General features: G+C 58.9%; 9 protein-coding genes, 2 long non-coding RNA genes and 1 pseudogene across 36 annotated transcripts in view; 6 read left to right on the forward strand and 6 right to left on the reverse strand.

Annotated features, from left to right (window-relative positions):
• The window catches only part of LOC118146450 (uncharacterized), a 17,090-nt gene extending 3,892 nt beyond the window's left edge, over positions 1–13,198 (reverse strand). Inside the window, exons 1-2 of the long non-coding RNA XR_013525240.1 lie at positions 9,388–13,198; positions 1–4,779 (exon numbers count right to left, since the gene is read on the reverse strand). The exon at positions 1–4,779 is cut by the window's left edge and continues 3,892 nt beyond it. This is a non-coding gene — a long non-coding RNA (uncharacterized LOC118146450). The remainder of the gene's footprint in view (positions 4,780–9,387) is intronic.
• A 16,588-nt stretch (positions 13,199–29,786) lies between these two features.
• LOC118146449 (uncharacterized) lies at positions 29,787–33,368 on the reverse strand (annotated as a pseudogene). The gene has a single exon (XR_013525239.1). The product of XR_013525239.1 is annotated as an uncharacterized LOC118146449 (transcript).
• A 137-nt stretch (positions 33,369–33,505) lies between these two features.
• On the forward strand, positions 33,506–74,998 carry ADGRA1 (adhesion G protein-coupled receptor A1). 4 transcript variants are annotated; one of them, XM_035269567.3, is made up of 7 exons: positions 33,506–33,719; positions 34,271–34,468; positions 44,443–44,632; positions 45,967–46,090; positions 51,129–51,274; positions 70,084–70,182; positions 72,222–74,998. In XM_035269567.3, the coding sequence occupies exons 5-7, from the start codon at positions 51,165–51,167 to the stop codon at positions 73,384–73,386; spliced, it is 1,374 nt and encodes a 457-aa protein (XP_035125458.3). In that variant the 5' UTR covers positions 33,506–33,719; positions 34,271–34,468; positions 44,443–44,632; positions 45,967–46,090; positions 51,129–51,164; the 3' UTR covers positions 73,387–74,998. The 4 variants fall into 4 exon arrangements, with proteins under 4 accessions (XP_035125458.3, XP_035125455.3, XP_035125456.3 ...); XM_035269564.3 differs by having other exon boundaries at positions 44,443–44,570; XM_035269565.3 differs by lacking the exon at positions 33,506–33,719 and adding an exon at positions 34,025–34,131 and having other exon boundaries at positions 44,443–44,570.
• An 18,415-nt stretch (positions 74,999–93,413) lies between these two features.
• LOC118146452 (uncharacterized) lies at positions 93,414–97,026 on the reverse strand. The gene is made up of 2 exons (XR_004732313.3): positions 96,924–97,026; positions 93,414–94,594 (listed from the first exon to the last, which is right to left on the reverse strand). It is a non-coding gene; the product is annotated as an uncharacterized LOC118146452 (long non-coding RNA).
• KNDC1 (kinase non-catalytic C-lobe domain containing 1) lies at positions 96,402–160,349 on the forward strand. 11 transcript variants are annotated; one of them, XM_035269569.3, is made up of 30 exons: positions 96,402–96,637; positions 106,809–107,007; positions 107,600–107,658; positions 120,351–120,497; positions 120,867–120,984; positions 122,354–123,096; positions 124,878–124,992; positions 125,774–125,845; positions 125,929–125,990; positions 135,054–135,212; positions 136,542–136,619; positions 137,155–137,248; positions 137,790–137,952; positions 138,032–138,720; positions 138,886–139,030; positions 139,768–139,853; positions 140,774–141,168; positions 145,663–145,756; positions 145,834–145,931; positions 146,094–146,308; positions 148,826–148,939; positions 149,593–149,740; positions 149,846–150,025; positions 150,800–151,006; positions 151,675–151,757; positions 151,997–152,147; positions 156,710–156,832; positions 156,914–156,973; positions 157,873–158,030; positions 159,850–160,349. In XM_035269569.3, exons 1-30 carry the CDS (start codon positions 96,536–96,538, stop codon positions 160,079–160,081), a joined length of 5,289 nt encoding a protein of 1,762 aa, XP_035125460.3. In that variant the 5' UTR covers positions 96,402–96,535; the 3' UTR covers positions 160,082–160,349. The 11 variants fall into 11 exon arrangements, with proteins under 11 accessions (XP_035125460.3, XP_035125461.3, XP_035125462.3 ...); XM_035269570.3 differs by having other exon boundaries at positions 137,835–137,952; XM_035269571.3 differs by lacking the exon at positions 136,542–136,619.
• A 7,704-nt stretch (positions 160,350–168,053) lies between these two features.
• Positions 168,054–169,373, forward strand: UTF1 (undifferentiated embryonic cell transcription factor 1). The gene is made up of 2 exons (XM_008978958.5): positions 168,054–168,681; positions 168,771–169,373. Exons 1-2 carry the CDS (start codon positions 168,141–168,143, stop codon positions 169,256–169,258), a joined length of 1,029 nt encoding a protein of 342 aa, XP_008977206.1. The 5' UTR covers positions 168,054–168,140; the 3' UTR covers positions 169,259–169,373.
• A 6,139-nt stretch (positions 169,374–175,512) lies between these two features.
• On the forward strand, positions 175,513–177,814 carry VENTX (VENT homeobox). Its single transcript, XM_017963414.5, has 3 exons — positions 175,513–175,811; positions 177,257–177,369; positions 177,455–177,814. The coding sequence occupies exons 1-3, from the start codon at positions 175,595–175,597 to the stop codon at positions 177,683–177,685; spliced, it is 561 nt and encodes a 186-aa protein (XP_017818903.3). The 5' UTR covers positions 175,513–175,594; the 3' UTR covers positions 177,686–177,814.
• A 16,929-nt stretch (positions 177,815–194,743) lies between these two features.
• Positions 194,744–201,578, forward strand: LOC144578813 (uncharacterized). Its single transcript, XM_078346866.1, has 3 exons — positions 194,744–194,776; positions 197,127–198,020; positions 201,384–201,578. Exons 1-3 carry the CDS (start codon positions 194,744–194,746, stop codon positions 201,426–201,428), a joined length of 972 nt encoding a protein of 323 aa, XP_078202992.1. The 3' UTR covers positions 201,429–201,578.
• A 1,029-nt stretch (positions 201,579–202,607) lies between these two features.
• Positions 202,608–217,570, reverse strand: ADAM8 (ADAM metallopeptidase domain 8). Of its 2 annotated transcripts, none has more exons than XM_035269589.3 (23): positions 217,460–217,570; positions 214,823–214,926; positions 213,707–213,783; positions 213,401–213,479; positions 213,242–213,318; positions 212,759–212,948; positions 212,493–212,555; positions 212,297–212,365; positions 211,920–212,089; positions 211,616–211,697; positions 211,220–211,368; positions 210,960–211,137; positions 210,621–210,710; positions 210,226–210,415; positions 210,081–210,150; positions 209,715–209,868; positions 209,256–209,333; positions 208,825–208,909; positions 208,178–208,292; positions 207,315–207,504; positions 206,413–206,478; positions 203,815–203,892; positions 202,608–203,380 (listed from the first exon to the last, which is right to left on the reverse strand). In XM_035269589.3, exons 2-23 carry the CDS (start codon positions 214,922–214,924, stop codon positions 203,303–203,305), a joined length of 2,430 nt encoding a protein of 809 aa, XP_035125480.2. In that variant the 5' UTR covers positions 214,925–214,926; positions 217,460–217,570; the 3' UTR covers positions 202,608–203,302. The 2 variants fall into 2 exon arrangements, with proteins under 2 accessions (XP_035125480.2, XP_035125479.2); XM_035269588.3 differs by lacking the exon at positions 217,460–217,570 and adding an exon at positions 215,990–216,101.
• A 1,520-nt stretch (positions 217,571–219,090) lies between these two features.
• TUBGCP2 (tubulin gamma complex component 2) lies at positions 219,091–248,649 on the reverse strand. 5 transcript variants are annotated; one of them, XM_035269583.3, is made up of 18 exons: positions 248,612–248,649; positions 243,294–243,500; positions 241,460–241,588; positions 240,420–240,596; positions 239,012–239,171; positions 234,059–234,266; positions 233,556–233,755; positions 233,043–233,232; positions 230,479–230,624; positions 229,591–229,771; positions 229,037–229,217; positions 225,511–225,683; positions 225,129–225,257; positions 223,154–223,274; positions 222,533–222,676; positions 221,594–221,713; positions 220,603–220,766; positions 219,091–219,361 (listed from the first exon to the last, which is right to left on the reverse strand). In XM_035269583.3, exons 2-18 carry the CDS (start codon positions 243,441–243,443, stop codon positions 219,226–219,228), a joined length of 2,709 nt encoding a protein of 902 aa, XP_035125474.1. In that variant the 5' UTR covers positions 243,444–243,500; positions 248,612–248,649; the 3' UTR covers positions 219,091–219,225. The 5 variants fall into 5 exon arrangements, with proteins under 5 accessions (XP_035125474.1, XP_078202961.1, XP_035125477.1 ...); XM_078346835.1 differs by having other exon boundaries at positions 243,294–243,518; XM_035269586.3 differs by having other exon boundaries at positions 248,451–248,649.
• A 53-nt stretch (positions 248,650–248,702) lies between these two features.
• ZNF511 (zinc finger protein 511) lies at positions 248,703–253,926 on the forward strand. Of its 2 annotated transcripts, none has more exons than XM_008978960.4 (6): positions 248,703–248,885; positions 249,422–249,495; positions 249,805–250,006; positions 250,190–250,314; positions 251,607–251,756; positions 253,590–253,926. In XM_008978960.4, exons 1-6 carry the CDS (start codon positions 248,733–248,735, stop codon positions 253,666–253,668), a joined length of 783 nt encoding a protein of 260 aa, XP_008977208.1. In that variant the 5' UTR covers positions 248,703–248,732; the 3' UTR covers positions 253,669–253,926. The 2 variants fall into 2 exon arrangements, with proteins under 2 accessions (XP_008977208.1, XP_078202962.1); XM_078346836.1 differs by lacking the exon at positions 253,590–253,926 and adding an exon at positions 252,526–252,736.
• A 10,272-nt stretch (positions 253,927–264,198) lies between these two features.
• Positions 264,199–277,092, reverse strand: part of CALY (calcyon neuron specific vesicular protein) — a 14,048-nt gene continuing 1,154 nt past the window's right edge. Inside the window, exons 1-6 of one of the 6 annotated variants that reach the window (XM_035269590.3) lie at positions 273,847–273,939; positions 267,428–267,582; positions 266,495–266,605; positions 265,516–265,629; positions 264,524–264,842; positions 264,199–264,340 (exon numbers count right to left, since the gene is read on the reverse strand). In XM_035269590.3, coding sequence (XP_035125481.3) covers positions 264,552–264,842; positions 265,516–265,629; positions 266,495–266,605; positions 267,428–267,562 — 651 coding nt within the window. In that variant the 5' untranslated portion in view covers positions 267,563–267,582; positions 273,847–273,939 and the 3' untranslated portion in view covers positions 264,199–264,340; positions 264,524–264,551. Of the gene's footprint in view, positions 264,341–264,523; positions 264,843–265,515; positions 265,630–266,494; positions 266,606–267,427; positions 267,583–267,959; positions 268,112–273,846; positions 273,940–277,092 lie in introns of those variants that run through there. The other 5 variants (XM_035269595.3, XM_054243540.2, XM_035269594.3 and 2 more) reach the window with 5 other exon arrangements.

Raw genomic sequence — 277,092 nt, forward strand, 5'->3', positions numbered from 1 at the left:
CTCCATTCAGGACCCTGCACTTTCAACCCCACGTACCCTCCCTTCACCCCCCATGCCTGGGTCCAAACCATTGACTGTATCAGAAAAGGTGGGTGCCGATGGCCGTGTGGAAGGTATGTCTGATCTCCTGGGCCCGGGTGCTAACTCAGGCCAGCCTCCTGCTGTGATGAGTCCCCAGGGACTCCCAGCAGGGTGGGAGGAGGGGGCTTGGGAGGACCCCTGGGCTCATTCCAGGAAGCAGGTGGGAGTGCAGGGGGACCCGCTGTGAAGCTCTGTCCCCCTCACCACACGGCCCATGCAGGACAGTGGCACAGGGTCCCCCAGCTGGTGCCAGGTGGGAGACAGAAGCATCACGTGTGCCCTGATGCGGGGAGGGCTCCCTGACCCGGTCAGTCCATGAGTTTCACACCCTTGGATTCCTGCACTGATGTGGGTCCCGGGCGCTGTTGACTGGTTTCCTGGCCTGATGTGGGGTCCTGGGCACTGGTGTCTGGATTCCTGCACTTATGTGGGGTCCCGGGTGCTGGTCCCTCCTGCCACTGCTGGTGCAGGAGGCCGGTGGACTCCTGTGCCTAGCATCATGCAGGGGTGAGGGGTGGTGAGAGCCAGCACAGCCCCTGCCCATCTCAGCTGGGGCCAGAATCCCACCGGGGCCTGGTGTCTCCCTGAACTCTGACTTGGGGCCCTGGCTGCCCCCATGGGCGGCCCCCTGCTCTCCGCACAGCTGAAGCACCTGGCGCACAGGGCTCAGGCAGTGGCTGGGGCCACCTTGGTGACCTTCCTGGGACTGAACACGCCACCCCGGGGCACAAAGCCCAGGCTGCAGCACTGCAATCGGAACCCCCCGACCAGGAGGCCTCCTGAGGGGGCCGCTGGGCCTGTGTTGCCTGCAGGAGTCGATGCTCCGACCTGGGAAGCCCACTTCAGGGCTGTGCAGGGCCCTGTCGGCTTTCCTCTGAAATCCATGCTGGAGACAGTGATTTTCAAATAACGTGGAAAAATCTTGCTATAATTTAGCATGCACTCCCAGGCTGGCAGTTTCTTAAGGGAGAATGATTTGATTCCAAGTGAAATCTGCATTTAAATGAAGAGATAACTCATTCTGACCCCGGCACTGGACTCAGCATGGCCAGCAACCTTCGGTTATGGCTGAGTTCAGTGCCAACCTCTCAGCAGGACCCACCCGGTGCCCGATGCCTGTCAACACAGATGCAAGGCCACCCCTGTGAGACCAACCAATGTGCAAGGGGCTTAGTGTTCTGTGCGCCAGAACAGAGCTGCAGAGCTGCAGAACCCGGCCCCAGGGGAAGTGCAGGAATGCAGGCACCAGCACCCGGAACCCCACATCAGTGCAGGAATACAGACACCAGCGCCCAGGACCCCACATCATTGCAGAAATCCAGACACTGTCACCCAGGACCCCACATCAGTGCAGGAATCCAGACACTGTCACATGGAACCCCACATCAGTGCAGGAATCTAGACACTGTCACCCAGGACCCCACATCAGTGCAGGAATCTAGACACTGTCACCCGGGACCCCACATCAGTGCAGGAATCCAGACACTGTCACCCAGGACCCCACATCAGTGCAGGAATCCAGACACTCTCACCCAGGACCCCACATCAGTGCAGGAATCCAGACACTGTCACCCGGGACCCCACATCAGTGCAGGAATCCAGACACTGTCACCCGGGACCCCACATCAGTGCAGGAATCCAGACACTGTCACCCGGGACCCCACATCAGTGCAGGAATCCAGACACTGTCACCCGGGACCCCACATCAGTGCAGGAATCCAGACACCTGTGCCCGGGACCCCACATCAGGACAGTGCAGGCACCCAGAGGGCTGGCTCCTCAGCCAAGGTCAGCTGCCTTCTCTGAGGAGCCACAGAGCTCAGGGCCACAGGCACTGTGGAAGCTCCTGGAGGCAGAGGGAACCTGGGAGGCCTCCTGGGCCCCCAGTGCCAGCAAGGTCAGCACTGTGGGGTAAGGACACCAGGCTGCTGGAGCAGGCAGGCCCAGCTGCTGGTGGAGTGCCTTGCGGTTGTCAGAGGGGAGGCGGGGTTCTCTCTGGGCCAGCCTGAGGCTGTACATTTACAGTCAGGCTCCAGTGGGCGAGGCAGCTTGCAGGGGCCCCACATCCTGCAGGACTCGTGATCTTCACACAGCTCCCTCTGGAGCATCCGAGGCCAGTGCCCCGGGCCTGCCATTCTGGCTGCCTTGGGGGCCTCACCAGCACCTGGCTCCTCCCCACTCAGGTGGGAAGCCCCCAGCAGTGTGGGGCCCTTTCCTCTCCTGAGATGTGGTGGGCAGAGCCAGGCACACCGTCAGCCCTAATGGTGGAGGGTTCCGGCCCCTGACTCTGCTTCGAACCCCAGCCCAGCACCTAACGAGCCAGGCCAATACCCTGCCTGGAGCCACCTGGGGGCCCATTTGCAGGACACATTCTAGGCCCCACCCCAGGCTTGCAGAGATAGTTGCCAAGGAAGGGCCCCAGGAACCTGCATGGTTGAAAGCCCTTCCCACCGTCCGAGACCCCAAGAAACGAGGTATCAGAAGGTGGGAGATCTTCTCAGAAGGTGGCTGCCTTCTTCTAACTGTTTGAAGCATGTTGTGTCAGAGAGGAGAGAGATGTCACCCTGGGCCTGGGGCCTAGCCCGTCCTGACCCCATAACCCCACACAGGACTCAGCCATGACCTCATGACCCATGAGCAGACCTGGGCCCAGCCATGACCCCCAGGGCCTTACAAGGCAGGAGGAGTCAGGGAAGGCAGTTAGCGCAGCTGGTGCCAGGTGCCCTGGCTTAGACATCCAGCCTCAGGGACATCTGCCCGAGCACAGGGGAGCAGATGGGGTCACAGGTGGAAGCTTCCCGCAGCCACACACCCCACGCCACATTAATGATGCAAGAGTCTGATTCGTTCCTGACGCCGCAGAGAGGCCACACTGGGCATCTGTGGGGAGAAAGGTTTCTGCTGCTCACCTGGTTTTGTGCACCTGGGCGAGTCCACAGAGAAGATGACCGTGAACTCTTGTTCCCAAGCAGCAGCCACATGACTCAATGCTGGAAGCCCCTTCACACCTGACTGCTCTGTGTACAGCGGGTACAGCTTCCTCAGGAAGCCTCCCAGGGTTGGGCAGGGGGCAAGCAGGGCAGGGGAGAAGCAGGAAATCTCCCCTCTGCCCTGGGCCCTTGCTGTGATTCTCTGGGTCCCCCTGGTTTCATTTTTTTGTTTTGAGACAGAGTCTCTCTGTCCTCCAGGATGGGATGCAATTGTGTGATCTTGGCTCACTGCAACATCCACCCCCTGGGTTCAAGCAGTTCTTCTGCTAATGTTTTGTATTTTTAATAGAGATGGTGTTTCACTGTGTTGGCCAGGCTGGTCTCAAGCTCCTGACCTCAGGTGATGCACCCACTTTGGCCTCCCAAAGTGCTGGGACTACAGGCATGAGTCATCCTGCCGGACCAGGGCCTCCCTGGTTTCTAAGGCGCCCCCAGGACAGGCTGTGGTCTCCTGCGCTAGCATCTGGGGATGGCACTGCTGTGCGTCTCCATGTGATTCTCATGGAAACTGCTCTTTGTGCAGGGAGACCCCCTGGAGAGGAACTGCTGCTCCTGGAAGGCCTCACTGAGGAGACAAGAGAACCTCGCAGGAATGTGGAGCTGAGAGCTGCCACTGTGTGGTTTCCTGAGGGGCTGAGGGCAGCATCCAGCCTGTGTAATTCAGCCAGGAGACTAAAGGAGAGACGGGACCAAGAATGGCATCCTCCACACTGGGCAGATGCCCCCAGGGTCCAGCAAGCCTGGCCCCGTGTGGGCAGATCCAGGCCCTCTCAGAGGGAGGGGAGCCTGTGGGGTTCTGGAGAGTGGGGTGAGAGGTCCCTGGGAACAGTAGTGAGGAGACGGTCTGCTTGGGAAGTGAGCTGGCCACACAGGACCTGTTGGAGCTGAGAGGGGCTGTGGTCTCCACATGGAGCCATGAGCAGGCTCTTTGGCCTCCCCGACTGCTCAGGCCAAAGCCACACACAGAGGCTCTTTGCTAGACGTAAGGGTTCTGGGAGCTTCCAGAAACAGAATGGATGCTGGCCCCCAGGGCACAGGCCTGAGGCTGCAGGCTGCCTCGTGAGCTCTGGCCCCTCAGACCTGCGCTGACAAGCACCAGCAGACTCACTCAGAGCTGACCTGGGCATGGCCTCACAAACAGGATCTCAGAGGGACAGATGAAGCCAGGGAGCCGGGGACTGGGAGCCAGAGGCCCAGAACCCCAGGTGGTGGGAGCGGCCCCCACAGAGAAGCTGCGTTGTGAGAACCCACTGTGTCCACAAGCTCGTCGTCCACACCAGACCCAGAGCCTGGGCCAGAGCCCGGGACTCAGGAACAGAGGATGGGAGGGAAGCCTGCAGGGGGCGGACGGTGTGCAGGTTGAGAACACCGTCGGTCTCCGTCTGTCCAGCATGTCCTTGGAAAAGGTTTTCAGCTGAGAGGACTAATTTATAAGGAATAAAATAAATGATACTGACCTTGGTGAAAACCTTGTCCAAAATAATTTTCCACCACCTTCGCATGTCACTTGGAGACTCTGGGGCCTGAGATGAAGGGAAGGGCAACTGTCCAGGCCACACGGCCAGGAAGACTCTGGTCAATCAGGAATCCATTGGCCAGTGGCCACAGGTCCACGGGGGCAGCCACTGGTCCACGGGGCATCCACAGGTCCACCGGGGTGGCCACAGGTCCACAGGGGTGGCCACAGATCACAGGCTCCCTTGCAGCTCTTCAGGAAAAGAGAAGAGGGGAACAGAGCCCAGGACTCAGGGCGGGCACCAACCACATTCTGTGCTTCCTGCACATGCCTGGAGTCAGAAACACTTCAGACATGGAGGGATGAGTGGGTCTGGATGCCCAGCCATGGGGGACCTGGAGGGCAGCCCTTCTGGGGTGGGGCAGGCTCAGGCCAGAGCGGAGGAGTGGACTTCACTGATATCCAGACAGCACCAGGCTGTAGAGACCCCAGAGCATTGCTACAGACCCCTGGAGCCTGTGTGAGCCCAGCCCATGCCCCCACACCAGTGGACAACCCGTCAGCTCAAGGCTTCCCTCCCAGGAGGCTGGCTTCACCTGCAGGTGGTGGTGCCCTGCAGCAGGTGCAGAGGCAGGTGAGGAGGGTGGGAGGAGGACCCCCGGTGGATGAGGCAGCCCAGGCCCACCGGGAGACAGCCTTGAAGATCTGAGGTCAGCAGCGACCAGTGGGCAGAGGTGAAGTTAGGACACCACAGGGTCCCAGCATCAGGTGACCAACATGGGCCCCACAACTCCTTCCAACCTGAAGCATTGAGCAGGGAAGGGAGCAAGTGATTTCACCCAAACCCATGCACTTCACCAGCAGCAGGAGGGCGGGGCAGGTGTGCCCTTCACAGGGAGGAGGAGGGCAGGGCAGGTGTGTCATTCACAGGGAAGAGGAGGGCAGGGCAGGTGTGTCATTCACAGGGAAGAGGAGGGCAGGGCAGGTGTGTCATTCACAGGGAGGAGGAGAAGGGAGGGGAGGTGTGTCCTTCACGGGGAGGAGGAGGGAGGGGAGGTGTGTCCTTCACAGGGAGGAGGAGGGAGGGCAGGTGTGTCCTTCACAGGGAGGAGGAGGGAGGGGAGGTGTGTCCTTCACAGGGAAGAGGAGGGAGGGCAGGTGTGTCCTTCACAGGGAGGAGGAGGGAGGGCAGGTGTGCCCTTCACAGGGAGGAAGAGGGAAGGCAGTTGTGCCCTTCACAGGGAGGAGGAGGGAGGGGAGGTGTGCCCTTCACAGGGAGGAGGAGGGAGGGCAGGTGTGTCCTTCACAGGGAGGAGGAGGGAGGGCAGGTGTGCCCTTCACAGGCAGGAGGAGGGAGGGGAGGTGTGTCCTTCACGGGGAGGAGGAGGGAGGACAGGTGTGTCCTTCACGGGGAGGAGGAGGGAGGGCAGGTGTGTCCTTCACGGGGAGGAGGAGGGAGGGCAGGTGTGTCCTTCACGGGGAGGAGGAGGGAGGGCAGGTGTGTCCTTCACGGGGAGGAGGAGGGAGGGGAGGTGTGCCCTTCACAGGGAGGAGGAGGGAGGGGAGGTGTGTCCTTCACAGGGAGGAGGAGGGAGGGCAGGTGTGTCCTTTACAGGGAGGAGGAGGGAGGGCAGGTGTGCCCTTCACAGGCAGGAGGAGGGAGGGCAGGTGTGTCCTTCACAGGGAAGAGGAGGAAGGGCAGGTGTGCCCTTCACAGGAAGGAGGAGGGAGGGCAGGTGTGTGTCCTTTACAGGGAGGAGGAGGGAGGGCAGGTGTGTTCTTCACAGGGAGGAGGAGGGAGGGGAGGTGTGTCCTCCACAGGGAGGAGGAGGGAGGGCAGGTGTGTCCTTCACAGGGAGGAGGAGGGAGGGCAGGTGTGTCCTTCACAGGGAGGAGGAGGGATGGGAGGTGTGTCCTTCACAGGGAGGAGGAGGGAGGGCAGGTGTGTCCTTTACAGGGAGGAGGAGGGAGGGCAGGTGTGTCCTTTACAGGGAGGAGGAGGGAGGGCAGGTGTGCCCTTCACAGGCAGGAGGAGGGAGGGGAGGTGTGTCCTTCACGGGGAGGAGGAGGGAGGACAGGTGTGTCCTTCACGGGGAGGAGGAGGGAGGGCAGGTGTGTCCTTCACGGGGAGGAGGAGGGAGGGCAGGTGTGTCCTTCACGGGGAGGAGGAGGGAGGGCAGGTGTGTCCTTCACGGGGAGGAGGAGGGAGGGGAGGTGTGCCCTTCACGGGGAGGAGGAGGGAGGGGAGGTGTGTCCTTCACAGGGAGGAGGAGGGAGGGGAGGTGTGTCCTTCACAGGGAGGAGGAGGGAGGGCAGGTGTGCCCTTCACAGGCAGGAGGAGGGAGGGCAGGTGTGTCCTTCACAGGGAAGAGGAGGAAGGGCAGGTGTGCCCTTCACAGGAAGGAGGAGGGAGGGCAGGTGTGTGTCCTTTACAGGGAGGAGGAGGGAGGGGAGGTGTGTCCTCCACAGGGAGGAGGAGGGAGGGGAGGTGTGCCCTTCACAGGGAGGAGGAGGGAGGGGAGGTGTGTCCTTCACAGGGAGGAGGAGGGAGGGCAGGTGTGTCCTTCACAGGGAGGAGGAGGGAGGGCACGTGTGTCCTTCACAGGGAGGAGGAGGGAGGGGAGGTGTGTCCTTCACAGGGAGGAGGAGGGAGGGCAGGTGTGTCCTTTACAGGGAGGAGGAGGGAGGGCAGGTGTGTCCTCCACAGGGAGGAGGCGGGAGGGCAGGTGTGTCCTTCACAGGGAGGAGGAGGGAGGGCAGGTGTGTCCTTCACAGGGAGGAGGAGGGAGGGGAGGTGTGTCCTTCACAGGGAGGAGGAGGGAGGGCAGGTGTGTCCTTTACAGGGAGGAGGAGGGAGGGCAGGTGTGTCCTCCACAGGGAGGAGGCGGGAGGGCAGGTGTGTCCTTCACAGGGAGGAGGAGGGAGGGCAGGTGTGTCCTTCACAGGGAGGAGGAGGGAGGGCAGGTGTGTCCTTTACAGGGTGGAGGTGGGAGGGCAGGTGTGTCCTTCACAGGGAGGAGGAGGGAGGGCAGGTGTGTCCTCTACAGGGAGGAGGAGGGAGGGCAGGTGTGTCCTTCACAGGGAGGAGGAGGGAGGGTAGGTGTGTCCTTCACAGGCAGGAGGATGGAGGGCAGGTGTGCCCTTCACAGGCAGGAGGAGGGAGGGCAGGTGTGCCCTTCACAGGGAGGAGGAGGGAGGGGAGGTGTGTCCTTCACAGGGAGGAGGAGGGAGGGCAGGTGTGTCCTTCACAGGGAGGAGGAGGGAGGGCACGTGTGTCCTTCACAGGGAGGAGGAGGGACAGGAAGTGTGCACTTCCTGGAGCAGAGGGCAGGACTGTGTGTGCAAGTCCCCCTCCATCCCCTTGCAGGCTCTTCCCTGGCTCCCACCTGTGAGCTCTGCCTTGATTTTGACTTTGCTTATCCAGGACCTGGGAAGAGTGACGCTGACTGAATATCACTGACTGATGAATAGGACTCTATCCATTGGGAATGACCCAAGGAACTTTCTGAGAAAGGTGTACCAGGAGATAAACTTTCTCTGTCCTTCCATATCACAAAGTCCTCATTGTGCCACAAACTTAATGGATTCGTTCTCAGAACCTCATGCCCTTAGATAAGAAGCCAGACTGGTGCCAGTGGTCCTAGGGCAGGTGAAGGTGTGTGCAGGTGAAAGTGTCATCAGGTGAGGGGCAGGCAGGTGACCATGCGGGCAGGTGTGGGTGCAGGCAGGTATGGGTGTGGACAGGGGTGGGTGCAGGCTGGTTAGGGTGCCTGCAGGTGATGGTGCAGGCAGGTGACTGTGCGGGCAGGTGAGGGTGAGGACAGGTGTGGGTGAGGACAGGTGAGGGTGTGGGCAGGTGAGGGTGAGGACAGGTGAGGGTGAGGACAGGTGAGGGTGTGGGCAGGTGAGGGTGAGGACAGATGTGGGTAAGGACAGGTGAGGGTGTGGGCAGGTGAGGGTGAGGACAGGTGTGGGTGAGGACAGGTGAAGGTGTGGGCAGGTGAGGGTGTGGGCAGGTGAGGGTGCAGGCATGTGTGGCTGTGGGCAGGTGTGGGCGGGTGAGGGTGTGGGCGGGTGTGGGTGAGGGCAGGTGTGGGTGCAGGCAGGTGTGGGTGTGGACAGGGGTGAGTGCAGGCTGGTTAGGGTGCCCGCAGGTGATGGTGCGGGCAGGTGACTGTGCGGGCAGGTGAGGGTGAGGACAGGTGTGGGTGAGGACAGGTGAGGGTGTGGGCAGGTGAGGGTGAGGACAGGTGAGGGTGAGGACAGGTGAGGGTATGGGCAGGTGAGGGTGAGGACAGATGTGGGTAAGGACAGGTGAGGGTGTGGGCAGGTGAGGGTGAGGACAGGTGAAGGTGTGGGCAGGTGAGGGTGCAGGCAGGTGTGGCTGTGGGCGGGTGTGGATGAGGGCAGGTGTGGATGAGGACAGGTGTGAGTGTGGGCAGGTGAGGGTTCAGGCAGGTGAGGGTATAGGCAGGTGAGGGTGCGGGCAGGTGTGGTGTGGGCAGATGTGGTGTGGGCAGGTGTTGTGAGGGCAGGTGTGGGTGAGGGAAGGTGAGGGTGCGGGCAGGTGAGGCTGCAGGCTGGTGAGGGTTTGGGCAGGTGTGGGTGTGGGCAGGTGTGGTGTGGGCAGATGTGGTGAGGGCAGGTGTGGGTGAGGGAAGGTGAGGGTGCGGGCAGGTGAGGGTTCGGGCAGGTGAGGGTGCGGGCAGGTGCAGCTTCAGGCCCTGCAGGCGTCTTGCCTCCTCTGCCCTTCGTGGCAGCGCCCATGGGTTGGTGGTTTTTCCTGGGGTGCTCTGCGCCCTGGTGTGTGGAAGTTCCCGTCCTCCCTCCCTCCGTCCCCTCCGTTTCTTCTTCACTTGCCAGGTGGTGGCCCGAGATCCGCCCCCAGTGGCCTCGCCCTCTCTCTTCTGGGAACTTCCTCGGCTTTCCTCCCAGCCCCTCCACAGGATGTTTCTCGCTCCCACGGTTTTATTTTTGATTTCTCTGACTTCTCTCTTCTGCTCACGTCTTGGTTTTGATGTGTGGTTCTTACGTCATCGGAAGCCTCGTCCTCTTGGTGAAGGGTTTTGCTTGCTTGAGGAGGGATTTTCTTCTGCCCCACGAGTTCCTCTGTCTTCCATGCACCTTTTCTGTGTTCCGCCCTCAGAGGCTGGATGCGGCTGAAGCCAGCGCTTCCGAGGTGCCCCTTCTGGCCTCCTCAGGGCGTAGGGCCACAGTCTTGACCGACACCGTCTCCCCATCGCCAGGCTCTCAGGGGGTTGGGGGGAGAGTTGGATGTGAGTGGTCAGCCCTCCTCCCCCCAGTGTCGCCGATCTGTGAACATCATTGACTAAATTGCAGATTGAACTCGAAATGTCACCCTTTACGTGGAGGGGCCCCGCCTACTCCTGTCACTTTGTGAAGTCACCGTGGGACATCCCAAGTCTTTTCTGGAGACAGCAGCACCTGTTACTTTTATTTCCATTATATTTTTCTTGAGTCAGGGTCTTGCTCTGTGGCCCAGGCTGGAGTGCAGTGACGTGATCTCAGCTCACTGCAGCCTTGACCTCCCAGGCTGGAGTGACCCTCCTGCCTCAGCCTCCTGAGTAGAATTTTTTTATGTGTTGTAGAGATGGGGTCTTGCTATGCTGCCCAGGCTGGTCTCGAACTCCTGGGCTCAAGTGTCCACCCTCCTTGGCCTCCCAAAGTGCTGGGATTACAGGCATGAGCCCCCGCGCCCGGCCTCCATTTCCATTTCCTTTCTTATTTCTCCCCAAACGCTTAGTGGAATTTAAAGTAGGTTTTACCTTCTCCCTAAGACATAGAGCTCACTTGGCCCTTGCTGAACACGTGATTTTAAATTGCCTGGGGAAAGTGGGGGAAGCTGGGCTTTCTGTCCAGAGGGGCTGGACCCCCGGATCGTACCCAGGGCCTGCGTCCTTACCGTCTTGAGCACCTCCAGGTGCCAGGGAGGCAAGACAGAGGGACTCAGCCCAAATTTGGCAGCCGCCCACCCCCCACTCAGCCTGGTGCCTCAGGCCCTCCCATAGGGACACAGACCTGGGAGCATCCAGTCAACCCGAGCCTTGGGACTGAGCTGCCTGCTGCCCACACAAGCGGCCCCTGACCGGATCTTTTCCTTGTCCTGAAGGAACAACCCGGCTCTGCCTGTGTGCCCAGGGACGGGGCCGGGGACCAGCTCAGTTTCATGTGCAGGGAAATAGCCAGTCTTCCAAAGCCCCCTGCCTGCTGTGCTAGCTCATTTCCAGGAGAAACAAACACATCACATCCGATTTCTGTATTTCACGTTGCAGTTCCGGGAAGAAACCCCCTAATGTACGAGAGCTGGGGCTCCAGGTCGCCCTCCTCCTGGGGAGGTCGTAGCCAGCCTGGGTGGAAGGAGGACCCCTCCCCAGCCTGACAGCCTGCAGCACCCACAAGCAGGGACCTGGAAACTGGGAGCCAGGAGACACCCGACAGTCACCTCCGGCAGGTTCACATCCGCCGGCCCTGGCGGCCCCAGCACAGGGAGACCTGCACACGGTGTTCCGAGACCTCAAGCAACGCATTTGCTAAGACGGCAGGTGTGTTGTTCCAGTGACTTCCAGACGAAAGACAGCTCTGCGGCTGGCACCAAACTGGCCGCTCCAGAGGCCCAGCAAGGCCACGGGTCAGGAGGGCGGTCACAGCAGGACCCCCGACACCACCACCTCAAGGAAACCCTCCCCATGAGCCTCAGGGACAGCTGCGGCTCCCAGACTACCCATCGCTGGCCCCTCCGAGGGCCATGGGGTGAGGGTCGGCCAGGGACCCCCACTGGGAAGCCCACAGGTGCCAAGAGAGTGCAGCTGATCCGGCTTTCCCCACAGCCCAGAACAGCCTGCTGCAGCCCGGGGCAGGCCTGCTCCTTCTCTGAGCAGGTGGCTGGCCAGGGTCTGCAACACAGGCCAAGGTCCTCAGCCTCTGGGAACACTTACAGGGTGGTCCATGGCAGATCCAGTCACACCACCTGCCTCTTGCCAGTTCACGCCACGTGTGGCCTGGTCCCTGGGGTTTCGCACAAAGCTGAGCCTGCTGCCTCCTCTTAGCTGACCCCAGTTACCCCCAGTTGCCAGCTAGGTAAATCCCAAGCCCCCCAGCCAGCACCCCAGGCCTCCATGTAAATCCCCAGCCCCTCTCCCAGCCAGCATCCCAGGCCTCCAGGTAAATCCCCAGCCCCTCTCCCAGCCAGCATCCCAGGCCTCCAGGTAAATCCCCAGCCCCCCCAGCCAGCACCCCAGGCCTCCAGGTAAATCCCCAGCCCCCCCCAGCCAGCACCCCAGGCCTCCAGGTAAATCCCCAGCCCCCCCAGCCAGTACCCCAGGCCTCCAGGTAAATCCCCAGCTCCCCCAGCCAGCATCCCAGGCCTCCAGGTAAATCCCCAGCACCCCCAGCCAGCACCCCAGGCCTCCAGGTAAATCCCCAGCCCCCCGGACCAGCACCTCAGGCCTCCAGGTAAATCCCCAGCCCCCCCAGCCAGCACCCCAGGCCTCCAGGTAAATCCCCAGCTCCCCCAGCCAGCATCCCAGGCCTCCAGGTAAATCCCCAGCACCCCCAGCCAGCACCCCAGGCCTCCAGGTAAGTCCCCAGCCCCCCGGGCCAGCATCCCAGGCCTCCAGGTAAATCCCCAGCTCCCCCCACAAGCCAGCACACCAAGCCTCCAGGTAAATCCCCAGCCCCTCTCCCAGCCAGCACCCCAGGCCTCCAGGTAAATCCCAAGCCCCCCCGGCCAGCACCCCAGGCCTCCAGGTAATCCCCAGCTCCCCCCCACAGCCAGCACCCCAGGCCTCCAGGTAAATCCCCAGCCCCCCTGGCCAGCACCCCAGGCCTCCAGGTAAATCCCCAGCCCCTGCCGGCCAGCACCCCAGGCCTCCACGGCTGGGTCAAGCCTTTCCCCCCAGCAAGTCTCATGGCAGCAGCCTCCCCTGCCAGTCCAGTGCCCTCCCACCAGGCCGCCCACAGGCACCCAGGCTTCCTTCCTCTGTGCCCTCTTGAGCCCACCTCCAGGCTCAGGCCCTGCCTCTGGAGCAGTGAGTGCTCAGGTGACCGTCCATGTTGGGGCAGCTGAGGCTTCACTCTGCTCCCTGCTCCCTGCTCCGTGCACAGGGAAGACAAAGGCTCTCGGGGACAAGGCCCACGTCAGATTCCAGCCTCACGGTTGAGCCCTATTAAGAGCTCAATCACTTATGAAGGTTAAAAATGCTGCTGCTTGAAAAATAATCCGATTTAGCTGTTTAAATTTAGGGCACCCGCAAAACTTCCATCCAAGAATGTTCTGTGGCTCGAGGTGGGCCGCGCTCCCCTTGGTGCAGAATCCATGGCAGCGTGACGTTGTCTCCACCCAGGTGTGGGCTGCAGAGACGGGGTTTCCCACTGCTGACCTCGCCCCTCCCCACGGACAGCAAGGTGGCCCCGGTGGCCAGGGCGGCGTGGCAGGGCTGCTGAGCCTCTCTGCCTTACGCTGCTTCTCCTCCACCTTCTGGGCACCCGTCCTCATCCAGGAGCCCATTTGGAGGAGTGGGTTTGTTCCTGATTTGGGGAGGGTCTCCCCCCAGCTGTGGCTGTCGGGCTGGACTCAGGAGCCGCATCTTGGGTGCAGGTTGCTGGGGCTTCACACTCCCTGGCAGCCACCTGGCCCACAGGCAGAAGCGTCAGCCTGGGCCTGCCCACGTGGCCTGGTGTGTCACATGAACAGGTCCTATGCCGCAGTCTCTCCTGGGGGTGGAGCCCATCCCCCTGGCAGCCCCTGTTCCATTACTGCACGACATTCCCCAGGCGGGTACGGCCAAAGCATTCATTCTAACACTGAGCATTCTGGTCACTTCCAAATGTTGGCTTTTAGGAAAAATACAGAAGAGAACATTCACTTCCCTTTCTGTAGTAGATACAGGGACTCAGTTTTCTTGGGTGGTTTCCCAGGCAGAATTCAGGTCATGGGATATACATAGCTTAGCACCAGCAGGCACCCCCCAATGCTGTTTTTCAGAGTGAGTGTCCCAGCGCACAGCGACAGAGAGCTGGCTCGGGGGCTCTGCACCCTCGTGGGGGTGGCGGCGGGCCTTTCTGGTTTAGCTGCCTGGGGGAGGCGCTGGCGGCACCCGTTGTGCTTTCATTCTGCGTTTCCGGTGACTCACGGTGTGCGGCCACCGCAGCCGCTCCCAGGAAGAGCCTGTGGACTCGGCTCCCGTTTCCCGGGATCATTCCTGCCTTTCTCTGGGGTTAGAGTTCTCCACGATTTCTGGACGGACACACGTCACAACACGCCCTGCAATAACCTTTCCCAAACCCACAGCTTCCTTTCTAAGTAACTCTTCATGGTGCCGTTGAATGATAAAAAATCCTTAAGTCTGATGAGGTCCGATATTCCCGGCGTTTTTCTGCTACAAACAGTTCTTTTTATGCCTTGTTCTTTAAAATCTTCATCTCTGCAAGGCCTCGAAGATGAGCTGTGTCTCGGTTTTCCCCGGAAGCTTCTTTCTTTTCCTTCCCGTCAGGTCTGCAAGCATCTCAGGCCAGTGCAGGGTGGTGTGGAGGGTCTCAGCTCTTTTTCCTTGAGACCCCAAGTGGGTCCAGGGCTCGAGCTGCAGGCCCCGCCCTCCCCAATCCCACTGTGTGCACTGTCCAGTTCCCGCCCTCCCCAATCCCACTGTGTGCACTGGCCAGTTCCCGCCCTCCCCAATCCCACTGTGTGCACTGGCCAGTTCCCGCCCTCCCCAATCCCACTGTGTGCACTGGCCAGTTCCCGCCCTCCCCAGTCCCACTGTGTGCACTGACCAGTTCCCGCCCTCCCCAGTCCCACTGTGTGCACTGTCCAGTTCCCGCCCTCCCCAGTCCCACTGTGTACACTGGCCAGTTCCCGCCCTCCCCAATCCCACTGTGTGCACTGGCCAGTTCCCACCCTCCCCAGTCCCACTGTGTGCACTGGCCAGTCCCCGCCCTCCCCAGTCCCACTGTGTGCACTGGCCAGTCCCTGCCCTCCCAAGTCCCACTGTGTGCACTGTCTAGTTCCCGCCCCTTTCCCGGCCCTGCGGTCTCTTGGTGTTTGCAGGTAGAAGGCGCCTCTCATCCTGTTTCTAAGGCCGCCTTGGAAGCAAGCAGGGTCCCACCTCCGTCCTGGAGTGCTCACCACGTCTGGGGCCCAGGGAAGGATGGGGCTTGGGCAGAGGAGCTCTGCGGGCATGAGCCCCAGGCCCGCCTGGAAACGCCTCACCCAGATGTGCAGCCACGGGGCCGGCACCTGCAGAAAGCCATGGTCTGGAGGCCGAAGGTGCAGAGGAGTCGCGTCCTCTGGCTGCACAGGGTTCTTCACGGGAAGGCTTTTCTTTGCAGGTTTCATTTCATTAAACCCACAAGGCAGTTTACACGTCTGTTCCTCCTCCTGCCAGTAAGTCGTGGCTTTCAAGGACTTACTGAAATGTGCCGTTGGAATTTCCCAAGATATCCGCACAAAACATCTCCTTATCCAGCCTCCTCGTGTTGTCTTTCAACGTCAGCTGCATCTGTGGTTTCGTGACCCTTTCCTTTCTGAGATGGCGGGTTCGCCTCCTCTCGTGTCCGAGATGGCGGGTTCCCCTCCTCTTATGTCTGAGACAGCGGGTTCGCTTCCTCTCGTGTCCGAGACTGCGGGTCCGCCTCCTCTCGTGTCCGAGACGGCGGGTCCGCCTCCTCTCGTGTCCGAGACGGTGGGTTCCCCTCCTCTCGTGTCTGAGACGGTGGGTTCGCCTCCTCTCGTGTCCGAGACGGTGGGTTCCCCTCCTCTCGTGTCTGAGACGGCGGGTTCGCCTCCTCCCGTTTCTGAGACCTACAGCACGTGTCTTCATTCTTCCCACTGCCTCCCCGGGACTCGTGCGTTCCGAAAGTATTTCCAGTGAAACAGGGCTGGCTTTAGTCGTGTTCTGCCTTCCGTCGTCCATCCTGCTCCCTTCTGCTCCCGGGCCACTGCATCCTGGAGACAGGCTCTCGGAGCCCTGGTTTTGCACCTTGTTCTCTCCCACGTGTGCCTGGAGGGTGTGCGAGTCTGTTCGGCACCACTTTAACTAGGTGTCTTCAACTTCTATAGCTGTGATGTTCGCTATTGTTTAGTTCAAAATGTATTCTAGCTTTCAGCTTAATTTCTTCTTTTACCCATTTCAGAGTGTACTGCTTGATTTCTTAGTATTTGGGGATTTTCTAGTTGTCTTTCTCCTTGGCTCCATCGTAGGTATACCGAGTCAGACGCTGCACCCAGCGATTTCTGGCGCTGTGGACCCGCTCAGGCTGTGTCGGGTCCAGCTGGGCAAACACACATGCTCTCGAGAAGGCCATGTTCTGCTGTGTGAAGGCTCAGCGTACGTCAAGTGGGTCCAGGCAGTTGGTCAAGCTGTTCGGTGTCTAGGTTCTTAGTGATTTTCTTTCTGTTGTTACATCCTGTACCCAGCCCACTTTCTTTTCACCCCATCTCCTGCCAATCTGTACCCTGACTCCCAGGCCTCAGTGCCCCTCCCTGAGGCTGGCTGCTCCTCTGAACCCCAACTCCCAGGCCTGAGGGACCCTCTCCTGGGCTGGCTGCTCCTCTGTTCTTGCCCCTCCTGGCTGCAGCTCTGCACGTGTGCCCTGCCCACAGGGAGCGGGTCCTTGTAAAAGTCCGAGCCCAGTCACCTGCCCGCCTGCCCCTCGCCCCCAGCACTGTGCTAGAGAGCCCATCCACGGGGCCCCTGCTCCACCCTCGGCCGTCTCCACTCACCAAGTGCCGGCCGTGACCGTGGGCCAGGCTCGCTCAGGGATAGAGGGTTTGGTGGAGAAAGGCAGCAGCACTCAACCGAGGGGCAGAGTCTGGTGTCACCTGGTCTCCGGCGCAGCCTGGCAGGTGGACACTGGACCTTCTGGGCCTGAACAAAATGGCTCCGCTTAAACCCAGGATGCTAGCTTGGGTTTGGCTCTGCCAGGGGAGGGCTGTGCGGCTCCTTAGCCCATTGGCCGGAAGCTGGGAGAGGCTCCAGAATGTTCTGCACCAAGGGGCGGGGCACCTGTACCTGAGCGAGCACTCAGTCCAAGCATCCATAGTCACACAGACCAGGGGCCCCGCCTTCCCTGGCCACAGCATGGCGTGGCGGGAGCCCTGAGGACGCAGCTCAGCTGAGCCAGCACTTGGCGTGCACAGGGGCCTCCTGCCCCTGGGTTGTCAGCTGTCTCTGTGCTCCGGGAACAGCCACCTGGGGGTCTGTCCCACATCACCCGAAGGTTGCCAGCAAGTGCTGACCCTGTACAGACCACGCTGGTTCCAGGTCCCTGTCCGATACCGCCAGGACTGACCCTGTGCCAAGGGGTGGCCCTGCCATCTGCCCAGTCTCCCTGTACTCCTGTGCTCTGGACAGGCCCAGCACTCACAGAAGCCTTCCCTGGGTGTGTGGGGACCAGATTCCGGCCAGCGGCCCCGTCTGCACAGCTAAGCCAGGGCCCGGACTCCGGAATCTGCCACTTCCCTGCATTCCCTGCAGCCCCTGGGGTTGTCATCTCTTTACGCTTTTAATTAACTCGGCAATTATAGCGTCCTGCCAGTCGTGTGGAAGCAGATTTGGGCTCTGTGGGGAGATAGGAGACAGCCCCTCTCTGTGGGAGCTGCCTCTCACACAGCACCTGCGGCCGGCGCGGCTGAGTTTTAATTATCACGAAACCCTTTTGTGGCTTGTCATCTGTTTCAGACCAAAACCAACAAACGCATTCATTTATGTCTAAGTCAGGCCCGTCCCAAGGGCTCAGCGCAGACACAGCGCACAAAGACCTTTGGAGAAACCCGGCTGTGCCGGCCTGACCCCCGCAGGATTGAACCCGAGCTGGGGTCCAGCTCCCGCCGGCTGCTGGAGGAGCCTCAGACCCTGGGACTCACAGCTGGGAAGCTGGCAGGGAGGCCAGGGGCTGTCAGCAGGTCTGAGGCAGGCCTCTGAGGTGTTTCATAAACCAGGAGCGAAGGACGGGGTGGGAAGGTGGCTGCCATTTTTCTGGAAGCCCCGGGAGATGTACGTGGTGTTCTGTGGTGTTTACAGAGGGCATCCACGTTTTCCTGCAGCAGTCTGAGGAGGGTCCCCACCTCCGCCCAGGGCAAACGTGGGAGGGCAGGAGGCCGTGGGGTGCAGAGTCGGGGGCAGAGGTGAAGCCACCGCCTGGGGCATTTGGCCTCGCTGTGCCTCCCCGGCAGCCCCAGCCTCCTCTCCACCCGTAGCTCGCCCTGTACTGGGTAATCTTTGAGATCACAGCTTTTTTTCTTCTAGAGACAAGATCTCTCTCTGTTTCGCCCAGGCTGGCATGCAGTGGGGCAATCACAGCTCACTGCAGCCTCAGCTTCCTGGGCTCAAATGATCCTCCTGCCTCAGCCTCTGGAGTAGCCGATGATAGAGGTTGGTACTACCACGCCTGGCAAAGGTTTCCATCTTTATTATGTAAACATGTGGTCTTGCTGTGTTGCCCAGGCTGGTCTAGAACTCCTGGACTCACGTGATCCTCCCGCCTCTGCCTCCCACAGCTCCGGGATCACAGGTGTGAGCCCCTGAGCCCCACCAGAGCTCTGCTGACTGCACTTCTCTCTGTCTCTGCCCGCTGGCCTTTGAAGCTTGAGGCTGGTCCTGAGGCCCTCACCACTCACAAACTCACCGGCGTTCCTGGTTGCTCTGACTGGCTCTTGCTGCCACTTCTCTCCTCTCCACTTGGGTTTCTATTCATCTTTCAAGCCGCCTCCTCCGGGAAGACCTGCCTGCTTGCTCCTCCCTTCCTTTGTCTCCGGTGAACACCTGTCCCTGGTGACTTGAGCAATAGCTATTTCTGCACCAGTCTGTCCTCAGGGGCTGCTCTTTGGTTCATATCCTCCGTGGGGCTTTACCCATCTGCAGAGGCTGGTGTCCTGTTAGGAGGCCCTAGGAGCAATTTCAGAGAAGATTGGTTTCTCCATTCACCCTGCAATCTTGGGTCTGAGTGCAGACACCCCTGCCTTGGGGGGTGCAGTGGACCCAGGAAGGGGCCCCTGCCTGTGAGAGGCAAGGCCATGAGGCCACACCTGGCTGAACTCCAGATGTGCTGGTTTGGGTGGTGTCCATCACCGCTAGGCACAGACAGCGCACTGTGCGCACTGCAGAGGGTGCCAGACAGCTGGGGGCCAGATAGCCAGGGACCAGACAGCCAGAGGCCAGACAGCCAGAGGCCGGACAGCCAGGGACCAGACAGCCAGAGGCCGGACAGCCAGGGACCAGACAGCCAGAGGCCAGACAGCCAGGGACCAGACAGCCAGAGGCCGGACAGCCAGGGACCAGACAGCCAGAGGCCGGACAGCCAGGGACCAGACAGCTAGGGGTGCACCCAGAGCCAACAGACAGACAGACAAACAGACAGACAGACAGGCAGGAGGCCCTTCGGAGGTTAACTCCCACCAAGATGCCCCCCAGCTGGGGACGAGAGGCCTGGGGGGGTTCCAGCACAGAACTGAGCTGCGTCCTTCCCTCCCTCCCTTCCTCCCTCCCTCCCTCCCCTCCCTCCCTCCTCCCTTCCTCCTCCCTTCCTCCCTCCCCTCCCACCCTCCCTTCCCTCCCTCCCTCCCCCTCTCCCTCCCTTCCCCTCTCCGTCCCTCCCTTCCTCCCTCTCTCCCTCCCTCCATCCCTCTCTCCCCCTCTTCCTCCCTTCCCCTCTCCGTCCCTCCCTTCCTGTCTCTCTCCCTCCCTCCCTCCTCCCTCCATCCCTCTCTCCCTCCCTCCTCCCTCCATCCCTCTCTCCCTCCCTTCTCCCTCCATCCCTCCCTCCCCTCCCTTCCCTCCCTCCTCCCTCTCTCCCTCCCTCCTCCTTTTCTCACTCCCTCCCTCCCTCTCTCTCTTTCCCTGTCTATCTCAGTCTCTAACTCCCGCCCTCCCTTTCCCTCCCTCTCTCTCTTTCCCTGTCTATCTCAGTCTCTAACTCCCTCCCTCTCCCTCCCTCTCTCTTGCTCCCTCTTTCCCTCCCTCTCTTTCTCACACCCTCAGGTCTCCCCACTGGTCAGCCACTCCCCTGGGGTCAGACTCAGCCCCCTATGGCCCCCAACCTCACACACCCTGAGCACTCAGTGGATGTCATGAACCAGTGACTTTAAAATGAGCCAACCGACTCTCACCCCAGCAGCAGGCACAGCTGGTTCCTTCGCCTTGTTACTGCTATTGCCCAGGGTCACTCGCTGGCCCTGGCTGAGAGTGTCCAGCTACACACTCCTTCCCCAGGATGTGGCCTCCCAGCTGGGGGGTCTCAGGGGCTCTGGACGATTGGCCCAGTGAGGGCAGCCCTGGGGGTCTTGGGAAGCCGTGGGGTGGAGCACAGGGCCCTGGAGTGGGAAGGGCTCCACCGCTGGTACCCGGGAAGCAGACGCCTCTGCCAGACACCACGTGCCTCTGGGCACCTCAGGGTGGGACGTGGGCTGGGGACGAACTCTCCTGGGCAAGGGTCCTGAGAAGTGGCTGCTCCCCTAGACAGGCTCCTCCTGGGCTTCTGAGTGGGCGCCTGCTGCTGCCAACGCCATCCAGCCAGGGACTCCGGGAGGCTGGTGGCACCGAGGCCTGCAGATGCGGCCCTTCCAGGAGACCGGAGCAGACATGGGGAGACCGTGGCCCTCTCAGCACCATGGGCCTGAGCACGTCCTCCCTGCCACAGCCTAGAAGGGGGATGCCGAGATTCCTGCTGAGGAAGGGGCAGGAGCCTGCATCCCAGAGGGCCACCCACAGGGGGATACCTGCCTGGGGAAAGGGCCTGTGGGTCCTGGCGACCAAGGACATGGGGAGCCTCCTCACTGGAGGAAGAGTTGGCTCAGGGTGGAGCCTGGCCAGAAAAGCGGCCTCATCCCCAGGATGAAAGAAGGGCCCCGCCAAGGAGCCCGAAGCTGTGACTGGAGGCCCTGGAGCTGCCAGGTGGTGGCAGACGGACCTGCACTCACCACAGGAAGTCCAGCACTGGGGGGGTGGGCAGGGGCCACAAGGTCAGCCCTGCCGGTCCACAAGGTCCGGCCTGCCTGGGGGCCTCAGGGTGTGTCCTGCCCAGGGTGGGGGGTGCCGAAGGGTCGGTGGCAGGGGCGGGGGCCTGCAGGGTGTGTCCTGCCCGGGTCTGGTGGGGGGCCCACAGGGTCGGTCCTGTGGTGGGGGGTGGCTGCAGGGAGTGTCCTATCCCGGGGGGAGGTTTGACCCATCACCGGAGCACCCTGTCAAGCTGGCACGTGTGTATTCCTCCCCACTGAGGACTTAAGAACCCTGAGCAACACATTTACAGAATTCACACATCAAGCTTTTTAATATCATTTCCAATTTAATATCCTCTATCTGCGCGTTTCTCCTGTAACCTGCCTTCAAGGCTAAGTGGGTATGACCCACCCCTTCCAGGTGGCACCGGAACCATCCTGGGTGCCCTTGGGGCTCTTGGGTCCTGGATTTACTGACCTGCTCAGCGGGGAGCCCAGCCACCCGGCAGATGGGAAGGCAGCTGTTCAGAAAACAGGGCGTCTTTATTTGCTCCCAACTTTCCTAGGCAACAAATAACCAGAGGCGGCCGACTCATTTGGGGAAATTGCTTCTGGGAACAGTGTTATTTTTACCTCCGTCTTGCAAGCCTCTCACCCACCCGGCGCACGCACACCAAGTCCCAAGGAAACGCTAGAGCCAGGTCCCCGGGGCCACTGGAGGTCTGCAAGCCCCCGGGGCCAGGCCGTGAGCATGGTCAGTGGGCCTGTGGCTGGAGGCTCCAGGCTGGTGGAGACCCTGCTGCCTCCTGGAACCAGGGCTGACGCTGCAGCACTGGCTTAGTGGCCCCAGGTGGCCTCACAGCTTCAAGGACAAGTGGGTGCCAGAGCCCAGGCCTCCCTGGAGGTCCCAGTTACAGAGGAGTCGCCTGGACCGAAGGCGGGGTCTTCGCCCACCCCGTGCACCGCATTCCACGCACACCGCTGCAAGTCCTGCCACAAGGAAAAGGTGGCGCGTGTGCAAAAGCGTGCACGGGGTGGGCAACGTGGCAGAAAGGATGTGGCCAGGTGGCAACGCTGCCATCCCCACAGCTGCCCTCTTCTTCTGTCCCCACGCAGACAGCACTGAAGCAAATCCCTGAGGTTTTATCATGGACCGAACAGCCAGTACGCGTTGCTGAAAGAAAACACTGTGAACTCTTCAAAAATCACAGTAAAATGCCTCTATTCGACCAAATGCTCAGCCGGGCCCCGTTTCCTCTGTTCCACCAAACCCTCAGCCGGGCCCCGTCTCCTCTGTTCCACCAAACTCTCAGCCGGGCCCCGTCTCCTCTGTTCCACCAAACTCTCAGCCGGGCCCCGTCTCCTCTGTTCCACCAAACTCTCAGCCGGGCCCCGTTTCCTCTATTGGACCAAACGCTCAGCCGGGCCCCATTTCCTCTGTTCCACCAAACTCTCAGCCGGGCCCCGTCTCCTCTGTTCCACCAAACTCTCAGCCGGGCCCCGTTTCCTCTATTGGACCAAACGCTCAGCCGGGCCCCGTCTCCTCTGTTCCACCAAACTCTCAGCCGGGCCCCGTTTCCTCTATTGGACCAAACGCTCAGCCGGGCCCCGTTTCCTCTGTTCCACCAAACGCTCAGCCGGGCCCCGTCTCCTCTGTTCCACCAAACTCTCAGCCGGGCCCCGTCTCCTCTGTTCCACCAAACTCTCAGCCGGGCCCCGTCTCCTCTGTTCCACCAAACGCTCAGCCGGGCCCCGTTTCCTCTATTGGACCAAACGCTCAGCCGGGCCCCATTTCCTCTGTTCCACCAAACGCTCAGCCGGGCCCCATTTCCTCTGTTCCACCAAACTCTCAGCCGGGCCCCGTCTCCTCTGTTCCACCAAACTCTCAGCCGGGCCCCGTTTCCTCTATTGGACCAAACGCTCAGCCGGGCCCCATTTCCTCTGTTCCACCAAACTCTCAGCCGGGCCCCGTCTCCTCTATTGGACCAAACTCTCAGCCGGGCCCCATTTCCTCTGTTGGACCAAACGCTCAGCCGGGCCCCGTCTCCTCTGTTCCACCAAATGCTCAGCCGGGCCCCATTTCCTCTGTTCCACCAAACTCTCAGCCGGGCCCCGTCTCCTCTATTGGACCAAACTCTCAGCCGGGCCCCGTTTCCTCTATTGGACCAAACGCTCAGCCGGGCCCCATTTCCTCTGTTCCACCAAACTCTCAGCCGGGCCCCGTCTCCTCTATTGGACCAAACTCTCAGCCGGGCCCCGTTTCCTCTATTGGACCAAACGCTCAGCCGGGCCCCGTTTCCTCTGTTCCACCAAACGCTCAGCCGGGCCCCGTTTCCTCTATTGGACCAAACGCTCAGCCGGGCCCCGTCTCCTCTGTTCCACCAAACGCTCAGCCAGGCCCCGTCTCCTCTGTTCCACCAAACCCTCAGCCGGGCCCCGTTTTCTGGGCTTTCTTACACCTTGTGAGGTTTTTTGTGCAGTCAGGACCCACACGGGCCCAGCTGTGCTGACACCGCCCCACCTGGCCCACCGGCCTCCACTGCCACCGTCGTCTCCTGGAAAGCACGTTGCTGAAGAAACCCCAGCACTCTCCCACTGAGCTTCCCGCCGTGGACTCAGGGGTGGCTCCCGTGGTGCTGTTTACAGGGTTTTGTGGCCCCTCGTCTTACCTTTTTTTTCTTTTTTAAGAGACCAAGTCTCACTCTGTCGCCCTGGCTGGAATGCAGTAGCACGATCTCAGCTCACTGCAGCCTTCTCCTCCTGGGCTCAGGGGATCCTCCCACCTCAGCCTCCTGAGCAGCTGGGATTACAGGGCTTCGCCACACTCGGCTGATTTTTGTATTTTTGGTGGAGACGGGGCTCCGCCATGTTGCGCACGCTGGTCTCAGCTCCTGACCTCTAGAGATCCTCTTGCCTTGGCCCCACAAAGTGCTGGGACTGCAGGTGTCAGCCACCACACCCAGCCCCCTGTGTGCCTTGTAAGTTTTTGGCTGTGTCTGAGGCCCCAACCGCTCAGAGGTGGTGGAGTCTCTCTTCCCGAGATGGCTGTTGCCACGCCCGCTGACCCAGCAGGGTTGGAAAGCCAATCCCCTCAGTTCTTTTTCTTTCAGCTGCAAACGGACCCTCTAAGGAGTGAAAAGGGAGGGAGGGCGGAGATTGGGGGAGGAATTTGAAAGGCCGCTTGAGAGGCCCACTTAGTGGACCTGGCTGTGTCCAAATTGCATTTGGAGAAAACTGCCTCATCAGGAATCTTTTGGATGAGGAAGTCCTGTTTTATCCGTAGTTTAGGGGTGACAGGGCTGCGCTGCATGATGGGGTGCATGCAATGCTGGCTCCTTGTGCCCCAGTGGGGGGCCCCAGGGTCCCTGGGGTCTGTGGGGCCTCAGGTAGGGTCCTCTGGGGTGACCTACAGGGGAAGATGCCCAGTAGCCTTTCCCCCCCCGAGGTCTGTGAGGGCTGCGCCTGCCCTCGCTCCCCCAGCATCACAGGCCCAAGGTCTGGGTCTGGCCTGGATACCGTTCCAGAGGTGCCCAAAGGAAGCCTTGGACCCTTCTCCCCCGGGCACCCTCAGGGTGTGGGGTAGGCGAGGAACAGACAGGAGCAGACCACCCTCCGTGCGGTGGGCCACAGGGTCCAGAAGGAGGACATGGCAGTGCTGGCTGCGTGGGCTGCAGGCCGGGGGCAGCATCTGAGCAGGATCCACCACATCCAGGTGACACGGGACCGCCTCCTGCCCTCTCAGCCCCATCCTCACACCTTGCTCACCCCTCCGGGTCCTCATGATCACAGCCCTCGCAGGGCACGTGGAACCAGGCACCGTGGACCAGCCGTGGCCTCTGGCTCTGCCTCCACCTCACGCCGAGTCCTGCCCAGTCTCCCCACCAACTGTGCTGGCTGTGAAGACTGCTGAGCATATGGACGCACTGGTCAAATATTTGGAGTCTGTGAACCATATTTTGAAATTAATGAGGATTTTAGCTTTCATAGACTTCCGAAATACGTAAACATGCCAGCTTACAGGAGGCTGCGATATGTCTGAAAGCAACCCCATGTCAGCAGGGCTGTCTGCAGCAGGGAGGTGCCTTTAGGAGCCGAGGGTGCCCAGGCTCCCTGGCCATGTGCCCTGGTGCCTGCGCCCAGAGCCCTGTGGGTTCCCCTGCCTCCTGGGTGACGATGTGTTTCCCAAAGGCAGCGCCTCTTCCAGGGAGGACTGTGCTGCCACGGCCGCCCACCCAGCCCAGATGGAGCCTCCATGCTCATCACCAGCCCCCAGGGCCCCCGGCCCAGTCTCCCCGTCTCCGTGGCACCAGCCGCTACCCACAGATGTAGACAGTTCAAGTGATCACCACCCCCGAGAGCGATTCCAGAGGGCAGGGCCCCCCCACCCAGCCCCGTGCAGGAAGGTTCACTCGCTGCTCCTACGGGAGCCTCATCTGGGGAGAGGGGCTTGTGAGGCTGTGATGGACGCCCTGGAGGCTCTGGGCACGTGCCGTAACCATCTGTCCACGGCTCTGGAGCCGCCAGTGAAGAGTGGTCCTGTGGGCAGGGTGAGTCCCTGCAGCCCACCCCCACTTCAGGTATTTAGCCTGATCTGGGCTTCTGCTATTTCCAACAGCTCAAAGCAGGAATCACTGGCTAAAAGATTATTAGAAATTTTTAAATAGAAAGTATTTTTAGGCTCAAAGATATTTTGAAAGGAGAGAAAGCAGTGTCGGAAGACATGAGGAACTGAGAAACTCCCTGGTGTGCTGGCACTGCCCGTCCTGAAAACCAGTGACTCGGGAATATTAATTTTTAAACAAATCATTATTTTAACAAAATTGCCAGGTGGAGCGACTTGCTTCCGAACACATCTAATTTGGTAAAATTGCTTTGGCCGGGTCGCCAGAAGCCTTGGCAGGAACCAGGCTGGAGGCAGCTGGGCCAGCCGTGGAGGGGAGGCGGCAGCCAGGCAGGGCCAGGCAGTAGGTTTGGTCAGACGGGATGGGTCCCACCAAGGGGCCAGGGCTTGAGCTGGATGAAGCCCGGGCTAGTGGGTGGGCAGGACCTCAGGGACCAGGCCTGTTCAGGGCAGCACCAGGGACAGCTCCCAAGCCCCGGCAGGCTCTGGCCCCCAGGGAGGGGCTGCCCCGTGCCTGCTGGGAGTCCTCCAGACCAGACACCCCAAGGACCGCACCTGGCCTGACCCTCAAAGATGCTCCAGGCCTGTGGGCAAAGCAGGGAAGGCTTCACGAATGTCAGGACAGTGGGGCCCCGTGGGTGAGCGGAGGCAGCAAGGGTGTGGTCGGGGGGAACGCTGCGTGGCCACCTGCTTCCTCCTCAGTGGAGCCACCCTCTTGCCTAAGTGGGACCCTGAGGGGCGCAGTGGGGGCTGAGGCCCCACCCTTCCTGTGACCATAGTCCAAGGATGGCTGGCTGGCCAGAGTCACAGAACAAGACCAGGCCAAGAAAGGCCCCAGAGTCACCCCCACTCCTGGGAAGCCCCCAGCCTTGGACTTGGCCTCAGAGGGACCACCAGGCCCCCAGAGGCAGCTCCCGACCCTCAGGGTGGAGGCTTTTGTGAAAACCAGGTCGTGTGGCTGATTATTCAGGTTTGGAAACCGGAATCGTCTCTGCAATGTGAAACCATCTGGACACTTGGCTGTTTCTGTCTCAGCCTTTATCCCACGTGGAGATCAGGGTGGACGGTCTTGGAGCCAGCTGGCCGGAAGTGCTGCTCTGATTCAGGGAAGCCGGAGTGCGGGCCGGGCTGTAAAAGCTCCGTGTTTACAAATGTTCCCAGGACCCGCATTAACTTCCGAGCCTGGAAGGCTCATCTGTGGGACGTCGGAGGGCCTGAGGGTCCCCCTCGTCTTCACGGAGACGGTGTCTGGTGGCCGTGAGCTTTGCCGTCTGACTGAGTGGATGTGAAGGGGCAGAAGGTCACTTGCGTCGCTCGTGAGGTCGGCAGTGCGGCTCTGCTGTGTTGCTGTCCTTTCCCTGTGACGAGGCCTCATTAAAATTCCACCGCATGTGACCGTTTCTGCGGCAGCGTTCACAGGAAGCATCCTCGCCCCACGTCTGTGGCCGGGTGCCCAGGCCGCATATCAGCCCTCAGAGGAATGGACAGGGACTCACACCAAACACTCACGGGCCTGTCTGGAGCGGCCGCAGCACTCGGGGTGCTTCTGTGGAGCACGTTCTCTACTGAGCACCAATGGGGCGCCCTCCCCGGCCTGCTGAACCCCAACTCCATGGAGAGGGATCGGGCCTCACCAGGGCCGTCGGGTGGAAGAGAGCACCAGGGGAGCAGGCTGCGTGCTTGTGGGCGCCCCGAGGTCGTCCACTCACAGAAGCCAAGTTCTCATCATCAGCTCGCCCCCCGCCCCAGCCACAGGACCCTGGAGCCCGAGCTTCCTTGGCAGCAGGAAGTGTTGCAACCAGACTGGGCTCCGGGCAGCCCACAGCAGGCGCTGCTCCACGTGAGGGTTCTGTGCCAGGCACAGCCACTGGATGCGGGGACCCTGTGGGCCCCCGGCTATGGCAGCGTGGTCACAGCCACTCCCATCCCCCACTCAAGCGTCCAGACAGAGGCCAGCAAAGCGCCTGAGCCGCAGGAGATTTAATCCATCAGTGAACAGCTGAGGATGTCAGAATCCTATGTCTGGGGTGGGGTGGGGCCTGTGGGGCCTGGGAAGAGTGGGTTCGGGTGTGCCACCCCCCGAGTGTGAGCAGAGCCACGGCACAGACATTGCCCACACTGCTCAGTGCACACCTCCCCCTTGCACCCCCTCGACACCTGCCTGCCCCCCCACCTGCAGAATGAACAGAATTCCACACCCACCCCGCTCCTCGCCTGATCCTAGATTACCCCAGGTGCTCGGGTCTAGTCCTGAGTGGCCACACCAGGGCCCCCAGGACCTTGTAGATTGGGCTTTCTATACAGCCTCCCTCCCTGTGAACACCCACACAGCACCCACTGCTCCTTCTTCCTGTACCCTCCACGAGAGTCCCAGCTTGTGAAGGGAGGGCCTTTATGCCTTTGCCAAGGAGGAGAAGGTATCTGAGGTCCAGCAGGTAGAGGCCTGTGAGACCCCACAGCCTTGGCCTGGGGCAGGCGTAGGATGGTGAGACAGAGCATAAGGTCCCTGACCCTCCACACCACCCCTCACGCAGCTGGACCCCTGACCCGCAGAGTCCGCCCCACAGCCCAGCACAGGATGATGGGGCCCCATTCACCCCCTGCAACCTGGATGCGTGTGCCAGGGCCTCGCCCTGGAAGCAGAGGCCTGCCCAAGGCACCGTGGCTGCAGGCCCAGTTCAGGGAAGGCTTCCAGTGTGACACCCACCTGAGGGCCTCATTCTGCAGGGCCCCACGAGCCCCAGAGGTGCCTGTTCATCCCACGTGGTGGTCAGTGGAAGGCCTGTGAGGTTCCCCAGCGGTCTGCGGCCTTGGAGGGAGACTGCACTTGCCCCGAGTCCTCTCAGGGGCTCCGCTGAGCACTTGTTAGAGAGGCGGCAGCGCGGAGAAGATTTCAGGTTTGTTAATTTTATTTGGTTCTCAAAGGAGGCTTCACCTCAGGGTAAGCACGAATCCGTTGGCTTGAATCTTGGCTGGGAATGGTCTGCCAAGTTCAAACTGATGCTGGTTTCCGTGGCAACCGGAGAGCCGGTTTTAATTCCACTCAGCGAGCGAGGGCTGCTGCCCGCTGTCAGGGAGGACGGTGGCCCTGGCTCCCGTGAGCTCTGCAGCCAGGCTGCCCACCCCCTGCAGGCCGCCATTTCCCCTCCCTAAGGAGGCGGCAGGAGCAGGCGCCCCACATCTCATGTCCAGCAGGACGTCTCCTCAGAGGGAAGAAGCTACATCCGGTACTGAGAAGCCTGAAGGCGCCTGCGGGGAGGCCCCAAAGTTTCGGAGGAGATCAGAGTGCTGACAGCCAGGCCACTCTTAGAATGGAACCCAAAACTGACGCCGAAGGAAGGCAGAATCACAGAGCAGTGGGAAGGACGAGGCGTCCCATGTACCCTGACCCTGTGAGCTGGGGCCTTGGGTGACAAATTAAACAACAAAGCCCCTCAAGAGTCACGTGTTTCAGAAGTGGGTTCTCTCTGCTGCCGGGTCAGCATCTAGCAGGTGTCCCTTTGGAAGGTCAGTGTTGAAGGTGTAGATTTGCATAAGGAAGAATCTCCCTCACCCCCACGCCCCAGTGCCAGCCCCACCTCCACCGAGACCAATTGAGCTTCGTTCAGACTGCCTGGCCCTCCGCAAACTCCTCCACAGGCCCTTCCACAAACCCCCTGCAAACCTCTCCACAAACCCCCTGCAAACCCCCCCTGCAAACCCCTCCATAAACCCCCTGCACACCCCTCCACAAACCCCCTGCACACCCCTCCACAAACCCCCTGCAAACCCGTCCACAAACCCCCTGCACATCCCCCACAAACCCCCTGCAAACCCCTCCACAAACCCCCTGCACACCCCTCCACAAACCCCTCCACAAACTCCCTGCAAACCCCCTGCAAACCCCTCCACAAACCCCCTGCACACCCCTCCACAAAACCCCTGCACACCCCTCCACAAACCCCCTGCACACCCCTCCACAAACCCCCTGCAAACCCCTCCACAAACCCCCTGCACATCCCCCACAAACCCCCTGCAAACCCCTCCACAAATCCCCTGCACACCCCTCCACAAACCCCTCCACAAACTCCCTGCAAACCCCCTGCAAACCCCCTGCACACCCCTCCACAAACCCCCTGCACACCCCTCCACAAGCCCCCTGCACACACCCCACAAACCCCCTGCAAACCCCTCCACAAACCCCCTGCACACCCCTCCACAAACCCCTCCACAAACTCCCTGCAAACCCCCTGCAAACCCCTCCACAAACCCCCTGCAAACCCCTCCACAAACCCCCTGCAAACCCCTCCACAAACCCCCTGCAAACCCCTCCACAAATCCCCTGCATACCCCTCCACAAGTTCCCACAAACCCCCTGCACACCCCCCCACAAACCCCCTGCAAACCCCCTGCAAACCCCTCCACAAACCCCCTGCACACCCCTCCACAAACCCCCTGCAAACCCCCTGCAAACCCCTCCACAAACCCTCTGCAAACCCCTCCACAAACCCCCTGCAAACCCCTCCACAAACCCCCTGCAAACCCCTCCACAAGCCCCCACAAACCCCCTGCACAACCCCCCTGCAAACCCCCTGCAAACCCCTCCACAAGCCCCCACAAACCCCCTGCACAACCCCCCACAAACCCCCTGCAAACCCCTCCACAAGCCCCTGCAAACCCCCTGCATACCCCCCACAAACCCAGCGATTTCTTTTGAGAACATCTTTCCTCCCACAGCGAGGCAGGAGACGATGGCCCTGGGGCCACATGCCTGCCACCGCCTGCTTCCATGTGGACCGTGAGGTGGGGCCACATGCCTGCCACTGCCTGCTTCCATGTGGACTGTGAGCTGCGTGTTCTTACAGTTTTAAACCATCAGAAAAAGTCAAAAGAAGAATAACCCTTCATGACCCATCCATGGATGACACTTCATGGCATGCAGCCACACCCCTCGCTGCCACGCTGCTCGCAGTGCCAAAGCCAGGAGGCCGCCTGCCCCTGGCAGAGAACGTGGCTGGAGGGGCTGCGGCTGGTCAGCCCTGGGCATCTGCTTGGCAAGGCTTCTGTCTGCAGTTTTCCGTCGAGCACATGGAGTTGCTGCTGAGAAAGGGGTGGTGTAGATGCGGTGACCATGACCAGCATTTAGCCATCTGTGCTGTGGGCCGAGGAGGCCTGCGTGGGCCCACCTGGCTGCATGGGAGCTGAGCCTCCCTGAGGAGGAGGGAATGGTGCCTAGGGTCCTACCTGGCTCCCTCATGGCTGAGTAAGCCGAGGGATTCCTCTCTGTGAAGCCCTTAACCTCTGTAACTATGTATCATCATAATCACCAACATATCCTCTGGCTCTGCCCCTCTGGCAGAATCCACGCAATACCCATGAGACACTTCAGTAAACACCTAGATAGACCCTGCCTTATACACCCAGGGGGCAAGCATAGCACATTTCCCAAGCTAGGAATCTCTTTTTCACCACGAGACTCTTCATGGACGTATGTTTTGAAATGGCATCAAGCGTGGGTTTATTCAGGTCTTAAAATTTCATTCTTGTTCATCTTATTTCCATTTCCTGGTCTTTTCTATCATTTTTTTCTTTTGTTTTCCTCTCTTGGGGAGGTAAGAGACAGGGAGGCAGGTGACACTCCCAGCCGTGTCCCTGCAACGTGCATGAGGCGCTTTCCTCCAGTTGGGACTAGAAATGTGGGCCCTGTGGCCAGTTGGTGCCGCGGCCGACCCCGCAGTCCAGAAAGCAGAAACTTTGCCAATGAACAGCGAGCAGAGAGAAGGCCAAGGGGAGGGGGCCGGGGGCCGTGAGCTCTGAGGGAGGACAAGTGCTGACGTCCCCAGGCAGACGGCCGCCGGCTCGCCCGCTGAACACCACCCAAAGGCCTGGTGATCCTCCAGGCAGCCAGGCTCCTCATCCCACCCCACAATGCCTGCAGACTTTTGGAATGCACAACTGCAAGTGGGGTCTGACCCACACCTGGAAGAGCACCGACTGTTCGTGCCTCGGTTTCCCCATCCCACAGCCATGTGGAGCTATTCAGGAGGTTGTGCCCCATCCCAGCTCCACTCTGGACATGAGACCTGAAGCAGGTGCCCTCTGAGGGCAGCTCCAGGAAAGGGATGGTAGAGCAGCCGGGAGGGGTCGGGGAGCAGCTGTGAGTGAGCAGGAGACACTCAGTGCCCCCACCCTTCACAAGGCTGAGCCCCACAGATGCCCCAGGCAGCTCTGGAACACGTGGCACTGCCAGCTTCCCCCGGGATCCCTCTCCTTCACTCAGGTCAGCACTGGGTATGGAATGGGGGTGCCAGCCTCCTGGTCCAGACCACCACATGCGGGAGCAGGAGGACATTCCCATGCCAGTGGACCTGCCTGCCTCAAGCGCTGGACCCAGGGCCCCCACAGCACCCAGTAAACTTCTGTGTGCCCCACCAGATGCCAGGGACATCCAGGGCTTGACAACCTTTCCCTTTGGAGCCTGTGGGGGCCAAGCCCAGGGCTCACACCAGTTGGGCTCAGACAGACAGTGGGGGCTTCTCTAGGGCCTCCTGAGGCCTGGCTGGCTCCATCACCCTCCCTCTGCCCCCACAGCATCGAGAAGTTCCCCCAAAAAGCCCCCCATGAGATTCAGGGCAGTGCTTGAGTCCATGTCCGGAGAGAGACAAGCCAGGGCCTGTTCTATGCTCCAATCATGATGTGTTAGGACCCCCCGGGAGAGACAGGTTGACCTGTGCTCACCTTGGCACCCCACACCTGGAGCAGTCTCTGTGCTGGGAGCTGCTGGGTGCAGGAGGAAGATGTCATGGCAGAGCCCGTGGGGACCCCCAGCCTGGGAGCATCAGCGGCAGTACCCTCTCCTTGCTGCCAGCCCCTTCCCAGCCTTCTTGTCCAGGGCCATCACCCAGGGGACACCAGGGGCTTCAAGGCTCCAGGGGGCAATGCTACCAAGGGAGTCAGGACAGCCGGGGCCTGGGGGGCCTGGAGCTTCTCCACCTAGAAACTGGCCATCGCCAGCCCCATGTTCCTCAGCTGGAGTTCAGGAGTCATCACAGCGTCCCCACAGAGGGGCTCCAGGAACTCCCGCTGGATGGGGTAGTGGGGCCCTGGGAACATCCCACTCAAAGGTCCCATAATGAGAGGCCAGGGAAGCAGAACCCTGGCACCCCTGCAACTAAGTCTGCCTCTGTGAGTCTTCACGACAACCCCCCAATAGTGCAGGCTTCAGGCCCCTCAAAATCCAGGGCAGCAGGGCATGGGGACCCCCCTGAACAGGTGCCAGGGTCAGAGAACCTGGGGCAGAAGCAGCCATGTAAAGGTGGAGGCCAAAGAAGAAACAGGTGGAGGCCGAGGAGGAAACAGGTGGAGGCTGAGGAGGGGACAGGTGGAGGCCCAGGAGGGGACAGGTGGAGGCCAAGGAGGAGACAGGTGGAAGCCCAGGAGGAGACAGGTGGAGGCCCAGGGGGAAACAGGTGGAGGCCGAAGAGGAAACAGGTGGAGGCCGAGGAGGAAACAGGTGGAGGCCGAAGAGGAGACAGGTGGAGGCCCAGGAGGAGACAGGTGGAGGCCGAAGAGGAAACAGGTGGAGGCCGAGGAGGAAACAGGTGGAGGCCGAGGAGGAAACAGGTGGAGGCTGAGGAGGAAACAGGTGGAGGCCGAGAAGGAAACAGGTGGAGGATGAGGGGGGAGGAGGAGGGGGTATGGGGTCGCCCAGGGCAGCTCCTGAGCCACCCTTGCTGAGGCTGCCCGTGCCCCACAGAGCTGAGCTTGTGACAAAAACTCGAGTGACCTGGACCCACCTTGTGGGGTAGGAGGCCCCAGGGGGCAGGATGGGGGCCTGTGGGCTGCGGGCAGAGCCCACGCCTCACTGCGGGTGGGAGGCTGGGCTGTGTGGCTCACGGCCCCAGCCCGGCCTCCATGCTCACCTCGGCTCGGTGGCCCAGGCTGCAGGAGGGTTGGGTGGGGGACAGGGACCCTTTCTGCACTGCTGCAACCCCGGCCGTCTCCACCGGCTGGTCCGCCCTGCTGACTCACACTGGGATGGTTCACTACGGGCGCACCTCAGCTTTGGCGTATCCGGGCTTGAGAATTTAATAAAGGGTGGAAAATTCCCTCCACATCCATCTCCTTGTTTATTCTCTGTTCTCGCGGCTCTCCCCGGATGGAGATTTCCTTTGAGAATAACACGGGGTCGCGCAGTCCTCGGCTGGGCGAGTTTCCGCGCCAGGTCTGGTGCCTCGGGCGGGCGCGAGTGGAGCCGGGTGTCTCTTTAAATGGGCTCTGCAGTGTGACGGCGGCCGCCCGGCTGGAGGAGCCGTCCCCACCCTGCGGCAGGAGCCCGCCCGCCGCCATCGCCCGCCCCGGTCCCCATGGTTACGCGCCTGCCTCCGGCCGCCCGGGTCCCCGCTGTCGCCGCGGGAGGCGAGCGCAGAGGCGGCGGTGCTGCTGGCCTGGCCGGGGCCGCCCGTGCGCGGGGCTGTGACTCACCGGCCGGCGCCGCAGCCCCGCAATCTGTTGATAACTCGCCGCCAGCCCCGCCGCGGCCCTGGCGGATGGAGAGCGGGTCCCCGGCGCGGGGGGCGCAGCGCGTCGGCCTCGGGGAGAGCGGCCCGGCCGCCCCTGCAGCTGCTTCGGCCGAGGCAGGTGAGAAGTTGCGGTCTGGGCGGCTGGAGGGGCGCGCGAGGCCGCCCTGGGGTGACGCCGGCCGCGGGGAAAGCGGCTCCGAGTAACTTTCGGCTTCGCTGGGGCGGAAGGCGCCGCGGAGATCCGGGGTCCCCGCCCAGCGCCCCGGCCTGAGCTCTACCACCTCCAGGCAGAGCGGGCGCCAGGGCCGGGCTGGGGCGGGCAGTGAACCCGGTGCCGGCTCCCGGGGCGAACGCCCGGCGCGCCCCTGGCTTTGTGCAGCGGGAGATGGCTGAGTTTGGCTCCGGAGCCGGGAGGGGGAGAGCAGATTGATTTTTAAATATGGAGAAGGAGACGCATCAGCCGCGGGCGCGTTCTGTCCGAGAGGCGCGGAGACCCCAATCCCCACCGGCGCAGCCTCCGTGAGCCGCAGGTGCAGCCCCCAGGCCGCCCGGCGGAGGGGAGGGACGGACCGAGAGGGGCCGCGGCTGCTCCCTGGCAGGGTCGGGGGTTGCGCGCTGCCCACCGCGGGGACCCTCCGCCCGCCCCGCTCACCACCGCTGTCTTCGCAGATGGGAGCAGCTCCGGGACCGCGCCCGCCGCGCCACGGTCACCCTGAGGCCCCGGCCTGGGAGTGCGACCTCCTGGCCGCTGTCTGGGACTTTGACCTTCCGGAGGCCATGGAGGCTGGAGGGGAGAAGGGCGCGACCTAAGGGCCTGGACGCCTCCTCCCGCGGCGCTCGCACTCCAGTAACTTTGCAGCGCTCATGGTGAGTACCGGGTCCTGGGGGTCTTACGGCCGGGGCCAGGCCAATGCGGGGGTGGCCACCCGCTTGTGGACTGCCTGGCAAGAAAAGTTGTGGAGTGTTTGGCGGGTGACCGGGCTTGGGGCACAGTGCCAGGGTAGGGGCCCGGGGCAGGCCTGGAGGCTCTCCAGGGCCGCCTATCTGGGCGCCCTCTGCTCCCGCAGGCTGGGTGCTGATCATAGTAATTAGCTGCAGGCATACGGCAATGTCGAATCATTAATCAATGGAGGTGGCATCCGTGCCCTGTGAAAACCTTGTCTGGGCCCAGGCTGGGGTCCCTGCCACCCCAGGCCCCTCCACCCCGGTCACAAGGCCTCCCCCACTGCACCCTGCAACCCCTTCCCATCAGAAAGTTGATGAAAGCCAATGGGGACAGACGTGGGTGGGCTTGGGCAGTGGAGGCTGTGGCGGAGAGAAGGCGGCCGCGCACAGGGCAGACGCAGGAAGGGTGTTTCGCGGGGAAGGGGCTTCTGGCAGGCGGCTGTCTGGAGCGGCCAGCGGGCCCATCGCACGTCCTTCCCTGAGGCTCGGGCAAGCTTTCGCTGCGGTTGCTGACGGTCTGGGTTCCGGAAGGGCTGACAGCTGAGTGAACAATGCATTGTGTGTGCTGCTAAGGACAGCTGACAGGCGGTGAGGACCCAGGGCACGTGCAGAGAATGCCAACGGCCCCCAGAATGTGCAGCCGCCACAGACGCCGGCACGCGTGCTTCAGAGTGACCTGGTGTTCGCTGCACAAGGAGACATCCGTCTGATTCACTTGCTCATTTTCTTCTTGTTCCATTCAAAATGTCCGAGCAAGAGATGCCTTTTGCCAAAACTCAGCATCATCCCCCAGTGTGGCTACACCTCCGAGGCTGGCCCAGGTCTCCGCACTTACCTTTCAGACACCTGACAAGGTTTGAGCATCCAGCACCGACAGCACCTCAGGAGGCAGCACGCCGGCCCCAGGGCTCCTGCCCGCCCCAGAACTCCCACCAGCCTCAAGAACCGCCACTGTCGCCTGCAGGTGCCACATCCAGCGTAGCCCCAGGCCTCCCAGTTGGCAGGATCTGTGGCTTTTCTGCCTCAAATTCAGGTCCTCGTCTGCAAAATGGAAAGCTGTCATTGACAGAGGACAGTGAATGAAATGGAGAAGGGCTTCAGAAGGCGGCGGGCAGGTGGTGGGCTGCAGCTCCAGGTCCTGCTCATCCCCTTCCTCGCCTCCTCCTCTCCAACCCTCAGCCCCTCTACAAAAACCTGTGCAGGGCCCTCCCCAGTCCAAGAAGGGTACCCTCCCCTCACAGGCTGAGCCAGTCCGATCACTCTCTTCTCAGCTCCTGGCTCCTGGTGGAGCTTCCTGCTGCCACCTGCTCTGCCCAGGGCCACCGGGTCCCAGCCGGCCGGGAGCTGCCCAGCCCAGGGTTCCTGTTTACCCAAGACTGTGAAAGCCTGTTCAGTTCTATTTGTCTGGAGAGTGTGGCATTTCAGCAGTTCACTGGGGTTTTTATTCATAACAAGTAACATTGACATCCAAGTGAATCTCTGAAAGGGATCGATGGTGTGTGGGGTTCACAGTGTGGACACGTGGCAGGCTCACCCCATGGCTGCAGGGTCTTGGGAAGGAAGCCTGGAGGCCATGGCCAGGGCAGGGTGGCCCCACTCTGCGTGCCCCACTGCTGAGCTTTAGGAGGCTCCCAGCCCCTGCGGGGGGCAAGCTGCCTGCTGAGCTCCGAAGGGTAAGGGCACTGGACCCTGAGCTGCTGTCCCGCAAGCTGGCCAGCCGGGCGGTGCTCTCCATAGGCGGTGCTCTCCATTGTCAGCCCATGGTGCTCTCCATTGTCAGCCCATGGTGCTCTCCATTGTCAGCCCATGGTGCTCTCCATTGTCAGCCCATGGTGCTCTGCATTGTCAGCCCATGGTGCTCTCCATTGTCAGCGCATGGTGCTCTGCATTGTCAGCCCATGGTGCTCTCCATTGTCAGCCCATGGTGCTCTCCATTGTCAGCCCATGGTGCTCTGCATTGTCAGCCCATGGTGCTCTCCATTGTCAGCCCATGGTGCTCTGCATTGTCAGCCCATGGTGCTCTCCATTGTCAGCCCATGGTGCTCTGCATTGTCAGCCCATGGTGCTCTCCATTGTCAGCCCATGGTGCTCTGCATTGTCAGCCCATGGTGCTCTCCATTGTCAGCCCATGGTGCTCTGCATTGTCAGCCCATGGTGCTCTGCAGGAGGGAAACTGCTCCCCTCTGGAGGGACCTGCAGGCCACTTGTCTGGTGGTTAAAGCTTGGGCACGTCCTCTTGCGAGCTGCGTCTCCATCACCATTGTTAACGAGCGAAAGCAAATGTGAACTTGCCAGTCTCTTCGAGGGGTGCTGTTAGGACCTATGAACCAGCGGGCTCTGGAGTAGGTGTCACTTTGCACCCTGTGACCTGCAGGCCTCACACTGGGCTCAGGGAACAGCTGTTCTCCAGGAGCTCCAACTGTCAGTCTTTGGAACACGATAAAATTGCAGACATTTCTGCTTTCCCTGTGTCTGCTTCCCTCAGACTCTGAGTCTGGTGGCCTCGCTGAGACACCTTACACTCAGCACAGGCTCCGGCTCTCCCAGTAACACCGTTTGTAGTCAGAAACTAACTGAATAATCAGATTGGTGTGACTGACGTGGTGTGGTGTGTGATGTGGGTTGGTGTACTGTGACACAGTACGGACTGGGATGGGGTGGTATGGACTGGTGTAGTGTGGATGGTGTGGAGTGGGGTGGTGTAGATGGTGTGCTGTGGTTGCTGTGGGGTGGATGGTGTGGATGGTGTGCTGTGGTTGCTGTGGGGTGAGGTGGGGTGGATGGTGTGCTGTGGTTGCTGTGGGGTGAGGTGGGGTGGATGGTGTAATGTGGTTGCTGTGGGGTGGGTGGTGTGGATGGTATAGTGTGGTTGCTGTGGGGTGAGGTGGTGTGGATGGTGTGCTGTGGTTGCTGTGGGGTGAGGTGGTGTGGATGGTGTGCTGTGGTTGCTGTGGGGTGAGGTGGTGTGGATGGTGTGCTGTGGTTGCTGTGGGGTGAGGTGGTGTGGATGGTGTGCTGTGGTTGCTGTGGGGTGGGGTGGTGTGGATGGTGTGCTGTGGTTGCTGTGGGGTGAGGTGGTGTGGATGGTGTAGTGTGGTTGCTGTGGGGTGAGGTGGTGTGGATGGTGTGCTGTGGTTGCTGTGGGGTGAGGTGGGGTGGATGGTGTAATGTGGTTGCTGTGGGGTGGGGTGGTGTGGATGGTGTAATGTGGTTGCTGTGGGGTGAGGTGGTGTGGATGGTGTAATGTGGTTGCTGTGGGGTGAGGTGGTGTGGATGGTGTAGTGTGGTTGCTGTGGGGTAAGGTGGTGTGGATGATGTAATGTGGTTGCTGTGGGTTGAGGTGGTGTGGATCGTGTGCTGTGGTTGCTGTGGGGTGGGTGGTGTGGATGGTGTAGTGTGGTTGCTGTGGGGTGAGGTGGTGTGGATGGTGTAGTGTGGTTGCTGTGGGGTGAGGTGGTGTGGATGGTGTAGTGTGGTTGCTGTGGGGTGAGGTGGTGTGGATGGTGTAGTGTGGTTGCTGTGGGGTGAGGTGGTGTGGATGGTGTAGTGTGGTTGCTGTGGGGTGAGGTGGTGTGGATGGTGTAGTGTGGTTGCTGTGGGGTGAGGTGATGTGGATGGTGTAATGTGGTTGCTGTGGGGTGAGGTGGTGTGGATCGTGTGCTGTGGTTGCTGTGGGGTGGGTGGTGTGGATGGTGTAGTGTGGTTGCTGTGTGGTGATGTGGTGTGGATGGTGTGCTGTGGTTGCTGTGGCATGGGGTGGTGTGGATGATGTAGTGTGGTTGCTGTGTGGTGGTGTACCCAGGAAGGGGAACCTAGGAAGCCAAGAGTGGTTGCTGTGTGGTGATGTGGTGTGGCTGGTGGAGTTTTGTTTTTGTGGGATAGGGTGTAGTATAGAGATGTGATTTTCCCCTCTGTCACTACTTTTTTTTGTGAAATGGAGCCTCACCTTGTTGCCAGGCTAGAGTGTAGTTGCGTTATCCCAGCTCACTGTAACCGCCCTCTCCTGGGCTCAAGCGATTCCCCTGCCTCCGCCTCCCAAGTAGATGGGACTACAGGCATGCGCCGCCATGCCCAGCTTGTTTTTCGCATTTACTAGAGGCAGGGTTTCACCATGCTGGCCAGGAGGGTCTCAATCTCCTGACCTCGTTGTCCGTCTGCCTCGGCCTCCCAAAGTGCTGTGATTCCAGGTGTGAGCCACTGCGCCTGGCCCTTTGTCGAGGCTTCCATTCCACAACTGCAGCATTGACATGCAGCTGGGAGCTCGAGCTCATCTTCCTTTCAGCGTTCAGGCCCCGTGCCTATGGCACCCTCACCTGGTTAGCGTCTGTGATTCTGTGTGGTCACCTTTGAGCTGCCAGCTCTGTGAGGGGGGTGGGGGACCTCACAGAGAACTGAACAGAGCCCCTTCCAGCTCTCAATTCCGGGCTGACTCTTCCTCACTGGAAGTGCCCTCGGCCGGGCACCGTGGTTCACGCCTGTAATCCCAGCACTTTGGGAGGCTGAGGCAGGAGGATCACCTGAGGTCAGGAGTTCAAGACAAGTCTGGCCAACGTGGTGAAACCCCGTCTCTACTAAAAATACAAAAAGTAGCCAGGTATGGTTGTGGGCGCCTGTAAACCCAGCTACTTGGGAGGCTGAGGCAGGAGCATTGCTTGAACCTGGGAGGTGGAGGTTGCAGTGAACTGAGATCACACACTGCACTCCAGCCTGGGCGACAAGAGCGAAGCTTCACCTCGGAAAAAAAAAAAAAAGAGTTTGGAAGCGCCATTCACTGCGTCCTTCAATTCCCAATGGCAGGACTGAGTGAGAGGCCAAGCCTGACCCGCCCCCGCTTGGGGTGGGGGAGCCCAGAGACCTGGTGTGTGCAGAGAGTTCCTTGAGTCTCACACTTCCCTCCCCACACGTCAGCACCCCCAGAAAGGACAGAGTGCCTTGGAAGACTCCACGGAGATCGGGCTGAAGGGTGAAGCCCTCCAGCGCCGGCGCTGTGACTCTGGGAAGCTCACAGGCCCAAGGTCAAGGCCAGGCTCCTGGTGGTGCCCCCAGGAAGGGGAACCTGGGAAGCCAAGAGTGAGGAGGAGGCTGCAGGTGCACCCGAGGCCCTGCTGTCCAAAGGCAGCCCTGAACAGAACCAGGGTCAGGTCCTGGGCCAGCCACGGCTGTGGGAGATTCGGAGCTCTGAGTAGCTGGGAAGAAGTGAGCCCGCGTGTGGGGGCGCTTATCTCTGCGGGACTCACATGGTGGCCTCTGCCTGGCCTGGGTGTTCAGGAGGGGCAGGGGCCTGGGGCGCAGGATCTCTCACGGGCCTGAGGATAGTCGGTTGGGTTTCCGAACATTTCGGAGCTGTACTGTAAAATTAAGAACTTGAAACAAGTAACTACCAGTCTAGAAGGAAAGTATCTATGACATTTTAACTTTTTCTCCCAAATGTCTTCAAATCTTTACGAGCCCACATACCTCTCCAAGAAAAAATCATAACAGACCTTACAGACGTCATGCGGAATACGGACCATCTGTGATCGGGGTGAATCCATCGCTTCTCCTGTACCTCTGCCTTTCCCCTGGAACGCACACATGTAGATGCAATTACTATTTAAAAGGCAACCGGGAATACACCGGGCTCTCATGAAACCAGTCTTCGTTGGCACAGAACCAGGAAGTAAAACAGGGAGAACCAGGAAGAAGCACCCGAGTGAAGAAGGAGAAAGGGAGGAGGGGAGGACGGGGGAAGGGAAGGTGGGAGGAAGGAAGGAAGGGAGGGAGGGAGGGAGGGGAGAGAACCTGAACCTGGAAGGAGGAGGAGAAGGAGGAGGACGGGAAGCACCTGGAGGACACCTGTTCCTTCCTCACCAGCCCCAGACTGTCAGGGAGGAATGTCGCTTCGGGCAGCTGGTATTCCTCAGGTTTGAAGAGGTCACTTTGCCACCTCTCGCTGTCACAGAAGGGTTAAGTTTTGATCAGAAAATTCACACATAACTTGACCGACCCGTCTCTTTAACCCCCTGACCCACTTGATGGGCAGAACACACCAAAGAGGACTCCATTTAGAAAGAGAGAAAATGTAGAAGGAAGTTGGCTGAGAAAGAGGAGACACGAGGAAGCCGGACCTGGAGTCCCCCACGTTGGGCCACACGCTGGCGGCACCGTTGGCTCCGAGGCGGCGATGGGAGGTGGAAGCTGCCTTCCCAGGGGAAGCGGAGATGGCTCTGGGCGGCTTCTCCAGCAACCTGGGCCATCCTGCAGGCACAGAACCGAGCTGCCATTCTGGCCATTTCATCTGCGCCAGAAAGGTTGGGGGCCACCTTCATCCACCCCACCCGCCCCCTTGGGTTTTCTGCACCGTGTTCTTCAGACCCCAAGCCCGTCTGCGTTCTGCACCGAGGATCCCGGAGATCCGAGCGGTCTGCGGCGAGGGTCCCAGAGCTCTGCTTCTGTGGCCTTGCAGGGACCTGTCCGCCACCACGTCAGTCGGGCTCCGTTCAGCCAGAAACCGGACCATCAGACATGGGGACACGTGCAAAGAGGAGCCCATGAAGATGCAAACTTTGAAATACAGAATCTGTCTCCACTACACAGCACCTCCTTTGAAATTTAAATGTCACCTCTAAAAATGTAAAAAGGCACTGCCGGTAACTGGAATTTGTGGAAAAGAAAAAAAATAAAGCAAAACAAATCAAATGTCTGTTTCTTACCAAATCTTTTGCTGACCCACGGATCACCGCACAGGTGGGGTCCCCGGCCAGGCCATCAGTCTCACAGCAGCTCCGGGAGTCCAGCCTGCCCTGCTGCCTCGGTCCTGTGAAGCCTTGCCGCTTGGTCTTCAGGGGAGAAGCCCCCACGCACGCCGCCGTGGCCCCTACTGTCACCGGAGCCCGGGAGGTGTCCTCCCCCACAGCACAGCCCACATCTCGGACGCGCACTCTGAGATGCTTGCCTCTTGCGTGAAAAGCAGCTCTGATGGGGTTAACACGAAGGAGTTTTGTGTTTGTGACTAAAAGCCGCAGACAGGAGCCTTCACGTGTCTCCTTCACCAGCCCTGGGGATGGAGGCAGCGGGACAGGATGCAGCTGGCAGGTGCCCGACACTGGGGCTCGCATTTTTGGTGCCGCCCCTGCCCCCACCCCAGCAGCTGAGCAGGAGTCTGAACTCAGCAGGAAGGCGCTGCGGCCACAGCAGACCAGGAAGGCCCTGGGGGGATGTGTGAGGGCGGGGGCCAGACCACCCCGGCTCTTCAACACAACTGATGCGAAGTCCTTGCTCCAGCGTGACCCACCAAGGAAACGCTCCTGGTAGAATCGGGAGGGGGCTGGACACGGAGCGACCACACACGGCTTCGCCCCTGGATCCGGGTTTGCAATAGTGGCTCGTGGGTACTGTGGAAAGGGTTTCAGTTCAGGTTTACTTTAGACCTAGGTCAATGTCATGGAGGAAAAGCCATCGATTCTCATGGAAGAATCCTGGGGAAGAGAATCCCAGGGTGTTGCTCGTGCCCCGTCAAACCTTCAGTTCTTCCACCGACATGGGGCATCCTCCTCCTCCCAGCAGCAGAGAACTCACGAGATAACCTGAGCCAGGAACACGAGCTTCTCCGTGACTTTGGAGCTGCCTGCATGTGGCAGGAAGTGGGCGCCAACGGAGCCAGCAAATTGGGGACAACGGGCCCCAGCGCCCCCTGAGCCCCTCGAGGGCCCCATCCATCATCTCCCGACTGCACCCCTCCAGAAGCCAGAACGCCAAGGAGGGACATGAGGCGCATCTGCAGCAGGCCGGGCTGTCCCTGGGGCTGCTCTCCAGGGGAAGCGGGAGCCAGAGCTGGAGCTGGGAACAGATGCTCGTCCCTCACCTATTGAGGACGCGATTGGCACTTTGGGCTCTGGGGCACTCAGGAGAATCTGGGCAGAGGCCCACCAAGCTCAGCTGTTCACAGAGGGGCAGAGTGAGCGTGGGGCTCCCAGGCCCTGGCCTTCCTGAACACCCTCAGGGACCTCGGTCCAGGGTGGGCCTCAGAGCCAAGCCTGAACCACAGGGCCTCTGTCTCTGTGGGGCCTCGGCGTCCAGGAGGAAATGGGCAGATTCTAGACACCCTGAGGGAAGCCAAGCGTCTGCTGTGCACGCCGGCTCTGCGTCATCACACGGATACCTGCTCCTCTCACACAGGTGCCTGCACCCTCGCACAGGTTTAGGCCCCTCTTCCCGGGGTGTTTGTGTTTGTGACTAAAAGGGCCCCACCAGTGCCTGCCCTGGTCAGCCAGCCCCTCGGCTCCCTGGAGCACTCTCTGAGCACAGTGGACACTCCCTGGCCAGCCAGGGCCTCGTCTCGGCTGGGCGGACAGGAAGTGTGGATTCAGGGGGGAAGCAGGAGCTCTGGGGCCCGCTGGCTGCCTGCTTCCCCACACCGGTGATGCCGCCTCCGCCCAGCACCCTTCACGCACCAGAGGCTCCCTTTCTACTTCCCACCTCACTCAGCCACTGCCATCCCAGAGGCCCGGACAGCTGCCTCCTCCTGCCCGACACCCAGGGCAGCATCCACGGTGCCTTCAGAGCTGCCAGAGCCTGGTGCAGGTGCAACAATCACCGCTGGGTGCAGAGGGGCCAGGTGACTGCAGCCCCCACCCCTGCCGGCAGCCACCCATGGGGTTCTTACAGGGATGCAGCACCTACCCCGCGGGGTACACTCGCCTGCCCGAGGGTCATAACTAAACACCACACAGTAGGGTCCTAAAGCACAGACCTATTTCCCACAGTCTGGAGGCTGGAAGCCTGAGATAGAGCTGAGTGCGGGCTGGTGCCCCCAAAGCTTCCTCCCAGGCGTGCGCATGCATGTTTCGGGACTCTTGTGTCCCCAAAACCTCCTTCCCGGCCTGCACATGCGTGTTTCTGGACTCAGGTGTCCCTGAAGCCTCCTTCCCGGCCTGCACACGCGTGTTTCTGGACTCTGGTGCCCCCGAGACCTCCTCCGGCCTGCACACGCGTGTTTCTGGACTCTGGTGCCCCCGAGTCCTCCTCCGGCCTGCACACGCGTGTTTCTGGACTCTGGTGCCCCCAAGGCCCCCTCCCCGGCCTGCACACGTGTGTTTCTGGACTCTGGTGCCCCTGAGGCCCCCTCCCAGGCCTGCACACGTGTTTCTGGACTCTGGTGCCCCCGAGTCCTCCTGGGCCCACGCACCCCTCTGTGCTTCCCTGGTGAGCTCGTCTCACTCACCTGATGAATGGAAGCTGAAGCCCCGTCAGCTCCGAGCCTTTCCAGTGGAGACGTTTTCCCACAGTCTACTCGGCCACGGAGAACGCATGTTCTCCTTTGAACTCTGACCCTGAACCCCTTTCTTGGACGGTGAAGCAGGTGGAGTTGGTGGCGTCCAGACTCGGAGTGGGGCCTCCGTTCTGGGTCTGTGGGTGCCTAAGGGCCTCCACTCTTTCTCCGCCTCTCACAGAAGCTTGTACAGAATCCTGTGAGATGTTGACAGGCAGGGTTTCGAGCGTGTGGGGCTCAGGGTGAGGCTGGGGCATCCTGGGGAATTCGCTGCCTCTCTGTAAGGTTCATCCGGACCCCACCCAGCCACCCCCAGGCTGCGGGAAGAGAGGAGGCTGGAGGCAGGTGTCAGTTGACCGAAACCCCACCCCGGGCACAGTCTCAGAGCCACGCAAGGATGCCCTCGGCAAGCAGAGCCGTGGACGGCGAGGACAGGTGGCGCTGGGTGGCTGGGCGGGATCGCAGCCTGACCCTCCTGCCCCAGGCACCCAGCGCCACCTGTCCTTTTCCCTGAGGCCCCACACGAAAATGCCTGGAGCGGCTGCAGGGGAGGCTGAACCTGAAGGGGATTTCCCAGGTGACAGTGCCACCCATAGAGCCCCCCGGGTGGGGTCAGTCACAGGTGTCTCCTCTACTTCCTCCTCAGGATCTGAAGACCGTGCTCTCCCTGCCCCAGTACCCAGGGGAGTTCCTGCACCCCGTGGTGTATGCCTGCACGGCTGTCATGCTGCTCTGCCTGCTGGCCTCCGTGGTCACCTACATCGTGCACCGGAGGTGAGCCTGGCACGGGCACGGGGGCCCACTTTGCCCCAAGAAACCTGCTCGTACCTTCAAAGGCAAGTCCCTGAAGGGCAATGTCACCCCGCCTAGGGTAGTAAAAGTCCCTGAAGGTACAACTCAGTCACTGGCCAGCTCAGACCTGCCCAGCCCCAGGCGCGCATCACACAGCCGAGGGGGGACAGAGCTGGGGAAGCCACCCTGTCACGGTCTCTTAACAGCATCCCCCATGTCCTTACCTGGGCAAAACAAGTTCTCCAGTAAATGGGTGCCATGTCGGTCCAGACACCCTGAGAAGCTCATGTCCCTGAGTGGTCAGCATGGCCTGCGGAGAACGTGAGGGGGTCCAGCTGCGGTCAGGGTGGGCATGGCCTCCGCCAATCACCGGCAGAGGCTCAGGTATGTCTGAGGCTGAGGTCACCTTGGTCACGGACACAGCTTGGATGCGTCCAGGGCCTCAGTCTCGTCAGAGACTCGGATGCACTCGAATGAGGCCGTGATGGCCAGAAGAGGCATGGGCAGATCTGAAACGTGGCTCAGTCTGTTGGGGCCGCTGTAGCAGAACACGGGGCCTCGGGGGTTTATCAACCGTAGAAACTGGCTTCTCAGTTCTGGAGAATAAGGTCTCAGAGCAAGGCATGCACCACACTGTGTGTGGAGAGAGCCAGCTCCAGGCGCACGGAGCATGCCCGCTCCCCGCGTCCCTGCCGTGGAGGGAGGGGCCCTCTCAGGGCCCCTGATCCCACCACAACAGCTCTGCACAGAGGCCCCGCTTCTGAAGACCGTCAGCTTGGGGTTAATGCCGTGCTGAGAACTGGGGGATAAAATATGTTCAGACCAGAGTGGCTGCGATTATGGGGAGATGCTGAGGCCAGGCCGTGGCCGGACTCTTGGTGGCCACGGTGCAGCCATATCTGTGCTGGCCACAGGCAGATGTAGTGGTGGTCACGGAGAGGGTCGCGGCCACAGGCGGGCATGGCAGGCTCCGCCCCAGGCTATGGCCGGGGTCTCGCTGAGTCATTCCAGCCACGGCCTCTTCCTGGCGTGCCAGACCCCTGCTCAGAGGCACGACCTGTGCTGGGACCCTCTGTCTCTGAGACTGTGTGACCATGTCCTGGAGTTTGAGAGCCTCAGCATCTTCACCCGCCCAATGATCACGTTGTTCAAGCTTCTGTGAACCCCTCACAGCCTCAGGGTGCCAGGGCAACCTAGGACAGGATCACCAGTGGCCACCACCCAGGGATCTCCCTGACTGGGTCCTCGGACAGTTGCCCCTGACCCCACGGAGAGCCCGGACTCCCGGGGGACAGAGCCTGCATCCCAGGGGGCTCCCCTCCAATCCCTCCCCCAACGAAGCCACTGCTCACATGGCACCTGCGTTCCTTTCCCACAGCGCCATCCGCATCAGCCGCAAGGGCTGGCACACGCTGCTGAACTTCTGCTTCCACGCGGCCCTGACCTTCACGGTGTTCGCCGGTGGCATCAATCGCACCAAGTACCCCATCCTGTGCCAGGCGGTGAGTGTGGGGGTGCCTTCATCAGCACCTACCAGAGGGGAAGTGTGTGAGCGTCGTCTTGTTTACAAAATAATATTCTAGCATGTGCCCAGATATTTCCTGGGAGGGGAGCCAGGTCCCGGCCTGTCGGTGTCTCGGCTTCATGCCACGGGAGTCCACGTGCCTGCTCCACATTTGACCACAGGACTGATTCCACTGCATGGCCCCCTCTAGGCCTGTGCTAACTTGACATTTACCAACCCCAAAGGGAGCAGGGACACAGCTTGCCCCTCCCAGAGAAAGTGGTGGGGTCAGCTCAGGGAGGGCATGCACTCCGGTCCAGGGAGGAACCTGTGAACTCTGCCCCCGAGTCACCAGGAGGGTAAGCTCTTCCCCTGCAGCAGATGCCCCCACCCCCAGAAGCCAAGCAGAGAGGCTACTCGGGGAGCCCTCCTCCCCTCGAAGGGAGAGCTGGAGCCTCAAGGCACTGAGCGTTGAAAAGAACAATGCACAGAAGGGCTCTTCAGGCCCAGGGGTCAGCCTGACCTTGGTTTAAAAGCACGGTGCACGCCTCACACGCAGCTTCTGGCAGAGCTCATGGTAGACAGATCAAATCTAAGCTGGGTCCTCATCCGCTTTGCACTGCGGCTCATGGCCAAGGAGAGGACCTACCCGGAGCCTCTGTAGCCACAGATCTGGGGCAGTTCCTGCCCTCACCCCCAGCCAGCCCAGCCCCGGCAGCCACCCACCTCCAGCAGTCACACAGCCCAAGTTCAGCCCTGAGCACAGCCACTTCCACGACCCAGGCTCAGCCAGGGGGTTTCCATGGATCATCAGCCCTGCGGCTTCTAGGACCCTCCAGTAGTACAGACTTGTGCCTGCAGATAGCAGAGGCCGAGATTCACGCAGGAGCTGTTCCCACAGGGGCATTGGGGGAGAATCGGGGCTGAGTGCACAGAACCCCCCCTCCCCTCCAGGCTCCCACACCTGCCTGCAGCAGCCTGGGACTTCCCAGCACCACACTTCCCTGCGCAAGGTCGGGGCAGGCCAGGCAGGCGCTCACACAAACATCCAGCCTGTGGAGGAGACGTCACGTATGTGAGACCACAGGTCGTGGCAAACCACCAGGAGGCCATGCCCCCACCTAGGCCTGGGCCCAGCAGAGGAGTCGTTGGCACGCGCCTGAAGGCAGCTGAGGTCGGACACACCTCCCGCCTCCTTAATTATTCCTCTGATAAGCTGGAAACAACCACAGCAAGTGCCTGGGAAATGCAATTGACATCCGGCCTGTGAGTGCCTGCAAGGGGCCATTTGGAGGTGGAGCCGGGAACCGTGACCCCCAGGTCTACACTTTGCCACCAAGCCCGCTACATGCTGGGATGAAGCCTGCTGGAACCTCGGGCAGGGACGCCAGCCAGGGCCTCGGGCAAATCCTCCCTGTGCCTTCGGGGACACCCGTCACTTTCTCACTCTCAGACTGCCTGGGCGGAGGTCCTGGGGCCTGGACCTGAGGTGACAGCCTGGGGTGGCTGCTGGGGTGTTGGGGCCGCAGTCAGGCTGGTCTGGAAGGTTCCAGAGGGGTGCGATCTTGGAGGAGATCTTGTTAAGGCAACAGCCTTCAGGAGGCAATGAGTGGAAAAGATTGTGGCCTATTTCCAGATGCTGCCCTGATCTCCCACGGAGCACCGTTCACTCACTCACTCACTCACCCACTCATTCACTCACTCACTTATTCAGTCACTCATTCGCTCAGTCACTCATTCATTCACTCACTCATTCATTCACTCATTCACTCTTCACTCAGTCATTCAGTGACTCATTCACTCACTCATTCATTCACTCACTCATTCGCTCAGTCACTCATTGACTCATTCACTCTGTCACTCACTCATTCACTCACTGACTCATTCACTGACTCACACACTCATTCACTCAGTCACTCAGTCACTCACTCAGTCACTCACTCATTCACTCACTCATTCACTCACTCATTCACTCACTCATTCACTCAGTTACTCACACACTCCTCACTCACTGACTCACTCACGAACTCATTCACTCACTCATTCACACACTCATTCACTCAGTCCCTTAGTCACTCAGTCACTCACTCATTCACTCACTCACTCATTCACTCACTCACACTCACTCATTCACTCACTCACTTATTCAGCCACTCATTCACTCAGTCACTCATTCATTCACTCACTCATTTGCTCAGTCACTCATTGACTCATTCACTCTGTCACTCACTCACTCATTCACTCACTCACTGACTCATTCACTGACTCACACTCACTCATTCACTCACTCACTCAGTGACTCATTCACTCACTCACTCACCCACTCATTCATTCACTCACTTATTCAGCCACTCATTCACTCACTCACTTATTCAGCCACTCATTCACTCAGTCACTCATTCATTCACTCACTCATTCGCTCAGTCACTCATTGACTCATTCACTCTGTCACTCACTCATTCACTCACTCACTGACTCATTCACTGACTCACATTCACTCGTTCACTCACTCACTCATTCACTCAGTCATTCAGTGACTCATTCACTCACTCGCTCATTCATTCACTCATTCGCTCAGTCACTCATTGACTCATTCACTCTGTCACTCACTCGCTCCCTCACTCACTGGCTCACTCACTCACTCGTTCATTCATTTACTCACTCACTCGCTAATTCACTCAGTCACTAACTCACTCAGTCATTCACAAACTCACTGATTCACTCACTCACTCACTGATTCACTGATTCATTCCCTCAGTCACTTACTCATTCATTCACTCACTCACTGATTCGCTCACTCATTCACTCATTCACCCACTTACTCCTTCACTCACTCATTCACTCACTCACTCAGCAAATGTGCCTAGTGCCCTAGAGGAGCCAGGCCATGCTTGGACACTGGGACACTACCAGAGACAAACCCATGTGGTCTCACCATGGGGCAGCATTAAAGGACAGGAAGCAAGTTTGGAAAATGAACCCTAGGGGCAGCAGGAGGTAGGAGGTGTCCACCAGATGAGGGACACTGGGCTTGGGAAGCGCAGGCAGGAGCCAAGGTGGCTGCAGCTCCAGTGCCAGTCAGGAAGCCATGAGGCGACGTTCTCGAGCTCCTGCTGACCAACCCCCCTGCTCTCCTGTGCTCTGCGACAGGAAGAAACTCTCTCTCACGGTTCTAACACCAAGGCCAAGCAGGCTTCACATTCACAGCCTCCAGGTAAGGAGGAGAATTCAGCCACTGCCGACTGGAGGAAGGACACCTGAGGGGTGTAGTAACAACTAGACTTGGAGCCTGACCTGCGTGTGCCATTGGTGCCTGAGCACAGCACTCCTCGAGCCGCTTCCTCCTGCCCACCAGGGCACAGCACTCCTCCAGCAGCCTTCCCACCTGCCCACCTGCCTCCCCGCCCTTGTCCTACCCACCTTCCTGCCTGCCTGCCCCACCAAGGGCCACAGCTCAGCACTGAGTGAATCCTGGTCCCAAGCTATGGATGGCTGGAAAGGACGATGGTCGCTATGGCAACAAAGAGCTGGCCATGAGCCCCATTAGCGTGCTGAGTGACATGGTCATCAGAGACAGGCGCTGGCCCTGGGTCTGGCGGGGAGGGGCAGCGTGGAGCACTGTGGGAGGCCAGGGGCTTCCCTGCAGCTTCTCCACTTGTCCAGCCTGGAGTCAGTGTCTGGGAGCCAGAGCTCTGCCGTTCACACCTCACCTCCCTGTGATCCCCAAATTGCACACAGCCTGGGTGAGGCTCAGCCCAAACAGACAAGGGGCAGGGCCAGCTCTGCCGTCCTCCCTGCCCTCCTCAGCGCCCAGGCGGTGACAACTACAGCCCCACAGCTGCTTCCTGAAGAGAAAGAGCCTGAGGCCAGGCTGTGGAAGTTACCTCTGCCCCACTCCTCCATGTGGTGGCCCATGGTTCCCAGGCCTCCCTGTCTCTGCCAGGCTGCATGAGGCCTGGGCGCTGTGACAGGACACACCCCCACATTCCGCGGCAAGGCCACGCATCCACACCCTGTGGCCACGCCCCCACACTCCAAGACTAGGCCACGCCCCCACACTTAGAGGCCAGGCCACACCTCCACACTCCAGGGCCACGCCCCACACTCCAGGGCCCCCACACTCAGCGGCAGGGCCACGCCCGGGTAAAGGGTTGGCTTGGCTCCCCCGGGACCTGCTGCCAGGGCTGCAGGGAGCTCATCTGAAACTCAAACACAGCCCTCTGATCTTTCCAGCCCACCCCACGATATTCTCATCAGTTATTACAGAGCTTCCACATCAGTGAAAGTTGAGCTCTGGATTTGGTATTATCATCATAAACGGTGCGACGTTCATTTTATGCAGCGAATGTCCGTGTTCCTGAAACATTGATGTCCTTTCCAATTATAGCAGTATTTTACCTGTCATTTCAAAATGTCAGCTTATTACGCCAAGGGTAGCAGCATGGCCCTCGTAATCAGCTAATGCAGGGAGTTTCCATAACAATGAGAACCAGCGACCCGCAGGGTCCCGCAAACACCATCCACCTGGGGGGTTCATCCTATTCACAAGGCCACAGTGAAAGCACACTGTGTGACCTCACTGAGGACTCTGCCTCTTCTCCCCTGGGGGGCCCTGTCCAGGTCTGAGTTCATGGGACACTGGTCTGGAGCTCATGGGGTCCCACGCCTGGGCCACAGGGACCACAGGGGGCATGCATGCAGGTCTCAGCTCTAGCATGAGAGCACTGCCTTGTGGGCCCTTACAGACTCCCTGCCCCCATCTCCATGCAGAAGGGGAGCAAAGCTGAGCCATTTGAGGGTCTCTGGAGCCCAGCTTCTCCCTGCAAGTTCCAGGCTGCTGTGGGCAGCCACTGTCTGCCCTGGGACATAGACCCTCCTGGCCCAGTGTCTCCCTGTGACCACCTGTTGCTGTCATTCTTGTCACTGAGAGCAGCCTCTGGCAGCCTCTGGAAGATGCAAGGCCGGGCCGGGGTTGCAGGCTCTGGGGCGGGTGCCGTGAGGGGCTGGCTGCCTGGCTGATCGCTGCTTCCCCACAGGTGGGCATCGTGCTGCACTACTCCACACTCTCCACCATGCTGTGGATCGGAGTGACTGCCAGGAACATCTACAAGCAGGTGACCAAGAAGGCTCCTCTGTGCCTGGACGCAGACCAGCCGCCATACCCCAGGCAGCCCCTGCTCAGGTACTGGGCTCGCGTGGGCACCAGGCCCTGCCACCCGGGCCCTGGATGCCGCAGACGCCTTCCGGGTCTTGGCAAGCCTCCTCATAGGCCACTAAGGGCCTCAGGACGATCCAGTCCATGGTGGAGGCCAGGGCATGAGTTCATGTTCCCAGGGAGGGTGGAAAGCATTCAAAGGATCTGGAGGTGGGGCTGTGCTGGGGGGAGGGGCACCGATCGCTGGGGGTGAGACAGGGTGGTGGGGGGAGGGGTGTCTGTTGCTGGGGATGGGCCAGAGGGGCCTAAGGGTGAAGGGTCCCAGTGGGGGGGTTCTGAGGCAGGAGGTGCCCTGTCCTCCACATCTGCTGCTAGGGCCCAGCTGGTCTGGGGCTGGCAGGTATTGGGGGCTGGATAAGCCTCCCGTGCTGCAGACATGATGGCCCGAGACCCTCTATGCTCCCAGGGCAGCCATGCCAGGAAAACGGGCTCGGCGTGGCTTCAGCTTCAGCTTCGGCCTTGTGGTCTCTGTAACATCAGGCAGCTGACAGTTGGTGGGTGTCACACACCCGTGCACGAATTTCAAGGAGGCCCTTCAGACCAGGAGACAGGTGTGGTCCCCGGTTCCCAGCACCTCCCCATCACTGCTGTGTGAGGCCCGGGTGCTGAGAAACTCCCCCCGTTCACCCCGAAGCCTGCACCACTCATGGTCCCCATTCTTCCTCCAGCCAGGAATTCACCTCAGCCTTGGAGGGAACCATGGGCCTGCCTGGGGGGTGGAAACAGCCCACGGTGGTGCTGGCGGGGGCCTCCCTCCCACTCTCAGTCCAGAGTCAGGGAAACACGGGTGTCCACGTCTGGTCAGTGGCAGAGATTCCTCTGCGCCAGCAGGAAAAAGGCAGGTCAGGGAGCACTGGCAGCTGCTTTAGACGGGGCCCACCCGCAGCCAAGACTGGGCTGCAGATCGCGCTGGGCAGGTCCAGCACCTGTGATGTTTCCTTTTCTGAATGGAGACTAAATCCCCAACATGCAGCCCGCAAAAGCCAGGCTCAGAGTGTGGCCCTGAGGACTTGGTGCTCACTGGCCCATCCCCCGGGGTCCCCTGAGGCTCCCCAAATGCGGCCTTGGGCACTTGTGGCATTCCCAGAGCAGCCCTCGTGTGAGGCAGCGGCCCAGAGTGGGCTCTGCACCCAGTGGTCCCAGGGGGTCCTGGAGGACACTTTCCCGGTTGCGCGTGAGGTGTGGCCCGGAGCCGGCACACGGACGCCCGCTTCCTCGGGACTGTCCAGCAATGCCCTGTCCAAACCGTCTGAAGAATTCGCTTCAAGGCAGACACGGCCACGTCTGTGCTGCTTCCGTAAATGGCTCCCTTCCACCTGGGGCATTTTCCAACACTGAGTTTCAGATCCACGCAGATGTGTAGCCGCTTAGCAACCAGGCCGGGCGGTGCCTCTGCCACGTGCAGGGGCTGGAGAGGCGGGTTTCATTATCCTGCCAGGGAGGCCCAGTCCCCTGGGTTTATAAATCACTCTCAAAACGCATTTCCTCATCTGTAATTAACAGAAGCCACCTGGTTTTGAAGGCCAGGCTGGTAGCCGTGGAACACCAGGTGCTCTTCTCTCTGTGTCTGTTGATGGCGCCACAGAGCCGTGCGTCTGTCCAGATGCCGTGGGGCCACAGGCCTGGGGCTCAGCGATGACCCAGCCACTGCAAGGCCCTGCTTACGGCCACGGCACCGAGGCCACTGCCGTTCCTTCTGGGGCTGCCTGGGGACAAACATCCTCCACCCCTTCCCTGCTGGGCCCCCTTCCTGTGTACATAAAGGCCTTGACATTGTGGGGCAGGGGCTGTCCCCTTGGTGCCATGTTCCAGGATGTTCCCTGGTCTCTCTGTCTCCCCAGCCTTGCCCTGAGTGCCTAGCCAGGGCTCGGCCTGTGCCCCTGCAGCAGGTGCAGACTCGTGGATGGTGGCAGCATTGGCCTGGGCTTCACCGAGGGCCTTCCCCTCTCCACAGCCAGGCCTGGGGCTGCTGGGGACCGTGCTGGGGGACCGGTCCTGGGGCTGCTGGGGACTGTACTGGGGGACTAGGCTGCACCTCCTCAGGGGGACCAGCAGGCCTGAGCAGGGCCTTTCCCCATACCCTGGAGGGACTCACAGTCTGCTCTCCCAGTCCTGGCCTAGAGCCTCTGCTCACCTCCCCCTCCTCCTTCCGGAAGCCTCCCCATCAGAGAGGCTCATCCTAGTGGCCCAGCCCCATTCCCAGAACTCTAAGTGGCCTGCACATTATCAGCGCCAGCATACATTTAGTTCTGAGTTCCAAGAACCTCGACGTCTGGGAGGGAAGGGCACAGACACTGCTCAGCTCTGGCTGGGAGCCCTCCTGTCTGCCCTCCGTGGCCTCTCCTGCCCCTTGGGCACTGAGGGCCGGTCCCTCCAACCTACTCCCGGCACCTCAGCCCCCTCTTAGGTGAGACCCCTGACCCTCTGTGCAGCACCCACCCCCTACTGCAGAGCAACTACCCCCTGCCCCCTCCTCCCCTCAGTGACAATGACAGATGCGTCCCTCCTGCTTCGTGTTCTCGGGGACTGGTATCCAGCCCCTTCTGCTGAAATGTTGAAACCAGAAAGAGAAAATGGCAGGGCGGTGATAAATACATGTCAAATCGGCCTCTTGTGAAGGACCTCCATGCTCACCTGGGCTGGATGTGTCGATGGAAAGCAGTCGGTTCCATGTCTTGTTCTGATTCGTGGGTGGGCAGCATGCCGCCCGTCGTGGGGTCTCGGGCCCCATGGCCTCCCACACTCAGGGAGGAGCTGGAAAGGCTTGGGACTCAGTGGCAGCAGCGTTCTTGGGTGTGGCTTGTCTTCACAGAAGGATGCACCACAGGGCCAGCGAGGGAAAAGACTTGGCAGAGTCCGAGACTCTGGGTGCCATCTCCAGACTCTGGGTTCTGTCCTGGGAGACGGGGGTGAGGAGGACCCAACGGAGCCTGCTCCTTCCTCCAGCAGCAAAATGCAGCAACGTGTGCCCCGCACTTCTGCCCAGGAGGCTGCTCAGGCTCAAGCTCAGGGTCCTTGCTGGGACAGGTCACCCCTGTGCTCTGCTGGCTCCAGCGGCCACCACGACGGAGCCTCACACCCCAGTGGGAAGGGGGATGCCACCATTAGTCACAAGGTTTGCACAAAGGGCCCAGGCTGCTGTACTGCCACATCCTGCGTCCCTGTACACAGAGCAGCCTCATCAGGCAGTGACGTGGGGCACGAGATGAAAGCCACGGTCCCAGGCATCTGCCACGGCCCCTTCAGCACAGAAACATGGGCCTGCCCAGAGCCACTGTGTACAGGGCTTGTATGTTCAGACAGAAGCTTCTCAGATCTGCTGTTTTTAACAAGATGGGGGAGAAGAAAAAGGCTGAGAGAGAGACATTCAGTAGAAATATAAAGAAATACTGAAGAAAAAGAATAAGGGTGAATATTAAGTACCCTGAGCTGACGCTTTCTACACAAAACAGGAGCCGACAGCCTGATGCAGGTGCCCGAACGACCAGCCTGCCTCCTCTACACCCAGATCTCACAGCCCGGATTCCTATTTTCCGGAATTCCCTTCCGACCTCTCCAGCCACTTCCCTTCGGGTCTTTAGTTCCCTGCCAGAGCCTCTGCCTGGGACCCAGGACGCAGGGGCTGCTGGGTAATCCAGTGATCCCGATCCCCTGGCACCTGCTCGGATGTGAGCCCACTGTGGAGTTGTTTCTGCATCCCTTACGTGGAAATGTGGCTAAACTGGGGAGGTTTGGGGTAGGCTGGGCCACCTGTCAACCATGAACGCCTCCCCTCGTCATCCCACCAGACCATGTGCCCGCCACAGATACCTCCCTCCTAACCCCACCAGACCACCCACCTGCCACGGACACCTCCCTCCTAACCCCACCAGACCACCCGCCTGCCACGGACACCTCCTCCCCCCTAACCCCAACAGACCACCCTCCCGCCATGGACACCTCCCTCCTAACCCACCAGACCACGTGCCCACCACGGACACCTCCTTCCTAACCCCACCAGACCATGTGCCTGCCGCTGACACCTCCCTCCTAACCCCACCAGACCACCCACCTGCCATGGACACCTCCCTCCTAACCCCACCAGACCACGTGCCCACCACGGACACCTCCCTTCTAACCCCACCAGACCACCTGCCCAATCTTTCTACATGCTCTGCTTCCTCTGCCAGCCAAAGAGAAGCCACTCTAGAACCAAGCAGATCTTCTGCGATTTCACGGGTCCTCAGGGGCTGATTCCCCAGTTAGCAATGTGTAATTACACCCTAATTCTGCAGTCTGCTCTGCCCTTTCTGATACAGTGCACCAAATTGTTTCGGTTATTCACTGTCTGCTGGTGGTGTTCCAGTTTGGACGTGCAATGGCAGTGGCACCAAGACACTGATATTCTGTGTCACAGCCAGCTTGCTGAGGACACCTACTCCCACCTTCACCCACCTAGCAGCAGCACCAGTGCTGGCCAGGCACTGAGGGAGGCTTGTCCCTATCCCGTGGTTGGTGATTTCCTGGGGATCCCTCAGCCAGGAACCCCTTCTCAGGCCACAGTCTGGAGACTGCACTGGGCTTGAAACTGTGTGAGAGATGTGGCGTCAGGGGCTGTCTGGGTGGGCGGCACAAGGGCATGCAGTGGGCAGGTTAGGACACGGCCCCGGCACCTTCAGCTCCCTGGGACACAGCACCCATCGGTAAGACCGTGACCCCTGCCCCAGTTAGCACTCCTTGTGCTGACGGTGACTTCTCAATTCCGAGAAAACCAAGTTGAGAGCCACTTATGAGTAATTACAGATGAGTGTGAGAGCATGTGTGATGTGTGTCTGAATATACGTGTGTGAATGTGTGAGTGCATGTGTGTGTGATGTGTGTAAGTGTAGGTGTATGAGTGCATCTGATGTGTGAGTGTATGTGTATGTGTGAGTACACGTGTGTGTGATGTGTGTAAGTGTAGGTGTATGAGTGCATCTGATGTGTGAGTGTATGTGTATGTGTGAGTACACGTGTGTGTGATGTGTGTAAGTGTAGGTGTATGAGTGAGTGCATCTGATGTGTGAGTGTATGTGTATGTGTGAGTGCATTGTGTGATGTGTGTGAGTGTAGGTGTGAGTGCATCTGATGTGTGAGTGTATGTGTATGTGTGAGTGCACGTGTGTGTGATGTGTGTGAGTGTAGGTGTATGAGTGAGTGCATCTGATGTGTGAGTGTACGTGTATGTGTGAGTGCACGTGTGCGTGATGTGTGTGAGTGTAGGTGTATGAGTTAGTGCATCTGATGTGTACGTGTGTGTGATGTGTGAGTGTAGGTGTATGAGTGCATCTGATGTGTGAGTGTATGTGTATGTGTGAGTGCACGTGTGCGTGATGTGTGTGAGTGTAGGTGTATGAGTTAGTGCATCTGATGTGTACGTGTGTGTGATGTGTGAGTGCACGTGTGTGTGATGTGTCTGAGTGTAGGTGTATGAGTGAGTGCATCTGATGTGTGAGTGTATGTGTATGTGTGAGTGCATTGTGTGATGTGTGTGAGTGTAGGTGTATGAGTGAGTGCATCTGATGTGTGAGTGTACATGTATGACTGTAAGTATGAGTGAGTGCATTGTGTGATGTGTGTCTGAGTGTAGGTGTATGAGTGTGAGTGCATCTGATGTGTGAGTGTACGTGTATGTGTGAGTGCACGTGTGTGTGATGTGTGTGAGTGTAGGTGTATGAGTGTGAGTGCATCTGATGTGTGAGTGTACGTGTGTGTGTGAGTGCATGTGTGTGTGATGTGTGTGAGTGTAGGTGTATGAGTGAGTGCATCTGATGTGTGAGTGTACGTGTATGTGTGAGTGCACGTGTGTGTGATGTGTCTGAGTGTAGGTGTATGTGTGAGTGCATCTGATGTGTGAGTGTATGTGTATGTGTGAGTGCATTGTGTGATGTGTGTGAGTGTAGGTGTATGAGTGCATCTGATGTGTGAGTGTACGTGTATGTGTGAGTGCACGTGTGCGTGATGTGTGTGAGTGTAGGTGTATGAGTTAGTGCATCTGATGTGTACGTGTGTGTGATGTGTGAGTGCACGTGTGTGTGATGTGTCTGAGTGTAGGTGTATGAGTGTGAGTGCATCTGATGTGTGAGTGTACGTGTGTGTGTGAGTGCACGTGTGTGTGATGTGTGTGAGTGTACATGTATGAGTGAGTGCATCTGATGTGTGAGTGTATGTGTATGTGTGAGTGCATTGTGTGATGTGTGTGAGTGTAGGTGTATGAGTGCATCTGATGTGTGAGTGTATGTGTATGTGTGAGTGCACGTGTGCATGATGTGTGTGAGTGTAGATGTATGAGTTAGTGCATCTGATGTGTACGTGTGTGTGATGTGTGAGTGTAGGTGTATGAGTGCATCTGATGTGTGAGTGTATGTGTATGTGTGAGTGCACGTGTGTGTGATGTGTGTGAGTGTACATGTATGAGTGAGTGCATCTGATGTGTGAGTGTATGTGTATGTGTGAGTGCATTGTGTGATGTGTGTGAGTGTAGGTGTATGAGTGCATCTGATGTGTGAGTGTACGTGTGTGTGTGAGTGCCTGTGTGTGTGATGTGTGTGCACACTGCAGCGATGGTACAGGTGCCGTTCCAGACTGAACTGCAATAAACTGAGTCACACAAACTCTTTGGTTTCCCAGTGCACATGCTGTGGTTGGGCTCTGTGTTCCCACTCAAATCTCATCTCAAATTGTAATCCTCGTAATCCCCACGTGTTGAGGGCAGGACTGGTGGGAGGTGACATGCTTTTTTCATGATAGTGAGTTCTCACAAGACTGAGGGTGTTATAGGGGCTCTTCCCGCTTCACTCTTCCCTGCACTCTCCTGCCTCCTTGTGTTGAAGGTGGGGCTTCCCCTTCGCCTTGTGCCATGACTGTAAGTTTCCTGAGGCCTCCCCAGCCATGCGAACTGTGAGTCAATTAAACCTCTTTCCTTTATAAATTAGTCTGGACCAAAACACCGAAAGCATTGGCAACAAAAGCCAAAATAGACAAATGGGACCTAACCAAACTCCACAGCTTCTGCACAGCAAAAGAAACAGTCACTAGAATGAATCAGCAACCAACAGAATGGGAAAAAATTTTGCAGTTTACCTATCTGACAAAGGGCTGATATCCAGAATTTACAAAGAACTCAAACAGATTTACAAGAAAAAAACAAGCCCATTCAAAAGTGGGCAAAGGATACGAACAGACACTTTACAAAAAAAGACATATATGAGGCCAACAAACATATGAAAAAATGCTCATCATCACTGGTCATTAGAGAGATGCAAATCAAAACCACATTGAGATACCATCTCACACCAGTTAGAATGGCGATCATTAAAAAATCTGGAGACAACAGATGCTGGAGAGGATGTGGAGAAATAGGAACACTTTTACACTGTTGGAGGGAGTGTAAATTAGTTCAACCATTGTGGAAGACAGTGTTCCTCAAGGACCTAGAAATAGAAATTCCATTTGACCCAGCAATCCCATTACTGGGTATATACCCAAAGGACTATAAATCGTTCTACTATAAGGACACATGTACACGAATGTTCATCGCAGCACTGTTTACAATAGCAAAGACCTGGAACCAACCCAAATGCCCATCGATGATAGACTGGACAGAGAAAATGTGGCACATACACACCATGGAATATTATGCAGCCATCAAAAACGATGAGTTCATGTCCTTTGTAGGGACATGGATGAAGCTGGAAACCATCATTCTCAGCAAACTGACACAAGAACAGAAAATCAAACACCGCATGTTCTCACTCATAGGCGGGTGTTGAACAATGAGAACACATGGACACAGGGAGGGGAGCATCACACACTGGGGTCTGTTGGGGGGAAATAGAGGAGGGACGGGGTGGTGGGGAGTTGGGGAGAGATAGCATGGGGAGAAATGCCAGATGTGGGTGAAGGGGAGGAAGGCAGCAAATCACACTGCCACATGTGTACCTATGCAACTATCTTGCATGTTCTTCACATGTACCCCACAACCTAAAATGCAATTAAAAAAATAAATTACAGTCTGGAGTATTTCTTCATAGCAGCGTGAAAATGGACGAACACAGCACGTTAAAGTTATGTTGACATTGTACTGTGGTTGACTACGTGTGTGACAGCATGGTGTCTAAAGAACCCACGTGCCTTAATCTAAAAATCCTTTATTCCTAAAAAAGGCCAATGACTTCAGCATGTCGTAATCTTCCTGAGGCTGGAGGGTCTCACCTCAATGTGGACGGCCGCTGGCTGACTGGTCAGGGTGGTGGTGGCTGAAGACTGGGGTGGCTGTGGCAATTTCTTAAAATAAGTCGGCTATGACGTTTGCAACATTGATTGACGTTTCTTTTCACAAGAGAGTTCTCTGCAGCCTGCAAGGCTGTTTGATGCATTTCACCCACGGTAGAACTTCTTTCAGAAATGGAGTCATCCTCTCAAATGCTGCCACGGCTTTGTCAACTCAGTGTATGAAATATTCTCAGTTTTTTGTTGTCATTTCAATAGTGTCCAAGGCATCTTCACCAGGAGCAGATTCCATCCCAAGAAACCATGTTCGCTGCTCATCCACGAGAAGGCACTCCTCCGTGGTTGCATTTGACCATGAGCTGGTGGCAAGTCAGTGCATCCTCAGGCTCCACTTCTAACTCCAGTTCTCCTGCAGCTCCCCGACATCTGCAGCTCCTTCCTCCACTGAAGTCTTGAACCCTTCAGAGTCGTCCATGAAGACTGGAATCAACCTCTTCCAAACTCCTGTTAATGTGATATTTTGACCTCCCATGAGTCACGAATGTTCTTGATGGCACCTAGACTGGGGACTCCTTTCCAGAAGGTTTCGTTTTGCTCTGTCCGGTCTCTCTGAAGAATCACTATCTGTGGCAGCCATAGCCCTACAAAATGTATTCTCAAATAGGAAGACGTGAAATTCGAAATGACGCCTTGGTCCAGGCTGCAGAATGGATGTGGTGTTAGCAGGTGCACGGAGAGCATTCATCTCCTTGTGCATCTCTGTGAGAGCTCTTGGGTGGCCGGAGCATTGCCCCTGAGCGGTCCTATTCTGAAAGGAATCTGTGTTTCTGAGCAGTAGGTCTCAACAGTGGGCTTTAAGTATTCAGCAGATCACTCTGTCAGCAGACGTGCTGTCGCCCAGGCCTTGCTGTTCCACTTACAGAGCAGAGGCAGAGTCGATTTAGCATCATTCTTAAAGGCCCTAGGATTTTCAGAATGGTGAATGAGGACTGGCTTCAGCTGAAAGTCCCCGGCTGTGCTGACCCCTAACAAGACAGTGGGCCTCTGCTTGGAAGGTTCTACGTGTGTGCAATGTGAGCGTGCATGTGGTGTAAGGAGAGGCACAGCATGGAGGCAGAGGCATTGCCGCCCACCTGAGCCCAGGAATGCAGCGCTGGTCTCAGAGGGGCTGCCCAGGTGGCACCTGGGTCCAGGCTGCTCCAGGACTTTTCCACTCAGGCTGTGACCATGCCACTACCCCAGGGAGAGGTGCTAGGTCAGCCGTGGCAGGAGCAGAGCCATGGAGGAAGCATACCCATAGTCCGCATCCTCACCCAGTTTCTCTGTGTCCCAGAGTGCACTGATTCTGACTCAGCTGTCCACTCCAACGGCAGCAGGTGTGTGCCAGGAGGGGTCACGGAGTTGGCACCACCCAGGCTGGGCACACAGCCGAGGTGCTAATGGGCGAGGGGGCTGGGCAGAGTCAGCTGCAGGTGCCCCTCCTCTGCGAGGCCCTGCCCATGCCAGGGCTTAGTTCCTGTCTCTTTCTTTTTTTTTTTTTCCTTTCCTTTTAAAAATACTTTCGGCCAGGAGCAGTGGCTCAAGCCTGTAATCCCAGCACTTTGGGAGGCCGAGGCGAGTGGATCACGAGGTCAAGAGATCAAGACCATTCTGGTCAACATGATGAAACCCTGTCTCTACTAAAAATACAAAAAAATTAGCTGGGCATGGTGGTGCATGCCTGTAATCCCAGCTACTCAGGAGGCTGAGGCAGGAGAATTGCCTGAACCCAGGAGGCGGAGGTTGCGGTGAGCCGAGATTGCGCCATTGCACTCCAGCCTGGGCAACAAGAGTGAAACTCCATCTCAAAAAAAAAAATGCTTTCTAAATTTAACTTTTTTTGAGTGTGCAGTGGAAAGTGAGCATGTAAAAGATGCTGGACCCACTAGCAATGATTGGGAAACTGCTGCCACGACCCGCGGGGGCAGAAGCAGGAGCCTCAGGGCCGCCCCACCCCGGCCGCACCCCCTGGCCTGGCCCCGGGGCCTCCCTGCCTTCCTCCTGGCTCATCCGCTGAGCACATGCCTCCCTGGGTGGCACCAGCTGTGGGCTGTGTGTGCCTGGGGTTGTTTCACCTGATTTCTCTCCCTGCCACGTTTCTTTAAGGACTGTCCTGTAACCATCAGTAACTGGGGCTCACTGTGTCCATGGCCACACAGGACCTCCTTCTGGCGAGACCACGGGGCTTAACCCTTTATCCCTTCTGCTGACCATTGCACATTGGTCTCTGAGGGCTCACGTGGTCACACAGCTCATCCCACCCATGTGGGGCTCAGCGCTGACCCTGCTGAGTCCTCACAAGCCTACCCCTGGCAGGGCCCTGCGCGCCCCTCTGCACCCGTCTGTGGGCGTCGCTGGCTGCACTCTCCCCTCCCCTCCCCTCCCCTCCCCTCCCCTCCTCTCCGAAGCGTGTGCAGGTCTCTTCCACACTCCTCTGGGCTGCCCGCCCTCCCTCACTGACAGGGAGGGGCCTGTGTTTGCTCCTCGCATCAGCCCGGCAGAGACATTCCCTTTCACCAAGTCAGCTTTGGAACCCAAAGTCTGTGATCCTGGGGTGCCTGGTGCTTCTGTGGGTGACAGAAGGCACTGTCCCCATGCGACACCCACACCGTGGCTCCTCCTCGGCTCCCCATCACCCGTGTGACCAACAGCAACTCTGTCCTGTAACCGTTCACAGCTGGGGTTCACCCCACAGTGGGGGCCACATCACCTTCCCGTGGCTTCTATGGCCACAGCACAAGCTCGGTGGTCGGAAGCAACTCAGAGGGATCGTCTGATAGTCAGAAGGCCAGAAGCCCAAAATCAGCCCCTCTGTGTCCACGCTGAGGTGTGGGCAGGGCTGCCTCCCAGTGGGTCCACGCTGAGGTGTGGGCACGGCCACCTCCCGCTGGGTCCATGCTGAGGTGTGGGCAGGGCCACCTCCCACTAGGTCCACGCTGAGGTGTGGGCAGGGCCGCCTCCCGCTGGGTCCACGCTGAGGTGTGGGCAGGGCCGCCTCCCACTGGGTCCACGCTGAGGTGTGGGCTGGGCCGCCACCCACTGGGTCCACGCTGAGGTGTGGGCAGGGCCGCCACCCACTGGGTCCACGCTGAGGTATAGGCAGGGCCGCCACCCACTGGGTCCACGCTGAGGTGTGGGCAGGGCCACCTCCCACTGGGTCCACGCTGAGGTGTGGGCAGGGCCGCCACCCACTGGGTCCACGCTGAGGTGTGGGCAGGGCCGCCACCCACTGGGTCCACGCTGAGGTGTGGGCAGGGCCGCCACCCACTGGGTCCACGCTGAGGTGTGGGCAGGGCCGCCACCCACTGGGTCCACGCTGAGGTGTGGGCAGGGCCGCCACCCACTGGGTCCACGCTGAGGTGTGGGCAGGGCCGCCACCCACTGGGTCCACGCTGAGGTGTGGGGCACAGCTGTCTCCGTCCTCCTAGCATCTTCTAGGGCTGCCTCAGTCGCCATCACTCCTCGGCTCAGGGCCTCCTACACCCCAAAAGCCAGCAGCCAGTGACCTCTCTCCACCAGGATCTCTGCCCTCCCTCTTCTGAGGACCCTGGTGATGCTGTCAGTCCAGCCACACAGCCCGGGGGAGGGTGGCAGCCTCCACTCTTCACCCGTCTGCAAAGTCTCACTTCACATGTGAGGTGACAGGGTCACTGATTCCAGGGAAGAGGATGCAGGCGTCCTTGGGTCGTTTTTCAGCCCATGTAGGCCCGAGCTCCTGTTCTCAATGCCAGTGTTCATCTACCCGCCCAGCACTGATGGCCGCTCCGCCCTCACTGGCCCAGGGTCGGCAGCCGTGGGCTCAGACTGTCGCCGAGGGCACGCTGGCATGGATGGTGGAGGTGGACCCAGCAGGGCTCGCCCTGCCCAGACCCGCGCCTGTATGGCCACAGCGGTGACACCACCAGCTGCGGCCTCCAGCGCCCTCTGCCGGCTGGCCTGTCCTGCGCGCTGGGAAGGAGCCTGGAGCTCACCATCCTGGCAGGCAGAAGAACCCAGCAGGCAGCTTGGAGACGCCCAGCACAGACAGACCCCGGCGTCTCCTCTGAGCAGCTGCTGGCAGCTTTTCCATGCTCACTGCAGGATTCTGGGGTCCCCTGGAGAAGACCTGCAGCCACAGGGAAGGCAGGGGAATTCGTGGTGCTGGACCACGTGGGTGAGAACCAGGCAGGGCCCCCAGGACACATCAGCAGCCCCATGATCCAGCCTGGGAATGCACAGGGGCCTCTGCTGCCGGCTTTCTCCAGGGTCCTTGTGGGTTCACCAGGGCCATGGGCCACAGAGGAGCAATGTCACCAGGGCCATGGGCCACAGAGGCCTTGCTGCACAGAGTGTGAACTGAACCATCCCTGCCCCAGTGCTGACCCTGCTGAGGACGCCAGAGGGGGCTTCGAGGCCGGAACTTGTGCTCTGTCTCTTGGGGAGGGTGGAGGGCCGACTCAGGGACAGTGGCCTCCTGTGTGTCCAGAGCGGGATCTAAGGGCTCCCTCTGCCTGACAGCCATGAGATCGGGGGCTTTCTGTCCCACCGTTGGCCGTGGGAGCAAAGCAGAGGTGCCCGTGCTGACCCCTCAGGTCAGCCAGGTGTGGACAGCCGAATCCAGCCCGGGCTCCCTCAGCCCCACTGGAACAAGCTCTGGGTGAGGCTGTCCACTCTGGGTCCCGTGGTCACTAGAACCAGTTGGGCCGGCTTTCCTTTTCCGTGCCCTGTTTGGGCACCTGTGGGCTTCATGGGTGTCTCTTTGCAAGCTGTGCCAAAGTCATGTGTGCCCAGTCCTCCCTGCCTTTACCCTCGGAGAAACGTTGGTCTTTATTTCTCCTGGCCCCCACCCCACTTGGCAGGAACAAACCGCCTGACCCACTGGGTGATGGTGTCTGCAGGTTGCTCCCATTTTCTCTGCAAATCGCTGCCTCCCTCACCCTCTTTCCAGGGGCTGGCTACTTTGGACACATGTTCAGACTCAGCTGCAGGGAGAGCCGGAGAGGCCCCGGTGCAGAGGCCACATGGCAAGTCCAAGGCTTCCCTGCTGTGCCTGCTTCACTGGGAAATAGTGGAAATCCTCCAGAAACAGACGCGGTGGCCGGCCCTCCCGTGGCCCTCCCGTGGCCCTCCTGTGTGCTCAGCGCCTGCTGGGTGCCAGGCTGCTCTAAGCTGTGTAGGGCTGGTGGCGTGGATTGGCTGTGTCCCCACCCACATCTCATCTTGAATTGTTCCTGCTGAGCGGGGTTGGGGCCTGGAGAAATAAAGACCAACGTTTCTCTGAAGGTAAAGGCAGGGAGGACTGGGCCACATGTCGCTTTGGCACGGCTTGCAGAGAGACAGCCATGAAGCCCACAGGTGCCAAAACGGGGCACGGAATGTGAAAGCCAACCCAACTGATTCCAGTGACCACGGGACCCGGTCAGGACGGGCTCATCCAGAGCTTGTTCCAGAGGTGCCAGGGGAGCCCGGGTTCCCATAATCCCCTCGTACAGTGGGAGGGACCCCATGGGAGGTGATTTGATCTGATCCTGGGGGTGGTTCCCGCATGCTGTTCTCATGCTGGTGAGTTCTCACAGGAGCTGGTGCTTTCATGAGGGGCTTTTCCCCCTTTGCTTGTCCCCTCTCCTTGCTCCTGCCACTTGAAGAAGGACCTGTTTGCCTCCCTTTCTGCTATGATTAAGTTTCCTGAGGCCTCCCCAGCCCTGGAGAACCATGAGGCAATTAAACCTCTTTCCTTTATAAATTACCCCATCTTGGGTACATCTTTATTAGCAGCGTGAGGACAGACTCACAGAGCGGGCGAGGCCTCAGCTCCACGGGGAGGCAGGCAGGTGAGCAGCAGGGTGACTTCAGGCATGCAGGAGTGAAAGCAACGCTCCTCCTGGGGCCGGGAGTCTGGAGCTCTGACCCACCAGGGAGGGGCCAGGGTGGGGTTCCTGCAGAGGGGCGCCTGCAGTGAGCCTGGGAAGAGGGGACTTGAAGAACCATTCAAGGAAGTTTACATGAGTTTAGAGAAGAGAGGACAGTGGAAATGCAGTTTCCTTGGTGGGGATGAGAAACACGGACCAGATCAGCATCTTCAGCCGCTCACACAGCTCCCAGGAAACTGGGGACCTTGGCCCAGGCCAGCTCACTGGGAAAGATGTTGGTCCTTCCAGAACCCCACTCGTGGTTACAGGACCCCAAAGGGCCAGGTGGACTCGGGTGGGCTCCGTACATCCCAAAATGAGGAGGGACCTTTATGGGCTCCAGGGATGGGGGCTGCTGCCGGCGTCCCCCCGTGACCTGCCCACAGACTCGCATGGGTGCCACCCTGGGCCATGCCAGGAGGACGAGTGAACTGAGCCCAGCTCGGAGCCACGTCCCACCGCGTAGCTGCCTGCTCCGTGTGCCTGCCTGTGGCTGCACTGCCTCGACCCTGAGAGGACTGGGCAGACCTGTTCTCTCAGAGGACTCCGGCTCTCCAAGGCTGCAGAACTGCACCTGGGAAGAGATGGGTGGAGGAGGCAGCTGGTTTCTCCCCACCTTTTCCCCAGCACATTATTATGAAAACTTCACATGTACAGAAAGTTAAGTTTCACAGTGATCCTGCACAGCCCCTAGAGCTTCCATAGCTCTCCCTGCTGGGCCACGCACCTCACCTACTGCCCACCCACCTAAGGCCTTACTTTTGTGCCCTTCAAGTCAGTTGCAGGCCTTGGGGTCCGACCCCTGCATGGTTTGGCCGAAGATTTCAGTATTTGTGCCCAGTACTGTTTTCCTCCTGAGTGAAATGTACACACAGTGGAAGGTGCAAAGCTGACATGTGACCCGCTGAGCCCAGGCAGGTGCACACATCAGCCACGCCTGAGCTCCACCCTCTCTCCAGACAGCCCCCTGTGGACAACCGCCGTGATTCTTTTCTGCCATAGATTAATTCTGCCTGGTTTAGAACCGCATAGAAATGAAGCCACCGTCGCCTGTGCTCTCCGTGTGCGGCTCCTGCAGCCCAGGCTGATGGGCAGCGATCCGTGCTCACTGCTGCACACGGCTGCCACGCCCTTGTCTCCCGAGGTGTGTTCCGTGTTCCTAATGCACCACAGTGTCTGTATCCGTTTCCCTGTCGGCGGACACCTGGGCTTGTTCCAGTTTGGGCTGTTACACGTGAAATGTCCCCGCCTTCCTTCTGCAGGTCTGTGTGGGCAAAGGTTACGTTTCTCCTGGCCCGGTGCCTGTGACCAAAGTCTCTGGGTCGTAGTTTCCAAGTGCAGCCTCTTTCCAGCGAGTGGGGGAGTCTCAGGCACGCCACACGCACGGCACTCGGGGTAGTCCGTCCCTCACGTTAGCAGCTCCGGTCCCTCCGGAAAACGACACTGCCTTGCAGGTTCGCGACGGCTGACGATGTGCAGGGCCTTTCCGTGTGCACTGGAGATTGAGATGCCACATTTCCTGAAATGGCCACTCACACCTTCTGCCAGTTTCGTTAGATTGTTTTAGATTATTTTTAGCAGGAGTTTCATATCTGGAGTTCCATCCAGAATACCGTTCTTTTGTCAGGAGTATGTTTCGTGACTTTTTCCCAGTCCACAGCTTTGGAAAACAAATCCCGGATGAGCGGAAGTTGTGGATTTTGGTGAAGTCCTGGTGGATTAGTCCGTTTTCACCCTGCTGATAAAGACATCCCCAGGAGAAGGAGGGCCAAGCGGAAAGAGAGCGCCTATGTAAAGCCCGTCAGACCTCGTGAGATTTGCTCACTCCCAGAACAGTGTGAGGGAAAACACCCCATGATTCAATCACCACCTGCCGGGTCCCTCCCACAATACGTGGGGATTCTGGGAGCTACAATTCCAGATGAGACTTGGCTGAAGACACAGCCAAACCCTCTCACCTGCTCACTGGGGTTTCCTTGTGTGGCTGTTGTTTCTGAGGAGCCTCTGCCTCCCATGGCCAGTGGTGCCACCCGGTGTCTTCCTCTGGACCACTTACGTTTGTACCTTTTACCGTAGGGCTGTTGGTAACCCGCCTAGATCGAGTGTGTGCACGGTCAGTGCGGCTCAGGGCTAAGATTCCCTGCGGATATTCCCTCCACCGCTGTGGAAAGGAGTCCACCTCCAGCTGGATGGTTGGATGTCTCCATCCCGCACCAGTCCTGTGTGACTGTGGGTCCATCCACACCACTCTGTGTGACTGTTGGTCCATCCTGGACATTCCTGTGTGACTGTGGGTCTATCTGAACACTCCTGTGTGAATGTGGGTCTATCTGGACACTCCTGTGTGACCCTGGCCCGTCCCGGACACTCCTGTGTGACCGTGGGCCTGTCCCGGACACCCCTGTGTGACGGTGGGTCCGTCCTGGACACTCCTGTGTGACCGTGGGTCAATCTGGACACTCCTGTGTGACTGTGGGCCCATCCTGGACACTCCTGTGTGACTGTGGGTCCGTCCTGGACACCCCTGTGTGAACGTGGGTCCATCCTGGACATTCCTGTGTGACCTTGGGTCGGTCCTGGACACTCCTGTGTTCTGTGGATCTATCTGGACACTCCTGTGTTCTGTGGATCTATCTTGGACACTCCTGTGTTCTGTGGGTCTATCTTGGACACTCCTGTGTTCTGTGGGTCTATCTTGGACACTCCTGTGTTCTGTGGATCTATTTTGGACACTCCTGTGTTCTGTGGGTCTATCTTGGACACTGCTCCATCCCGTGCGCCCGTCTATCTCACTGTCTGATCGTATCTGCTCGCTGGTATTGGTGTAGAGGCTGCAGCTCACTTGAGCTCATGATCGGTGACACATGCCTTTTCCTTCCAGTTACTTTCAACGTACTTGTGTCTTACATCAAAGTGTTCTCTTCTGGAAACCATGTTCCAAGTTCTTACAATCTATTCCGGCAATCTCTGCCTTTGAGTTGGAGATTTTAGCTTGTAAACTGAATTGCGATTTTGATGTGTTTGGATTTACTCTCCATGATACTATTTGCTTTCTGTTTTTACCACTTTTAGTGATTGTTTTGCTGTTTTGAATTCTTCCATTTCTCCTTTGCTTCCTTCTTTTAGATTATTTTAATATTTTTAAACTTTTTTTAGTTTATCTACTAGTTTTTATCTAGTTTCTTAGGGTTACTCTAAGGGATTAAAATCCATAACCTTTTCACAGCCTGTCTAGAGTAACACTGTACTATTCCATAGAACATTTATAGAAAGCTTGCCACTGTATAGGATTATTTCCTGCCTCCCTCCCTTCCTTCTACAGGCTGGTCAGGGTCTTCCACGGGTGTGGTGCCTGTGGGAGGGTCCACTACCCTCCACCCTGAAGAGTTTCATCTAGCATTTCTGGAAGTACAGGTCCATAAATGGCAAATTCTCTTATTTTATTTTTATCAGAAAGTGTCTTTATTTCATCTTTATTCCTGAAGGTTATTTTCCTGGAATACAGAATCTGGGAAGCACAGGTTCCCTGGAGTGGGGGGTCTCCAAGAACTACCAGATGCAGGGCCACCCCCCTCCCACCCCTGCACCTTGGAGCCAACTAAACTTGTAGGGGGGTGGTGTCCATGGCCGATCCACGAGTTTGCAGCAACTGGGGAGACAGCGCCCATGCTAGGATAGTCCCTGAGCTGCCCCCCCCACAGGTCACCCACGCCAGGATGGTCTCTGAGCCCCACCCAGGTCACCCATGCAGGGATGGTCTCTGAGCTGCCCCCTCCAGGTCACCCATGCAGGGATGGTCTCTGAGCTGTCCCCCAGGTCACCCATGCAGGGATGGTCTCTGAGCAGCCCCCCCATGTCACCCATGTGGAGATGGTCTTGGAGCTGGCCCCTAGGTTACCCATGCTCCATAGGGCTGGCAGCCAGGGGTTGCCTCATGGGTCTGGACAGGGGCGGAAGCAGTGAGCAAGTGCACCCAGTCCGGGACATGCAGCGTCTGCATGGACCCCTGGGCGCCGTTGACAGGTCCTGAGGAGGGCACGGGCAGGCACGGTCAGACCCTGCCCTGGGCTTGGGCTGCACCTCTTAGGTTGAGACTCTGCCCCTCCAAGGTGGGGCTCCAGGGTCTGCAGGGAGCAGAGACTGCGGCCTTCTGAGCTTCTTTCCCTGAGGCTGAGTGAGGCCTTAAAACTGCTTACAACTATCCCCCGCCCACGTCACTCCCGTCACTGGCCACGCACTACCCGCTGTGTGACCCACGCTGCTGGGGGAGCGGTCCGCCTGTAGCCAGGGGCTCCCTGCAGTTGCCGTGAAGTCTGCAGCCCACCCAGCTCACCTGAGACCTCCGTGCCGGGGTCCAGGTCCCTCTGCAGGTGCAGAGGCGTGCAGGAAGGAGGCAAGGCAAGGCCAGGACTGGTGCTCGGTCAGAGGTCGGGGGTCGGGGGTCGCGGTCGGGGGCCAGGGGTCTGGGTCTGGGTCCCCTCACCTACTCCGCCTGCACCCACTACTCTCCCTTGCCCCGCCGAGGGCAAGAGGGGCACTGCTGTCCCAGGAGGACGCAGGCTGGGTCTGCAAGGGGATCAGCGCCTTCCTCTCCGGCAGGTTTTACCTCGTCAGCGGAGGGGTCCCATTCATCATCTGTGGGGTCACAGCTGCCACGAACATCAGGAATTACGGGACGGAGGATGAGGATGCCGCGTAGTAAGTACTGGGCACCTGCCACCAGGAGCGGGGAGGGGCGGGTGGGCTCTGGACGGAGCAGCAAGGCTGGGGCCTGGACCCGGGGCTCGCCCAGACCCGCGCCCCTCCCAGCTCACACCCCCCAGCAGTGCGCGGCGCCCCCTCCTCTCCCAGGGACTCCACCCTAATCTCTGCCCCTGGACAAGGCAGGCCTGGTTTCCCTTCCATGAGAGGGGTCTGGAGCTATTCGGCAGCAGCACGGAGCTCAGCTGAGAAGGGAAACCCCATCAAGTAGGAATGGACCCAACCGTCCCTGCCATCGGTGCCCAGAGCCGTCCTGGAACCCCTGGTTCAGCGCCCCCAGTTCCTTTTGAGGCCCCAGAATCCCCCGCCCCTTGCCCTCTGCCAGGCCCCGCCCACCCACACCGGCCCCGCCCACCCAGCTCCGACAGGCCCGACCCGGCCCAACCAGGTGCGCCCTCTGCCTGGCCCCCGCCCACCCGACACCACCTCCCTGGCCCCGCCCACACACGCCGGTCACGCCCACCCAGCTCCGCCCTCTGTCTCATCCAGCCCCACCCAACTCCACCTCCCTGGCTCCGCCCACCCACGTCAGCCCCACCCAGCCCTCTTCGCCCTCTGGCCCCACCCAGCAAGCTCGGCGTCCCACCCGGCCCCCACCCCACCCGGCTGCGCCTCCACCCGCACTGGAGACACTTTCCGGGCTCCGGACCTCCGGAGCTGGTAGGGCCGATAGGGCCATTCCCGTCCACACTCAGCGACTCTAGCAACGCCCGAGGCCACCAAGCCGCAACTGCACAGACCCACTCGCTTGTCGGGGTGGGCGCGGGACCTTCGCTCCACAGGAGTCCCGAGTCCCGAGTCAGAGCCCCGAGTCCCGAGTCCCGAGTCGGAGCCCCGAGTCCCGAGTCGGAGTCCCGAGTCCCGAGTCAGAGTCCCGAGTCCCGAGTCAGAGTCCCGAGTCCTGAGTCAGAGTCCCACGTCCCGAGTCCTGAGTCAGAGTCCCGAGTCCCGAGTCAGAGTCCCGAGTCCCGAGTCAGAGTCCCGAGTCCCGAGTCAGAGTCCCGAGTCCCGAGTCAGAGTCCCGAGTCCTGAGTCAGAGTCCCGAGTCCTGAGTCAGAGTCCCACGTCCCGAGTCCTGAGTCAGAGTCCCACGTCCCGAGTCCTGAGTCAGAGTCCCACGTCCCGAGTCCCGAGTCAGAGTCCCGAGTCCTGAGTCAGAGTCCCACGTCCCGAGTCCTGAGTCAGAGTCCCACGTCCCGAGTCCTGAGTCAGAGTCCCACGTCCCGAGTCCTGAGTCAGAGTCCCACGTCCCAAGTCCCGAGTCAGAGTCCCGAGTCCTGAGTCAGAGTCCCACGTCCCGAGTCCTGAGTCAGAGTCCCGAGTCCCGAGTCAGAGTCCCGAGTCCTGAGTCAGAGTCCCGAGTCCTGAGTCAGAGTCCCACGTCCCGAGTCCTGAGTCAGAGTCCCGAGTCCTGAGTCAGAGTCCCACATCCCGAGTCCCGAGTCAGAGTCCCGAGTCCTGAGTCAGAGTCCCACGTCCCGAGTCCTGAGTCAGAGTCCCGAGTCCCGAGTCAGAGTCCCGAGTCCTGAGTCAGAGTCCCGAGTCCTGAGTCAGAGTCCCACGTCCCGAGTCCTGAGTCAGAGTCCCGAGTCCTGAGTCAGAGTCCCACGTCCCGAGTCCCGAGTCAGAGTCCCGAGTCCTGAGTCAGAGTCCCACGTCCCGAGTCCTGAGTCAGAGTCCCGAGTCCCGAGTCAGAGTCCCAAGTCAGAGTCCCGAGTCCCGAGTCAGAGTCCCGAGTCCCACGTCCCGAGTCAGAGTCCCGAGTCAGAGTCCCGAGTCAGAGTCCCGAGTCCCGAGTCAGAGTCCCGAGTCCCGAGTCAGAGTCCCGAGTCAGAGTCCCGAGTCCCGAGTCGGAGTCCCAAGTCGGAGTCCCAAGTCAGAGTCCCGAGTCCCGAGTCGGAGTCCCGAGTCCTGCTGCCCGAGTCACGCTGCCCACGTCCCGGCCCATCCCGCTAACGCCCGTCTCTCCCCCGCAGCTGCTGGATGGCCTGGGAGCCCAGTCTGGGCGCCTTCTACGGCCCGGCCGCCCTCATCGCCCTGGTCACCTGCGTGTACTTCCTGGGCACCTACGTGCAGCTGCGGCGCCACCCGGGGCGCAGGTACGAGCTGCGCCCGCGGCCCGAGGAGCAGCGGCGGCTGGCGACGCCCGAGGGAGGCCCGCGCGGGCCCCGGCCGGGCACCCCACCCGCCCGCGGCGGCCCCGGGGCCTCGGTGCTGCAGAACGAGCACTCGTTCCAGGCGCAGCTGCGCGCCGCCGCCTTCACGCTGTTCCTGTTCTTGGCCACGTGGGCCTTCGGGGCGCTGGCCGTGTCGCAGGGCCACTTCTTGGACATGGTCTTCAGCTGCTTGTACGGCGCCTTCTGCGTGACGCTGGGGCTCTTCGTGCTCATCCACCACTGTGCCAAGCGCGAGGACGTGTGGCGGTGCTGGTGGGCCTGCTGCCCGCCCCGCGGGGACCCCCGGCCCGCGCTCCACGCCGACGGGGCCGCCCCGGGCCACGCCACCTGCCTGCATTCACCGGGCCTCGGACAGCCGCGGGGCTTCCCGCACCCGCCGGGCCCCTGCAAGATGACCAACTTGCAGGCTGCGCAGGGCCACGCCAGCTGCCTGTCGCCGGCCACCCCGTGCTGCGCCAAGATGCACTGCGAGCCGCTGATGGCGGACGAGGCGCATGTGCACCTGCAGGAGGAGGGCGCCTTCGGGCACGACCCCCACCTGCACGGGTGCCTGCAGGGCAGAACTAAGCCGCCCTACTTCGGCCGGCACCCGGCGGCCACCGAGCCCGAGTACGCCTACCACATCCCGTCCAGCCTGGACGGCAGCCCCCGCAGCTCGCGCACAGACAGCCCCCCCAGCTCGCTGGAGGGCCCAGCAGGGACGCACACGCTGTCCTGCTGCGCCCAAGGCGACCCCTTCCCCATGGTCAGCCAGCCCGAGGGCAGCGAGGGGAGCCCAAGCCTCTACAGCTGCCCCACGCGGCCCGGCCATCTGGAGATGCTGCGGAGGACACAGTCCCTGCCCTTTGGCGGCCCCAGCCAGAACGGGCTGCCCAAGGGTGACTTGCTAGAAGCCCTGCCGTTTGGTACCGACGTCACTGGCAACATCCGAACGGGACCCTGGAGAAATGAAACTACTGTGTAGCAGGGGCAGGGGACACGGCGTCCCTGGAGGAGCTTCAGAGCAGAGCAGGGGGGGTCCATCTGCCACATGAGGTCACTGGGGGCACCAAAACGACCCCACCTTTCAGAAGCAGTTCACACCCCCCGCTGCCCCCTTCCGTGAGAAAGACCTCAGCAGGGGAAATGCTCTGGGCCACCTGCTCCTCTTATCCCAAATCCACGTGTTGGGCCCCACACATGGCCATCCGGTTTCTGTCCTGTGGCCTCCAGTCCTGGGGTGCCCAGAAGCAAAGTACGGGATTCCATCAAAGAACCCACCTGAACACCGGCATGGCCCTGCCCAAGATGCCCTGCGGCCCACAGGGTCCTGGCTTCCTCAGGTGCGGCCGGCAGGGCCGAGACCGCAGCAGGAGGCTGCCCTGACCTCCCCAGCGTTCAGTGTGTGTGTCTTGTGTTCTCCGAGGCGGTGGTGGCCGGTCTGTTCCCAGCATTCTTGCTCTGGGCAGAATCCTCAGGACCCTCCACTGTCCTGTGTCTGAGCCGCTCCTACAGCTTCCCCACGCACCTCTGTCCATTCAGTGTCCACGGTCAGCCCCGGCCCTGCAGAGCTGAGAGCACCATGGATGCTGGGCGCTGCGCCGTGCTCTTGACTCTGGGGATGGCTGTTGACCTCAGAGGGCCAATGGGGGGCTCTCAGGGGCCGATGCCTTTAGAAAATGCCCAACATCCTTTAGTGAAGACTCGACTTGCAAAACCAGCCACCCGCCTTGGGACTGGATTCCACTCCAGTGTAGGCACCTGGCAACAAGAAGGTTCTATCCCAAAAAGAAGAGGGACTGGCTGGTGGGACGTTCTCACGGACAAAATCCCTTTCCCTTTTTTTCATCTCCATGAAAAACATCTGGGCACCAAGCCCTGACTCAAAGGACAGATGTGGATGACAACAAGGCTTCTGTGAAAGCAAGTGGCCCGTCCCTTGCTGGGAGGGAGTCCAGAGGGCCATGGGTGTGACACATGCACAGCCCTCCCTCCCTCCCTCCCCTCCCCTCCCTCCTTCCCTGTGACACATGTGCACCCACACATACACACAGGCGCACACACATGCATACCCCACATACACACGCACCTGTCGTGCACATGTGCACACACTGCACGTGGAAGGCGTGTGTTTTCCAGCGCCCCGCGCGCCAGGGTGTCATTGCAGATGGTTTCACCTGCAAATGTCAATGTCAGCAGCCTCACCAGTGCACCGACAGTCGGGCGGTCTCACCAGGAGCAGACTTCTAATGCTCACCTCCCAGAAGAGGGGTGTGGGGAGTGTTCCCAGCGCCTGCTCGGTGGAAGGGCTCTCCGGAGGCTGGCACTCAGTATCTGAGTATGAGGAGACTCACTTCCCAGGGTGTCGGCAAACCACCACGACGCCATTGGCCGCAGCGTGCTCCACCCAGCAAACCCGGTGCGTCCTTACAGGTCGACCAGACGGGCCTGCGGATGACGCCTGGCGGCTCTGCCTCCACCTCAGCTTTCCACCCGCTTCCGTAGCCAATGTGACCCCGAATCCCGAGGCTGTGCTGTGTACACACTGTAGGTGCAGAACAGTCCACACAAAAATACAGTCTTTGCGTTGTCTGCTCTTTGTGAGGCTGGTTAATAGCACCCGTGCATTTTCTCGCCCTCCATGGGGGTAGAGGGGTCCGGGGCGTGTGGCCCTCTTCGTGTCCTGATCCCGGGGCGACGCTGCTCTCCCTGGCCCCTCCAGCCCCTCGTGAACTTTCTGCCCTCAGGGCCCCTGGCTGAGCAGAGAGGTGTCCTGCCATTGAACCAAAGAAAGTCAACGTTGAACATTAAACCTCCATGTGTTTCTATGCTGACTTAGCCTCGTGAGTCCACTCAGAGCCGGTGTTGGGCCGTATCCATTTACACGTAATGTTCTGGGGCATAAACATCCAAAGCCCGGCCACGCCAAGGGGCTCCCAGCTCAGAGTCACCTTGCACTGGACCCTGGAGCCAGAGCCAGACCCAAATGCTGTGTCCTGCATCTGACTTTTGTGCCACTTCCTTGTATGTGTCTGTGTGTCACATGTGTTGGAGTGTGTGTCTGTGTGTGGGGTGTGATGAAGTGTGTGTGCCTGTCGGCCTGTGTGTGGGGGGGGGGTCGCACGTGATGGAGTGCGTGTCCCTGCCAGCCTGTGTGTGTATGTCTGTGTGTGGGATGTGATGGAGTGCGTGTCCCTGCCAGCCTGTGTGTGTGTGTCTGTGTGTGGGGTGTGATGGAGTGTGTGTCCCTGCCAGCCTGTGTGTGTGTGTGTGTGTGTGTGTCTGTGTGTGGCATGTGATGGAGTGTGTGCCTGCCGGCCTATGTGGGTGTGTGTGCCTGTGTGTGGGATGTGATGGAGTGCGTGTCCCTGCCAGCCTGTGTGTGTGTGCCTGTGTGTGGGGTGTGATGGAGTGCGTGTCCCTGCCAGCCTGTGTGTGTGTGCCTGTGTGTGGGGTGTGATGGAGTGTGTGTCCCTGCCAGCCTGTCTGTGCCTGTGTATGGGATGTGATGGAGTGTGTGTCCCTGCCAGCCTGTGTGTGTGTGTCTGTGTGTGGGGTGTGATGGAGTGTGTGTCCTTGCCAGCCTGTGTGTGTGTGTGTGTGTCCGTGTGTGGCATGTGATGGAGTGTGTGCCTGCCGGCCTATGTGGGTGTGTGTGCCTGTGTGTGGGATGTGATGGAGTGCGTGTCCCTGCCAGCCTGTGTGTGTGTGTGCCTGTGTGTGGGGTGTGATGGAGTGCGTGTCCCTGCCAGCCTGTGTGTGTGTGCCTGTGTGTGGGGTGTGATGGAGTGCGTGTCCCTGCCAGCCTGTGTGTGTGTGCCTGTGTGTGGGGTGTGATGGAGTGTGTGTGCCTGCCGGCCTGTTTGTGTGTGTCTGTGTGTGAGGTGTGATGGAGTGTGTGTCCCTGCCAGCCTGTGTGATTGTGTGTGTCTGTGTGTGAGGTGTGATGGAGTGTGTGTGCCTGCTGGCCTGTGTGATTGTGTGTGACTGTGTGTGAGGTGTGATGGAGTGTGTGTGTCTGCCGGCCTGTTTGTGTGTGTCTGTGTGTGGGGTGTGATGGAGTGTGTGTCCCTGCCAGCCTGTGTGATTGTGTGTGTCTGTGTGTGAGGTGTGATGGAGTGTGTGTGCCTGCTGGCCTGTGTGATTGTGTGTGACTGTGTGTGAGGTGTGATGGAGTGTGTATGTCTGCCGGCCTGTGTGATTGTGTGTGTCTGTGTGTGAGGTGTGATGGAGTGTGTGTGCCTGCTGGCCTGTGTGATTGTGTGTGACTGTGTGTGAGGTGTGATGGAGTGTGTGTGTCTGCCGGCCTGTGTGATTGTGTGTGCCTGTGTGGTGTGTGATGGAGTGTGTGTGCCTGCCGGCCTGTGTGAGTGAGTGTGTCTGTGTGTGGGGTGTGATGGAGTGTGTGTGCCTGTGTGGTGTGTGAGTGTAGACATGTCTGAGTGTGTGTGCTTGTGTGGGTTTGTGTGCCTGTGCGGTGTGTGGGTGAGTCTGTGAGAGTGTGCACACATGCATCATCTTCAGAGGCACAGGTGAGGCGCTCCCCACCCTGCCCCCTGCTGGTGTGTGACCCCCGCACCGCAACAGCACTGCAGTGACTTTACTCAGCCCCAAGGACCGGAAACAGAAGCCGCCTGTGCCGGACCCTGAGGGTTCTCCTCTGGCACGGTCCTAGCTCAGGAAGCCTCCGGCCTGGGAGGCCACACAGTGGCATCTGCCGTGTCTCCCATGAGGCCCGGGACACAGCCTGCTCTTGCTAAATGAGCCGCCCCTGCAGGGGCTTTGGGCAGCGAAGGAGCCCCCGCTGGTCCTGTGGGGTGGGGCCTGGGTCGGGCCCGCATGTTCTACCAACCTGATGGGGACTCCGGTGGGACCCAGTCTGGACAGGAGCACTGGGGCCCCCGGGGGGCCCTCAGCAGAAGGTCAGCTCAGCAGACACTTGCCAAGCTGCAGCACTGCCCATCAGTGACAGCAGCTGCAGGAAGCCTGTTTGGGGACCTGGAAGGAGCTGGGGGCCTGCACTCAGGTGGTGAATGCACCCCACGTGCAGAGACAGGGCTGCACAGAGCACTTCCGCACCCACCCAGGGCCAGACGGTGCCTGGCCTGTCCTGCCACTTGCCCCTGAGCCTTGGATCTGGCATTTCTAGGGAGATTCCGTCAGGACCAGCATCGGCCTGAGCCGGGACGGTGGGTGTGCCCACTGCTGCGCCTGCCCGTCTCACCCCCTCTGTGCTGCCAGGGTTTGTGCCTGAGCCCAGAGGCTTCCACAGAGCCTTTCCTGCGGGAGATCTCATCACACAGGCGCCTACAGGTGGAAATTCTGCCTGTCGCATTCAAGGTCAAGGATGTTCTGTAGCCTTTGAGGTGGGTGGGGGTGGGGGTGCCTTGGGCAGGTGGAGGTCAGCCCTATGTTTGCAGGGAAAGCATGTGCCCAGTGAGGCAGGGGACAGAGGAGGGAGGGAAGGGACAGGGTGAGCACCCCGTGGGGATGAAGCACTGTGAGGCCAGGCCAGCGGTGGGGTGGGGGCAGGGCCTAGCGGGCATGTGGGGAGACTCTTGGGGACAGGGACCCAGAAGCTAATTTGGAGGGTCCCCGGGGCCAAGCCTGAGCAGGTGTCTGAGTGCCACAGTTGTTCAGGGCAGGCGGAGCAGGAAGGCCCTAGGAGGGGCCAACACACGTCAGAGGTCTGTCCCTCCGGCCAAGTTAGGAGACCAGAGTCTTCCAGCGAGACGTGGTCCAGGTCCTAGTGGAGTGAGTATTCCCGGTGAGGGACAGCCCGTGTGAGTGCCCATGTCTCTGCCCTGGCTCAGAGAGTCCTCGTGGTCCAGGTCTCCACGGAGTGGTAACTCTGGCGTTGAGTGCCTCCCAGGTAGAGTTAATGCTCATATTGGATTCATAGTGGGGCAGTGTTGCTGGGTAAAATACTCGTGAGGTGATGCTAGTGGACTGTTCTGCTGTAGGATGAGGTCGCATTTTCTGGGCTCCTTTCTTGGTGCCACTGGTGTGGACTGGACGTTCATGCTCCGTGTGCTCAGGTGGCAGTGGTGGTGCGTTCCCATGTGCTTTGTGGAAACTGCGCCCGTGTGACCTTCCTAGTTCTCACGGTCTGAGTCACCTGAACTGAGTCCTAGGCTCCATGCCACGTGGGCTGTGGGCCTGTGGTCTGCATCCCAGGAGGGTGAGTACTCCTGGTAAACACTGTTTAAATTGAGCACTGGAGTCTGTTGCACCAAGGGAGCACTAGTGCAGGATGTGGGCATGGGCTGAGCTGCTGGGGTAGACTCCCACCTCCACTGCAGCACCCGTAGCCTCGGTGTCTTGGTGGGGTGAGGCCGCTGGCCTGACCAGGAGTTAAAGGAAAAGTATTCAATGATGCTTCTTAAAGCACAGCAGATTGGCTGGGGACAGTGGCTCACACCTGTAATCCCAGCACTTTGGGAGGCCGAGGTGGGCAGATCACAAGGTGAGGAGTTCGAGACCAGCCTAACCAACATGGTGAAACCCCATCTATACTAAAAATGCAAAAATTAGCTGGGTGTGGTGGCATGTGCCTGTAGTCCCAGCTACTCAGGAGGCTGAGACAGGAGAATCGCTTGAACCTGGGAGGCAGAGGTTGCAGCGAACCAAGATCGCACCATTGTACTCCAGTCTGCGTGACCCAGGGAGACTCCATCTCAAAAAAAAACACCCGGCAGACTTCATTCAGGGCCATTGGGTCCCTGGTTGTGAGATAGCCTGGGTTAGTACCGTGGGGGTTCTGGTCTCTGGGTCCCTGTGGAGATGGCTGGTCCCCAGGGCCCTATGGGGGCAGAAGGATGGTCAGTCAGTGGTGGGGTTCCCACCCACAGACTTTCTTTTTGGACCTGGGTGGGCTCATTGGTTAATTGTGGGGGGAGGAAGAGGCCACAGCAAACCTCAGCAGGCAGCGGGGGCTCAGCTCCTGACGGTGCCTTCTGAGGACACAAGGAAGGACCACCCAGACTGGGACAGTCACACGAGCAGCCACCCCTGCCTCTGGAGCTGCTCCAGGCCTGCTGAGGGCCCACCCACTTTCTCCTCAAGCTGCCTCAGTTTTGCCGTTCACCCCACAGGGCACTCTGGGGAGTGAGGGCTGTTGATGCCAAGTGCGGGGGCTGCTGGGACTTTCTCCTCCTTCTTCATGGGTGACCCTGGGGGCCAGTCCCAGCCACTAGGAAAGAAACTGGCACAGCTGAGTGCCTGCTGGACCCTGAGGTTGGACTTACAGTCTGGACGCTGACCTCGGGAGCCCCAGGTGGGTCACCCATGCCCGCTTCTGTGGTCTGCACCTGCTTCTCCATCCAACCTGGTCTCTGGAGTGAGGTGTGGCTCCCTGACAGCTCCAATCCCCCGGGGGTGGGAGCCTGTGCCCACTCACACTCTTTCACAGGACCCCCAAGCAGCAGGCAAAGCGGGGCCAGAGAGGGCCAAGCTGGCTGCAGGGACATGGGAGCTGTTGGACGTGGCCCTGCGTGGCACTAGCGATGGCCTCACAGTGCAGCCATGCGCCCCAGCCTGTGGGGTGGACATTAATCACTCCAGCTTACCATGTGTCACTCACACCTCACTAAGGTTTAAAACTGGTTTCACACACTCCCAGCAAGAAGCAGGGTGATGCTGGGGAGGGGCCAGGTGCCTGTGCCTATGCCTGGCTGAGTGGCGTGTCAGCCTTCAGAGCAAAGGGCAGGGCCGGAGGGGAGGGCCTGGCCGTGGCGTGTCAGCCTCGTGTATATGCTGAAGCAGCCTCGGGCTCGATGGATTTCATGGGCAGGACAGACATCCACGGGAAGCAGAAAAAAGAACCACATGACTCTCTTGTGTGTCAGGGCCTCAGGCCTGCTCTGGAGGTGTTGGCCCAGGGGCCTTGGGAACCATGAAAGCCCCATGCCTCACTCATGCCAGATCCTCAGGAACCATGATGGGCCCCCCAGCTCGCTCATGTCAGGTCCCTGGGCCACCGTCCCTCTGCTTCCACTTGCCTCCCGCCTTAGTGCTGCTCCGGGGCAGTGACCCTCCCCTGCAAGACCAGGGTCTCCCCAGGTCACAGGGCAGTCAGCACAGTGAGAGAAGGGCAGACCCCCCCGCACAGAAACTTCTGGGGCCAGACCCCCGACACTGCCCTCTGGCGTCAGCAGCATGTACTCACTGGAGCATCTGGGAGCCACAGCTGAGGCCAGGCCACATGTGGGAACACCTCGAGGGAACCTGTGTATCCCAGTGTCAGCCTGCAGCCCTCCGGGAAGGAAGGGTGAAATATCACAGTGTCCACAACTGGAGCGCCTGTGACCCAAGCCTCCCGCCCCGTCAGGTCACAGCTCGGGGAAGGATGGCAGCCCCCATGGGAGGTGCGGAAGGGCCGAGGCAAGCAGCCTCCACCGTGAGTATGGAAGGAAGGCTGCCGGGGAAGGGCCTGTGGCCGAGAGGACCAGGTGAGGCCCAGGCCTGAGGGAATTAGTCTGGGAGAGAGCACCTCTAGTCAGCAGACAAGGACACGCACAGTCCTGTGCTGTCCCCTTCTCAGGTCAGGAGCCACCAGCGGGGGCTGAGCCTGGGAGCAGCACCCCAGCCAGGCTCTAAGGGAATGAACAGGGGCCGCTGACCTGGGCTGGGCCTCCTGGGCTCTCTCCCCGTGCTTCAGCCTCATCTCCAGTGTTCACATGAGGACTGGGCTCAAATCCCCACATTGGGTGGGTGGCGCTGGGGCCTGTGAGCATCGGGCCCCCCACAGGATCTCCCGCAACTCACGACCACATCAGGGCATCAGTGGGGTCCGGGACCCTGGCCCTGCTCTGCGATGGCATCTGGGCCTCAGCCAGGAGGAGGCCACCTGCTCTGAGCTGGTTTTTGGAGATGCTGTTGAGACACAGAGGAATCCTAGAGGCTGGAATCCAGAGGCCCAATGTGCCCCAGGCCTCAGCCATAGCCCCAGGGCCCACAAAGCCCCACAGCATGTTCTGCCCTGACTGAGCACCCTGCTCCACTGACGCCCCACAGGCCGGGACCTGGACCAGAGGAGGCTCACATAGAGCAGCCCCAGCTTCTGCTGCTGCCCTAGGGGCGGGGGCCGGAGTGTCGGGTGCCGAGGAGCACGGCCCCTTCCCTGTGACGGGCACACCAGCAAACGGACAGAAGAGAAAAAGACGAACCCGTTAAGTACCCCCTTGCTTCTCGGGTCTTCTCGTCTTTTTCCGAGAAATGCATCGTATTTAAGTGAGCGAAAAGGAGCATTCCGCTACTTTCTGAGAAACGGCCATCTATGCGGGAAAGGCGATGGGCTTTTTGAATTTTGTTTACAGGAACTTACAGGGTAAAGTCAGTTTGGCTCTCCATGCGTTTGGGAACGGCATGGCCGATAAACTAGAAACGTCTTGTTTAGATTCAGTTTGAGTTCATTCTTTGATCCTTAAAATCTTCGGCCGAGAATTTTATACTTAGCCACACTAAGCTTCCTAAGAAAAGGAGAAATAAGATCCTTCCAGCTAAGGAACTGTTGAGGGGATTCATTACCACCAGGCCTGCCTTGCAAGAGATCTTGAAAGGGGTCCCAAATACAGAAAGGAAGGACCGCTACCAGCTGATACAAAATGCCCTGAAACACACAGACTAGTGTCACTGGGACACAGCCGCACACACCAGCGTGGTAACCACCCGACAGCGCGGTGACGGGGTAGACCCACACCCATCAACACTAACCTTGAATATACACGGGCTAAATGCCCCACTTGAAAGGCACAGAGTGGCAAGCTGGGGACCAAAACAAGAGCCAATGCTGTGCTGTCTTCAAGAGGCCAAAATAAAGGGGCGGAGGAAAATCTACCGAGCAAATGCGAAACAGAAAAAAGCAGGGGTTGCAATCCTAAATTCAGACGAAGCATTTCAAACCCACAAAGATCAAAAACGACAAAGAAAGCCATTATATAATGATAGAGAGTTCAATTTAGCAGGAAGACCTAACTGCCCTAAATACATATGCACCTGACTCAGAAGCACCCGGATTCCTAAAGCTAGCTCTCAGATCAGAAGCCTGCAAAGAGACACAGGCTCCCACGCACAGGACTCCTCCCCAACTCATTCTATGAGGCCAGCATCATCTTGATACCAAAACCTGGCAAAGACACAATGAAAAGAGAAAACGTTATCCCTGGGATGCAAGGTTGGCTCAACACATGCAAATCGGTACAGGACTAAAGACAAAAAAAGCGATTTTCTCACTAGATGCAGAAAAGTCTTTCCATAAAATCCAACGCCTCTTCATGTTAAAAACTCTCAGTAAACTAGGTACTAAAGGAACATACCTCACAATAATAAGAGCCATCTATGACAAATCCACTGCCAACATTATGCTGAATGGGCGAAAGCTGACACAAGGCAAGGATGTCCTCTCTCACTACCTCTGTTGAACATAGTACTGGAAGTCCTGGCCAGAGCAATCAGGCAAGAGAAAGAAATAAAGGTATCGAAATAGGAGGAGAGGAAGTCAAGCTGTCTCTGTTTGCAGATGACATGATTCTGTATGTAGAAAACCTGGTAGTCTGGCCCTAGCGCTCCTTCAGCTGATAAACAGCTTCAGCAAAGTTGCAGGACACAAAATAGATGTACAAAAATCACTAGCACTTCTATAAACCAACCGCAAGCAAATCGAGAGCCAAATCAGAAAGATGATCTTTTCACGATTGCCACACAAAGAATGAAACATCCCGAAATACAGCCACCCAGGGAGGTGAAAGACCTCTGCAATGAGAATCATAAAACACTGCTCAGAGAATCAGAGAACACACAAGCAAATGTAGAAACAGCTCGTGCTTGTGGATAGGAAGACTCGATAGTGTTGAAAGGGCCACACTGCCCAAAGCAAGTTACAGACTCAGTGCTAATCCTGTCCAGCTACCAGTGACATTCTTCACAGCACTAGAGAAACAAAACTATTTAAAATTCACGTGAAACCAAAAAAGAGCCCAAATAGCCAAGGCAATCCTGAGCAGAAAGAACAAAGCTGGAAGCGTCATGTCGCCCAACTTCAAATTGTACTGCAGGCCCACAGTGGCCAAAACGGCACAAACAGACACATAGACCAATGGAGCAGCACAGAGATCTCAGAAATGAGGCCACACATCTACGACCGTCTGATCTCGACAAAGCTGACAGAACAAGCAACGGGAAAAAGACTTCATATTCAGTAAGTGGTGCTGGGCTAACTGGCCAGCCATTTGCGGAAGACTCAACCTGGACCCTTTCTTACACCATATGCAGAAATTCAACTCAAGATGGATTAAAGACTTAAATGTAAAACCCAAAACTGCAAAAACCCTGGAAGACAACCCAGGTGATACCATCGTGGACATAGGAACGGGCAAAGATTTGATGCCAAAGACACCAAAAGGCATCGTAACAAAAGCAAAAACTGAAGTCTAATTAAACTGAAGAGCTTCTGCACAGCCAAAGGAACTATCAACAGAGTCAACAGACACCTACAGAATGGGAGGAAATATTTGCAAACTCTGCATCTGACAAAGGTCTAATATCCAGCGTCTACAACAACTTAAACAAATTTACAAGAGAAAAACAGCTCCATTAAAAAGTGGGCCAAGGACATGAACAGACACTTCTCAAAAGAAGACACGCATGTGGCCAAGAAGCATATGAAAAAGCCCAGAATCACCAACCATTAGAGAAATGCAAGTAAAAAGCACAATGAGATACCATCTCACACTAGTCAGAATGGCTGTGATTCAAACAGCAAAGAATAATGGATGCCAGTGAAGTTGCAGAGAAAAGGGAATGTTTATACACTGTTGGTGGGAGTGTGGATTCGTTCAACCACTGCAGAAAGCAGCATAGAGATGCCTCAAAGAGCTAAAAGCAGAACTACCAGTCGACCCAGCAATCCCATGACTGGGTATATACCCAGAGGAACAGATATCCTTCTACCATGAAGACACATGCACACAAATGTTCATCACCGTTGACAACAGTAAGTACATGGAGTCAACCTAAATGCCCACCAATGGCAGATTGCACAAAGAAAATGCGGCACATAGACACCATGGAATACTATGCAGCCATAAAAAAGGAGCTCATGTCTTTTGTGGGAAAATGGATAGAGCTGGAGGCTATTATACTTAGCAAACCAACTCAGGAACAAAACACCTAACACCACATGTTCTTACTTATATGTTGGAGTGAAATGATGAGAGCTTATGGATACAAAGAACAGAACACCAGGGCCGGGCGCGGTGGCTCACGCCTGTAATCACAGCACTTTGGGAGGCCGAGACGGGTGGATCACAAGGTCAAGAGATTGAGACCATCCAGGTCAACATGGTGAAACCCCGTCTCTACTAAAAATACAAAAAATTAGCTGGGCATGGTGGCGCGTGCCTGTAATCCCAGCTACTCGGGAGGCTGAGGCAGGAGAATTGCCTGAGCCCAGGAGGCGGAGGTTGCGGTGAGCCGAGATCGCGCCATTGCACTCCAGCCTGGGTAACAAGAGCGAAACTCTGTCTCAAAAAAAAAAGAACAGAACACCAGACCCTGGGGTCTCCTTGAGTGGGGAGGGTGGGAGGAAGGAGAGGAGAAGAAAAGACAACTGCTGAGTACTAGGCTTAGTAGCTGGGTGATGAATAAACCCCTGGTCCTAGGCTTAGCACCTGGGTGATGAATAAACTGCTGGGTACTAGGCTTAGTCCCTGGGTGATGGATAATCTGTGCCACCAACCCTGTGACAGGTGTTTACCTAGGTAAAAACCCTTCACTTGTTACCCCCAAACCTAAAATAAGAGTTAAAAAATTAAAACCTGCTTATAACAAAGGCTGAACGGAGCTCACAGCCACGGCGACTTGGAAGGGTGTCCGGGGTGGCTGCCCCAGCCCGGCTGAAGTGAACTCTCACATTTGGGTTTGTGCCTCCACTTCCTCCTTCGGGTCCACACAGATGTGCAGCTGATGAAGGGTGATGGGCCTAGATGCCCTCGGGGCCCACAGCTTCCTCTCCGGCTGTGCCTCCCTCCTGGCACCTCCCAGGTTCAAACTCCGAAGCTCATTGGATCTTGTTGCTCGGGGTTTTCTAGAGTGTAGTCTCCAGGCCCCTCTCCCAGAGGGCAGTGGGTGGAGCAGAAGTCTCCCATCTGGATCCTATCCTTGCTGGTCTCCCTGAGGACCGCCGTCCTGGGGCCTCTGCAGGGCCCCACATGCCCACCTCATTAGCATAATCCTGGGGTTATCATAGGGCTCCTCATATATAATGAAAGACATTCCCATCACTCAGTACCTTCCTGGGCTCATGGAACCCCATTCCAGGCACCCGGACAAAAGCAAATGTGTTTCATAAAATGCCACAAATAAAGAAAAGAGGAACAAATTCCCAGGGGCAAGGGGCATTAGCTGAGTGTGCTGGTGGATGCCTGTAATCCCAGCTACTGGGGAGGCTGAGGCAGGAGAATTGCTTGAACCCAGGAGGCAGAGGTGGCAGTGAGCCTAGATCTCAAGTTATTTCCAAGAACACTTTTGCAAACACAGTAGCCAGCACATAATTTAAAATCATCATGCACCCAAAGAGAAAAGATCACACAGATAAAATCCTGCAAGAAACAGCGGACAAAAGGAATGGCCTGTGGGGCTGAAGCTCCTGGAGCTTGAAGACAGGCTTGTGAACCTGAAGATGACCATGTTTGCCCACCATGCTCAAGAACACGCAGAAAACAGTCACTCAGAACCAAAGCCACTGGAACCTCACGCTATTCACACCAAAGCCGCTGGAGCCTCACACTATTCACACCAAAGCCACTGGAACCTCATACTATTCACACCAAAGCCTCTGGAGCCTCACACTATTCACACCAAAGCCACTGGGACCTCACACTATTCACACCAAAGCCACTGGAACCTCACACTATTCACACCAAAGCCTCTGGAGTTTCACACTATTCACACCAAAGCCACTGGAACCTCACACTATTCACACCAAAGCCTCTGGAGCCTCACACTATTCACACCAAAGCCACTGCAGCCTCACACTATTCACACCAAAGCCACTGCAGCCTCACACTATTCACACCAAAGCCACTGGAGCCTCACACTATTCACACCAAAGCCACTGGAACCTCACGCTATTCACAACAAAGCCTCTGGAGCCTCACGCTATTCACACCAAAGCCACTGGAGCCTCACACTATTCACACCAAAGCCTCTGGAGCCTCACACTGTTCACACCAAACCGACTGGATCCTCACGCTATTCACACCAAAGTCACTGGAGTCCCACACTATTCACACCAAAGCCACTGGAACCTCACGCTATTCACACCAAAGCCTCTGGAGCCTCACACTATTCAAACCAAAGCCTCTGGAGTTTCACACTATTCACACCAAAGCCACTGGGACCTCACATTATTCACACCAAAGCCTCTGGAACCTCACGCTATTCACACCAAAGCCTCTGGAGCCTCACACTATTCAAACCAAAGCCTCTGGAGTTTCACACTATTCACACCAAAGCCACTGGGACCTCACATTATTCACACCAAAGCCTCTGGAACCTCACACTATTCACACCAAAGCCACTGCAGCCTCACGCTATTCACACCAAAGCCTCTGGGACCTCACACTATTCACACCAAAGCCACTGGAGCCTCACGCTATTCACACCAAAGCCACTGGGACCTCACGCTATTCACACCAAAGCCACTGGGACCTCACGCTATTCACACCAAAGCCACTGGAGCCTCACACTATTCACACCAAAGCCACTGGAGCCTCACACTATTCACACCAAAGCCTCTGGGACCTCACACTGTTCACACCAAACCAACTGGAACCTCACGCTATTCACAGCCAAGTCACTGGGACCTCACACTATTCACACCAAAGCCGCTGGGACCTCACACTATTCACACCAAAGCCACTGGAGCCTCATGCTATTCACACCAAAGCCACTGGGACCTCACGCTATTCACACCAAAGCCACTGGAGCCTCACACTTTTCACACCAAAGCCTCTGGGACCTCACACTGTTCACACCAAACTGACTGGAACCTCACGCTACTCACAGCAAAGTCACTGGGACCTCACACTATTCACACCAAAGCCGCTGGGACCTCACACTGTTCACACCAAAGCCTCTGGAGCCTCACACTATTCACACCAAAGCCACTGGAGCCTCACGCTATTCTTAGCCTTAAAGGAATGGAGGGTGGACCTGACTCACAGGACAGGCAGCTGCAAATTTTGCTCCCTGATTGCAGGTCAGCCTTTCCTTGAGCGACACTGTCTGTAAAATGTAGAGAACCGAGGCGCCTGGGAAGACCCTCCTCTTTATCAGAAATTAAGTCCCCTTTCTTCCCTGACACAAGACCTGGGGACTGCCCCACGGTCTAAGGCTGAATGCTAAGTATGCTCTTTTAAACGGAAAGCCGAAAACAAATAAGGTATAACTAATCAAACTGCTGCCACTCATAAGCCAGTCTTGCCTGAGAAGTTCCGTGATCCCTTTCAATTGCTCTGTTTTCTGCATTTGTAAGGGGGACCTTAACTTTTCGGCTTCAGAGCACAGACCCGGTTTCTCTGGAGTCTGTCATCCAGGTGGCTATTTTCAGCTTCACACTTGAATATCCTCTTTTAAACGGGATTCTGATCCTTGTGACTTTTACAAGTTGACAGACACAGAAACTAAGGTTGAGAATTTGGGCAGAGAATCAGAAAGCATTAAAAACTTAAAACAAGTAAAGGCCTGAAAAAGAAATAATGGGAAAATCCAATGAATGGGTTTAACGGTAGATTAGACATAGTTAAACAGAGTTTGCAAACTGGAAGACGGACCATCTGGAAACATCCAGAATAAACTTAAAACATAAACTGCAGAACAGAGGGCAAAAGACATGCAGTGTAGTGTGAGCAGATCTGTCACACGTGTGTCCTGGAGTCCAGGACTGTGGGGACAGGCCGGGGCCGAGAGAGAACTCAGGGGCAGCATCTCATGACAGAATGGCGAAAACTTTCCCAAACTGATTAAAAGCACAAGCCATGGAGTTCAGCAGTTCTACAAACATCCAACTCATATGGAATAGAAATGAAATAATACAGTAATAACCAAAATACAAAATAAGTCGGAAAGAAAAGGGAGCACAGAGCAAGTGGAAAACAGAAAACATTTAACGAATGGCTGATTGAGGCTGGGCGTGGTGGCTCACACTTGTAATGCCAGCACTTTGGGGGCTGAGGCAGGTGGATCACCTGAGGTCATGAGTTCAAGACCAGCCTGGGCAACAGAATGAGTGAGACTCTGAAAAGAAAAGAAAGAAGAAAAGAAAAAGGCTGAAAATCAGTGAGTTGTGCATTTATCTCAAGAATTTAGAAAAGTAATAACAAGTTAACCAAAAATATTGGGATGAAATCATAAAGATAAGAATAGAAATTGGGAGGCCGAGGCGGGTGGATCACGAGGTCAAGAGATCGAGACCATCCTGGCCAACATGGTGAAACCCCGTCTCTACTAAAAATACAAAAAGTAGCCAGGCATGGTGGCACGTGCCTGTAATCCCAGCTACTCAGGAGGCTGACGCAGAAGAATCGCTTGAACCCAGGAAGTGGAGGTTGCAGTGAGCCGAGATTGCACCATTGCACCCCAGCCTGACAGAGCAAGACTCCGCCTCAAAAAAAAAGAACAGAAATTAACAAAACTATATATATCTTCTTTAAAAGGGCTCCTAAAATCAATATAGTCCTGGCAAAGCCAATCAAGAAAAAAGAAAGAAGGTACAAGCAAATGGTCTGGGGTTAGGGGTATTACTTCAGACCCTACAGAGATTAAAAGGTAAAGAACAGATCAATAATATATGCAAAGTTGATGCCAATAACTTAGAAAAGTTAGATAAAAAGAGAAATTTGTAGGAAATATGAAAGCTTTTTTTAAAGATGGGGTCTCACTATGTTAGCCAGGCCAGTCTTGAACTCCTAGCCTCAAGTGATCCTCCTGCCTCAACCTCCCAAAATGCTGAGATTGTAGGTGTGAGCCACTGTGCCTGGCCTGAAAGCCTTTTACTAGTTGTATAAGTAATAAAGAATTGAATTCATAATTTGAAGGCTTCTCATTTAAAAACAAATGTCTTTAGATCCGGTAAGGACCTCACCAGAGAATTTCACCAAGCATTTAAGGAAAAAATAACAGTAGTTTTACTAGAAGAAGAACTCTTTTGGAGAACAGAAAAAGAAGAAACATCCCAATGGTTCCTTGAAGGAAGCAGAACCTTGATACTTACAGCTAACAAGGACATTATGAGAAAGACACATTACCGGCCAATGAAAAGAAGCGAAAAGTTCTCACACAAAATGTTAGTCAGTCAAATCCAACAGTAGTGAGTAAAGATCCTGTACCACAATCAGGTGGATGGAATGAAAAATCAGTTCTGCATCAAACGTTTACCTGCGTGATCTAACAGATGATCAGAATACGAGAGGAAGTTACATCATCACCCCAGTAGACACAGAAAACACATTTGGTGAAATTCAGCACCTGTTTGTGACTTAATAGAACACATGGAAAATCAGCAGGAGAAGGAGAAGGAGACTTAATTAATCTGCTAAAGGTAGTTACGAATCCTGTCGCAAGATTACATTTAATGGTAAAGTAGGAAGCTGGCCTTCTCTCCCACTGGGCACTCAGCAGAGCGGACGCCCACTACCCGGGCTGTTCTGCGTTGTCAGGAGGCACTGGCAGGGACTGGGAGGAGGAGGGAGAAAGAGTCTGGTGAGGATCGGTGATGAAGTCAGCCTGGCGTTGTTCTTGGTGATATGCCAAGATCAGAATTAAGCAGGTTTAGCAACGTTGCCAGATACAAGGTTGTTACACAAAAACCAACTTTATTTTTGTAGGCCAGCACTAAACAGAAAATAAATGTTTCGCAAAGATAGAAGCTACAGTAGCCCCACAAAACATCAGCTCTCCGTGCTAATACGCGTAAAACCTTCTCACAGAAAGCAATAGACATCACGAGACACATGCGGATAACCCGACTGCGTGGAAGAAGGTGAGTGTCCTCGGGTGAGGAGGCTCCAGTCATGAAGGCTGGGAGCTGTGCAGGGCCAGTGCGACCCCAGCCAGACCCCAGCAAGACTCCAGGGCACACGACACGCTGTTCCAGACGGGTGTGAAAATGCGAGGACCGGAGCAGCCGGGACCTTCCTGAAGAAGGAGGAGGTGGCGGAAGAGGCAAGGGTGGGCTGTGGGGCTGGTGCAGAATTGACAGAAAGATGGATGGGAAAGGATAGAGCCTAGAAACAGACACACCCAAGCACACTTGAGCCAGCAGAAGCCAGCTGGCAAAGCGGAGGCTGAAGGGCACCTTCCCGACACCAGCCCCCGCGCCCTGACCATCCCCAGTGCGGGGAAAATGGGGAGCTTCACACACGTGTAACATAGGATCTGGCAACTCCACTGCAAAGATAGGCCCAGCAGAAACACGGGCTCAGAACAAGAGGCCCCGTAGCTTCATTCCTGAGGCCTCAAATCTGGAAACCACCCGGGTGCCCACCAACAGTGGGAAGAGAACGTAAACTGTGGAATAGTGGCGTGATTTAATACAGTGCGGCAACGATAATCAATAAACTACCACCAGCCATGTCAACATGGTTGAATCTCAGAGACAGTGCGTGAGGAAAAATGTACACACACACACACACACACACACAAATACACACACATCTACACACAAACACACATAGAAATACACATGCACACACCAATACACCCAATACACACACGCAAATACACACATACACACATACATACATAGAAATACACACATGCACACACCAATACACACACACACACCAATACACCCAATACACACACGCAAATACATACATACATAGAAATACACACATGCACACACCAATACACACACATATACACACACACAAACATACACACACCAATACACACAGACACCAATACACATACACACCAATACACACACAAATACACAAACACACATCTACACGCAAATAAACACACACAGAAATACACACACACCAATACACCCAATACACACACAAATACACACATATACACATACACAAATACACACACACCAATACACCCAATACACACACACAAATACACACGTATACACATACACAAATACATACATAGACATACACACATGCACACACCAATACACACACATACACACACAAATACACACACAAACACACCCATACACAAATGTACACATACAGAAATACACGCAAATATACAAACACAAATACACATGAATACATAGAAATACACACACCAATACACACACATACACACAGACATACACAAATACACAAATGCTCAAATACACACATGTACACACAAATATACACAAATACAAATACACACATACACAAATGCACATATACACACAAATACACACCCATACACACAAATATACATACACAAATGTACACACAAATACATATACACAAAGACACACACACCACACAAATACACAAAATACACACACACACACACAAAGATACACATTGTTTGATTCTACCGTATACAGATTGTCAAAACTAAAGCAGGTGAACCTAATTGCAGAGTTTAACAACGCGTGCAGAGGTGAAGCTGTGAAGAAAAGCACGGAAATCATCTCTGAGAGCGTGGACGCTGCGGCCATGCGGGCTGGGGTTGGCACTTGGAGGCCGGGGCCCTGTGGGTGGCAGTTCCACGGGTGCTCACTGCGGTGGTGACAGCAGGGCGTCCTCTGTTTCTGCCCCTCTCTGGGAAGCGTGTTAGGATTTTCGACATGAAGGAAGGGCTCTGAACGCCCCTCTTGGTGTCCCCCATTTTCTGCCCTCGGGGCTGTGAGATCAGGTGCCCCTGGCTGGCTCCCCACATCTGACGTGTTTGTGCATCCTCTGGAAAGCAGGTGTGGGACCAGCGCTGGGTGTGAATGGCAGCTGCATCCTGTGGGCAGGGAGCTCCAGGTTCTGAGCCTCCAGGCTGCCCCTCACCTGGATGCTCTGGGAGCCAACCCAGGCAACCAAAGGAGGGAATGGACCTCAAAGCTCAAGCATTCTGCTTAACCTGGGTGCTTACACCACGCTTGTGTCAGAATCAGAGAGCATGTACAGGCATGTGTGCCTGGAAGGGAGGGTGAGAGGTGGGGGGAGGGCAAGAGGTGGGGGGAGGGCGAGAGGTGGGGGGAGGGTAGAGGTGGGGGAGGGTGAGAGGTGGGGGGAGGGCGAGAGGTGGGGGAGGGTGAAGTGGGGGAGGGTGAGGTGGGGGAGGGTGAGAGGTGAGGGAGGGTGAGGTGGGGGGAGGGTAGAGGTGGGGGAGGGTGAGAGGTAGGGAGGGTGAGAGGTGGGGGGAGGGGAGAGGTGGAGGAGGGGAAAGGTGGGGGAAGGCGAGAGGTTAGGGGAAGGGTGAGAGGTTGGGGTTAGCATGAGAGGTATTGGGGGAGGGTGAGAGGTGTGGGGAGAGGGTGAGAGGTGGGGGAGGGTGTCAGGTGGGGAGGGTGAGAGGTGTGGGGAGAGGGTGAGAGGTGGGGGAGCGTGTCAGGTGGGGAGGGTGAGAGGTTGGGTGGGTGAGAGGTGTGGCTCCCTGGCTGGTCCAGTGGCCTGGACCCTGCCAGAAAGCAGACACCAAACCTTGATGGAGAGACGGTGCTGGGAGCTGGAAGGCGCAGGGAGCAGCAAGGCTCCCAGGGGTGGCGGTGGTAGCGGCTGCTGAGGGATGGGGGCTCCATCTGCTCCCAGAGGCACTGGCTCCCCTGAGGGGCGAGTGTGGCAGGTCAGGGCCAGCCCGGTGCAGAGACGGAGCAAGGAGGAAGTGTTGCCGCCAGAGCCCACTGGGCAGCTCCCGCAGAAGCCGGTCGTGGTCCACATGGTCCACGTGGTCCACGGGTCCTGCATGCCGGCTCCCGCCTCTAACACAAGCACCGCCACTTATGTCAACCCTGACTTTGATAAAGTGAGCCTATAGCCACTGGAAGCAAAAAAAGTTAAAAAATTTTTCTTTATTAAATACTGATTTATTAAAATTTACATGTGTATTTGTCGCAAAGTGTGATGAGGAGCCAACAGAAATTCAGGCATAAAAATAGTTCATAATCAGATACAATCTGGGCAGCAACCAGGTGGCCACGATGCGTCGAAGGAAAAATGTCAGCCCGAAGATCTCGGCCCGCTGGAGAATGCGCTTCGTCTTCTTCACACGACTGGCAGCCAGTATCAGACCATGTTGGCATTTAGCTTCCTGGATACGTTTACAAGCGTGACTAACAGTTTTATTTCAACATGTGAGTATTTACATTACACCAGAAATGACATTATTTGCAATTATTTACATTTTTGGATTTTTAAAGAAATGTAGATGTTGACTTCAACATGTGAGTGGTTCGGCAGCTTTTCAAAATTGTTTTAGGGAAAACGAGAGCCAACGCCCTGAAGACCCTGCTCCTGCCACCTCTGCACGCAGCCCTGACTGGAGACAGCCCCAGAACAGGGCGGATTCTGACAGCGTCTGGGGTAGGTCCGGCCTGGGCGGGGAGGGGGAACCAGGTTCCTCGCTCCAGCCGGGAGCCACAGTTCAGGCAGCTGCATCCAGCAGAGGGAAATGTCTGGTAGGAATGGGTGGTGGGGGCTGAGGGGGGCAGAGAATGGGTAGACGGCCAGAGAGGAGTTGGAAGTAAGAGGACGAGAGTGCCCCCATCATGGCCTGGACCACAGACCTGATCCTGCCACTAAGCCATGGCCTGGACCACGGACCTGATCCTGCCACCAAGCCATGGCCTGGACCACGGACCTGATCGTGCAGCCCGGAACCCCCTCTGACTTCCAATATCATTGCAGGGTCCTCTGGAAGAAGCTGTGCCAGTGTGTGCTGGGCACACGGGACTGGCACAGAGAGGCAGAGGACACGATGAGGAGGCCGTTCCTTGTGGCTCACGGAGGGCTCTGGAGCCATTTCCACGCGGCATCCAGAAACTGCTCACCAGCTCTGGAAGATGCAGGGCGTGATCTTCAGAACTGCACCCTCGTCCAACATAACTGAGGCGCCAGGACACAGGGCTGACATCACGCCCTCCACCTGGGGCAAAGCTCATCACTGCAGGTGAGACGCAGACGCCGGGACGACTCCCACGTCCAGAAGTTCCTGCCGGTCCCCAACAAACACCAAAGCCCACAGACCTTTAAAGCAAAGCAGTAGGTGGGTAAAAGAAAGAAGCTGCGGCCCCTGCCCAGGCCCTCCCCACGCGCCCACATGCCCTGGCCTGGGCAGGAGGAGCAGCTCTGAGTGTCCTGGCCGTGGGAAATGCCTGCTGAGTGTTCTAGGATCCAACAGGCAGAGCTAACGCGGCCACTCTGAGAGCCTGTGCGTTCTGCGTTTCGCTAAATCCGATGGCTTCTTTCCAGGAGCGCTGCAGCCTGGCTGCCCTCCAGTTGGTTATCTTCGCCTGCGGCTGAGTGTCTGTGTTCTCACTCCCAAGCCCGCCCGGTGACCCAAGCACTCAGTGACCAAGTCCTGCACTTGTGGGGTCCCCGGTGCCTTCCCGTTGGGGTCACATCAGCCCGGTGTTCCCCCAGAGGCACAGGCCAGGTTGCAGGGGCAAGGCATCAGGAGCACATCCAGGCCTGGCAGAGGAGGTGGCAGCTCCGAGGGCCCAGGAGCCCAGGGGCCCAGCTCCAACGTCCAGGTCTGAGCACCAGGGTGCAGTGGGATGGGGCTCCCAGAGCAGAGCTGCCTGCCACACTGGCCTCCTTCAGAGGCGGGGACAGGGTGCTGCAGGCCCTGTGGGGCCCACAGAGAGGGCTCAGGACCAAGGGCTGAGCCCACCCTCTGTGAGACCCCTCCTCTCCAGCTCCAGGGCCTCCAGCCCACCTTGAGCTTCCAAACACCCAAGGATGGGGGAGGCTGCACCCAAAAGCTGACTTGGTGGACCAGGGTGGGCCCTAGGGTGGCATTGTGAGCAAGGTGGGGCTGCCTGGCTGGACGCTGGGGGTCTGCCCAGCACCTGCCCCACTCCCAGCCTCGGGCTTAAGTGCCCACCTGGCTCCCAGGGAGCTGAGCCCCTGCACCCCCTGCACCCCCTGCCAGGCCAGAGTGAGGGTCCAGGTGACCCCATCCCGGGACTGAGTGCTGGGAATTCACCTCCCTGAGCACACTGCTCCCTCCGACCCCGCAGTCAAAAGTCTCCTTCAAGCCAGGAGCATTTATTAAGCGCCTACTGTGTGCCCGGCCGGCCACACGGGGGAGCTGAGAGCCCGGCCCTGAAACCTCCCCTCTCCTGTGGGAGGGCTGGGGGCGGCCAGGGAAGGTGAGATTCGCCTCCACCCTCCCTGCCCCTTTGCCGAGCTCCGAGGTGTCCTGACTCCTCCTGATCGCGGCTCCACTGGGGGTCCAGGGCTCACCCTGGCGCTGAAGAAAGCCCGGGCGGAGCCTGTGGGGCAGGAAGAGGTCGCCCAAGAGCCCCAGGACCCCCAGGACCCCGCTGGACCAGGGGAGGGCGGGGCCCTGCGGGTCTCTGGCGCCTCCAGGTGGGGATGAGGCACAGTTGCTGCCTCCTTCCCGCCCCCCGCGCCTCCGAAAGACCCTCGCTCAGTAGAGACCCCCCCGGCGGCCCCGCCCCCCGCGCCCCGCCCAGCCCGGACGCCGCTGCAGAGGCCACCCCGGGACTGCGGCAGCCCAGCCCGGCGGCCGCGGGGGCGGGACGGGGGCCGTGGGAGCCGGCGAGGGGGTCGGGCCGCCAGTGCTCTCGGGGCACCGGCCCCGCCCCTCGACCCTCGGAGCCCAGGGTGGGCGAAGACCCCGGGGCTCCCCGCGGCGGCCACACGCCTGGCTCCGCCCCCGGTGCCTCCCCCGGGAAGGGGCGACGTGCCCGAGGCGCCGGGTCCGGACAGCGCCGCGCAGTCCCCGCGCCCCCGGCGCAGCCCCGTGTCTCCCCCGCGACCCCGAGTTCCTGCCCGTCCCCCGGCGACACTGCGGCAGCGGCGGGCGGGCGGGGGCGGGCGAGGGCCGGGCGCGTCGCCATGGAACCGGGGCGCGCGTAGCCGAGCCCAGCCCAGCCGGGCCGCGGGGCGCGGAGGAGGCTGCTCGCTGGCCCGGGGGCCGGTGCGCGGCGCGGCCGCAGGATGCAGGCCATGGACCCGGCCGCGGCGGATCCCTACGAGGAGGACGGCAAAGACCTGGACTTCTACGACTTCGAGCCGCTGCCCACCCTCCCCGAGGACGAGGTGAGCCCCGGACCCGGGGTGGGGGGAACCGTCTGCCGCCGGGGGATCCTCGGGGAGCCCGGAGGAGGACCCGGGAGGGGCCGCCCCAGGCCCTCCTTTGGGTCTTGGCCGAGGGGGTCCCACCGCCAATCTCGATTTCCTCCCGGAGGGAACAGAACCCCCGAGTGCGCGCGGGACGGCGGCGGGTGGGGAGCCCCTGCGGAAGTTGGCGCGCGATGGCTCCTGATGGAAACCCTGGCGGGACCGTGTGGGGGCGGCCAGGGGGCGGTGGGGGGGGTCTGCTTACCTCCCTGCCGGGCCCGGGAGGCCGGCGGGGCTCAGGGCAGCGGAGCCCAATTAGGCGCCGCTCAGGAGCTGCGGGAGGAGGCCTCGGAGCTGAGGCTCAGGATGACCACCCTCCCCTCCCCCAGCCGTGAGACTGAGAGCTGCTTCCTGCTCTCTGGTTCTGCGGGCCTTCACCCAGGACCCCGCTACCCTCCAGGGCCTTCACCCAGGACCCCGCTACCCTCCAGGGCCTTCACCCAGGACCCCGCTACCCTCCAGGGCCTTCACCCAGGACCCCGATAACCTCCAGGGCCTTCACCCAAGGCCCCGCTACCCTCCAGGGTCTTCACCCAGGACCCCGCTACCCTCCAGGGCACAGAGGGGCTCTGGCTGCCATCTGCATACCCTGGCGCTTCTTCTGCTCAGGGACCACCCACCCCGCAGCACTGGCTGCCCTGACTGGCCCGAGGCCAGGCCCCTCCTGGACTGTGTCTGACCCCGTAGCTCAGCTCTGGCTTGGTTGGGGTGGAGTGGACAAGCCAGGCCCGGCGGCGGCATGGCAGGGGGCTCCTGGAGGAACCCTCATCCTTCCGGGAGGTCCAAGATCTGCCAAGCCTCCAACAGGCAAGAGCCAGACGCTGAGCATCTGCGTGTGTCTCTGGTGACGGTGTCGTCACCTGCAGCCGTTGGTGGGATGCTGCGGTGCCCTCTTTAAACAGCTGGCCAGGTGAGGCTGGAGCAGGGCATGTGGGCAGCAGCAGTCCCAGGCCTGACGCCCTTGCAGCCCCCACCGCTGCCTGGGCAGCTCCCAAGGGACTGGGAGTTTCTGCTGCAGAAGCACCATCCTCTAGGAAGGTTCGGCATTGGCCTCAGGAGGCCCGCTGCCCGGCCACCTAGAAACCGCTGAGGCTATGCGGGGGTTGGCACTGCCCCCGCCCCCACTGTGGCCTGGATTTGGTGCCATTGAAGGCTGTAGAAAGGAGCAGCCAGGGAGTCAGTGACACTTCAGAGGTCACCACAGCTGCAACGGAGCGGGAAGGGCATGCTCTGCCCAAAGCCTTCAGAACCCCCAGGACACATCCCAGGGTGTCTGTCAGGAGGCCGCCTCCCCATCACTCTGGAAGGCTGCCCCGAGGATGCGGCTCTTCCCACAGCTCCTTCACGCACCAGGGGCCTGAGCCTTGAGGGCCGCCCCACGCCACACACGGAGGCAGCAGCCGGTGCCACGTACACAGAACACACAGCACCAGCCATGAGCCCAGGTCCTGACTCGGAGCCATAGGCCGTCTTGGTGCACACGCCTCCCCCCACAGCAGCATCCTCCGGCCGGCCAATAGCTCCCACACTGCTCAGAGCTAGGCTGGGGGACTCCATCTCGTGACGGCCACCAAGGCCTCCAGGTGAACTGCGACGCCACCAACTTAGCAGCGTGCATGGGAACGATCTGGCAGGCCCTCCACGACACTCCTGTAACTCGGCAGGGGTCCCGGCCCAACCCCGTCCCCAGCACTGAGCCCGCCACGCTCCGTGTTGAGAACCTCCCTGCTGAGAACCTCCCTGCGTACTGACTCTGCTTTCTGTGCCTATGTGGCTTGGAAGTTTCTGAAATCTCCATCGGGGCACGTGCCTGCGCCTGACTTGCACCAGAAAGCGGTGCTGGGTGAGGGGAGGGGGCCGTGAGGGTGCATCACACCCCACGGACGGCGGCAGGAGCCCCCGAGAGTGCCAGGAAGGCCAAGGGCATAGGGCAGCTGCAGGGAAAGTGTGGTGGCGCCAGGCCCAGGACACATAGAGGCTATGTAAGATGTGGGAACACACTTATTCTACAGCTAATTATAACGGCTGGCTCCACAGTGGGGTCAAGAAAGAGACCCCAGTGGACACCCACCGGAGCCCCTGGAGTGTCCCTCCTTTGACGTGGCCCCGGAGAAAACCCAAATGGCTGCTGAACATGGGAAAAGATGTTTGCTTATTGCAATCAGGGAGATGCAAAATACACCCCCCACGAATGCCTTCCCAAGACTGCCAGGCTGGCAAGAACTGAAGAGCGGACAGCGGCGTGTGCTGGCAAGGACATCGCAGCAGCTCTCCCTCGAGCTGGTGGGAGGACAAATGGAGCGGCATCTTTGGAAAACAGCCCGGCACTCACTGGTGAAATAGAAGGCACCAGTGCCCTGTGTCCCAGCAACTTCACTGTGGTGTGGGCCCGAGACACGTGGCCGTGCATGTGTGAGAGCTGTCTCAGCTGGAACCCGCCAGAGCATCAGCAAGTGGGCCAGCAGGTCCTGGAGGCTGTGGCCAGATTGGACCCCTGGCCACCTGCGGGCAGCACCATTGGGTCAGTACAAGCAATAACCACCAGTACGCAATAGACAGAGAGATGTTCTGTAGGAGCAATGCAAGGAGGGCTTCCTAGAAGAGGTGTCCTGCCCAGATTCCCATGGGATTTCAGCCACTGTGGACAGGGGATGTGGGATCTGAGGCAAAACACTGCAATCCAGCAGAATAGTGGCTGCAGAAGAGACACACAGGTCGGGCAGCCAGGCTTGAGGGATGGGCAGTGCTGGCCACCTCCTGGGAATTCAGATGAGACAAAGAGGGTGCACCGGTTTGGGTGCCAGAACAGGACAGGTCCCAGGTCCCTGAGAGGCACTGTCATCCCTCCCGGAGTTCAGCTAGTGCCTCCAGAACCTCCTGTGTGCCAATGTCAGGCGGGGCTCCGCAGCCGAGGCTGGACTGGATGCACATGCTGCCTGGGGGAGCGCAAGGCTGGGGCTCCCCACTGCAGGGTCTGTGTGACATCTGGGCCAGGGCGAACTCAGAGCAGAAGGCACCTCGGGAGCCGAGGTGGGTTCATGGTGGGGGCCTGGCAGTGTGCAGAGAGCTGTCAGCAGGCCCGGGAACTGGCAGCCAGTGCTCCCAGCAGGGAACGGAGTTTCATATTGGTCCTGTTAGAATCCCGTGGCCGAAAAAAATCAATTGGTCACAAGACAATGTATTTGAAATGTGCCAAATGACCCAGGCGTCCCTGTGTAACCCTGGCTCAAAGTCTGCCTGAGCAGGGTAGGGGGTGGAGGCTTTCTGAATGCACAGAAGCTCCACATGGAGACATGCCGGGAGATAGGGGTTTTCGGTGGGAAGTGTGCCCTCTCCTCTGAGGTGCAGGGAGTGGCTGATGTGCTGCTACCCAGACCTGGGGGTTCACGTCCACCTGCCTTCCCAAATCCCTCCTCTCACCTGGGATCAGGTGGAGTCCATGGCCGCACAATTGCAAAGTGGGGACCACTCTTTCCTGCCCTGCAAGAAACAGGTCTTGGGGGGGGGGTCCTTGATCTCAGACCTACCCCAAGGCCCACCCAGGCACGCCTTGCCAGGGATGGTGAGGGGCAGGGTGGGAGGCCGGTGGGCTGGGCTGGGCCATGAAGAACCCTCTGGCCCTGCCCAAGAAGATGGGTCTGTGCCAGCCACAAGGTCAGACTGTACTGCAGGAGAGGCTGATGTGTGGGAAGTCACAAGGCTCCCTTCTGCCGTGGGGCCCTCATGGGTGCTGGGCAGGTGTCTGCTGGGGTGTCTGCGGGAGGGGGCACTGGGCAGACAGACAGGCATCTGCCCGCCGAGGCTGAGTTGCTATTCACAGCACGTCACCTCCCTCCCCGGTGTCTGCCACAGCCCATTAAACTGCTGCCGAGGCCACTCTGCAGCCCCGGAGCCCGGCTGGGCCTATTCCACTTAAATATGAAGCCTCCTGGCCCACTGGCAGCGAGGCTGAGAGCCCTGGGGTCTCCGAGGCCCCCTCTGGAGGCGACAACAGGACAGCCAGATGGCTCCCGACCTTGGGGGTGACATGGGGGTGTCTGCTGGAATGCGGGTAGGGTGCCCATGGACCTGGGGTCCCTCGGCTGGTGAATGCCACCTGTGCCTCTCCATCTCTCGCCCTGGCCTCTTAGACTCCTCCGACCCCTGCACCTCACTTGTCTGACCACTGTGGATTTGGGCAAGCGGCGGGGGGGTCATTCCTCTCACCTGTGCCAGAGCAGGGTGGAGGCTACAGAGTCCAGAGTTCAGGCCTGGGAGCCCTCAGCACATGACGAGACCCCTAGGTGGCCAGGGGAACCCACTGGCTCAGGACCCTGTGTGAACGGAAGCCCACGCTCTGGACAGCCGGCTCTGGAGGGGCTGAAACGGCCCCGTCCCTGAGGGGAGGCCTCAGCCACAGGCCCCTTGGCACTCGCCCCTAAAGCCATCTGGAGAATCTGATGGCATTTAGACACTCCCAGCTTGCATGATGCTGGGGTTCCTGGTGTCTGGCTTCCCTGAGGGGGGAGGGGCTCCTCATCGCCAGGTGTCCCCACTCCGAGCCTGAGCAGGAGGGCCAGCTGTCTGCGAGGGGTGGCCCTGCAAGCACAGCTGACCTGGACTCCCTTCCCTAGTCCACATGTCTGGACACCACCGTGTGAGCTGGCAGGCCCCAGACCTGCGGGCAACAGCCAGAAGGACCCCCAGGCCCCACAGGGGGACAGGGACCAGCTCAGACGTGCATCGCACTGGCGCCCTTCCTCTAAGCAGCACACTCCAAAGGGTCCTCAGACATATTCAGCACTCAGTGCACGACTGTGCCCGTTTGCAGGCACGTGTGTGCATGAGCATTGTACTGTGTGCATGTGTGTGGCAGTGCACAGGAGTGTGTACCTGTGTGGGTGTACATGTGTGTGTGTACACAGGTATGCAAGTATGTGTGCAGTGTGTGCCTGTGTGTGCATGGGTGTGCATGTATGTGTAATATGTACCTTTGGGTGTGCATGTATGTGCAATGTGTGCCTTTGGGTGTGCATGTATGTGTGCAGTGTACCTGTGTGTGCACGGGTGTGTGTGCAGTGCATGCCTGTGTGTGTGCACGGGTGTGCATGTATGCATGCAGTGTATGCCTGGGTGTGCATGTATGTGTGCAGTGTGCCTGTGTGTGCATGGGTGTGCGTGTATGTGCAGTGCATGCCTGTGTGTGCGCATGGGTGTGTGTATGTGTAGTACATGCCTGTGTGTGCATGGGTGTGCAGTGTGTGCCTGTGTGCATGGGTGTGCATGTATGTGTGCAATGTGTGCCTGTGTGGGTGCACAGGTGTTCATGTATGCATGCAGTGCATGCGTGTGTTGCTGTGTGTGCCCATGTGGGTGCACGGGTGTGTGTGTGCAGTGCATGCCTGTGTGTGTGCACAGGTGTGCATGTATGCATGCAGTGTATGCCTGGGGTGCATGTATGTGTGCAGTGTGCCTGTGTGGGTGCACGTGTGTGTATGGGCACATGTGTGTGTGTGGGTATACATGTGCAGGTGCACATGTGTGTATGTGGGTGCACGTGTATGTATGTGGGTGCACGTGTGTGTATGTGGGTACACGTGTGTATGTGGGTGCACGTGTGTGTATGTGGGTGCACGTGTGTAGGTGGGTGCACGTGTGCAGGTACACGTGTGTGTATGTGGGTGCACGTGTGTATGTGGGTGCACGTGTGTAGGTGGGTGCACGTGTGCAGGTACACGTGTGTGTATGTGGGTGCACGTGTGTGTATGTGGGTGCACGTGTGTAGGTGGGTGCACGTGTGCAGGTACACGTGTGTGTATGTGGGTGCACGTGTGTGTATGTGGGTGCACGTGTGTAGGTGGGTGCACGTGTGCAGGTACACGTGTGTGTATGTGGGTGCACGTGTGTGTATGTGGGTGCACGTGTGTAGGTGGGTGCACGTGTGCAGGTACACGTGTGTGTATGTGGGTGCACATGTGCATTCGTGTTGCAGCGTATCCCTGTGTGTGCAGGTGCACGGGTATGTGCACGTGTGTGGGTGCGTTTCTATATACACAGTGCCCAGGCGCCTCTTTAACAGCCTCACAGGCATTGCTGGAAGTTTCAGGCTCTCTCAAGTCCTGAGGAGCCCTTCAAGGTGCAGAGAGGGCAGCAGGCTTCAGCCCAAATCAGAAACACCTTAGATCAATCAGGAACCCAGGAACAGGGCAGGGAGAGTCCCGCCATGGAAGGAGCTGGAAGGGCCTGGAAACTGAAGTCATCAAGCCCCTCCATGGACCCCCCCCCGCAAGGAGAGACAGATGGGGGACATGCCAGGACCCCAGGGACAGAGGCAGACCCAGCCCTGTGGCCAGGCCCCACCGGGCACCAGTGCCCCGATTCTGTTTCTTGGCCTCCTGCTTTGGCTGGAGCCCTTCATCCCTCTCCTGTGCCTGGGGGCCTCCTGCAGTGCCAACCACTGGGGCAGGGTGAGGGGACTGGAGGTGGGAAGTGCCTCTCAGGACATCAGCCCCGTGGCACCTGTAGGGCCAGAGCTGCCCTGCATGAGGGGGAGTTAGGGCTGGGGGAGAAGGGGCCTCTGCCTCTTCCTCACCTGCCCGGTCCTCTGAGGCCTGACCCCCACCCACATGCATCCAGGGCGCAGTGCCCAGCCACCCCCTCCTATCCACGGGGTGGAGCAGACGCTCCTGCACACGGGTCCCCCAGGTGGGGAGCAGCACCCCCAAGAGGGCCTTCAGTCCATATCTGGCGTTCATACAAGTGCGGCTGTTCAGTCCTGTGTGTTCCTGTGAGGGTGTGTGTACCAGGTATAGGAATGGGTGTGTGTGTATGTATGTGTGTGCAGGCGTATGTATGCGCATGAGCGTGTGTGCGTGTGGTCAGCATTAGGCGTGTATGTGGTTGATGTGTGTGCAGTCGTACATATGTGTCTGAGCGTCTGTGCCTGTGGTCACCGTTAGGTGTGTGTGATTGATGTGTGTGTGGGCACATGTAATGTGTCTGAGCGTGCATGGGTGTGGTTAGTGTTAGGCATGTGTGCGGTTGTAGTATGTGTGTGTGTGAGGTATGTGCATGTGCATGAGGATGTCTGTTCTCACTGCATGAGTGTGTGTGCGTGTGGTCAGCATTAGGCATGTGTGCAGTTGGATGTAGTGTGTGTGTGTGTGAGGTATGTGCATGTGCATGAGGATGTCTGTTCTCACTGCATGAGTGTGTGTGCATGTGGTCAGCATTAGGCATGTGTGCAGTTGGATGTAGTGTGTGTGTGTGTGAGGTATGTGCATGTGCATGAGGATGTCTGTTCTCACTGCATGAGTGTGTGTGCTTGTGGTCAGCATTAGGCATGTGTGCGGTTGGATGTAGTGTGTGTGTGAGGTATGTGCATGTGCATGAGGATGTCTGTTCTCACTGCATGAGTGTGTGTGCATGTGGTCAGCATTAGGCATGTGTGCGGTTGGATGTAGTGTGTATGTGTGTGTGAGTGTGTGTGAGTGTGAGGTATGTGTATGTGCATGAGGATGTCTGTTCTCACTGCATGAGTGTGTGTGCATGTGGTCAGCATTAGGCATGTGTGCAGTTGGATGTAGTGTGTGTGTGTGTGAGGTATGTGCATGTGCATGAGGATGTCTGTTCTCACTGCATGAGTGTGTGTGCTTGTGGTCAGCATTAGGCATGTGTGCGGTTGGATGTAGTGTGAGTGTGAGGTATGTGCATGTGCATGAGGATGTCTGTTCTCACTGCATGAGTGTGTGTGCATGTGGTCAGCATTAGGCATGTGTGCGGTTGGATGTAGTGTGTATGTGTGTGTGAGTGTGAGGTATGTGCATGTGCATGAGGATGTCTGTTCTCACTGCATGAGTGTGTGCATGTGGTCAGCATTAGGCATGTGTGCGGTTGGATGTAGTGTGTATGTGTGTGTGAGTGTGTGTGAGTGTGAGGTATGTGCATGTGCATGAGGATGTCTGTTCTCACTGCATGAGTGTGTGTGCATGTGGTCAGCATTAGGCATGTGTGCGGTTGTAGTGTGTGTGTGTGAGTGTGTGTGAGTGTGAGGTATGTGCATGTGCATGAGGATGTCTGTTCTCACTGCATGAGTGTGTGTGCATGTGGTCAGCATTAGGCATGTGTGCGGTTGGATGTAGTATGTATGTGTGTGTGAGTGTGTGTGAGTGTGAGGTATGTGCATGTGCATGAGGATGTCTGTTCTCACTGCATGAGTGTGTGTGCATGTGGTCAGCATTAGGCATGTGTGCGGTTGGATGTAGTGTGTATGTGTGTGTGAGTGTGAGTGTGAGGTATGTGCATGTGCATGAGGATGTCTGTTCTCACTGCATGAGTGTGTGTGTGTGTGGTCAGCATTAGGCATGTGTGCGTTTGGATGTAGTGTATGTGAGTGTGTATGTGTGTGAGTGTGAGGTATGTGCATGTGCATGAGGATGTCTGTTCTTGCATGAGTGTGTGTGTGTGGTCAGCATTAAGCATGTGTGCGTTTGGATGTAGTGTATGTGAGTGTGTATGTGTGTGTGTGAGGTATATGCATGTGCATGAGGATGTCTGTTCTCACTGCATGAGTGTGTGCATGTGGTCAGCATTAGGCATGTGTGCGGTTGGATGTAGTGTGTATGTGTGTGTGAGTGTGTGTGAGTGTGAGGTATGTGTATGTGCATGAGGATGTCTGTTCTCACTGCATGAGTGTGTGCATGTGGTCAGCATTAGGCATGTGTGCGGTTGGATGTAGTGTGTATGTGTGTGAGTGTGAGGTATGTGCATGTGCATGAGGATGTCTGTTCTCACTGCATGAGTGTGTGTGCATGTGGTCAGCATTAGGCATGTGTGCGGTTGGATGTAGTGTGTATGTGTGTGAGTGTGAGTGTGTGTGAGTGTGAGGTATGTGCATGTGCATGAGGATGTCTTCTCACTGCATGAGTGTGTGCATGTGGTCAGCATTAGGCATGTGTGCGGTTGGATGTAGTATGTATGTGTGTGTGAGTGTGAGGTATGTGCATGTGCATGAGGATGTCTGTTCTCACTGCATGAGTGTGTGTGCTTGTGAAGTGGATGGAACTGTGTGTGTGGCACGCCTGGGCACCAGTGATGCCTGTTAATATATAAGTGCACCTGTGTGGCATGTGTCTGTGTGGGATGCATGTATGGGGATGCCTGTGTCTGTGTGAGGGTGAGCACACAATGTGTGCTAGGTGAGTGTGTGCATGCACATGTCCATAGGGTTGGGTGTTGGTGGCAGCCATCATCACAGCTGAGCCCTCACACAGTCTGGGAGCCCACTCACATTTGGAGGTGAGCCCACATGGGGGCAGCCAGGCCACGTGAAGGGAATCGCCATGACTGCGTCCCCCGTGTGAGCCACCTGGAGCAAATGTCAGCAGAGGGTGTGGTTGTGTTGTGTGAGTGTCAGGAGCAGGTGCATGTGGTTGCATCGCATGAGTATGTCAGGGCAGGTGCGTGTGGTTGCATGTCACATGAGTGTGTCAGGGCTGCTGCATGTGGTTGTATGTTGTGTGAGTGTGTCGGGGCAGGTGCATGTGGTTGCATGTCACGAGTGTGTCGGGCAGGTCTGTGGTTGTGTCAAATGAGTGTGTCAGGGGCAGATGCATGTGGTTGCATCACATGAGTGTATGGGGCAGGTGCGTGGTTGCGTGTCACGAATGTGTCAGGGGCAGGTGCCTGTGGTTGTGTTGCGTGGGTGTGTCAGGAGCACAGCCCATTAGCCCCACACAAGTGCAGGGTTAGGGGAGTTGACTTCATCATGTCACTCATCTGTTGGTGGCCTCCATGGGCCAGTCCAGCCGTGAGCCTGGGGGGGTCAGGGTACCCCAGGGAGCAGGTGACCCAACAGCTCCGGCCGAGCCTCCGGGAGGAAGACCCCGTGCCCAGGCTCGCTGATGTGCCACCAAATGTTCTGTGTCTCTGATGACCAGGGAACAGCAGGACAACTCTTGAAACAAAATGAGACATGGCCTGAAGCCCTCTCCCTGACCCACGCATTGAAAACGCTGCCACGAGCCGTCCCTCTCCCAGGGCATCATCTCAGTGGGGGTGCCAGGGCCGGCTGGGGGTCCTGCCCGGCTCATGGTCAGGCCTGTCTTGGCAGGAGAACGTGTCTCTGGCGGACATCCTCTCCCTGCGGGACCGTGGCCTCAGCGAGCAGGAGGCCTGGGCTGTGTGCCGGGAGTGCGGCCTGGCCATGCAGAGCGTGGCACATGCTGCCATCTTCCAGAGCCTGTGCATCACACCGGACACCCTGGCCTTCAACACCAGCGGGAACGTGTGCTTCATGGAGCAGCTCAGCGGTGAGGAGGCAGCAGGACCGTGGGCGGAGGCGCCTTTCAGGGTGCATGTGACACTGGGAGTTGTCCGGGCTCAGTTTCCTGTGGAGACCTTCTCTTCCTCGGGAGGGACTCAGGCTGGAGAGTGCCCCGGGACCCGTGGGGGTGCCTGCTCTGCCAGGCTGTGCCCTCCAACACCAGACGGGGGCTCGGCCCACCCTGACCGCTCCCCTCAGGCTTCTCCTGATGGCAGGCTGCGCCCCTTCTGTCCACCCTGGGCCCGTCTGCTGGCCCTGCTGTTAGTGGACACAGGCCCCTGCCTCAGGTGGGCCAGCGGGCTCCCTTGCGTGGCCGCTGCCTGGGAGCTGAATTTCCCTGGTGAATGTCTTCAGCTTCCTGCTCGGGAAAGCAGCAGAACCCTCCCTTCCCTCTTCTTCAGTGAAACCCCTTTCCCACCATAACCGCCAAGGAGCGGATTTCCCTTTCTCACCGCCTAAAACGGCTGGGGAGCCAGGTCTGCGGGGAGGGGACCTAGGGCCGCTCCCCTCCAGGCCCTTCCTGGCTGGTGGGTTCAGTTCTCAGGTGTGACCAGAAGCCTGTCTCTCTCCTCCCCAAGACGACCCTGAGGGTGCATTTGTTCCCCCGGAGTTTGACGTCACTGGAAACACCTTTGAGGTAAGTGCTGGTGGGGGTGACGCGCCAGGCCCCCCTTACTTCTAAGGCGACCTCTGCAGTGGCCTCTGGCTGGGCACAGCGCCCTAGTGTCATGACCTTAAAATTTGACCTTGAAATAAGTGTTTGGGGGTTGGGCGTGGTGGCTCACTCCTGTAATCCCGGCACTCTGGGAGGCCGAGGCGGGCAGACTGCTTGAGCCCAGGAGTTTGAGACCAGCCTGGTCAACATGGCAAAACCCTATCTCTACTAAAAATACAAAACTTTGCTGGAAGCAGTGGCTCACACCTGTGGTCCCAGCTCCTTGGGAGTCTGAGGCCAGAGAATCTCTTGAACCCAGGAGGTCAAAGCTGCAGTCACCCAAAATTGCACCACTGCACTCCAGCCTGGCCAACACAGCAAGACCTTGTCGTGTGATCGTTCCCCGCTGCCCCTGATCCCCCCCGCTGCACCCCTCCCCCCACCACCCCGCTCCCCCCACTGATGCCCTCACCACCCTGCTCCCTCCACCACCCCACTTCTCCTGCACCCTGCTTCCCCCCCACGGCCCCACTTCCCTGTACCCCGCTTCCCCCCACCAACCCACTTCCCTGCACCCCACTTCCCCACTACCACCCTGCTTCCCCTGCACCCTGCTTCCCCACCACCACCCCACTTTCCCTGTACCCCACTTTCCCTGTACCCCACTTCCCCACCACCAGCCTGCTTCCCCCTCACCCCACTTCTCCCCACCACCCTTCTTTCCTTATACCCCATTTCCCCACCACCACCCCATTTCCCTGCACCCCACTTCCCCACAACCACCCCTCTTTTCCTATACCCTGCTTCTCCATCACCGCCCTGCTTCCCCTGCACCCCACTTCCCCACTACCAGCCTGCTTCACCTGAATCATACTTCTCCACCACTGCCCCACTTCCCCTGCACCCTGCTTCCCCCCACCACCCCACTTTCCCTGTACCCCACTTCCCCACCACCACCCCGCTTCCCCTGTACCCCATTTCTCCACCACCACCCGACTTCCCCTGCACCCCACTTCCCCACCACCATCCCGCTTCCCCTGCACCCTGCTTCCCCCCACCACCCCACTTTCCCTGTACCCCACTTCCCCACCACCACCCCGCTTCCCCTGTACCCCATTTCTCCACCACCACCCGACTTCCCCTGTACCCCACTTCCCCACCACCCTGCTTTCCCTGCACCCTGCTTACCCCACCACCCTGCTTTCTCTGTACCCCACTTCCCCCCACCACCCCGCTTCCCCTGCACCCTGCTTCCCCCACCACCCTGCTTTGTCTGCACCCTGCTTCCCCCACCACCCCGCTTTCCCTGCACCCTGCTTCCCCCCACCACCCTGCTTTCCCTGTACCCCACTTCCCCGCCACCATCCCGCTTCCCCTGCACCCTGCTTCCCCCACCACCCCGCTTTCCCTGCACCCTGCTTCCCCCCACCATTCCCGCTTTCCCTGTACCCCACTTCCCCGGAGCTCAGCTTACTTTCACTTTGAAACAAGTGAGGCTGAAGCCCTTTGCCTGAGAGTGGGGCCGGGAGCCCCCAGGGGCCTCTGCTGCGGGGTCCTGTGTTTCATTGCACCCCAGTGTCCAGAACCCAAGTCCTTGCTGCCCATGGCCTGGTGCCTGTTGTCCCTGTGAGGAGGCTTTCATGTTGTGCTTGCGTCCCCAGTCACGTCATGTCCAGCTCAGACCCTGCAGGTGACCTCAGTGCAGCCCGTGCCCTGCCTCCTGCATTCCTCTGATTTTATCCGAGTTGCGTTTCCTAAAAGCCCCACGGTTTCATCTGTGCTGTTTTTAACTTTCTGAAAAGAGCCCCCGCTGCACGCGATCTGGGACTTCCTTTCGTACGTTTCTTGCTGAGCTTCATCTGTGTAGCGCCGTGTGGCCGTAACGGCACCTGCTGCGTGTTATCCCGTCCGGCGAAGCGTCGCATTTAAATCCCCGCCTCTGGGGGCACCGAGGGGTAGGCAGGTGTTTCCTGGTGTGTAGCCGAGAACAGATCTGGATGAGGTTTCTCTGGGCCGTGTGCCCAGGAGGAAGTGGGGCTCGTGATTGGGGCAGGTGGACGTGCATCTGTTCCCGGAACTCCCCGTTCTTGGCACACCCCAGAGCATGGTGCGAGGATGGCTGGCCCCCGCAGGACATGGGTGAGGCAGGGGCCTGGGGTCCGCCCTGGGGTCTGGCTCCCGCAGGATGCAGGTGAGGCAGGGGCCTGGGGTCTGAGGTCTGGTCTGCGGTCTGGCCCCCACAGGACACGGGTGAGGCAGGGGCCTGGGATCTTAGGTCTGGTCTGTGGTCTGGCCTCTGCAGGACACGGGTGAGGCAGGAGTCTGGGGTCTCTCTAGGGATGGCGTGGCGCTGTGTCTCCTCCCTGCCCACAGGGATGTGGTGAGGAGTGCCTCTCCAGTGAAGGGTCTCCATTCTTGTAGGAATTCCCGCCCCTTTGCCAGGACTGCGGATGCCACCTCCAGTGTGTAATTTGTCTATTTGTCTTAGGATGGCAGTTCTCAGACTTGCTGGCTCCAGGACATTTATAACCCTAAAAATTATTGAGTGCCCCTAAGAGCTTTTGCTTGTGTGAGTTCTGTCTCTTCATATTTATGGTGTCATAAACTAAAACTGAGACATTTGTAAGTTGTCTATTAATTCATTTAAAAATCACAATACCCATTGCATGTTAACATATGTAACATTTTTATAGCGCATGTTTTCCCTCCAGAATTAGTGGGATGGGTGGCATTGTGTTGCATATTTGCAAATCTTTCATGTCTGGATTGTGGAAAACGCCTAGATTTTCGTGGCAGCTTCTGCATTCAGTCAGCTCTGATGTCACGTCACGTGGCCCCTAACCCCAACCCCAAGCCCAAGCCCAACCCTAACGCCAGCCCTAACCCTAACTCCACTGTCCGCTTGTGAGGGGATGAGAGTGAGCCAGGCCGATGCCTCGGAATCGTTACGGAAAGAGTTTAACCTCTTGAGCCCCACAGAGAAAAGGTGGCTGACAGTGTCCTCTGCTGAAAAATAGTTTCTCAGCTGTCATATAATCAGATGCATTCATGCTGCTTCTACTGTTAAGGTCTAACCTTCACGAGAAGCCTTCCCCATTTCAGGGTTGAGCCGATAGTCACCGATATTTTCTGCCAAGAGTTTTGTTTTGCTCTTCACATTTGATCCACCTGAAGTTGGTTTAACATTCTAAAGTTTTGCTGCAGGGCTCTTAGGTATCGTTGATTACATTTATCCTCAGGAATGTCATGTTTTCTGATTCTGGTTTAAAATGGATTGCCCTCCTTGTGTTTTGTTTTGGTTTTGAGGCAGGGTCTGACTCTGTCGTCAGCCTGGAGTGCATTGGTGCCGTCACCGCTCACTGCAGCCTCGACCTCCTGGGGTCAAGTGATCCTCCCACCTCAGCCTCCCAAGTAGGTGGGGCTACAAGCGTGCACCACCGTGTCCAGCTGATTTTTTTAAATTTCTGTAGACATGGGGTCTCACTCTGTTGCCCAGGCTGGAGCGTAGTGGCAACATCAGAGCTCACTTCAGCCTAAAATTTCTGAGCTCAGGCAGTCTTCCCACCTCAGCTTCCCAAGTAGCTGAGACTATAGGCACACGCCACCATGCCCAGCTAATTTATTTATTTTTATTTTTGTAGAGACAGTGTCTTGCTATGTTGCCCAGGCTGGTCTTGAACTCCTGGGTGCATGCGATTTTCTTGGCCTCCCAAAGTGCTGGGATTACAGGCATGAGTGATTGTGCCTGGCCACAATTCACTGTAATATCTTTATTTTATATCCAGCCATCTTGCTAAAGTTTCTTTATATTTCTAATCACTTACGGATTCTTTTAGTTTTCCTATCTAGCTGGTCAATCACTGATAAAGACACAAGTGTTAGCTCCTCCTAGCCGATGGTCCTGCCACAGGTGTCCCTTCCTTCTCTTACCGTGTGCAGCAAGGAACAGCAATGAGTCTTGGAACGGAAGCCATGTGACGCCTAGCACTGCCCCAGCTCAGGGCGAAACCGGCCACTCCCCACCACCCCTTCTAAACAGAGTGCTTTTTCCCTTCCCCATCTGGAATGGCGCTCACCTCCACCGCGAGGTCCCCTCAATGCAGTTTTATTGTGAATGTGCTTGTCAGTGTTTCTTCTGGATCCCTTGACGTGATCCTATAATTGTTTTTCATTAAGGTTTCCATATTCACATCTTTATTTTGTAACATCAAATCATCCTCTTGTCATAGAAAAACCTAACTTGGCCCAGTGTCTTGCGTGTCTTATACACGCTGTTGTTGAATTTGACCTGCAAACGCTTGCTTCAGAGTTTGGTGCACACTTGAGTGGACTGGCGGTTTTCCATTCTGTGATGTTTTCACTGGCGTTGGACTCAGGCTTTGTCTCATCCTGTGTAGGCAGCACCCTCCCTGTCTTTGTCCTGTTTATATAAGAATGGGATGATCTGTTCCTTGAAAGTCTGATAAAAGTCACTTATAAGGCCATCTGTTTTCTTTAGGAAAGATTTTTAATTACTGCTCAATTTTTAATAGTTATAGGACTGGCTGGGCACAGGTGCTCACCCCTGTAATTCCAGCACAGGGAGATTTGGGGTGGATGGATGGATGGATGGATGGAGGGGGGATGGGCTGATAGATAAGTGGATGGATGGGGGATGGATGGGGGATAGGCAGACAGTTGGATGGATAAGTGGATGGATGGATGGAGGGGGGATGGGCTGACAGATAAGTGGATGGATGGGGGATGGATGGGGGATAGGCAGACAGATGGATGGATAAGTGGATGGATGGATGGATGGATGGATGGATGGATTCCAGGTGTCTGCATGGAAACAAAGGGGAATGGAGGGAAGGAATGAGTGCCCTGGCTTTCCGCGTGGTATGGAGCTGGGTTCTATTCCCAGGGCTGAGGGAGTCACTGTTGAGAGTGTGGTCCCAGAGGCTGCTGCTGCTCTCCTGCCCTCTGCGTGTGGTGCTGGCAGATATGCATGCGGGGCCTGGCCATCTGGACGCTCAGCCAGGTTTGCAAGCCTCTGGTCCACACGTTTGCCTCCACATTTTTGCCAGTTGCTCCTTTGGCCTGGAATGTCCTCTTGCCTCTCACAGCTTCACACATGTCTCCTTCATGGACTCCTCCCTGACCCGTAGCCCACAGCGGCTGGCCCTGCTCCTATCGTTTCACTAATGTGCTCTGGGTCCTCGGGTACTAGATCCCCTGGAGACCTGGGCTGTGCTTGGTGCTGCTCAGCACCCCTGTGTGCAGGCTGAGGGACCTGCTGTCTATACTCATTGTGTGCAAGGCATTGGCCACAGCCAGGAATGGCGCTGCCACTCTGCAGGTACACTGCCCACAGTCAGGCTGACCACAGCTCAGAAATGTGCAAACATGTCCTGGTGGGGTGTGTGTAGCATGCATGTGTGTGGTGTGGCATGTGCATGTAGTGAGTTACGTGTCACGGGCATGTATGTGTAGCATGTTATGTGTCATGGGCACGTGTGTGTGGTGTGTGGCATGTTGCGGGCACATGTGTGTAGTGTGTTGTGTCACATGCACGTGCATGTCGTGTTACGCGTCACGGGCATGTGTGTAGTATGTTGTGTGTCATGTGTATGCGTGTGGTATGTTATGTGTCACAGGCACGTTTGTGTAGTGTGTTGTGTGTCACGGGCACACGTGTGTGGCATGCTATGTGTCACTGGCACATGTGTGTGGTGTTACGTGTCACGGGCACATATGTGTAGCACACTCACTGCGCGTGTCTGTAGCACTGGATTGATCCTCAGCCTCAGTCTTTGGGTGAGGACGAGGCTCTCGGTGGATGGTACTTTTCATTTTATTTTCTAATCTTCATGGTGAAATGTTTTAAATGTGCAGAAAACAGAAAAACAACAGCATATGAACCCCATGACTTCCCACCCAGCCCCAGAAATGACCCACTACTGACAGGTCTCAGACTTACCTCTAAAAGATCAGGCCCCTCTGAACACATACCACAACGCCTCGGCCACACCTGGAAACGTTCTCAGCCACTCCCGGCCTGGGCGGGTGTGGTCTGAGGGTTCGGGTCCCCCCTCTGCCGCCCGAATCTTGCTCTTCCCACCACTTCCCTGGATCTTGGTGAGAGCCACATGCTGGCTGCCTCCTGCTCCTGAGTGTGACCCTACACTCTGACTCTCTTTCTTCCTTGTGGGATTTTGTTGAAGAAACCTGGTGGTTTGTCCCTGAGACCAGGTCCAGGACAGTCAGGGGCACGATGGGACTCAGGTGGCTACTGGGTGGTCTCAGCCTCGGTTTGTGAGCAGGACACCTGCTCTCCGGAGAGCCACCCTCATTGGCGTCGGGCAGCCGCAGCAGACAATCCCTGTGGACAGATGGGAGAGAGGCTGCACTCCTCCATCCACCGTTTCAAAGCAGCACCCTCATCCCAGCGTCCTCCAACGCTGACCAGTGAGCTTGGCTTTCTGATCTTGCCAATTTATGACTCGCACGTCTTTGATGGGATTTGGCCAGTTCTGATTCTGCTTGAAGCTCTGAGGATGCCCGGGTCTTGGGACCCAAGACTGGGGCTCGGACCTCCTTCCTGGTGTGGCAGGACACTCTGCCCCTTCTGTGGGGTCCCCACCCCAGATCTGATCAGCCATGTGTCCGCAGAGGCCTGTCTGGGTCCAGATGGCCTGGGAGCCCCCAGGTGTGTGTTCAGCGTCCTCGTGAGGCCCAGGCTGTGATAGGCCCACCACGCTCAGTGCTGCAGCATTGAACCGGTCACCTCAAGTCCACCAGAAACGCTTCCCAGGGCCATGAAGAGCCTCCCAGGGCTGATCCGAACCCTGATCCAAGGGCCTGAGGCATAACAGAGGAATGGCTTCCTGGTGTGGCACTTGGGAGACCGGAACCTACTTCCTGCCCACTGAGTGGCGGCCTTTTTAATTCGGAGAAAAACCATAACCAGCACTGAACTAAAGCCCATTTGGCTCAGGAAGTCAGATCTCGTGGGGAAGCTTCTGGGCCATCCTCCACTTCCTGCAGTTGGCCAGGCCGTGTCCCCACTTGAGGCCGGAGCCACTGGGATGCCCATTGCAAGCCCGTGGGCGCAGTGGCAGCCACAGGCCAGAGACCACACCGAGGCCTGGAAGGGAAACCTCCACCTCCTTCACCTGGCTCCCTGTTGCCCTGCAGTCCAAGCCGTGACCGCTGCATGCCCAGCTGACCGTGCCCTGACCAGCCTCCCCTCCCGCCTGTTCCCCTGTGGATAACACCCCCCATGGGCACTGAGGAAGGACAAGTGTCCACACCCCAGGCAAAGTTAGTGCCTGAAGAATATCTTAGTTACAGTGTTATTACTCAGCTATTTCCTTCATACGATCCTTCATATATAACCATATATAAGTGTATAGAATTAGTGCCTGAAGTGTAACTGACTGCTTCCATATATCCAGCTTATAGAATCATACTTAATACTTATATCTAACATACTTAGTTCCATATCATCTTTCTATATAACCATACAGGTATCATAGTCGGAGCTGCACCGACACATTTAGTGCTGATTTATGGCATCCTACTATATAACCATATAATAGTCTGTAGTAGGAGCAACGCCTAGAGCAGTCACAGAACAGAAGCAGTACATGGGAAAACCGCCAGACCAGGACGAGAACCAAAGCCCCAGGCGGTGGCGTCCCTGCCTGAAAGGGCAACGCTGTATGGCAGACTTGGAGCAAGTGTCTCTCCTCCTGATAGAGGAGTTGTAGCACCTGCATCCAGTTCCTGTGGAAAGTCGGCCTCAGGCCTGAGATCCTGGAAGTAACCGAGGGAGAAGAACCCCTCTGGTGTGACCAGTCACAGCGGCTGTCCACCCTGTCAGTCTTTTCTCCCTTCTGCGCTAGCTCAAAGAATCCTCCCATAAATATCTTAGAGAAGAGCACAAGTCTGTCAGCTCCCACTGCGTTAAGCTTATAGTATCCTTCCATTAGAAACCCTTTGAAGTCTCCAGCCCCCAGATAAGAAGTATTGCACATGACACCTGCTGCACACAGCCCACCTCCTTGCCTCAGTGACCTAATGGGGGTGGACCCTTTTCTGAACATGACCCTCTGCTACTGCACACGGCACAGCCCCCTGCTGCACACGGCCCACCTCTCTGCCCAGGTGACATAATGGGGTGGTCCCCTCACTTGTAAGTCACATGATTATGTATGCCCTATTACTAAGTCTATAGATGATAACCTCACTCATGACCCTGCCCCCTGCTTGTACCTAATAAATACAGATGCTCTGGGGCATTTGGGGCCTCGCCTGTCTCCACTCACAGGTGACGTGGCCCCCGAGTCCAGATGCTCTTCACCAGTTCTTCAGTGTCCTGTCTCTTTACCTCTTGGCTCCTGCACCTCAACACAGCATAAGGGACACCCCACGACCCTGTGGGGCCCCTACAGCCCTATACTCCTCACTGACTGCCAAGCCCAGCCAGGCAGGGCCATCTGGTGCTCCCAGGACAGCATACAAGGTTTTCTGCCACCCGCAGGCCTCAAGAGCAGGCCCCTGCCTCCCTTCCTCTGCCAGACGCCGGCCCATGGTCCAGCCCCACCTCTGTCCAGCCTCATCCTGCTGTCCTGGGGCCTCTGGTGTCCTTGTCTCCTGAGAGGGGACTCTCCTGACAACATGACCCCCGGGAAACTCACTCAAATGGCTGCTCTTAGCTGCCGGCTCAAACACTGCAGTTCCTCAGATTCCAACAGTGGGATTGCACAGATTCCAGCACTGTGCTCCCGTGGACACCTGTTCCCCAACATGCCGCTGCCTCCCGACCCCCATGGGCAGCACACAATGTGTTTCCCTCCTTCAGGGTGCCCTGTCCTTGAGGTCAGAAGCTTCCGGAAGGCGGAAATGCAGAGCTCCCTGCACCGGTGGAAGGCAGGCTCCATATGGCTCTGTGCCTTGAGGGTCAACTGCATCCTCTGGGCTCTGAGGGGCTCCTCTCCCACGGCCACGCAGAGGGACCTGCAAGTGTGAGGCTCCCTGGCTGCAAGGACAGTGTCTCGGGGGGCAGGAGGAGCCTTCCTTAGTGCCGGCCGAGGGGGCTCTCCGGCTTCACACGCCAGAGGGAAGCTTCAAACAGATCAGGTCTGGATGTTTTAAAAGTATAAAAATAGCAGAAACAGAGCTGTCCCTTTCACCTTGGGGCGGAGAGCGTCGTCCTGCGAAGCTGCTGAGGAAAAACAGGTCAGATTCCACACGTCAGAGCCCTCGGATGTCAGAAGACACAGGAAAAGCCTTAGGAGCCAGCAACAGAGCAGCCAGCGCGCGGGCAATGCCCAGGCCGAGGCCAGCCCTGACACACAGAGGGCAGCCAGCACCTGGCAGGCCCAGCTCAGCAGAGAAAGCACAGTCCTCACACGGGGACTCAGAGGAAAACATTAGAACTGCAAGTAGACAAGAACAGATGCTCGGTCTCATTCATAATCACAAAAACGCAAATTAGCTCAACGCCAGGGAGTCTCCCTAAGAGATTGGCAGGGCTGCGGAGACTGGCGCCTCAGCTGCGACTCGAGAGTCAACCGGTGGTCGTGCATCAGGAGGGTTTGCCGCAGCTGCCCAAGTTGTAAGTGGGTGTGACCAGGAACCCGCTTCCCCTTTCCGGAACTGCGGCTTTGCACACGTGACATGGCTGTACAGACGCCGCCCTGGGACACCCACGGAAGCGTCGGTCGTGGCGGCAGAGCGTGGGACACACCCGCTGCAGATCAGAGTGGAGGGCACAGACCCCGGACACGCAGGTCACCGGCGCCCCAGGGAGGCGGACGCGGCCCAGGCGTGAGAGGGTGGCAGGGCCCCCCAGACGGAGCAGGAGGCCCCAGGAGGTGGCAGCAGAGCAGCCATCAGGGTCCCAGCCCAGGGTAAAAAGGCTGAGATGGTGGCTGGGGCCGGTGTCTTCTGAGCCATGAGAGGGCAGAGAGGAGCCAGGTCCCTACCAGAGGCCACACACAGCCACGAGTCCGTGGGGATGGCCAGCAGCAGGGGGCCCGACCAGTGTGCCAGGTGGGATGCCCAGGGCACAGGGAAGGGTGCAGAAGGGAGAGGGTAGCAGAGAAGCAGAAAACGGCCCGCAGGGAGGCAGGGCCAGGCGTGGGACAGGGAAAGTCAGTCTGGGCTCCTGACCTGGAAGAGGATTCAGTGTGAAAAGCCAGGGTGCAGGGCAGCGTACCGCTCGGGAGAGAGAAGAGACGTGTATCCAGCCGCCCGTGTAGCTCGGGAGGGAGAAGAGTCGTGTGTCCGGCCGCCTGCATGTTCTGCATGTGCCACATGTCCGGCCACCTGCGTGTGCCGTGTGTGGCGTGTGTACCATGTGTGCATTTGCATGAGTGCCCATGTCCAGGCCAGAATGCCCCAGGGCTGTCTACACACACTCACCCCAGACTGTGGAAGTGAGCTGTCCTCGAGGTGCGGTTCATAGCCCAGAAGAGGAAGTGTGGGGTGCTGGGTGCTAGGTGCTCCTGGGTTCTTCTCTGTGAGGCTTTGTCTTCCTCAATTAAAACATCTCAGGAGAAAAAGGAGTTTGAGGCAGAACTGGATGAGCTGATGGTGGTGGTCACAGCCAGTCCCAGGTGGAGTCAGGGCCCTGGGATCTGGCCAGGTCCCTGCAGCCTGACCCTGAGACAGACCTTGACAGAGACGCGGAGTAGGCCAGGCTGACCAGCTGGCCTGGGGCCCCGGGGTGCGGGGCTTCCTGTGAAGACTAGATGCCCCACTGGTCACCCTGGACCTCACTACGGGCTGAGGAGGCAGGTCTCAGGGTTCTGTGACAACATCTCAAGACCACATGGGAGAGGCCTGGGGCCAGGGCAGCCCAGAGCATGGGTGCGTGTCCACTCAGCCGCCCCGGACTCAGGAGCGTGTCCACTCAGCAGCCCCGGACTTGGGTGTGTCCACTCAGCCGCCCAGCACTCGGGTGTGTGTCCACCCAGCCGCCCAGGACTCGGGTGCTTGTCCACCCAGCCGCCCCGGACTCGGGTGCTTGTCCACCCAGCCGCCCCGGACTCGGGTGTGTTCACCCAGCCGCCCTGGACTCGGGTGCTTGTCCACTCAGCCATCCCGGACTCGGGTGCTTGTCCACTCAGCCGCCCCGGCCTCGGGTGTGTCCACCCAGCCGCCCAGGACTCGGGTACGTGTTCACCCAGCCGCCCAGGACTCGGGTGCGTGTCCACCCAGCCGCCCAGGACTCGGGTGCTTGTCCACCCAGCCGCCCCGGACTCGGGTGCTTGTCCACCCAGCCGCCCCGGACTCGGGTGCTTGTCCACCCAGCCGCCCCGGACTCGGGTGCTTGTCCACCCAGCCGCCCAGGACTCGGGTGCTTGTCCACTCAGCCGCCCAGGACTCGGGTGCTTGTCCACTCAGCCGCCCAGGACTCGGGTGCTTGTCCACTCAGCCGCCCAGGACTCGGGTGCTTGTCCACTCAGCCGCCCAGGACTCGGGTGCTTGTCCACTCAGCCGCCCAGGACTCGGGTGCTTGTCCACTCAGCCGCCCAGGACTCGGGTGCTTGTCCACTCAGCCGCCCAGGACTCGGGTGCTTGTCCACTCAGCCGCCCAGGACTCGGGTGCTTGTCCACTCAGCCGCCCAGGACTCGGGTGCTTGTCCACTCAGCCGCCCAGGACTCAGCCGCCCAGAACTCGGGTGTGTCCACTCAGCCGCCCCGGACTCGGGTGTGCTCACCCAGCCGCCCAGGACTCAGGAGCGTGTCCACTCAACCAGCCTGAACTAGAGGGGACACAGAGGGACGCTTGGGGAGAACAGACTCGCCTCAGGAGGGGAGCACAGGTCGGGGAAGAGCAGGCCCTGGGTTGGTTCCCAGCCCCACACATGAGCTGTGTGACCTGCGGTGTGGCCCCGGGCAGGTTCCTGAGCCCCTCTGCGTTCCACTTCCTCCTGTGAGGAAGGTGAAATGCCACATGCGGCCGTCCTGGGAAGAAGCACTCAGGCCTGCGGTGCAGCCATGCCCAGGGCAGACCTCGTACAGAGTCCACTCTCTCATGCATGGCAGGAAGACCCAGACTTTCCAACAAAAACAAAACCCTTCCTTCCTTCTACTGAAATCCAGTTTTTGAAGTTTTGAAGTTTTTCACTTAAACACTCAAAGGCCCCACCCTTGAGAACTGTAGCTGTCATGGAAGGGGTCTGTGCCCCTTGAGGCTGGAGTGGGCAGGAAGCCCGGAGGTGTGGGGGCCATGGGCAGCACAGACCCAGGACCAACTGCATGGGTGGCATGGGTGCGGGCAGCGTGGACAAGGACAGCGTGGCATGGGCTGCATGGGTGGTATGGGGGCAGGCAGCATGGATGAGCGTGGCGTGGCATGGCATGGGCTGCATGTGTGGCGTGGGTGCAGGCAGCGTGGATGAGGACAGCGTGGCATGGGCTGCATGGGTGGCGTGGACACGGGCAGCATGGACGAGGGCAGTGTGGAGTGGGCGCAGGCAGCGCGGACAAGGGCTGCGTGGGCACAGGCTGTGTGGGCGCAGGTGCTGCTGCTCCAGGGAATCTCCACAGGGGGAGGTACCCAGCCACAAAGGGCAGGTCTGGTCCCTGAAACTTATGCTCCTGGCCCCGAGAAGTGGCAGCTGTGGGCAGGGCGGTGCACATGCACAGGCCTTGGAGCCGATGGCCCCTCGTGCCCACAGGCTCATATCTACTCCCTGGGGGCCACGCTGAAGGCCGCCCTCGAGTATGTGGCAGAGCCCACACTGGAGCCCAGGCTGAGCCAGGACCTGGAGGCGCTGCTGAGCCGGATGCAGGCGGAGGACCCTGAAGACCGGCCAGACCTCCAGGTAGGCGAGGCTGCTGTGGGCCACCCCAGGCTGTGACCCCACAGACCCGACACCACACGCTCAGCACACACGCCCGGCAGCCTCGCCTGGGTTCTGCCGCCACAGTCTCGGGGCATTTTGCTTGCAGGGGGACTTGGCTTTTTATTGTCTGTTTTTTTATGAAAGATCTTGCTTGTAATGACCCTCCTGGTTCTCTGCAGCCCAGATGTGCTGCCTTTTAAATACCAGAAAATGGGCAAGGCGGGCACGGACAGCTTCTGAGGACTGTCCCATGGTCACCTTCAAAGGGTCCAGCAGTGTAGGGTGGGCGGGCACAGGAGAAGGCCCCTCCTCCAAGCCTTCCTGTCTGAGGTGCTCTCACGTTCCCAGAGCATTGTTGCGCTGTGTGAAGAGAAGCTGCAGCCCATGTCCTCCTGCCGTGTGTGCCGGAGCCTCTCCGCCGTGGGGAGGAGGGTTCTCTCCATCGAGTCCTTTGGAGCGCTGCAGGGTGAGCTGTTGAACCCACATGCGTGCACCCTCGTGTGTGCACATACACCTACTTGTGTACTGTGTATGCACATGCACACACACTGCACATACACCCAGGCATACAGGCACAGCTTGTGCACACACCCACTCACATATGGGCACATATTCACACAGACCACACGCACACTCGTGTGCTCACACCGACACCCAGTCACAATTGAGTATTCAAGATCACATGTGCCCATGCACACATATTCACACTTGGTCACAGGCGAATTCAGACAGGCCTGTTTACACTGCACACTCCCACACCAGAATGCACACATTTACACTCCCACGCTCATGCCTGCCACGCACAGTTCTTACATGTAGTCACATGCACACGTGGCCCTGTCCACACATTTCCACATATTCTGTTGCCTGTGCAAGCCTTGCAGGCGCCCACACAGGCAGAGGTGACTCAGGGGCAGCTCCGGAAGTTGTGGCATTGGTGCTGAGTGTCTGGGTGTTCGTCTCATGGGCATTTTGATAAATGGAGGCGTTGATGTTTCACAACTGATTGTCAGCTGCCCCCACCTGGGGTGCCGGGCGGGTGCATTACAGAGCTGCAACTGCAGCATCTGGGGTGTTTGTGGCTCACTCGGATTCCGGCGTCTCCCAGGCACCTTTGAACAGTGGCCACATCTGTGTCCACATCACTGCCTGCAGCATGGAGCCCTGCAGGGTTCACGGCCATGAGGAGCCTCACAGTGGCCAGCAGGGCCCTTCCTGCCCAGTGAATGCATTTGCAGCTCAGGGTTTGTGCAGCTGCAGGAGGGGCACAGCATGGAGTAGGCAGAAGAGAGCTACACGCAGCAGAGAAAGAACCACGCTGCATGTGGGAGGTGGGGCCGTGGTCGTATCATCCAGGTTCTTCCTGTGGGGACTCACTTGTGCAATCCTCATGGAAGCGATATGCCTTTGGATGAGACAATTACACAGGCCCAGGCACCCATAGGAAGCCCCAGTGGGGAGCACTGCCTGGCCTGGGGGAGAGGCAGCCCCAGCCTCTAATTAGCCAGGATGCTGTGATGAGTGGGGCGATGGAGGAAGGCAGAGCCTTTCCTAGGAGAGTCCGCGATGGGGTCCTTGGTGGGGGGTAGGTAGGGGAGAAGAAGGGAGGGGAGGGGAGGGGAGGGGAAGGAAGGGGAGAGGAGCCGACAGCGATGAGACTCTATGCTGGGGTCCTTGGTGGGGGTCCGGAGGGGAGAAGAAGGGAGGCAAGGGGAGCCCAGCAGCAGTGAGAGCCTGAGCTGGGGTCCTTGGTGGGGCAGGGGGGGATGAGCGGGGAGGGGGTGAAGGGAGGGGGGAGGGGCACCCTGCAGTGACCACATCTTGCTTGTGTCCAGATGTCAGTGAGAGCAGCTGGCGGGAGAGACATGCCCCAGGAAATGCTGGGCCCAGGAGGCTGCCTGGGGACCCCGGCACTGACGCTGTGGTTCTGCCTGCCCCTGGGGGCCGGTGTCCGCCCCCCACCCCTGAAGGACCAGAGTCCAAGGCTAGTCAGGGCCCCAGAGTTTCCCCAACCAAGGCTCTGCTGTCCTCCCCCATGAGGAATGGCGAGAGCCATGGCCAGGAGGAGCTGGCTGGCCTCGTCCTGGATGCTGAGTGCCCTGTCAGGGAGCTGGACAGAGATGCCCTCAGGAGAAGCCGCCTGAGGAAGGTGCAGACATTCCCCAGGCTGCTGCCCGACAGCCCCGAGACCGCCCTCTGCCTGCCACTGACCCGCGGGAAAAGCCAGCTGCCCCTATCCGAATTCTTCCCTCCGGACCCCAGGAAGGCCTTTCTCGACAGGAAAAATGGTCTGACTGGCTTCCAGGCTCAGCCCACACACAGGCTGTGGCCAGAGCAGGAGCCGGAACTCCAGCTGGGCAGGGTGCCCTGTGCAGGCCGCAGAGGGGACAGGGTCCCCGGGGTGCCCGGCAGCCCAGGCCAGCCTGAGACTTCACACCCCAGCCTGGGGCCGGCGGAGGCCAGAGCTCCGCCCTGCCCTGCAGACCCTCGAGATGCGAGCAGTGAAGCCCAGACTCCCGGGGATGACGAGAGAATTCCAGAAGGGGCCAGGCAGCCGGGAAGTGCAGCCTTGGAGCAGGTGGGTGCCCAGGCCTTGTGTGTGGGTGGACAGGTCAGCGGCCAGTGAGTCGGGGGCTGTGCTTCTCCACAGCTTTGCTTAACAAGGGGAATCGACCTTCACTCTCGCTCAGTAATGAAGACATTTTTGCTGAGCTGCCCCGTTTCTGAAGGAAGCTGTGGCTGTGGAGCTTTCTATGCTGTTACCCAGCATGGCCTCTCAGGTGGACGACCCAGATGGCAGCCGCCTCCTCAGCCCGCCCAGGCCACCTTGCACAGCCCTGCATGGCCATCCCCAGGGTTAATCTTCTTCCGGGAAGCAAGGCCAGCAGGCCCGGCTTCAACGGGGGCTCTGTCCCCCCGTCCTGAGGCTCACAGCCTCCCTCATCTTCTCCTGATGGTTTTAAGTTAGATGCCAGCGCTGGGGGTCAGGCTGGCGCATGCCCTGTGCTTGGTGGTGAAGGGCACCAGGAGGTGTCGGTACCTGGGCCACCTCTGCCGCCTCCGAGGGGATGCTGAGATACCGTATAGCCGCTCGGACGTGGCTTCCGTGCAGGACGGGGCCTCCCCAGCCCAGCGCTGCCCCCGTCGGCTGCCCCTCGTAGGGATGGAGGACGCTGCTGGAGCCGGTGTTCGGGGTGGCCTGGCCCATCAGCCCCACTGTCCCACTGAAGATGCTTGGGCCAAGCCCAGCCAAGTGTGTTGCCCCCCTTGAGCCACCACCAGCTGTATCCCTGTGAGCTCTTCACGGCAGGGACACCTGAAGCCAGTGGCCGCATGCAAGTCCACCTGCCGGGTAATACTGGCCTAGGGACTGGGGTGCAAGTCCATCTGCTGGGCAGTGCCTGACCCAGGGGCCCGAGTGCAAGTCTGTCTGCCAGGCAGCACTGGCCCAGGGACCGGGTGCCTTCAAGCCACCTGTCCCACCAGGCCTTGTTGGCCTGAAGGACAAGAACGAGGTCATTCTGTGACTTGGGCTTTTCTGCACATCCTGAGCGCATGTGCCCATCACCCTCCACCACCCTCCACCCCTCTACCTGGTGGCACGCCTTCCCACGCACAGCAGCCTCCCTTCCAGATGGCACATGGAGACACAGGGTGGCTGGGCCTGGTGGAGGGCGGACTTTGGTCCCAGCTGTCCGTAGGCCTTGGGGTGTACAGCGCTGAATGCATGCCTGCCATCGGGGTGTGCGTGCATGAGAAAATGCACCCAGCAAAAGCACACGCCCCAGCCCAGCCCTTCTCCCCATTCTGCCCTCCACCTCCATGAACTCCGTCCAGGGGCCTCGTGGGAGTGGGGTGGGCGGCACTTTGTTTCTGGCCTACTTCGCTCAGCCCGCTGTCCTCACGGCTCATCCCTGGGGCTGCCTGTGTGAGAGCACCCCCTCCCGAGGCTGAGCACCAGCACCATCCATGCTGCCCTGCATCCGTCTGTGGATGCCTGGGGAGTCATGCTGCCATGAACTTGAGCGTGCTCGTAGGCACGAGTCCTGCCCTCGGTTCCTCGGGACGTGTGCCCGGCCAGGAAGTGCTGTCTCCTGGGAGGTGCATGTTGAGCTTTCTGAGGAACCGCAGCCCTGCCATCGCCAGTGGCTGCAACGTGGGACGTTCCCACCTGCAGGGCCAAGGGCCCCAGTCTCCCCACAGCCCCCACATGCTGGACTTGACCTAGGGACCTCTCTGACCCCTCTGTCAGCTGTGGGGGCACCTGCTCGGGGGCTGAGTGGGACTCACCCTGGCCTGTCCCCCAGCAGGCCCCAGTGCAGGGTGTCCATGCTGACCTCGCCATTCTCCTGCCCGCAGTGCGTGTCCCTGCAGGACCTCCTGTCGCAGCTGGGCCGGCCTCTCCGGGAGTACGAGCTGTGGGCCCTCTGCCTGGCCTGCCTCCGCGCCCTGCAGTCGCACCCCCAGCACCCAGGTGATGCGTCCCCCCGCCCCGTGCATAACTGGCCCCCACCTGAGCCACGGTACCCAGGGCAGCCAAGGACAGAGTGTCCAGTGAACGAGCAGGCAGCTCCCATCTGGAGCACCTTGGGGGTGCCTGCTGAGTTGCAGCAAGGAGGGAGGCATGGGGACAGATGCCCGCAAGGTGGGCCTGCTGTGAAGAGGAAGGGGACCTCACTGTGGCCCTGCCCACACACCCTCAGCACGGGGACGTTGTCCCAGGGAGGAGCCCCTGGCCTTGGAGCAGGGCAGGAACCGTCAGCATTGCACTGGCCCATGCCTTGCCAAAGCCTGGCCCTGCCAAACATCAGGGCAGACAGACAGTGCATCTGAGACCTAAAAACGTCCTGGGGTGCTGAGGGCCGTGTCTAAAAGGCTGAGGGAGGGGCCGTGGAGACACGGCCGTGGCTGCCCCGTGGGCCCTGACTCGGGATGGGACCTGTGCGGGGTTTCAGTGGAGGAGCCATAACCCGCGCTCTCCTTGCCACTCAGCTCCCGTTCAGCCACAGTCGTGCCAGTGTAGCCGTGGTGTCAGCCGGGCAGCGCTGCCCACAGGGAGGGCTGGGAGGAGGCAGCTCCGAGGACCCCGGGAGGGCGTGGGGGGTGGGCACTGTGCCTGCACTGGCAGGTGTGTGCCCGTACGATGGGGAGGCTGGGGGGCCAACCAGCCTGACCAAGGCTCCCCAGCTCCTTCCCCCCAGCCCACCTCAACTGCAGGGTAAGGCATGCCCATCCTGACCCGAGCTCTGCCACAGCCTACCTGTGTCTGGACTCCGTGCTGGTCGCTGAGGACGGGGCTGTGATGTTCCAGCCGCCCCCTGCCAACGGTGAGCATGTGGGGTCCCCTCAGGCCTGGTCTAGCACCGGCTCGCCAGGGGTGAGGAAAACTCAGCCGGACTTCCTCTCTTAGGCACCTATGACTCGTTCTTCCTGGCTCCTGAGCTGGCAGAGGAGAGGCTGGTCACGGAAAAGGTACCTGGGCCCTCCCCACCCGTCCTCAGACCTGCCCCCAGCCCTTGGGGTTGCCACGTCACCCACCTGTACAGTAGCCCCCTGTCAGGACTTGGGGTCAGGGCAGGCCTTCCTGGACAGGCGGTCATGGGCAGTATCTGCCAGCAGGGCCGTGGCTGTGGCCAGGGAGCTAGGACAGGGCTCCGTGCAGAGAGCACTGGCCGTGGCACTGGAGCTGCCCCTCTTGGCTCATGAGAACCAAGGGCTGAACACCCAGGGGTGGGTATAAGGCACTTGTGAAACATGAGCATTAAAAGTTAAATTATACAAATTTAAACACAATTAAATAAATTGCATCCAAAATTAAGGTAGAACGTCTACTCAGGGAAGATAGAAATGTGAACTTCCTCACTCCTCCCACCAAGTACCCTGTGCTAAACACGCCGCACTGAGCACCCTGCACTAAGCACCATATATTAAACAAACACCCTGCACTAAGCACCCTGCACCAAACACCCTGCACTAAGCACCTTGCACTAAATACCATGCACTAAACAAACACCCTATACTAAGCACTCTGCACTAAGCACCGTGCACTCAACAAACACCCTGCACTAAACACCCCACACTAAACACCCTGCACTAAGCACCCAGCACTGAACACCTTGCACTGAGCACCCTGCACTAAGCACCCTGCATTATACACCTTGCTCTAAGCACCTTGTACTAAACACCCTGCACTAAGTAGCCTGCACTAAACACCCTGCACTAAGCACCCGGCATTAAACAAACACCTTGCACTAAGCACCCTGCACACTGTGCAGAAAACAAGCAGCAGGCCACCTGCAGAGGGAGGAGAAGGCAGCTGGTGAGGGGCCTCTGGACAAAGGGACGACACAGCCATGAGTGCCCTGGGTTTTCTTTCTGTCTCATATATTGACACTTGGAGGTAAAGAAGCCAGCAACTGGAAAAATCCAGTGGGCACAGCCGTGCTTTTTCATCTCCGGGGCCGTTGTCTAGAGGAACTCGGAGGGGTCCACCATTCGCCAGACCATCAGAGGCTTTCCTGCCATCTAACCTTGCACGAAAAGAGGCTTTCCTGAACCCCAGCACAGATTGCTCACCTTTGCACCAAGGAGGCTGGGAAAGTGCTGTAACATGCAGGTGGCCCAGGCCCTCAGGGGGTTCATGCTGTCAGACCTGAAGCTCTTATGATATCGTCCCAAACAGAAATGGCATCCTCTGCGCTGCAGTGGCTCCCTGTGCTCTGTGCACCTGCAGGACCCAGCGTGCTTTCCTCTTCAGGGAACGGAAAATCACTAAATTGCCGTCAAAGTGCTGGGACACAAGCACAGAGTCAGAAAGCTAAAGAAGAAATGAAGCTTTTTTTGAGTATTTAAAACAAATTTAAGCCCCAACAGGCCAGGCGTGGTGGCTCACGCCTGTAATCCCAGCAATTTGGGAGGCCGAGGTGGCTGGAAAGCAGCCTAGGCAACATGGCAAAACCCCATCTCTACTAAAAATACAGAAATCAGCCGGCGCAGTGGCACGCACCTGTAATCCCAGCTACCTGAGAGGCTGAGGTGGGAGATTTGTTTCAACCGGGAGGCTGCAGTGAGCCAAGATCATGCCACTACACTCCAACCTGGTTGACAGAGCAAGACTCTGTTTCAAATAAATAAATAAACACCCCAACAGGTCAGGTGCAGTGGCTTAAGCCTATAATCCCAGTACTTTGGGAGGCCCAGGTGGGTGGATCACCTGAGGTTAGGAGTTCAAGACCAGCCTGTCCAACATGGTGAAACTCTTTCTCTACCAAAAATACAAAAATAGCCTGGTGTGGTGGTGCGCACCTGTAATCCCAGCTACTTGGGAGGCTGAGGCAGGAAAATCACTTGAACCCAGGAAGCAGAGGTTGCAGTGAACCAAGATGGCACCAGTGCACTCCAGCCTGGGCAACAGAGTGAGACCCTGTCTCAAAATAAATAAATAAATAAAATGCCCCAACAAAAGCCTGGGTCTGTAGCCAAAGGACCAGGCAGGAGCAGGATGTGTTAGCACCCCCAGCCCTGAGCCAGCCAAACCCCACGGGAGCACTGTGGCCCGCCCAGCAAGGGCCAGAACCTGGAGCCTGGACTCACCCTCGTGAGACTACAGAGAAGTGCCCAGTGCCTGCCTGGCCCCAGGTGGCCTCGGAGAAGGTGACCTTCCTTCCCTGCAGCCTGCCGTGCAAGGACATTTGGAAAACACTGTTGAAGGGAATCAGAGATGGTACAAGCAAGTGGAGATGCATCCCACACTCACAGATGGGGAGGATCAGTGTTGGTAAAATGGCCACACTGCCCAGAGCAATCTGCAGAATCACTGCTATATCTGTCAAACTACCAATGTCATTTTTCACAGAATTAGAAAAAACTATTCTAAAATTCACATGGAACCAAAAAGCTGAAATAGCCAAAGCAATTTTAAGCGAAAAGAACAAAGCCAGAGACATGATGTTACCCAACTTCAAACTATCCTACAAAGCCACAGTCACCCAAACAGCATGGCACTGGTACACAAAAACAGACACATAGGCCAGTAGAGCAGAATAAAGAGCCCAGAAATAAGGCTGCACGCATACAATCATCTGATCTTCAACAGAGCTGACAAAATCAAGCAATAGGGAAAGGACTCCCCATTCAACAAATGGTGCTGGGAGAGCTGGCAAGCCACATGCAGAAGAATGAAGCTGGACCCCTATCTTCCTCCATATATAAAAATCAACTCAAGATGGATTAAAGGCTTAAATGTAAGGCCTCAAACCATAAGAATTCTAGTAGGAAACCTAGGAAACAGCATTCTGGACATCGGCCTTGGCAAGGAATTCATGACTAAGCCCTCAAAAGCGATTGCAACAAAAGCAAAAATTAACAGGCGGGACCTAATTAAACTAAAGGGATTTACACAGCAAAAGAAACTAGCAACAAAGTAAACAGAAAAGCTACAGAACTAGAGAAAATATTTGCAAACTACGTATCTGACCAATGTCTCATATCCAGAATCTAGAAGGAACAAACAAGCAAAAACCAAACAACCCCATTCAAACGCAGGCAAAGGAGTGAACAGACACCTCTCAAAAGAAAGGAGCAGCCCGAGAACATGAAAAACGCCCCAGGTCGCTGATCACCAGAGAGAGGCCAATGAACCACCATGCGGCCACCCACACCAGCCCAAATGGCAGTTACTAAAAAGCCAAGAAACAACAGACGCAGGCAAGGCCGTGGAGAAAAGGGAACGCTCAGACTCTGTTAGTGGGAATGCAAATTAGTTCAGCCACTGGGGAAAGGAGTTTGGAGATTTCTCAGAGAACTGAATGTAAGAGCCACCATTCAACCTAGAAATCCCGTTCCTGGGTATTTACACAGAGGAGAATACGTCGTTCTGCCAAAGACACCTGCACTCCCACGTTCACCACCACACCGTTCACAGGAGCACAGATGGAGTCAATGCAGGTGCCCATCCGTGGAGGGTTGGATAAAGGAAATGTGGGACGTATTGTGGAATACTATGCAGCCATGAAAAGAACGAGATCGGGTCCTCTGCAGCAACATGGATGCAGCTGGAGGCCATTGTCCTAAGAGAAGTAATGCAGACACATTACTGGGAGTTCTCACTCCTAAGTGGAATCTAGGCATTGGCTACACACGGGCATGCTCATGGGGAAAGGGACGCTGAGGCGCACAGGGGGTGTGGCGGGGGAGGTGGGCAAGTGTCGAAAACCTACCTGCTGGGTGCTGTGCTCACTACCCGGGGGACGGGGTCAACTGGACTCTAGACCCCAGCGTCACACAGTATACCCTTGTAACAAACCTGCACAGGCACTTCCTGAATCTAAAATTAAAGTTGAAATAAAACAAATCCTTTTTTAAAAAGAGGAGGTTTATACAAGATCTAGAGTCACATCTTTTCTGTTGAAAATCGCTCATCATACCAAGAACCAGGAAGATGTGAAACTGAATGAAAAAAGGCAACCAGTAGATACGAACCTCCATATGAGTCTCGTTCTGCCGCCCAGGCTGGAGTGCAGTGGCGCCATCTCAGCTCACTGCAACTTCCGCCTCCAGGGTTCAAGCGATTCTCCTGCGTCAGCCTCCCAAGTAGCTGGGATCACAGGCATGCGCCACCACTCCCGGCTAATTTTATATTTTTAGTAGAGGTGGGGTTTCTCCATGTTGGTCAGGCTGGTCTCGAACTCCTGACCTCAGGGGATCCACCCACCTTGGCCTCCCAGAGTGCGGGGATTACAGGTGTGAGCCACCACGCTCAACCGACTTTAAACTTTTTAAAGCAACCATCATAAAAATGCTTCAGTGGAAAATTGCAAACATGCTTGAAACAAAAAACAGTCTCAGCAAAGAAATAAATTTTTTTTTAAAGCTAATGGAAATTTTAGCGCTGATTTTTAAAAAAACTCAATGAGGCCGGGCACGGTGGCTCACACCTGTAATCCTAGCACTTTGGGAGGCCAAGGTGGGTGGATCACCTGAGGTCAGGAGTTCAAGATCAGCCTGGCCATTATGGTGAAACCCCATCTTTAAAAAAAAAAAAAAAAAACTCAATGAATGGACTTAATAGCAGAATAGAGAGGGCAGGGGAAAGAATTGGTGAAATGGAGACAGAAAATAGAAATTGCACAGTTTGGGCAACAAAGAGAAAACAGACCAAAAACACTGAACAGAGCCTGAGAAGCTTGTGAGACGGTAACAAAAGATCTAATGTCCGTGTCATCAAGATCCGGGAAAAAGAAGAGAAGGGGGGTGGGGCATCAAAGTACTCAAAGAAATAACAGCAGAAAACTTCCCAATCACGGAAGACACACAAGCCTACAGATTTCAGAAGGTGAGAAAGCCCCAAGCAGGATCAATACTCACAGTCAAACCTCTGAATACTCCCCCTCCCCCCCCAAAGAAGAAGAAGACAGAGAAACAGCAGCCAACACATATGCAGACACGGGGAAGGCGGCTGTGGCGATCAGGTTTCTCATCAGTAACTGTAGAGGACCTGCACTTTTTTTAAGTGTTTCTGTCAACCCAGAAACCTATTTCCAGCAAAAATATCCTTTAGAAATTAAGGAAACAGGCTGAGCACGGTGGTTTACATCCTATAATCCCAACACTTTGGAAGCCAAGGTGGACAGATGACCTGAGGTCAGGCATTCAAGACCAGCCTGGCCCACATGGCAACGCCCCATCTCTACTAAAAATACAAAAATTAGCTGGGTGTGATGGTGGGCACCTGTAATGCCAGCTACTCAGGAGGCTGAGGCGGGAGAATCACTTGGACCTGCGAGGTGGAGGTTGCTGTGAGCTCAGATCGAGCCATGGTATTCCAGGCTGGGCAACAGAGCGAGACCCTATCTCTTAAAAAAGTAAAGGGTGGGCTGGGCGCGGTGGCTCACGCCTGTAATCCCAGCACTTTGGGAGGCCGAGGCAGGTGGATCATGGGGTCAAGAGATCGAGACCATCCTGGTCGACATGGTGAAACCCCGTCTCTACTAAAAATACAAAAAAAAAAATAGCTTGGCACGGTGGTGCGTGCCTGTAGTCCCAGCTACTCAGGAGGCTGAGGCAGGAGAATTGCCTGAACCCAGGAGGCGGAGGTTGCGGTGAGCCGAGATCACGCCATTGCACTCCAGCCTGGGTAACGAGCGAAACTCCATCTCAAAAAAAAAAAAAAAAAAAGTAAAGGAGGAAGAAGTAAGCAAAGAAGAAAAGAAAACCAGAAGAAGGAAGAAGGAGGAGGAGGAGGAGGGGGAGGAGGAGGAGGGGGAGGAGGAGGAGGAAGGAAGAAGATTGACAGAGAAATTTGTAGAGACTTGACCAAACCGTGTACTGTCCACCAGAAACTCACTTCAAATAAAATCATTGAAAGTTAAGCGTTGAAAAAGATACATTAGGAAAACACTGAGAAGAAAGCAGAAATGACTGCGTTTATATCAGATACAGGGTACTTCAGAGCACAGAAAATTACCAGAGACCAAGAGGGACATTGTGTGACAATAAAGAGTCAACGCACCAAGTCAGAGCTGCAGAGCATGTGAAGTGAAACCGGCGGAATGAGTACGAAGACAGGTGAACGCAGTTACGGTCGGAGACCTCAGTTTCCCTGTCTGGGCACTGGACGGAACAGTCAGGCTGTGGAACTCAGCAGCAGCATCAATCAACAGGGTTCGATCCGTGTCTGAAGAGCACAGAACGCACGTTCTTCGCAACTGCCCACCTAACGCACAGCAGGCGAGAGGAAAGCCTGGGCCTGGGGCAAACCTCAGCGGGCTGGAGACTCAAGTCATACAGGTGCGTTCTCTGACCACAGCAACGGAAATGAAGGGAACCTTCCAAACATTTCCAAATACTCTGTGTCAAAGAGGAAGCTTCCAGGAAATTTTAGAAATGGACAGAACTGAGTGGAAATGAAAATGCGGCATATGGTGTGTCAGGGTTCTTGTTGCCGACGGCAGCCGCCGGCCGAGATATTACACCACAGGGCTCTTGTTGCCGACGGCAGCCGCCGGCCGAGATGTTACACCACAGGGCTCTTGTTGCCGACCGACGGCAGCCGCCGGCCGAGATGTTACACCACAGGGTTCTTGTTGCCGACCGACGGCAGCCGCCGGCCAAGATGTTACACCACAGGGTTCTTGTTGCCGACGGCAGCCGCCGGCCGAGATGTTACACCACAGGGTTCTTGTTGCCGACCGACGGCAGCCGCCGGCCGAGATGTTACACCACAGGGTTCTTGTTGCCGACGGCAGCCGCCGGCCGAGATGTTACACCACAGGGTTCTTGTTGCCGACGGCAGCTGCCGGCCGAGATGTTACACCACAGGGCTCTTGTTGCCGACGGCAGCTGCCGGCCGAGATGTTACACCACAGGGCTCTTGTTGCCGACCGACGGCAGCCGCCGGCCGAGATGTTACACCACAGGGTTCTTGTTGCCGACCGACGGCAGCCGCCGGCTGAGATGTTACACCACAGGGTTCTTGTTGCCAACCGACGGCAGCCGCCGGCCGAGATGTTACACCACAGGGTTCTTGTTGCCGACCGACGGCAGCCGCCGGCCGAGATGTTACACCACAGGGTTCTTGTTGCCGACCGACGGCAGCCGGCGGCCGAGATGTTACACCACAGGGTTCTTGTTGCCGACGGCAGCCGCCGGCTGAGATGTTACACCACAGGGTTCTTGTTGCCGACCGACGGCAGCCGCCGGCCGAGATGTTACACCACAGGGTTCTTGTTGCCGACCGACGGCAGCCGCCGGCCGAGATGTTACACCACAGGGCTCTTGTTGCCGACGGCAGCCGCCGGCCGAGATGTTACACCACAGGGCTCTTGTTGCCGACCGACGGCAGCCGCCGGCCGAGATGTTACACCACAGGGTTCTTGTTGCCGACCGACGGCAGCCGCCGGCCGAGATGTTACACCACAGGGTTCTTGTTGCCGACCGACGGCAGCCGCCGGCCGAGATGTTACACCACAGGGCTCTTGTTGCCGACGGCAGCCGCCGGCCGAGATGTTACACCACAGGGCTCTTGTTGCCGACGGCAGCCGCCGGCCAAGATGTTACACCACAGGGCTCTTGTTGCCGACCGACGGCAGCCGCCGGCCGAGATGTTACACCACAGGGCTCTTGTTGCCGACCGACGGCAGCCGCCGGCCGAGATGTTACACCACAGGGCTCTTGTTGCCGACCGACGGCAGCCGCCGGCCGAGATGTTACACCACAGGGCTCTTGTTGCCGACCGACGGCAGCCGGCGGCCGAGATGTTACACCACAGGGTTCTTGTTGCCGACCGACGGCAGCCGCCGGCCGAGATGTTACACCACAGGGTTCTTGTTGCCGATGGCAGCCGCCGGCCGAGATGTTACACCACAGGGTTCTTGTTGCCGACCGATGGCAGCCGCCGGCCGAGATGTTACACCACAGTTTCTCAACGTGCTGCTGTTTCGGGGTCCGGCACAAAGCACATGAGCTCCCTCTTAAAACTCTGTCAATCTACAAGTGCCTCAAAATAAAAACATCAAATTGTTTTAAGTATAAGAATCGCTTAAAATGGGTGATTTCTTGCTTATTGACTGTCGTCGGCTGTTATCTGTGATCCTGGGGCATCTGTTGCTCAGGATGGCGGAAACTCCGCGAAGGGGCTGCCTCTCCCCAGCTCCACACTCAAGGGCACTGCAGTGGTGGCCGGAAGTCAGCCCCACGGGAGCATTTCCACCAGGGAAAGCAGCGGGAGCTACGAATGCTTTGCTTTGCCGACCGTCTACACTTACCGAAGTGATGGGGAGCATAGTGATTAAACTTAACCACGCCGGTAGCTGCTACACCGTGAATGGCTGAAAATACGGAGAACAGCGTCTTCTGACATCACCCACAACCACCTGATTCTGCGAAGACGCTGCTCAGAGGACGCCCCGAATTCCCCCGTGGGTCTTCCATCACCTCTCTTGAAATGAGGGCAAACATCACCAACGCTCGCCTCGGAATCACGTGTATACTGCCGGGGGCTGTGGATGAAGGTGGGTAAAAGTCAGCAAAAGCTTCCAGTGAGTCGACTGCTTCCACAAACGGACACAAAGTGTGTTGTCGCTCATGTCAGCAACACACGTGTGTACACAGAGGCGAGGCGTGTGCACATTTGCTCAGAGAGCCACATAGCAGCACAGCACCCGCCAGGGCCCCCCGGGAGCAGGGCCTGTGAGGCGGGAATGTGCCAGCCAGTTCTCAGACCCTCGAGCTGCTGCTGCCTTCGTGAGGAGAGCGGATGGCGGGAACGCCCAGTTGAAGCTTCCACCCCTCGGGTGTTTAAAACTCAGACAGAACCATGGGGTGATGTTGGACCTGCAGGTTCCTGGGCCATGATCTGGACGCCTATGCACAGGTCCAGGGTGAGGCCCGGCAGACGCTGGGGAGGGTCCCTGGGGAGAGGGCCTCTGCGGGGGCAGTGCCTGGGTGCCCCTCAGGGTGCCGAGGTGGGCAGGTCGGCTGGACACGGCTACCCACGGCCCTGCGGTCACTGCCACGGTTCTCTCCCCACCCACCCAGGCCTCTGTGTACTGCGTGGCCGCCGTCCTGTGGACCGCAGCCAAGTTCAGCGTCCCCCAAAACCAGAAACTAGCCCTGCCACGCAGGCTCAAGGCCCTCCTCCTGGACATGGCCAAGCGCAGTGCCCCAGAGCGGCCGTCTACAGCCGAGGCCATCAAGGTAACTACACCGCGGTCGTGGCCCAGCCCAGGGTTCGAGGACTGTGGGCAGTGATCACCCTCGCAGAGCTGGGGGTGAGCATGCAGGTTCTCTCCTCTTTTCTGAAGTCAGCCCGGCCATTGCCTCTGCCCATGAAGCGATGGTCAGAGTGGGGATTCGCATAGTGGCCATGCCCATGTGGGCAGACAGCACAGGGTCTCTGCTGCTCCCCTCCACAGGCATTCCGCCTGAGATGCCTGCTCTCTCCAGCTTGTCCAAGAGGCCAGGGAGGGTGCAGGGGGTGTCCTGTGGCTACATGTGGGCCCTTAGGCCCTGCTGGAGTAGGGCAGAGATTGGCCTCCACACCTAACTCCCCACCCTGACCTCCACCTCCTCTGAGGATTCCACTGGCCTCGCCCCTCCCTTCCTGGTCTCCCCTGCTGGACTCAGGCTTCGGGGCTGGGATCTAACATCCATCCTGCTGGGACCTGCACCCGTACCCAGCAGGTGGACCAGCGTCAGGGCAGGAGCCAAACCCTGATGTATCAGTGATCAGGAGGACCTCCTGGGGAGGAGCCCTGTGTGTGATCAGGAGGACCTCCTGGGGAGGAGCCGTGTGTGTCAGTGATCAGCAGGACCTCCTGGGGAGGAGCCCTGTGTGTGATCAGGAGGACCTCCTGGGGAGGAGCCATGTGTGTGATCAGGAGGACCTCCTGGGGAGGAGCCGTGTGTGTGATCAGGAGGACCTCCTGGGGAGGAGCCGTGTGTCAGTGATCAGGAGGACCTCCTGGGGAGGGGCCATGATTGCGGCAGCGGACATGGCTGTGGGTGTCGGGACCTGGGCCCACCCGTCTCTGCCTTGACTGCTCGGTGACCTTGGGTGGGTTTCTCAGACTCTCTGGGGCTCTCAGGCCCCCTCTGCCATGGGAGGATGAGCTCTAGATGCAGCTGAACGTCTGCAAAGCAGTGAAAGCGGATTTTACTCAGTAACTGCTGAGAGTCGAAGCTGAGCCCCGTCCCATGTGCACAGGACCTGGGCTCATAAAGGGAGGACAGGAGGGGCTGGGGAGCATGGGCTCAGGTGAACGTGAGGTTCACCTGGGGGTGTCCTGGCAACAAGGCCACCAGGTCTGTGGCCAACACTGGGTGTGGGATTCCTCCCTCCCAGGGAGCCTGGGGACAGTGGCCGACTGACCCTTTTCAGGACACGCTCTCAGAAAGGCTTGTCCAAGGCCTATGTCAGGTGTCAGTGGGAGCAAACAGGAAACCCTCATGGCAGGCCTGAGCTTTTTCAGATGAGGACCCAGTGTCGTGGGGCGGGTGTGGCCAAAGCCGAGGTCTCCCCTCCAGGTGTGCGGCAGCTACCTCCTGCAGCGAGGCATGGACAGCCGGAGCATCCTCGCCCACCTCAGAGCTTCCACCTGCCAGGTGGGCGGGGCTAGAACCACCGGGCGCCTCCTCCCCACCGCCTTAGCTTCCTCCCACCCCGACATGCTCACCCTCGCCTTGCCGCTCCCCGCAGCCCCATACGGGTCTCTGTTGACCACCAAGCTGCGGGTGGGTGCATCTCGGGGTGCAGGGGACACTCAGGTCCCATCTCCCAAGGGCCCCCCAGTGGCCTCCAGGGAACCAGATCAGGATCCTTGAGGCAGGGTCCCCAGGATGGCAGCTGGCACTCACCCCTGGTGCAGAAAGCAGTGGGCTCTGAGTTTCAGGTGGTGCCGGCGTCTCCCACTCACAAAACCCACAGAAACCTGGTTGGATCCAGAGGCAAAGGAGCCCCAAAGGCTTCCCCTCCAGGCAGAGCCGCTGTCGACCTCAGGCCACGTGGCCGCCACGTGGGCTCCCCGAAACAGGAAGCTCCCCGGGCACTGGCGGCAGGGCGGGGGGGAGACCCCATGGGTGTTGCCAACACTGGCGGAGTGACATGGTCACCTGGCCCAGAGCTGTCGTCTGCTCCCAGGTGTACCAGGAGGAAGAGACCATCAGCCTCCAGAATGCCTTCTCGGTGGTTGAACTGAAGCCCAGCGCAGCACCAGCCTCAGAGCCCAGCCCAGGTGGGGCTCCCAGCAGCCCCTGCACCCCACCCCACAGCTCCCCTTGCCTCTGCCTGGACAGACACAGCCGGGCACCTCCCAGAACCCCAGGCAGCAAGTCCAGAGCGCAGCCAGTGCAGCCTGGCCTGCCTGCCCCTGTCCGCCCCCATCTCTCCCAAAACTCCTGGTTCCTCAGGTGCAGGTTCTCACTCCCATCTCCAGCAGCTGGCCCTCCCAAGCCCATATCTGGAGACCCCCCCCCAAGTCCACACAGAGCCCACCCGTCCCCCATGCTTAGCCCTCCCCAGCTGGCTCCTCCAAGCCTCCTGGCAGGCCCTGTCTTTCTGGCCTATCCCCACCTGCTGGCCCTTCCCTAAGCACTGGTTAAACCCACCTTCCCTCTGGACGCCAGCCCCAGCACAGAGGAAGCCCCCAGGGACGTGCGGGAGGGGACAGCACCCACCGGTGGGGTGAGCCCCGGGGATGCGGCACATGCTGGGGACACTCCTCAGCACCCACCCCGCCAGGCCCCACCTGCACCCTCAGCCCCCTGGGTCCCCAGGCTTCCTGCCGGTGAACAGCGACACTGGGCTTGTGGCTGTGCCAGGGCCGGTGCCTGGCCAACATCCCTGCTGTGAAGAAGCCGCCCAGCTGCCCGAGGCATTCACCTCCGAGGCCACGCACTTCAAGCCCATCATCCTCACACAGGACTCCAGTGTGGCCAGGTGAGCCTCCATCCCCACACCCTGGAGCTGCTGGGACCCGGGCGCAGGCAGCCCCTGCTGAGCTCAGCTCCTCCCATAGGGACCAGCCTGCCCTGGCCCAGGAGAAGTCCCAGGAGAGGAACAGCCAGAGGGAGAGGGAAGGTGAAGGGACGCTCTGCCCGGAGGCCCACGCTGGGTCACCCAGTCTGAAGGCACCTGATGGGCCAGTGCCTGGTCCAGGGCCACAGGGAGCAGCCCCAGAGCCTCTTGGGGAGTCAGTGCAGCGTGGCTCAGCCCAGGGCTGCCCCTGCCCTCCACCCCAGCCCCCAGCAAACCAGCCAGACCGGGCCTCGGCAGAGGTCCCCAGCCCTCCAGTCCCTGCCCCGCCCACAAAGGCATCTGCGCTGCCTGAAGATCGAGGGCCGGCTGGGCAGGTCCTTCCTGGAGTCACTCCCGGGGGCCTCAGGCCCGGCGCCCTGGGGCCCACCATGGCCCACCATGGCCCTCGACACCCGCCCAAGCCTCCCAGAAGCAAGGCCACCGAGCGCCCGGGCCAGGAGCCAGAGGGCCTCAGGGCCACCCCTGCCGGGGAGCATGACAAGCAGAGCCCGGACAGTGTCCCAGAGAGGCCACGGCCCGCAGACCAGAGGCCCTGTCTGCCCTGTGTGGACGCCTCCCCACTGCCAGGGAGGACGGCCTGCCCATCGCTGCAGGAGGCCACACGCCTCATCCAGGAGGAGTTTGCCTTCGATGGCTACCTGGACAACGGGCTGGAGGCTCTGATCATGGGTACGTAGGGGCCGCAGACTCCCCAGAGGAGGCCTGGGCTAGGGAGAGCCCCACGACCCCCAGCGCCCCAGCCGAGACCAGCCTTGTCCGTTTCGTCAGCCACGAGGGAGCCAGAAAAGCGGCCTTGCCTCCGTCTCACTTGCCTCCGTCGTTTTTGAAAACCAGGGGAGTACATCTTCGCCTTGAAAGACCTCACCTTTGCCACTTTCTGTGGCGCCATTTCCGAGAAGTTCTGTGACCTGTACTGGGATGAGAAGCTGCTGCAGAGCCTCTTCAGGGTGGTGAACGGGCCGGCGTCACCCTCCACAAGGTGGGTGCCCTGCCTCCCCGCCCTTCCCTGACATTCACTGTGCTCTGGCTCTGCCACCCTGACGCGGGCCCAGCCTTCCCCTCCCAACCACTGCCTCAGAGAGGCCACCCCCGAGGGAGATGGGTGGGCGTCCCGGCAGCCCCTCTCCGCGGTCCCGACGCTGACCACAGCTTTCCGTCAGGCCTGAGTTCCCTCCAGAGGAAGAAAAGGCTGGTGGGGAACACAGGGCAGGAGCTCTCTGGGAGGCCGTGGGGACCTGGGCCGTGGTGGCCACAGGGTTTCCTGCTCAGAGGGACCAGTGAGGTCCTGAAGGAGGAGAGAAGACCCCAAACAGGCAGCCCCAGACCCCACAGGGCCCAGCCCGGAGCCATGATGGGGGCCCCATGTTGCCTTGCTCATGGCTCGACACGGTGCCAGTGGCCTGCGCAGCTCCTGCACCTGTGTGTGGAGTAAACCAGCAGCCATGCACATGTGTGCCCACCTCAGCCCCAGCTCCCCGCCCCGCAGCATGGAGAGGCTGCTCCAGAGCACCCCCCAGGGACCCCAAGCAGCTAATGACCCGGGGAATCCCACCATCTGCTATGCCCCTCAGTGACCCGGGAGGGACCGGCTCCTGACGCCTCTGGCTAGGGCTCTGTGTGGTTATGTGGGCCAGCAGGCCTGATCCCATGGAGACTGAGGCCTCCTTCCAGTGGGCAGGGGCGGGGACGGTGCCTGACCTGCATTCTTGTTGTCAGTGCGGCCAAGGAGGCTGGGTCACAGCCAGAGGGCAGCCCCAGGCCCTGCTCCCTATCCTGCAAGAGGCCCTCGCTGCACCGCCTGGGTAAGTGCTGGCCGGCCCACAACAGGGTGGCTCCTCCGTCCTCTCCACAAGTCAGGGGGTGCCCCAGGGTCCCGGCAGCCTTGGATGGCTCTGTCTTTGCCCTGGGGCGCCCCAGCCAAAGGCCACCCTCTCCTGGGGACGAGCAATAGCCCAGGGCCTTGGGGGTGGAGGGGTCCCCTGTCACCAGCCATTGGGATAGAGAACTGCTGGGAGCCCGGGGGTGATTCCATTGCCAGGCAGAGGCAGGGCTGGGAGCCCCAGGCTTTGGTAACAAGCAGAAGTGGGCTTGCTGCCAAAAGGCCCCAGGGCTGGGCTCCTGGCTTGTTAGCCCCGGACTGCCGGGGCATGTGAATTCCAGGCTGGGGAAGTTCCAGGGTATGGCCAGCAGGCTGGGGGTTTAGGGACAAGCTGGTGGCTGTTGTCACCCTCAGGCTCTCCGTGGTCATGGCCAAGGTTGGTGGTGGCCCAGTTCCCATTCCAACGAGTCAGAGGCCCGGTGGCCAGGCCACGGTGTGAGGCCAGTGCAGTCCTGAATGGCGGGGAAGCCCTGCACGGGAGAAGCTTCTGGCAGGAACAGAGCTGGGGCCACATTTTAACCTCCAGAAGCAAGGAGGAGAGGGTTAGGGGCAGAGGGACACAGTCTTGATGGCGGGAACAGTGGGAACAGGGAGTGGCCCCACCCCAGGACCAGTACAAGTGTGGAAGGAGTGAGGGCTCAGAGAGGGGCTCCATCTGAGGAGATGCCTGACCCACCCCGTGCAGCAGTTCAGGGTCCAGCATCTCCCCTGCGCCAGGAGCAGCAGCCAGGTCGGGGGTGCCGGAGGTGGTCTGGGGAGAGAAGGGCTTCTGCGTCCAGGCACCGCCCCATCCCATAATCGGCCAGCACGTGCTCCACGTAACCTGTGTCTCTCTCTTTCAAGGAAAAGAGAAGCCGACCGTGGCCAGGGCCAGCTGGGACCCCTGCTCGCCCACCTCGGTGTCCGGTGTGGACTCAGACGAGCTCTCACAGGGAAACTTCGAAGTGGGATTTCGGCCTCAGAGGTCCATAAAAGCCGAGAGAGCGCAGCAGCCTGAGGCCGACGAGGACAGGCGGTCGGCAGGCGGAGCCCTGGATGTGGAGGCGGTGGTTAGACAGGCCAGGTCCAAGGGGGGCAGCCCAGCCATGTCCCCCAGCCCTGCTGGACTCCAGAGCTGCAGCCCGGGCTGGTGCAGTGCCTTCTATGAGGCCGACTGCTTCGGGGCCGATGTCCACAGCTACGTGAAGGACCTGGGACGGCAGCAAGCAGACGGGGCCCTGCCCGACGCCCACAGCCCGGTGAGTCCCAGGCCGCGGCCCTGCAGGATCAGCAGGGTGGGGCCTCCTTCCAGCAGAGCTCCTGGCCTCCGCAGGCGACAGGTGGCACCGTGTGCTCAGAGCCCCAGCAGGGCGATGCCCGTCCTGGTGCCCCCACCCCGTGGCTGTGGAGACGGTTGGGGTCCCTCCAGGTTGAGCTGTCTGCACTGGTGCCCCACATTTGGGGATAGGGAATGGCTTTTCTCTGGTGGTTACCGGGGCGGTGGGTTCCCAGGAGGCCCCTCGGTGCTCATGATCAGGCTGCGTCCAGCCACCTCTCCTGTGGGGCAGGCGCAGCCCTCCGGGCCTTGCGCAGCCTCGATCTGCCATGAAAGAAAACACCAGAAACGCCTGCCCCATGAGCCCACGCTGGGCCTGGTCGCTGCAGCCGGGCCTGCACTTTGTGGCCAGTGGGGCCGCCTGGGTCAAGAGCAGATGCAACTCCTCCCTGGTCAGCAAGGTGAGGAGGCCTTAGAACGTGCATCCCAGGGTGCGGGAGAGGCCTGCAGAGCTCTCGACGAAAGGGGGGGCCAGTGACCCACAGCCCTGAACAGGCCCTCAGTCACGCAAGGCCCGGGCACCCAGGGTCGATGACAGGAGGGGGGCCCAGCGGTAGCTCCGGGAACTGTCCCACCGCCTCCTGCCTCGAGCCCCAGCCACAGTGGGAAGCCTCCCCAGCCTCTGGTCTTCGAACCCGAAGGGCTCCTCCTTGTTCCCCTCCTGCTCAGTCCAGAAGGTGACCCAGCATCTCCTCGGGGTAGAGGAGGGGACCGGGGTTAAGCTCCGTGAAGTGTTTGCTTCATTTCCACTTCGGGGCCACATGAAGGGCCGGCATGGTGCTCAAGCCTCTGCACCCCACACAGGGCCTGAGGGCGCTTCGAGGACACAGGCCTCCCCTGGGGCTGGGGAGGGAGAGGACAGCCTGCACCGCAGACGCCAAACAACCCGGCCCCAAACACGCAGCGTCCTGAGGGAGGACCCAGCCCCTAAATGCACAGCGTCCTGAGGAGCACTCGGCCCCAAACACCCGGCGCCCAGCAGGGAGGACTCTGCCCCCAAATGCACAGGTCTGCGGAGCACTCGGCCTCCCAGTGCACAGAGTCCAGCCCGTGGCCACAGCCTCACAATTCTCTTGGAGAAACTAGTACGTCTGCTTCAAAACAGGAGGCTCAGAAACACAGGAAGGGCAAAGAAACACCTGGAGACAGATTTTCACATCTGCAGCCCGAAGAACACACAGTGTAGGCGGGCCAGGGCCATTCTCTGGGGCAGCCAGAGCCACCAATGGGTGGGCATTTTCTCCAGTGGGCGCTGACCCTCACCTGCGGTGGCCGCTGCAGCCCGCCTCGTGTGCTGGGCTCAGCTCTGCGGGCTCCCTGGGGCTGTGGAGCTGGCGTCTGCATCTCTTGCTATTAAAACCAGCATGGGAAAAAAAGAGAAAGGGAAGGGAGGAAGGGAAGAGAGAAAAGGAGAAAAAAATAGCATGGCTCCAAGAATGAAAGAAGGAAAAAAAAAGAGACAGAGAAAGAAAAAGAAAAAACAAGTATGGCTTCAAGAAAGAAAGAAGGAAAGAAAGAAAGAAAAAGAGAGAAAGAAAGAAAAAAAAGCAAGCATGGCTCCCAGAGTCAGGTGAGGGTGCTGGCGTGGCTGGTGTGGCTGGCGTGGCTGGCATGGTTCCTCCCGCGACTGTCTGCACCAGTGAAGCCCGGATCGTGTTTTCTTCCCCACCACCCCGTGGGTAGATTCTGGCTCCATTAGATTCATTAAAATCTGTCCAGACCGTCCTTCTCAAGAAATCTGCCTGTGGTTCCCAGTGAGTCAGCGCCACTGACGTGGACGTGGAGTCCAGCTGTGAAAGGAGGCTGTGGCGGTGCTGGCCGAGACGAGTCTGCCCGAGCCACGCTCCAGCCAGGCGGGCATCAGGCCGAGGATGCCCCCTCCCAGTTTTCCGACGCCTTGAAGCACACAGACCTTTCCCAGGAGATTTTGCCTACACCGGCATCTCTACAAATGGATGGGGTGAGGGGTCTGAAGCCAGCACAGGTGACCTCTGGGGCCAGACAAGGGCCCTATGGTGCAGCCACGAGGGATGTGGTCACCACCGTCCTCAAAAGCAGAACACAGCTCCTTGGGGGCACCTGCGTTTACCGAACTTGACCTGCCCAGCCCAGTCGCTCCTTCTTTGATGATGGAATATTCTAGATCCACACTGTCCACAGGGCAGCCAACAGCCACATGTGGCTGCTGACTTCTGGAAACATGGCCCCCATGACTGAAGACCTGACATTTTAATTTCACTGCCCATTAGGCAGCCTCCGGCGGCTCAGTGTGGGAGGCGGGCTCTACCTGGCTGGGTGGGAGCAGGACCTGAGTGCTTGGGGAATCTGGCTTAGCCACTGAGCTTCTGTAGAGGGGCTGGTCTTCACACAGCCAGCCGGGACCGCTGCCCACACTGCCCTCACGGGGAGCCTGGCCCCCCGTGGGGCCACCACTGCCGTCCCTGGACCTGTGCATGGGAGAAGTCAGCAGGGGGCCCCCGCCTCCATGGAACCACCAGATAGAGTGGATTCAAATCATTTACATAGAAATATCACCTGCATTTTTTTATTTTGCAAAACAAAATTCAAAAATAAGCGCTATCAACAGAGCAGAGTCACTGGCAGGCTGACGAGGCGGGGGTGGCTGGTGGACCTGAGCCAACGGCACTTCACAGAAGGAAGCCTGCTGGACGGGCTCCCTCGTGGATGACCCCTCACCTCTGCCCTCTACCAGGTGCCCCCGCTTTGTGGCACCTCACGGTCCCAGCTGAAGACCTGCTGCCCCAGCCCAGCTCTCATGGACCCCCAAGGCTTCCCAGAATCTCCCCCCTGAATCACTCCCCTCCTCGATGCTGGGCCAAGCCCCACAGGTGCAGGAGGAGGCTGTATCTGCCCCTGTGCCCCTGGAGGGAAAGGCCATCTCTGGGGTCACTGCCCTGGCAGGCTCATCCTCAGGGCACCCCTGCTCCAGCATCCACGACAGGTGCCCGTCCCACAGGACAGAGGGAGTGCCGGATGAGCGGCAGCCCAGCTAGGCGTGGGAGGCATCCTGGGACAATGGGGCCCCCCTCCCTGAATACAATCCCATCCCAGGACATGCTGTCCCAGCCGGTGTCTGTGCATGAAGCAGAGCCCAGAGGCCCTCCCTCCCGGCTCCTGCAGTCAGGACCTGCCAGTCTGGCCTCAGTCCCTTCCCTCACAGAGACAGCCTTGGGGATAAGGTCCCCGGCTCCATCTTCCAGGCAGGAACTCAGACCCTGGGCAGGTTCAGGAGACCACACCCAGGCGTGCACTCACACTCAGGCTCACGCTCACACACGCTCACACTCACACTCTACGGGACAGCCAAGGGCTGGGGCAAACCCTGCGGCTGCTGCCCAGGAAACCACGATGATCCAGCTGGCAAGTTCCCAGGAGGATGGTTTCCAGGGGTCTTGTCCACACGGCACAGCTGGACTCCATATGGTTGGGCTTCTTTAAGCCTAAATTTAAAAGAAAGGCAAGGCCTGGCACAGTGGCTCACACCTGCAATCCCAGCACTTTGGGAGGCTAAGATGGGAGAAGTGCCTGAGCCGAGGCAGGTGAAGGCTGCAGTGAGTTGTGACTGCACCTCTGCATTCCAGCCTGCATGACAGAGCGAGACGCCATCTCTAAAAAACAAAAAAAAGTCAATAAAAATAGAAAACAAAAAGACAGGCAGATGCCTGAAGACGCGGGGTACGGCTTGGGAGGTCACGCCCCGTCCTCCCCACACCTCCCCCCACACCCTCCCCCCACACCCTCTCCCCTCACCCCTCCCCCTGCACCCTCTCCCCTCACCCTGCACCTTCTCCCCTCCCCCCGCACCCTCTCCCCTCACCCCTCACCCTGCACCCTCCCCCCACACCCTCTCCCCTCACCCCTCACCCTGCACCCTCCCCCCACACCCTCTCCCCTCACCCCTCATCCCACACCCTCTCCCCTCTCCCCTCCCCCTGCACCCTCCCCCCACACCCTCTCCCCTCACCCCTCACCCTGCACCCTCTCCCCTCACCTCACATCCTCCCCCCGAACCCTTGCCCCCCCCACAACCTGTGCTTGGGGTCCCAGAGGTGACACAGCCCCACCTGCTTGGCCAGGAGAGCCTGGGGCTGACTTGGGTGGCGTCTGGTTCTACTGAGGGCCCCAGGTGGTGGCCACACAGCAGTGCCCACTGTCCCCTGAGCATACCCCACAGGGCCTGACTGGTGAGGGGTTCTGGGCACTGCCCTGTGAGCCGGGGGACAGCAGAGGCCCCCACACCACACTGCCCAGGCAGGGGCCGGCCTCGGGGGCTGTGTGGACCGGTCTCTATGGGATGCTGCCCTGTAGCTGATCTCCAAGCGGGGTGGGGCCTGGCCCTGGATGTGGCCAACGTGTTGGGGCTGCCTGGGGCTTAGCTGCTGTGTTTCGTCACCAGGAGCTGGAGCAGCAGCTCATGATCGAGAAAAGAAACTATCGCAAGACCCTCAAGTTCTACCAGAAGCTCTTGCAGAAGGAAAAGAGGAACAAAGGTGAGGCCTTGGGGGCACAGGTCCCCCCCGCCCCGGCCGCAGGAGCCTGGCCCCGGCCCACTCTGCCTTGCCCACAGGCTCCGACGTCAAGACCATGCTGTCCAAACTGAAAGGGCAGCTGGAAGAAATGAAATCCAGGGTGCAGTTCCTCAGCCTGGTCAAGAAGTACCTGCAGGCAAGTGGTTCCGGCCCGCCTGTGCCGCGACCAGCCTCCCACCGCGGGACGCTGTCAGTCTGTCCCTGCTGAGTCCTAAGAGGGGCCCTGATTTGAGGGCCCAATGCCAGGAAGCCCTGGGGCGGGGGGCAGGGTGACCCAGCACCCGTGTCCCTCCGGCAGGTCATGTACGCGGAGCGCTGGGGCCTGGAGCCCTGTGCCCTGCCAGTCATCGTGAACATCGCAGCCGCACCCTGCGACACGCTGGATTTCAGCCCCCTGGACGAGTCCTCCTCACTCATCTTCTACAATGTCAACAAGCACCCGGGCAGCCGGCAGAAAGCCCGCATCCTGCAGGCCGGCACACCGCTGGGGCTCATGGCCTACCTCTACTCCAGGTGCATCACGAGGAAAGGGAGAAGCCGCCCTGGGTGCTGAAAGGAGGTGGTGCGTGTGCCCTGGCCCCTCCGCCAGGCTGGGTGTGCACTTTCTAGCTGGGAAACCTGTTTACTCAGGATTTAGGCCACCGAGGGCTGGGGCCTGGACTCCTCCCAGCTCACTGCATCAGAACAGCTGGCAAGGAGCCTTGTGGCCCAGGGACGCAGGCTGGGGGTTCCGCCATCGCCCCGCTCGGTGTGTGCACTGGCTCCTGAGACCCCGATCTGTAAACACTGGTGTGCGTGCACCCACAGCAGGGAGGACCCAACAGGTCCCCTCACCTCTGCCAAGGCCACAGGGCCAGAGCCCCAGCCACCCCACCTGCTCTCTCGCCCTTCACCCGCTCTGCCCTGCGGGGGCCTTGGCTGCGCCCTGTTCTCAGGCACTGGGAGCTCTGCACCCACTGGTCTGACCCATTCCCAGAGAGGCCCCCTCCTGGACAGTGACTGGCCCACCCCACCTTGGCACTTTGGAGCCCCAAGGGTCCTCTCTGAGCAGAGGAGCACTTGCCCCTTGGGGCCCAGCAAAGGACACCAAGGAGGCCAGCAGGCAGTGAGGACAGGGAGGCCCTAGAGAGGAACGGTGGTGTCTTCCCCGGGCCCCGTTACCCCAAGCACCCTCTAGAGAGGGACAGCAGCCTCCTCCCTCCGACCCCGTCACTCTAAGGTGAGCTGGCCCTGGTCTCATGGGGCCTCCTACTAGCCAGGGCTCTAGGCCGACCCTCAGACCCAAGTCTCAGCCTCCTTATCTGCAAGACAGGCACAGCCACACCCACAATAGGGTCTCTGTGCTGTTGTGGGAGACACCTGTGTGCGTGGCTGTGCACGTGTGCAGCATGGCGTGTTCCTGGTGTACACGTGTGGTGTGTCGGGGTGTTGTGTGATGTACCTGTGTGCATGGCTGTGCATGTGTGCAGCGTGGCATGTTCCTGGTGTATGCATGTGTGGTGTGTCGGGGTGTTGTGTGATGTACCTGTGTGCGTGGCTGTGCACATGTGCAGCGTGGTGTGTTCTTGATATACTTGTGTGTGCGTGTGTGGTGTATCGGGGTATTGTGTGATGTGCTGTATCGTGCATGTGGAGTATACAAATGCGATATGTATTAAGCTTGTATGGAGTGTGTGGTTGTGGGATGTGTGGTGTGGTAGGCACATGTGTGGTGTGCATGTGTGGGGCAGTGTGTGTGGCTTGTGTGCCCATGTATGGTGCGTGATGTGGAGTATTGTGTGTGGTATATGGTTGTGGGGTATCGCATGGCATGTGTGCACGTGTGTGGTGTTGGGTATAGTGTGGTGTGGGTGTGGAGTATAGTGTGTGATGTGTGGTGTATGTAGCATGTATGTGTGGTGTGTGGCATGGGGTATAGTGTGCTGTGTGTGTACATGTGTGGTGGGTATAGTGTGGTGTGTGTGTTGTGTGTGTACATGTGTGGTGGGGTATAGTGTGGTGTGTATGTGTGTAGTGTGTGATGTGGGGTATGGTGTGTGGCATGTGTGTGTCTGGTGTGGGGTATAGTGTGGTACATGTGTTGTGTGCTGTGGGGTATAGTGTGTGTGTGGCACATGTGTATTGTGTGGTGTGGGGTACGGCGTGGTGTGTGTGTACATGTGGTGTGTGGTGTGTGTGGCATGTGTGTGGTGTGTAGCGTGGGGTCTCCTGGCCATGCATGTGGTCACAAGGGGCTTCCCCGCTTTGTAGAGCTGGTGGCAATAGGGTATCGCTTGGCACACGAGCACCTGGGTGGTGTGTGGTCGTGGGATGTCGTGTGGTGTGTGGCCATGGGATGTCGTGTGGTGTGTGGCCGTGGGATGTCATGTGGTGTGTGGTCGTGGGATGTCGTGTGGTGTGTGGCCGTGAGATGTCGTGTGGTGTGTGGCCGTGGGATGTCGTGTGGTGTGTGGTTGTGGGATGTCGTGTGGTGTGTGGGCCTGAGCTGTGGCCACCTGTGCCCTCGGCCCCAGGTGAGCGGGTGACCAGGCCACCCTGTCTCCTGCCAAAGGCTCCTCCAGCATGGGAGGACACCTTGCCAGGCCTCACCTTCCTGACCACAGTGGTCGGGCTCCCAGGACACCGGGACAGTCCCCAGCGTGCAGGGCCCTGGTCAGTGTCTCCTGAGGGTGGCCGGTTTCGCCCAGTGAAGACCCAGCTTTGAGGGTGCAGCGTTCTTTGAGACACAGTTGTGCCTGGCCTGAGGCACCAGCTCCCTCGGCTTCCCAGGCTGACGGCCTGGCGAGTGGAGGCGCCACGAGGCCCTGCACAGGCCACTTTCAGAAAGGCCTGGTGCTGGGAACGGTTGGGAATTCAGATGTTATCCTTGTCCCCCCTTTAATTTCTCTGGGGATTCTCCTGACAGTGACATGCACAGAGAAGGCGGCCCGACTCACTCACACACACACACTCACACCCCCGAACACTAGCGGAGCCTGGGGTGGGCCCGCGGCACCCCCTCACTGCCGCCCTGCCCGCCCCACCCCACAGCGACGCCTTCCTGGAGGGCTACGTGCAGCAGTTCCTCTACACCTTCCGCTACTTCTGCACGCCCCACGACTTCCTGCACTTCCTCCTGGACCGCATCAACAGCACGCTGTCCAGGTACTGTGCCCACAGCTCCACGCCCGCCAGAGCTTGCCCAGGGCAGGGCGGGCTCCCGTGGGGCTGCTTTAGCTGCCATGAAGGCCAAGGCAGTCCCTGGGGGGTGAGGGGCGAGGGAAGCCTGGCTAGAGGTCGGGGACACACATGGACACAGAGAAAGAGACCAGGACAGGAGGGCAATGGCCTGGGAGCCTGGGAGCGCTGGGAGGTGACCTGGGGAGTGGAGTCTTCCTGCTGACTAGGAGGAAAGCGGAGGGCAGGGAGAGTCAGCAGGTCAGCTTGGGAACACCAGGTGGAGGGTCCTGCCGGGCCCCAGCCTCCCTCTGCACCCATGGCCAGCAGCTGGGGTCAAGAGAGGGAGAGGTGCTCTGCCTCTCTCTAGGTTGACCTGCTGACCCCTAGGACGCCCCATGCACCCCCTTGCCCAGGCCCACATACGCCCACGCTGGGCACCCCCATGGCACCTTGGGCCATCAGCCAGTCAGCTCCTGCCTTGGGATAGGGACCCACAGAAGACTCCCAGCCCCCTAAGCCCCCTGCACATGTGGAGCCTGGTCCTGCCCTGCCTCTTCGGGAGAGCTGCGTGCAGCCTCTGGGCCTCTGTCCCCGACTCACACATCCTGGAAGCTCAGGCAGCTCCCCCATGCCTCCAGGGCCCACCAGGACCCCACCTCGACCTTCGCCAAGATCTACAGGCGGAGCCTGTGCGTGCTGCAGGCCTGGGTGGAGGACTGCTACACCGTGGACTTCACCCGGAGCAGCGGGCTGCTGGGACAGCTGGAGGACTTCATCTCCTCCAAGGTGACCACGCACTGAGCTGGGCGGCAGCGCCCTGAACCCCCACGCGGAGGTGCTGCCCTCCTCTGGAAGGTGGCACTGACCGTCACGTGCCATACTTCTGCCTAGATCCTGCCCCTAGACGGCTCCGCAGAGCACCTGCTGGGCCTCCTGGAGGTGGGCACAGACCGGCGGGCAGAGGGCAGCCCTCGAGGCACAGACATGGAGAACCCCAAGGAGGCGGACGAGGACACCAGACCCTTCAACGCCCTCTGTAAGAGGCTCTCGGAGGACGGCCTCTCCCGAAAGGTGGGGTTCTTTCCCAGGGAAGGGCCTCCCTGGGCAGGCAGATGTACCCCCTGAGCCCAGCCTCAAGAACACATGTACACACATATGTGCACAGGTGCACATCCATATACATGCACATAGGCACATGCACCTGTGTGCACAGCTGCACACACCCACACGTGCACACGTGCACCTCACACGTACACCCTCGCACACATACACCTGCACCCTCACAGACACACGTGTGCGCCCTCATATGTGTGACCCTCACACATACATGTGCACCCTCACACATACACACATGTGTGCACCCTCACACATACACACATGTGCACCCTCATACACACATGTGCACCCTCACACACGTGCGCACACACGTCCACACACGTGCACACACACACCCCCATGTGCACACCCTCCATGTTCCCAGTCCCAGCCAGCCCTGCTGGGCTGGCACCTCCTGCACTCTCCCAGGCTCTCAGGTGAGGACGGTCCTGCTATGACTCACTGACCCCAACTTCTTGACCCCTGGTCAGAGACTGGGTGGAAGAAACCAGTGTGGGGAGATGAGTGAATGGCTCTTCCACTAAACCTCAGCGGTCCTGCCGTGGAGGACCTGCTGAAATGACCAGGACGGGCATCCTTGTGCCAGCGAGGCAGTGGGTGGGCAGGCTCTGGCTCTGGCTGGGCCAGTCTGAGAAGTGCTGGGCCTAGGCCTGGCCTAGTCCTCATCCTGCCCTGCCTCCCTGGACCCTTGACCCGGAGGGGCCCCTCAGTGCCCGGCCTGCCCTGCAGAGCTTCCCCTGGAGGCTGCCACGGGGCAATGGGCTGGTACTGCCACCGCACAAGGAGCGCCCCTACACCATCGCCGCGGCGCTGCCCAAGCCCTGCTTCCTTGAGGACTTCTACGGCCCCTGCGCCAAGACCAGTGAGAAGGGGCCCTACTTCCTGACCGAGTACAGCACCCACCAGCTCTTCAGCCAGCTCACACTGCTGCAGCAGGTGAGGAGGGTGAGAATCCACACCAGGTCACCCGCCCCAGGGACGCTCGATGCCCACAGGGCCCTCAGCGGCCACTTCCCGGAGGAACAGACAGGAAGGTCCAGGCGGCTGCTGCCTCAACAGGAGGCCCCAGCAGGGGCTTGGTCCCAGCAAAGCCGGATCCTCCTCTCTAGACAGCGCTGCCTGCAGGGTCTGGGCCTGCCTCTGCACAGTACTCTGCCCTCACAGGCACTAGAGGACGGCCTGAGGGCCATATGGGGTGCAAAGTCTCTGCCCCCAGCCCCTCCATGGGAGTTGGGCCAACCTGGTTCCTTGTGCCCCCACCCAGCTGCCAGGGTTTTGCCCAACTTCTTCCACCTCCACCACAGCCAGCCCTCAGGCAGCCCCTTCCCAGGCCCTGCTATCCTGGATCACACAGCAGGTGACAACAGTGATGCCAACCTCGTGATCCCACCTGCTGTCACAGGGGCTGCCTGGACGCTGGGAGCCCTGCGGCCTGAGAACATGGGGAGACCTCTCCAGCCGACCTCTGTGGACTGCTGGGTGGGCACTGAACCCGGGATTGCAGAGATGGCCCCCACAAAACCCCCACCCTCCCTGGGACCCGGCCTTGGCCACGAGGCTCTGAAGGCTGGTAACCTGAACCTCTTCTCTCCACGTCCTGGCAGGAGTTGTTCCAAAAGTGCCACCCGGTCCACTTCCTGAACTCACGGGCTCTAGGCGTCGTGGACAAGAGCACCGCCATCCCCAAGTGAGTGTCCCAGGCCCTCAGCTGTGAGTGGTGACGGAGGGTCTTGGGGGCTTCCCGTGAGGGACTCGTGGATGCTCCTGACCAGCACGAGATGCCTATGTCTCTCAAGACCCAAGAGAGTGGTGTCTGCCAGTCAGAGCAGCTGCACGGCCAGACCCCACCCCACTCTGCACCAGCAGCTCTGGGGCCGAGACAGCTGCACATGTTTTGGGGTGACAGGTGCCGTGTTTCTCTTCCAGAGCCAGCTCTTCTGAGTCTCTTTCGGCCAAAACCTGCAGCTTATTTCTGCCCAATTACGTTCAAGACAAGTATCTGTTACAGCTTTTAAGAAACGCAGATGACGTCAGCACCTGGGTAGCCGCTGAGATTGTGACCAGCCACACCTCCAAGGTGGGCACCCCATAGTTCTGAGGCCAGCACGGGGCGTGGGGTCCGCCCACCCCAGAGTGGTGGCACCTCCTGCAAGGCTGTGGCCTGAAACTTCCCCCAATGCAGTGAACCCAACTCCGTGTCCCTCGGAGCCACACCTGACCCAAGGTTGAGGGGAGGGGCATCTCCCCTAGCACTGCCTGCCATGTCCACAGCCACATCCCAGCCAGGTCTGCACATGCCCAGCCACATCCACATCCCAGCCACGTCTGCACATGCCCAGCCACATCCACAGCCACATCTCCAGATGCCAAGCCACATCCACATCCCAGACACATCTCCACATGACCAGCCACATCCATAGTCACATCCACAGCCATGTCTGCAGGCACATCCACAGCTACCCCCACATCCACAGCCACGTCCACAGCTACATCCATATCTGCAGCTGGACACCGCGCCTCTCAGTGGTGGGTTCTCCTTAGCTCCGGGCCGCCTAGAGACTCAGGACAAGCTGCACCCACCACTGCCACCACCCCTACCTGTGCTCACTACACATGTACATACACACACACACACACACAGCACCCCCACACACACTGGGCTCTGCCATATCACCCCACCCCAGGGCCCTGTCCCCTCTGTGCCTGAACCTGACCCCTGCGCTGAGCTTTGTGACATCCAACGTCCCACCCTAGGCTCCCCTGCCAGGGCCGAAGGCTCACTGTGGCTTCTCAGTTTGTGGAATGACAGCTCTGTGGTCTGACCAAGGTCAAGGTCAAGGTCAAGCTCCAGCACTGGGTCCCGGTCTCAGCCTCTTCCAGGTCCTATGGGCCTCAGGCTGGACGGGGGGCTCCTGACCCCCTTGCTGTCAGGCAAGGCACTGTGCTCCCCAACCCGGGAGGCATCGGGGTCCACAGCTGCTCAGGAGGCCAGAGTCCCCCAGTCCCGGGGATCTGCTCCTTCCCCCAGCAGGCGCCTTCGCCCAGCAGTTGGACGGACGCCGTATTACAGAGGCCTCTGATCTCACCTGAGCTCAGCCGGGCCTCACTTCATTGGCTGGGGTGGCCAGATCCTGTTCCACATGAGACTCAGGACCACAGGGCTCCTTCTGTGCAACGTGGCCCCTTCCCCCGCAGCAAGGAGGTGGCAGCCTTGGCTCTGGGTGGAAACCCACCCCCTCCTAGGCCAAAGCTCCCTGAAAGCCACCTTGGGCCCAAGGAACAAAGGAACAGGTGCCCGGCCACAAACCCATCACTGCTGTCCCTGCTGCTGTCCCAGAGTGGGCCGAAGGCATGGACGGCAGAAGGGCAGGAGGGCAGGGGCCAAGGCAGAGCCAGGGCCGGGGCCCTGCACCAGGGGCCTCCATGGGGCTTTTCCCTTCCCCTGTTCTTTCACGTGAGCCCCTCCTGCCCACAGCCAACCCTGGGGCCCGTGAGCCAGTGCAGAGGCGCTGCCTTCTCTCCTCCCTTGAGAATTTTCCAACTCTGGGGCTTGATCAGCACGGCCCACCTGCGCAGGACACGGAACAGGGAGCCTGGATGCCCCGTATGCTCTAATCCACGGTTTCCATGATTTCACGAGGGACATCAAGGTGCGATTTCCCTACACCAGAGCCTCTACACGCAGGCCGTGGACAGGTTCCTGAGGACAAGAATGAGGACAGACGGCGGTCAACCGGCTAACCGCAGTGTCCCGGGCAAATCTTCACCCTGAGCTGCCCCAGAAGGTGGGGACGGCCCCTCCCAGCCTGACAGAGGCCCACCTCCAGCTGGCAATGCCCCACCTGCCTGAGGGTCTCCAGGACGGCCTCATATCCCGGGCTCCCACCTCCAGCTGCTGATGCCCCGCCTGTCTGGGGGTCTCCGGGACAGCTCGCATCCCGGTCACGCGCCCACCTCGAGCTGCGGACGCCCTGCCTGCCTGAGGGCCTCCAGGACAGCCTCTCGTCCCGGTCACGCTCCCGTGTCCGGGTCTGCAGGGTCAGCAGGAGCTGTGCAGGCTCACACCCCAGGCTGCCGGCGCCCAGCATCACCATGACAGAGCTCAGCAATGAGGCCACATCACTGTTGGTGAGAGGGATAAGCGGGTCCCTAAGCACAGGCCCCCCACGACCAGGAGAGCTCACCGAGACCCACTTCTGAAAGCACCGTACTCTTCTGTCTAACAAGAGTGCTAGACACGCGTCCTGACGTGTTGTGTGTCAGTGGCTGTGATGTCACAATGATCCAGGAGACTGAGCTTCACATTTATAAATTTAGGATCCCAGAAAATTGTTTAAATACCGAATGTGAGCACAGAGGGCAGGAGCGGTCAGTGAACGTGCTCAGGAGCCGGTGTGTTCTGTTCAGACGTCTGGAGGGAGGAGGCGGAAACCAAGGGCGGGAGAAACCTCATGAAACTTCTCACCTTAAGAAAACACAGGCCGGGCGCAGGGGCCAATGCCTGTGACCCCAGCCCTTTGGGAGGCCGAGGAGGGCAGATCGCTTGAGCCCAGGAGTTGGGACCAGCCTGGACAACACAGTGAAACCGTCTCTACTAAAAACATAAAGAAGTATCCGGGCCAGTGGCAAACATCTGTAGTCCCAGCTCTTCGGGAGACTGACGTGGGAGGATCGCTTAAGCCAAGGAGGCAGAGGTTGCAGTGAGCTGAGATCCCACCACAGCAGTCTAGGGGATGGAGTGAGACCCTATCTCAAAAAAAAAAGAGTGGAGCCCAGGCCGGCGTCCCTGGACTCTGCCGCCCTGGTTCCTGTGGGAGGAGGGCCCAGGCCTGGGTGATCCCTCAGGGACAGGGTGCTCCAACAGGAAGGGTCAGCTGAGTTCTCCAGAATCTTCCTGAAGCCCTGGAATTGGATCTGAGATGCAGCCGCTCAGGACAGCTCAGAATCAGAATCCTGCCAGGGGGATGTTCGCCACCCACAGGGTGTTCCCACCAAACCCAGCAGCATCATCACCGCCATCTCCGCCAGCCACAGAGCCACGGAGAAGATCATGGGGTGTTCCCACCAAACCCAGCAGGGTCATCACCGCCACATCTCCGCCAGCCACAGAGCCACGGAGAAGATCATGGGGTGTTCCCACCAAACCCAGCAGGGTCATCACCGCCATCTCCGCCAGCCACAGAGCCACAGAGAAGATCATGGGGTGTTCCCACGAAACCCAGCAGGATCATCACTGCTATCTCCACCAGCCACAGAACCACGGAGAAGATCATGGGGTGTTCCCACCAAACCCAGCAGGGTCATCACCGCCACATCTCCGCCAGCCACAGAGCCACGGAGAAGATCATGGGGTGTTCCCACCAAACCCAGCAGCATCATCACCGCCATCTCCGCCAGCCACAGAGCCATGGAGAAGATCATGGGGTGTTCCCACCAAACCCAGCAGGGTCATCACCGCCACATCTCCGCCAGCCACAGAGCCACGGAGAAGATCATGGGGTGTTCCCACCAAACCCAGCAGGGTCATCACCGCCATCTCCGCCAGCCACAGAGCCACAGAGAAGATCATGGGGTGTTCCCACGAAACCCAGCAGGATCATCACTGCTATCTCCACCAGCCACAGAGCCACGGAGAAGATCATGGGGTGTTCCCACCAAACCCAGCAGCATCATCACTGCCATCTCCACCAGGATCATCACCGCCATCTCCACCAGCCACAGAGCCATGGAGAAAATCATGGGGTGTTCCCACCAAACCCAGCAGGGTCATCACCGCCATCTCCACCAGCCACAGAGCCACGGAGATGATCATGGGGCGTTCCCACCAAACCCAGCAGGGTCATCACCGCCATCTCCGCCAGCCACAGGCCACGGAGAAGATCATGGGGTGTTCCCACCAAACCCAGCAGGGTCATCACCGCCATCTCTGCCAGCCACAGAGCCACGGAGAAGATCATGGGGTGTTCCCACCAAACCCAGCAGGGTCATCACCGCCATCTCCGCCAGCCACAGAGCCACGGAGAAGATCATGGGGTGTTCCCTCCAAACCCAGCAGGATCATCACTACTATCTCCACCAGCCACAGAGCCACAGAGAAGATCATGGGGTGTTCCCTCCAAACCCAGCAGGATCATCACCACCATCTCCACCAGGATCATCACTGCTATCTCCACCAGCCACAGAGCCACGGAGGTGGCGGCACCCAAGCGCCCACCCCTGGACTGCACCCAAACGCTCCTGCCATGGGCTCGGTGGGGGGCAAGGAGCTGCCTGTGGCTCTCCGTCTGCCTCTGGACATGACACTGCCTCTCCCTGGGTGGGGACACCTTTCCCAGTCCCAAAGATGCCTGGGGAGGACGTCCTGGCACAATTTGGCTTTTGAGAAGTGAGGCTGGACTTATTTTCAACCTTTCCACTTATCGGACATTGCTTTTATTTTGTTTTGTCTGGAGTAATGCCCACCCCATCCCCCTCCACAGCCTTGGCCCCACTCACCTGCGTCCACATGGCTGCTTCCCTTCCACACACGAGCGGCACGCACTCCCTGTCTTGAATCTGGGTGGTTTTAACAGGTTCTCAAATGCTCCCTTTGTTCATCTTAAACCAGAAGACGCTGAACGTGTCCTTTTCTCATTGCAGCTGCAGGTGAACTTGCTGTCCAAGTTTTTGCTGATTGCCAAATCTTGCTACGAGCAGAGAAACTTCTCAACAGCCATGCAGATCCTGGGCGGGCTGGAGCACCCGGCCGTCAGGCAGTCCCCTGTGCGTGCAGAACCTCGGGCCCTCAGAGTGCGGGGTGGGCACCGGCTCGGCCTTGGAGTCTCACCTGTGCTAACATTTCAGGCCTGGAGAATTCTGCCTGCAAAGATTGCAGCGGTCATGGAGGAGCTGAAAGCTGTGGAGGTACCAGCACTTTCCTCGGCTGGGCGGCTTTCTCCCAGGCGGACCCTCTCCTAAACAACCCGCTGGGTAGCGCCTGCCACACTCACCCAGACACAGGCGCCACGGGGTGTGCACAGGTGGCCTGCCACACTCACCCAGACACAGGCGCCACGGGGTGTGCACAGGTGGCCCGGCTGGGGTGGCCTCACTGTGAGGCCCAGGAGTCGTCTCCTGTGGGGACTCCGCCACCACCTGTGCAAAGCTGTCCTGCCTGCTCGGTCACAGGCCTTGCTGGTCTAAGGTCCCCACACAAGAGTACAGGTGCCCCAGAGCACAGCACTGAGGTCTGTGGCTGGGGCCTGAGCTTGACTGACCTGGACCTCCTCCAGGATGGCAGGGGTATCCTCCTGAGATAATGAACAAGGAAGTGCTGCTGGAAACGATTGGACATTCCCCAAAATGAGAGACAAACCCCAGAGCAGCCGTGACCCGCACGGTCCTAGGTGACCGAGCCCGGCCTCAGCCCCAGCTGCAGCTCTCCAGAGGCGGGAGGGCTCCTGCATGTCCCTGCCGGACCGCAGATGCGAGGCCCTGACCAACCAGCCTGGGTCTCATTTGGGGAAGTCGGGTCACCTGGCTCTTTCCTGGAGTCCGGCAGAGAGCAAGTAAAGGGACTCCCCTTTTCAGTAGCCGGAGGCACAAAGGCTCCAGCTGCTGTCAGGGCCTCGTGTAAGAGCCTGCAGGTGCGAGCCAAGTCCACCCGTCATACTCATGACTGGAAGCTAATTCAGAGTGCTAGGTACCCCCACACGTGAGAACACAGGACCAACTGGGAATGGGTGGGCTAGGCCAGGCCCAGCTGGCTCCCGTACTGACCTCACCCTGTCTCTCCCCGGCCCACGCCCTGGCTGGACCACCAGGTCTTCCTGAAGAGCGACAGCCTGTGTCTGATGGAAGGACGGCGCTTCCGGGCACAGCCCACCCTGCCCTCGGCCCACCTCCTGGCCATGCACATCCAGCAGCTGGAGACCGGTGGCTTCACCATGACCAACGGGGCCCACAGGTGGAGCAAGCTCAGGTGAGGAGGGGCTCAGGTGGCCGCACCCCCAGGTGGGGAGGGCCTCAGGTTGCTTCACCCCCAGGCTGGGCAGGCTCAGGTGGTACCTCTCCTCCTGTCCCTGCTTTTCAGAGGCCGGAGTACCTAACCCCTCGCTTGGTCTTTGCAGCCTCAGGGCTCCCTCTCCCCAAGGGTGACCTCCAGCCACCGCATCCCTGATCCCCTCAGAGCCCTTTCCCTAGAGGCACCCACGTGGGACCTATCATGAGTCCTCAGCCTGTTCCTGTGTCCTGCTGTCCCGCCACCACCCGGGGCCAGTGACCTAGCATGCCGCCTGGGAGGCACAGATAGGCTGGCTATAGAACCTACCACCACGACCCACAGCTCACACGCCCTTGGCCACACAGGGTCTTCCACCTGGGAAGCCACAGCCCAGCCTCTCCTGAGGCTCAGGCCTGTGACCAGCAGGCTCAGGCACCCTCAGTCCCCGTTCACCTCACTCCCTCCCTCGAGACACAGTCTCACAGCCTCCCGTCTCTTCTGTCTCTCCATTGTCCACACACGGTCAGGAGGCTGCCCAGGCAATGGCAGCTCCATCCCCCTCCAGGGAAGACGGCCTCACTTTGGGAGCAGTGCCCAGTGGACCAGATGTCCACGGATCCCCAACCTGATACATGCAAAGGTCTCCTTCTTAGATAGGCACCAAGTTAAAAGCAGTATTTACAATACGCCATAAATGTACGCTCATTGTAAGAAATCGGAAAACCCACATCAGCAAAAGAGAACTAAAAACTTGGGCGGGTGCGATGGCTCAAGCCTGTAATCCCAGCACTTTGGGAGGCCGAGGCGGGTGGATCACGAGGTCAAGAGATCGAGACCATCCTGGTCAACATGGTGAAACCCCGTCTCTACTAAAAATACAAAAATTAGCTGGGCACGGTGGCACATGCCTGTAATCCCAGCTACTCGGGAGGCTGAGGCAGGAGAATTGCTTGAACCCGGGAGGCGGAGGTTGCAGTGAGCCGAGATCGTGCCATTGCACTCCAGCCTGGGTAACGAGCGAAACTCCATTTCAAAAAAAATGAAAACTTAAGGTAGGCTGGGCACGGTGGCTCACGCCTGTAACCCTAGCACTTTGGGAGTCTGAGGCAGGTGGATCACGTGAGGCCAGGAGTTCAAGACCAGCCTGGCCAACATGGCGAAACCTTGTCTAAACATACAAAAAAATTTACTGGACATGGTAGCTGGTACCTGTAATCCCAGCTACTCAAGAGGCTGAGGCAGAGGAATTGTTTGAACCTGGAAGGCGGAGGTTGCAGTGAGCCGAGATTGTGCCACTGCACTCCAGCCTGGGCAACAGTGAGACTCTGCCTCCAAAGAAAGAAAATGGCACTAGAGGTTTACAGCTGGTCACTGCCCACAAGCGGCTCTCCCAGGAAAGCGGCCGTGGCCACAGCCGTGGTGATTCCCGGGTGTGAACGCTCCACGTGGCAGCAGCGTCCCCTGCCTGCCTCGTCCCCTCAGCTGCAGCCCCTGCGGCCAACTGGCCTTTACTCCTCTTGGGAGGCTCAGCATGGACAAGTCTGACCCTGTGGGGTTTCCATAAACCCCCTCGTTTGTGATCGAGAGGTAGACGGATGGACAGGCAGACAGACGGGAAGGTCTGAGCAGTGGCGTGAGGTTTGGCCCCGTCAATAAACACAGAAAACCCACCCTTCAGCATTTACGCGGTGAAAAGGTTTAGCACAAATGATTGCTAAGAACTCCAGGGGAATCCCTGCCCGGGGAAGCCGCGCCCCTGCCCCATGCAAACTAACGTCTCTTCTTCCCCCGACGGAAGAAACATCGCCAAGGTGGTGAGCCAGGTGCACGCGTTCCAGGAGAACCCCTATACGTTCAGCCCTGACCCCAAGCTCCAGTCATACCTCCGGCAGAGGATCACCCGCTTCAGCGGCGCCAACATTTCCACGCTGGCCGCAGACAGCAGGGCCAACTTCCACCATGTCCCCAGCGAGAAGCACTCACGGAAGATTCAGGACAAGCTACGGAGGATGAAGGCCACGTTCCAGTAGCCAAGCTCAGGCGTGGGCCTGGTGTGCAATTCCAGACCTGAACCCGACTCCGAGGGGGGCAGGGGCCCGGAGGCAGGAGCCGAGTCTCAGTTAGTGAGGCCCCTCTGCCCCGGGGCCCTGGGGAGCTGGACCGGGAGATGGAGGCTCAGGGGACCCCATGGGAACAGGCACAGCTTGTCTCCTCCCAGCAGACAGAGCCGGGACGGCACAAGAGTCTTGGAGGTTTGCGTGTTTCTGCTAGAATTAAAAAGCTAAATTTAAAAATGAACAGGAGAGACTGAACTTCCCAGGAGTTTTGTGCCTGTCTGCACCTCTCACACACAGATAAGTGGCTCTTACCCAGTTCCCGGCAATTCCCCCACCAAACAGCAACAGCCCCCACCTTGACTGTGCCAACTTCAGAGTAGCTGCTCCCTGAGCGGGTTTCTGCGCCAGCCTAGGTCGGCTGAGCAACCGAGGACCAAAGCTGACCTCTGAGCTACATGCTGACTGCAGCTGTGGGACTTTCAGATCTCTGTAGACCGCAGCTCCCAGGGACGGCAGGGGGGTGCTCTGAGACCTCCATGCCGACTGAAGCTCCCAGGGACGGCAGCGGGGTGCTCTGAGACCTCCATGCCGACCGCAGCTCCCGGGGTGGGGGGACTGAGACCTCCATGCCGACCGAAGCTCCTGGGGTGGGGGGACTCAGACCTCCATGCCAACCACAGCTCCCAGGGGTGGGGACTCAGACCTCCATGCTGACCTCAGTTCCCTGGGGGGGGACTCTGAGACCTCCATGCCAACCACAGCTCCCAGGGTGGGGGGACTCAGACCTCCATGCTGACCGAAGCTCCCGGGCTCTGAGACCTCCTGTCTGAGACCCTGCCTGTGTTCATCCCCCACCCACACCCAGAACCCCCTCCTCCCCTCCCCTGCCTGGTGCCCCTCCCCAGCCCAGACTCCCAGGTGCCTGAGACCTCCTACTGGAGCTAGCACCTTGGGCTGGGCCCCTCACCCATGGCTCAGGGCCCCCCAGCTTAGAACAGCCCGTGTGAGTCAGCTCCCCACCCTGGGCAAAGCCCTGCCTCCTAGAAAGGACCCCACAGCAGCTCCAAGGTGGAGGCTCTGCGGTGGTGACCCAGACAGTGCCTCACCCATCTTGTACCCCAGAGGCCACTGCTACCCTCGGCCTCCAGCAGCCATGAAGGCCTGTAGCCTCCACAGCCTGTCCGCTGCCCCGCCCACCCCAGAGCCCACCCGTGGCCTCCACAGCTTGCCACACACTCGCACTTCACCAGAGGAGACAGGGGTTTGGACCCTGGGTAGCTGGTGTGAAGCCCCCAGCCGGGGCACGGGAGACCCACACAGTCATATCCACGCTGGCCTCTGTGGCCGGAGCACCAAGCACCACCCCAGCTCTGTGGCTTTCACGGTGCCAGTCACCGCAAGACCCAGGGTTGGGCTTTTGAGTTTTAGAAAGTCATTCGTTAGAGCAACCAGCTAGCGGCATTTCTAGGAAAACCGTTACTTGTGACAAAACGCTGCATTTTTCATGTCAAGGTGTGCTTCCCACATAAATTCCCTGGCGACGTCCGGGCCCTGCTTCAACGTAACACAAGAGGAAGCTGGCGTCCTGGCCACGCGAACGCAAACGCAGTTCACGTCTGCTTTTCCGTAGGGTTTTCTATGGGGATTATGTTCTGCTGACCCAGGCCCACATTATCAGATTCGGTCTTTAACAAAGAGTGTCGGGTGCAGATCAACCCTCCTCAATCAGGACTTACTTCCCGGGGGGCCCAGGTCAGGACTTACTTCCGGGGGGCCCAGGTCAGGACTTACTTCCGGGGGGCCCAGGTCAGGACTTACTTCCGGGGGGCCCAGGTCAGGACTTACTTCATGGGGGGCCCAGGTCAGGACTTACTTCCGGGGGGCCCAGGTCAGGGCTTACTTCCGGGGGGCCCAGGTCAGGACTTACTTCCCGGGGGGCCCAGGTCAGGACTTACTTCCCGGGGGGCCCAGGTCAAGACTTACTTCATGGGGGGCCCAGGTCAGGACTTACTTCCCGGGGGGCCCAGGTCAGGACTTACTTCCGGGGGGCCCAGGTCAGGACTTACTTCCGGGGGGCCCAGGTCAGGACTTACTTCCGGGGGGCCCAGGTCAGGACTTACTTCCCGGGGCAGCCAGCTCAGGCTCCAGCTCCACTGTCTGCATGGCTCCTGGTGCTGTAGCACCAATTTCTAAATAAAGTCCTTTCTACCGAGCCTCTGCGGGGTGGTCACTCTGTGGGTCCCCAAAGTGACCTCTGCAGGGTGAGCCGGTTTCCTTCATGGCCACGTGAAGACCCCTTACCAGCGCCCCCAGGACTCCAGGCGTGCGACACCCAACCCGGGACTGAAAACCGACCTGCCCGTCCGCAGCCCTCTGATGCCTTGAGAAAGGCCTGGCTCTGCCTCGTGTGTCGAGAGACTCAGGCCCTGCCAGGATAAAAGATGCCCCACGATGCCGCAGCCATGGGGACAAGCGTGTGCCGCTGGTGCAGGAAACAGTTCCTTCGGTGAAGACTGCAGATAGCCTGGAAGAATGAACGCCCTGAAACACTCGTGGGCACCTGAGCACGTCCTGCCCTTCCTGACAAAAAAGACGTCCCTCACACTGGATGAGCAGTGTCTCCATCCAAAACCAGGACAGCCGTCTGTCAGTTCTTTCAGGCTATTTGCAGACCCACGGCTGTTCTTGGGTCAACTTGCCCTAAACTCTGCCCACCCCAGCAGGTCGCCGGCTGGCAGCTCAGACATAACCAACAGCCCGTGGGCAAGACAGAGCTGGGTCCCTCCCGTCATCACAGGGCAAGCTCCCCATCAGGGCTGAGCCCCCGCATCACAGATCAAGCTCCCTGTCAGGGCTGGGTCCATCATCACAGGGCAAGCTCCCCGTCAGGGCTGAGCCCCCGCATCACAGGGCAAGCTCCCCGTCAGGGCTGGGTCCATCATCACAGGGCAAGCTCCCAATCAGGGCTGGGTCCCCGTCATCACAGGGCAAGCTCCCCATCAGGGCTGAGCCCCCGCATCACAGGGCAAGCTCCCCGTCAGGGCTGGGTCCCCGTCATCACAGGGCAAGCTCCCCATCAGGGCTGAGCCCCCGCATCACAGGGCAAGCTCCCCATCAGGGCTGGGTCCCCGTCATCATAGGGCAAGCTCCCGATCAGGGCCGGGTCCCCATCATCACAGGGCAAGCTCCCCGTCAGGGCTCAGCCCCCGCATCACAGGGCAAGCTCCCCGTCAGGGCTGGGTCCCTGTCATCACAGGGCAAGCTCCCCGTCAGGGCTGGGTCCCCATCATCACAGGGCAAGCTCCCCGTCAGGGCTGGGTCTGTCATCACAGGGCAAGCTCCCGATCAGGGCCAGGTCCCCATCATCACAGGGCAAGCTCCCCATCAGGGCTGGGTCCCCGTCATCACAGGGCAAGCTCCCCGTCAGGGCTGGGTCCCCGCATCACAGGGCAAGCTCCCCGTCAGGGCTGAGCCCCCGCATCACAGGGCAAGCTCCCCGTCAGGGCTGGGTCCGTCATCACAGGGCAAGCTCGCTGTAGCTCTGACCACAGCTGAGAGAGAGGCCAGGAGGGAAATCTCCTGCAGGTGGGGCGTCTACCCTCGAAAGGACACTGTCACCACTGGTGGACACCACACAGGGAGGGGCTCAAGGCCAGGGCTTCAGGTGGCTTCGGGTGTAAGCTGTGGATGTTTCTGTGAGAGCTGATGGGTGCCTGTGATGAACAGCGAGGTTATCTGCCTGGAGGAAGTCCCAGGAAAAGCCTGAAGACGAGGAGACGGTGGAGTCCTGCCATGACGGGCGGAGGTGCCCCAGGCAGGTGGCCCTGAGTCCCCTTCATCTGTGCGTCCATGCCCCCCGGATGCGCCGGCCAGACCCCCATGGCAGTGGCTCTGATAAACGCAGCTCCACTGAGCACAGGACCATTCTCTTGGAGAACTGACAGTGCTCTGGCTCCTGCCCCGTGTGGTCCTCTCCTGCGCTGTAAAGTACAATAGCGCCCGCTCTCCCACTGACCACAGAGGTCCCGTCGATCCAGCGTCATCCACATTCACAGGGTGCAGTGAGGCCGGTGGGAATTCCCGTGTGTCTGCACTTGCGCCTCCCATCCCGTCCAAGCTTCTCCTCAGCGCACCTGTCGGGAACCTATGGGGCGTCACACGGCAGGCCCGTTGGGAGCCCGTGGGGTGTCAGGGCAGGCTCGTCGGGAGCCTGTGGAGTTTCAGGGCAGGCCCACCGGGAGCCTGTGGGGATCACACGGCAGGCCTGTAAGGAGTGTGTGGCGGTCATGGCAGGCCCGTCGGGAGCCCGTGGGGTGTCAGGGCAGGCCCGTCGGGAGCGTGTGGGGCGTCAGGGCAGGCCCGTCGGGAGCGTGTGGGGCGTCAGGGCAGGCCCGTCGGGAGCGTGTGGGGCGTCAGGGCAGGCCCGTCGGGAGCATGTGGGGCATCAGGGCAGGCCCGTCGGGAGCCCGTGGGGTGTCACACGGCAGACCCACTCCCCACAGGGCCTGCACTACATGTGCTCCTGCCAGCACTGAGGTTCCTGGCCCCAGGTCCTCAGTCTCTCGTGACCAAGTGTGTGAGCATCTCCCCACATCTCCATCTGCCCTTCACACATCACACTTCACAGAGGCCACATCTTGTCTCCGTTTTTAAGGGTTGTTCTCTGGGGTTTTTCTCTGTTTTTATTGGTTGTTCTCTGTGGGATTTTTCTCTGTTTTTATGGGTTGTTCTGTGTGGTTTTTTTTTTCTGTTTTTATGGGTTGTTCTGTGGTTTTTTTCTCTGTTTTTATGGGTTGTTCTGTCTGGTTCAGGGTGGCAGATGCATAACTCTCTGCCTTTGTCAAAAGCTCATGTAGCCTGGACGCCCCTCCTTGGGTTTGGCAAATCTTAGCGAAGGACTCAGATGGGTCCAGCTTGGGCCAGATGTCTGCCCCTGGACCAGCCAGTCAGCAATGATCAGGGACAGGGTGACCCAGGTCAGCCTTTTACTGGGCCGCACCCCCAAATTCTGGAATTATTTTTGAAAAAAGGGATCTTAAACCCCGAGTTTTGGCACAGTACATTCAATAAATCTGTAACAACCTGAAAAAAACACAAACAAAAACCTAGAACTGTCTGGTAAGCAGGACGTGGGGAACCCCAGGGCGGATGGCAGGCAGCAATTCTGAAGCCACCTTCTACACACACCAGGGCTGAACAACGAATCCGTCGTATGTGCAGGAGCCAGGCCCTCCCAGTGCCCAAGAAAGCAGTTCCAGAAAAGCAAGTGGGGAGGCCAGGATGAGTCGACCACGAGGGACGAGAGTCAGAGGCCCCGATGAACTCGTGTGTATTCTGACAATGGTCACACATGTGCGTCCAAGGCCAGCCCACACCATACACTGCCCGCTCTGTCTCAAAAGGGCTCCTGACAGTCTTCCCAGCTGTGCACGGCAGCTGCCACTGTGAGCTGGCCATTCTGCACTGGGGTCCCAAGCACCATCATCTCTGATCTCCACCCATCGGATGTCACTAGCACTCTCAACCCTCAGTTATTAAAAATCTTTTTTTTTTTTTTTGAGATCCGCCTCCCAGGTTCAAGCAATTCTCTTGCTTCAGCCTCCCAAGTAGCCGGGATTACAGGCGCCTGCCCCACACCTCACTAAGTTTTATATTTTTAGTAGGGACAGGGTTTTGTCATGTTGGCCAGGCTGGTCTTGAACTCCTGACCTCAGGTAACCCTCCCACCTCGGCCTCTCAAAGTGCTAGGATTACAGGCGTGAGCCACCATTCCGGCCTTTTTTTTTTTTTGAGACGGGGTCTTGTTCTGTTGCCCAGGCTAGAGTGCATTGGCATGATCTGGGCTCCCTGTAACCACCGCCTCCCAGGTTCAAGCGATTCTTCTGCCTCAGCCTCCGGAGTAGCTGGGACTATAGGCACACATCAAGATGCCCAGCTAATTTTTGTTATTTTTAGTAGAGACGGGGTTTCACCGTGTTGGTCAGGATGGTCTCAATCTCTTGACTTCGTGATCTTCCCGCCTCTGCCTCCCAAAGTGTTGGGATTACAGGCGTCAGCCCCTACACCCAACCTTTTTATTTTTTAAGACAGAGTCTTGCTCTGTTACCAGGCTGGAGTGCAATTGGGCAATCATGGTTCACCTCAGGCTTAACCTCCTGAGCAAAAGGACATCCTCCTGCCTCAGCTTCCCACCTAGCTGGAACTACAGGCACATGCTACTACACTCGGCTATTTTTAATTTTTTTGCAGACATGGGGGTCTCACTATTGCCCAGGTCAGTGTCAAGCTCCTGAGCTCAGGAGATCTGCCTGCCTCAGCCTCCCAAAGTGCTGGGAATACAGGCATGAGCCCCCTGTATGAGCGCCTGGCCAGGAACCACAGATTTCTGGAGAAATGTCTGAAAAGCTGATTCTAGGGCCAGGGTTGGCAAGACACCAGATGAGGGAGGAGCTGGGAGCGGGGTTTCAACAGGACACAGGAAGAGAGCAAGCTGTGAGAAGAGTCTCAATGGCCAAAGCTGCAACAATCTGAGCAAAAAAATAGCCAGTCTCAGGGGCTCACGCCTGTAATCTCAGCACGTTGGGAGGCCCAGACAGGAGGATCATTTGAGCCCAGGAGTTCAAGGTGAACCTGGACAACAAAGCAAGACCCTGTCTTTACAAAAAGTAAAAAACTAGCTGGGTGTGGTGGTGCACACCTATAGCCCCAGCTACTGAGTAAGCTGAGGCTGGAGGCTCATTTGAGCCCAAGAGTTCAAGGCTACAGTGAGCTGTGATCGTGCCACTGCACTCCAGAAATAATAAAAATAAACAGAACTTTTAAAATAATTAAGTAACAACAGCATCGGGTTATGACCTAAAGGATAAAATAAACATACACCAGCCCACACTGTAGAAATAAACCACTGAGCAGATAAACCAATAGGCCGGGAGAGTCCCGCCTCCTTACCGAGGAATCCCAGAAAATACAGACACGCCTCCAGGAGGCGGGGCCGGATACTCTACCCGGGAGCTGGGGATTGACTTGGGGACCGGATTCCAGCAGCCTTAGCAGGGACGGAGAGGCCGCAGCTGAAGAGTGAGGCCAGCAGACGCCCCCACCTAAGCACGGAGTGGACCTCGCCGAGGCTGAACCACAGGACCGGAGGGGTGAGACCGGCCCCCGACCTCTGCGCCTCCCTCCCAAAACCCCAGCGCCCCGGCCTGGCCGCAGGAAGACACCAGGCAAACCCGAGTCGAGAACAGTCAACAAAACAGCTGGCCAGTCCTCCACAGTGTCCAGGACGCGAGAAACTGCCACGGACCAGGAGACGGAGGGGCACGGCGCCGCGTGGCGAATGGGAACAGCGTTTCCTGTCCCAGGGATGTGGGCTGCAGACGCGCTGCAGATTGAAGAAGTTCAGATTCGAAAAGTGCCTTCGGTAGAGCGCGTGAACTCCCACACCCGTTGCCGCCCCTGGCGGCGGCTTCTCCTCTGACCCGGCCCCTGGACCCGCAGGCACCACTCCGGGCGGGGATGGGGACCCGGGACCCCTCGGGACGGGCGCTGAATCTGGGCGGGGGCGGCGGGGGAGGCACAGGGGGCGGGGAGTAGGGGCGCCGGCGCCTTCTGGAGCGGGAGGGGCTCCGCGCACCCCTGGATGTGGGCGGCGGGAAAGGCCCGCACGTGCGTAAAAACGCACGGAGCCGCCGGCGCTCGGGCGGGCTGCGGCCAAGCGGCACCTCCGTAAACGGCTTTAAAAACAGAACCGCTGCGGATTCTCCCTTTCCGACCGCAGCTGCGCTCTGCTCTGAGTTTCCTCGGCCCAGGCCCCCAGCGGAGGCGCCGCGATGGACCCCTTAGGACCCGGCGGGCGAAGTGGAGGGGCGGGGCTGGGCGGGGCGGCCGGCGGTGGGAGGGTCGCGTAGACCCGCCTCGGACGGCAGGACGACGCCGCCGGAGGCTCAGAGCGCGTTTGGGCGGCCCGGGCGGTACCCGCCTCTTTTCTCCTGCTGCGGCCCGGAATCCTAGCGCGCGGCGCCCCGGCCCCGGGATGCTACTCCGGCCCCGGAGGCCGCCGCCCCTCGCGCCACTGTCGCCGACCAGCCCCGACCGCGAGCCGCGGCCTCCCGGAGACGCCCCAGCGACCCCGCCCCGGAGGCCCGCCTCGCCGAGCGCGCTGGGGGAGGTCATGTCGCCGGTCTCCCCGGGCTCCGCGCAGCGCACGCCCTGGACCGCGCGGGAGACGGAGCTGCTGCTGGACACGCTGCTGGAGCCGGGCGTGTGGCGCGCGCTGCTCCTGGACCGCCGCCAGGCGCTGCCCACCTACCGCCGCGTGTCGGCTGCGCTGGCCCGGCAGCAGGTGCGCCGCACCCCCGCGCAGTGCCGCCGCCGCTACAAGTTTCTCAAGGACAAGTTCCGCGAGGCGCACGGCCAGCCGTCCGGGCCCTTCGACGACCAGATCCGGCAGCTCATGGGGCTGCTGGGCGACAACGGGCGAAAACGGCCCCGCCGCCGCTCCCCGGGACCCGGGCGCCCACAGCGCGGCCGCCGCCCGGCCCCCAGCGCGCCCGCGCTCGCTCCGAGCGTACCAGGTAAGCGGGGAGCTAGAGGCTGCGGGGGCGGCGGGGGGAGGGGCGGGCGCGCCCGCACCCACACCCGACCAACCGCTCCGCGTTCCCAGGCGCCGCACAGCTGCCGGCCACCCGCGACCCCGACGCGGACCCCGCCTGGAGGCTCCGCTTCAGCCCGTCCCCGCCGAAGTCTGCGGATGTCGCCCGCGCCCCCAGCTCCCCGCCCACCCCCGCCCCAACAGCCCTCGCCACCTGCCTCCCGGAGGACCGCGCGCCCGTTCCTCGCGGCCCCAGTTCCCCACCGCCGCCAGCCCCCGACCCGACCCGCGAGGACCCCGACTCACCGCCCGGCCGCCCCGAGGACCGCGCGCCCCCTCCGGCCGCTCCCCCGTCGCTGAACGCCGCCCTGCTGCAGACCCTGGGGCACCTGGGCGACATCGTGGGTATCCTGGGCCCTTTGCGCGACCAGCTGCTGACCCTGAACCAGCACGTGGAGCAGCTGCGCGGCGCCTTCGACCAGACCGTGTCCCTGGCCGTGGGCTTCATCCTGGGCAGTGCGGCCGCCGAGCGAGGGGTCTTCAGGGACCCGTGCCAGTGACGTCCGCTGCGGCCAGCTTCTCCTCTCCAGGCCCGGGCCCCTCCGCCCTGATCCCTCCTGCTTCCTTCCCACCCCCACTCCTAGGTACGTTCAATAAAAGCGTTGTTTTCCTAGACTCTGGGCTGTTAAGGAGTGCGGGTCTCCATGCTGGGACTGCAAAGGGCGGGGCAGGGCTCCAGCGCCCTCATCACAGGGAGGGGTTCCCACTGGCTCCTGAGGCGTAGACGGAGTTCAGTGGGGCTCACTCAAATGTAGCCCCAGGAGGCCACCTGAGGGGTGGTGGGCACGGTGCCTGCTGCTGGGTCCTGGTACACACGCGATTCTCAAGGCCACAACAGACTCTCCCTGTCCCTCCTGGGGAGCCCCACTAAGTAAGACGGGGGGGGTGGCCTCCGCTGGGGTTCTGGAGAGAAACTGAGGCTAAACCCACCTCTTGACTCAGTGCAGTGGTGTGGGTGGGGGGAGGCGGCCTCCAAGCTGCCCAGCAGAGAACTCCCACTGGCCCCAGAGTAGCGTGGTGCGTTCCAAGGTCCTCCCATAGCTTCGGGCAGTCTGGAGCCACCTTGTTGACCTCTCCCAGATCTTTGGAAACAAAGGAGGAGGAGGAGGAGCCACACAGCTCTGGGGAGGTGGTTCTGGTCTGGGTGGGCCCTGGGCATCGCTGAGCGGCTGGGGTGTGATCCTTGGGCAGAGGCTGAGGGCAGGGTCCTTGCAATTTTGAGAAAACCGAAGCACACCTGCCCAGGAGGTATCATTCCAAGTAGCAGTAGAGGGCCCCTGAGTCAGAAGGCGGATTGGGTGGAGCCGGAGATACAAATGTAGCCTGGAGGAATTTCACTAGCATAACAATGCCTGGAAATTAGCAGGCCCATCCGGGAAGACAAGTGGCCGGCCCCGGGCCTGAGCTAAATGGGGCTGGGGGTCCCCGTGGGGGGTAGGGTTGGAGCCCCCTCCGCACTTGCAGGACCCGAAAGAATTGGTCCTGCAGGCGCTGATGGCAGCCCCTGGGAAAGACCTTGTCCAGGCCTGAGGGAGGCCTGTGAGACCACGCCTCCAAGAACCGACTCCAAGCCTCACCTCATTTAAAACAGGCCCACGCTAGCTCATCGCTGTAATTCCAGCTCTTTAGGAGGCCTAGGCAGGGGGGATCACTTGGTCAGGAGTTCGAGACCAGCCTGACCAACATGGTGAAACTCTGTTTGTACTAAAAATAGAAAAACTAGTGGGGCGTGGTGGCGCGCAATCCCAGCTACTCAGAAGGCTGGGGCAAGGAATGACTTGAACCCGGGAGGCAGAGGTTGCAGTGAACCGAGATCACACCACTGCACTCCAGCCCGGACAACAGGCAAGACTGTCTCAAAAAAAACCACTCTGGACCAGGCTCAGTGGCTCATGCCTAATCCCAACATTTTGGGAGGCCGAGGCAGAAGGATCACGAGCTTAGCCATTCAAAACCAGCACGGACAACATGGCAAGACCACATCTCTATAAAAATAACAAAATTAGCTGGGCATGGTGTCATGCACCTGTAATCTCAACTATTTGGGAGGATGGCTTGAGCAAAGGAGGTCGAGGCTGTGGTGAGCTCTGCTGTCCAGCCTGGGCAGCAAAGTGGGACCTTGACTAAAAAAAAGAAGTGTGTCCTCAGCTCCACCCTGCTGTGTTTCCTGAGAATCTCCAAGCTGGTACAAACCTGTTGGATGAGCCAAGCTTGAAAGCATCCCCGCTCAGGTACACAGCCCCCAAAGGTCAGAGTCACAGGCTGGGGGCCCCGTGGGGTCTGAAACAGCTGAAGTACACCCTACATTACATGACTCCCATCACTCCAGAGGTCATTCCTGACAGCATGCCCAGGTCCCGACGGCCACATCTCAGCAAACGCACCAGCCTAAGTGTGGGGCTGTGCTGCCCTCTCACTGGGTTACTGGACACTCTGCCCTCTCCAAGCGGGAGCGATTTGGGGGCACCAAGCAGAATTCATCTTCTGCTCAGGTAGTAGGGTGAGGGTCACGTGCTATGATCCTCCTGAGCCCAGCAGCAGAATAATTAATCTGAGCACGCAGGCCCTGGACCTCTTAACGCTTTGTGATCTGGTACAGGGAGTATATTTTGGCTGTTTAAAATCAATTTAGGGGGCGGGTGTGGTGGCTCATGCCTGTAATCCCAGCACTTTGGGAGGCTGAGGCAAGAGAATCACTTGAGCTCAAGAATTGGAGACCAGCCTTGGCAACATGACAAAACTCAATCTCTACAAACATTAACTGGGCATGGTGGCACACACCAGTAGTCCCAGCTTCGCTGGAGGCTGGGGCAGGAGGATCACTTTGGCCCCGGAGGTCGAGACTGCAGTGAGCTGTGATCACATGGGGCACTCCAGCCTGGGCAAAAGCCTGTCTCCAAAATAAATAACTGGCTCTATGGACATAGCAGGATTAGTGTCCCGTGTGCTGTTTAATGGGGCCAGGGTTTGAGCACAGCTGGCTTCACTCGCCCAGGCCCTTAGCTGGCTTCTTTAGCGTCTTTACAGTTAACCTGCTCTACCCAAGGTCCCTCTAGCTGACCCAGCAGCAAGGCCCCAGCTGTTGGTGCCATCTGTCCTAGGCTGGGGGACCTGTGTGTATGGCCGGGTGTACGCAGACCCCTGGACCAGGCACTGGGTTGGGCTCATCTTGCCCCATGACTGATCACTGGGGTAGGACAGGGTCCCCCAAGACCTCTCTTCAAATCAGTGCCCCTGTGATCTCAATAGGGGCCCCCTGGACAGCTGATTTGCCTCTTTTTAAAAATTGTAGTAAATGCATCTGACATAACGGCCGTCGCAGCCACTTCTGAGCGCACAGGCCACTGGTGTCACGGACGTTCACAGGCTCGTGCGGCCCTCACTACAATCCATCTCCGTAACTCACGCCGTCTTCCAGACAAACTCGTCCCTTCAACACCGGCTCCCACCCCTCCCCCAGCCCCTGGTAAACACCCTTCTGCTTTCTGTCTGTGAATCTGACCACTCCAGATAACACACAGAAGACAATCTTCTTTCTGTGCCGCCTGGTTTCGCCCAGCGTGACGACCTCTAGGTCCACCCACGTTGGTAGTGTGTGGCAGGATCTGCTTCCTTTCTGAGGCTGAATCATACTCCACGGACGGAGGGACCCTGTCTCGGTTATTCATCCATGGCGGGCTGACGCACAGTTGTGCTGCCTCCAGGTCTCAGCCGCTGTGAGTCACGCCGCTGTGCTCATAAATGCACAAACATCTCAGAAACCCTGTCTTCAGTTCTGTGTGTACCCAGAAGGGGACTTTGTACGCCAATTCCATGTTTAGTTTTTGGAGGAGCACCAAGCTCCTTCCCACAGCAGCTGCAGCGCATTCCCAAGAGTCCCCAGAGCACCCCAACTTCACCTCCCCGCCACACTTGCTGTCTTCTGGGCTTTTGCCATCCCAATGGAGGTGAGGTTTGCACCTTTTACTCTTTTGTTGTATTGTAGAGCTGGGGTCTTGCTAGGTTGCCCAGGCTGGTCTCAAACTCCTGGGCTCAAGCAGTCCTCCTGTCTCGGCCTCTCAAAGTGTTGGGGTTACAGACGTGAGCCACCACACCTGACTTACCAACTGTTTTCATAGCCTGTGGAGTTACAGAAACATTCTACCCCATGACTGATGGCTTGGGGGGCCCCTCCGGCCAGGGTCTCCACCAGACACAGGTCAGTCTCTGTTGTCCAGGCTGCTTTAGCAATCAATTCTTCTGCCTCAGCCTCCTGAGTAGCTGGGACCACAGGCATGGGCTACCATGCCCCATAACTGAATTTTTTTAATTTAACTAATTTTATTTATTTTAAATTGCTGCATGTGCCTTAGCTGTTACATCCCACACCTCCAGCATTGACTCTGGCGTGTCACTGTGGCTGCACCTCTGTGAGGCCTGGTCCGTGAGGCTGGCCCAGGCCCCATTAGAGGCCTGGGCAACCCAGGAGGATGTGGGAGCCGCACCCCTGCAGATGTCCTGGCCCGCACGGCTCTGAATCACCAGCAAAAAGGTCACAGACCAGGTCAGGCCTGCAAACCACCCGCTCACTGATCATGGCATGGGGACAGCAGGGGGGCATCGAGAGTCGGGGGACACCTGAGGCCATGCAGCATCTGCTCTCAGAGCTGTGGGCATCAAGACCACAGGTGAAGGCCAGAGAGATGCCTGAGGCATCCAGAAGACAGGTGCACCCACAGCTCCCACACCTGCCCAGCACCCCTGGTGCTGGTCCCGTGTCCTGGGAGGAGGCTGTGGGGCCAGTGTCCAGTGGGAGCTGATTCAGGCCTGAGGTCACCGTTGGCCACCTTGGTGCCCATGGCTGGGGCTTTCACCCTCAACCTGTGAGTAGGGTGCTGGCCAGAGGAGGCCTGCTGGACACCTCCCACCTGGCAAACGAAGTCAGTGGCCCCCTCATCCCTCCAGGGGGTCTCCACCTGCCTGACTCCTCTCCCCTCACTTCCCACAGCCTCCAGAGCCACCATGGGTGGGGTCCCTTTCAGGTTTGGCCTCAGTGCCTGCCTTATCTGCAAACCTCTTGGAACTGAGTCAGTCCCTTCCCTGCCTCCCTGGTGCCCACCCAGCCCTGCTGGCAGCGGGAAGGGGCACTTGCAGGCAGCGGCCACCCCGAACTTCCCAAAGCCTCTGCTCTGTCCCTGGAGGGCCCCAAGGAAGGACAGAAGACGAAGGGAGAGGCAGCGGGGTCCTGAGCAGCCCTTCTCAGGCAGCCTCCAGGGAGCTGTGCCCGCCCGAGTGTCCCCCCAGTGGACACTCACTGAGTGTCCCTCACCTGCCCAGTGGACTCCATTTGAATGCCGAGCTGGGGCAGCATGAGGTCCACAGAGCTGCCCACCCTCACACTTCCGTTACCCCAACCAGGAAAATCGAGGGCTCCATAGGACAGAGGGGTGTTTAAGGCGGGGCGAGCCGTGGGGGCAGTGGCAGGAGCCGACCACGGGGGGGTGGGAGTGGGAGTGGGAGTGGGTATCCGCAGGGCCCAGTAGCTGTGGCTTCCAGTTACCCCTACAGCATGTGAAGGCTGGGGTGGTGCGGGGTCTGGGAAGAGGCGGGCCTGTAGGCTGCTAGGAGGACGCCCAGACCAGTCCAGTGGACGGGTGTGTGGGGGGGCGCAGGGTCTTCCGGGAGGAGGGGCATGTCATGCAGGGTAGTGGCATAGGGATGTCCAGAAGGGGAGAGTGTGGTGGTGCTGGGGAGGGGGTGGGGACACTGGGGGTGTCAAGGAGTGGGGCACGTCAGGGTGTCGGGGAAGGGCGCCTGGGGGTGTCTGGGAGGGGGATGTGGAGGTGTCAGGGAGAGTAGGGGTGTCGGCCTGGAGTGGGGGCGTTTCGGGGTGTCAAGGAGGGCGTGCATGGGGATATGGGGAGGGGGCGCGTGGGGGTGTCGGAGAGGCCGAGGGGGTGGCTGTTGGGGAGGGGTTGAGGCCCCTCCCTCAGGTGGCCCCTGAGGAGGCTCCAGCGAGTCGTGACGGGCCGGCGGGAGCGGGGTGGTCTGGAACCCGCGGGAGCACGCGCTGGGCCTGGTCCCTGCCCTGAGCCCGTGGCCGCGGGAGGAGCCGGTTTCGGGGACTAGCTGGGCTCCGGGCCGTGTGCGGGGACCGAGCTGCCGGCCTGGGAGCGACGCGGGATTTCGCCGCCCAGCGCTACCCCGACCGGTCCCCGACGGTGGGGGTCGGGGCGGTGCCCGCGGGGGCTACGCTCTGGGGCGCGCGGGGACCAATTCTCGGGGCCGCCGGAAGGAAGGAGGCAGAGGGGCGCCGAAGTCTCCTAGCAAGGGCAGCGCACCGGGACGCGTCCCAGAGCCGGGGGCGGACGGACGCTTGGAGGCGGAGGCTTCGGTGACCCCAGGCCCGGGCTACAGCGGCCACCGGGTGGAGGGAGGGGACCGCGGCTGCCGGAGGCGGGGAGGCCTGAGCCTCGCTGTGGGGCCGCTGGGTGGGAGACAGGGGCCGCCCCGACCGCAGCAAGGGCCTGGGTGGGGGCCCAGGACGGAGGGGGTGTCTGACCCTGCTGCGTGGAGGCCAGGATGCCTTCGTACTTGGGGGGGTCGGAGGGGGCGGCTCAGGTGGAGTTGGTGGCCGGGAGCTGGGAAACTGGGAGGAGGGTCTCCGTGCAGAGCTGGGGGTGGGAGGGCTGAACGGCGTGCAGAAGGGGGCCCAGACCCCGGGGGCCCCCAGAAATTAGAAATGGAGAAGGGTAAGGCTGGGTGCTGGAACGTGTGCTGGTGCCGGCGTTCCTCCTCATGCGAGGGATGCTTCTAGGCCTTTTTCCTGCCTGTCGAACGTTCTGTGTTGGAGGGTCATGGGGGGTGCTGTCTTTTGCTCCACTTTGAGGCACCGCCCACCGCAGCCCCCACCGTCACGGCCTCTGCTCCCACGTGGCAGGGCCGCCCCCACTGCCCCAGGGCTGGGCACCCGCCCCGGGGGCACCCTCGGAGCCAGCCCTGTGGCCGAAGGCATCCGGCCGTCGCCGCCCCTGGCCGGGACCCTCGGCGGACCCCGGTCTCTCCGGAGACGAGGTGCGGAGGCGTCTAGGCCGGCTTCCGGGCCCCTATCCCGCCTATTTCACGCCCAGACGCCCCGCCCCGCCAGCCTCCCGTTGAGGGCCCGGAGACCTAACTGGGCCGGTGCAGGGCCCAAGGAAGACCCGGGTCAGCGGCGGCGTGTTCCGTTCCCCGACCCCTCGCCTGGGACCCAGGTCGGCCGCCGAGCGCTTCCCCGCGGAGGTCCCGCCAGCGCCCACCTGTTTCTCAGCCTGGGAGGCTCGGGAGGCTGCGTCGGGCGTTACTGGGGGGCGAGGCCTGCTGGTCTATTAGATTCCGCGGGGCGGCGTGGGCGCGCGGGCGGCGGCGTCAGGCTGGGAGAGCCGGGGCGGACTCGGCCAGTGCCCCCGTGCGTCCGCGCAGGACCCGAGGACGCGTTCCCGGAGAGGAGACGGCGGAGGGCGCGGCGCGCGGGGCGGGAGTGTCGGGAGGGCCTCGCGCTCGGGGGACTCGGCCGCCTGCGCCCCGGCCCGGTGCTCTGCGGTCTGCTGACAGCAAAGGTGTGTCTGTTCGTCTCTGTGACGTCACCTGGTTTAAGGTGTACTTGGTCAGGAGCGGTTGACACTGAAAGTTTTCATTTTTAAAAGCCTCATCCTTAAGGAGTAACTTGTACTTGAGGGAGGTGAAAATGTGTGTTCTCCGCAGCTAGGTAACCTGCCCTACCCCGAAGCCAGCCCGCCCCACCTGCGCCCACTCCTGGCGCTGACCCCTGCAGGCCTCCCCGACGCAAGGCACTTGCTTTCCGGGTCTGTCGCACGCTCTCAGGTTATAGTTAAAACAGACTGGAAAATGCGCTTCCTTCGCAGAAACATTCGTGAGATTCTGCTCAGACTCGAGTTAACTGTTGATCCATTTCACCAGGTTGGCCTCCTTCCTGGGCCCCAGCCCAGATCCACAGGCCACCTTGTGGGGCTGTTTGGCACCAACCCTGTCCCTCCTTTTAGAAATTAGAAAACAGATGCCACCGAGGCAGGCCTGGGGATTCACCATGAGGAGCCTGACGGAGACCGAGCTCCCTGGGTGGGGCCCAGGCCTTTGCATATAATGGAGTCTACCTTTCCTGGCTGGAAGGTCGGGGAAGGGCGTCCTGGGAAGCAGCTTCTGGAAGGGAAGTGTGGGATGGGGCAGAAGGGAGTGAACTGAGCAGGGGTCAGGCCCACAGTGCCATTAACATTCCTGCCTTGAGCCGCCTGGCTGGGCCCCATTCCAAACTTGACCTGGGAGGAGGAGGCGGTGGGGTTGCTGGTCACAGTCAGGTGAGAAGATCTGCCCAGGCCGGCCCTGCCCCAGCACGGCTGTCTTCACCTGTTACCGTGGGCAGGAGCTTGCCCTGTGGGTGGTGTGTGGAGCTGAATTCCCTTACCCTCTATGTCAGGGTTGAGTAAGGAGCTAAACCCTTGGCGCTCCCCGCATCCTCACAGCCTTGAGCACCGAGCAGGTCCGTGCCCTGGAGGGCGTCTTCCGGCACCACCATTACCTGGGCCCTCTGGAGCGGAAGAGGCTGGCCAGGGAGTTGCAGCTCTCAGAGGTCCAGGTGAGGTGGGCTGGGCAGACTAGGGTGGGCAAGGGTGGGCCAGTGGCCTCTTCTCACCCCTGCTGCCATCTTGGTTTTCCTGCAGGTAAAAATGTGGTTTCAGAATCGCCGGATGAAGCACAAACAGGAGGTGCAGGATGCCCAGCTCAACAGCTCCTTCTCGGGGTCTCTCCATGTGCCCCCGGCTCGCCTGGCCAGTGGCCTGCAGCTGCTGTGCCCCTGGGCACCCCTGCCCAGGCCCCAGGCTCTGATGCTGCCCCCAGGCTCCTTCTGGGGTCTCTGCCAAGTGGAACAAGAGGCCCTGGCCTCTGCCTGAGCTTCCTGCTGCGGGCAGCCCCTGGCATACTACCCCCCAAGCCCAGGATGTGGCGTGCAAACTCGGGGACCAGCCCTGTCCATGGGGCCTTGGGGCCTGTGTGCTCTGCCTCAGACGGGGGATGTGTTTTGAGGAAGTGCCTCCAACTCCACACCTAACACACGCTTGCACCTGGCACCTCCCTGGAGGACAGGGCTGCTCTGTTTACATCATGGTGGCACCTCTCACCCTGACCCACGCAAAGGTTCTGGAGAATATTAAAGCCACCTCTTGACTGAAAGATTTCAAAAGGGTCAGTTTAGGAAGTAAATGAAGGGTCACTGAAGAGTCAAATGCAGCAGTGGGCTCCTTATGGGTAGGGCTTTCAGCATATGGTAAAAGGATAATTTGTTTTTTAAAAAGTGTTGGAAAAACGGGTTTTCCAGTTAGAAAAAGTAAAGGTTGTAAGCTTTGTGTGTAAAAAAGCCACAGAGGATTGGAAGTGGGTGCAGGTGTCACATTTATAACCTTGTGGTGAGTCCCTCTTCGCAAGGACCTCAAAGCTGGAAAGCCAGAGAGAGCAAAGGTGAAAGTGAAGGTGGGTGCTGGGGCCCCTCAGTGAGCTCTGGGCTGTGTGAGCCGGGACTGCACCTGCAGCCTGCTGGAGGCTGCTCTTCTCCGGCCGGGGAAAGCCAGCAGCCGGGACCTGCCGCCATGCCTGGACTGAAGCTGTCCTGCTTGTCCCCACCCTCCAGCTGTGCTCGTCTGTCCCCCTCCTCACAGCAGCCTCGGGACAAAATGACTCAAGGACAACACTTCCTGCAGAAAGTCTAGACGTGCCCAGCATGGGAGGCACGGAAGCCTTCCCCGGGAGGACCGTCCCTCGTGGATGGACCATTCTGGGTGCAGACTCCTGACTGCACACACGACCTCAGACAAGCACGCATCGGTCCACGTTGCCCTGGAGTGCCTCGGAGGCAGGCAGCACAGGCACCCAGGTGGACGGGTTCAGCCTGCCGGACTGCGTGGCGACCTGTGAAACCTACCCAGGCATCCCACCAGAAACAACGTGGTCCTGTGGCCATGTCCACGGCAAGTGCCACTTTCCCATTGTGCATTTCTGCATTGCTGGAAGTGTTAGAACCAGCATGTGCTTTTATGATAGAACCCCAGGAAAGAGCAGAAGAGCTGCTGTGCGTCCTGGACAATGCTGATGTGTGGCTGTGGTTGGAGCCACGTTGTCCGTGATAAAAGCACATTTGCGCAGCCCCGCCCTCAGGAATCGCTTCCGGTCCCTGTGTGGCTCCAGCCACACACCATTCGGCCTTGGTCCCTGAACTCCCCTGTGAGTACGGCCCTGAGTCAGTGATGTCTTCAGGTCCTGCCACCACACTGGACCCTATAAGGCAGCAGCCCCTCGGGGCTGAGCTGGGCCTTCCTAGGGCCTGGATCGATCCTGCAGATGAGGAGCTCTGGAGGACAAAGTCCAGGAGGCAGAGGAGCGGGGTGGGCTCCACATGTCCAGCAGGGACCCAGACCCTGAGTTCCGGGGGTCCACAAGGCCCTGGGACCTAGGGAGGGCTCTGCCACCCAGAAATTACAAACCTCCCTTCCTGTTCCTCACCGGGCTGCAGTGGGAGTCAGCTTCGGGGATGTAAAGAAGGTCCCACAAGTGCACACCCCTCACTGTCCCCACGAGCACAGCCGCCCCCACGAGCACAGTGCCCCAGTTGCTCTTTGCCCCACCGCACTCAACATCCCCATGTGGGCATCTGACAGGCATCGGGGTACCCTGACCTTACTCCTCTCCCAGTCTGCTTCTCTGCAGCCAGCCTGGTACCCTCACCCTTGCCCGTCCATGTGCTGGGAGCAAGCCCATCCCTCACTCACAGTGCCAACCTCCAGGCAGATGTGAGGAGCCCAGACCGTGCTCCCAGGCACACTGGGGCAGAGGGCAGCTAGGCAGAGACACCTGCACATCCCGGACAGAGACAGGACGTGTTGTGCGTGTATGTGGGGTGGGGGGGACTGCCCATGTGTCGAGTGTGTGCATGTGGTGGGCTACTGTGTGCACACTGTGTGCATTTGTAGTGAATGTGTGCTGTGTTGTGTGTGTGTTGCACATATGTGTGCTGTGTGCATGTTGTGTGTTTCCCCCAAGCCCTGGACTCCCTTTGTCACCTCCACCTTATCCTCTGTAACCCAAGCAGCCATCAGGACCAGGAGGCTGAGGGCCCAGGTGTGGGTCCCATCAGGACAGAGAAGCTGAGGGCACAGGTGTGGGACCTGTCAGGATGGGGAGGCTGAGGGCACAGGTGTGGGACCTGTCAGGACAGGAGGCTGAGGGCCCAGGTGTGGGACCTGTCAGGACAGAGAAGCTGAGGGCGAAGGTGTGGGACCTGTCAGGATGGGGAGGCTGAGGGCACAGGTGTGGGACCTGTCAGGACAGGAGGCTGAGGGCCCAGGTGTGGGACCTGTCAGGACAGAGAAGCTGAGGGCGAAGGTGTGGGACCTGTCAGGATGGGGAGGCTGAGGGCACAGGTGTGGGACCTGTCAGGACAGGAGGCTGAGGGCCCAGGTGTGGGTCCCATCAGGACAGAGAAGCTGAGGGTGAAGGTGTGGGACCTGTCAGGACAGGAGGCTGAGGGCCCAGGTGTGGACAGGGAGCTCTGGCTGCCTGTGGACCAGCCCAGGGCTGTGCTGGATGCCGCCAACCTTCCTGCTCACCCTCCTTTCCCTATGAGCTGCTCGGCTGCCTGGGGACGAGGGTTATGCCAGCTCCCTTCCCGATGGACCAGGTTGGGGGTGCAGTCACTGTGAAATTTCCCCGAACGGAATCTCTGAGCCTCTGGCTGACAGGAACCCTCAGGGACCCAGTGGACTCAGCTGGGCTGCGGAAGCCTCCAGGACAGAGGGCGGGGTGGCCTTGATGCAGAGGCCGGGAGACACAGCCGCAGGCGACCAAGAAGTGTGGGAAAAGCACAGCCCTGCGGAGCTGCTGGGGAAGATTCCAAGGGGCTCACGGACGGTGCTGGGGAGGGGTCTGTGTCCCCAGGTGTGGACACCCTGTCTCCAGGGGCAGCACTCAGAGCCTCAGATCTGAACCTGACATTCAAATAATTCAAGAAACAGCTATAAACATGGCAAAACATTCACTGCTGAATCTGCGGGGTGTCTGTCCACCGGGCTTGAGCCTTACTCTTAGATTCTGCGCCTGAGACTGTCCGGGAAGCTGCAGGGAAGAGGCCGCTTGGACTCTGGGTGCCTCGCTGGCCCCAGCTTCTGTTTCGGGGCCCAGGACTCGATACCTTTCTGAGCCCAGATTTGTCGGCTCCGAGGCCGTGAGAGAGTGGCAGAGGCGGGTGGTCGGGAACCCTGGAGCAAAGTGGGCTTGCTGAACAAAAGCAGGCCTCAGCCACCCTTTGGCGGGGGTTGGCAGGGCCCTGCCCAAAGTCACCAGTAAAAGAATTACCTGAGCTGGGCACAGTGGCTCCCGCCTGTAATCCCAGCACTTTGGGAGGCCAAGGTGGGTGGATCACAAGGTCAGTTTGAAACCAGCCTGGCCAAGATGGTGAAAACCCCATCTCTACTAAAAATACAAAAATTATCCGGGAGTGGTGGTGGGCGCCTATAATCCCAGGCAGGAGAATCACTTGAGCCTGGAAGGCAGAGGGTACAGTGAGCTGAGATCGGGCCAGCGCACTCTAGCCTGGGCGACAGAGCAAGACACCGTCTCAAAAAAAAAAGGAAGAATTACCTGGGGGCACTGTCCAGAAATGCTGGCCCTCCTCCCATTGTCTCTGCAGCCTGGTGGGGAGGCTCTGTCACCCCCACCTCAGAAAGGTTCCATTCATGCCCCAGAATGATGGTCAGCTTCTCAGGGGCCTCCTGAGGCTCCTGAGTGCTCCCCAAAGCAGGGTCTCAGGGGGCCTCCCCTTTCTCCCACGCCAGGAAGACCCTCATTCCCAGCCTGACTGTCCGCAGAAGCCATGGTGTGACATGGGGCAGGCTCCCCCGAGGTGCCCCTTGGCCCCACCCACCGTTCATGGGACAAGGGCCTCAGGACTGGGGCCTATGGTCAGGAGGCCTGCGTGTCCAGGTGCCTCCCAGTCCTGTCCTGGTCCCCGATGCCCTCAGCAGGGTCTCAGCGGGCTGGACCTGATACATGGGTCTGGCTTGGCAAGCTGGATGGCCACCCTTGTGGGGGCTTGACACTTATGAACCCTGCCTGCCTTCCTAGGGGGGATTCACCCCTCTCCCTGCCCAGGAAGCTGCCCACCCTGCAGTGCAGGGGAGAGTGCACAATCCATCTCAGCCTGCCCAGAGCCCAGGGAGGGCAGGGCCCCCAGAGCCACACTCTTCTGGGGAAATAGGCACCATGCTGGAGAGGTGGGGCCTCTCCTTTCGCGACCCAGCAGCTGCTGTTGGTTACACCACAGCCCTGGGAGGACGGAGCCACGCAGGCTACACACACGCAGTGAGGCAGAGCCTTCGGCTCCCTGGATCCAGCCGTGACAACACCTGCCGTTCTGCAGGCGCCGTCTGTGAGTAACAGCACACCACTGCATGTACACGCATCGCAGTGCCGTGACACCTGCTTCAGGCTGTGCGGATTTGAAACCCTATGTTCAGGTCCTGAGTGACTTGAAGGCCTGGAAGAGACTCCCCAGCAGGCCAACCTCCACCCTTCTCCAGGGGGCAGGGGGAGCAGCCCAGCCTGTGGGGTGGGGGCGTGGTCGAGCCTGTGTTGGGGTTGTGGCTGCCCTTCCACATGTGGCCTGGAGATCCCCCAGCTGGAAGCACCCCACCCCTCTGCCTGCCACCTGATCTTTCCCCTTGGACACCCAGGCTTCAGGCTGTGAGGGAGGTGGGAGGTGACTATCAGATGGGATGAGGGCTAGGCTTGGGGAGGCAGCCCCTAATAAGGGGCACCTGGGGGCCTCCAGCTCAGCCAGCTCGTTGCTCATTTGCTGGGCTGGTTGGTGATAAAGGCTCTGCAGCCTTCAAACACCCGGGCGGGTGCGGCCCTGCAGGGTGACAAGGACTCTGGATGGAGGGTGGGGCCTCCCGGAGGCTGTTCCGGCCCCCTTTCAAGACAGCAGCCGACAGTCATTCTTTCAACTGAGCTGACGAGGGCCCCCCTGTCCACTTTTCTTCCTCAGGAAGTCAATACTGCAGTCCCACCCTGGTCATCCTGGAAGCCCGGGACAGACGAGTGTCCCTCAGCCCCACAAGCTGCTCTTCTGGGCTCTCCCAGCACTGCTGGCCAGGTACCAGGCCCTGGACTTGTGGTGACCCTGGCCATCAGAAGGGTGGGCCCCAGGCCTGTGCCCAGCCCAGGGCCCAACCAAGACCTGGGAATCTTTTCATCCCCGCTATGTTTACACATTTTTAATTAAGTCCCCCCAAGCCCACGCTTGACTGATGTGACATCCGCCCACTGAGAGTGAGAAACACCAAGACCACAGAGTAGCTTTATCTAAATTTGTATTTATTGTCAAAACTTTACCACGCTTCACACATGTAAATGAAATTACTGAAATTTCTGGCCAGAAAATCAACTTATACCTATGATTACAAAAGTCATGAAGGGGTTAAGAAGCACAAGCCGGCCGGGCATGCTGGCTCACGTAGTACCTGTAATCCCCGCACTCTGGAAGGCCAAGGCAGGTAGATCACCTGAGGTCAGGACTTTGAGCTGACCAACAAGGTGAAACCCCATCTACTAAAAAGACAAAAATTAGCCGGGTGTGGGGGCAGGTGCCTGTAATCCCAGCTACTCGGGAGACTGAGGCAGGAGAATTGCCTGAACCTGGGAGGCGGAGGTTGCAGTGAGCCGAGGTCTCGCCACTGCGCTCCAGTGAAGGAGCAAGACTCGGTCTCAAAATAAATAATTAAGCAGCAAAAGCCACCAGACCCAGAGTGCACACAGCACCCACCACACCTCCCTCCCGTCGGTGCACCTGGACGCACCTCCACTGTGCATGTAAGAAATGGACCCCACGGTGAGTACAGCTTCGAAGTCTGCAAAGACAGTTTCCAAAGAATGAGTCATAGATCCTCCCAGCCAGAGCCCAGACCCCAAAATCTCAGCCCTGCTTCCCCCGACGAGCACTGCCCCATTCCCCAGGCAGCTCCAGCACACAGGCCTGTCCCAGCACCTCCTGTTATGCGTCCACCCCTGTCTCCAGTCAGCCTGATCACGTGGCACAGCCCAGCTCCAGCCCTCCTCTCTTCCTGGGCCCCAGCTCGTGGACTGCGGAGATCAGCCCAAGGGAGAGGCCTGGGCCACATCCCGCCCCCCGACCCAGGCACTTCCAGGACCCACACAGAAGCACAGTCGCATGTTTGCCTAGTCCTGGACTATCTAGCCCCTTTCTGCCCCAAAGACACGGGGGTCAAGGCCCAGAGGCTCCCAGGCCGGGAGGGAAGGAGCAGGCGGAGTCGGCAGTCAGGACTCAGGTGCCGCGTGGAGGACCCACCGCCCCATCTTCCCATGCCCTATACCTCTTTAGGCCAGATCCTCAAAGAAGTATATGCATAGGAAGAAGGAACGGCGGGCAGCTCTGTGGGGCTGGCTCCTCAGCACCGGGGTGGCTGTCCTCAGGCAGGGTCCCGTGCCAGGCGGGAGGGAGAAGTCCGAGGCCTGGTGGGCGGTGGGCGCCGAGGTCCTGTGGGAGAGAGGAGGGCACAGCCAAGCCCGGGCCGGGTCCCCGGAGGCACCTTGGGCCCCAGCTTACCTTCAGTCCAGCCTCCTGGGCGGCCAGCGCTGGGTGGGCCATGAGCGCCGCTGAGCCTGGGTGGGTGGCAGAGAACTCTCCCGGCCAGAGTTCTGCTGCTGCCTCGCGAGCTCCACATTTATGCACAAGAGAGACCTTGGCTGCCACCGTCACATGCTGCCAGAATGCTGCTCTGTGCCAAGGACCCCGTCCCACCCCCACACCTGCCAGAGCAGGGCACAAAGACCTGCTGTGGAAGAGTGCTGACCCAGGGCCCGGCGGGTGGGCAGGCGGGGGCTGCGGGCCGGGGGCTGGGACGGGAGCTGGGATGGGGCTGGAACGGGGGCTGGGACAGGGCCAGCCTGGCCACCCGCCCTCCCCTAGCCCTTATCTCCTCGTGCTCCTCTGCATGCGTCAGGGGCTGGAAAGCACATGTGGGGGAGAATCGTTTGTCAGGGAAGGGGCCATCTCTCCCTCCTGGGCCTGCTCAGCTCAGCAATAAGAGTACCTCAGGCTCGGGCTCACGGGGGCTCCCAGAACCCCCAGCCAGCACGCCCAGCACTGTCCCAGTTACCGAGCACCAGACCCCACCCCCAGGGCAGGTGGTCTCCACGGTTGGGGCCCCCCGAGAGTCCATAGCATCAGGCAGACGCTGGTCCAAACAGGCCCAGAGCTTTCCCTGGCCCACAGAGCCCCCAAGAACGTGGAGAGGGGCCGGGCTCTGCAGCCTTGAGGGCAAGAGTGCAGGGCCAGAGGGAGAGGCCCCCCAGGGACAGCAGGTCAGACGCACAGCTGCCCACACAGAGTGAGACCACACAGGCAGGCAGATACCCTCTCCCAGGGCCAGGAAGCCCCCGGCCAAGGGGCCCAGGTAGGCAGCAGAGTTCCTGCAGGCTGCCCCCGTGTCCCAGGCTCAGGACACAGGGAAGAGGCCCAAAGATACCCCGGGAGTCCAGGGGATGGGGCTCCTGAACCCCGGCCAGAGACACCCTGCCTGCAGGAGTCCAGGGGACAAAGATTCTCAGCCCGGCCAGTGGCCTCTCCCCAGGATGTGGGCAGATGGAGGCTGGTGAAGGAGCAAGGCTGAGGCCTTGGAGGCGTCTGCAGTGACCAAGTTCTCCGGGAGACTCAACGTCCCTGGGCAGCCTGTGCAGGCTCCTGGCTCCAGCACCTGTGACCTGTAGGCCCAGGGTCTCAGAACTGGCCCCACACAGCACCCACTTGTGGCAGGGACACACACAGAGACACACAGAGATGGAGACACATACGGACAGACACAGACTCACAGTGACACAGAGATACACACAGAGACACACGTAAACAGACACTCAGACACACAGATACAAAGACACACACAGACACATAGATACACACATAGACACACAGAGATACAGACAGATGCAGACACACACAGAAACACAGAAAGACACACACAGAGACACACAGAGACATAGACACATACAGAGACAGAGACAGATGTAGAGACACAGACACACGGAGACAGACGTACAGTCACACACACACAGGCACATGCACAGACACACAGAGACATAGAGACAGAGACAGACGCACACTACTGAGACACATGCACAAAGACACACACAGACACACGGAGACACGCACACAATGTGCCCACACACTCTTGCTTGTGCTCGAGAGTCTCCTGTCACCTGGATGGCAGAGGCAGAGTCCTCAGTGGGGGAGGGGCACCGGGGGCCAGATGGGGCTGTAAGACTGGGCAGTGCCCTCCTGGTGGCCCCCGAGGCAGCCAGGACCCCCTCTGGGGAAGAACAAGTGGGCCCTGCTGGGCAAGAGGAGCCATAGGGACTGTGGGGACGATGGACAATGACCCAGCTGCCTACCAGGCAGCTCTGCGGACCCCCCGCTGGGAGCAGCCTCTGCCTGTCCCCTTGTGCAAACCTTTGACTGGCACGCCAGGCCAAGCAGTTGATGGTTATGACCTGCCACAGCCACAGAAGGGTGGGGTGAGTGCATCAGTCAGTCGGAAGCCCTCCTGGTCGGGGCACAGGGCTGGGGACGGGACCCAGCTCAGGGCTGGACCCCTGCAAAGAGGCCCAGGGTGGGGACAGAGGGGCTGGTGGGGCTCCGTCCACCTGCTGGCAGGCTGAGGGCTGCCTTCTGGGGGAGGAGGTAACATGGAGCTCAGACACATGCATGTGCACACTCACTCCCACAGGCAAACACACACACACTCACACACGTGCACATTCACATACACATGCTCACACACTCCTGTAGGCACACACACGCACATTCAGACACATGTTCACACTCCTGCAGGCACACTCACGCACACACATGGACACGCACACTCACACACGTGCACATTCACATACGCATGCTCACACACTCCTGTAGGCACACTCACGCACACACATAGACATGCACACTCACACAGGTGCACATTCACATACGCATACTCACACACTCCTGTAGGCACACACACACACAGACACATGTTCACACTCCTGCAGGCACACACACGCACACACATGGACACGCACACTCACACACGTGCACATTCACATACGCATGCTCACACACTCCTGTAGGCACACACACGCACATTCAGACACATGTTCACACTCCTGCAGGCACACTCACGCACACACATGGACACGCACACTCACACACGTGCACATTCACATACGCATGCTCACATACTCCTGCAGGCACACTCACGCACACACATAGACATGCACACTCACACAGGTGCACATTCACATACGCATACTCACACACTCCTGTAGGCACACACACACACAGACACATGTTCACACTCCTGCAGGCACACACACGCACACACATGGACACGCACACTCACACACGTGCACATTCACATACGCATGCTCACACACTCCTGTAGGCACACACACGCACATTCAGACACATGTTCACACTCCTGCAGGCACACTCACGCACACACATGGACACGCACACTCACACACGTGCACATTCACATACGCATGCTCACACACTCCTGTAGGCACACTCACGCACACACATAGACACGCACACTCACACAGGTGCACATTCACATACGCATACTCACACACTCCTGTAGGCACACACACACACATTCAGACACATGTTCACACTCCTGCAGGCACACACACGCACACACATGGACACGCACACTCACACACGTGCACATTCACATACGCATGCTCACACACTCCTGTAGGCACACACACGCACATTCAGACACATGTTCACACTCCTGCAGGCACACTCACGCACACACATGGACACGCACACTCACACACGTGCACATTCACATACGCATGCTCACATACTCCTGCAGGCACACTCACGCACACACATGGACACACACACACATGCACATTCACACATGCGCACACACATGCACATTCACACATTCGTGCTCACACACATGCTCATGATCCCCACCTCCATGAGGTCCCCAGATCCAAGGAAGGGTCCTTGGGGGTGCTGGCAGGGGAGGGGCCCCACTCTTCCATCCACCTAGATCCTATGCAGAGAGCTCCAGCATCACACTTCCGGGGGGCTGGGCCCAAAAGGCTGCCTCAGAGTTGCCATCCTGAGCGCCCACCTGGCATCAGCCCTTCCTGCTTACAGCTGCCCAGCAGGGCTTCTGGGAAATAGTCAGCACAAGCTCACCCTGGACTCCCAGCCTCAGTTCTGCAAGAGGGAAGGAGGAGAGAGGCAGAGAGACAGAGAGAGAGACAGACAGAGACACAGAGACGGACAGACAGACACAGAGAGAGACAGAGACAGTGGGGAGACAGAGATAGAGACACAGACAGAGATGGAGACAGTGAGGAGACAGAGACCAAGAGACAGAGACACAGAGACGGAGAGACAGACACAGAGAGAGACAGAGACAGTGGGGAGACAGAGACTGAGAGACAAAGACAGAGACAGAGATGGAGACAGTGAGGAGACAGAGACAGAGACACAGACAGAGATGGAGAGACAGACACACAGAGAGAGACAGAGACAGTGGGGAGACAGAGACTGAGAGACAAAGACAGAGACAGAGATAGAGACAGTGAGGAGACAGAGACAGAGACACAGAGATGAGAGAGAGACTGAGAGACACAGAGAGAGAGACAGAGACACAGAGACGGAGAGACAGACACAGAGAGAGACAGAGACAGTGGGGAGACAGAGATAGAGACACAGACAGAGATGGAGACAGTGAGGAGACAGAGACCGAGAGACAAAGACACAGAGATGGAGAGACAGACACACAGAGAGAGACAGAGACAGTGGGGAGACAGAGACTGAGAGACAGACAGAGACACAGAGACGGAGAGACAGACACAGAGAGAGACAGAGACAGTGGGGAGACAGAGATAGAGACACAGACAGAGATGGAGACAGTGAGGAGACAGAGACCAAGAGACAAAGACACAGAGATGGAGAGACAGACACACAGAGAGAGACAGAGACAGTGGGGAGACAGAGACTGAGAGACAAAGACAGAGACAGAGATAGAGACAGTGAGGAGACAGAGACACAGAGATGAGAGAGAGACTGAGAGACACAGAGAGAGAGACAGAGACACAGAGACGGAGAGACAGACACAGAGACAGAGACAGTGGGGAGACAGAGACAAAGACATAGAAATAGAGATACAGAGATGAGACAGAGAGACACAGAGACAGAGAGACAGACACGGAGACAGAGACAGTGGGGAGACAGAGACAGTGGGGAAACAAAGACAGAGAGACAGAGATAGAGAGACACACAGTAGGGAGATAGAGACAGACACAGACACAGACGGTGGGGAGACAGAGACAGAGACAGCAAGAGACAGAGACACAGATAGTGGAGAGACAGAAATAGACACAGAGAGTGACATTGGGGAGGCAGAGACAGACACAGAGAGAGAGACGGAGGCAGCGGGGAGGCCCTGGGCTATTCGAGGGCATTGCCAACTTCTTCACTTTGTTTTCCTTTGTTGGGGTTATAAACCCACACCTGCTGATGGGAAGGCACTTTAAACTTCCAGACAGGTGTAACGGGGCATCCAGGGGCAGAGGGGCAGGCTTGCGTGCAGGCGTGAGGACGGCCACCTCTGTGGCCTCTGCAGGTGGAGGAGCCCAGGGCTTGCCTTCCTGCTGACCCCATTGGCCAGAGCCTGGGAGCTGGGGTGACTGCTATGGGGCAGGGGCACAGACCCACCCTCTGTTTCCTGTGGCTGCAGGGAGCCATAGAAGGCTATGGCAGGCAGTGAGGTGCTGGGCGCTGTCTTGGTCTCAGGCTGCCGGGTGGAACGGGTCGTGGGGGGGCTGCCGGGTGGAACTGGTCGTGGGGGGGCTGCCGGGTGGAACTGGTCGTGGGGGGGCTGCCGGGTGGAACGGGTCGTGGGGGGGCTGCCGGGTGGAACGGGTCGTGGGGGGGCTGCCGGGTGGAACTGATCGGGGGGGCTGCCGGGTGGAACGGGTCGTGGGGGGCTGCCGGGTGGAACGGGTCGTGGGGGGGCTGCCGGGTGGAACTGGTCGTGGTGGGGGCTGCTGGGTGGAACTGGTCGTGGGGGGGGCTGCCGGGTGGAACGGGTCGTGGGGGGGCTGCCGGGTGGAACGGGTCGTGGGGGGGCTGCCGGGTGGAACGGGTCGTGGGGGGGCTGCCGGGTGGAACTGGTCGTGGGGGGGGCTGCCGGGTGGAACTGGTCAGGTGGTGGCGGCTGAGGTACCAGGTTTCAGTCCCGCCTGACCATCCTGGCTATGAGTCCTGGAGAGTCCTGAGACTCCTTGGGGGACTCTGTGAGGTGAAGGGAGGGATTCGGGGCAAAGGCCAGCCCCTGAGAGCCGAGGGACCCAGGCTTCCTGACAGGCTTACCCCACACACGTGCCCTGTCCTGAGCTCCCTGTGGCTCCTTTGAGTGAAACCTGAGCCTGTGAGCAGGAACATAGGGCCCGAGGGGGCAGCCCCCTCATGATCTGGAGGCCACACAGCCTGGGGACCCCCTGCGTGGTTCTGCAGGAGCAGGGGGTGAAGGAGCCTGAAGGCAGAGGACTCCCCACCCAGGCATCTTTCCCAGCACCGCTGGGCCTTGTGTCGCCCGCCAACCCCTGCAGCCAGCATCTCTGGGACTGTCCGGGTCGTCACATCGCAGGGTCAGGACGGCCACCTGGGCAGGGGCCCTGCAGCTGGGTCCAGACACTCCCTGGGCACCTCGGACCCCAATAGCAGTCCCTGAGCACCAGACACGTTGGCTGCCCTCCCTCCCCCACCAGAGACAGAAAGGGTCCTTGTGGGTCTGGCGGACGTGCTTGGCATGGAGCTGGCGGTGATAACGGATGGCCTTCGGGCAGCTCCACTCCCTCCGTTCCAGTCCTTGCGGGGCCTGGTGGAGGGTCCCTGCAGCTGTTTCTAGCCAAAGGCAGCCCGCTGTTAACACTTGCTGGACTTCCCTTGCTTAAGTTCCCAAAGGGGGCGGCCCACTCCTCCTGCGTGGCATGTGGAGACCTCAGTCCACACTGGCCACACCCCGAGTCCGGACCCCCTTTGAACCAGGGGCTGGGCCCATCCGACTCTGCAGCCCACCCTGCCCAGCAGCCTGTCCCACCCGGCACCCCGTCTGCTCTGTACCCCATCTCGCCCTGCACCCTGGCCCACCCTGAACCCCATTCCTCCCTGCTCCTCACCCTGCCCTGTGGCCCCCAACCCCCAGGGCCAGCATCCTGGGAGTCAGGAGTTTCCCCAGCTTACGTGCTGGCCCCACTCACCCGAGTTGCAGGCCAGGCAATGTCAGTGGCGACCCCAGAGGAGCCACCTAGGCCTCGAGTGAAGCTGACCACTCCTGGCCTTGGTTTCCCCACCTGTGAAAGAAGGTGCTGGAAATAGTACAGTTTCCTCGGAGACAGGCAGAGTCTTATAAATGAAACCCGTGTCCACCATATGACCTGGCCATTCCACTCCTAGCCATTTGCCAGGAAGAATGAAATCATCTGTCCCCAGAAAGATTCAGTAAGAACACTCCGGGCCAGGCACGGTGGCTCAGCCTGTAATCCCAGCACTTTGGGAGTCCAATGCAGGGAGGTCCACTGAGCCCAAGAGTTTGAGACCAGCCTGGGAAACGTGGTGAGACCTTGTCTCCACAAAAAATTAAAAAATAAATTAGCTGTGTGTGGTGGATGCACCTGGGTCCCAGCTACTCGCGAGGTGGAGGCAGGAGGATCACCTGAGTCCAGGGGTCCATGGCTGCTCTGAGCTGTGATGGTGCCACTGCACTCCAGCCTGGGTGACAGAGCAGGACCCTGTCTCAAAAAAAGAAAGAAGGAGGAAGAAGAAGGAAGAAAGAAAGAGGAGGGGGAGGAGAAGAAAGAAGGCCCTTAAATAGGAACCACTCCAAATCCCCAAGTCCCCACGTCCCCATGTCCCCCTTCATATGCAGAGATAAAAAATCGTGACACTGGTTCGTGAAAGCAGCAGACGCAGGGTCTTGGGCCTCCCCAGAGCAGGCCAAACCACATGGGGAGATGGGACCCCCGTGGAATGTTCTGTGGCCTGAAGAGGAGGTGGCTACATGCCAGGCACATTTGCCAGAACACTGGGCTTGTACGCTCGAGATTGTTCATTCCACAAAAAATAAATAAAATAGAAATGAAACTTGGGGCTGTGCGGCGGCTTCGGGGGGTGTCCACTGTCGGGTGGGAGGCTGAGCCCAGGAAGCCGTGCCGGAATAACATGGGACATGGGGTCAGCGCTGTGTCTCAGAAGAACACAGACCGTTTCTTAGGATAAATGTTTGGGACGCATTTTCACGATGTGTTTTCATTGTTTAGCTGAATTTGAATTAACTGTGTGTCCCCATACAGTTATCTGGTAGCCCCACACCCGGTTTGTGGAAAGGACCTTTGCCTGGAGCAGTGACAAGGACCCAGGTTGGTTCCTCTGTCTTCAGGGGGCTCCCAGGGTCCTGGCCAGAGTGAGGACCTGAGGCCTGTTGGGGTTACCCCAAGCATGAGCAGAGGGCAGCATGGCCAAGTGATTGGGCTGAGGCCCCTGAGGCCCTGGGCCCCCATGGGAGGTCCCCGTGGTGCCAGGCCCTGGGATCTGCTCCAGGCTGGCTGCAGAGGAGATGCAGGGCCGGGCCTGTGCCCAGAGGCTGACCACCGCCTGGCCCCTGGCAGGTTCTGGGATGGTCTCAAGGGGCTGGTGGGCCACACTAGGCAGCCCCCATCTCCGTTGGGAGAGGGAGACAAAGAGTTAACCCCTGGCCCTGGGAGCCCTGCCCAAGCTCAGGGCCGGCGTTTCAAGGCTGTGTGTCTGTGACTCCCTCAGAGGAGATAATCACAGCTGCTTGATATTTTCTTTCTCCTCTCCCGAGCACACCCACATATCAGGAGCGCTCGCTGGGCCCTGGGGACTATCATCTGCCCTCCAAGGCCACGACGGGCGGAGGGGCCAGAGCCGCTTTGTTAAGGAGCCTTTGTCCCCAGGAGCAACTGGCCAAGAGCTGGGGCCACCGGGCTAGAATCCACATGTCTCAAGTGCACACGTGCCTCTCACCACACACACCACACACATACACACAACACATGTCTACACACCCCACACACCACACAGGTACACACCACATATATACACCCCACACACCACACAGGTACACACAACATGTCTACACACCCCACACACCACACAGGTACACACCACATATATACACCCCACACACCACACAGGTACACACCACATATATACACCCCACACACCACACAGGTACACACCACATATACACCCCACACACCACACAGGTACACACCACATATATACACCCCACACACCACACAGGTACACGCCACAGGTATATACACCCCACACACCACACAGCTACACACCACAGATATATACACCCCACACACCACACAGGTACACGCCACAGATATATACACCCCACACACCACACAGGTACACGCCATGGATATATACACCCCACACACCACACAGGTACACGCCACAGATATATACACCCCACACACCACACAGGTACACACCACAGATATATACACCCCACACACCACACAGCTACACACCACAGATATATACACCCCACACACCACACAGGTACACGCCACAGATATATACACCCCACACACCACACAGGTACACGCCATGGATATATACACCCCACACACCACACAGGTACACGCCACAATATATACTCCCCACACACCACACAGGTACACACCACACGTATACACACCCCACACACCACACAGGTACACACCACAATATATACACCACACAGGTACACACCACAGATATATACACCCCACACACCGCACATGTACACACCACAGATATATATACCCCACACACCACACAGGTACACACCACATGTATACACACCCCACACACCACACAGGTACACACCACAGATATATACACCCCACACACCACACAGGTACACACCACATATATACACACCACACACCACACAGGTACACACCACAGATATATACACCCCACACACCACACATGTACACACCACACATTAATACATACCACACACACCAAACCTGTACACACATGTATACACACCCCACACACATTACACACCACATATACACACCATACACACTGCACACCACACATGTATACACACCCCACACACCACACACACACCACACCTGTACACATCACACATCTCTACACACCAAACACACCACACATGTACAGACCACACATATATATATACCCTACACATCACACATATACAGATCGCATAATGTGTACAGCACTACATACTCACACCCCCACACAGCACACTACATGCACACACACTCACTTGCAAAGCCTACCCCTTTCTCTACCACTGGGGTCTGCACCCCACACTCAGTCCAGGCCCAGCCCCGGGTCTCAGTCCCCACTGCGGTCACTGCCGTCCATTCCAGGGGCTGGGCTCCCCCAGGCTGGAGATGGCCCTGCCAACTCCAACCCCCGCTTAGGGGCTGCAGTGCCTGCTCAGTCTCCTTGGGTCCTCAGTGCCCTGGGCGGATGCTGGGACTGATCCTCTGCAGCCCCAGGTAGGCTGGCCTGGGTCGGGTCTTTGCGCATCCCTCTGGGAGCCCTGAGAAGGCAGGTGAACTCAGCTCCAGGCTCCTTACCCAGGGACAGTGGCCAGCACTGCTTGGTGACCACCCAGGGCAAAGGTGGGACTGCCCAGGATGCACAGCCCCTCTGCCCTGGGGTCCCACCGCCCACCACCCCTGCTTGGGCAGCCTCTGGGATCTGTTAGAGAGTGGAGTTCAGCAGAGGGAGACAAAGATCCCCAGGGCTGTATGGTGTGGGGGCCACCCTGCCAGGGCACTCGGCCTCTGGACACCGCCATCAACCCTCGCCGGCCATGTGGCTCTGCTTTCCTGATGAGGCCCCCATGGTGGGAGGTCAGCAGTGCACACAGTTCAGCCACTTCCACAGCTCTCATTTCAGGGTCTCACTCTGTGGCCCGGGCTGGAGCACAGCGGTGTAAGCTCCACTCACTGCAGCCTCGACCTCCCAGGCTCAAGCGATCCTCCCACCTCAGCCTCCCACGCCAAGCCAATTTTTGTATTTTTTGTAGAGTCGGGATATGGCCATGTTGCCCAGGCTGGGCTCAAAACTCCTGAGCTCAAGCCATCTTCCCACTTTGGCCTCTCAAAGTGCGGGGATTACAGGTGTGAGCCACCATGCCAGGCCTCAGTGGTTCTTTGCGGAAGTTATCTTTTTTAAAAAAACGTATATGTCCTTTCAGAGTCTGTGAGAGGTGCCGATTGATACAACTGTAAACAGATTCCAAAAATACAGACACTTTACGAAAGAAGACATACATGAGGCCAACAAACATATGAGAAAATGCTCATCATCACTGGTCATTAGAGAAACACAAATCAAAACCACATTGAGATACCATCTCACGCCAGTTAGAATGGAGATCATTAAAAAATCTGGAGACAACAGATGCTGGAGAGGATGTGGAGAAAAAGGAACACTTTTACACTGTTGGTGGGAGTGTAAACTAGTTCAACCATTGTGGAAGACAGTGTGGCGATTCCTCAAGGCCTTAGAAATAGTAATTCCATTTGACCCAGCAATCCCATTACTGGGTATATATCCAAAGGACTATAAATCATTCTACTATAAGGACACATGCACACGAATGTTCATTGCAGCACTGTTTACAATAGCAAAGACCTGGAACCAACCCAAATGCCCACTGATGATAGACTGGACTGGGAAAATGTGGCACATATACACCATGGAATATTATGCAGCAATCAGAAATTATGAGTTCGTGTCCTTTGTAGGGACATGGATGAATCTGGAGAACATCATTCTCAGCAAACTGACACAAGAACAGAAAATGAAACACCGCATATTCTCCCTCATAGGCGGGTGAGGAAAAATGAGAACACAGGGACACAGGGAAGGGAGTACTACACACTGGGGTCTATTGGGGGGAATAGGAGAGGGACAGCAAAGGGGGGGAGCTGGGGAGGGATAGCCTGGGGAGAAATGCCAAATGTGGGTGAAGGGGAGGAAGGCAGCAAAACACACTGTGTGTACCTATGCAACTGTCTTGCCTGTTCTGCACATGTACCCCAAAACCTAAAATGCAATAAAAAAAATACAGGGAAAAGCAGCTCCAGCAAGCTCTCAGCAGCCACGTTTCCATTTATTCCTGGTTGTGAAACAAAATATCGATACATAACAATATAGTTCTTATGAAGAATTGTGAACACTGCAGAAAAAAAGTGTTACCAGCAAAAGCAGTCACTCCGTATCACGCTGGTGGTTCTGTCCAGCCGAGCCCGGGAGCAGGGGGCTGAGTCTGGACTCCCCCACACGAGCGCCTCCCCCAGACGTGCTCAGGGTGGCCTCTCCCCTACTTACTCCTTTGTGCTTTCATTGCTAATAACTTCAGTCAGTTGTCTCTGCTCTGCTAATTTACTATTTAAAGTTATTTACAGCTTGATCTAAAAAAGCTTTGTGGCCTGGAGCAGTGGCTCACACCCGTAATCCCAGCACTACGGGAGGCTGAGGCAGGAGGATCGCTTCAACCCAGGAGGTAGAGTTTGCAGTGAGCTGAGATCGTGCCACTGCACTCCAGCCTGGGCAACAGAGTGAGACCCTGTCTCAAAAAAAAAAAAAAAAAAAAAAAAACAGGCAAAGAAAAGAATTAGCAGCGCATGGTGACAGGTGCCCCGGAGTCCAAGGTGTGGCGCGTGGTGGTAGGTGCCCTGGAGGCTGAGGTGGGAGGACGGCTTCAGCTGCAGTGAGCTGTGATCTCACCACCTGTTTCCAGCCTGGGCAACAGAGCCAGATCTGTCTCAAAAATAAAAAACAAAAGCACAAGCTTTAAGAGATTTTTTTTTCTTCCATCACTAGGGCAGCTTTAGGAGATTTTTAAAATTCATTTTTACTTCTTTTCTCCTTCATCTACCCAACATTGTACTGTGTGTAAGGGCTTTTTTTCTGAGTAATTTTAGTGGCTCACGTCACTCAGCAGTTTCTGACCACCCACTTCCATTTTTTCCAACTTTTGTGACCCTCGGGTGCTTTTGCCTTAAAATTCTTGTTATATTTCGCACACGAAAAATAAACACCAGGTGACAAGAGGGGCACACACATCCACCTCCCCGATGAGAAACACACTGACCACACCCCCAGGGTGCCCGGCTCCTGCTGTTTCCCTCCCAAGTCCTGGAATTTAACACGTGCTCCTTCTGGGAGGTCTGGGACTTTTCCAGCCAGCTGCACCCAGGAAAGCTCCTCTCCACCCAGGAAAGCGCCTCTCCACCCAGGAAAGCTCCTCTCCACCCAGGAAAGCTCCTCTCCACCCAGGAAAGCGCCTCTCCACCCAGGAAAGCGCCTCTCCACCCAGGAAAGCTCCTCTCCACCCAGGAAAGCTCCTCTCCACCCAGGAAAGCCCCTCTCCACCCAGGAAAGCTCCTCTCCACCCAGGAAAGCTCCTCTCCACCCAGGAAAGCGCCTCTCCACCCAGGAAAGCTCCTGTCCACCCAGGAAAGCTCCTCTCCACCCAGGAAAGCTCCTCTCCACCCAGGAAAGCGCCTCTCCACCCAGGAAAGCTCCTCTCCACCCAGGAAAGCGCCTCTCCACCCAGGAAAGCGCCTCTCCACCCAGGAAAGCTCCTGTCCACCCAGGAAAGCTCCTCTCCACCCAGGAAAGCTCCTCTCCACCCAGGAAAGCGCCTCTCCACCCAGGAAAGCTCCTCTCCACCCAGGAAAGCGCCTCTCCACCCAGGAAAGCGCCTCTCCACCCAGGAAAGCTCCTGTCCACCCAGGAAAGCTCCTCTCCACCCAGGAAAGCTCCTCTCCACCCAGGAAAGCGCCTCTCCACCCAGGAAAGCTCCTGTCCACCCAGGAAAGCTCCTCTCCACCCAGGAAAGCGCCTCTCCACCCAGGAAAGCGCCTCTCCACCCAGGAAAGTGCCTCTCCACCTCCCCTGCCCCCTCTTGGCCTCTCACTCCTGGTTCCACCCGTCCTCAGCTCTGGGCCTGCGCTCCTCCAACCGCTGTGACAGTTCCTCCCAATTTCTTGGCACTCCCCACTCCTGGCGGAACGTTTTACTCCTTGCTCTCCTTCCTACTGGAGGGCACATGCTTCCTAGATGGCCTCGTGCAGGTAGGTGCTGGAGGGCAGGACATGGAAGTCATGTGGCATCTCGGCTGCCCAAGTTCCCAGTACAGGCGCTCAGAACCCCTGAGCCCAGGGAGCTCCCACAGGGCTCATTGTCCTCTAGGGTCTTTGCCAGCCAAGGGCAAGGCTGGGTGAGGATGGAAAGAAGCAGCCCCTCCCCACCACACACCCAAAGCGGGGAGAGGCCAGGATTCAGCAGCGTCTAGGGGTGGGCACAGCACCGCTACGGGGACCCAGTGCTGAGGCCCTAGTTCCCACTCCGGGGCAGCCTGATGGTCTCTCCCCAGTCAGGGTCCCATGTGGCCTGGTGGTCTCTCTTTAGTCGGGGTCCCATGTGGCTGGTGGTCTCTCCCCAGTCGGAGTCCCAGTGTGGCCTGGTGGTCTCTCTTCAGTCGGGGTACCCTGCATAGGGGTTGCAGCATCTCCCAAGGGCCAGCCCCACCCTGACAACTTCTTCAGCCAGGATGGGGTCCACACTCCTTGAAGAGGGTTCCCGGCTTCAACACCCTCTAGCACCAGCCTCACGCCACCCACGTCCTGGCCTGGGACCCCGCAGAGGCCTCCTGAGGGTCTGTCTTTTGGGGGGTGAGCTGGTTCTGCCTGTGGTGTGGTCTCCTGGCACCTGCCTTTTTGGCTGTGATGTGTCCCTGGCATGGGGCCTGCTTCTGACTCTTTGGAGGGAGCAGGCTCCTCAAGGGTGGCACGCTCTCCTGTTTGGGTGCGCAGGAGTGTGTGGGGGCCCTGGAGCTGAGCTGTGGCCTGTGCTGTCACCACCTGAGGTGGCAGGGCAGGGCCCGGCGCCACCATAGCTCCCAACAGAAGCTGCCTGGGCCTGGGTTGGCTTGGACTTCTTGGCCTGGCAGTTCCCCGGCACTTCCCACCCAGCCCAGCTGCAGGACCACGGAGGTCTGTGCTGTCGGAGCTCCATCTCTGAGGGGTCAGTGGCTCAGGACCCAGCACGACCCAGACTCCAGAGCCAGGACCCACAGTCCCCCTGACATGGGGGAGATGGCGGACCCTGTGGACTGCGCCACCCATGGCCTCTCCCCAGCCCACAGTGGCATGCTCTGAGGGGCTGCTCCCCTTGGAATGGTCCCTTCCTCGAGGCAGCTCTGGCCTGGCTTCAAGACGAGGGCTCTGGGAACAGGTGGCCCTGGGTGGCTGACCACAGCAGACCAGGCCTGTCTTTGGGAAGCTGCCCTCTCAGCTCATGTGCTTCAGGCATGCTGGGTGGAGGGGACTATGCCTCAGCCGCCCTGCAGGACCACATAGCAGCCGTCCGTGGCGGGAGGGGGCATTGCCTTCTGACTCACGGAAGAAGCGGCTGCTCTCAGCTGCCTTCACCCCCAGAGGCGGCTCTGCAATCCTGAGGTTTGTGGCCCTGAGCTTCCAACTGAGATCTGCAGGGGGCTAAGGCCTTGGCCCAGGCGCCAGGGAGGGCAGAACCTCAAGGTGGTGGCCAGGACGCAGGACAGAGTGTGGGGGGCTTGCCCAGCAGGCCCCGGGGCCAAAGCGGCTCTTGGAGATGATGACGAATCACAGTTCCTGAGCAGGCACCTGAATCTGGATGAGTTTTCAGGGGAAGGCAGGAAAGTGGCGTCATTTGAGGCTTGAGATTGACTGCAGCCTGGCAGAGAGGAAGTGGTGGCGGGAAGGGAAGCTGCCGGCATCCCAGCCAGGGCTCTGTGGCCCATGTGTGGCAGCATGAATCACAGCTGCGTTATGAAACCAGGAGGTGACCCACAGGGTGCCCTGGCTCAGCTGTTGCTGCTGTGAGACGCACAGATGGAGTCAGGTGGGTGCCCTGGAGGAGTCTGTGGGGCCCCCTGGCAGGGACAGTGAGTGGCCTGGGCCATGGAGGGCCATGAAGAGCAGGTGTCCTGTGCCCCTCCTGTGTCCTGTGGCACAGGCCCAGCACCAGGGCTGTGCTTCTCACCTCGAGGCCTCATACCCTTTGCGGTTTGTCTCTGAGCAAGGGACGCTGTAGGGATGGCCAGGAGCAGTGTTGGCTCCACACTGGGACCCTGGTCTGGCTGGAGCTGCTGAGCGTCAGCACCCCCCTCGCCACCCAGCTCTGCCCATATGTGGCCGTCACTCCTGGGCTTCACCTGGGAAACGTCATTTGAGGCAGCTCAGCTTTTCCATATCTGGCGGAAGTCACGTTTCTTTCTGCTGGAGACTGGCAGGGTCTGTGCTTCCAGTATGGGAAGCTTTGGGAGGCAGTCGGCCGACCTCTCCTATGGCCACTGTGCCTGAGGCAGGCACTGGGGTGGGAGGGATTCTCACGGATGTGGCCATGTGCCGCCCAGCAGGCCTGGAGTGAGTGTCTCTGTGCAGTCAGCACATCCCTTGAGAGTCCTGCAGGCTGCAGCTGGAGGAGGCAGGTGTGGCAAGGAGCTTCCTGCATGCAGGAGAACTGGAGACCCCTGGTGAAAGAGCCAGTATGCACCTGCAGATCCAGGCACAGCCCCATGAAGCCCATCAAGGCTGATTTACACCACAGAGCTGGGTATGCACTGAGAACCAGGTGTGCACAGAGAGAGCCAGGTGTGCACTGAGATACAGGCGTGGACAGAGAGAGCAAGGTGTGGACAGAGAGCCAGGTGTGGACAGAGAGAGCCAGGTGTGGACAGAGCCAGGCATGGACAGAGAGAGCCAGGTGTGGACAGAAAGCCAGGTGTGGACAGTCAGGTGTGCACTGAGGTCCAGGGGTGCACAGAGAGCCAGGTGTGGACAGAGCCAGGTGTGCACTGAGGTCCAGGGGTGCACAGAGAGCCAGGTGTGGACAGAGCCAGGTGTGCACTGAGGTCCAGGTGTGCACAGAGAGCCAGGTGTGGACAGAGAGAGCCAGGTGTGGACAGAGAGAGCCAGGTGTGGACAGAGAGCCAGGTGTGGACAGCCAGGGTGGACAGAGAGAGCCAGGTGTGCATTCACAGAGCCGGGTGTGCACCCACAAAGCCAGGTGTGGACAGAGATCCAGGTGTGCACCCACAGAGCCAGGTGTGGACAGAGAGAGCCAGGTGTGGACAGAGAGAGCCAGGTGTGGACAGAGAGCCAGGTGTGGACAGCCAGGGTGGACAGAGAGAGCCAGGTGTGCATTCACAGAGCCGGGTGTGCACCCACAAAGCCAGGTGTGGACAGAGATCCAGGTGTGCACCCACAGAGCCAGGTGTGGACTGCATATCTCAGTGCTTATGTGGAGTGTTGGGCTGTTCTGGTGCTGCCCAGGATCCTGGCCCTCTGGCTGTCTTCTGTGCATATGAGGTTGGCAGAAGGTTTTCAGCTCTGGCTGTAGGGCAGCAGTCTTGCCAGCCAGCACCCCCAGGTGATAAGAGCTGGTGCCCACAGGTGCTCAGCAAACATCTGCATTTTGGGGGTGGCTGGAGAGAATGAAGACCATGTCCTCTCTGCTGGGCTCCGCACATGCCCTTTCCCAGTCCTTCAGCCACAGGGAGTCCAGGCAGCAAGAGCGCCAGGTCGCCGGCACCCGACTGCCTCCTGCAGAAGCGCCAGCACCTGCTCCTCATCCTCTAGCCACAGTTGGAGCCCGGGGTCTGTGTGTCCTGGCCGCTGGGTCCCCACTGGTAAGGCAGACACCAGCCATGGAGGGAATGGGGTGGTGGAGGCTGGGGAGATGGCAGGGAGGTATGCGGGCTGGAGGGCTTGAGACACAGCAGCCCACCCTCTGCAGTGCCACGGCCTGCCCCTCAGAACACTCTCATTCTTCGTGCTGAAGGGAGCTGGGGCTTGGCAGCCTGGGTGACAAATGGGTGCTGTCAGCTCAGGGCTCTGCCTCGGAACAGCCACCCAGAGGCCGCGCCTGTGGGGGTGGGGCTGGGCCACAGGCTGAGGGGACACAGATGGACAAGGTCAGGCCTCCTTGGGGCAGCACCAGACATGTCTCCCACTCAGACTGGCTGCCCAGGTGCCCAGGGGCAGAAGCCACTTCCTCAGAGGCACAGGGGATGTGGCACTGGGGCTGGGAACTGCTGGCGCATAGTGGGACCATGCGGACGCTGGAGTCCTAGGATCCTACAGATATAAGGCTGAGTCGATTTAGCAAAGGCAAAGCGGGGTTCGCAGCCCCAGACTCCAGGGTGTCAGCGAGCAGCCGGGAGGGGCGCCTCCGGCCATTCGTCACTTCTCCTGGCTGGAGGGTGCAGGCCCTGGCCGCGGGGAGCCCCTCAGACCCCACAGCTTCTCAGATGCGCACACCCACCGTCATTGCCAAAGTCTTGGGACAGGAGGCACGTGGGTGGCTGGGCAGCAGCGTGTGGAGGCCGTGTGGGGCAGTGGCAGGAGCCCATGTGGCAGTGGGGTGGCAGGCAGGGCCCTGGCCAGGAGATGCGGTGGGGTGGCAGGCGGGGCCCGGGCCAGGAGATGCGGTGGGGCGCAGGCAGTCGCTGAGGGAGTGGCAGGGCTGCTTCCACAGGGTGGGAAATCCAGGGAGGGAGGAGGTGAAAGAGCTTGGCCTGATCTATCTGCAGGCTGCATTTTACCAAAGCGCCGTCCCTTGTATCTGGGAACAAAACCCACGCCCCTTCCCCGCTCATCTAACAGGAATCTCTGTCGTTTAGAACTTGATCAATAATTTATTAGGAAAATATACATTTCTCAGTATTAAAGAATAAAAGCTTTCACCCTGCTTTTAAAAGCACCTCTGAGGTGTGAAGAAGACTGGACAAGACAGCTGACTCTCCCACGTGGTCCTTGCTACCAAGAAGATTCCTAAGCTTAAACACACACGAAGCTGGGGCTGTCCCTCTCACATCCCATGGGAAACGGGCCCCAGGATCAGGGGGCCTGGAGTCCAGAGTCTTGGGGTGCAGTCTGCTCACTGACACCCTCTTGAAGAGCACCCAGGGGAACCCGGTCCTGGGATGGGGTCTTTCTGGGGATCCTCCAAGTCTGTGCTACCCGGAATGGGATCCCCAGGGCAGAGGGTTCAGCAGGCCCCGGGGCAGGGCAGGCATGGCCAGGAGGGGCTGTGTGTGGCCTCCTGGAGATGCGTACCTACATGTGCACCCACAGGCACACAGCTCATCCTAGCCTGATGCCTGCAGGCGGCTGGAGCTACGCGTGGCCAAGGTGGGAGAAGGGAGTGGCTGAGGGGCTGGACAGCAGGAGTCTCAGCTGGATGCATTCCTGAGGTCAGAACAGCAGCTGCGTATGCAAACTCGGTGTCCTGGGCTGCGAGGCCCTGGAATGCCGCAAGGCTGGCTGCTCCATTGCCATTTCTCCAAAATTCCACGCCGGCACAGGTGCCCCTAGGGCACTGTGGGAGCTCCGGCCCCTGGATTCCTCTGGATGGGGGGCTTCAGGGCAACCTTTGGGCCAACAGCCCCCTGGGAGAAGGCAGAGATAACCGATGTTGAAAACCACCTGCTATAAAAGGCACACCTAAATTTTACTTCCTTTAACATTTCTTAAAATGTAGATTCTTAGTTCAGCCACAACAGCAGGGCCCACTGCACGCCGGCAGCGTGGCAGCCGCAGGATTAACAGCCCACTTGCCATAGAGGAAAGACTTTCTTCCCTGCAGTTGCTGTGGGGAAAGTCAGGTACCACCAACAGCTGGAGGGTGGGGGCAGCATCTGCTGGGAAGTTGGCTGATGGCAGCGCAGACATCACGGGATGCCCACTGCCCTTCCCTAGCACCACGGGGAAGGTGTATCCACAGATAATGAGAAAAACCCCACTCTCCAGGGCAGTGCCACCGTGAGCCAGTGGCAGGCCACGCCCCCCAGTGGACCCCGCCCGGTGTATGCTGGGGCCTCACCTCAGCTGCACCAGGCTTGGCTGTGCCAGCCCCGGGTTTGACTGGGGGCACTGGGGGTGTGAACGTCGGCCTGACGACCTGGGAGGGAAACAGACGCAGCTGATGTGGGCACCAGGCAGTCCCGGCCTTAACCCGAGCCACCACCTTCCCTGTCCTGGAACAAGCTTACCACAGGCCATGCTCTGCCTCCCCCACTCCCCCACCCCCGAGGGCCTGCAGGCTCCGCCCCCACTAAACTGACAGCAGAAAAACTCTCCCGGCTGCGCCACCCACAGAATGAATCCGGCAGAGTCAGAGCCCCATCCCTGGCCCACCTGCCCAGTCCAGCTCTGGGCACACCTTCCACACCCCCTACCCGACCCCCATATTACCCTTGAAGAGCTTTTCTCCTTTTTTTCCTTTTTTTTTTTGAGTCCAGGTCTTCCTCTGTCACCCAGGCTGGAGTGCAGTGGCGTGATTTTGGCTCACTGCAGCTGCCTCCTCCTGGGTTCAAGCAATCCTCTCACCTCAGCCTCCTGAGTAGCTGGGACTACAGGCACAAGCCACCACACCCAACTAATTTTTTATCTTTTGTAGAGAAAGGGCCTCCCTATGCTGCCCAGGCTGGTCTTGAACCCCTGGGCTCAAGCGATCCTCCTGACTCAGCCACCCAAGGGCTGGGATTCCAGGCGTGAGCTACCGTGCCTGCCCCTGAAGAGCTCTTAAGTTGCTGGAATGTGGGGATTTTGAAGTTCAGAGACTAATAGTTAAAACTAAAATGTGTCTCTTTGCATTTTAGCTTCCCGTGGTAGGGAGGCTGGACGTCCAGCACACGGAGCTGTGGCACCCACTCCTGGCTGCGTCACCCAGAGCCTGGGTGGGCTGAGCATTTGCAGTTTCAGCAGCTTCCAAAGGACCCTGCTGAGCAGCCAGGGGAGGCCGGCGGGCGTGAGGGTGAGCGATTTCCCTCCTGTCATTCTCCTGCAGCCTCTGCCTCACCTACCTTCACGCCTGGCGACCATCACTTCCATGGCCAGAAATCTTTGCCCCCAGGCCCCTGTTTTGCCTGTCCAGACCCCTTCTAGGACTATTTCTGCAACTCATGTATAAGTCTGAAGTTAGTTCAAATAAAAAGTTAAAAAGGAAAGAGAGAAATAAAAATCACTACTAGGCAAACAGCACAGAACAACTGGGGCAGACAAGATTCCCCAGAGCTTGTGGGTAGAGTCTCAGGTATCTCACCGAGGCATCTGCTAACTACACAAGGACAACAGGGGGTTTCCAGGGAAAAATCCATGGACGCTGCCCCAGCCAGGCACCGTGTCAGCATCACCCGTGAGCGACGCCGCACGTGGCCAGGCCTGGGCCGTGTCCTGGGAAAGACGCCTCCAGTGCTGCTCCTGCCCACAGCACTCTGCCTTCGTCCACATGAGGAAACAACAGGACGAACCCCAGCTGAGGAAAAACCGAGGGGCTGGGGCCCAGTGCCGGCGGAACCACGGCCAGAGAAGGGTGTCCAAAGATAGCGGGTGGCACCGCACGGGTGGCACTGTGACGTGGGCAGCACCATGTGAGTGGCACCAGGTACGTGGCACTGTGATGTGGCCCCTCAGCTGTGTGGCCGCCCCGTGGACATGCAGGCACTGACCTGGGAGTAGGCCGGACAAAGGGCATGCAGGATTCTCTAGGCCATTTTTGCAATCTTTCCATAAGTCTAAAATTAGTTCAAAATTAAACGTTAACCAAAGAAAAGCCTCTACCCAGAGGGCAAGGCCTCGCCGGCCCAGTCTTCCCTGCAAAACCCTGTCCTAAAGCTGACCATGAACCTCTGTGGAAGGAGGTCCCTAAACATGTACCACAGAGCCCCACCTGCCTGCCACAGTCCTGCCCTCTTTGAGGACAGACACTGTTCACAATGTCCAGCCATGCCAGGTGGCCTCGATGGTGCCACTGGGACCCCATGCCAGGCCCCAGAGAGAGAGCCCGGCCCTTTCTGCTGCCACAGCTCAGCCAGTGGCCCCAGGAAGGGTGCTCCAGGGCCCTTCTCCACCATGGCCAGAGCAGTTCTCCAGGGCTGAGGCCAACTGGCTGCCCCAACAGGGTTCAAAAAGGGCTCCAAGTTTAGTGCCGAGATGGGAGCCAGGGCACAGGGGCAGGACCCCAACCCTGGGGTGACATGGAGGTCTGGGAGTTAACCCTTGATACAACAATTCAGGTTTTGAGAGATCTTTTCAAAACCCCCGAAGCCAAGGGAAGCGTTGCAATAAGGCCTTGCCCTGAGCCTGCCCACCCATCTGTCCTGCAGGGCCCAGGGACCCTCGGATCTGCCGGAACTTCAGCTCTGGGAGGGGCTTGGTGAGTGGAACAGTCTGAGTTGAAGCACGAGCCAGGACCCCCAAACCGGCCCCAGTACAGGGCGGGACAGAGCCGCTGCCTCCCCGAGGCCTTGCTGACCTGCCTTTCAGTCTGATGTCCTCGTGAGGCCGAGCTAACCAGCCTTCTGTGCACAGTGGGGGCCACCTGGGAGGTCCCTGGCCCCGGTGCAGCGCAGGGACCCCAATCCCATCAGCAAGGCCTGGACACCCTCCGACGGGTTCGCTGCCCAATCACGCTGCTCACCTGCTTTGGAGCCTGCTGGGTATAGACAGGAACTGGAAAGGGAGTGCTGGACACAGCGGCCGGAGGCTGGAGGAGACAGGGCCGAGAGCCTGGGTCAGAGCTGGGGCCCCACCCCGTGCCCCCGCTACACTCCCAGCTCCAGGACTCCAGGTTCCACCTCTCGCGTGTGCTGGAGGGGTGTGCGCAGCTCATGGGGCCCCACCTTTTCCTCCAAGAGCATTTGCGTCTGCCCTCAGGTGGGCTCTGCTGAAGATAGGAAGGTCCTCTGGCCTCAGTGTTCCCAGCAGCACCCATTCCCAAAGCCTCAGTGTTCCCAGCAGGGCCCGTTCCCAAGCCTCAGTGTTCCCAGCAGCGCCCATTCCCGAAGCCTCAGTGTTCCCAGCAGCGCCCATTCCCGAAGCCTCAGTGTTCCCAGCAGCGCCCATTCCCGAAGCCTCAGTGTTCCCAGCAGCGCCCATTCCCGAAGCCTCAGTGTTCCCAGCAGGGCCCATTCCCGAAGCCTCAGTGTTCCCAGCAGGGCCCACTCCCGAAGCCTCAGTGTTCCCAGCAGGGCCCACTCCCGAAGCCTCAGTGTTCCCAGCAGGGCCCACTCCCGAAGCCTCAGTGTTCCCAGCAGGGCCCACTCCCGAAGCCTCAGTGTTCCCAGCAGGGCCCACTCCCGAAGCCTCAGTGTTCCCAGCAGGGCCCACTCCCGAAGCCTCAGTGTTCCCAGCAGGACCCATTCCCAAAGCCTCAGTGTTCCCAGCAGGGCAGCCATAGCAGCTGCCCTGGGCCTCGGGCTACCGCCATCCCATGCGCAAATTTCACAAAAGGGCTCTGCCAGGGGCAGCTGCCCTTGTGGTCGCAGGATAGGGCCTGGGCACTGCTTTCAGCCCCAGGAACCCACCAGGGGAGTTGCTTACAGCAGGGGGAGGCCTCTTCAGGGCCATGGAGGAGGCCGGGTGTCCAGCAGGCTGGCCCAGGTGGGTGGTGGGGACCTGCTCGTGGGGGACCTTCACTGGGGCTGGAGCCCTGTCCCTGGCCAGCGCACTGCTGGATGCCTGGTGGAACAGGGGGTTGGAGCGTCCCATGGTGGTCTTGGGGGCTGCGCTCCTGGGAAGGAAACACAGGGCATGTGGTCAGTGTCTGGCCTCAGGACCCCAGCACCACACGCCGAGTCTGTTCCTCCCACCTCCAGCTGACCCGAGAGGCTGCAAATGGAGAGGTCACTGCAGACAGGACCTCTGAGACAGGCCCAGGAGACGGAGTGGACCCTGAAGAGGCAGGACACCCCTCCAGCTCCTAGGGGCCCCAGTTAGGTGGGCGGGAGGTGCTTGGAGGCTGTGGGGCCAGCGTGTCCTGCTGCACGGGCATCTCCTGCTGCATGAGGGTCCAGGTCCCTGGAGCAGGGCTCAGTGTGGAGCCTCACACCCAGGGCTCAGCAGAAAACTGGTGGGTGCTTGTAGGCCTGGATCAGGGTACAGGTGGCTCCACCAGGCCTGGATTCTCTACACATCCAACCTGCCACTGAAACCTGCCACTGAAACCGTCCCCCTGACCCAGCCTTGGGGAAGGCAGAGTCCAGAGCAGCGCCAGACGAATGGAGCCAGGAGTGGCCTTCAAGTTCAGCCCAGGCTGGGGGCGTCAGGTGTGGAGGTGCGTGGGTGTCTGTGGTGTCCCCGTGGGTCCATGCTGGGCATTCCTCCCTCCAGCAGCAGAGACGTTCCCCCACAGCCGAGCGCCCGATGCCCGCACGACCCTCCCTCACAGCCACCGCCATCCTCACCTGCTCTGGACGCGGCTCCGGGCTTTGCGGTAGACAACACCGCCTACCAGGGTGACCAGCACAACTGCCAAGAGCACCAGGACCACCACCAGGACCACGGGGAGGCTCTCGGACGCTGTGGGTCACACAGCCCCACATCAGCCAGGAGAGCCACAGCCTCAGGCAGGGGCCGGGGACGTTCCCAGAGCCACAGCCTTCTCAGCACCCCAGGCCCTGCCCTGTGGGCCCCTCGGGGAGGAGCCGACACCTTACACTGGCACTCCCAGCTCACCAGGGGGATGGTCGGGAGAGCTTGCCAGGGCGGCCCTGGGCTCACAGTGCTTTGGGCACAGCTGTGCCTCTGAGGCTGCTGGGTGGAAACAGGCCGAAGAGGGCCTGGAAGACTGGGCTGAGGACACTGGAGTCGCAGCTCACCGCCGTGCACTGACATTGCCCATGGCCCCTGTGCCTCCCCCAGGACAGGGCTCCCGTTCTCACATCGGACTGAGGGGCAGACAGGCTCTGCCAACCCCTGTGGGGGGCATCCATGGGGGCAAACAGGCACTGTGACCACCACCAGATTCTTGGCCCACAGCTTCGGCCTGGGCTCCATTTGGGGCCTGTGAGCTTGGACCCCAGCCCCACCTCTGCTGGCCAGGGAGCCCTACCTGTGTGCGCCTCAGTCAGCAGCTTCGTGCAGTGGGGTGGGGCCCAGCCTGCGTGGCAGTGGCACTCCTGCTTGTGGTTGCACACCTGTGGAGATGGCCAGGCTCAAGGCCAATCCCGGTGCAGACCCCAAGGGGCAGTGGAGTCGGTGCGTCCAGCACAAGGGCCCTGGGCCAGGCCCACCACTGAGGGCCCCCTAGGCCCCCACTCTTGTGCACTGACAGCAAGGCCTCGCTGAGTAGCCCCTGCCCACTGGCCAATGACCACGCAGGTTCCATCCACGGAGGACACCAGGCCAGCCTCAGCCCTGAGTCGGGCCCCACCAAGACCCCCATAGATATGATATGCTGGGCTCACCCAGCCTTAGGCTTCTGTGACCAGAGCTGCGCCCAGCACCGGCTCTAGGGGCACTGTCCCGAGAGGCCACACGTACCCCGTGGTTGTGGCACTGGGCAGAGCAGTTTCTGGATCTGTAAACGTGTAAGTCCTGGCAACGTCCTTTCCAGCAAACCTGGGGGTGGGAGGTGTCTCTCAGGCAGCCGCTCTGGACCCCTGCCCCGCCAGTGTCCCTTGAAACCACTGGGTAAGCTAGAGGGTGGGCTGTGGTTACCATGTCCAGGGCGGCCAGGCCTCAGCCTATCTGCTGGCTGGCCACCCCCGGAGCCCCTGGAAACAGCCTTCCTGGTGCGTGTGGCAGGCGGCGAAGGCCATCAGATGAACTGAGAACTGCGCCTCCAACCCCAGCAACCTTTCAGCCTCTACTAGAAGTGTGGAGAGAACTCTCCCCACAGTTTCAAGCAGCTGCTGAGCTCGGAAAAGCATCCACCGGGCCCAAATGGGGCACACGCTCGGAATGCCTGTGGGTGGGGTAGCCTCTAAGCCACTGGCTTACCTTCTCCGGTCCGCACTGGGTGCCTTCGGGCACTGGCTCGTAGGCAGTGCCACCCTCTGTGGTAAGCGCACGGCATATGTTATTGAGGATGCAGGAGCTGCGCCCTGGGGGTTGCTGCCCACCCTGGCATTGCAGAGCACCGCACATGTCGGCCCTGTGGACAGAGGCCAGCTTGCCCAGGCACGTGCTGGGGGCCACGGTGACCCACCTCCCTCCCACAACACGGCAGGCTTGAGCCTGGGGTCCACGGGTCCAGGGCAGACCCCTTGGAGGCAGGACTCCTTTGTGGAGGGCCCTCTGGGGCTGGCCCAGCTGTGGGAACGTCACATATCCTGGGCTCAGGGGAATCTGGTCTCAAAAGCTCACCTGTTCCAGCTGCTCCTGCAGTTTGGTGAGATGTCATAGAAAAAGCAGGACTCCCTGGCAGCATGCCCACCTGTGGGACCAGAAGCAGGTTAGCCTGTGGCAAGGCCTGTGGCCTCCCTGCCGGGCCACCTCTGTGCCACTTCACCTGGCCCCCATAAGGCCTGGCACCGCTGGGCCAGGGTAGGGCAGGTCCCGTTGTAGCAGTAGCCCCCAAAGCAGGGCGTGCCGTTCTCCTGGAAGGCGTCTTCCGGGCACTCGGGGTGTCGGCCATCACAGAACTCCTCGAGGTCACACGTGTCCTTCTGGGGGCGGCACAGCTCACCAGCCGGCTTCACCTGGCCCAGCAGAGAACAGCTCACCACAGGGACAGGCCTACGCAAGCTGCCTGGTCCCTTGTGCTCCAGGGTCCCCTCCCACCTGCCAGCCATGGGCTCCGGGGGTCCCTGGTGGGAGGCTGCACTGCCAGCCATGGGCTCTAGGGGTCCCCTCCCACCTGCGAGCCATGGGCTCCGGGGGTCCCTGGTGGGAGGCTGCACTCACCCTGCACTCCTGGCAGCAGGTGCCGTGTGCACACTGTGCCCCCAGGACCAGCTGGCAGGTGGTGGAGTTGCAGCAGTGGTTCCGGCATTCCTGGGGCAACAGCAAAGGGCAAAGGCCTCGGCAGGCTGCAGGGTGGGATGGGCCAGCCGCTCCCGACCACAGGGGTGTCCTGCAGCTGCTCCCTCCCTCTGACCCCTTTGGACGCAGGGAGCCCTGGGTTCTGCATGTGGTTGTGGGCAGCCACCTCTGTCTAAAAGGACAGAGGTCTCAGCACCACACAGACAGGGGCAGGTGCGGGACAAGCGGGTGTGGGCGAGCAGGTGTGGGGCGTGGGCGCACCTCGGGGGGGCCGCAGTCGCACTGCTCCCCACGCTCCACAAACAGGTTCCCGCACACTGGGCCGCCCACCAGGAGGCTGAGGTCGGGGGCATTGGCCAGGCAGGTGGACTGCGGCTGCTCCAGAAAGCTCTCCAGGTAGGCCTGGCTGCAGTCACTGAACATCCTGGGGAACCTAGAGCTGAGGGGATGGCCTGTCAGGGAGGGGCGGCCCTTCCCCACCGGCCTTGCACCCCCAGCTGTCCAGGGCCCTGCCCCTTCACCTAATCCTGCCTGCCATGACGCAGTGCATGCCCTGGGAGGGCTCCCGGCAGCGGCAGCCGTGGACCTGCTCATCGTGGTCCATGCCCAGGTTGTGGCCCATCTCATGGGCCATGGTGCAGGCCACACCCACGGGGTTCTTGCTGTGGTCCTGTGGGAGGGGACCGTGCTCTTGGGAACCACGTGGCTGACCCTCCACACCTGCCACCCTCACCCCACCAGAGCCCAGGGCTTGGCACAGCTCCCTACCAACGCCACCATAAGGCATAAAATCAGGCATGAACAAGGCCTGAGGGGAGGTGGCTATTCAGGCCTGCTCCAGTGACCCAGGCCCGGGCTTCCTGTCCCCCATCCGGCTTTGGCCTCGGCCTGGCAAACCTGGGCAGGGGTCCCCTCACCTGATTCACAGCCCCCGAGCTGTGGGAGCACATGGCAGACACCTTGGCAAACCCCACGGTATCCCCAGTGAAGTCCACGGCCCTGGAAGTGAGAGTAACTCAGGTGCCCTGGATGCAGCTCCCTCCCCCTGCCCCTCCTCCTGTCCCAGCCCTGCCTGCCCTCCCTCCCCAGCCCTGCTCTCCCTTCCACCCTGCCCTGCCTGCCCTCCTCAGCCCTCCCTCCCCCACCCTGCCTGCCCTCCCTCCCCACCCTGCCCACCCATGCCCCACCCACCCTCCCCAGCCCTGCCCGCTCCCCGCTCACGTGATAAGCTGCACGTTGTCGTGTGGGCGCCGCTGCGTCAGTCCCTGTGCCCGCCAGGCCAGGAGGTTCTCCAGCGTGACGCTGAAGTTGGGGCTGACATGGAACCTATCCTGACCATTCCAGATCTCCAGGCCCACCAGGACCACACGGATGTTGAGTTTCTGATACAGCTGGATAGGTAGGGGAGTCCAGGGATTCAGGAGGGGTGGTGAAGGTACAATGGGGAGGGTGGCAGAGGCCACATCTGTCCTGCTGTGAGGTGGGGCTGGTCACGGGTGCCAGGCAGAGCCAGAGCAGGCGGAAGGAACCCCATGGCAATACTCCCCCACCCACCCGCCAGGGGCTCCAGCACCCCCGCAGTCAGGGCAGCTGCTCACCTTGTCCACATGATTCACCACTTCCAGCACCCGATGGCGCACAGCAGCTTCACTCCCCACCTGCTGGAACTGGAGACACGAGACCTTCAGGCTGGAGCCCACCCCACCCACGACTGCCCCCCACCAGCTGCCCTCCCACCTTCCCCAGCCCCCCGTCACCACCCTCCCACCTTCCCCACCCCCGCACCCACCTCACCTCTGCATTATCCACGACCACGTACAGCTCCACGTAGCGGGTGTCTCGGGACGACAGAGGGTCCTGGGGAACAGCCACAAGAAGCCAATCAGCCTTCCCACCTTCAGGACCTGGACCCTCCCGAAGGGCTCCGGGGCCAGTGTCCTGCCCCAGCCCAGAGCTGGGGAAGCATCACCAGGCTTGCTCCAGGCTGGGGAGCAGCATGCAGCGCACGGGGAGCCGGTGGGACTCGACGGCCAGGCGAACACGGAGACCAAGGTGCTTACCCCGGGCCGAGACCTGAACACGGCGGCTGTCCGGGGCCCCAGGAGTCTGCCCAAGGTGTCGTTGCTGACTCCACAGGTCCCAGCCGTCTGCAGCAGCTGCTCAGCTGGGTACACGGCGTGCTGTCCACCCTCGCCACCTTCATCCAGGGGCTCGATCAGGTGCAGGTCTGAGCCCACCTGAAAGAAGCCCCTGAGGGCAACGGGAGCCGGGTCTGCCATGGGCTGCAGGATGACTGGGCCCTACCCCTAAGGACCAGAAGCTGTAGTCCATTGCCCACAGCACCCCCTGCCCTGCCACCAGCAGCCCCTGGCATGACTCCAGGCCCGAGGGTACAGGAGGCTGAGCCTCTTGGGCTTGGCAGGGCCCCTGAGCAGACCCCTCTGCGTGACCGGGAAGGCTGAATGTGAGAAGGAGGCGGCCTTCCGCCCGGCTTAGGCCTTCCTCTCTGCTGCCAGAGCTCTGGTGTTCGTCCCCATACCCACCTGAGGCCCAAACAGGTGCTGATGCTGGCGGCTGAGTCTGCGTGCCCTTCCACGTGGCCCTGGTAGAAGCAGAGGTCCTGCGGGGGAAGCACGAGAGGGTCCACAGCTGTGCCCCCACAGCCCCACAGGCTCAGAGAGGGAAGGCCACCCCACCCATACCTGCCCTCGAGGCTGCTCCGTCACCTCGGAGCCATTGGCAGCTGTGTAGGTCTCTGTGTAGCCCGAGCCCAGCAGGTCCCTGGAAAAGAAGCTCTGTGGCTGCCTCATCCCTGCCTCGACCCCGGCCTCGGCCCCCACCTCAGCCCTACCTCAGACCTGCCTTGACCCCCACCTCGGCCCCGTGGGCTGACCCCCTTGGTGCAGAGAGGCTGGCCCAGAGGCTGGACACTGAGGACACCAGTGTGCTGGAGCCAGGCCCAGGCAGCGGAGGGGGGCGGTGCGGGGGGCGACCTGAGACCCACTCACCTGTTCTTCCGCAGGTGCAGGGTGAAGCTGTACCCTGTGGCTGCAAGGACATAGCTCACTCTCTCTGGGTACAGGCCCTGAGGGAGGGGGGCCTGGGTGAGCAGCCTGCCTGGGCTGCACCCACCTCAATCCTTGGCACCAGAAAAGCTCAGCTGGGTGGGGAAGGGCTGCTGGCCTCCAGCCCCAGGCCAAGGCTCCATCCTTGGGTGTCCACAGCCTCAGGCAGGGTAGAGGGTGGAAGTGGAGGGCGGGGTGGGGGTGGGGCAGGGCTGTGCTGGAAGGGACAGGTGGAGCACAGCACTTGGGTGAACAGGAAGGACATGGGGCGCCTCACACCTCAGTTTCCCCATCTGACCATGCATGGGTCAGATGCCCCTTCCCCAAGCCTTGGCCAGGCAGCAAAGGAGATGAACAGCGGGGACGGCAGGCATAGGCCCCTCCAACGGCAGTGGCCTGCCTCCAGCCCTGTCCCTCCCAGCAGCTGCCAGACCTGGTAGTGCCTGAAGAGCCTCCCGCTCACCCACTGTCTCCAGCCCCCACGTGCAGGCTGGGACTTGGCCTGCTGAGCCCCTCAAACAGCCTTAGCTGTGCCCCCAGCTGACAAGATCCCAGGGCAGGGGGCAGGTGAGGTGAGAACAGGGCTGGGGCCGGAGCTGCCCTCCCTGGAAACAGGCACCCTCACGCATGCAGTGCACATGTGCGCTCACCCCCCGACTCGGGTTTCAGGAATCACCCTGGGGCAGCCCCGCAGGTGGGGGGCGGCTGCTCTCAGTTCCCCAGCCCCAGAGAGCCCCGTCAGACCTCACACAGGAAGGTGTGCCAACTCTGCGGTGAGCCAGCTCACTTCTCAAAGAGGAATTTGGCTTATCAGCCTTGCCAAGTGAAACTGGGGCGGGGCCGGGACCAGCACAATCTGGGCCCATAGGGTTCCTGAAGGAACTAGGAGGCCGTGAGCCCCCAGGCAGCGCTGGAGGAGGCACAGAGATGGGCTGGAGCTGAGCAGGGCAGCCCCAGATGCCCAGCTGGCCTCTCACCACCTCCTGGAAGCTAAAGGTCCTTTCACAGAAACAGACTCAGGAGCCAGCCAGGGACACCCCTAGGCCAGCTTAGACTCACCGAGTGGGAGGGCAGAGATCGACGGGCTCGGGGTCCCGGCAGGCGCCGAGGCAGCACCACCTCATACTGCTCCAAGGGGGCCCAGGGCCGGCTGGGGACCATGGCTGCAGGAGGGAGAGTCAGCGGGCACATGTGGGGGGCTCCTTCCCAGAGGCCTTCTGGGCCCTCAGATTCTGCCACTTCCTGGGCCTGCCTCTCCCCTGGGGAAATCGCCAGATAACTCAGGGACACTCAAGTGAGGGTTCTGTGCCTAAAAGACTCCAGAGGAGTCCCCAGGGCAGAGCGTGTGTCCTGCAGCACCCACACACAATACTCAGAGCCCCTGTGGGCACCAGTGATTCCACAGGCCCCCAGGCTGCTCTCTGACCTCTGAGGGGCCCGAGGGCAAAGATAAACCTTCCCCTGGGGGAGGAAGATGCGGGCCTGGCTCGTTTCCATCTCCTCCATTCATCTGATCATCTGGTCCCATGTAAGTGGGGAGCAGGAAGGGCCTCACCCAGGCTCTTCACCTCCCAAGAACTGGAAACTCCCTCGTATCCAAGACCAGAGGGCAGGGACCTGGCCTGCAATGGGCAGAGTTTCGGAGACCGACAACCCAGGACCCTTTTCTCCCGTTAAAAACAATAATGGATGTGTCTCCAGGACCACAACTCCAACCTGGAGAGGCAGCAGGGGAGCAGCCGGCCCCATCTGCCCAGGAAGCTGGTGGGAAGCTCCCCACCACAACCCAGCCCAGGTCACTCCCAGGAGCAGGGGTGGGGTCCAGGACCAGCGGCCCCACCTCCTCCCCAGGCAGCAGACGGGGCTGGGGGCTCTCCTGCCCACACCCTGAACTCTAGGCCCCAGCTCCTCTGCCCTCCCTTCCTTCCCTGGCTAAATGGTGGGGGTGGGTGGCCCCACAGGTGAATCCCAAGAAACCAGGGCACCTCCCGCAGCAGGTGAAGCGGCCGCGCGTCCTCAGTCCTGCTGGCTTGGCCCGACCCCACTAACAAGCTGAGGACCGCCTGAGGCGGGACTTCGCTCAGTTCACCTTCGGCCTCCCCGGCCCGGGTCTCTCCACTCATAGGCCACTGTGCACACCGCCCCGGCACCCAGGGACCAGCCTGAAGCCGAAGCCGGGCCAGGGTGCGGGGAGCGCGCCCACGACGGCTCCCTGGAACCACTCACCGGGCAGCCCCAGCGCGCCCAGCAGCCAAAGCCCGAGGCGGCGCATGGCCGGGGCCCGGGGGAGTCAGATGCGGACGGGGCGCGGAGGTGAGAGCTCGGCGGGACCAGTTCTGGTTCCTGCGCTCCCCGCCCGCGGCCCTTTCCTCGCGCCCCGCCCTGGCGCCCTCAGCCAATGGGTCCCTCCGCTGGCGGGAGGGGCGGGGCGCGCAGAACCTGGGGGCGGGGTCCGTTCCCTCCTCCCTCCACAATCCTGCTTCCTCCCTTGCACGAGTGAGGAAACTGAGGCACAGCCTGTCCCAAGTCCGGCCAGAGCCCCGACAGGGGCCTGAGAGGCGGACCCGGCGGCTGGAAGGAGGTGGCGCCGGGCAGGTCATGGAGGGGAAGGGACCTGTGAGGGCCGCCTGGTGGTTTCAGGAGAGGTGGACTCTGACTTCCTGGGGAACAGACAGCTCGAGGCAGGGACAAGTCACGGCTTCGTGGGCATAGGGTCAGCCCTGTGGGCCGCTGCGCTCCACCCAAGCCCAGCACCCCCTCCACAGGCTCTGAGGCCTCGCTGAAGTGGGAGAGGCATGGGCCCGCAGGTGGCCAAGTTGGGGGGAGTGGTGAGCCCCAGGTGGTGGTCCCAGCCTAGGTGATGGCAGGTGCAGAGGCTGTCCTCAGCCTAAGATTCCTAGACGGTAGTTGACGCTGGTCGACACAGACCCTGGCCTGGCTCTGGCTTCTCCAGGGCACTGGGCCTCAGTAGGCACACTCCCCAAGGTAGGCTCAGCTTGGAGGGTGCAGGTGCAGGCTGACACCACGATGGCCCACCCCGGACCCCTCACTGGGGCTTCCACAGCCAGGCCTCCCTCCTGGGATGCGAACAGTGGTGGTGGCAGGAATGGCAGCTCCACCGACAATACAGTGAGGGCTCAGGGCCTCCTGGGGAGCAGCAGGGCAGGGCAAGCATAGGTGGGAGGCAGGAGTGAGAGGGCCCCAGGGCAGGGTCAGGCAGAGGCCTGCATGGGCCCAGGGCAGAGGACAGAGGTCAAGGGGCAGTGGCAGGAAGAGACCAGGGCCTTGGACATTAGCCAGAGGACAGGGAACCCTGAGGATCTAAGCTGGGTGAAGCTGTAACATTTTGTGTCAAAGCCATTCTTACCCCAACGTGAACAGCATGAAAAGCAAGAAAAATAAAGGCAAGGGCTGGCAGGGGGTGGCAGCTGACTTCTGCTGCCTGCACTCCTGGCCTGAGGCTACTCTGTGGCACAGGACAAGGCCCCAGGCTGCTGAGAATGTGGTGAGGCTCCCGGGTAAGGCTGGGGATGCTGGCACGAGTGCAGAGGCGGCGAGCCGGCCACTTCAGCAGCACAGCAAGGCCCCTGCCGGCTACCAGCGATTTAGTCTTAAAAAGACAGGATGGCACTCAGGCCAGAACAGGCTCCTACCAGGCTGAGGAAGTCCCACCCCACCCCATAGAAGACACCTCACCTGTCTCCACCGACTTCACCCAGCAGGCGCTGAGGGGTCTGGAAACCTGGACTCCACAACCCTGGAGGTTGCCCTCCCCTCCTAGCCTCACCAGCTGCAAACCCCACTTCTGCAGGGCCAGGCAGGAAAGCCAGCAGGCTCGTCTGCTCACGTGTCTGGTATTTGCACAACCCTTAGGTTGCTGATAGCTTACTCACAGGCCAGACATGGAGAGGAAGCAGTTTGTGGCTGGAGAGTCGGACACCCCCACACCCGCACTCTGCTGTGCTCTTGGCCAGGCAGCCTGAGAGAGGGCTGCCCACGCCCTTGTCCCCCCACAGGACCCTCTGTTCTACTTCACCTTCCTCCCATCCTTGCTTCCAGGGCCCTCCTTGCCATCCAAGAGGGCCGAGGTGCTGAGCTGAACTGTGATGACACATGCAGTTCTGCAGGAAGGGGCAGCTTGGCCAGAGTGTAGCCAGAGCAGGCCACCCTGGCCAGGGCTGCCGTGAGGAACCCAGGGCCCTGTCACACCAGGGCTGGCTGTGCTGCCCACTGTAGCACTGGAGAACGTGGGAGAGGGCAGATGACCGCCCGAGGGGGACTGGGTGGGGTGCCAGTCTGCTGAGTAACTTCCTCGACACAAGGCAGCCCCGGATGGGATGGGGCAGGGTGGGGCAGGGGTTCCAGGCAGCAGCAGAGCCTGCCCAAGGCCACTTCTCAGTGAGTGCATCTCACGGAGGAGGTCTGGGTTCCCCTGGTGCCTGAGGGCCCTGCCTATGTCTCCTGCCCTGGATCAGGCAGAGCAGAAGCAGGAGTGTGTAGCTGGGAGTCCTCAGAAGGAAGCGGGGGGAAGAGGATGGAGCTAGGGGACTCCTCAAGAGAGGGTGTGTGGAGCCAAGGAAGTCCTCAGAAGGAGGGGGGTGTAGAGCCAGGGGAGTCCTCAGAAGGAACGGGGGGCAGGAGAGCGGGGAGCCAGGGGAATCCTTAGAAGGATGCAGGGCATAGAGCTGGGGGAGTCCTCAGAAGGAATGTGGTGCTAGAAGAGTCCTCATAAGGAATGGGGGGTGGGAAGGACATGGAGCCAGGGGAGTCCTCAGAAGGAACGAGGGGAACATGGAGCCGGGGGAGTCCTCAGAAGGAATGTGGTGGGGAGTGTGGAGTGGGGGGAGTCCGCAGAAGGATGAGGGGTGTAGAGCTGGGGGAGTCCTCAGAAGGAACGGGACAGGGGAGTGTGGAGCTGCAAGAGTCCTCATAAGGAATGGGGGGTGGGGAGGACATGGAGCCAGGGGTCTTCAGAAGGAATGTGGGGGGGAGTGTGGAGCCAGGGGAGTCCTCACAAGGAATGGGGCTGCCTCCAGAGCCGAAGCAAACCCCAGAGGCCCAGGGGGTTTCTGCGATTTCAGGTTCTGGCCGACCTCAGGGAGTCCAGCCCCAGCTCACCTGGAAGGATGTGGGCAGCAGGCCTGGACCTCACCCCCACATATCTTTGCTAGGTTCTTACTTAAATGCCACATATTTTCACTTTGAGACCAAAAACACCCAAAAAGGTGACAGTGTAATTTTAAAAAGCAAATAGATCAGCAAATCCACGGAGACATCCACGTGTCTGGGTAGCTCCTAATAAAAACTCAGCACCCTGAGAAACAAAGTGAGCTACGTCGATCGTTCTGTTCATATTTAAACTGCACACAGAACACAGATCATTTCCATTTGAACATTTGGGACCCATTTGCACCCCAGCAGCTGCTGACCCCCACGCCCTTTCTTCTTATTGCAGCCAGGGCTCACTGTGCAGTGACCGCGACCCTGGGCGCAGGAACCGGGGGCCCCCGAGGGACAGGCACTTGGGGGACGACCTTCTGGCTCCTCTCCGCAGACAGGCGCTCCAGGCGCTCCGTGTAGAAGCCGTTGAAGTCGAGCCTGTGTGGAAGGACAGTGGAGCTGGGCGCACACCCCTTCTGCAGGCGCGTGTGGGGCAGCCCTGCCCCTACCATGGGGAAGGGTTCAGCTACAGAGACCACGGGACGCCCTGCCAGGGTGAGGGGGAGGCACACTCCTAACGTTTCGATGGGAAGGTCTCCAGTCCTGCTCAAAGGCGCAAACACAGGTTTCTTCTCTCCTAGCCCTAGCAAGTTGGGGCTCCCATCACCCCAGCAGGGCCCGGCAATGATGCCTGACACCTGACACGTCAAGGGCTGGGGGGACCAAGCGGTGGTTCTCAATGTGGGGTGGCCTCAGAAACGCCTGCTCAGGAAATCAGGACGTCTGCGAGGGGGCACAGGGTGGTCTAAAGGCACAAATACATGCCTTCCCAAGGACGGCACCACCCCCAATGACAACGCTTCCCCCAGGGACAGCACCCCCCAGGACAGCCCCGCTCAAGGACATACCACACCTCCGAGCACAGCACCCCCAGGACAGCCCCCCGCAAGTACACACACCTGTGAGCACAGCACCCCCCAGGACAACCCCCCCGTGAGGACACACCACACCTCCGAGCACAGCATCCCCCAGGACAGCCTCCCGCAAGGATACACACCTCTGAGCACAGCACCCCCCAGGATAGCCCCCTGCGAGGATACACCACACCTCCAAACACAGCACCTCCCATCCCAGGACAGCTGCCCCTCAGCACCCTAGGACAGCACCCTTTCTGGGCCGGAAGCTGGGCCACCTTTCTCGTCCCCTCCAGGAGAGCTGGCCTCTTCCCCCAGGCCAGGTGTTCAGTGCAGCATGAGGAAGCTGACCCAGGCCAGACCAGCCCCACAGGACACACATGCCCCAACGGGGCAGCCCAGGTGCCCAGAATGTCATGCCCCAGGGAGAGCAGGGCCAGGCTGACGTCAGGGAGTGGCACATGAGCAGCACCAGGACACAGACCTGCCCCACCTTCTCAACACCAGGTGGGCCAGGGGAGGGTGTGGGGGAGATGAGGCAAGGGCATCCAGCCTGCGTAGTGAGGATGCTGGGCTGGGCTGGGCCAGGTGCTGGGCAAGGGGCAGACGCTGGGTTGGGGGGCAGGTGCTAGGTGGGGGCAGGCTCTGGGTGGGGGCAGGCTCTGGGCAGGGCAGGAGCTGAGTGGGGCGGGTTGGGGGGTTGGGCAGGCCCTGTGCTGATCTGGGCTGAACTGGGCAGTGCTGAGCTGGGCGGTGGCCACCCACCTGGAGATGACGCTGGCCATGCCGTGCTCACAGTCACTGGTGCTGTAGATGCTCAGCCGGGCTAGGAGGTCCAGCAGGTGGGCTGAGAAGTTCTTGTCAAACTTGTTGATGGTGGCCTCGAAGCCGGACACGAGCTGTGTAGCATCGGCGTGCTCCACCAGGTGCTGGAAACAAAGCGGAGTTGGGGGTGTGAGCCAGGCCCACCCCCACCTCGGGCCTTCCTGGCTCCACACTGCTCCCAGCGGGCCGATGTCCTTTCCCTTCCTCTGTTCTTAATAGAAAACATGGGTTCCACAATGTTTTCAGGGGACTAAAGGTAAGAAGGACGTCAAAAAACATTCCTGTGAACCTGGCACTCAGAGAAACACTCCAGGCCTTGTGAGATGAGGTGGTCAAGGCTCAGACCCCACAAGACTGTGCCTCGAGCTCTCCTTTGGGGTCAGATCTGTAAGCAAAGAACAGGCTTTCCCAGCCACTTCTTGGCAAGGAGGACGAGGCCCCTCTCAGCGTCCGTCACATGCTCCCAAACCCAACTCTGCCAGCTCCAGCTCCAGCTCCAGCGTGTGACCAGGGGACCACCCCCCGCCCACCCATGCCACGATGGAGACAGTGCTGTGGGGCTGTGCCTCCAATGCCTCTGAGGACACACGGCCTGTTGGTGCCTGCTGAGTGCCTGACGGTTCTAACTCAGGGCCTGCGCAGAGCAGGGATTGTAGGTGTGGGCCCTGCCCTCGCCAGGCGCCTGTGCAGGGCTCGCTCTGAAGACCTTGGTGGCTCCCTGAGATCTTCAGAGCGAGCTGAACTGGGAACCACAGAGCTGAGAAAAAAACTCTTGGGTCGTACTTAGAAGCTAATTTTAAGCCTTTTCTCCAATCCTAGGGGACACGGAAATAAAAGTGGGCAGGTCTGTTCTCCTTTCAACAACACGCTCAGGTTGCCGGCCCGGCCAGGAGGCATCGTCTCTTACTGGCTGACCCTGGAGGCCACGCACCTTCCTGGTGAGCTCCTTCCGCACCCGCTCCTCAGCGCCTGCAGGCAGCCCTGGGATGGTGCCATGCTCCAGCGTCTGCCCACCCAGCTCGCTGTCCAGTTTCATGCTCTGTGTAAATTTCTAGGCGGTGGAGAGTTGCAAGGAAGTGCTTGTTAGTTACAACCACAACGCTCTGAGAAAACGCGAGTCCTGCGGGTACATCACCCGCAGCGTTTCTGCTGTAGCCTGAGGCTGCAGGAACACGCCAGTGTCTCGCAGAGGCTGCAGGGGAAATGACTTTAGCTGTGCCCACAGAATTCCTGGGTCTGCCTTCCAGTGACCAGCTAATTTTCCTAAGCAGTTTTCTTCTGATTGCCTACTTGGGACCCTGAAGTGGCTCTTACTGTCAGCAATGGCTCACAGCGCCCGCGCCCTCCTCCACCTCCCCACCCACCCTCCTCCCAACCTTCCCCATGGTGCTGCCTGGAGAGCCTGACCCTCAGACCCTCCGGGCCCCGCAGGCCCCCAGGAGCCCCTTCTGCCACTAGACGCTCGTGCTCTGCACCATCACCAGTGCGTAGCTGCTGGTGACAAGCGCCCGCAGGTACTTAATGGAATTAAATAACTCAAGGGCTGAGGAAAAGAGCACGAAAGGCCATCAGAAGAGGCCCGGGACAGACAACAGCACCATGGAGGCTGAGGGATGGTTCCGGAGGAACATGGCCCTACCCATGCTGCCAGGGCAGGGGCCCCAGGAGAGAGCCAGCTGGCCAGGAAGACCAGGAGCCCTGGAAACACTGAGATCCCAGTGGGCTCCTCCACAGACGCAGGGGCAGGAAAAGGTGTAGCGGGCTGCGTGGGGCCACGGGCTGTGTGGGGCCACGGTCTGCACACCCATGCCCACACCCCCCGTCACGTGCTGCCCATGCCTGGCCCGCCCCCCACGCGCCGCCCACACACCTGCATGCAGTTGGTGAACATGACGCACACGGACATGAGCTTGGAGAAGACCTTCAGCAGCTCGGGGTTGGTGAGCATGCAGTCCTTCAGGCAGGTGTCCAGGAAGCCCGTGTGGTGGCCCAGCACGTCGTCAATATTGGAGGCCTGTGGGGAACGGCACCGAGCCCCTTCTCAGAAAGACGAGCTCCAGGTGGGCATGTGCTGAGTTCTGGCTTCGCGCACTCCTGTTCACGCACAACCACCTTTCACATGGTCTTGGGCTTTTAAAAAAAAACTTCCAAATACCACTAAAACAATGACGGGCACAGCTGGTCACTGTGGAAGGCAGGCCTTTCCCATCCCCCTGCCTCTCCCCTTGCCCTCCTCTCCCCTCCCCTCCCCCTGCCTCTCCCCCCTCTTCCTCCTCCCCCTCCCTCACCTCTCCTGTCTCCAACCCCTCCCCTCGCCCCTCCTCTCCCCCCCCACCCCACCTTGCCTCTCCCCTACCCTGCCTTTCCCCTCCTTTCCTCCTCCTGGCTCTCCTCTCCCCTCCCCCTCCTCTCCCCTCGCCCTCTTCTCCCCTCACCTTATGTGAAAGGAAACCTGCTTTCAAATGTTGTCATCTATGGGGCTAAAACTCACGGATTTCAGGTTTTTCTCCAGGATGTGCCAGGTCGGTTCCATCACTTCGAACATCATATAGTACTGAATATTCTGGACGAAGTTGAGCATTCGCTGCCGCAGAGTGAAAGCCCCAGCAAACCTGAGGGACGCAGAGGACAGACATGGAGGACATGGCCCCAGCGGCGCCCCCGGACCTGGCTGTGCCCTCTGCAGAGCAGGCGCCCTCCCAGCACATGGGATGCTCAAGATGGCTGCGAGACCCGTCACCCTCCACCAGCCCATGGTGGAGACTGGGACTCGGGCTCCTCGGTGAACGGACCCCTTGGAGCCCTGGGAGCCCACACCAGGAGGAGCTACACAGCAGCGGCACCTTTGTGCTTCACGATCGAGATGAGTTTTTTCTCCTAATTTTTTTTTTGAGAGACAGGGTCTCGCTGTAGCTCAGGCTGCAGTGCAGTGGCATGATCGTGGCTCATTGTAACCTTGACCTTCTGAGCTCAAACAAGCCTCCCACCTCAGCCTCCTGAATCACTGGAACTACAGCCATTCCCAGATAATTAAAACTATTTTTTTTAAAGAGATAAGGTCTCATTACATCGTCCAGGCTGGTCTCGAACTCCTGGGCTCCAGCAATCCTCCCACCTCGGCTTCCCAAAGTGCTGGGATTACAGACAAGCCATCATACCTGACTGGACAAATTATAAGGCAGCTCTGCCATCAACCCCTTTTTTCAACACCTTAGAGCCACAGACCAGCTGGAAAGCACCTCTAGTCCCAGCACAATGTGGCTGCCTGCCCTCGGGAGGGGCTGTCATCCTGCACATAGACCTGGGCGGGCTGCAGAGAAGGCTGAGGGACAGAGCCAGCATCACCGGGCAGCCCCCAGACAGGAAAATGAAGCATGATGGATCTAAAGCTACAAAGGTGCATGTCCAGATGGCGCTTCCAGAACCCTAAAAAGCACAACTGTCTACCTGCAGGGCGCACGGGGCTGGAGGGCAGAGAAGGAAACCCCCACTTAGTGGAACTGTCTACCTGCAGGGCGCATGCGTGGGAGAGCACAGGAGGAACTGTCTACCTGGAGGGCACATGGGGGTGGGGGGCAGAGGAGGAACCGTCTACCTGCAGGGCACATGGGGGTGGGGGGCAGAGGAGGAACCCATCACTGGGCGGAACTGTCTACACACAGGGTGCACGGGGGTGGAGGGCAGAGGAGGAAACCCCCACTTAGTGGAACTGTCTACCTGCAGGGCACATGGGGGTGGGGGGCAGAGGAGGAACCCATCACTGGGCGGAACTGTCTACCTGCAGGGTGCACGGAGGTGGGGGCAGAGGAGGAGCCGTCTACCTGCAGGGCGCACGGGGTGGGGGGCAGAGGAGGAACCCATCACTGGGCGGAACTGTCTACCTGCAGGGCGCATGGGGGTGGGGGGCAGAGGAGGAACCCATCACTGGGCGGAACTGTCTACCTGCAGGGTGCACGGGGGTGGGGAGGCAGAGGAGGAACCCATCACTGGGCGGAACTGTCTACCTGCAGGGTGCACGGGGGTGGGGAGGCAGAGGAGGAACCCATCACTGGGCGGAACTGTCTACCTGCAGGGTGCACGGGGGTTGGGGGGCAGAGGAGGAACCCATCACTGGGCGGAACTGTCTACCTGCAGGGTGCGCACGGAGGTGGGGGCAGAGGAGGAGCCGTCTACCTGCAGGGCGCACGGGGGTGGGGGGCAGAGGAGGAACCCATCACTGGGCGGAACTGTCTACCTGCAGGGTGCACGGGGGTGGGGAGGCAGAGGAGGAACCCATCACTGGGCGGAACTGTCTACCTGCAGGGTGCACGGAGGTGGGGGCAGAGGAGGAGCCGTCTACCTGCAGGGCGCACGGGGGTGGGGGTAGAGGAGGAGCCATCTACCTGCAGGGGCACGGGGGGTCGGGGGCAGAGGAGGAACTGTCTACCTGGAGGGCGCACGGGGGTGGGGGCAGAGGAGGAGCGCACCACTTGGCGGAGTGCAGTGAGTGCTGCTTGGCTGTCTTGTTGCTGATCCAGACGCTGCAGAGCTGCCGCTCCACGTGCTTGCAGTAAAACATGTGCCTGAAGAGCATCTGGTATCGGGTGAGGGCTTTCCTGAAACAGAGGCGGCGGCACCTCAGGCGTGGGCCTCCGTGGCCGGCATCATGAACGTGGCGCCCATACCCCGGCGCCCATACCCCACAATCTACATGGTGGCCCCGGGCAGCCTGTGAATCCCGCAGGCACTGAAGGCCGGGGAGAGCCGCGTTGGGTCCTCCGTGGGACGAGGTGGCCACTGCATGGCACGGTTCTCCTGTCTGCCGAACCTGAATGAAGGGCTGGCATCGCCCGGGTGGCCGGCCCGCACCTGTTGATGATGAGTGAAAGGGGCCATTTGACGATGTAGTCGAAAGAGAAGGCCTCCAGGCCGCTCAGCGTCAGCTCAGTGGGGTCGGCCTGCGCCATCGCCTTCTCCTGCTTGGTCTCGATGGCCAGAACGCGCAGGAGCTGAGTGATGAGGTCGTGAGGCATCAGGTCGATCTTGGGGAAAGGAAATGAAACAAAGCACGTTTTAGAGAAAACGCAAAGTCCAGCCCCAACCCGCACTGGTCCCCGCTCCAGACCCAGCGCTGTGTCAGGTTCTCTAAATTCCGATTCTGTGTGGGTAACCCCCATATAGGCACCGAGGAACGAGAGCTAAGCAGAACCCTGGCACAGTTAGGGCCTGAGGAATAGCTCACTTTATAGTGTTACCACTCAGCTATTTCCTTTTATATAATCCTTTACATAATCACGTATTAGTTTATAGAATTAGGGCTTGAAGAATCCCTTTATACAATCCTCTACTTATAATCATATAATAGCTGATAGTATGAGTGCCTACAGAATATTTCCCTACATATATACCTATAATTATATCTTAGTTCATAATCGGAGGAATGCCTAGAGCGGACACAGTGCAGAGCATGATTTAAGGGAAGAACAGTTATGCCAGGACAAGAACCCATGGCACAGGCGGCAGCGTTCAGTATCGTAGAGATACCCGCTGTATGGCAGGCTTGGGGCGAGAGCCACTCCTCCTGGTAAAGGAGTTGTAGGACCCCGCTCCAGTTCTTGGTGAAGGCCGCCCTCAGACCGGCAATCCACCTTGGTGACTGTGAACTCTATCAGCTCTTGCTACTGTGCTGCTCGTAAAGCATCTTCCCACAGAACCCACTGGAAGCTGCCAGCAGGTGGCGGTAACCCTGACAGCTCTGTCACTGCTGAGTGACTTAAAGCGTCCTCCTATAAATCTTCTTAGAAGTAGTTTCCCACAGATAGAAGTATTGCACACTGCACCCTCTGCACTGCGCAGGGCCCACCTTCAAGCCTCGGTGACCTAATGGGGGTGGACCCCATGTTTTATTGCTCACGACCCTATCACTATCCTTAAAGATGACTTCACTCACTGCCCTGCCCCTAACCTATACACAACAAATACTCAGGCTTCTGGACATTCGGGGCCTCGCCTGACTCCGCTCATAGGTGGCGTGGCCCCGAGCCCAGCTGCGTTTTCCTTGTCCTTCTGTGTCCTGTCTCTTTATTTCTCGGACCCTGCGCCTCAGCACAGCATAAGGTTCACCTCACAACCCTGTGGGGCCCTCAGCCCTACATTCTGAACATAAGGGGCCGGCTTTTAGAAAACCCAAACATCTACTGATAAACCCTAATTCAAAACTGAACCACTTCCCATCAAAACAAAACAAGGAAAACTCAGATGAATTACTTTGTAAAGAGCCACTGCTGCGGTGGATGGTGTAAGGGAAAAACCATTAGGGACGGTCAGAGGAATCTGAAGGCCTTGGGACGGAAACCTTCGCGCCACGACAAGCACCAGGCCCAGGTTAAAAATGAAGCGTGTTTGATGAAGGATATGAGGGTTACTACAGGCAAATAATGCTGTCCTCGCATATTACTCGAGTACTTATTAAGTTCCAGCTGCCTGCGACAGCGTCCCCGCAGAACCATCACACAACGACAGGACAGCAGAGGAAGGCGGCGGGCAGCAGACAGATGAAACACAGACGTGAACCCTGATGCGGTTTCTCCCGCCCGTCAGAGCAGCCAAGAGGCTTCTGTAGGTGTGCACACTGCACCCCAGCTGTGTGGCCCCGAGTCCTGAAACATACTCCAGTGAGGTCAGCCTCGGTGTGTTCTGACCCAACAATTTCACTACCAGGAATTTTTCCTACAAAAATATTCCTGCTTCTAACAACAGACCCCAAAATATCTGAAGCAAGAACAGGCAGAATTACAAGGAGAAATACAGTTCTGCAGTGACGGGGGACTTCAGTGCCCAACTTCTAACCGCCAGACAGAAGATGCGTGAGGAAAGACAGGGCCTCAGCACCCCAGCCCCCAGCCCCCCACCCGCAGTGGAAGGCACATTCTCCTCCCATGCACACGGAACCCTCTCCAGGATGAATGTAGGGCCACTAAACAAATCAATACATTCACAAAACTTAGCCCACACAAAGTCCATTCACTAACTACAACGAGATGAAGTAAGACACAAGCAACAGAAGGAAAACAACATTAACAAACACGGGGGGGTTAACCCTAAACCATCGATGGTCCAAGTGAGAAATCACCAGGGTACCAGAAACACCTCCAGACACACGGAAATGCAAATGCTGGGGGCATCGAAGGCCGAGCTGGGCGGGGTGTTTATGGCTGTAATTTTAACTTTGTTAATTAAGAAAGCAGAAAAAAGAAGAGCACACTAAACTCCTAAGCAGCACGCAGGAGTCACGAAGGTGAGAGAAGAGAAACCAGAGAAATCGTCAACAAACCCTAGAGCAGGTTCTTTGAAAAGATGAATGAAATAGACAACTTTCTAGCTACATCAGCTAAGAAAAGACGAAACACTCAAATTACTAAAATCAGAAAAAGAAGGGTTATAACTACCCATCTCACAGAAATAAAAAGCAGATACTCGAACTCCATCAACTGTGCACTGGAAGAGACTCGAGATGGGCGCAGCGGAGACTGGAGGGGGACGGAGCAGACTCATGGTCAGCAAGGGACCCATTCCATCCCAAAAGCCTCCAACAGAGACAAGCCCAGGCCCGAGGGCTCCCAGACAACCCTGCCAAACATTCAACACGCCCCTGGGGAGGCCCAGGTGGAAGGATCACTTGAGCCCAGGGGTTCAACCAGCCTGGGCAATATAGTGAGACCCCCAATCTCTATTTTAAAAAAATAATAATAAATAAATATATATATATATTGCCGGGCACAGTGGCTCACGCCTGCAATCCCAGAATTTTGGGAGGCCGAGGTGAGATCACTTGAGGTCAGGAGTTCAAGACCAGCCTGGCTAACATGATAGAATTCCATCTCTACTAAAAATATAAAAAATTAGCTGGGCCTGGCTGTGGGTGCCTGTAATCCCAACTACTCGGGAGGCTGAGCCAGAGAATCACTCGAACCCAGGAGGCGGACGTTGCAGTGAGCGGAGGTCGCGCCATTGCACTCTAGCCTAGGCAACAAGAATGCCGCTCTGTCTCAAAAACAAACAAAACCAAAAAGCATTAACAGCACTCCCAAAACCCTTTCAAAACCAGGTGGAGGGACACATCCAAACTCATTCCAGAAAGCAGCAAAGCCTGACACCCAGGCCAGACCAGAGCACTGCAAGGAAACCTGAGACCCGGCCCTCGTGGGCACAGGCGCAAAGACCCAGGAGACCGGGGCAAGCCAGCCCCCATAGAGGAGAGTGAAGGAAACAGACCCTGCAGTCGCCTCGACTGGGTGGGGGTGGGGGAGGGGGACAGGGATGGGCTGGGCTCTCCTCTCCTCCCAGCCCCTCCAAGGTCCCTGCAGCAGGGGGAGGCCCCTGGCACACCACCCACCTTGAGGTCATCCTTGAAGGGGTCGGTGTTGGCCGTGCTCATGCGCAGCGCCAGCTCCAGCAGCGCTTCCAGGCGGGGGGGCGTGATGTCCTCCACCGGCTTCCGGAGCTCCTCCTCCGTGAGGTCCATGAAGTGGACGAAGAAGTCCCCCTGGTCCATGAGGAAGTAGCGCTTGATGGACCTGTGCCAGGGAGCAGGTGTGAGCACGGCCCCCGCCTGCAGCTGCTCACCACAGCATGGCGCTAAAATGAGCTCAGCACTTGGCTCTCAGGCAGGGGCTCTGAGACCACTGTGCAGGCTGTGGCAGGACGAGCCGAGAAGTGGGGGGCGGGCCCTGGGCAGGGAGGGGAGCGGGGGCCCCCTGGACAAGGGGACCCGGGGCCTACACCGCCCACGGCCTGTGCCAGGCCCTCAAGCTAGAGACCATCTGGCAGTGCCCACTTTCAAAACGACAAGGCAGAGCTGCCAGAAGGAACCTAGCGGTCTCGGCCCTATGTCCCGCAGACTCTGGTTTAAGAGGGAGGCAGGTGCCCACACTGGGACAGAGAAACCACCTGAGGTGTGCCACCAGCTCCTTCTCCTCCATCAGAAAGTCCAGCAGCACCTTGCTGGCGTAGTTAAATGCCTTCTCGATCTGCTCCACGTACGCCCGCTCTTTTAATGTGTAGATGATCTCTTTAGCCACTGGGCAGGTGACGTCATGGCCACACTCTCTGACCACGTTTAGATATTTGCCTGAGAAGGGATGGAAGAAAGCAAATTCAAAATCTCAAGCCCCAGTTGTCTTTGTCTAAACAGGAGGCGGCCTACTGAGAACGGACTGCGTAAGGCAGCTCTACGCCCTGGCTTCTTTCCAGCAAACTGCTGCCAGCGGCTGCAGACCGAGGTGGTGGCCTCAAGGCTCTGCCGTGGCTCCGCACACACCTGGAATTTTCTAACCAAGGGCAGAGAAATAATTTCAAAAAGGCATTATGAGAACCAGAGGGCTATTCGCTTCCCACCCCTTTCATGACGGCCCGACGTGCCAAGCCTAAGTCCCCGCACTGCTGCCCCGGTCCGGGTCAGGCCCTAACCTGTGCGGTCAGAGCGAAAATACCGGCCAGCAGGTGTGGGTGCTCGACGGTGTCTCCCGTCATGCTGATGGAGTTTTAGAAACCAGAAACGAAACATAGAGAAGGCACTTGTGAGAGAGCCTCCTAGGGTCAGGGACAAAACGGCAACCTGATAAAAACCTGGCAAGAGAGCCACCTCAAGGCCCAACTCAGCACCGCAGCACACAGCCCAGCTCACGAGCCAGATGTAACCTCCGCCCCGAACTCACAGACACCCGGGCTCCGGGTGCCCACCGGGTGAGGCGCAGGTTCCTGGTGGAGGGCCTGGGCTGCAGGAGCCTCTCCAGGCAGTTATGCCGAGCCCCCCACGCCCGCCCGTGCGTGCCGCACCTGTGCTGAGGATCTTGTCCGCCATCTTCTGCAGGAAGGACGGGATCTGTGGCTGCACGATGGTGTACCGCTGGTCCCAGTACTTGTCATTGTAATCCTCCTGGATTCGCTCTTTCCGCAGCTCGTGCTCCTCAACCATAAACTCACTAAAACCACAGAGCAAAGCAAGGGTGCTCAACAGTCAGGCGACACACTTCTCCAGGCCGGTAGCATGGAAGGACAGCCCTGACAGAGGCCAGCAGACTTCCAAACAGCCTTCCACGGGGGCCACACCTAACCTGCCACAGCCACTTCTCAACTGTGGGCTCAAACAAATCTACGAACCTCACTCTGGAGTATTAACCTGGGTTCAGGGAGACTGCAGGGTCCACGGGGAGTATAAACCTGGGTTCTGGGAGACTGTGGGGTCCACGGGGAGTATAAACCTGGATTCTGGGAGACTGTGGGGTCCACGGGGAGTATAAACCTGGGTTCTGGGAGACTGCAGGGTCCACGGGGAGTATAAACCTGGATTCTGGGAGACTGTGGGGTCCACGGGGAGTATAAACCTGGGTTCTGGGAGACTGTGGGGTCCATGGGGAGTATAAACCTGGGTTCTGGGAGACTGTGGGGTCCACGGGGAGTATAAACCTGGGTTCAGGGAGACTGCAGGGTCCACGGGGAGTATAAACCTGGGTTCAGGGAGAATGTGGGGTCTGTAGGGGCTGGGTGGGAAACTGATTTGTCTTTATCTGCACCCGCCTCTTTTTGGAATTTAGCATTTCCTTCCACGATGAATCCAGGCACCAAAATGATGCTTGTGGGGCAGACACCAACAGAAAGCAGACACCTGCCTGCACATCGCCATTGGAACAACTTCAAATGTCATTTAGCACGTCAAGTGTGAAGCTGCTTTCTTTGCTAGGCCCATTATACAAGATTTTATTTGGTCCATCGGTAAAGAAATACGTATTTCCATAACACAAATGCATCTTTTCAAAATATTTCAACAACTGTATCTTAACATAATAGACTATAGTAAAATTCTTTGCAAACAAACATGTTTTTATGAATTTAAACATATATCGCTGTAGAGAAGCCGACAGACCCCACCAGTTCAGGAGGTCCTTGCACCGAACTGGCTGAAGGGCCTAACGAAGGCATTTCACGTCTTGCACACAAAGAGGAAGGCCCTAAGCAGCTGCCCTGGCCGCGTGGGCAGCAGGTGCACGTCTGCCCAGTGTGTGCTTTCCGGAGACCACAAGCAAAGCAAGGCTCTGACCCCAGAGACAGCAGCACACACCCTCCATGTCCCCCATGTCCTCAGGAGCCCTAACTATACAGGAGAGGGCAGCACGTATCCTCTGTGTCCCCAGGAGAGCCCTACCCATATGGGAGAGGGCAGCACACACCCCTCTGTGTCCTCCATGTCCCTACCCATATGGGAGAGGGCAGCACACACACCTCTGTGTCCCCCATGTCCCTACCCGTATGGGAGAGGGCAGCACACACCTCTCTGTGTTCCCCATGTCCCTACCCGTATGGGAGAGGGCAGCACACACCTCTCTGTGTCCCCCATGTCCCTACCCATATGTGAGAGGGCAGCACACACCTCTCTGTGTCCCTGGGAGCCCTACCCATATGGGAGAGGGCAGCACACACCCCTCTGTGTCCCCCATGTCCCTACCCGTATGTGAGAGGGCAGCACACACCTCTCTGTGTCCCTGGGAGCCCTACTCATATGGGAGAGGGCAGCACACACCCCTCTGTGTCCCCCATGTCCCTACCCATATGGGAGAGGACAGCACACACCTCTCTGTGTCCCTGGGAGCCCTACCCATATGGGAGAGGGCAGCACACACCCCTCTGTGTCCCCCATGTCCCTACCCGTATGGGAGAGGGCAGCACACACCCCTCTGTGTCCCCCATGTCCCTACCCGTATGGGAGAGGGCAGCACACACCCCTCTGTGTCCCCCATGTCCCTACCCGTATGGGAGAGGGCAGCACACACCCCTCTGTGTCCCCCATGTCCCTACCCGTATGGGAGAGGGCAGCACACACCCCTCTGTGTCCCCCATGTCCCTACCCGTATGGGAGAGGGCAGCACACACCCCTCTGTGTCCCCCATGTCCCTACCCGTATGGGAGAGGGCAGCACACACCCCTCTGTGTCCCCCATGTCCCTACCCGTATGGGAGAGGGCAGCACACACCCCTCTGTGTCCCCCATGTCCCTACCCGTATGGGAGAGGGCAGCACACACCCCTCTGTGTCCCCCATGTCCCTACCCGTATGAGAGAGGGCAGCACACACCCCTCTGTGTCCCACATGTCCCTACCCGTATGGGAGAGGGCAGCACACACCCCTCTGTGTCCCCCATGTCCCTACCCGTATGGGAGAGGGCAGCACACACCCCTCTGTGTCCCCCATGTCCCTACCCATATGGGAGAGGGCAGAATGCGCCCCCCATGTCCCCGGGAGCCCTACCCGTGTGGGAGAGGGCAGCACATACCCCACCATGTCCCCAGTAGCCCTACCCATATGGGAGAGGGCAGAATGTGCCCCCCATGTCCCCGGGAGCCCTACCTGTACGGGTCATGGATGATGCCCCTGTAGATCCACTTCTCCAGAACCTCGAAGTAGGGAGCACTGGCCGCCTTGGTCAGGTACAGGCACAGCTCCTGCGCCTGGCTGTCCCCAGTGTAGCTGAAGCTCCTATCGTGAAGCAGGCTCAGCGTGGATCCCCCAAGACACTCGCCTTTGTCCACTGAGGTGGCTGCGGGGAGGAGGGAGCTTACTGCTGAGAGGGAAGCACACGCTCAGACTGCCAACGACCCTGCTGGGGCCTCCTGCACTTCTCCTGCCTTCTCACTGGGACGGTGCTGCGTGTGTGGGATGTATACAATCTGCAAGGTTGTAGCTGCTGATGAAAGCTGACCAGTGAGAGCCCCCAGGGCTTTCCTCTCGCAAATAACAACACACGGAGCCACATGGGCTTTGGCTGCAGGCTCCTCGCCTGGGCGGCGGCTCCACAACACGCTGGGTGCTGCATTGTGACACCTGCCACCCACTGCCCCACTCTCCCCAGCGGGCACGCACCAAGGGAGGCGAGGATGTCCATGGTGCGCATGGCCGGCTGGATGTAGAACCAGAGCTTCTGCAGCGACAGGAGGCCCTGCCTGTGCAGCTGCTCCAGCTGTGACACCAGAATCAGGTGCTCCTTGACCAGGGTGCGCATGGCGGCTGCCAGGGCGTGGTTCACCTGCCCATACTCAAAGGAAGACTTCTCTTCGATGAACCTATGAGAAGAGCTGTCAACTTCTGCAAAAAGGCAATCTACATCCAGATAAAAGGTCAGATATTCTGAGTCTCATCCCTACACAGGAAGTAAATGACTCACTCAAATCCCACACCCCAGAGGGGAACTTTTGCCCCTACGAGGAGATGAGTCAGGACCCTCCAAAGCTGAGCCGGTCACGGAGTTGTCCCCAAGGTGGGGGCTCTCTTTAGAAGGGTTGCAGATGTCTCCGTGGACATCAGGATGGGCCCTGACCCCTCCCTCACGGCAGTGTAAGCCCGCAGGGACTGCGCCCGGTGCCCACCTGGTCACAGTGGAGTAGCTGGCAGCCACCGGCAGGATCCTGTTCACCAGCTCCCTGATGGACAGGTCCAGGTTGGGGTCCACAAGGAAGGTCCGGCTCTGCCTCCCGGCCAGGGGCTGAGCAGTAACATGCCTCCCGTCCACGCCCACCAGCACATACAGCAGGTCCTCCACCACGGCTGACTCCTGCGAGGCTAGGGGCAGCGTGCCTGCGGGCACAGATAGCGCTGCAGCTCCTTGGCCCCCACCCCACCCCCCACTGTGCCCTCATCCTCGGTCAGTCTCATTCTTGCTCATTGTTATAATGCCCCAACTGACTGTTTATGGGAATGAAAGGTCAGCCTCTGCGTTTGGCTCTGACTGACCCACTGGGGAGCTCAGTGCTTGGCTGAGTTCCACCCACTGCAGGTCGGGCTGGCCTAGGAGACGCGGTGGCTCACGTCAGGTCTCACCACATGGGACTCCGAGATGCTCACACACGTGCCTGACATTTGAAAAGATGAAGTTCAGGGTTTAAAAACCAACTCCAGCGGAGGTTGTACTTTCAGCATTTGTAAGTACAACTTGGTGAGTCTGGGTTACTCTGGGACAAAAAAAAAAAAAAATCAACGTTGTCTTTGAAAAGCTGTCATTTAAACGTTAGGAAACTGATCATTTCTATCCACTCGTGTGAGACGGCTGCAGGACAGACAGCTAAGTCTCCTTGTAACCACCCAAGCAAACCTCGAGGACGGCCGCGGGCCATCCACCCACCAAACCCTCATGTCCCAGGGTGGGTCCGTAGCTCTCAGTCCATAGCGGGGGAAGCAGCGTGTTGAAACAGTCCCCAATGGGCCTGACAGGGCCCCGGTGCCAGCCAGCCCGCACCAAAACCAGGCCCCAGCCGCTGAGAATGGCTCCGCAGAGCACACTTCCAGTTTACACGACGGCTCTGTCAGCCTCACACCTCTGTGACTGCAGGCCCTGCGGCTCGGAGCGCAGCTGCAAGCAGCACCAACATGAGTCCCTCGGCGACAGCGTCAACCACGGCGCAGATCCAGTTTGCTTCCCTTTGTTTCTGAGACGAATCTTGCTCTGTCACCCAGGATGGGGTATGGTGGTGCGATCTCAGCTCACTGCAGCAGCCTTGACCACCCAGGCTCAAGCGATCTTCCCTTCTCTGCTCCCTCAGAGCTGGGACTGCAGGTGTGTACCATCATTCCTGGCCAATTTTTAAATCTTTTGTAGAGGTGGGGTCTTGCCATGTTGCCCAGGCTGGCAGATCAACGCTTTGCAACTTCAAGTTCCTTTTCTTTCTAGGTACTCCACTGGCCTGTTCAGGAGGACCCACAAAACCAAGCCTCCAACATCCGCCTGCCATTCCTAAAGCAGTGGGTGTGGCCTTCTCAGGAGGACCCACAAAACCAAGCCTCCAGCATCCGTGTGCCATTCCTAAAGCAGTGGGTGCAGCCTTCTCAGGAGGACCCACAAAACCAAGCCTCCAGCATCCGCCTGCCATTCCTAAAGCAGTGGGTGTGGCCTGTTCAGGAGGACCCACAAAACCAAGCCTCCAGCATCCGCCTGCCATTCCTAAAGCAGTGGGTGTTTCCGGAACAGCAAGGGCATCTTCCAGGAACTGCCTCTGACTCTGACTTTCACCATGTTGGCCTCATTCATCCACAGCCACGAAGTCTTGGCCAACACCGTGTGGGGAGAAGCCTGTTCTCACAGTGGGGTGGGGGTGCAGTGCTGAGCCGGCCGCCTGACTGTGGAGGGACCTCAAGAGTTGCTTCAGGCCAGGCATGGTGGCTCACACCTGTAATCCCATCACTTTAAGAGGCCAAGGTGGACAGATTGCTTGACTCCAGGAGTTCGAGACCAGCCTGGGCAACATGGCAAGTCCCTGTCTCTACTAAAAATACAAAAATTAGCTGCATGTGATGATGCACGCCTGCAGTCCCAGCTACTCAGGAGGCTGAGGTTGGAAGATCACCTGCAGTCCCAGCTACTCAGGAGGCTGAGGTTGGAAGATCACTTGAGCGCAGGAGGTCGAGGCTGCAGTGAGCTGAGACCATGCCATTGCACTTCAGCCTAGGCAAAGGAGTAAGATCCCATCTCAAAAAAAAAAAAAAGAAAGTCAGTTGCTTCAGCTTCCCAGTATCCAACATGCTCAGTGCCATCCAGACACCCACAACAATGCCTGCCAATTCACTGCATCCAAACGACCACCAACCACTGGCTTGTACGTGCCGGCGTGGGGAAAAGGCAGCACAGACCTGGAAACAGCTTCGCACACTGCATGGGAGGGGCACTGCCGTGGTGGCGCTGGCCGGGGGACGCCCACACGGTGTGCACAGAGGCACGGCAGGAACGTGGAGACCTGGCAGCTGCCTCATGCCCACAAGTTTCTGGTGCTTTCCAAGGTACCTGTCCTATCACACAGAGATGATGGCCAAATCGTGGGGTGAGGGGCTGGACAGTCCCCTGCAGGAGCACCATGGTGAGCTCCATTCTCAAGTCTGCACAGGTGGCATGAGGGGGTAGGGACGGCGCAGACAAAGGGAGGTGAGGCAGGCTGGACCTGTGGCATGTGGCCATGGGAGGGAGGTGGGGTGAGGCTGCCCCTTTCCTGGGATGCTGAGTGTGCCGAGGGCACCCACACCCTGACCTGAGCCAGCTGCGGGTCACAGCCGTGTCTCACACCCTGACCTGAGCCAGCTGCGGGGTCACAGCCATGTCTCACACCCTGACCTGAGCCAGCTGCGGGGTCACAGCCGTGTCTCACACCCTGACCTGAGCCAGCTGCGGGGTCACAGCCGTGTCTCACACACTCCTGACCTGAGCCAGCTGCGGGGTCACAGCCGTGTCTCACACACTCCTGACCTGAGCCAGCTGCGGGGTCACAGCCGTGTCTCACACACTCCTGACCTGAGCCAGCTGCGGGGTCACAGCCGTGTCTCACACACTCCTGACCTGAGCCAGCTGCGGGGTCACAGCCGTGTCTCACACACTCCTGACCTGAGCCAGCTGCGGGGTCACAGCCGTGTCTCACACACTCCTGACCTGAGCCGGCTGCTGCGGGGTCACAGCCGTGTCTCACACACTCCTGACCTGAGCCAGCTGCGGGGTCACAGCCGTGTCTCACACACTCCTGACCTGAGCCAGCTGCGGGGTCACAGCCGTGTCTCACACACTCCTGACCTGAGCCAGCTGCGGGGTCACAGCCGTGTCTCACACACTCCTGACCTGAGCCGGCTGCTGCGGGGTCACAGCCGTGTCTCACACACTTGCTTCCAGTCACCGCTATGCTGAGAGGTGCCCCGAGGCGCCACGGCATTACTGTATGCTGCATTCCTCTGTTGTACAACCCCTTCCTTGAATGGGGAAACATGGGGAAAAAGCCTCCTACATGAACACCCCCTCAGTGCTTCCTGCTCTAAAAAGCCGGCTCCGCTGAGCTCCACTGCTGGGACCCCAGGCGCCAGGGCCCTGAACTTCCTCCTCTGAAGTCTGCCTGGCATCATCAGGAGCTCTCAGACGTCCACCGCCGCCCTGGCGGCCCACTGAATATCCGCTAAGGGAGCAGCTCTCTCCCTAACAGTCTTCATGGCTGGGCTTTCCCAGTTGGATTATTACAGAAAACACTGCACAAAGCAGACTGTTCTATTCTGCTTTGAAACAGAGTCTCCCTCTGCTGCCAAGGCTGCACATCACAGGTCACCGCAGCCTCCACCTCCCAGGCTCAAGCGATCCTTCCACCTCAGCCTCCTGAGTAGCTGGGAAGACAGGTGTGCACCACCACTCAGCTAATTTTTGTATTTTTTGTAGGGACTGAGTCTCACCATGTTGCCCAGGCTGCTCTCCAATTCCCGGGCCCAGGTAATCTGCCCACCTCAGCCTAAGTGCTGGGATTATAGGTGTGAGCCACTGTGCCCAACCAAAGCAGGCTGTTTTCTGTACTTTTCATTAGCTTACAGCAGGGTTCAGTTTGCTTGGGGATGAGGAAAACAGGTGGATTTCACATCACCATTCTCCAGGGTTTCTAGCAAAGGCAACAGTTGGCCTCTCTCTGGCTACACAGCAGAGCTGCGTGAGTAGCGGGGAAGTAGACCGCACTCCATGCTGCCTCTTGAGTTCGGACTAACAGGGACGAGGCAAGACAAGCAGGTTTGCTCTGTCCTTAGTTTGTGAAATCTCATTTTCCAATCTAAAAACATACTTGACCAGGCATGGTGGCTCACACTGTAATCCCAGCACTTTGGGAGGCTAAGGTGGGCAGATCACCGGAGGTCAGGAGTTCTAGACCAGCTTGGCCAACATGGCAAAACCCTGTCTGTACTAAAAATATAAAAATTAGCTGGGCGTGGTGGCACCTGCAGTTCCAGCTACTCGGGAGGCTGAGACAGGACACTCGATTGAACCTGGGAGGTGGAGGCTGCAGTGAGCTGAGACAGCACCACTGCACTCCAGCCTGGGTGACAGAGCAAGGCTCCATCTCAAAAAAATAAAAACGCACTCATGAATTGTGACAGACGAACACATCCCAGGTCCCCAACAGCCTGTCCTGAAATGACTGTGTGGTCTCACCTGCATCTTGTTTACAAGAGCACTACCTTTAAGAGGCCTCCGAGAGCACGGCCGTAACGAAACCTACGGAGTCAAAATGAGAGCTGCACACGGTTCTGGTGCCTGCAGGTCTGCCCCAGGGCACCAGGGCACCAGGGCACCAGGATGCTGGTTGGGGAGGGGCCGGCTGCAGGCTGTCCTGCAGCTCAGCTCGCAGCTCCGGCAGGAGGGACAGGAGAAGAACCTCCAGGACCCTGGTGAGCCACTCTCTGCTGCCACCCAGGGATGGGAATGCGGAGGCGGCGGCCAGTCAGAGTGGAGCCTCGGGACCTGAGGAAAGGCAGGCCCAGGGGAGGGCTGCGCTGCAGTGTCCTGCCAGGCAGAGGCCAGAAATAAACGCGTCACATACCTATCGGCAAAGCCGTGTCTGTGCTCACGCCGGAGCCAATCAGGAAATCTCCTATCAGTGCAGGTCTCTCGTACACCCACGCTGGGAAGACCGGGAGGTGCTGGCCTGAATTGTTTTTGTTCTGCTTGTCTCGAAGCATCTTTCTTTTAAGTTCCAGAGACTACCAAGGACGTTTTTAAAACAAACCAGAAAGGTACACTTTAGTGTACAACAGACACACCCGCGGAAACAATCGTCTTTGCAAAGACGATAAAGACTCAGCCACACAGAAACGAAGTGCACCTCGGCACTGCCACAGCGTGAGGGGCTGGGAACAGGGCAGATGGGAGTCCTAGCCCTTCTTCTCAGGGGTCCAGGTCCAGCAAGGGGCCCCCCAAGAACCATGAGCACCAGCAGGGGAAACCATGGGAGAGGCTGCACCCCGGCACAGAGCAGCTGTTTCAGAGAAGGGCGCCCTGTGAACAATCAGAATTGCTTCCTCCTGGCAGTGACTACCTTTGCTGGGTGAAAACAGGCTTCAGCAACAGACAAGCATCCTCACCCTGCCGGAGAAGGGCCCCAGGAAGGGTTGAGGCAGCAGCGCCACAACAGGGTGGCTCCTAAAGTGGTCAGAGCACCCGCCCTCCTGTACCAGTGGCTGCCAGAGGCTGACGAAGTTGGCCAGGGCTGGCCCAGCTTTCGGAAGCACTGACTTCCGCTCAGGGTGGGTCAGGGACAGTGGCCGGTGCAAACTGTCTCTGTACTTGGCAGTAAGACCCAGTCTGTCTCCTTACATGCCACACGGGGAGAGCGGTGCCATGGCTGAGGGAGACGTGGACAAAGGCCTGGCATCACATCCGGCACAGATGTGTCCAGCAACCGGCCGGGTCCTTTGGAGCCACTGCACTCGACACACACCCGGCAAGGCCAGGATGCCTCAAGGACGCAGCTCTGAAGGAAGTTTAAAGGCCACAAAGGCAGAAACGTGGCAGCTCCAAGGAGAGAGACTGGGAGATGACTTACATCAAAAGACCAGGGCAGGACAGAAAATCAAAACAAAGTCAGGTAGTACATACAGATGAGGTAACAAAAACGGTTCTATTTTCAAGAGTCTTGAAAATAGAATAATCTGAAAGCATCTCCTCAAAATTGTCAGAAATTAGAGGCATGAATGCGGAGTGAGGACTGGGCGGGGTCAGAGCCACATGCCACCGTGCAGCGTGACTCCCAAGTGGGTAGGAACCTCGCTGGTATTTTTTCTTGTGGTCCAGAATTCTAGGTTTAAAAAATATTAAACATATAGAGCTAGGTCATGATTAAGTGTTAAGCCTCAGTCTCTCTAATAATAAATGACAGAGACGTGCCCTTCCAGCAGGGGCCCGGCACAGCAGTGAGAGTGGGCGCCTGTGGACAGCCACAGATGCAGTACCTGCTGCAGTGTGGAGCCCGTGGCCACGCTGCCAAGCTGCTTCCTCAGCTCCTCGAGCTCCTGCATGGAGATCTTGGAGGCCGCCGCAGGGACGCTGATGCTGGTGGCACTGCTGCCCACAGTGGCGGCTGCAAGCTCAGCTCTTTCTTTCGCATTCTGTTGTAAGTACTGCAGAGTCTAAAAACATGCAAACACGCAAATCTCCACACCAGGCCAGCACAACCCTGGCCACGGTGGATGAGCAGGGACACCACCACCAGGATGGCAGGTGCTCCTCTTAATAGCAAAGCGACGCACATAACAGGCAGGAATCCAGCACAACACACGGGAAACGAGAAGCCCCCAGCCCCAGAGGCTGTTTCTCAGGTTTACATCCATCATGGGTGATCTTTCACTCTGGTTCACCACAAATGTCCTACCTGGCCTTGAAGTGTTACTGGTGAACTGACGGGATGGTGGCGTGGAGAGGGCAGGAGATGCCACCTCAATCCCGATACGGGTGCACGGTGCCACATGGCAGGCCGCATGGCACCTACGAGATGCCACCTTAATCCCGACATGGGCGCACGGTGCCGCATGGCAGGCCGCATGGCACCTACGAGATGCCACCTCAATCCCGACACGGCTGCACAGTACCACATGGCAGGCCGCATGGCACCTACGAGATGCCACCTCAATCCCGACACGGGTGCACGGTGCCACATGGCAGGCCGCATGGCACCTACGAGATGCCACCTCAATCCCGACACGGCTGCACGGTGCCACATGGCAGGCCGCATGGCACCTACGAGATGCCACCTCAATCCCGACACGGCTGCACGGTGCCACATGGCAGGCCGCATGGCACCTACGAGATGCCACCTCAATCCCGACACGGCTGCACGGTGCCACATGGCAGGCCGCATGGCACCTACGAGATGCCACCTCAATCCCGACACGGGTGCACGGTGCCACATGGCAGGCCGCATGGCACCTACGAGATGCCACCTCAATCCCGACACGGGTGCACGGTGCCGCATGGCAGGCCGCATGGCACCTACCTCTCTGTCTTCCGTGAGCTTTGACAGCAGGTACACCAGTGGGTCAAGGTTCCTCGTATTTTTAGATTTCAGTTCGTCATATTTCTTTAGAAAGTCTTCTGGAGTACGAGAGAACTCTGCAATTTTAACCTCAAAAGCACAAACATGAGTGACTTAATGACAGTAATTAATAAAGCACTTTAAAAAAATCTTCAAAAAAATTAAGCACAAAGAACCAAGAGTTAAACTTGGGTAGGCTAAATAATCATCTCTCTGAAACAAACTAAGAAAACTCATCTGAACATTATGTTAAACTTATCCATGTTTTGAGCCAGGCAGTGGCTCACACCTGTAATCCCAGCACTTTGGGAGGTCAGGGCGGGTAGATTGCTTGAGTCCAGGAGTTCAAGACCAGCCTGGGCAAAAGAACAAAACCCCATTTCTTTTTTTTTTTTTTGAGACGGAGTCTCACTCTGTCGCCCAGGCTCGAGTACAATGGCGTGACTTTGGCTCATTGCAACCTCCACCTCCCGGGTTCAGGTGATTCTCCTGCCTCAGCCTTCTAAGTAGCTGGGATTACAGGTGTGCACCACTACACCCAACTAATTTTTGTATTCTTAGTAAAGACAGGGTTTTGCCATGTTGGCCAGGCTGGTCTCAAACTCCTGACCTCAGGTGATCCGCCTGCCCTGGCCTCCCAAAGTGCTGGGATTACCTTCATGAGCCACCACACCCAGCCCACAAAACCCCATTTCTACAAAAAGATTAAAAAATTAGCAAGGTGTGGTGGCACTCCTGCTACTCAGGAGGCTGAGGTGGTTGGATCACTTGAGCCTGGGAGGCTGAGGCTGCCGTGAGCCAAGATGGTGTCACCTGCATTCCCCTGGGTGACAGAATGAGACTCTGTCTCAAAACAAAACAAAACACAGCTTATCTACATTTCCCATTACGGTTTCTTTCCTTTTGTGCTTCTCCTTATTATTTTAATTTTTTGTAGAGACAGGATTTCATCACATTGCCCAGGGTGAACACCCAGGCTCAAGCCATCCAGCCTCCTCGGCCTCCCAGAGTGCTGGCATTACAGGTGTGAGTCCCTGCGCCTGGCCTTTTCACGCTTCTTCAGGTTTGCACAGAGAGTAGCTGCCTGCGTTTCTTCCCAGGAGTCCGTGAGTTCACTGTACACATCTCACCGTACTGCCTCAAGAATGTATGATATGTGCAAGCTTAGGGGTGTTTTGCTCAGTGACTGACAATGCTTCCCTCAGAACGAACTGAACGTGTGTCCCTCAACTCTCTATTCCACTCAGCTCATCGGCCTAATCATCCTTGTGCCTTATCCCTGTTTTGAGCCAGTTTAAATAACTGAAGATTCATAATGTACTTTTAAAAATAGACTTCAAATTGAAAATCATTTTCTGAAAACCTGTAATTCTGAATTACATATCATCTGAACAAAGAAAGAACATCTTAAAGGGACTTCAGCATGGTCAACACCAGTGCCTCCTTTTTATCCACAGGAATGCACGTCAGGACTCTCCCCTCATGGCTGCAGGGGATGGAGTGGGCAAGAGGAAGGGTTCTAGGCCCAGCTTTCTCCTTGGGCCTCCATTTACTCATCTGCACAGTGGGAAGTCATAGGAGCTGCTGAGGAGGCAGCAGAATCAGAGCTGAATGCATACAGCCCAAGTGCTGTCTGCCGTCATTCCCAGCACCACTGAGGCCACCCAGGACAGGGCCCCAACTCTGCATCCTGCACCAAACACAGCCCTGCACCAGGGGCGGTGCTCACCCTGCACCATCCTGGCCCCGGGGCCGTGCTCACCCCACACGGCACTACACCAAGGGGGGTGCTTACCTTGGCGCTGTGAGCAGAGACGGTGGTAGTGACGTATGGGGTCCTGTTCTTTTGAAGCAGGTCAATGTAGACCTCAGCCCCATCTCCTCCGTGGACACGCAGAAGGCTAAGCAGTTCATTGACATCATGGTGAATCCGAAATTCACTCATAGTTATGGCTCTGAGGCACCAACATCACAAAATGTTCTCCTCAAGGTAAGAGGGCAGCTATTCATAAAATTAAAACTGTATAAATAAAAATATATTTTCTGACACTCAAGCCTGGCCAATGTCAGACCTTTGACAAACCCAAGTTATTACCTGGCCTGCCTAGCCTAGGGCCCCTTCCCCAACCCCCCAGCAGCCTCTCAGAGGGTCCTCTGCACGGGACTGGGATTAGGGCCTCTTCCCTGACACCCCAGCAGCCTCTCAGAGGGTCCTGTGCATGGGCCTGGGATTCTCTGGCCTCCAGCTTCCAGGCAGCCTCCACAGCTCCGGGAGCTGGCCTGTGGGCAGCGTGAATGTGGCCTGAGACCCAGGGGCTCCCTTTCTCCTGCATCTCCCTCCACACAAGGGTCTGGGCCAGCAGGAAATGCTCTGCTGCTCACCTCGGCTGGTAGGCAGAGCGTTCTGGTCCCAGATGTGCAGACATGAGGTCCTGCCTGTGGGGCTACACAGGGAGCTGTGCAGAGGCCCAAGCCATACACAGCGTGCCAGCTCCCAGTGCACACAGTGAAATCACAGCCTCCGCCTGGGAGGCCCACACTGGCTCTGAGACCCTGCAGTGCCTCCCCCATCCAGCTCCCAGTGCACACAGTGAAATCACAGCCTCCGCCTGAGAGACCCTGCAGTGCCTCCCCCATCGAGCTGTTCCTTCTGGACTCCCAGACCCATGACACCTCCTTTTCCTACCCAAGCACGGCTACCCACAGAGATGCTTCCGGTAAGATTTCTGCACGTTCCCTACACGGCTGAGCTAAGTGAGGTTCCACTGCAGCTCAAGCTGCCCTGCTGACCAGCTGTCCCAGGGTCTCGCCAGGAGACACATGACACATATGAGATCGAAGCCGTCACAGACATGCTTGAACACTGCATGGGGTCAGGGTGAGCCTGCCCTTGGGTTAGGGTGCTGAGTAAGTGCCACTCCTGGGTCAGGGTGCAGGGTGAGCCACCCCTGGGTCAGGGTGCTGAGTAAGTGCCGCCCCTGGGTCAGGATGCTGGGTGAGCCACCCCGGGGTCAGGGTGCAGGGAGAGCCGCCCCAGGTCAGGGTGCTAAGTAAGTGCCGCCCCTGGGTCAGGGTGCTGGGTGAGCACTGCCCTGACTCTCCCATCAGCGGCTGGTCATTAGCCACTGTCATCAGGAGCTCTGATACGAGGCCATGAAGACAAACACCTGGCTGTCTGCAGTGGCTCGTCCCTGTAATCCCAGCATTTTGGGAGGCTGAGTGAGGTCAATCGCTCAAGGCCAGGGGTTCAGGACAGCCTGGGCAACATAGTAAGACCCTGTCTCTACAAAAAAAATACAAAAATCAGCTGGGCATGGTGCCGTATGCCCATAGTCTCCCACTTGGGAGGCTGAGGGGGGAGGATCGCTTGTGCCACTCCAGCCCAGGCAGCAGAGGGAGATCCTGTCTCAACAAAACAAAACAAAATGAAACAAAAACAACACACAGGCACTGGCTACAGATTAAAAAACAAATACAAGTAAACTTTACATACTTCACAAACATTTCAATTCATCGGCACAAGGGCTCTTAATCTGGTGTCCATGAATAATACATAACACATGAGCCCTTGAAAATTACAGGCAAAATCATCTGTGAATTTTCTGAGGAGATGGCCCTTCAACAAACTCTTAAACGCATTAGGACCCAAAAAAGGTAAATAACGACTCTGCCGACAGCTTCAGGAAGACAAGGACGAGCTCAACTAAACCTCGAATACAGGAGACTCGGCACACACTCCCACCACACTCTAACTTGCTGATGACTATCGGGGCCCGACAATGAGAAGGTGAGATTTGAATCATGTGTGACAAAAAATGGCTGCTCCGTATATGAACATCAAATGCTGGTCACAGGCAGGGTATCTCCAAAAATGGAAGTAGAGCAACCAGCATGCAGGGTCCCTGAGCTGCTCGGCACGTGCTCTTGACTCAGGAGGCACTCACGGTTAACTGCAGTTAACCCACAGGCCAGCAGGGCACCCGCTGTGGAGTCCCACCCACACCCAACAGTGAGGTGGCCACTTCCAGGCGGCGGGACCCTGAACAAGGACACGTCCTCTCCAAGCTTATTCTGAAAATGGGAAGCCACTGGTCCTGCCTGAGCTGTGGTGGAGAGAAGTGAAATCATCCTGAGAAAGCACAGAAGGGCTCATACATGGTAATCTTGCACCGTGGTTACCAGAAAAGCAGATGCAAACACACTGCCACCATTACTGCCTGGAGATGGTAACACTGTTATCTGGGAAATGGTTACGTTTACAAAAGGAAAAATTGGGTCCCAATCACTGATAACATCTTAAACTACCAGCTGCTTTTTTCTTTTTTGAGATGGAGTCTTGCTCTGTCCCCAGGCTGGAGTGCAGTAGCATAATCTCAGCTCACCGCAACCTCCACCTTCCAAGTTCAAGCGATTCTCCTGCCTCAGTCTCCTGAGTGCTGGGACTACAAGCGCGCACCACCACACCTGGCTAATTTTGTGTATTTTAGTAGAGACAGGGTTTCACCATGTTGGCCAGGATGGTCTTGATCTCCCGACCACGTGATCCGCCCACCTCAGCCTCCCAAAGTGCTGGGATTAAGGCATGAGCCACCACGCCCGGCCTACCAGTTGCTTTTTTAATAGTCATGGGGAGTCTGGGATGAGGCCCCGCAAACTACCTGTGAAGCAGAAAAGACAACCCAAAACTTTCCATCTAGCAGCCTCTTCGAATCCAAGGGAAACCTGTTTCACCCACATTCTCTTCAGCTCCCCAGGGACTGCAGGCTGTCCTGTAACTGCTGGACTGAGAAACACTTTGGTCACGCTCAGTGGCAAGAAAACCATTTGCCACCAGAAACAAAGCACTTTCCTACTTGTTTCTCTCCCACAAGTCAGGAGAGAAACCTACCCCTGAAGAGAAATCATCTAAGTAAATATTTATTTTAAAACTACCTTCAGAAAGCTTTACATCTCTTGTAGAAATAAAGCATGGACATCTGCACGTCACGAGTGCATTCGAGGAGCCTGCTGCTCTCCCGGAATGTGGGGACCATGCCTCCAGAAGGGAAGCCCACACGAGCACGGGGTCCCTCCCTCCAGGGGACCTTTGGGAAAATCCTGAGGCAACCAACTCTGGGGTGTCACAGTGACTGAAGGGTGGTCTTGGTACTTAATGGGCAAGGGCCAGGGACACTAACGTCCCGCCAGAAACGAGCAGAGTCCCACTGAAAACACAGCTCAGAGGAGGATTTAGCCATGGCCCCTCACTTCTTCTCGATGCTTCTGAATTCTTACTATTAATCACGCAAATAGACAGGCCCAGCATCTGTGACTGGGCAGGACTGAAGTCCTCCTCCCACAGCCGTGAGTGACCACAGGGACCAGTGCTGAGGAAGCAAGGCACATATGTCACAGTCCACCACGGACAAGCGGGGCACACAGAGGAACCTGAACGAGAGCCTCTGTGGAGAGCTCAAACCTAACTGCACAAATTGACTTGAAAAATGTTATTTTACAACGTCAAGGGCCCAAATGCTTTTACAGAGACAGTACAGTCATGCCTCACTCAACATTCTGAGAAATGCCTGCCAACATGGCGAAAACCAGTCTCTACCAAAAATACAAACATCAGCCAGGCCTGGTGGCGCACACTTATAATCCCAGCTACTTGGGTAGCTGAGGCACAAGAATGGCTTGAACCAGGAGGCAGAGGTTGCAGTGAGCCAAGATCAGGCCACGGTACTCTAGCCTGGGTGACAGAGAAAGACTTTTACCTCCAAAAGAAAAAAGAGAAATACATGGTTAGGTAATTTCCTTCTGTGCGATCTCCATGGAGTGACTTGCTGACCTAGACGGTGTACAGGCTACCACGCACCTAAGTCTGGTGGAGCCTCACTCGTGGGCTACAAGCCTGCGCAGCAGGTGCTGTGCTGCACACTGAGCAGCTGTAACACAGAAATATTTGTTGTATCTAAACACGGAAAAAGTACAGGAGCAGACCTAGCGGCTCACACCTGCAGTCCCAGCTCTTTAGAAGGTTGAGGCAGGAGGACCACTTGAGCCCAGGAGTTTGCGACCTATGATCACACCACTGCACTCCAGCCTGGGTGACGAAGCTAGAAAGCTAAAGCCTCTATCCGCCATCACCGGGCCCATCCTCTGCAGCAGACCTGAAGCGTGCACTGCTTCTCACGTTTTGTCAATCACCATCTTAATCAGGTAACTCTTTTTTTTTTTATTTTTTTTTTGAGACGGAGTTTCCCTCTTGTTACCCAGGCTGGAGTGCGATGGCGCGATCTCGGCTCACCGCAACCTCCGCCTCCTGGGTTCAGGCAATTCTCCTGCCTCAGCCTCCCGAGTAGCTGGGATTACAGGCACGCGCCACCGTGCCCAGCTAATTTTTTGTATTGTGAGTAGAGACGGGGTTTCACCATGTTGACCAGGATGGTCTCGATCTCTTGACCTGGCGGGGATGATCCACCCGCCTCGGCCTCCCAAAGTGCTGGGATTACAGGCGTGAGCCACCGCGCCCGGCATCAGGTAACTCTTTAGTCTGACGTCTGTCTCTCCTGCTAGGCTGTCGCGCTCTCCTCTGATGCCTTCACCCACACACCCTGAGCACAGGTGTTTCATGGGAGCTGCAGGGACTGGAGGGGTCGCCAGGACCCCGGCAAGCCAGGAAAGGGCCTTTGAACTAAGGTAACAGGAAGTCACCCAAGAGCTTTGAGTTAAAAACGGTTACAATACAACCGGAGCCCCTTTGGCCCCAGTTCGAGACCGGTTTAGAGGGAACAAGATCCAGGGGCTACGCGGTCCGACAGGCGGGAGCCGGGGCAAGGTGGACGGGAGAGGGAGTGAGAGAGACGGACCTGCGACCCCGCTTCCCAGGGCCGGGAGGGGACACCCGGGACGATCCGGAGGCCCGCTCCGTCCCGTCCCAGCTCAGGGTCGGGCCGCCGGGCAAGACGCTGACCTGGCCGGCACAGGCCCGAGGGGCTTCGGCCAAGAGCCCGGGGACCGCTGCGCAGCCAGAGGAGCGCGTGGGAAGAGCCGCTTCCCGCCGTCCCGTCGCCTCGTGGCCTCCCGAGCCCGACAGTCCCCCAGCACCCCCGCCAGGGCCCGGCCAGGACTCACCGCAGCAGCAGAACCACAGAGCCCGCGCAGCCCCTGACGGCGGCGGAAGTGCGCGAGACGTCACTTCCGGCCCGGCTGGCGGACGGTGGCCGACTGGCTGCGCGGGCCCGCGCCCAGAGTGATGCAGCTGCCCCCTGCGCTCCGCGCCCGCCTCGCCGCGGGGCCCGGGACGGCCGAGCCACTGCCTGTAGCGCGGGACCCCACGGCCAATGCCGCGCCTTTTCGCTTCGCTGCGCGCCCGGTGCGCTTCCCGCGGGAGCACGAGTTCTTCGAGGTGATTGAGGGAAAGAGGAAAAGGGCAGTTGTAGGATCCAGTGGGTCCTACGGCTGCGGGGCGGGGCCGCAGCCTGGAGTGGGCGGGACCTGAGGCCGCGGGGTGGGAGTGGAGCCTGAAGTAGGCGGGGCCTATAACTGCCGGTTGGTACCGGAGCTTGGGGCAGGTGGGACCTGAAGCTGCAGGGTGGGGCTGGATTTTCGAGTGGGCGGTGCCTACGGTGGCGGGGCGGGGCGGGGCTGGAGCCTGGGACGGGCAGGACCTAAGGCTGCGGGGCGGGGCTGGAGCCTGGAGTGGGCGGGGCCGGGGCCTGAGGCTTCGAGGCAGGGGCGGAACCTGGGGCAGGCGGGACTTGTGACTGCAGGACAGAGCCTCAGCCTTGGGCAGGCAGGGTCTATGGCCGCGGGGTGGGGCCGAACCGTGGAGGGTGGAGCCCATGGCTGTGGGGCGGGACCGCAGCCCGGGATGGGTGGGGCCTCACGCAGTGGCCGTGGGGGGAGGCACCCGGTCACACCCACGACGCACATTTCCTGCAGGATGGGGACGTGCAGCGCCACCTTTACCTCCAGGACGTGCTCTTGCAGGTGGCCGATGTGCCTGAGAAGCCCAGGTGAGCGGCTGGGCAGCGCCCGGCCAGTGCCACTCCTGTACCTCCCTGCCCCCTCCCTCGTCCCTGGGGCATGGCGCCCGGCTCCTTAAAGTGCGGCTGCCCCACCGAGGCACTGCGCCTGTCCAGCTTTGGCGTGCCCGGCTTCTCCACCACCGAGCCTGTTTGTGAAACTTTATTTATAAAAAGAGGGCTTGGAATTACAAAAGATGCATGGGGGTTTTATGGGACGTCTCAAAGGGAAACTGGGTAGAAAGTCCAGCTTGGTTCCTCGCACCAGAGGAGGGGCCCCTGAGCAGGTCTCCTTGGCAGGGTGCCCGCGTTCACCTGCCAGGTGGCCGGCTGCTGCCAAGTGTTTGATGCCCTAGACGACTACGAGCACCACTACCACACGCTGCACAGAAACGTTTGCTCCTTTTGCAAACGGGCCTTCCCTTCCGGACACCTGCTGGATGCCCACATCCTGGAGTGGCACGATTCGCTCTTCCAGATCCTGTCCGAGAGGCAGGACATGGTGGGTGACGTCTGCACAGCCGCTGAGCCCACCCCCAGTGTAATAGGCTCGGAGCGCTGCCCCTAGCTCTTTGTGCGAAGGCAAGGCCAGGGACACCTTCCGGCCCTTGGCAGCCCAGCTCTGGGGGCATGGTAGTGGGGGAGGGCCGGGGGTCAGAGGGAGGTGATGCTGTCTCCATTTCAGTACCAGTGCCTGGTAGAAGGCTGCACAGAGAAGTTCAAGACCAGCAGAGACCGGAAGGATCACATGGTGAGGACGCACCTGTACCCCGTGGACTTCCGTTTTGATAAGCCAAAGAAAAGCAGAAGGTAGGGAGCTGCCAGGCCCAGCACTGCCTGCCTTTGATTTTAGGGAAAGGCTTCCAACCAGCCTAATGCACAGACTGTCAGACTTAGACGCCACGGTTAAGCACCTGTGTGTCTCTCAGGGGTGTTCACCCGCAGGTACCTGAAGCCCTGGGAGCACACAGGCCACCCTGCCAAAGGGAGGCTGGAGAGGAGCCTTGGCTGCCTGACTTCATGCCCGAGGAGGCAGGAGAGGGGGTGCGGGAATGACCGGGCACAGCACCTCCACACTCACACCCCCCAGGGCTGTGCCTCTACCTCCTGCAGCCCACATCACTCAGCCTCAGCTTTCTCTTTGTCCTAGGTGTGCACATGTGAGCTTGACGACAAAGCCGTTTACTAACACGTTACCACAGAAACAGCACACTCTGGGGAAATAACCTCCAGGAACAATCCTTTTTTTGAGACGGGGTCTCACTCTGACACCCAGGCTGGAGTGCAGTGTTGTGATCTACGTTCACTGCAACTTCCATCTCCCAGGCTCAAGAGATTCTCCCACTTCCGCCTCCTAAAGGGCTAGGACTAGCAATACACATCACCACACTCGGGAAATTGTTCTGTTTTGCAGAGACAACGTCTTTCTGTGTTGCCTAATCTGGTCTTGAGCTCCTGGGCTCCAGCAGTCCACCTGCCTCAGCCACCCAAAGTGCTGCGATTACAGCTGTGAGCCACCATGTCCAGACAGAGCAACTCTTAAGTTGTCTTATATTTTTTCTTTTTTTAGCTGATTATTTTAGGTGAACCTTTCAGACATTTTCTCACGTAGTACTTTGCTGTTTAAAATAAAATAATTGGGAGAACCCGCTGTAGCATGGGAGGCTTTATAAAGACTGTACAAAGTAATTGTCTCCTTTCTGAGGGATCATTTTAAGGAGAAAAACTGCAGTGCTGGATTGAGATACCTCTATTACCAAAGTGACTCTAGTCTCTGGTTAACTTTAGCAAATTTCTCACACTCATAAAGAGACCTGTGGCACCATTGGCACCAGAAAAATACTATTTTCAGAAAAAGTATGATTGTTACAGTGAAGTTTATAAAATGCAGGCTTTGTTATATAAACAATGACGTTGCTGTCATCATTCTCCTTTTCCCAGTAGCCCGAAAACCACACTATAAAATTAGACTGTGCCAAAATAGTAAGTAAATATGCTATTTACAAGGAAAAGCATAGTTTCTTTCTTGCAAGTTCATTTCTGGGGAGGACTGGGGCTGTAGGAGCCACGCAGGGCTGCTGCTCACTGCTGTGTCCCCACAGCCCAGCCTCACCAGGGGCCGGCACCAAAGCCTCTGCAGAAGTCCAGGGGAACAGCGGAGAGCGGTCAGAAGGGGACGCCATGGAAATCTGCACTGAGCCTGTGGTGGCCTCCCCTGCACCGGTGGGTGAGAGGCGGACCTGCAGTCACAGGTCAGTGCCGGACCTCTTTCTGAAACACGTTCTGAATGTGCGCTAGTGCTGAGCATTCTAGGCTGCATCCTGGGCTGCTGTCTTTCTCACACTGAATTCAGAAAGGTAGCGCTGGGTAAGAAAATCTGCTGCTGCCAGAGGTGAAAGTCCCGATATTTCCGTTCCTATGAGTAACTTAGTTTCTCTTGCATACCGTTTCTGAGCCACTGAAGTGCAGGAGTGCCAAGTCCCACCCTCTTCGTCGTCTGAGTGGGATGGCGAGATTTCACCTGCAGGTGCCTCAGTTACGACCCAGCAGCTGTCTTTGTAGGATTAACTGTGCTTTTATTGGGTTAAAGTTGATTGCAGATTAACTTGGAGAAAATGTTGAACAATTGGGGAAAAAAATCACCAAACAATCTAAACAGATGGAAGATGAAGCCGGTGATCCTTGCACCCTCAGACTTTGGCCTTTGAATGAGCTGGGGGCTGGGGCTGTAGGGCTTTCCGTCGGGGGGTCGTCGGGTAGCAGGACCGCTCTCAGCCCCAAGGGCTTGGCAGGAGCCACCATAATCATTCTCGAAAACCACGCTATAAAAGTGTGGAGTCCTTCCCGGCCGGTGGGCACAGGTGGCCGGCAGGATCTCCCACAGGAAGTGGGTCTGAGAGCAGCTGTGGAAAGGGAGCTGCCCTGGCACCTGGGAGGGCTGGCTGGCCGTGCATTCTGCCTGTTCCTAGAGCGAAAGAGAATGAGAAGTGCAGGGTCTAGTGGGCGTTCTTTTGTGTGCAGAGACATAGATCACAGGAAAAAGTCACAAGACACAGAGAAGAATTCAGCTGGGCCCAGGGAACCACTGCTGCCAAGGCGCGGAGTCCCATAGTGACCCCAAAAGCATGGATGTGCTGGTATTTATTGTTTACAAGGCGGGGAGCAGGGTCAGGAGAGTGACTCGTGACGTGATGGATAGGGTCAAGCAAATCACATGCTTACAGTACAGGAGGCCCTTCCCTCTCAGGTCACCACTGCAAGGAAGAGAGGCACATGTGTCAGCATCTTTCTGCACTCATCAGAAAGATCAAAGGCTCCCCCTACTCTTACCTCTCACAACTTAAGAACTTAACAGGAGAGCCAGGTGGGAAAGTGGAACCTGAAAGTGGATGAGGATGGTGACCATCGGAGCACAGCACCGCAGAGAGGCATTTAAGCCCCTGGATGTCTGCGGGCCGGCCTGGCTAATGTTGGGCCTTCCTCAAGAGCCAGGCCGAGCCGTGTTCTCAGAATTCCCCCAGTGAAAGGGAAACTCCCCTTCACGGCCTCCTAAGCAGCGGACGCCTCCCCAGGCGCTGACATCACCTCAAGGCCTGCCTGCTAAGCAGCGGGCACCTCCCCAGGCTCTGGCGTCACCTCAAGGCCTGCTAAGTAGTGGGCACCTCCCCAGGCGCTGGCGTCACCTCAAGGCCTGCTAAGTAGTGGGCACCTCCCCAGGTGCTGGCGTCACCTCAAGGCTCTCACTCTCGCCTCCTGATCATGTCTCACCATGTCCCTTCGGTTCCTAATCGTATTTCACCTGGTTGTTTCTATTGTATAAGACTAAGATGTTTTTACGCTATAATACTAAAGCAAAGATTAATAGTAAAGAATAACGATTTGATAAGATTGGTTATATGATGGATCGTTTCTAAATATATTTGGTATCATTGCTAAAACTAAGTAATGGTTTGCTGTTCTGGGACGGATTGTGCCTTCAGTCTCTTGCCCTGGCACCTGGGCAGCTTTCTTGCTGCTGTTATGAGCTGGGCTGTTTGTTGGCAAAGAAAATACAGCATCTAACACGGAGCTTTCTTCCATCCCAGGATACCCGCTACCATCTGCTTTGGTCAGGGTGCCGCTCGAGGGTTTAAAAGCAGCAAGAAGAAAACCAAACAGCACTGATGGGCTCAGGAGTGGCCACTGGAGTGACACCAGCCCGGGCCTTTCTCTGAGGTGCTGTGGCCCAGGCCCTCGCCATCCTCCCTGTCTCTGTCCCTCAGCAAATGGCATCAGCACCTGTCATCAGGAACCGTGGGGGACCCACGGATTTTGGAAACAACCCAGCACGCTATCGGGAATGAGATGCGGACGTCCTGCCTCCCCTGCAGGCCCACCCTGAGAATGTATTTTTAAACACATGAAATAGTATTTTACACACTGGTCTTGAGTCTTCACTTCTGTGTTGAGTTCGCTGGGGGTGGTTATTGCTACCCATGGGTATTCTGCTTTCCACCCTCAGTTTTCAGGAAGGTTTATAAAGTCCTGGCCCCCCTCAGAGCTGCGTAGCGGGGTACGGTGCACTGCACGGCTGACCTGGCTTTGGGAATCATGCCCAGTTGTCCCTACGACACCACTTAGCCAGCAGACCTGGCGGGGTAGGTGGTGATGCCCACAGGCAGGGGCACAGGTGGCTCTGAGGGTGTGGGGTGCTGGGGGGGCATGGGGTGCTGGGGGTGTGGGGTATTGGGTTGAGGGGTACTGGGGGCTCGGAGTGTGGGATGCTGGGGGGCATGGGGTGCTTGGGTGGTGTGGGGTGCTGGGGGCCGTGAGGTGCTGCCCCAGAGGGTGCAGGACCCATCACAAGTGCCATCGTGGGGCACAGAGCCTGTAGCAGGAATTGCAGCCGGGAGGTTGGGGCTGGCATTGAAGTGCAGAGAGAAGCTGAGGCAGTGTGTCCTGGAGAAAGGGCTCTGTTTTGATAAAATAGGGCTCTCAGGGCTGGCACCGTAGGGACCCCCACCATGTCTCCCTTCAGAGGCCCTGTTCCCACAGCATGTGACAGGTGCTTCTGGGCCCTCACACTGGCATTGCCTGACGGCCCATTCCTTTTGCGACTCTGGGTGTGGCTGGAGAAGCAGGTGGTCATCTGCAGCGGCTGCCGGCTCCACAGGTCAAACCTCTGAGATCTCCATCGACCTGGAATCGAGGAACCTCAGAGCCTCAGGTTCAGAGCTGACATCGCCCAGTGTGTCATGCAGGCTCCAAGCACTTGAGGCAGAAGGAACCATGGACTCAAGTCTACCTTCGTCCCGCCCGTCCACTCCTTCCCTGGCTGCTGCGTGGGCTCCCTGCGCGACCGAGGCCTTTCTGTAAGAGCAGATTGTGCTCGAACTCTTGTTGACAGCAGGGCTGTGTTTCAGGCCTTGGGCACGTTGGTCCAGGGTTCCAGTCCAAGCTTCATCTCTGCCTGGAAGCTATCTCTTTATTCCACCTCAATTTTTCTTCCGACAAGTGGGGAGGGTAAAACCTCAGTATGAAGAATGTTACTGATTGTTTAAAAAGCCAGCATCATAATTAATCGTACGTGGGCTGCATCCATTTTTTTTCCTGAAACGGAGCCTCCCCAGTCGCTGGACTACAGGCGCACGCCGCCACACCCGGCTAATTTTTTTGTGTTTTAGTAGAGACAGGTTTCACTGTGTGGACCAGGCCACTCATACCCACTCAGACGGAGGCTCCAGCAGCCCAGGAAGACAAGAACATGAAACGAGGCCCGAATCACTAGTTTCAGCTCCCCACTTAACAGACAACCTGAGTACTTGCTTAAACAAGGGAAGAATGCAATTCCCTCCTCCTGCAGGGTCCAGGGCCCGCGTCGGGGTACACAGGGGCCAACGTCTGAGGCTCTGGAACAGCCTCTGTCGTGAAAATGGGGCTGAATGAGGGTAGACTTGAGTCCATGGTTCCTCATGCTGAGCAGTTTCCAAAGTTACAGCCTGGAAAAAATCACACCCCTTGAATGCTTCTAGGAATCGTGTAGCTGTTTGGTGTGGGTTTTAAAGCACGGGCTTCATAAATGCTAACACATTTCCTTTCTTCATTTCACTGTCTTGGAAATTTAGCATCTTACCATCACAGGCCACATCCGCCTAATTTGCTACATGCTTTTTCTCTCGGTGGTCCAATCAAAGGCATAGTGTACAATCAACATGGAACATCAGAAATAGCAAAACTTTAGGTAACAAGACAATACTTTTTTTATTGCATTTTAGGTGTTGGGGTACATGTGAAGAACATGCAAGATTGTTCACATGTGGCAGTGTGATGTGCTGCCTTCCTCCCCATCACCTATATCTGGCATTTGTCCCATGCTCTCTCTCCCCAACTCCCCACCCCCACTGTCCCTCCCCTATTTCCCCCCGACAGACCCCACTGTGTGATGCTCCCCTCCCTGTATCCATGTGTTCTCATTGTTCAACACCCACCTATGAGTGAGAATATTTGGTGTTTGATTTTCTGTTCTTGTGTCAGTTTGCTGAGAATGATGGTTTCCAGGTTCATCCATGTCCCTACAAAGGACACAAACTCATCGTTTTTGATGGTTGCATAGTATTCCATGGTGGATGTGCCACGTTTTCCCTGTCCAGTCTATCGTCGATGGGCATTTGGGTTGCTTCCAGGCAACACTTTTCTTTTTTAAGTATAAATGAAAGCACCAGGACTTGAGGCCATCTGGGTGGCACTCAGAACACCAGGAAACAGGCCATTCAGAAACACTTCCTGAAGGCACCAGAATGGGGAGGAACCGGGGCCACAAGTAAGAACCTTCACTGGCTCATGCTAGTCAGCGGACGAATGTGACAATCACACTTCTTTTTTTTTTGACAGTATCTGGCTCTGTCCCCTGGGCTGGAGTGCAGTGACATGATCATGGCTCACTGCAAACTTCGCCTCCTGGGCTCAAGCCATCCACCCACTTCAGCCTCCCAAGTAGCTGGGACTACAGGCATGTGCCACCACACCTGGCTAATTTTATATTTTTTGTAGAGACGGGTTTGCAAGTTTCCCAGGCTGGTCTCAAACTCCTGCACTCCAGCAGTCCTCCCCACTCAACCTTCTAAAAGTGCTGGGATTACAGGTGTGAGTCACCAGGCTCATGTAGGGTCCAGCCCTGTAGGGTTCTGTGAGCCCCTCCCTGCTGGTGCAGAGATGAGAAACTGTAGAAATAAAGACAGACACAGAGACGGAGAAGGGAGTTTGGGCTCAGGGTCCACTGCCAGCCGAAGCGCAGAGACCTGCAGTGGCCCGAGCGCCTGGACACGCTGACTTTTACTGAGTACAAAGCAGGGGGCAGGGTAGGCAGGGTGAGGCACTGGTGGTCGGTGACAGGGTCAGGTAATCACGTGTCTTGGAGACGGGGCCCAGGACTTTCACGTAGCCGAGGCGAGGAGAAAACCTAATGCCTCAGCGCTCTTTGCGTATTTGTCAGAAATGTCAAGGACACTAAGATTATGTTACTATTATTAATTCTTATCTTCTGAGAAAAAGAGAAACCAGGTGCAGAAGCAGATCGTGAGAGTGGACATGGAACGTGACCGCTGAAGCACAGCCTCACATAGGGACAGTTAAGCGTCCGGTGTCTGCGGGCGTCTCTGATAACCGTCAGGCCGCACCACAACAGCTTGGAGAAGTGGAGTCTTCTCCAAACTTCCCCAGGAAGGGGAAGTCTCGGCCATCTTGGGCGTCTCCTCCCCTAGCTGGCTAAACAGAGGGGTTTCCCAGCGCGGGCGCTGCCGCACAGCCGAGGCGCCCTCCAGCAGCCCTGATGCGGCGTGACAGAGGGCTTAGAGCATCATGACTTAGGGTCACTTTGTTCACAAAGTCACCTCAGGTCCACGCTTCATAACCTGAGAGTCATTAGTAAAATTAAAGGCTATCTTGAGTGTATCTTTATGATTTTAAGTAACTACAAGATTATATGTGATTACATAAAGGAATAACTGTGTGCCTACATTTCTCATTCTTTTCTAGATCAATACTTACATGGGAACAGGCTGAGGCTTCAGACCCTTGCCATGGCACTTGGGGGGTTTTTCCCATACAGGCCCAGCCAGTATTATTCTTTAAATGCTAATTATTTGATTTTTTGGAGGGCTATGAAATATGCCACCCCTACCAAAGCATCTATAAAACTGCATGTTCTGGCCTAGGACAGTGACCCCCTCAGTCCCCTAACCCAGTTTAAGAGGCATGATGATGTCACCTCTTCAGAAACCCCCGTGGGAGACCTTGAACCTCCAGACAACTGTGCCTCCTGATCATTCAAGATGTAATGGGCAGGCTGGGGGCAGTGGCTCACATCTGCAGTCCTAGCACTTTGGGAGGCTGAGGCTTGAGCCCAGGAGTTTGGGAACCAGCCTGGGCAACATGTTGAAAACCCACCTTTATTAGTTCATATTACACAGCTATAGACCTGAGACTGGGTAATTTATTAAGGAAAGAAGTTTAATTGACTCACAGTTCCACATGGCTTGGGGAGCCTCAGGAAACACAATCATGGCAGAAGGGGAAGCAGGCACCTTCTTCACAAGGTGGCAGGAGAGAGTGTGTAGAAGTAACTGTCAAACACTTATAAAACCATCAGATCTCATGAGAACTCACTGTCGTAAGAACAGCACAGGGAAAACCACACCCCCAAGACCCCACCACTGCCCACCCGGCCCCTCCCTCGACACATGGGGATTGTGAGGATTAAAATTCGAAATGAGATTTGGGTGGGGACACAGAACCAAATCATATTCTATCACTGGGCCCTCCCAAATCTCACATCCCTTTTACATTTCAAAACCAATCATCCCTTCCAACAGTCCCCCAAAGTCTTAACTCATTCCAGCATTAACTCAAAAGTCCAAAGTTTCATCTGAGACAAGGAAAATCCTTTCTGCCTACGAGTCTGTAAAATCAAAAGGAAGTTAGTTACTTCCAAGATACAATGGGGGTGCGGGAACTGGGTAAATGTTCCTGTTTCAAAAGGGAGAAACTCGTCAAAACAAAGGGGCCACGGGGTCCGTGCAAATCCAAAACCCAACGGGGCAGTCATTAAATCTTAAAGCTCTGAAACAATGTCCTTTGACTCCATGACTCACATCCAGGGCACCCTGGGTTCCCACGGCCTTGGGCAGCTCCTCCACAGGCTGGCGTTGAGTATCTGTGGCTTCTCCAGGTGCACGGCACAAGCTGTCAGTGGATCTACCATCCCGGGGTCTGGAGGATGGTGGCCCTCTTCTCACAGCTCCACTAGGCAGTGCCCCAGCAGGGACTCTGCAGGGGGGCTCCAACCCCACATTTCCCTTCTGCACTGCCCTAGTAGAGGTTCTCCATGAGGGCTTCTGCCTGGACATCCAGGCGTTTCCAGGCATCCTCTGAAATCTAGAAGGAGGTTCCCAAACCTCAGCTCTTGACCTCTCTGCAACCTCAGGCCCAACACCATGGAAGACAAGGCTTGGGGCTCCCGCCCTCTGAAGCAATGGCCCAAGCTGGGCCTTCACCCCTTTAGCCACAACTGGAGCTGAAGCAGCTGGGATGAGGGCATCGTATGCCAAGGCTGCCCAGGGCAGAAGGGCCCTGAGGCCATGAAACCATTTTTTCCTCCTAAACCTCCCAGCCTGTGATGGGAGGGGCTGCCATAAAGGTCTCGGACATGCCCTGGAGACATTTTTCTCATTGTCTTGGCTACTAACATTTGATTCCTCATTATTTCTGCAAATTTTTGTAGCCAGCTTGAATTTATCCCCAGAAAATGGGTTTTTCTTTTCTGCCACATGGTCAGGATGCAAATTTTCCAAACTTGTATGCTCAACTTCCTTTTTAAACACAAGGTCCTCATTTCGATCTGAGACCACGCCAGCCTGGACTTCATTGTTCATATCACTCTCAGAATTTTGGTCAAAACCATTCAACAAATGTCTATGAGGTTCCAAACTTTCCCACATCTTCCTCTCTTCTTCTGAGCCCTCCGAACTGTTGTAACCTGTTCCCGTTACCCAGTTCCAAAGTTGTTTCCATGTTTTCAGGTTATCTTTATGTGAGTGTCCCATTCCTGATACCATTTTATGGTACTGGTTCATTTACACACTGCTATAAAGAAATGCCCAAGACTGAGTAATTTATAAAGAGGCTTAACTGACTCGTAGTTCCACATGGCTGGAAGGCCTCAGGAAACTTACAGTCACGGCAGAAGGGGAAGCGGCACCTTCACACGGCAGCAGGAGAGAGTGTGTGTGTGTAGGAGGAACAGTCAAACACTTATAAAACCATCAGATCTGTGAGCACTCACCGTCATGAGAACAGCATGGGGCAATCTGCCCCCATGACCCCATCACCTCACAACAGGTCCCTCCCTTGACACTTGGGGATTATGGAGACTATAATTAGACATGAGATTTGGGTGGGGACACAGAGCCAAACCATATCACTGTCTCTACAAAAAATACAAAAATCAGCTGGATGTGGTGGCGCATGCCTGTGGTCCCAGCTACTTGGGGGCCTGAGGTGGGAAGATCGCTTATGCCCAAGAGGTGGAGGCTGCAGTGAGCATCACTGTGTTCCAGCCTAGGTACTATGTCTGAAAAAAATAAATATATAAAAAAGATCTACCAGAGTCCCTTCCCCTGAAATACTGCAAACAAGACTGACCCAGCCCCACCCTCTCAGTGGTTGAGAGACACAGCACCTGAGGTGGGGCCAAGAGTGCAGCCCCCACACAACCGGGCATTGGCCGGACTGGCACAGGTGGCTGGCCAGGCTCTGAGAGCTGACCGTGTGCCAGCGTGGGGCCCAGACAGTCCAGCACATCCACACCTCGGCACCAGTGGGTCCCGGGATGTGACCCTGATGTTAGGAGCCTGAGGCAGGGTTAAGGCCGGTGTGCGTTCTAGTCACCCAGACCCAGGGGCCCGACATGGCTCTCTTTGGTTGAGACAGGTGAGCCACTGTCTGGGGTTCTTCACCGTCTGGCTCTCTCTATGTTGGCCCAATCAGAGATTACCAAGGTCCACACCATTCCATAGCTTGGTCCACCTCTTATCCCTGGACCAAGTGGCCCTACACTCTCAAAGAATCAGGCAGTCTCCCTACCAGATCACAATTCCCGAGGGCTGGGTAGTGTCTCCGGATGCCCAGGGCACAAGGCAGCTGAAGGAAAAGACTGGGTGCCAGGACCATACAGTGAGGCGCGGCAGACCCCCCCCACTTCCCGAGGCTCGTGATGGGTGGATCCATCCATGCTGGCTGCAGCCCTCACCGGTCTCTGACTTGGAGACACCCTGGCTGAAGGAGGTGCCCACTGCCAGGGGGCCTCAGTGACCCCAGTCCTGTAAGAGGGTCTCCTCATGCAATAGTCCTCGCTGGGCTGTGACAGAGAACAGAAGGGAAGTCTCTGTCTCGACAAGTTCACTTCAGCCCGGCGCACAAGCAAACACTATTCGGCCAGCAGCAAGGGCACCCGCTGGCGAGACAGGTGCACGAGGCACCCTAGCAGGGGCGGGCCGGACGGCCGGGGCAGGAGAGGCCGGGAGAAGCCGGGCTGGCTCCGGACGGGGAGCCACCGCAGGACCCGCACTCCGAGGACGCGCGTGGGCTGTCTTTGCACCGGGCTGGCCGCGTTCGTGGCAGGTTGGTGACTCCCTGTGTCCCAAGCGACGGCGCCCTCCGGCCGGTTCTCCGAGCCAGGCCCGCGCTCCGCCTCCAGCGGCCTCTGGACGCCGCCGACCCAGCCCCGGGGGTTCCTGCCCAGCGAGGCCGCGGCCAGGCGCAGGTTGGACCGGACCCAGCTTGGCGCGAGCTGCCCCCGCTCCGCGGCGCCCCGGCCCTGGGGGCCCAGAACCAGGGGCATCGCTGTCCAGTCGCCGCGGCCGGTGACGCCTGGCGCCCGTGGGTTTCCCTGGCCGCCCGTGTCCGGCGCCCGCGTCCGCCGCCCTCTCCCCTCGCGCCGCGGCCTCGGCGGTGCCCGGAGCTGGCCCCGACCTCCAGTCCTGAGGAGCCTGGTGGGACCGCGGTCCGGGCGTTCGTCCTCTGCCTCCGCCGCCGCTGGGTGACTTTTCGGGCCTCCGCATCTGCGGAGTCCTCCCGGGCAAGGGCTGCGCCCCACGGGACGCGTCGCGGGTCTGGGCAGGGGGCACGCGGAAAATCTGGGGACACAGACGCGGCCTCCGACTGCTCCTGTGCCGGGGTTCGGATCCGAGTCAGCCTCTCCCGTTGGACCATGGACTAGGGAGAGGCCTGCGGGGCGGGGCCTGTGACGCTCCGGGAGGACCTGACTGGGTGCCCACCCAAGGATCCGAGGAGGAGGAGCCAAGCCCTACAGAGACTGGCCCTTAAAGGGATTCTTGTTCCAAAAGTGGACGGATCTTTTGGTTTAAAAACGTTCTCCGGTACTCACCCTTCTCTCCCCAGCTCGGTATTGGAATAAATCATGGCACTGGTTCACAGTAACAACTTTATGCCTATTAATATCCTAGAACACACGCAGATATACTGAACATTTATTCTTTATTATTTTGAGACAGGGTCTCCCTCTGTCCCAGAGGGCAGTGGTGCCATCTCGGCTTCTTGCAACGTCCAACTCCCAGGCTCAAGTGATCCTCCCGCCTCAGCATCCCAAGTAGGAGCACAGGTGCCTGCATCACCTCACCCGGCTAGTTTTTTGTTTTGTAGAGATGGGTTTCTCTATGCTGCCCAAGCTGGTCTGGAGCTCCAGGGCTCAAGTGATTCCTCCCACCCCTTGGTCCCCCTAAGTTGTGCTGGGATTTCACACATGAGCCACCATGCCCAGCCTGTATATTTATTATTTATTCTTGAAAACCAAAGTTGCTCTAATAAAATCCAGCTTTGGCTGTTTAACTGCCCAGCTCAACCAGAGAAATGTGATTAGAAAGTTTTCCTCCGTGGAAATTTAGATGCCGACACCGCAAGGGGCCCTGGTGCCTGCGGTGGGGATCAGTTCTTTCTACTGAGACTGGTGGCTGCTTTCTGATGTAATAAGGGTGTTCTGAGTTGACTGAAGGAATTGCATCATGAAAGCACTTCTTCGTTTACATCTACAGGCCACTCACTGGAGTGTCCAAGAAGAACTTAGTAAGGATGAGACAGCTGGCCTGGACCTGCGTGGCGTCCACCCGGAAAGCCCCAAAGTGGCCTCGGGGTAGATGAAGCAGGAGCCTGCACTGTGGCCTGGCCCATGTGGCTGCCTGGGGGAAGCACAGGGACATGGGGCCCAGAGCAGGTCAGCCGTGCGGGGGTCTTTCCCTGCTCGCTGGGGGATGGCACTTCCCTGGGTCCTCAGCGTCCCCTATTTCCTAGTAGGCCTCCACATTGGCATCCCTGCTGGTGGGGCAAGGTGGGGCCAGTTCATAGCCAGGGTCCTGTCCTGTGCACAAGAGCTGCCTCTGCCTGGCTCCAGCTTTGGCCAGGAGGTAGAAGAGGGAGCGGGTAGAGGGGAAGGGGAAAGGCCCCAGAGTGGGATTGAAAACCGGGACCCCAGCACTCAGCACACCCAGGTTTCCTGCACAGCATTCTTTCCAGCCCTGGGGCCTGACGGCAGAGCCCCTGAAATGGGGGGCAGAGGTGATGGGGGTGAAAAGGGACCCTTTTGGAAACCTGTGTCCCACTTGCAAACAGAGCCTGGACACTGTTTCTGGCACTGGCTCTGGGCCTCTCCCCTGTTGCAGAGACCTTCCTGGACTGTCCTCCAAGTCGCTGGGCTCCATACTGGGATCAGGGTGGGCTTCCCAAGGGGATCCCACCTGTGTGTGAGGCCCCCACCCTCCACCACACAGTGCAGGAACTGCTGTTCCTTACTGCCTGAAGCTACTTCCTGTGGCCCCGTGAGCCACCTAGGCTCTGCTGCTGCCCCTGACCCCAAGCCCTTTGTCCCAAGGCCCCAACTCCCAGAAAGGGATGGAGGACAGGTGCACGTGTGGGCGGGGCTGCAGAGCTGCAGCTGGCTGTGCTGGTGCAGGTGGTGGGTGAGACCTACCTGGAAATCCATTCCCTGCAGTGCTCAGTGCAGGTAGGGGCTGGGGCTGGGGTTGGGGCTGGGGTGGGGCTGGGGCGGGGGTGACTCATGGCAGCTCCAGGCTCCCCTGGCCTTTCAGCCTCAGCAGCTTTCATCCTGCTCCAGGGACACGGGAGACCCCAGCTGGCAGAAGCCCAGCGCACCCTTCCTTAGGCCCGGCTCCCCACTCAGACTCCCCCATTCACCCCTTTCTTACTTCACTGGATCATTTATGCCTGTGGGCCACACATATAGGGGCCAGGAGCTGCTCGTGGGTGCTCAGAACCAGGAGTCAGCCAGGAACCAGACACTCCTGTCAGGGAGGACACCCGGGGCCCAGGCCCAGGCCCAGAACCAGGTAGATGGGGCGGGAACCGGCAGGACAGGGCCTAGGCATCGGATAGGGATGGGCCCCAGACTCCCCTAGGGGGCCGGAGCCGCGCCATTAAGGCAGATCCCGGTGGGGCTCAGACAAGGCCTGGACCACCCATCGCGAGAACGCGCGCTCCTCCTGTGGACGCCTCGTTTCGGGAGGCGCGGAGTCTCTTCGGAGTTCCCCGGGGGAGCACAGTGCCGGCCTCACTCACATCTGGCCGGGTGGGGGCGGGAGAAAGGCCAGCCGGGCAGGGGACGCGCAGGAGAGACGGAAGACGCCGGCGGACGACGCGAAATCTTTACTTAGAGAAAAGCGACAGAGTCAGAGACCCAAGGGCGCGGGGCTGCAGCGAGGGCGCCTGGGGCGAGACACGAACACGCGGAGAGCGGGGTCGGCGCGCTGGTCACAGGAGCTGGCGGGGGGCGCTGCGGAGACAGAGCCCGAGGGTTGAGAGCCTCCGCGGACCCCGCGCCCGTTCACCCGCGGGCTCGGACTCGCACCCCCACCCAGAGGAGCCCGTGGGCCGGGGTCCTGGGCTCAGAAGCGGTGGCGGGAGGCCAGGAAGGGCCCCAGGTCCAGCCGGTCGGAGCCCCGCGGCGCGCACCTACCCCGGGCTGGGCTGCGGGCGGAAAACAGTCACTGCGCGGGCGGGGGCGCCGCGCTCCCCGCCGCCTTCCGCGCCGCCTCCTTCTCCGCCTCCGCCGACGGCTTCCCCGGGGGTTCGGTGGCCGCCGCCGCCCCAGCCTGGGTGGGCCCCTTGCGCTCCTCCTTGTTGGCGCGGTGGCCGTCCCCCCAGGGCGCTGGCGGCTCGGTGCCGTGCTTGCGGCTGAGCGGGTAGGCCCCGATGGCCGCCAGGACGCTGCGGTGGCGCTCCGGGTCCATCTCGGCGTAGTACATCTCCAGGGTCAGCGGCGCGCAGAGCTTGTGCTGCGGGAGGGGCCAGGTCAGGGCCGTGGGGCTCAGCCCTCCTGACCCGGACCCTCCCGCTTCCGAGGCTGGGGCCACTGCGGACCGTTTCTAATTAGGCCATGGTTTCGGGACACCGAAGTCAGCCACAGGCTCGGAACTCAGGGCCATGGAGGGCCACGGGGCCAGGGGGTCGCTGTCGCATTGTAGGGGATGGGCCCCCCGGGGAGTGGGGTGCAGACACCAGGGGACCTGCCCAGCCCAGCGAGGCCTCTGCGGAGCGCTCCAGCGCATAAACCATGGAGTTAAGGAAAAGGGGCAGATTTCACTTCTGAAAAATGAAAGGTTTCGAGAAACACAGTAAAAGCTACAAACATCGTTGGCAAAGAGAATAAGGAAGGAAGAAAATGTGTAGGAGCATTAATATGTTACTTAAAAGTAAAACTTTGCACAAGTCACTGGGGGGACAGATGACCGCCTGGAGAGACGGCTGGAGCGTGACTCTTGCTTAAAGAAAGTCGTCTTTAAAATATCAAGTTTTCAAAAGACAGGATCTCATGTTCTGGAGAAGTAACAGGAACACGGATTTGGGGACCACCTTCCCCAGCAGCAGGAAGCAGCCCGGCCATTGCGACTGGAGGCCACCGGAGGCCGGGAGGCTCTACCACTCCCCACCAGAGACAGGCCCCCTTACCCGCGTCAGGAAGCCGTTGGGGCAGCTGAACTGGTCGTACCAGATGGCCTTGTACAAGATCAGCACACAGCCCATCAGCGCCATGGTGAAGGCAATCATCCGCCCCGTGGGCAGCTGGCAGGAGGACAGGGAGGGGCTCAGCCACACTGGGTAGGGGCTGGGGTTAGCACAGGACCACCACCACCCCCAGTCTTGATGTCCCACTCCCGCCCCAGGCAGTTAGTGACTTCTCCAAGGGTCAGCAGCACAGTCAAGTGTGCAGGCGCCACCCCTGGGGGCCAGGCCTTGCTGGCAGCCCCTCCACCAGGACTCTGGAAACATCTGCCACCATGTAAAGTGATGTGGCCTTTGTCCCAGGTGGGCCTTGAGGGAGTTTGCAGCTTCCCTGTGGCGGGGGCTGTAGCCTCCGGTGAGTTGGAGGCTGCACTCGCCAGGCCGCCCAGGGTGCTGCCCGCGGTGGGTGCAGCAACATGAGCCGCACACTGGAAGGTGAAGCCGGGGCAGGGAGCTCGAGCAGACACGGTGGGGTTAGGGTGGACCTTACTACTGAAGAATGACAGGCTTTGGAAACAGGCCACTAAACATGACTGAAGCTATCATCATAACGCTGAGAGATTAAAATCAGAAGGTGAGGAAGATACTTCCCAGACACACGCAGAAAGAAAGTATTACATAGAAAGCCCGTAAGCCGCTGAAGATGGCTAACAGACTAGCTGCACAGGTGGGGGCTTCCCAGGAAGGGAAACATCTCGGGAGCTCTTCGTTCCGTTGGCACCTGCAGCCTCCAGAGGGAGCTTGACGGGTGCGGGGCAGCCGGAGGCCAGCTCTGGGCAGGATGACTCACTGCCACCTTCTCCTCCCTGAGAGCCGGGACAAGGGGCCCCCAGCCCTGTCTGGCCTGAGCCCAGGCACCCGAAGCTGCCCTCCACCTTCTCCCCCTGCCCTGAGTCTCCACAGTGTCTAGGGTGGGTGTGGTTACCCTGCGCCCTTCCTCTGGGTGGCTGCAGTTCGACTTCTGGCCCTCCAGGTCAGGGAACTTCTTCGGCTGGTCTGAGGACAGCTGGTATTCTGTCTGCGTCTTGATGACCACCTGTGGAAAGAGATGACCGTGGCCTCGCTGGGCAGCTGGCAGGGACCCAAGAGAGCACTGAACTGAGAGGAGAGGGAGCCAGGGTCAGCTTCGTGGCAGTGGTGTTGACGCTGACCATCTGCCGGGAACGTCTTGGTGGACGGCAAGGCTCCAGCAGCCACAAAGTGAGGCCAAGGGAAGGTGGACACTGAAAGTGCTGGAGACACAGCAGCCCTGGGCCTGGCCCGACCGCTGACAGAGCACTTCGGTCTGCTGCTGCCTCCAACTCAGGATGCTGGAGAATTGCCCTTGGCCAACAAGGGTGGTCCTCCTGCCCCAGCTCCCCAGAATAGATGCTGCCCCCACTTCCAGCAGGGACAACTCGGGGTGCCCTTCATGCTGCACGACTCCCTGGGGGTCAGACTGGGCTGGGCTCAAGCTGAGCTCTGCTTCTCCCCAGTTTCTGCTTTATGTAACCCCACTGGTCACTTGCCCAAGGACCCCCGTTTCAGGCTCAACCCAGGACAGAGCCATGCCCCAGGGGGAAGGGTGGGAAGCCTTGTCAGCCGAGTGCTCTATGAATGGCAAGTGGGTCAGGTGCTGGCTGGGAGTCAGTGCGTGATTTCCCAGTTATGTGTCCACCAGTTTGCCCCGTTCTGGCACATGGGAGCTGACCAGGAGGTCACAGAGTGCCCCTGGCCAACTGGGATTTTGGCCCTCACGGCCCTTCCTCCGCTTGCTCTACTTCACCTGGGAAGAGGCCACATCTAGACAAACTTCACCCCATACCCCTTTGTTTCCAGGGGAGCCTGAGAAGGGCCCCCACGCCGCCCAGGACCTCACCTGCTCAGGGAGCGGCGGCTGGAGCTGGCTGACGTCCAAGGGGCTGATCAGAGGCACACTGTCCATGGCAGCTGCATCCTGGTCCCCAGGGTCTTTACCTGGCTTCCCAGAGAAGCTGCAGCCCAGCTTCACCATGGTGGACAGCGGTCCTTATCCTGTCCGGAGACAGACAGAGTCACTGTCCACAGGCTGTCCCCTGGACGCCCACGCCATCTGGCTCTGATGCCAGAGGGTCCTGAGTTGGTCCTGATGCTCCTCACACCAGAGCCGGGGATGGGCTGTAAGGGGTCAGGACAGCCTCCCTGGGCAAACCCGGCACGTCCAGCCAGACGCTTCCTGTCCCTTCTTGACCCCCACAGACCCTCTGGACCCCACAGCACTGCAGGGGAGAGAGCCCCAGGCAGGACTGTCCATGAAGCCGAGTGAGTCTTCCACCAGCAGCTGCTCTAGACAACCACCACCTCCTCCTCCTCCTGCCGCTCCTCCCCTTCCTCCTCCTCCCCCTCCCCCTCCCCCCCGCCCTTCCTCCTACTTCTGAGTGCAATGGTGCCACCTTGGCTCACTGCAGCCTCTGCCTCCCGGGCTTAAGCAATCCTACCATCTCAGCCTTCCGAGTACCTGGAACCACAGGCGTGCCCCACTACGCCTGTCATTCTATATGGGGGCACAGGGACAGGAACACACAAAGCATCTTGGGAAAGAACGTGGAGAAGTCTCATCTGCCGGGTCCGGCTTACTGCACAGCATTAGAAATGGAGTGGGGTGGGGCTGCTGCATGGTGGAAGAAGTCCCACACGACACACTTTGCACACAGGAACACCGATTTGCAGCATGGCTGCCTCTCAATAAACCGAGGTCCACATCAGAAGCAGTGAGCCTGATCCCTACTTCACATTACACAGAGACCCAAACTGGAAAAGCAAAACAGTAAACCGTCTCAAAGATAATAAAGTAGATTATTCCAGTCTCGGGGGGGGGGGGATTTCTTCATTAGGACAATAGGCAGTAACCATAAAAGGGAATATTGAAAAAATGACCTCATTAAAACTGTGAACTTCTGCTTATCAAAACAGCCTTCAAAAAACGGACGCAGAAAAAAATAAAATAAAATTTAAAAATGGAAGCAGAAGCCAAGAGTAGAAGACAATTGCAACCCACAGACGATGGGCGCATTGTGAGCTGAGTGATAGTCCCTCAAAAATACGTCCAGGTCCTAGGATCTGAGAGTGCCTGTGAATTAGATCACACTTGGAATTAGGTTCTTCGCTGACGGAATGGAGCTAAAACCAGGGTGGGCCCTGATCCAAAACTGGTAACCTTAATAAAACGGGGAAATTAGTCCATTTGAGGTGGCTCACGCCTGTAACCCCAGTACTTTGGAAGGTGGACGTGGGCGGATCATGAGGTCAGGAGTTCAAGACCAGCCTGGCCAAGACGGTGAACCCCCATCTCTACTAAAAATACAAGAATTAGCCGGTGTAGGGACAGGCACCAGTAATCCCAGCTGCTTGGGAGGCTGAGGCAGAGAACAGCTTGAACCTGGGAGGCGGAGGTTGCAGTGAGCCGAGATCATGCCACTGCACTCCAGCCTGGGCGACAGAGCAAGACTCCACCTCAAACAACCAACCAACCAAACAAACAAACAAAACAGGGAAATTAGACACCGGAGGGTGCCACGTGTAGACGGAGCAGACACTGGAACGCTGCAGCTGAAACCCGAGGAATGCTTGGCCACCAGAAGCTGGAGGAGCCAGGAGGAAGCTCCCGGAGGGGCTTGGAGGGAACATGGCCCTGCAGGCACCTTCGTTTTGGATTTCTCGCCTCCAGAATTCTCTGTGAGAGAATGACTTTGTTGTTCTAAGCCACCTGCTTGTAATCTGTGGCAGCAGCACTAGGGTGTGCACGTAACTGCCAGAGCCAGCAGTGACCACTCTTCCTGCCCTCTGTGGGTTCCAGGTGTGGGGAGGCACCACGGGAACAGGAGCAGGAGACCCACAGTCACAGAGCTTCTGCCCAGCTGCTGCCACTCAAGTACAGATAATGTGGAGGCATCTCGTGGAGGTTAGGATGGAAGGAACTGAGGGGGAAGGATTTCAAGATGGAAGGATCTGAGGGGGAAGGATTGTGGAGGGCGGGGGGTGGGGAGGATCTGAGGGGTGAGGGGTCGGAAGGATTGTGGAGGGGTGGGGGAAGGATCCCAGGGGTGAGGGTCTGAGGGCAGAGGAATCCCACAGGGAAGGATTGCAGGGGTGGGGATGGGGGGGAGGAAGGATATGAGGGCAGAGGGGTCCAAGGTGGGAAGGGTCCGAGAACGGAGGTATCTGAGGGGAAAGGATCTGAATGGGAAGGGTCTGCGGCAAAACTACCTGAGGTGGAAGCATCTAAGGGGGAAGGACCTGAGGGGGGAAGGACCTGAGGTGGAAGCACCTGAGGGGGGAAGGACCTGAGGGGGAAGGACCTGAGCGGGGAAGGACCTGAGGGGGAAGGACCTGAGGGGGGAAGGACCTGAGGGGGGAAGGACCTGAGGGGGAAGGACCTGAGGGGGGAAGGACCTGAGGGGGAAGGACCTGAGGGGGAAGGACCTGAGGGGGAAGGACCTGAGGGGGGAAGGACCTGAGGGGGGAAGGATCTGAGGGGGGAAGGACCTGAGGGGGAAGGACCTGAGGGGGGAAGGACCTGAGGGGGGAAGGACCTGAGGGGGAAGGATCTGAGGGGGGAGGACCTGAGGGGGGAAGGACCTGAGGGGGAAGGACCTGAGGGGGGAAGGACCTGAGGGGGAAGGACCTGAAGGGGGAAGGACCTGAGGGGGGAAGGACCTGATGTGGGGAAGAACTTGAGGGGGAAGGACCTGAGGGGAGAAAGTCCTGAGCAGGGAAGGACCTGAGGGAGAAGGCTCTGAGGGGGAAGGGTTTTTGGGCAAAAATATCTGAAGCAGAAGCATCTAAGAGGGAAGGACCTGAGTGGGGAAGGACCTGAGTGGGGAAGGACCTGAGGGGGAAGGACCTGAGGGGGGAAGGACCTGAGGGGGAAGGACCTGAGGGGGGAAGGACCTGAGGGGGAAGGACCTGAGGGGGGAAGGACCTGAGGGGGAAGGACCTGAAGGGGGAAGGACCTGAGGGGGAAGGACCTGAGGGGGAAGAATCTGAGGGGGAAGAACCTGAGAGGGGATGAGTTGAGGGGGGAAGGACCTGAGGGGGAAGGACCTGATGTGGGGAAGGACCTGAGGGGGAAGGACCTGAGGGGGGAAGGACCTGAGGGGGGAAGGATCTGAGGGGGAAGGACCTGAGGGGGGAAGGACCTGAGGGGGAAGGACCTGAGGGGGGAAGGACCTGAGGGGGAAGGACCTGAGAGGGGATGAGTTGAGGGGGAAGGACCTGATGTGGGGAAGGACCTGAGGGGGAAGGACCTGAGGGGGAAGGACCTGAGGGGGGAAGGACCTGAGGGGGAAGGACCTGAGGGGGGAAGGACCTGAGGGGGGAAGGATCTGAGGGGGAAGGACCTGAGGGGGAAGGACCTGAGGGGGGAAGGACCTGAGGGGGAAGGACCTGAGGGGGGAAGGACCTGAGGGGGGAAGGATCTGAGGGGGGAAGGACCTGAGGGGGAAGGACCTGAGGGGGGAAGGACCTGAGGGGGAAGGACCTGAGGGGGAAGGACCTGAGGGGGAAGAATCTGAGGGGGAAGGACCTGAGAGGGGATGAGTTGAGGGGGAAGGACCTGATGTGGGGAAGGACCTGAGGGGGGAAGGACCTGAGGGGGAAGGTCCTGAAGGGGAAGGACCTGAGAGGGAAGGATCTGAGGGGGGATGAGTCGAGGGGGAAGGACGTGAGGGGTGAAGGATCTGAGTGGGAAGGACCTGAGGGAAGGGATCTGCGTGGTGGGAGAGAGACTGGACAGCCAGGTCTGGGTAGGGGATGGGGGAGGCCGCTCTAAGCGGGAAGGAGCTGGGCTAGGGGCAACAGGACTCCCAGACGTGGACTTGGCCAGGCCCTCTGGAGCCCTAACCCATGCCCCTCTTTGTCATGTGTTTATGGCAGGCGACCCTATGCCTGGCCGGGCCTTTCCAGAAGAAGCCATACAGTGGTCCCCACCCTCCCACCCCGGGCTGGGGGCTCTTGCTTAGGTGCCTCCCCACGTGGCCGGGGCAGAGGGGATGGCCACTCAGCTGGGGAAGTTTCCGCGTGCACCCGTGGTGTAGAAGCGCCCTGTGTGTGCAGGCAGGGACGGAAGAGGCGCTACCGAGCTTGAGTACAAAAGAGAGGGATCCAGGGAAGCAGAGCCCGAGAGGCGGGGAAGGACGTGGTTTGGGGCGCAGCCAGCAGCGCCAGGGCTTAGGGGGAGCTTGGCCCGCGGAGGTGGCAGCGCCACCCAGGAGGAGGGGTCGGGGGTCTTCCCAGAGCGGACGCCCAGAGCAAGGCCAGCCTCTCCACAGAGATAGGGAGGCGGAGAAGAAGGCGCAGTCCCGCCCCAGGCCCCGCAGCGCCATACGGTGGGCAGGACCCCGCCAGGAGGAGCTGCGCTTCTGATGCTCCCTTCCAGGCAAACTTCAACTGCAACTCCTCTGACGGCCTATTTACGCCATCGCGGGTTTCCTTGGCGATGGAGACAGGCCCAAGACGCGTCTTTGGGAAGAAAAGGCCATTGGGGGCCCGCTGGAGCCTCGCTCTGGTTCCAGGCCCAGCGCCCCAGGCAGAATGTGGGGGGAGTGCTGGCCTGTGTGTGGGGTCCATCCTCCCACACACCAGACCGTCCCTTTGCGCTGCTGCGTCATGAGGGCCGCTTCCCACGGCAGACACGCGTCTCGCGGACCTGGGGGTCCCTCTCCTTCTCTCCCGGCCCCTCCCTGCACCTGCGCTGTCGCCGCGTTTTCTGCGGGTCCCCTGCGCCCCACCCGCCGCGCTCTGGCGGGGAGACAAGCGCCTGGCTCCTGTCTGTGGTGGGGGTGCGCGGGGTACTGATGGCAGATGGATGGGGGCGCGGGTGAGCGAGTCCGTGCGGATGCAGGATGGATGGCGGGGCCGGGGGTGCAGGCTCTCAGTCGAAAGTCCACGGAAGCTCGGCTGGAGGTCACGTCACCGACCCGCTTTCGCACGCGCCCTCCAACCCTGGAATGCTGCGTCACGCGGGGGATGCGCGCATGTGCGCGGGCGTGGGCTTGTGCGGGCCGGGCACGAGCGCGTGTGACTGCGGATCCCTGAGGGTCCCGCCCCGCCCCCGCGGGCCCCCCCGCAGCCTCCCGCCCCTGGCGCTGCAGGCGGCCGTGGCCGCCCCGCTGATTCCAAGACAGCTGCAGTGCGGAGCCCGCGAGCCCTGCGCAGAGGAGTGGGCGCGCAGCTGCTCCCGCTTCCCAGAGCCGCCACCTGTGGCCCCGCGCCCGAGCCTGCGGCAGCCGCAAGTGGTTCCCGAGCGGCGCCCTCCCAGCGTCCAGGCCGGCTCCTGCCTGTCACGCAGACGCCCCCATCGAGACCATCCTCCACCCCCCACCCCCGCGCGAGCTGCGGCTCCTCGGTGCTCTGCTCCAACGCCACTTCTGCCGCCCGCCCCACCCCGCCCCCGCAGACAGAATTGGACAGGAGCTGGGACTGGCACCCCCTGCCCACCTCGGGGACACCCCGAATGGCAGGCTGCGACCCTGGTGCCGGGCCGGGCCGTCCCAGGAAGCCTGGAGACCACCGCCCTCGGGCCAGCGGGGCCGGCCTGGGGCAGGCAGAGGAGGCCTAGGGAGGAGGCCGGCCGGGCGGTGGGACCCGAGGGTCAGCTGCAGAGCGCCCTGCACACTCGCATCCCGCACACGCGCTCCAGACACGCACACACACACCTTCCAGACACGCACACACACACCTTCCAGACACACCCCCCCGCACACGCACTCCAGACGCACACACACACACCTTCCAGACACGCGCACACACACCTTCCAGACACACACACACACGCACTCCAGACACGCGCACACACCTTCCAGACACACACACACACCTTCCAGACACACCCCCACACACACGCACTCCAGACGCGCACACACACCCTCCAGACGCACATCCCCACACCCTCCAGACACACACACACACCCTCCAGACGTGCACACACACCCTCCAGACACGCACACACACCCTCCAGACGCACATCCCCACACCCTCCAGACACGCACACACACCCTCCAGACGCGCACACACACCCTCCAGACGCGCACACACACCCTCCAGACGCACATCCCCACACCCTCCAGACACACACACACCCCGCACACGCACCTGGCACACACCCCAGACACGCACACTCACACCCTCATCCGCACATGCGCCACGCACAAGCGCACTCAAACCTCCGCCCACACAAGAGCCGCAAGAACACACGCGCCTCGCACCGCGCACCCCCGGGCCCCCGCCCCACTCGCAAGGAGAAATGTGGAAACGGCTCACAGGCGGCTCCGCCGGCAGCTGCTGCAGGACGGGTCGGCAGGACAGCGATGCGGATGTGGATGCAGAGGATGCGGTTCCAGACGCTTCGCAGCCGGGCGGGGCAGGGGCTGCAGCGGCGAGACCGAGGCTGCGGTCGCCATGGAAACGCGCTGGAGGCGGCGCCTCGGCTCTGGCCCCGCACCGGGAACCCCCCCCCCCCCCCCCCCCCCCCCGGCCCCGCGCCTCTGCCTGGGAGCCGCGCATGCGCCCTTCCGACCCTGCCCGGGCCCCACCACGCGCACACCTGACACACACCCCAGACACACACACCTCAAACACCAGACACACCCACCCACCTCACACACACCCAGGCACGCACCCCCCACACCCACACCTCACACCCCAGAAACACAGACACCTCATACCCCAGACACACACACCTCACACCCCAGACACACCCACACACCTCACACCCGACACACATACCCGACACACACCCCGCACACCTCACACACACCCCACACACCTCACACACACCCAGGCACGCACCCCCCCAACCCACACCTCACACCCCAGAAACACAGACACCTCATACCCCAGACACACACACCTCACCACACCCCAGACACATACCACACACACCCGACACACACACACCCCAGACACACACCTCACACCCCAGACACACCCACACACCTCACACCCGACACACGTACCTGACACACACCCCACACACCTGACACACCCCCAGAAACATGCACCTGACACACCCCAGAAACACACACCTCAAACACCAAACACCAGACACACACCTCACACACACCCCAGACACACACACCTGACACATCCCTGACACACCCTTCAGCGACATACCTGACCCAGCCCCCAGAAACACACACCTGACACATACACACCTGACACGCCCCAGACACACCAACACACACCTCAAACACCAGACACACCCAAACATGTATCTCACATGCACACCCACACACACACCTGACACCCCCAGAAACACCCGACACACCCCACAGACACACACCTGAAACACATTCCAGAAACACGCACCTCAAACACCAGACACACCCACACACCTCACACACACCCCACACACATACCTGACACCCCAGAAACACACACCTCAACACCAGTCACATCCAAACACACACCTCACACATGCCCCAGACACACACATGACACATACACACCTGACACCCCACACACCTGACCTACACCCCAGAAACACACCTGACACACACACCCCCAGGAACACACAGCAGAAACAGATACACCTCAGACACACCTCACAGACCAAACGCACCCCCGCACACATCACACACACACCTGACACACACATCTGACCCACACCCCACACACCTGACACACATACCTGATCCACACCCCAGACATATAAACAGACACCTCACACACCCACACACACCTCACACATACCTCACACCCACATATATCCGACACCCCAGACACACACACCCTGAAACATACCCCAGAAACACATACACCTCACACTTTGCACTCACACCCACACACATAAACACACACATACCTGACACACCAGACACAAACGTCACACGTGACACACCCAACTCCCCCACAAACACCTCAGATACAGTAGAACATACACCTCACACCCACACGTGACAAACCCCAGACATACTGTAGACACACTCCAGACACACACCCTTGACACATACACTTCACACACACCAGATACCCACACACCTGACACCAGACACCCTAGAAACACATACACCTCACACATTAACCCCACACACCTCTCAAACACACCAGACATACACACATCACCCACACACATCTCTCACACACACCTGAAACACACCCTGGACACAAACACACCTCACACCCCAGAAACACATACATCTCCCACACACCCACACACACACTGCACACACACCTCACACATCACACACCCCACACATCACACACCCTTCAGACACACCAGACACACACCAGATACACACACCAGACATACACACATCACACACCACACACACCTGAAACACACCCCCCACACACACCTTACACTCGACATACCCACACACACCTGACACACATCTCACATGTATCCTTGACATCATACACTTCACACACATCAGACACACCCAAACACATACACATCACACACCCACACAAACCCCCAAACACACACCTGACACCAGACACTTCAGAATCACATACAACTCAACCACACCACACCCAAACACACACACCTCACACCCCTTAGATACACAAGACACACGTACTTCATACATACCATACATCACATATACACTTGAAACACATCCCAGACACACACCTTACAGACACCCCAGACACACCCACACATCCCCACACACCTGACACACACCTCACACGTGCCCCAGAAATACACCTCACACCACACACACCCAAACACATACCTCACACCACACACCCAAACACACACACCTCACAGATACCTAACACATATCACACACACCTCACACATACCCCTTCTCACACATGCCTCAGACACACATACACCTGACACATACCTCACAAACACACCTGACACATATATCTGATGCCCATCCCAGACACACAAAACCACACACACCTGACACATGCACACCACACACACATCTGACACCCCCCAAAACACCAAACACACAACCACATACACTCCCTAACACCCCAGACACAGCATACACATACCACATACCTCACATCAGACACACACCCAGACGCCACACACCTGACACACCTCACATGTAGCCTAGACACATACCAGAAACATGCATAGACCAGACACACTCCAAACACACCCTCACAGACCTGATATATACCCACACCTGACACACACTTCAGACACACCTCACACACCCAAAACCTTAGACACACATCCGAAACACTTGACGCACACGACACCCACCACACACACCTCACCCCAGGCACACACCTGACACATACATGATACAGACCTGACACCCCAGACACACCTCACACACACCCCACATACACCCTAGACTCACCCCAGATGCACACCACACACACTTCAGACACCCACACCTCACAAATGCACCACACACCTCTTACCAGACACAGCTGACATGCATGCCCCAAACACATCTCACACACATCCCAGACACACACATCCCTGACACTCACCTCACACACACCAATATACACCCCTACACACACCCCAAACATCTCACACATGCATCAGACACACCCGACACACACCTCACAAATCCACCAGACACTCAGACC

This window comes from Callithrix jacchus, chromosome 12, assembly GCF_049354715.1.
Source record: "Callithrix jacchus isolate 240 chromosome 12, calJac240_pri, whole genome shotgun sequence".
NCBI classification, from domain to species: domain Eukaryota; kingdom Metazoa; phylum Chordata; class Mammalia; order Primates; family Cebidae; genus Callithrix; species Callithrix jacchus.

Coding starts and splice junctions, on each gene's coding strand:
- VENTX (XM_017963414.5), top strand. CDS start 175,595: ATGGGGGGTGCTGTCTTTTGCTCCACTTTGAGGCACCGCCCACCGCAG. Junction 175,812..177,256: donor CCGGTCTCTCCGGAGACGAG/GTGCGGAGGCGT, acceptor GCATCCTCACAG/CCTTGAGCACCGAGCAGGTC. Junction 177,370..177,454: donor TGCAGCTCTCAGAGGTCCAG/GTGAGGTGGGCT, acceptor GTTTTCCTGCAG/GTAAAAATGTGGTTTCAGAA.
- KNDC1 (XM_035269569.3), top strand. CDS start 96,536: ATGCAGGCCATGGACCCGGCCGCGGCGGATCCCTACGAGGAGGACGGC. Junction 107,659..120,350: donor TCACTGGAAACACCTTTGAG/GTAAGTGCTGGT, acceptor TCGTGCCCACAG/GCTCATATCTACTCCCTGGG. Junction 152,148..156,709: donor TGACCAGCCACACCTCCAAG/GTGGGCACCCCA, acceptor TTCTCATTGCAG/CTGCAGGTGAACTTGCTGTC.
- ADGRA1 (XM_035269564.3), top strand. Junction 51,275..70,083: donor CCCAGGCAGCCCCTGCTCAG/GTACTGGGCTCG, acceptor CCTCTCCGGCAG/GTTTTACCTCGTCAGCGGAG. Junction 70,183..72,221: donor GAGGATGAGGATGCCGCGTA/GTAAGTACTGGG, acceptor TCTCCCCCGCAG/CTGCTGGATGGCCTGGGAGC.
- UTF1 (XM_008978958.5), top strand. CDS start 168,141: ATGCTACTCCGGCCCCGGAGGCCGCCGCCCCTCGCGCCACTGTCGCCG. Junction 168,682..168,770: donor GCTCGCTCCGAGCGTACCAG/GTAAGCGGGGAG, acceptor CCGCGTTCCCAG/GCGCCGCACAGCTGCCGGCC.
- LOC144578813 (XM_078346866.1), top strand. CDS start 194,744: ATGTGGCTCTGCTTTCCTGATGAGGCCCCCATG. Junction 194,777..197,126: donor TTCCTGATGAGGCCCCCATG/GTGGGAGGTCAG, acceptor GGACTTTTCCAG/CCAGCTGCACCCAGGAAAGC. Junction 198,021..201,383: donor TCCTAGATGGCCTCGTGCAG/GTAGGTGCTGGA, acceptor TGGTGCCCACAG/GTGCTCAGCAAACATCTGCA.
- ADAM8 (XM_035269588.3), bottom strand. CDS start 216,035: ATGCGCCGCCTCGGGCTTTGGCTGCTGGGCGCGCTGGGGCTGCCCG. Junction 212,090..212,296: donor TGGTGAATCATGTGGACAAG/GTGAGCAGCTGC, acceptor CTACCTATCCAG/CTGTATCAGAAACTCAACAT. Junction 211,138..211,219: donor GTCATGGCAGGCAGGATTAG/GTGAAGGGGCAG, acceptor CCATCCCCTCAG/CTCTAGGTTCCCCAGGATGT.
- ZNF511 (XM_078346836.1), top strand. CDS start 248,733: ATGCAGCTGCCCCCTGCGCTCCGCGCCCGCCTCGCCGCGGGGCCCGGG. Junction 249,496..249,804: donor GATGTGCCTGAGAAGCCCAG/GTGAGCGGCTGG, acceptor TCTCCTTGGCAG/GGTGCCCGCGTTCACCTGCC. Junction 251,757..252,525: donor AGGCGGACCTGCAGTCACAG/GTCAGTGCCGGA, acceptor TTTTGTGTGCAG/AGACATAGATCACAGGAAAA.
- TUBGCP2 (XM_035269583.3), bottom strand. CDS start 243,443: ATGAGTGAATTTCGGATTCACCATGATGTCAATGAACTGCTTAGCCTT. Junction 234,267..239,011: donor AGACACGGCTTTGCCGATAG/GTATGTGACGCG, acceptor CTGTGCCCGCAG/GCACGCTGCCCCTAGCCTCG. Junction 229,772..230,478: donor GGACAAGATCCTCAGCACAG/GTGCGGCACGCA, acceptor ATCCCTTCTCAG/GCAAATATCTAAACGTGGTC.